The sequence below is a fragment of the Dasypus novemcinctus genome, chromosome 11 (genome assembly GCF_030445035.2).
Source record: "Dasypus novemcinctus isolate mDasNov1 chromosome 11, mDasNov1.1.hap2, whole genome shotgun sequence".
Lineage (NCBI taxonomy): Eukaryota > Metazoa > Chordata > Mammalia > Cingulata > Dasypodidae > Dasypus > Dasypus novemcinctus.
Genome location: NC_080683.1, coordinates 45,714,720 through 46,003,077, shown reverse-complemented (window position 1 = coordinate 46,003,077; position 288,358 = coordinate 45,714,720). Strand labels below are relative to the sequence as shown.

The window sequence follows — 288,358 nt, the reverse complement described above, 5'->3', positions numbered from 1 at the left end:
AAAATGCATGAAATAATCACCAATAATGACTGTTTAATAATGAAGACCATTTGCTCTCTCAATATATTTTTTAACAAATCAATTTTATTGATACATATTAATAAAGCTTAAATCCATTCAAAGTATACAATCAGTGGTATTTGGTTTAATCACATAGTTGTGCATTAATCACTTCATTTTTTGAGTATTTTCATTATTCCAATAATAATCAGTCACTCTATGCTTCCCTGCCTTACATAGCTGCTATTCTGTTTCCATCTCTATAATGTATTTGTATATGTATTTTGTAATAAACAGTCTTTTATATGCAATATTACCCATATTTATATTTCCAGTGAGGTTTCACTGTGCTATACAGTTCCATGTTACATTTTTTAGCTTTCCTTCCAGTAATATGCATGACCTTAGACTTACACTTTCAACCACTCATATCCATATAATAGCACTGCTAGTTACAAAGCCTATGATGTGCTAATACATTAGTTTAAGCCAAATTTATAAGCAAGAGAGATAAGGAATAAACCATAGGTGACAAATTATATGATTTTTGGATCAAGTTTTTATATTGGCAAGGAATCATCCTAATTATCTCTCTTTACCTGGATATTGTTTTGCATATGGTATTTGGTACATTGATGTGTCACTAGATCTGTGTTATGCAGGATGACACACTTCAAATTACAGGATTTCTTAAAATATCTCCCTAAAAAACAGTCTACCACACAAAATAAACCAACTTCTTATACAATCACCTCTTCTTGTATTCTTTTTCTGTGGTCTATATAAACTCCACACTACTGATACCGAACAAGCCCATTAAATTTAGTCTCAACCATCTTTTATTTCCATCTCCAAGCCAAATATCTAACACGCAGTAGAATTCAATATAACTGACTGGCATAATAAGAAAATTTAACTTGCACAAGTTTCAAGTATATGGGGAGAAAAAAAGAAGGAAGAGGAGAGAAATAGCAATTAAGTAGTATAGATAATTCTTCCATCCATTCTACTGAATATCTATAGGAATACCACCTACCTACCTATATTAATGTATACATATTTATATATGCAGATATACTTATTTTATATACATATATAGGTTTACATACATATTATGTTTATGCATATATACGTGTGTGGATTTGAGATTTCTAAGTGATTGTGAAATGGAAAGTGTGAATCTGCTTTGCCACTGTTTTTCTGGAAACCTCTCAAGGTATGAGAATGTCACTAAGCAGAGTGATTTTAGCATTACAATATTCATATTTTTCATACCAGATGACTCCTGAGGAAAGCCAACTATGCCATCTATTGCTCAATCAAAGAAAGTTTTCTGTTCTGACACCAGAGGCTAAACCAGCTGTGCTGAACTTAATGAGGGTGTGAGCACTTCTCCAAAGTGGCATTTTCCTGAGGGCTTTTTAAGTATAATTTTGCCTCTACAAAACCTAGCATTTTGTGCTAGGTTTAGAATGTATGCTGGTAACTGCTCTTTTGTTCTAGTGTCCATCTTTCTCCCATCTCCTACCATCTTCTGAATTTCAGGGAACTACAGTTTCCAGAGCAGCTTGCCCTCTGCCTTCCAGGTAGGTCTGGCCAATGAGAGGCACTGGCTGGAGACTGGAGTGCAGGAGTAAGGGAAGCAGAGTATTGCCCTCCTTGTCCCCTGCTTTTGGTGGTGACACTGGCACCACTCCCACTAGACAGTTCCCACCATGATTCAAGATCCTTTTGGAGAACCCCAGTATCTAGGATCTAGAAATATCACTTCTCCCTCTGATAAGATGGAAGGAGCAGCGTCCTGCTGTTACTATTCTCTGGATTGTCTCACCTTTCCCTGTTTGGCTACTGCACTCTTTCATCAACTGTGTCACTAATTCCCTTTATTAAATTCACTCTGCTGAAAAGCCTAGCATAATTACTGTTTCCTAGCTGGACTCTAGCTGATGCAGAAACAAACCCCCATGCAAAATGGGACTATCCTGCAATTTTTATTGCTCATTCTGATTATTTTTAAGTAACTATGAAAAAATAGATGCTGAGCAGAGTAAAATAAAAAATATAAGCAATAGCATAGCAGAGGAAGCATTTCTATCCTCTCATTTCAGAATACCTCACAAACAATTAAGAACCTTATTTTGGAATGGTTAATCCCATATTCTCTTCAAAATTTGAATGCCCAAATATAGGAAAATGCCTATAAAAAAGAATGGTGGATTAGTCAGCCAAAGGGGTGCTGATGCAAAATACCAAAAACTGGTTGATTTTTATAAAGGGTATTTATTTGGGGTAGGAGCTTACAGATACCAGGCCATAAAGCATAAGTTACTTCCCTCACCGAAGTCTATTGTCATGTGTTGGAACAAGATGGCTGCCAAAGGCTGCGAGGGTTCAATCTCCCTGGGTTCCTCCATTCCAGGGTCTTGTTTCTTTCTGAGTTCAAGGTTCCTTTCTTCCCAGGGCTTGCTTCTTCCTGAGCTCAGAGTTCCTTTCTTCCTGGGACTGGTTTCTGTTTCCTCTGTGAGCTTACTTCTGGGGCTCTAGCTTAGGCTTCAGCATCAAACTCCAACATCAAAACTCCAACCTCAAAAACCCTCATCTCTGTCCTTTGCCATGCCTTTTATTTGCGTGGGGTGGGGACTCAATGCCCTAATGACATGGCCCAATCAATGCCCTAATCATAACTTAATCATGCCCGTGTTCAGACCAGTTTACAAATATAATCCAACATCTATTTTTGGAAATCATAACCGTATCAAACTGCTGCAAAAGATATTCACTAAATTCTAGGTGATTAACTTAAATTGGATTGGAGACCTAACATCTTCTGAAAATTGTATGATTTTATTCTTAAAAAAAGGCATTCAACTTCTTTGAAGCTCAATTTCCTCGACTCTGATAGCAAGGGCATTTTGGCTAGATCAGTGGTTTTTAAACTTTTTAAAATGGTATCAACTCACTTGAGAATATGGTAAAAGCTATGAACTCTTTTCCCAGAAAAAGGGACTTAGTCACAAGGTTTTGCCCACCATTTCAGGGATCCCTAGACCCTTTAAAGCTCATCCATGGTCCTTCATTCATGGCCCATGGACTGATGGTTATGACCCTAAATCTAGACCCTAAATCTCCAAAGATGCATGTAATTGTTAAGTATTGTGGTTCTTCCCATGTCAGGTAAGGAAGATAAGACAGATGGAAAATGATTTGAGAAGATGGACACAGTTATCTTCAGTGTTTCTCAATAAGAGTAAGCTGACAAAGATTTTCCCAGTCCTAAGATACACAATTTCTCCCCAAATGCCTGAGATGAGATCATCTTCTTGGAGTTATCAAAATGCTGGCAGGCACACAGAGCGTGAGAGCTGGAGTTGCAGGAGCTCACTGGGCCTGACATGGAACAAGGCTGTTTGCCATTCCCTCCCCAGTCTGTGAAATGGCAAGAATAAACCCCTAGGGGAACTGCAGAATGTTATTATTTCCAAATTTCAGGGCAGAAAATGGAAACTTTAATGAAGCTCAGGTTTGACTCAGCTGAACATCATTCATGTGGATAGCTCTTTTCTGTCTCCCACTCCCCAGTTCTCCTCGCTCCCATCCTTAAACCTCCTGGACCCCATCTGTTTCTGAATTGACCTGATGGACACACAATGCCAAAATCTATTGGTAACACTTTCTTCTCATGAAAATCAGGCATAGTTCTGGTCAAGAAGGAAATGTTAACAGTTCTAGAGAGTACTATTCAGATAGCACAAAGAACATCCGTTTTATATTTAATTTAAATTGAAAAATACAAGCTTAATTCCTTTGCTTCAACCCAACAAATGTATGGAATTTTAAAAGCTCTATTTTTATGTATAAATTGTTAAAATGGTTGACAGTTGTTATATTGGGATTCAGAGAAACTGAGCTTTAAGTTTCAACTCTGCCATTAATTACTTGTGTGACTTTAGATAAAATATTAAGATTGGGATAAATCATCTCTGAATAGTATTCAGCTGCAAAAAAAAAACAATCTATGATTCTGCCAGCATTTCTCAAAGTATATTTTGGGGAACATCAGTCCTCAAAATGTTTTCCAAAATAAAAATGTGTGGCCTCAAAAACCTCATTAGTAGTATCTTTTGACAGTGCATAGAACACACTTTGAGAAATGTTGTTCTATGCATCAGCAAAAATGTAGATGGTTGAAAATTACTCTCAATAGAGTTCTTAAAAATTTGAAAGAGGTAGACATTTCTAGGTAATGTGTCAATAAATAGAAAAAGATTAGCAGTTGTGGCTAGTCAACTAAAGGGTTTTAAGGGGATCCCTTGATGAAGTATTAGTCTATTATTAAGAGTCACACTCTCTTAAAACCAGAAAGGTTGTCTTGGAGGTGGGCAGCACTTCCAAAATCTAACCCTGTCTGTCTTCTGCTTTGCACTTAGCACCCAGCCAAGCTATGTGGTATGACTGACCCCCTGCAAATAATACCTTCAGACCATCTATTGCCAGATGGAAATGAGTGAGTCTTAACATAGTCAAAGTCTTAGCAGGATTCTAAGGGTCTTGGATCTTCTGTGTGGAAGGCCACCCTGAGAACTCTAGTCTGTTACAGGTGGAATTTATTGTCCTTCTCTGTCTGTTTACATGTAATTATGTTAAATTATTCATTTTTAGACTCTCATTAGAATATTATACACCTTAATATCACTGATTGTGATAGAATTTCTCTCATTTTTTGGATCACTTAGCAGTGTGGCACCTTCAGTTTCCCATAATTGATTTTCTCCATCTAGAAATTTGGAAGATCATGAAGCTGAGGGCAAGAAAGCATATGAAATGTCTTTGCTTTACTAGGTACTTAAATAACCATATTCTTAATTATATTGTTTGGAAATTTGGGTGAGAGGTAAGATTTGTACTGCAAAGATATAAGGAACTACACAGAACAGAAAAGTACAAGCAGGTTTCTAAACTCGTGATTCTCTGCTTAGTCACCAGATGTAGACATCCTTCCTACAATAGCAGACATTACTGAAATGAATCAAATGAGTGCAGAATATTAAGATGGATGTCATTACCACAGGGCAAATACAGAATCTTCATTGCTCCTTTGCTCTAAACACCCTTTTCCCATTTGTATTAATTTACTATTGCTGTGTAACAAATTACCACAAATGTAGTGGCTTAAAAGAACAAAAACGTATTCTCTCATAGTTTCTGTAGGTCAGGAATCCAGGCATGGTGTGACTGGATTCTCAGCTCAGAAACCCACCAGACTGAAATCATGGTGTCAGCCTGGGGTACAGGTCACATCTGAAGCTCAAGATCCTCTTCCAAGCTTACAGGTTGTTGGCAGAATTCATTTCCTTGCAGTTATGAGACTGAGGTCCCCTTTTTTCCTTCTATCGGAAGGCCAGGGACGACTTCTCAGTATGTGGCCACCATAAGTGGTTTGCTTTCATCCAAGCCAGCTGCTACGTGTTTCTTTGACTTCCTCTTCTGCAACTAACCAGAGAAATCTCTCCCCTTTTAAAGGACTCACATGATTATGTCAGTCGATCCAAGATAAGTTTTCTTTTGCCATATAACATAATATAATCATAAGATTGACAGTGCATCATAGTCACGGGTGCCACCTACACTCAACAAGGGCTGAGTATCCAAGGGGCAGGCTAATGGCGGTCATGGTAGAATTCTGCCCATCACATCACTCAAGGTTTGCACTCAATCGCTTGAGCCACATCCACTCCCAACTCACTAGTTTGTAACCTCTAAAACTTAAAAACAATATTCTCCCTCTCTTTTTTTGGCCCAGTTGTATAATCTGACAGTGACTGAAACTTTTTCTCTCAGTACCAGCCTCTTTGCTGGTCTTTGACCAAAACATAAATTGGGGAGATATTTTGAGAGAAAAAGTTTCAGTCACTGTCAGATTATACAACTGGGCCAAAAAAAGAGAGGGAGAATATTGTTTTTAAGTTTTAGAGGTTACAAACTAGTGAGTTGGGAGTGGATGTGGCTCAAGCGATTGAGTCCCTGCTTCCCACAGGGAAGGTCCCAGGTTCAGTCCCTGGTGCGTCCTAAAAACAAATCCAAAAAACAAGCAGACAAATGAAAAAACCAACTCAGGGGAGCTGATGGGGCTCAGTGGTTGAGTGCCAGCTTCCATCATAGGAGGACCCGGGTTCAATCCCCAGCCTGGGTACTTAAAAAAAAAGTGAGTTTTAATTTTTGCATAAATTTATTAATGATTATTGCAAAGAAGCAAATTGTCTTGAGGCTAAGAACATCTAGAATAATATGAAAAGAGTGAAGAATGACAGGAAACAACTTTTATACATATACACACCATCTATAAAGTATTTTCTTGAACCTAGGAATAAACATACATTATGTACAGTATCTTATCCCACCTCTTGTTCCATGAAATGCCACAACAAACGTCCTCACCTCACCACATCACTTATTCTTCTATTTAAAATTCCAGTTTTCATCTTTATTCCTCTTTCTTCCACCCAAGACCTCATCATCCAAAAATATCAAAAATGGGGCTTGCCAGTCCTGGGACTTGAAACCAATGAGTGACTCTAACCCCTGGAATGTGGGCTTTGAAACAAATTTGCCTCACATCAGGCTAAGAAAAAGCATAAGGAGCTGCTCGGCAACTTAGAAAAATGTGACAGATAATAATACAATTCCTTTTATTTAAAAAATGATGCACCGGACATTGTAAATCCTCACAGGGCCCACTGGATGGAATGGAGGAGAGTATGGGCCATGATGTGGACCATTGACTATGAGGTGCAGAGGTGCCCAAAGATGTACTTACCAAATCCAATGGATGTGTCATGATGATGGGAACGAGTGTTGTTGGGGGGGGAGAGGGGGGGGTGGGGGAGCGGGGTTGAATGGGACCTCACATAAAGTCAATAAAAAAAAAAAAATGATGCAAATAAATGTTTTTCTTAACTTTTTTATTACCATTTATCATTCATACATGAATATAAACAATAGGTGTATAGGAAAAGTTGTGATCTTACCAAACAAACATGCATATCATCATCCAAAACTCCCATAATCACCCGACCACCAACACCTTGTGCTGTTGTGAAACAATTTGTTACAAATTATGAAAAAGCATTATCAAAATATTACTACTAACTATAAACCATATCTTACATTTGGAGACTTTGCCCCCAAACCACTGAGTTACTAACACCCTGTATTAGTATTATATGCTTGTTATAGTTTATGAGCAAATGTACTCATAATTGGTCTGTTAACCACAGACCATCTACCACCACATTATTCATTGTGTTAAAAAGTCCTATGCTTTGTACAATCCATTCAAAGTGTATACTCAGTGGCTCTCATATTCAACACAGAGTCGAGCTGTCATCACCTTAGTCAATTTTAGAACGTTTTCATTACTCAAAGGAAAAGTCCCATACCCCCTTATTTCACCCTATTGCTCTTTAGAATTGATATATCTTCTTTGTCACTGCTGAAAAAATATTACAGTATTACTGTTAACAATCTACCATAGGTTACATTCGTTGTAATTTTCCCAGGTATGAACATATTTTTAGAACTTTGTAAAAGAAGAACCTTCTTACACTATTAACCACAATCTTCATCTACCACTGAAATCATTGTTATACATTATACATCTCTACATTATTCTCTAGCTTCCTTTCAATTGAAATATTACATCCACAGACTACCCCTTTCAGCCACAATCACATTTATAAATCAGCAGTTAGTTATACTCACTATAATGTATTACCATCAACTCTATTCATTTCCATACATTTACAATAAACCTTATTAAAAACTCTACATACATTAAGCATCAGTTCCTATTCTAAACCCACATTCTATTTCCTAGTAAGATGCATAAACAGAGTTTACCTCCAAGAATTTACTGATGGTATTTAGTTCATATTAGTGAGAACCTACAATATTTATCCTTTTGTGTCTGGTTTATTTCATACAATATTTAATGTCCTCAAGGTTCATCCATGCTTTCAAATGCATCCAAGTTCATTTCTTCTTATAGATGAATAGTAGTCCAACAGATGTATATTTCACATTTTGTTTACCCACTCACCAGTTGATGGACACTTGTTTCCATATTTTAGCAATTGTGAATAATGCCACTATGAACATCAGTGTGCAAATGTCTGTTCCCATCCTTGCTTTTGGTTCTTCTGAATATATTCCTAGTAACGGGTATGCTGGATCATATGGCAGATAATATTTAGTTTCTTGAGGAGCCACCGAACTGTCTTCCACAATAGATGCACCATTCTACATTCCCACCAACAATGAAGGAGTGCTCCTATTTCTCCACATCCTCGTCATCATCCGTAGTTTTGCATTTTTTTAATAATATCCATTCCATAAGGTTTGAAATGATAGCTCAGTGTAGTTTTGATCTGCATTTCCCTAAATAACTAAATATGTTGATCAATTTTTCATGTGCTTTATAGCCAATTGTATTTCCTCTTTGGAGACATGTCTATTCAAGTCTTTTGCCCATTTTTTTAATTGTGTTGCCTATATTTTTAAAAAAATCAATTTTATTAATATATATCAATAAAGCATAAATCCATCCAAAGTGTAGAATCAATGGTATTCAGTATAATCATATAGTTGTACATTCATCACTGCAATCATTTTTACAGCATTGTCATTATTCTGGGAATAATCATCATCATCATCATAAAAAAACCTCATCACCTCTCAATCTCTCTATGCTTCCCCTGCCATACATAGCCAATATTCTGTTCCTTCTCGCTCATATATTTGTATTTATATTTTTTAAAAAGTCTTATATGTACAATATCACCCATATTCACATTTTACATGAGGTTTCACTATGTCACACATTCCATATTACAATTTTTAGCTTTCCTTCTAGCAATATAAATGTCCTTAGGCTTTCCCTATCAATCACTGTCATACCCATATAATAACTCTCCTAGTCACAAACAACACGATGTGTTCTCACCATTTCCAGTCAGTTACAAAGATTTGAAAACACCTTTTAACCAACTCTGCACAGATTAGCCCTCAGGTTTCCATTCTCTAACCTCCTACTATTTTCTAGTAACTTATATTCTTATTATTAAACCCATGAGTTTACACAATATATTTATTTCATAATAGTGCTATATACAGTATTTGACCTTTTGTGTCTGGCTTGTTTCACTCAACATAATATCCTCCAGGTTCATCATGTTGTCATATGCTTCATGACTTCATTTCTTCTTACCACTGCATAATACTCCATTGTGTGTATAAACCACACTTTCTTTATCCATTCATCAGTTGATGGACATCTGGGTTGTTTCCATCTTTTGGCTATCATGAATAATGCTGCTATGAACATCAGTGTGCACATGTCTATTCATATCACTGCTCTCAGTTCTTCTGGGTATATACCTAGCAATAGTATTGCCAGGTCCCATGGCAAGTCTATAATAAACTTCCTTAGGAACTGCCAAACAGTCCTCCACAGTGGCTGTACCATTCTACATTCCCATCAACAGTGAATAAGTGTTCCTATCTTTCCACATCCTCTCCAAAATTTGCAGTTTTCTGACTTTTTAATAGCAGCCAGTCTAATAGTTTTATAGTTTTGATTTGCATTTCCCTAATCACTAGTGATATTGAATATTTTTTTCATGTGTTTCTTTGCCTTTCGTATTTCTTCTTTTGGACAATTATCTTTTCAAGTCTTTTGATCATTCTTTAATTGGGTAGTTTGTCTTTTTATTGTTGAGTTATATGACCTGTTTATAAATCATAGATATTAAACCCTTTTCTGATATGTGATTTCCAAATATTTTCTCCCATTGTTAGCTGCCTTTTCACCCTTTTGACAAAGTCCCTTGAGGTGCAAAAGTATTTAATTGTAGGAAGGTCCCATTTATCTATTTTTTTCTTTTGTTGCTTGCGCTTTGGGTATAAGGTTTAAGAAATCACCACTTACCACAAGATCTTTTTTTTTTCCACAGTGCTTTGCACACAGTTTAATCCTCTTTGCCACCCTATTATAAATTCATTTTACAGAAAAGGAAAGGGAGACAATAAAATGACGGACTTGCTCAAAATCACAGTAAGATGTGCTCCAGGTCAAGTTCCCAAATGCATCCACCTACAAAACAAGTCCCTTTCTCCTTCCATGTCTGCACTCCAAGCAAGGCAGAGAAGCCTACCACAAGATCTTGAAGATGTTTTCCTACATTTTCTTCCAGGAGTTTTATGGTTGTTGTTTTTATTTTTATCTCCTTGACCCATTTCAAGTTAATTTTTGTATATGGTGTGAGATGGGGATCTTCTTTCTTTATTTTGGATATGGCTATCCAGTTCTCCCTGCACCATTTGTTGAATAGACTGTTCTGACCCAGCTGGGTGGGCTTGTCAGTCTAGTCAAAAATTACTTTACCATAAGTTTGAGGATCTATTTCTGAACTCTTGATTCTATTCCATTGATCATCATATCTATCTTTATGCCAGTATCATGCTGTTTTTACCACTGTAGCAGAGTAATATGATTTAAAGTCAAAAAGTGAGAGTAATTCAACTTTGTACTTCATTTTTATGATATGTTTGGCTATTTAGTACCTCTTACCCTTCCAAATAAATTTTATAATTGGTCTTTCCAATTTTATTTTTTAAAGGCTATTGGAAGCTTTACTAAGATTGCATTGAATCTGTAGATAAATTTGGGTAGAATTGACATCTTAATGATATTTAGTCTTCCAATCCATGAACATGGAATGTCTTTCCATTTATTTAGGTCTTCTTTGATTTCTTTTAGCAATGATTTGTAGCTTTCTGAATACAATTCCTTTATGTCATTGGTTAGGTTTATTCTTTTATTCACTATTGTAAATAGGATTTTTTTCCTCCACAGATTTCTCATTAGTAGTTACAGAAACATTACTGATTTTTGGTATATTAATTTTGCATCCTGCCACTTTGCTGAAACTCATCTATTAATTCTAGTAGCTTTGTTGTGGATTTTACAGGATATTAGGATATAGGATCATGTCATGATCAAACAGTGAAAGTTTTATTTCTTCCTTTCCTATTCAAATGCCTTTTATTTCTTTTTCTTGCATAATTGTTCTAGCTAGAACTCCTAAAACAATATTGAATAGCAGTGGTGATAGTGGGCATCATTGTCTTTTTCCCAATCTCAGGAGGAAATTTTTCAGCCTTTCACCATTGAGTACAATGTTAGCTGTGGGTTTTTCATATATGCACTTTATCATATTGAGAAAGTTTCCTTCTATTTCTATTTTTTGGAGTATTTTCATCAAGAAAGGCTGTTGGATTTTTTCAAATGCCTTTTCTATATCAATTAGAGGATCATGTGATTTTTCTTCCTCAATTTAGTAACGTAATATATTGCATTGATTTTCCTGTGTTGAACCATCCTTGCATACCTGGGATAAAACCCACTTGATCATGATGTAAAATTTTTTAAATGTGCTGTCAGATTCAATTAACAAGTGTTTTGTTGAGGATTTTTGCATCTGTATTCACTATAAAAATTGATTTACAATTTTCTTTTTTCACATTGTCTTTTTTTTTTTTAAAGATTTAATTCCTCCCTCCTCCCCCAGTTGTCTGTTCTCTGTGTCTATTTGCTGTGTCTTGTTTCTTTGTCCGCTTCTGTTGTCGCTTCTGTTGTCATCAGCGGCATGGGAAGTGTGAGTGGCGCCATTCCTGGGCAGGCTGCACTTTCTTTCGCGCTGGGCGGCTGTCCTTACGGGGTGCACTCCTTGCGCGTGGGGCTCCCCTACGCGGGGGACACCCCTGCGTGGCAGGGCACTCTTTGCGCGCATCAGCACTGGGCATGGGCCAGCTCCACACGGGTCAAGGAGGCCCAGGGTTTGAACCGCGGACCTCCCATGTGGTAGACGGACGCCCTAACCACTGGGCCAAGTCCGTTTCCTTCACATTGTCTTTATCTTGCTTAGTATATCGTGATGTTGGCTTCATAGAATGAGTTTAGTAGCATTCCTTCCTGTTGTATTTTTTGGAAGAATTTGAGCGAGATCATTATTATTTCTTTGAATGATTGGTAGCATTCACCTGTGAAGCCATGTGATCCTTGGCCTTTTATTTTTCAGAGATTTTTCATGACTATTTCAATCTCCTTGCTTGTGATTGGTTTGTTGAAGCTTTCTATTTCTTCTGGGGTCAGTATATGTTGTACATGTGCTTCTAGGAATTTGTCCATTTCATCTACAGTCTCTAGTTTGCTGGTGTACAGATGTTCATAGTATCTTCTTATAAGCTCTTTTATTTCTGTGGAGTCAGTAGTGAAGTGCCCCCCTCTCATTTTTAATTTTACTTATTTGTAGTTTCTCCCTTTTTTTCTGTCAGTCTGGCAAAGGATTTGTCATTTTTTTTATTTTTCAGAGAACTAATTTTTGACTCCCTCTGTTGTTTGTTGTTATTGTTGTTCTCAGTTTCACTTATTTCTGCTCTGATCTTTGTTATTTCTTTCCTTCTGCTTACTTTGGTATTAATTTGCTTTTCTTTTTCTGGTTCCTGCAGGGGTTCGTTTAGGTCTTTGAATTTAGGTCATTTTTTTAAATTTCCTTCTTTTCTGCTTACAACTAGAATGTAAAATTCACAAGCACATCAGCAATAAAAGTGCCTAGCACACAATAGACAATAAATATTTGTTGGATGTATGAATGAGTAAATATATTTTTGATAAAAATAAATAATAGGGAGAAAGGAGAAAGAAAGAAAGAGAGAAAGAAAAGAAAGAAAGAGAGAAAGAAAGAAAAGAAAGAGATAAAGAAAGAAAAGGAAGGAAGGAAGGAAGGAAGGAAGGAAGGAAGGAAGGAAGGAAGGAAGGAAGGAAGGAAGGAAGGAAGGAAGGAAGGAAGGAAAGAGAGACAAAGAACAAAAGAGAAAGAAAGAAAATGTCGTTCTTTTTTTTAATGTAAGTGTTAAGGGCTATAAATTCTTTCTCAGCCTTGCCTTCACTGCATCACATAGGTTTGAATGTGTTGTGTTCTCGTTTTCATTTTTCAAGTTATTTACTGATTTCTCTTGCAATTTCTTCTTTGACCCACCAGTTGTTTAAGATTATGTTGTTTAATCTCCATATATTTGTGAGTTTTTCCTTTCTCCACTTATTGATTTCCAGCTTCATTCCATTATGATCAGAGATAGTGCTTTGTATAATTTCAATCTTTTTAAATATATTGAGACTTGTTTCATGCCTAATGTTTGGTCTATCCTAGAGAAGGACCCATGAGCAATTGAGAAGAATGTATATCTTGTTGTTTTGGGGTGCAATGTTCTATACATGTCTGTGAGGTCTTGTTCATTTATCTTATTATTCAAGTTCTCTGTTTCCTTATTGATACTTTGTCCAGTTGTTCTATCCAAAGATTGAAAGCATTGTATTGAAGTCTCCAATTATTATTGTAGAGATATCTGTTTCTCTCTTCAGTTTTGCTAGTGTGTTTCTCATTTATTTTGGGGAAACCTGGGCAGGTGCATAAATATTTATTACTGTTTTTTATTCTTAGTGATGTGTTCCTTTTATTAATATATAGCATCTTTCTTATCTCTTATAGCCTTTTTGTATTTAAAGTCTATTTTGTCCAATAATAGTATCACTACTCCAGCTCTTTTTTTTAGTTACTGTTTGCATGGAATATATTTTTACAACCTTTACTTTCAGACTATTTGTGTCCTTGCATGTAAGGTGAGTCCCTTGTAGATAGCATAGAGATGGCTGATTTTTTTTATCCATTCTGCCAGTCTGTCTTTTGATTGGGGGTTCAATTCATTAACATTCAATGTTATTACTGTCTAGGCTGTAATATACTTACTTCATCCATTATCTCTCTTGGCTTTCCATTGTCTTATCTTACAATTATGCGTATTTTTATCCTTTTGGTTACCCTTACTAATAATCTTCATTTCTACATTCTTCTCCAGGCCTTTCTCTCCTGTCTTTTCCTTTCAGTTCGCAGCACGCCCTTTAGTATTTCTTTGTATATCCAGGCTCTTGGCGACATAATTTTTTAGTGTTTATCTGTAGAAACTTTAAACTCATCCTCAGTTTTGAAGGACAGTTTTGCTAGATAAAGAATTCTTGGCTAACTGTTTTTCCCATTCAGAACATTTACTATATCATATCAGTGCCATCTGGCCTCCATGGTTTCTGATAAGAAATCAGTACTTAGTCTTATTAAGCTTCCCTTGTATGTGATTAATTGCTTTCCTCTTGCTGTTTTCAGAATTTTCTTTACCTTTGGAATTAGACATTCTAAATAGTAGGTGTTTTGGAGTAGTTCTATTCAGATTTATTCTGTTTCTGGTGTGTTGTCCTTCTTGGATATTGATATTTATGTCTTTCATAAGGGTTAGGAAACTTTTGGCCATTATTTCTCCAAATATTTTTTATGCCCCTTTTCCATTCTCTTCTCCTTCTGGGTCACCTATAATTTGTATGATTGTGTGTTGTATGTTGTCATTCAATTCTCTGCAACCCTTTTCCTTTTTTTCCATTCTTTTCTCTCTCTGTTCTCCTGTCTTTTCAAAATCAGATGATCTATCTCCAACTCACTTATTCTGCCCTCAGCCAATTCAAATTCGCTATTATGCCTCAAAAGTATTTTTAATCTCATCCATTGCACCTTTCACTCCCATAAGGTCTGTTAACTTTCTTTGCAAACTTTCAAATTCTTTTTTGTATTCAACCAGTGTTTTCTTAATAGCCTTAATCTCTTTAGCCATCTCATTGAATTTACTAAGGAGATTTGTTTGGGTATCTGTGATTAGTTGTCTCAAATCCTGTATTTCATCTGAAGGTTTAATTTGTTCCTGTGGTTGGGCCATATCTTCCTGTTTCTTAGTATGGCTTATAATTTTATGCTGGTGTCTTGGCATCTGATTTTTTTTGTTTGTTTGTTTGTTTGTTTGTTTGCTCTGTGCTCAGTTTCTTCCTTTAGCCTATGGCTTTCTTATTGGCTTGCTTTTTGCTAAAGCTTCCCCTGTTCCTCCTCCATGAATGTTAGTCTTTCTTATTTGTTTTTTATTTGACTCTGTATTTTTAATATTCTTTTTTGTCTTCTCTTGCTGCTATTACCCAGAGGGATAATTTTTTTAGAAATGTCCCCCTGGAGATAGCCTTCCCAGCTCTGGTTTCCCAGTCAAAACAGTCTCAGGAGACTTATGAAGATGATGTAGATCAATTCCAATGTGCTCTGAAAGGAGACCCTAAAGGCCTCCAATCTTTTTTTAAATGTCTCCCCCAATCTAGGATTTCCTAAGGCACAAAGCAGGTAGCACTCTTTATGCAGTTGTTCCCCACTGCCCTAGGTTTTTCTTTGCCTTTGATTCTTGGCTGGCTTAGCTCCTGGTGGAAGCATGGTTGAGGCTGAGGTTGCAGCTTACCCAAGATGAAACTGTTGCACAGCTTCCAACCCCTGAGATCTGAGTTCTCTGATCAATGGCCACCCCCTTGCTGGCCCACCCCCAGATGGGTGGGGTAACTCTACCTGCCCTGTCTTCAGAGAAAGTGATCAGACCCCTCTTGGTTCTTCTCCTTCCTGGGGTGCCTTGAGAATGAGAATGCAACGCCCTTTAATGCGGGCATGCTGAACCCACAAGCTTCCAGGGGCACTGGGACTGAGTATGCAGCAGCCCTTTAAGGTAGGCAGGGTGAATCTGCCTGCTATGCCCCGAAAAAGGTTTCAAACTGCACTCAATTTCTACTCTTGCTGGGTGTAGGAGGCTAAGCAGTGGCTATCCAATATCCAAACTGGGTGCACTGAATCTGATCCATATTATCCCGGGATATCTGTGTTTTTCAATTATCCCTGTTTCCACTCCTTCCAAGTGTGGAGACAGCAGAAAGGCTGCTGGCTTCTTTGTGGCTTGGGTAGGTTTAAACCTCAGCTGTGCTCAAGACTGGCATCCAGCTAGCTGAATTTGCCAATCAACAGCTGTAGTTGGTGCCAGGCCACTTCCCCTCCCCTGCTTTTGGGAAAGAGAGCTTCTGCTTCCAGCTGGGAAGTGGATCACAAGGCAGCCCCCTCACCAGTGGGGGATGGACAACCACTGCAACATGGAATAATCTACTCCAGACTCTTTGCCACAGATTGTCAGTCTCCTCTTCCCGTTCTTCCCTGGATAGTGCACTGTATTTTTCTGGTCTCCAGAATCCCCCAGTTGATCCAAACAGATCCTGGCTGATTATTAGTTGTCCTGTGGTTCCTGATTGTTATAGCTCCCTACTCCGTTGCCATCTTGGGTCCTCCCACTTCTCATAAATATTTTATTATATATTTTAATCGTGTACTTTCTTTATATCAGCAATTGCTATTAATTACAAACGAGGCTTCAGAACACAGTTCTGGCTTACATCATTCTGAAGTAGAGGTTCTAGAACATGGAACCAACACATTCTCCCACAAAAACAGCACTACCTTTGTAGCAAGTTAAATGCACTTTCACAATGGGATATCTGGAAGAAAAGTGAAAAAGAATTAATTCATACATTTGGATTTGGAATGATTAGCTAATGCTGTATCTGGGGGGAAATTCTGCTAAGCGTATTAAATCAAGATGGGAATTGGGGGAAACATTTAATTTACTTACTAGACAGACTTTGTTTCATTTGGTATATATTTGGCTGCAGGTAATAGAGCACACAACTGTATGTGATGGCATAAACCACAAGGATATTTGCTATTTATGTGACATGAAGACTAGGGGTAAGGGGTTCCAAGATGAGTTCAACAAGTCACCAGTGCTAAGACTCTGGCTCCTTCCACTCTTCCCATCTGTCATCTTCAGCATCACAACTGTGTCTTCACTCATGACCACAGGATAGCTGCATCATGCACTAAAGCAGGAAGGAGGAGAGCAGATGAAAAAGCAGCTCTCTCCATATACCACTCTTCCCCAGGAGGGTCTGGGTGGATGCCCTCTATACCACATTGGCCCGAACTGGCTCACATGCCTACTCTAGATTAATCACACTATCTAAAGAACTTTGGCACATTCCTTGGGAATGAATAATTTGAAATGAATTCTGTTGTAGCTGTGTAGGGTGTCTACCCAAAGTTCAATTTTCCATCTTTAAAATCACCAATTTTTCCTCCATGTGACTCAGTAAAGGTAACCCTACCTCCAGCTATTAATTTTTCTAAGTCAACCAAGAATGTTCCAATAAATTGGGGTTTTCTGATGCTTGTCACCAAAGGCATCCTAACCATTGCACTAAATGATTCATTAAAATGAGCCTTGACCCCTTTCTCCAACCAGAGCACCTTGGCTTCCCCACCCCACCCCTTCCATGGAACTGTCTGGAGTAGTGCTTTGTGATGCCAGAGTGATAGCTTGAGCTCCCCAGCATTCTTCCCTCCCCTCCATGGAGTTGTCTGCTGTGGTGCTTTGTGATGCCTAAGACATCCTTAACCACCATTGACTAAAGGAGTGCCTGGCTGACCAATCAAAGCCAAAAGGTGTGACTGCTCATTGTCCTGGGGGCTTATATAGAGAGGTCTGGAGCCCTAGGGTAGACTACAGTGTCTATTATATGGCACAGGTGACTGAGAAACCACAGGAGCCAATCACAAATACAGAACAACTAACACCAACCTCAAAAGAACAAACATCAAGCACCAAAGAGGGGAAGAAGAGGAAGACTCCTGGCAACATGACTCCAAAGAGAGTGAAAAGATACAGAAGATAATTTTGAACATAAAATTAGTCCTTGGGGGAAGTTTAAGAAATCCCCAGAGAGAAAAAAAGCCAATAATATTAGTCTTTTAAAGAAGGCCAAATAATAAAATCAATAAAAAATCAGAGAAGAAAGAAGAGATCCCAGAGATCTCCACAACTCCAAGTAATGCCCTATGCATATGGAAGCCTAGAGGCCTTGAACCATCTGCTGAATCTTCAGACCATCCTCTGGAGAAGCAGTCAATCCATGAGGACCAAATCTTAAACCAACAAGGCAGATGGATGGTGATGATAAAAATAAAATCAACAAATTATGGGGGAAAACATAGGCCTTGAACCAGCCTAAACATCCAACATAGGAAAAGTTATTGTAGAAGAAATCATGAAGTGGAAAAGGATAGATTATACATTAAGTGTTTAAAACTTAAATAGAAAATAATATAAGCCCATTTCCATACAAAAATAAATAAATAAAATGTATATACATAGGAGATAAAACATTGTTAAGAATATAGGCCAAAATGTTAGCCATGGTTACTACTGGATGATGAAATTATCAATAATTGACCTCATTCATTCCTTCCTTCTCTCCTGTTTCCTAAATGAATATACAATACTCTAATAATAAGTAAACTAAAGTTAATGTATGTCAAAAGAAGAACTATCATTGCCTACTAGTTGTATGTACTTAAAGTAATAAAACTATTTCTACAATATGTTTGATAATACCTGTTTTAGTTTGCCAAAGGGCTGCCAATGCAAAATACCAGAAATCCATTGGCTTTTTAAAAAGGGGATTTATTGGAGGTAAAAGCTTACAGTTCCAAGGCCATGAAAAATCCAAACCAAGACACTATCAGAGATGCTTTCTCACCAAAGTTGGCTTCTGTTGATCCTGGCATGTGGTGAAGGAAAATGGCCACCAGTCTCTGCCCAGGTTGCAGTCTTCCCCTCTGGGTTCACCCTTTCCTCTTGAACTGCTGCGTTGGCCCAGCTTCTTGGGGATTCATGCTTAAGGGATCCTGGAGTCCTCTCTCTCCTGACCTAGGGCTTGTTTCTTGCCAATCTTCCTATATCATCTCAGCTATTCTGCTCTCTTCCCAAGTTCAGCTCTAATCTATCAGGCAAATGGCTTCTCTCTCCGTGGGGTCTCAGCCATTTTGGTCTCTCCTTTCTGTCACATGGCAGGATCAAAAATGGCAGAGCTCTCTCTTCTTGTGTCTGTCTGAGTGGGCGTCCATTACAAACCCAGCAAGGGGCTGAGATTCAACCTGAGTCACACATCACTGAGGTAGTCCAATCAAGAGCCCTGAAGCAATCTCATCAAGTAACCTAATCAATAGTCCCTTGCTGTGAACTTTCTTCCCTTCGTGCCCCACATTGGGTGCCAGTTGCTGAGATCAACTCAGTGATAGGTTGGCTTGAAGGGAAGGCAATGCAGAACTTATGAAATAAAAGGACAGAGAGAGAGACACAAGAGAAGAGATAAAGATGGGACCAGGGGACACTCAGCTTCTGCAACTGAGAGCCTCAACCCTAGTTTCCACCTTGTATTTATTGGAAACTACCAAGCAGCTGTTTGGTATTAGAACTGCAACATCATCTACAATAATAATGAACAACTGCAACATCTAACAACTGCAACATCTACACTATAACAGGTATGACATTTACAATAAGGAACAGATTATACAAAGTCCAAACAATGTCCCACAGTCCCTCAAGTGAATTCAGTGCAATAAAAGGGTATCACACCCAGAGGATAGATAAGCTTACAAACATAATCTTTCTCTTTTAGAATTCATAAAATAATCTCAATATCATAAATCAATGCCACAATATCATAAAGTAAAATGATTTTTTAATTTTTACTGGAGTATATATATTCCAATAAATATTTCATAACACTATTTGTTTACACTGAAAAATGGTAAAATAAGCAATGTTAATCTAACACATTTAAATCACTTGTTACAAAAGTTAACAAAGGATGGTAACCAAAAATTAACTATTGGTTAACAAAGAATGGTAATAACTTTATTAATATAGGCCAACTAATTGTCACTAATAGGTAGAGTTCTTTTATTTTAGAAAGTTTTAGGAAGGTAAAAATATGTGGCAGTAAGAATAACTTAATCAGTTTGAGGTAGTGCAGTAAAGGAAATGTTCTAAAACCTAGAAAAGCTAAATTCCTAATTTTCTGGAAGCCATAGGTTCTACAGGGATGTCTTGGGGGATCAGCACCCATGTAGTGCAGTGTGAGGTTGGTGAGCTAGGTTCCTCGTGCAGCTTCTCCTCCCATTCCAGCAGACCTGCTTTGCTTTCACCCACTTTTTTTTTAGCAGCTTAATACAACATGCATTTATTACCTCACAGTTCTTTTGTGTTAGGAGTTTTAAAAAAATGTTTCCTAGACTTCTTTTGGAAAAATAAAACTTGTTTAAAAGACAAAGAAATTTCTTCTACTACATGCCACTGCCCAACTGAAGCTTCTTGTTACTTCTAAGAGAAAGAATAGGGACCAAGCTGCCTGGATGACTTATTTTTCATTGAAGGAAAGTAAACCAACTTCTTAAATTTCCTTCCAAATATTTGCATCATACTCTGAACAGCTTTTAATGAAGGCATGGTTACAGGATGATAAATTGAAAGATAGTGCTGGCTCCTGCAAAGATGCTCTGTCCTCCAAAATCAAGTCTAGAAAAGCTACAGCAGGTAAAGGGACACACAGATAACCACAATTAATAACAAATACAAAGATAAGAAAACCCTGGAGACTGAAGTCTGCCAATAAAATGGTTTTTATGAGAACTGGGTAGCTGAAGCCCAGGAATCAGCTATAAGAATATGGGATAGGGAGGGGTCTTTTTATTTCTGCTCTTGCCTTTTCCCACTTTGTCTTGGGATATTCATTTCCTGAGTCCACCTGAGGTTTCATTAACTATCATCTAGGCCATTTGTGACCATGGTGGGACATATCAGAGCAGCACTTGAACCCAGCAGAATGTTGGAAAACAGATGCTGACCGACCAGCCATTCTCATATCCTCATCTCCTCAAATCCCAGGGCTAGTGGATTTCAAGAAAAGTTCCCAACCAGAGAGGAGCTAAGTGGAGGACAACAAACAGGAATTATCAGTGAGGGTTCTATGGTACCTGCGTCCTCCCTTTCTCTTCCCCAAATCTGCTGGTACTGATGCTGCCTGGGGACAGGCTCTCTTCCCTTCTTCAAGGCACAGAATGGCAGAATAGCCAAGAGGAATATGAACTAATAGATTCAAATTACAAACAAGGGAAGCAGATGTGGCTCAAATGATAGAGCATCCACCTACCATATGGAACATCCAGGGTTCAGTACCCAGGTCCTCCTCACCCATGTGGTGAGCTGGCCCAAGAGCAGTGCTGCCATGCACAAGGAGTACCATGCCATGCAGGGGTGTCTCCTACATAGAGGAATCCCATGCACAAGGAGTGTGCCCTGCAAGGAAAGCCACCCTGCACAAAAAAAGAACAGCCTACCCAGGAGTGGCACCACACACACAGAGAGCTGATGTAGCAAGATGACAAAACAAAAAGAGACACAGATTCCCAGTGCCACCTACAAGAATGAAAGTGGACACAGAAGAACACACAGTGAATGGACAAAGAGAGCAGGACACAGAGAGCAGGGGAGGGAGGGGGAGAGAAATAAATTTTATAAATAAATAAATCTTTTAAAAAAAACAAATAACAAAATATCTGAGAAATATAACTCATTTTTTTTAAAAGTCAATGAACTAGAAAAAATATACTATTTGGAAGTAGAATTGTTGGAACAGCAAGTTAATATTTTTAATTAAGCATGATAAATATTCTTTAAGAGATAGAGAATAAAATGAAACAAGGACAGGAAATAAGAAAAAAAGCAGCCTAAGTAGAAATATTAGGTACGAAAATTAAATAGTCAAAATACAGAACAGAGTCAATTGCAGTAATAGAAAGCAGATACTTTAAAAATTGAGTTGTAAGAAGACCAGGTTGAAGACTTCTCCCAGAAGGGAGGAAGAATAAAAGAAAAATTTACAGATGTGGAAGGAAAACATAGAACTAGAAACATCCACATAGAGTCTCAAAAGGAGACAAAAAATAAAAATGAAACAAAGAAATATTAGAAGAAATAATGGAGCTAAATATCTTATAACTAAAGAAAGATAAAGATTTAATATTGAAATGGCCAATTCCGTGCCAAACAGATGAGACAAGCCAAACTATCCCTAAGATATAGTAAAGTGAAATTAAGAATACTAAAAATAGACATATCTTCTTAAAGATTTCAGAGCTAAAGAGCAGATCACCTACAAAAGAACAAGGATCAAATTGACATGAGATATCTCAAAAGCAGCACTAGAAATATGCAAGTGAAGCTATTTCTTTAGGTATTGAAGCAAAAGATTTTGAACATTGAATATTATATCCAATTGAAATGTCATTCAACATTGAGAGTAAGCTAAAGATATTCTGTCATAAAAGGCCTAAGAAATTTTGCCCCCCAAATAACCACACTGCAAACTTTTAGAAGTACTCAAATAAAAGAGGACAAAAATGCAAGAGATGCTATATAAAAACAAAGAAATAGAAATTCTAGACGATATCAACATCATGAAAAAAAGATGAAGGAAAAGGGAGATAAAACCAAAAGGAGGCTACTGCAACACCCAGGTCCTATAGTCATGACAGAGGCTCTGGAGTTCCGTGCCTTGCCAGTGGGCCCTCCTTTGGAATTTGTGCTCCTGAGTGTGATGGAGTTGGACTCAGACGTGACCTCTCTTCACTTGCCTCTTCTGTCACTTTTACTGAACCTGTGGTTGGTACAAGGTTTGGTTTATGCTCAGAAGACTTGAATCTCTGGACTGTCCAGGTGCCAGCTGGGCCCTGAGCCTCAGCAGAGTCACAACACCTACTCTTTAGTTCATTGGACTTACCCAGGTCAGCTAACAGGTTGGTGAGGATGGTCAACCACCACACCAAGGAACCGAAAGAGTCTACAACTGCAAGCAGGAGAATCCCATCCATCAGCCATGTGGGATCTAAGTCCCCTCTCGATTTAGAGGTGGAGCAGACATCACCATCCCAGGGTCCTCAGGATGGAGGAATAAAATATGGATTAGAGTGGACTTACTGGTATTCTACTATAGAATTACCATGACTCTAGCAATGGAAGAAACTATCATTGATGTGGAGACGGTGGCCATGGGAGTTGCTGAAGGCAGGGAGAGGAAAGAAGAGGTGGAAGGGGGGATTTTCAGGACTTGGAGTTGTTCTGAATGATATTGCAGGGACAGATGCAGGACATGATATATCCTGCCAGAGCCCACTGAATGAACTGGGAGAGAGTGTAAATTACAATGTAAACTGTAATACATGCTGTGTGGAAGTGCTCCAAAATGTATTCACCAAATGCAATGAATGTGCCACACTGATGAAAGAGGTTGTTGATGAGGGAGGAGTGGGGAGGGGATGGAGTGGAGGTATATGGGAACCTCTAATATTTTTTAATATAACATTTTGTATGATCTTTGTATCTTTAAAAAAAATAATTAAAAAAAACAAAGGGACCTATGTTTGTGAGTAATTGCCTAATAATATGGGAAGGTAAACAATGATAAGTTCAACAAACTAATAGAAATAAACATGAGCTAAGAGAAACTGTTATAAAAATAATAATACATAATTTTAACAAGGAGAAGAAAATTTTATCTATTGGAAAACAGGAAAAGCTAAAAAGAAGAGAAAACTCTGTGAATGGAAAGCAAATTGAAAATATAAAATAAGGTAGCAGAAAAAAGACTTGATATAACAGTTATTACAATAAATGCAATGGTTAAACTTACCAAATAAAAAGACAGGATTCTTAGATGGAATTTTTAAAATGCTATAATATTATCTATAACAAATATATGAAAAACAAAAAGAAACAAAAACCAAAAATAAAAAGTTGAAAAAGATATTCAGGTAAACATAAGAAATATAGTATGGCAATCATAATATCCAAAAAACTTTTAATGTAAAGTAAAAATATAAGGGACAAAGAAGAATGTTAGAAGAATTAGGAACAATCAAGAAAGAAGATAAATTCATCATAAATATATATTCTAATAGCACAAGACTTCAAAATATACCAATCAACAAGTGATAGTACTGTAAAGAGAAATAAACTAATTTAGCTGTAGATTTTAACAAACTCTCTCAGTCACTCACATATCAAGCAGAAAAACATATACACTGATATCAATGACCCGAATAATACAAATAATAAGCTCCTAACAATATTCATTCTTTACAAGCACACATGGAACATTTTTTAAAAATAAATCTTATATTGAGCCATAAAGGAAGCCTCAATAAATTCCATAGTATCCATATTCTACATACTGTGTTCTTCAAGTATAACACAATAAAGTTAGAGATAATAACAAACATGTAGCATATTTTAAAATATCATCTGTTCAGAAATTATATGTTACTGAATTATGTTTTTAAAAGGAGATAAAGAAATATCTATAACTGATAATAAAACCCTGCTTTTCAAATTTTGTGAGACATAGCTATAGCAATAGGGAATTTTTAACTTTAAATACACTTATCAAGATACAAGAAAGGTTAAAAATAAATAAGTGGATCATTCACTCAAGATGGAGAACAAGTGAAAGACTAAACTTAAAGGAACAAGAGGGAATAAAAAAATAAAGACAGAAATTTGTGAAATAGAGAACAAATGGTAAGAAGAGAAAAGTAATAAAACCAAAACCAAATGAGACTGACAAACTTCTAGCAAGATTCAAGAAAAATAGAGATAGGATGAAAATAAACAAGATGAAGAATGAAAAATGGAGAAGAGCTATAGACAACATGGAAATGTTTAAAGTAATAGATTTTTAAAAACAAGGATAAATTAATAACTTTAAAACTGAGATGAAAAGGCTAAATTGCTAGAAAAATTTAAATGTAAAAATTGTTACAAGAAGAAATAGAAAAGTTCAGTAAACCAGTAAACATTAAAGAATCTGAAGAAATAGTGGAAGATAACCCTGTCTCCCTCAGAAAAAGAAAAAGAGAAAACAAGGTCAAATGGTTTTGCATGTGAGTTATATCAAACTTTCAAGGGATTGTTAATTTTTGTATTGTATAAAGTCATTCCAGAAACAGAAAAAGTACACAAGCCAATTCTATCAGACCGTTTTTCCAAAATTAGTAGGGACAGTGTAAGAAAAGGAAAATATAGGCTCACAACACTTCAGAACATAGCTACAACCAACAGAAGTAACTAAAACAATATGTGAGGGCCAGGCCGTGTGGGGGTAGCACCCTAAAACTTTTAAAGTCCCTAGAAAAGTTTTCATTAATGACTATGTTTTATTAATTTAAGGAGATTTCAGCACATTAATGAATATATCAACAGCCATTCATATCTGTAGGCAAATCACAAAACTGCACTGCTTTAATTTCATAAGCACTGGAGTGACCCTATATAAGAAATATCTTATAGTGCAGTAACTGATAAAAGGTATTTTGTTACCTATAAGGACAACACATAGCATGCATACAAGAATAGAAAGATTGGTTTATTACACTCATTCCATTTATCCCAATACTATTCATTACCTAATGAAGTAGGATCCAAAGATATGAAATATGGAAGAGTAAGTTTATAGAGGGGAAGCAATTCAGAGATGTAGGCTTTGTTCACAGCAAGACTGGATGCTCCAGCGAGATCAGCAGGCCTATACTGGGTCCCTGGAGTGACAACTCTCCTGGCCCTGCTGCAGTCTCTCCCAAAATATGAAACCACTAAAATGCATTCCACGGTTTCCCAGAACGGCTGCCCGGAGCTATAGGCCATGGCTAATGATTTTTTTTTCATCACAGTCTTTCTGGATAATTCTAGTTATTAAGGAGGAGAGAAATTACTTTTCTAAGAAATCGTTAATAGCAAAAGAAATATTATAAATCCCTTTACCATATCCATTTTTAAAAGTAGATATGTATTTAGACTAAATATCAGACCACATCCTGTGTCACCTGGCATGGTATGGTCTAATGACTGTTTGCTGGCACAAAATGGTAAGTCTTTGGAAAAGAGTCTTGTTTCTTTGTCATTTTTCAGGAGTCACTACTTAAAAATTTAATGAAGCTAATTCTTCAGGAAGGAAGGCCAAAATCAGTGTTTCCTGCCAGCAAAGATGAATTCCTCAACCCCCCGGCACCCCACCCTCCACACACACTCACCAGACCAGAGAGGCTGGACGAGACAGCACGTCTGGGCACTGCCCCAAAGCCAAGAGCAGAGCCCTGAAGGCACCAAGGTTGGGGGCTATCAACTGCATCTTGGGATCTTCTAGTTTATTCTCAGACTTCTTTAAGTTTTTCCAGGGGAGACCAAGGGAAGCGATCTTTAGTTAAATGATGTTACCAATCAGGGAAACAGTTGCCAGCACTAACCAACTCTAGCCCTGACCAAGGTAGAAAAAGACCTTTTCCCAAAACCTTAGAGGGAGTTTCCATTCCTTTGCAAAAAGAATGGGGCAAAAATCAGGAAATTCTAATAAAACAAATCAATGACAATCTTCATACCATTTAACACTTTTTTTTGTTTTTTTCACTGTTCAAAACAATTTTTGTATAAATCTTAAAATACACAGGATTATAAAGCAGAAAGAAGTCCAAAAGAGGATATTTTATAAATAAGGAAAATGCAGAAAGACTCATTCCAAGACCCATGTTTGGACAGAGCTAAAACTTGAACCCAGGTGTTCTGATTACCAGTCCAGAATTCTTTCCACTCTGTGGTGTGCTCTTCTGATAATGATACATTTTTAAAGAAAATTACCTAATAAGGATTTTCTGTTCAGATATGTACAATACAAGCCAATTTTTTTTCATTTGGAAAAAAGTCACCTTAATGCTTAATAACATTTAGAAATATAAGAAAGATGAAAATCTACTTTCTTATAATTGTGAGTGTAATATATTAAAAGGAAAGAAGGAAGGATCTAACATGTAATAAAAGTGAATTACTCCTGCACAGAGACCCTTAATCTAAATTAAATATCAGATCACATTTTAATTTGGCATGCTGCTGTCACAAACCAAATACCTTTTCATCTAAGTCATGCATTAGGCATTGCCATTATTTTATTCATTTGTATGGGGATTTAAAAAGAGGTAGGGGAGGGTCCAAATTCTTTGACTCTATAAATGCCTTCTATCTTTTACTTCAAATTCTTCTGTTAGAACACATACCAAACTTAGTCATCAGTGCCAACATAATAATCAGATAAAACTAAACACAATAGCCTGTGGCTCAAAACAAGAGCAGCAGCAAGTTATTTTCAAGTTAGAGGCAAAGTTCTGATTAAAACAAATGATAAAAAAGATCCCTCAAGTTTGGCTACAAATTTCCCTGCCTGCTTGGAGTAACCAAATTATGGCATCAAGTAGGGTATAAATTAAAGGAAAATTTCTACATTGGCTAGACAACTGTCTGATCAGCAATGAAAGATTTTGGAAATCGTTTCCTACCTTATATCCCTACCAAGTTCTTCCTACAAGACTGAGCCATAATTGGTTGATCAACTGACATGCTTCACAGTGGCTTAAAAGCTGTCCAATTTTCTTCTAAATAAATGTTTTATCATGTCAGTTTATAGGAACATATTGAAGACTCTGCTGTTTGTCATTTCCTGTCACAAAAAACTCAGAATCAGAAAACTTCCCTGTCACCTGACAGTTAAGAAAACTGAAATTAAAGATGGTCCATTTTTCTTTCCCCAACATTATAATGGTTTTTCTCATTCTCATTACTAACACAATATTGTGTGGTCACCCAATATTAACATAATACGTATAAAATAATAGCTCAAGTTTCATTACCTACAAAAAATGATGCTGAAGTATTTCCAACCTTTATCCAAACAGTGTAATTTTAAAGAAACATATTATAATAAAATTTCATATCAACAAAATAATTGGATGTCTCCGTACAGCTAATTATGATCACATGTAATTCATTTGTTTCTTTGTTCAGCCCCCTCACTTCCGAGCACCAGGCACTGTTCTGGGAGTTGAAAATGCTGCTGCAAACAGGAGAGAAGGTCCTCAACATCTTAGAACTTATGATCCACTAGGGGAAGCAAGCAATAAAAAAAGTAAATTTATATGAGAAGTTTTTATCATTTCATTGATGACAAGAATCATATCAAAATAACTAGCAATGCAACAAAAATGATTGCTTCAAGGGAGATGGGAGGCAGGATTGCTTTAGATTGAATGGAAGGCGAAGACCTTTCTGAGAAGTGACATTTGAGCCCTGATCTGAATGACAGGACGGAGGCAGACAAGCATTCCAGCAGAAGCAGCAAGGCAGGGTTTGACCTGTGTGACAGCACACATGTCCTCTCCAGGTAGTTCTTTTTCCAAATGCCTAGGTCCAAGGAAAACTCTTTCTACCTTTAGTCCCACCTGTGGGCAAAATTGGGTGTAGGTGAAATATGTCCTGGAGTCTGAAGTCTTTCTACCCATCCTTTTCTTTCCTCCCTTCCTTTTATTGATGCCCAAACCTGTGTCTTCAAGTCACCCATCATCTTCTCCTTCCTCTTCCCACCACCCACCTAGCCCTGCATGCAGTGACACTATGATGCAGTGCTTCTCCGATTGCTGCACCACAAACTGTACTGCAGAGAAGCACAAACCCAAGCACGTAAGATCATAAGACTAGTGACCTCCATAAGCCAGAAATGTCTTTAATGTCTCCAAATTTGTTACTCATGCCATAATATATCCTTGCTTATTTTAATATAAAAATTTATATTTCAAATTACTGATAAATACATAACTCTAGGTTCACACACACAAACTCCCAATACCTAGACATGTGGATACATTATTTCAGAAGTAGAGCTTAAGGTACAACCTCTTTCAGGGGCATCTACATTTCAACAGGGGCATCTGCATTTTAACTGAGGGATTTAAAAGGCCTTCTGATCCCAAAGGGTTGAGTCTTTAGCCACAGAATTTTGGACCACCTGAGTTGAAAGGAAAGAAAAATTAGGCAAATTCTTCACAATATTTGTTAATAGAAAATTACCTTGGTAAACTATTCTACCTGCTCCAAACAGCCCTTCCTGTCCATCATTGATCTGCCCATCTTAAACGACAAGATAAGGAAGAAGGAAAAACAGTAGTAGACCATCTACTATCCCTGATACATTACTATTGCAGGGTGGTGGGAATGTGGAAAAGCATGGGAAAAAATAAAATTAATGTAACCTATGGTCACCAGCAATACTGTAATATTCTTGCATCAATAAGCCTCCATAAGCCAGAAATATTCTTGCATCAATAAGCCTCCATAAGCCAGAAATGTTACAGCAATACTGTAATATTCTTGCATCAATGCCCAAGATGTACTGTATTACCATGGAGCCTAGAGTGCCTACAACTGAAAGCAGGAGGATTGCATCCAGTATCCATGTGGAATCTGAGCCTCCTCTTGACATAGAGATGCCACGGACATAACCAATCCAAGGTCCACAGAGAAAAGGTGGCATTGGAGTGGAGTGGGAAAAGTGGACATGGTGGCTGATATGGGTATGGGGAATGGCAGGAAGAGATGAGATGTGGAGGCGCCTTTGGGACTTAGAGTTGCCCTGGATGGTGCTGCAGGGGCAATCACCGGACATTGTAAATCCTCCCAGGGCCCACTGGATGAAATGTGGGAGAGTATGGGCCATGATGTGGACCACTGACCATGAGGTGCAGAGATGCCCAGAGAGGTACTTACCAAATGCAATGGATGTATCATGATGATGGGAGTGAGTGTTGCTGGGGGGGGGGGGGGGGGGGGAGTGATGGGGTGGGGGTGGTGGGGTCGAATGGGACCTCATATTGTTTTTTTAATGTAATATTTTTACAAAATCAATTAAAAAAAAAAAAAGATGTACTGTGTTAATAATAGGGGGTATGGAAAACTGTGCCAAGTGTATACCATAGTTAGCAGTAATAAGTATGATGACATTATCTCATAATCTGTAACAAATGTTCCACAAAGATGTGATGTGTTGGTGAAGGGGTGTTGTATGGGAATTCTACACATGTGCATGATTGTTTTGTAATTTCACAACTTCTGTAATAAAAATATATTTTAAAAACACACATGCATACCCTGGGGAAAGGGTATGCTCAAGGGACTGAGTGCCTGCTCCCCACATGGGAGGCCCAGGGTTTTGTTCCTGGAATCTTCTAAAAACAAAACAATAAGCAAACAAACAAACAAAAAGAAAAACCAACTCAGGGAGCTGATATGGATCAGTGGTTAAGCCCAGCTTCCCACATACAAGGTCCTGGGTTCAATCCCCAGCCCTGATACTTAAACACACACACACACCACACACAAAGTAAAAGAAGCTGTTGATATAAGCACATATTCACCTAACATCAATCCATAAACACAGCTATAGGGGCCCTGTATGTGCCCAGCTCTGTGCTGTGTGCACAAAGAAGATATAGGAAATATAAGTTATAGGCCAAGCTCTCCAGAAATGTGTAGTCTGATTAGGAAAACTCAATGCACAAATAGCCAGCAGAGAATCCACAAGAAGACATGCATTAACCATGTGGTAAAAACCAACCTCATGGGAAGCAGACTTGGCCCAGTGGTTAGGGTGTCCGTCTATCACATGGGAGGTCCGCGGTTCAAACCCCGGGCCTCCTTGACCCGTTTGGAGCAGGCCCATGAGCAGTGTTGATGCACGCCAGGAGTGCCCTGCCACACGGGGGTGTCCCCACATAGGGGAACCCTATGCACAAGGAGTGCGCCCATAAGGAGAGCCACCCAGCACGAAAGAAAGTGCAGCCTGCCCAGGAATGGCGCCGCACACACAGAGAGCTGATGCAGCAAGATGACGCAACAAAAAGAAACACAGATTCCCATGCCGCTGACAACAACAGAAGCGGACAAAAAGAGCACGCAGCAAATGGACACAGAGAACAGACAACTGGGGCAGGGGGGAAGGGGAGAGAAATAAATAAAAATAAATCTTTAAAAAAAAAAACCAACATCAACAGGACTTCCTCAATAGGGAGAATCACTATGGATGGAAAATGTCCGTATTAACCAGAACACAGTCTTTTGACCACGTGTTTTTCAGTTTTGCCTTCTTTCCACAGAAATGAGAATCATATCTAATATTTCTGTAGAACACCACACCCTTCTTACAGTTGGCAACAACCTAAGACTCTTATTCATATTAATAAATAATTCTGAGTAAGAGTCTAACTTGCCGTTATAGTAGTTATAGCTAAGAATATCATCAGTTTCACATAAGAGCCTTACTTGACCTTAAATGATAAAGGCGAAGGAATGACAATATAAAGACATAATACATTTGCATCGGCATTTGCTTAAAAGTATTCCCTTATAATTATCTCATTTAGTCCTGACAGAACCTTGCTTATGTAGCCATTGTTATCCCCATTTTACAGAAGAAGCGAATGAGGCTCAGAGATTCTGTGACTGCTCAAGACAAAGGCAGGCTCCAGTCTTCTTGTCCGAATCTGTGCTTTCCACAGGATTGAAGCATAACTATTGTAACACATATTTCTAGGTGGAATAGATGCAGAATCAATAAAACATAAAACTACCTTTAAGAAGCAGCTGTTAAGAGAACATGGGGAAAAATTTATTATAAGACCCAACCAAGAATTATGAGGAAAACTTAGTCAGAAATTCAGAGGCACGAAGTCTGGAAGACAGCACACACAGTACATAATGCAGCCTGAAGAAGGCTTCCTGGGTGGATTTTATAATTGCCCAAACTTACTTGAAAGCATCACTGAAATTATCAAACATTTTAACTGAAGACTTGCCGAACAAAGCTACAAAGGGTGGGGTGACCACCAGCAGAACAATTAACAGTCACCAAAGAGCTTCATTATGAAATGAAGGAGATTGACTGACTGATCTCTGAATTCAGTTTTATTTCCATAATTGTGTGATCAATCAATAAAGCACAACTGAATGCAAGGATGTTCTCCATGAAAAGCAAGGTGGAAAATAAGTGTACTCTGGAACACTTGAAAAGTCAGTTTACTAATAGGTGAAACACTATGCCCTTGAGTGGTGGAATTACGCAGGCTCTTCTCTTCCTTCTCTTTCTTCATAATTGTCTTTATTTTTCATATTTCAGTAATATGCATTTATTACTTTTATAAATCACAACACCCTTTAAAGAAATAAAGGCTTAGTTAATAAGTCCAGGTAGAAGTAATGGTAAGACTCTTGAGATTCCCATGTTTTGTGTGCCTCATGAAAGCCTGAAGTCTTCAGAAACACCATTTCTACTAGGAAGACAATCCATCTCAAATCCAGCTTCCACTCTGTTATTTAAGACAAGCTTGCTACTTCCAGCATCTCTAAGCTATTTGTGATATAATAAAATAAATATAAGAAAAATTGCAATAAGTAGTAAGCACGGTGATAAACTGTTTATACAGAGAACATCAAGCAGACCTATCAAAAGCAGTTGATTTGGGAGGAAATTTAGGAAGAGAAACTGACTATGGAGTCTACTCCTGCAGTAAGAAATAGAGGACTCTGGATTCTAACCACCCGAATGCAAACCGCACACTCCAGGCAGAGCATTTAAACTTGTTTACAAGTGCCTGGTAAGGAACTAAACTTTGAAAGAGCCTTTGATGAAACTTGGCTTAGCTTTCTCAGGTCTAATAGGGTGGCATCTGGGGTTTGTTTGTGCAGATTGGGATAAGGAACTATTTACATTTCAAATACATATTTTCTTTTGGAGGAATCAACTTCAGATGGTTTGGAAGTTTTATTTGGAGACCTGGCCAGAAGGCTGAGTATTCAACCATTGTCCCAGTCTTGATTGTCACAACAGAGTGGCGTTTCCACAGGCATCTAGTATCTGGGGTCACCTGAGGAGCCACAGCTCATGCAAGGCACAGTCACACACAACCAAGAATCGTCCCACCCAAAATACCAATGGTGCCTCCAGTTGATACACATCAAATCCCAATCTGACCTTGAATCTGCTGAATTGATCATCAGAGTCAAGGAACAGGCTCCGTTCCTCTCTGTGACTTAGCAATAGCTAAGGGTAGACTTTTATGCCGTTGGTTATATGATGCCCAGGGCCAAGAATAGTCTAAAGTCCTATAAAATATAAACAATAATGTGTGAGTACCTATCAAATTATTGTGAGATATATGAAGAGACTTTATTCTGTTTGGTCTAAAAACTCCGAGAGCACCTCATTTGGTTCCAATTGTGATTGTGTGCATGAAAGATTTTTTAAACTGTAAAGCAATATATAAATAAGGCATCATACTTCTTATTCATTCCAGATCCTCAGTCCTGTTCCTTCAAATTAAGACATATATTATACCATAAACAAAATTGGAAGGACATTATCTAGCATGAGTTTCTCAGAAAACAATAATTATTATACATTGGGAAATAGGGAAACACATGAATTTGGCATGTGATATCAACTTTGATGTTTAGACTCTTACAAATCAATAAGGCAATATGATATGATATGATGGGAAGAGTCATGAACAAGCAGTTTTCTAAAGATTTCTAAATTGGCAGATAAATATATGAAAAAGTGTTCAATTTCATTAGTAATCAAAGAGTTCTGATAAAAAATAATTAAGATATTTAGCCTCATCAGCAAGATTAGAAATCGTGGCTGGACTAATGGCCCACTCTCTTGCCTTCTAGCAATGAAAACATAGAAGAACAAGATCCTTGACTGAAAAAAAGTCCTTGCTAAACTGGTCTCACAGAGTGTCTTTGTTTATGCAAAGAAAGGGACATGAAAGAGAATGTAGCTCTTTTCCTGTTCCTCCAGACCCTAAGGTAAATCATCTGGAAACAGGAATAAAAAGAACATTTCCCCATACAAAAAGAGAAAAGTAGTGTGGATGTAATTAACAGCAGTGAATTATATATTTTAATGTGGTTAAAAGGGGGAAATGTTAAGGTGTATATAAGTTAGTAGAGTACAAATTATTTTAAAATCCATGGAACTGCACAGCTCAGCGAACCCTAAGTTTAACCATGGACTATAGTTAATAGTACAATTATAAAGATATATTTTCATTAGTTGTAACAAAGTTACAAAGCAAGGTATTAATAACAGGGTAATATATGGGAAGCCGCTATTTTATGCATGATTATTCTGTAAACCACAATTCCTCTAATAAAGAGGGTAATAAAAAGAGGGAAGGAGATAGAGAGAGAAGCAGCTTGCAATTTTAAAGACAAAAAGTCAATTCAACTTCTTTAGAAGCGTAGATTTTTCTTTGAGAATTAAAGCTTAACGCTGGGGGGTTTAACAGGAATAACAGCAAAGAGATAGAGTTACAGCTGGCTGCCTGGTGTGGATCACAAGGACACACAAGGTCTTTCTTAGGTCCGTGCCCTTTGGACTTTGAAGCAAGTCTTACTTAACAATTATTTTATTTTCTCCTCCCTTTGTTTAAATTCCCTTTTAAAACTGCCTGGGCTCTTCAGTGATGCAAGTTGCAAATACCTGCACAACTGGTGTGGTGGTTTGAGGGAGACAGAGGAGACCAAGTACAGGTGAGGGGCGTGCCACAGGGCCTGGGCAGGGAGCAGCAGCCTCTCAAGGGGACTGTGTCCTCCAGGTTCAGGCAAGGGCCAGGGGTAGAGAGCCCCTCACCCCCATACCAAATGGTAAACTCCCTATCAGCAGTGACTAGATCTTCTCCATTTTTTTACCTTCTTCAGCATTAGGCTCAAAGCCTTATCCATAAGCAATGCTCATCAACATTGTCAATCAAATGATGCCATGAGACTGTCATTCCCAAGGGCTAATTCTCCCTCAGGCCCACTTTGGTGGTAATTATCTAGTGGCATTTTCCTTTAAGTAATAACAAAAACTGAACTCTTTTTTCCTCCAGATGTTTTCCTTCTTCTAGGAGTTTAGTAAAACATTTTATTAACTAAAATATCTCAGTGATGGGTTACAAATGGCCCCAGGGAGAGAAGTGGGAAAGCTCCCTGACAAAAACATCCCATCCCCGTTCCTCCTGGGGTAAATCACATGAGGCCCAGTTTCTGCCAGAACACCTTCCATCGCTTGGGAATTGTAAGGCTGTGTTTCATTAGGAGATCACTGGGAATTTATGTCAGTCTGGATTCTGGTCAGGTCCCAGAAGCCAAGTGCTGATGGTGGGTGAGACACTTCATGCCCAGCTCGCCTGGAATGAAAGAAAGCAGCTGTGTTTGTAGAAAACAAGTGGATTTCATTAACGTAATGGCAAAGTATTCATTGGATAAAAAAAGTAATTTCTCTCCCTTTACAGGAAGCAAGGAGATGGGTCTGTTAGGGGAATGCTCTTAAAGTAGGGCCTAGAGAGTTGGAGAAACTGCAAAATTCTCTTCATTACTATCAGTTCCCTAAGGTCCCAAAAACTCTTTAACAATGACACATCTAGTGGCTTCAGTGCCATTTGGTTCTGAGAAATAAGTAAAATCTCCTGATGTGATATTTTCCTTTAGCCATTAGTCAGGAGCACAGTCTTAACTCCAGATGTCTAGAACTACCATCAGGATGGATCGATCTCAGGCTGGGAGGGCATTTTTCAACTACCTAGAGGGGAAAACAGACTCACATTCCAATGCTGTACATCAGGATGACTCAAGGCATGCCAAGAATCTTCCATGACATCTGTTACAATCTGCTACCACCTAATAAATGGTTCCCCTTTGGCCCCCTCAGCGAGCACCCTGCCCTCTCAGAACCATAGGGCAGGGAGAAAGGAAGGGCCAGCAGCCCCAAGCCTGCAATCAGGACTGAACCGCAGGAGTTTGCTTCTCACCGAGTCTGTCACCGATTCCATCCAAAGCTTGAAAATGTCTCAAAAAATATGCCTTTTGTCCCTGCCATCTCCCTGGCCTGGATTACTGGAATAACCTCTGAAAATCCCCACACCTTCTCCAATTCAACCTTCTTGCCCGCTCCAAATCAACCCACATACCACAATTTCCTTTAAGAAAAAAATTATCCAATTCATTATGACCCTTCCCAACTCAATAATAAAAATAACAATAATTAAAAGCATTGCTTGTAGATTAAAGTCCAAATGCCTCACCGCAACACCTAGCCTCACCCTTCCTATCCTAAATGTCTGCACACAAGCTATGAGGGTGGATTACTGGACAGAATGCACATTTGTGCAGCAAACCTGGTATTTGAGGACAGCCTGAAGTGAGATTGGATCTTTAGGCCTTGGTGGATTGGGAAGGCCTCAGCAAAGATGGGGGTCTTCTGCAAGCCTGGATGTAAGTAAAGATGGGTATGAAGGGGGAGGGCCATGAGCAGGGTCCTAAGCAGTCTGGCTGAGGACATGGGGCTTCAGTCTTGAATCAAAAGTGAGTGGGATGTAGGATAGGGTGAGTCAAATGGCCGGTGAACCCCACAGGCAGCCTCAGGATGCAGCTGCTGAATCTGAGGGAACCTGGGTGTGTGCCATACGCGTCTCAGCAGAAGCCAGTGGACCACAAAGGCAGCTGGGGTGACAATCCAGTTCTAGATAAAATGGGATCTTCCCCAGCCCTTTAGGCTGTTGTTTCTCACTCGGGGCTGCAAAGCGGCTGAGTCTGCCTATGATACAGAGCACTCTCAAGGTTTTAGATTGAACTCATCAGTGTCAGGAATAGGCAGGCAGCTCTAGACTGGCAGCACAGACTTTCCCTCGGCATTTCCGAGGAGAGAGCTGTGGCAGGACCAACCTCACAGTTTATGGATATATCTAGAGTCACCCACTAGTACAAGGTATCAAGTTGACTTGGAATTTAATCACATGGGAGGAGGAAGCCATCTCCAAGAGGCAAGTTTTACAAGCCTAAGCAATTCCATAGCAAGAGGTAGTGGAAACCACCAGTGTGGTACAGGACCAAAATCAAGTTGAGCACAAGAGAGGCAGCAAAGGTCTCAAATCTACTTCCTGGGAAGCGGATGTGGCTCGACTGATAGTGTCCATCTACCATATGGAGGGCCCAGGGTTCCATCCCCAGGACCTCCTGACCTGTGTGGTAAGCTGGCCCACGCGCAGTGCTGCCGCACTCTAGGAGTGCCCTACCACACAGGGGTGCCCCACATGCAAGGAGTGTGCCCCATAAGGAGAGCCGCCCCACATGAAAAAAGCGTAGCCTCCCCAGGAGTGGTGCTACACACACAGAGAGCTGATGCAACAAGATGACGCAACAAAAAAGAGATGCAGTTTGCCAGTGCCGCCAGATAATGCAAGTGGATGCAGAAGAACACACAACAAATGGACAGAGAGAACAGACAATGGGGAGGAAGGGGAGAGAAATAAATAAAATAAATCTTTAAAAAAAAAAAAAATCAAATGCCACTTCCCAAGAGTAGAACAGGATGGATTTCTCCCAAGCACAATAAATACATATTGCCGAAACTAATGAAAATTTTCTCACATTTTTTATTTTAAGTTCATTCATTGTGGATACTGGGCAACTGGCATTGATTGGAGTCCTGGTGAAACTAAAACCAATTTTTGTTATAGTTTTTGGTAGGTTGGTGCTTTGCTTTGTTTTGTCTCGTCTACACTCCTTCCTTCAGATACCATTGGGCTTCTGCCATGACCTTTGGCAATACTACACAGAAGGTTCTGGGAATAAAGTTTTGCCTAGATGATTTGCTAGCATTGTTGGGGGTGGGATCAGTGTTGTGAGGGTCCTATGGACATATGGGCTCTTAAAAAGATTTCTCAGAAAATTGGCATAAGAGATTCTTAGACACTGAACTAGCTGCACCCATTCATGACAGGGGTCTAGAACTACTCTACCTGAGACCGAGCAGAATGAGAAAGAGTTTTTTTTAGTTAATATACATTTTAACCCATTCCTGAACTTTCTAGATCAAAATCTGTATTGCCCACCAGTGGTCCCAGGATAATACCAGGATGAACAGCGGTTGGTATTAAAGAGTGGCTCAGGACTGCCCTGAGAGACAGCAGCTCATCTCTCGCAGGGGGATAGCCATGCCCCCAGGTAATCTTGAACTTGATGGCTCAGGCCAATAGGTAAGAGAGCAGGGAAATGTTATGGGGGAAATTTCTTCTATACTCCTGATGTCTCCTATGGGTAGAGGAAGCTCCTCTGCCATGAGACTTCTTACCTCTTGCCTATCACTTTCCTCTCTCAAAGGAGGTGAGATGCAGTGATTTCCATGGATAGCAACTTTGGGAAGTGTACCCAGCTCAGTTTCTTCCTCCTCTTGAAAGTGAGCTTCCTATGGGCATCACCCATTGTGCTACTCCTTAGCAGTTCTTTGGGCTCTCACACTAGCTAGAATCTTCGATTTGTACTTTATTGGAAATACAAATGGTATTTTGGTTCCTCATCTGTGAGTCCTTTGTTTTATTTCTCAATTTGTTCAGCCCTGAGGAGGGAGCAGCACTGTTTACTGGGACTTCTATTACTCCTCTAACAATATGGTCCACTACAGCCATGCCCATTGTTGATTCTAAGCCTTTTGCTAGGTGGTTCCACCTTCCTCAGTATTTCCTCCCTCCTCATTTTCCAGTGCCTCAAGCCTCAACAGCTCCACATATCACTTTCTAAACATTCCCATTCCCTCTGTCTCATCTACTTTCTACTTTAGCACTCATGCTAATGCAGAGCTATTTTACATGGCTTTGTCTTATTTTCCAAGGAGGTCGTGTTCTGGAGCAACTGAAGTCTTGTCTTATATTTATCGTATAATGTCTCCATCTTTGTAGCACCCAGCATTAGAGTATGCATGTAGAAAGTACTTGATGATGATTTTTTAAAGCAAATGAGTATTCTATCTTTATTTCTCTGATATCTAAAAAGGCTAAAAGGTTTCCTTTCTATTTTAATAGAATGATAATAATTTCAGTAATCTGAACATTTGGACCACTAAAGCAAAGCTTCTTAGGGGTAATGTATATAAATTGTGTGTGAGAAGTCAAAAGAATTATATATTTCTGTGAACTAAACCTCAGAAAAGTTTTGGCATTAATATGCCTAATATATGCCTGACACCATTCTAGGGAATTCAAAAGAAAATAAGGACAGGACCTTGCTCTTATAGAGATTGCCCTTATAACTAATGAGATCTGAAAGTGTGACCCTAAGAGCATGTAATCAGAATCACCAACAATGGAAAACATTCAAACTTTCAGACTCATGGGTACCAGGACCTACTGAATCAGTATCTCTGGGAGTGGGCCCAGTAATCCTTTATTGAATGTGTTCCTCTGGTGTTCTTAGACATGCTGAGAATCACTGCTGATGAGGAAAATAGAGACAAGTAAGTACTGTGATTGAGTTAAGGACAGGACACTAAAGAAGTTCAAGGAAGAGCATCTCATCTAGGTTAGACTTAAGAGGAAACAGAGAAGTCTTCCTTTGATATCTGAGCAGAGATTAATGATAGATAAAGAGTTAACCAAAAGACAAAAAACGGGAAGGTAGTTCCAGGAAGAAATGGAGTTCTTCTTTTCAATTTTATCTGTAGTAGGTTTTACTCAAAATAACTTCACCCAACAGGATGTTGTTATCATTACCACCAGTCATCTGGATGACACCATTTCATCTGACTCTCCAACAACCCTCCAAGACAAGCAAAGCTAATATTTTTTAACCTATTTCATAGAGAAACAGATCAATGTGTCTAATGTTATACACCTGGCCTAGACTTATTAAGATATTGTAACCCCAATACCTGTGCGTTTTATTTCACTAAGACATGCTATCTCTGAAAAGAATTTATTCCAACTTTAAAATACATTCTAACACTCAATCTCCCTGTTCCAATCAGGATTCGAAAAGGATTTATGTACTCTAGATTACCTCTGACGCCCACCCAAGTACTAAAATTCCACAGGTCTGTGAAAGTTTTTAAAACCTTATTAAAGTAAAATTTAAGATTGATCATCATCATCACTAATAGGTTTATTCATGAGACATTGTCCTCAAGATTAGTTTCCTAGCATATGTTTATTTTCAGACAAAAGCCCTGGTTAAATTGGGAAACACCAGCTGGGAAAAACATCACAAATGAATGTTATGATTCAACTAAGAATGCAAATAAAAGTAAAAGGCCACCATGACTGAATATTGTGACATGACATGATGTCATATGAATATTATTCAAATACAAGTAAACTTTTAAAAGGAAAATGTTTAGCTACTCATAGAATTAGTTCTGGTTTTAGAATTATTGTTGGACTTAAGGCAGAGCTTTTATTAGTTTGATTTATGTTTGGCCTAACAAATGAATAGTGTGGAAGACATATCCAGATTTGTCTTTCAAGCACCATTTTTATTTGCCTCGGGTGTGAATATTTCTAATTCCTTTTTATATCAATAAAAGGATCTTTAAGCTTTGGAGGTTGGGGGAATGAAAGCAGAATAAGGTATATCATTCACTATACCTTACTGAAAACCTTGGCTCAATTGACTTGGTTAATAAGGAATGTATTATTTCACATAGTAAGTCAAAATTCAAAATAGTTCCAGGACTGACTGATTTAGCAGCTCACTAACACCATTAAGGATAAGAATCTTTGCCTTTTATTCTCAACAAATTCACCTCATCCTCAAATGGCAGTCACAGCTTCCAGTCATTATATCTTCGTGACAATTGCAAATCAGACAAGAAACTATTTCTTCTCATTTGTCTTATCTTATCAATGAGTTAAACCTTTCCCAGAAATACTCCAGAAGACTTTCCTTCTCATTTCATTGGCCAGAGCTGTGTCAGCCAACATCAATCACTGGCAAGGGGAAAGAAGCCCCTGTGATTGTCCCACACTTATTGTTCTCATGGTGACCACTGCCACTGACTCCCCACAATCCATCACATACCCTCCCATCCCCTAATCACATGGACATCTAGAAATGTTTGAGTGGTTTTTGTTATTATCTGATGAGAGATGCTTTTGGAATTTTGAGGGCAGAAGTCAGAAATGCTAAATGTCCTACAGTACATGAAACAGTCTCACAAAAAAATTAGCCTACCAGTAAACCCTAGAGTATCTACCTTTTCCCTTTGAAAATCACCAGCACTTCCCCTTGGGGTTGGAGTGGGGCCTGCCTCCCCTGAAGCACATAGTCCTGGGAAAGAGGGTGGATCCTGGAACAAAATCAGGATTCTTCTGAGTAGGCAGCACCATTTGGACCCACTGTGGTGCACAAACCAGTGAGACCAGTAAGAGCTTGAGATAGTAGAGGTGAATGAATTCAAGGCACCTTTCCTTCCTGAGCTTTTTAAGTCACACTTCAAAAGACTTGCAGAGGGAAGCAGATGTGACTCAACCAACTGGGCTCCCACCTACAATATGGGAGTTCCATAGTTCGGTTCCAGGTGCCTCCTAAAGAGGACGAGCAGGATGGTGAGCTGGCACAACAGACCAGCGCAGCAAGATGATGCAACAAGAGACACAAGAGGAAAAACATAAGGAGGGACACAACAAAGCAGGAAATGGAGGTGGCTCAAGCTACCTCCTTCCCACATTGGAGGTCCTGGGTTCCATTCTCAGTACCTCCTAAAGAAACAAAAGAAGACAAATAGACACAGCAAGTGCAAACAGTGAGGAGGTGGGGAGACATAAATAACTAAAATAAATCTTTTTTTAAAAAGTCTTCCAGAGTAGTTTTTACATAATTATATAACAATCAGTACCTCAAACATAATATAGGTAGGAAAATCAATGTTCAGATCAAATGAAAGGATGGGCATCATGACCTTCACAGTCAGTCCCTACTATTTTGACAAGAATGACAATTACCAGTGGCCTGTTTTATTCTTAGTTGTGAAAGAGCAAGTTATGCCCCTCCCTAAATGGTTACAAGGAGAAGTATATTTTATTTATCTGCCAGTGCCAACTCTTTTCCATTAAAAGCAACGAAGCATTCTAAGGGTGTGGCTACATGATTTGGAGTACACCTGTATTGGGCTGATAGACAATAGGGGCTGCACAAGGAGGTGGGGTGCGGAAAGCAACACCTGGCTGGTAGAACTAGCAAATTTTGTTCTGATTCATGATGTAGAGGTGGGGAAGGGGGTAATGCTAAACTCTCCCAGTTCTCTTTGTTTTCCTGTACTTCATCTGTTCTGCCTCTTGAATGGAGTCCTGTACTATATGGATGAAAGATTCTAGTTATGAAAATAAAATCATATTATCTTGAAATATCTGAAGACCAGTCATGTGAAAGGAAGATGGGGTATTTTCCTACAGCTCCATTGGATGGACCAGGATAAATGAGCGTCTCCTTTTAGGAAACAATATTCTAGCAGCCAAAGCTTTCTAAAGATGGAATGATAAACTTTGGGAAAGAGTGAGTTCATAGGTTTGGCAATTTCTTATAAGAGAGGGTTAAAAGGTTGAAGAGCCAGGTACCTTTTAACCTTAGGGGGGGAAAAAGTGTTTTGGATAACCCATCCCCCACTCTCCACCCTCACAGTCTGATCCCATATTTCACAGAGAATTTCATCAGAGCTCTGCAATCCAAATCCAAAAGATAATGCTAATGTATATCACTTTAAACTACTAATGCATTATAGTAGAACTGAAAAGTTTAACTACTAAAGTAAGAAGGGGAGGTTAAATTGTCCTACTTACATTTAAATTGATGTTCAAGCAACTTTCACTATCACATGATAAATAGATAAGTATAAAACATGTTAAGAAAATTCCTCACAAATCAAACTCAACTTTTTTCAAATATTCTACTAACCCATCCAAAAATCTTCAATTCACATGCAGCTCCAAAGCATCCATGTTTTACAGCCTTTGGTAATTTTCAGCTTCTTTGGTCAGTTGTTAAAAGCATCACCTCATATATGTGAAATACTTCCTTAGAAATCCAGATATTTTATACCTCAATGTATCTATCTATATAGATAGACATGTAGATAGTATTATTCATCTTTAAAAGTGATTGTTTTTTTCACTAGAGAAGTTGTAGGTTTATAGAAAAATCACACAGAAAATACAGTGCTTCCATATACCTTGCCCCTAACATTAACACCTTGCATTAGTATGGTGCAATTGATGAAAGAACACTTTTATAATTGTACTATTTACTATAGTTCATGGATTAAGTGACTTTTCAGTGTTCCAAATAAAAAATGGAACACCAAATTCATGCTTATTAGTGATAGCTTTACTAACTGGTTATAAATTCATTTATCCATTTTCTATTTAAGGGACAAAGACATTAAATATCTCTTTTCTAAGTATGTATAGAATTCCAGAAGAGAAAATAATAAGTAGATTAGGGAAAAATAGATAATATTTAGACAATGCCAAGCTCACGCATTTATAATTTATGAAATTGACAAATTTTTAGACACTTGATCAACATTTTAAACTATAACAAATACAAATATTTATGCGGTCAATATATCTGGAAGTTTCATTTATTTCTAAAATGGCACTTGCCAAATCAGTTTCATCAACTTTAAGAAAATCTATTACTTAATGCTTCAAAACTACTCTTACTGAATTCATGATTAAAAAAGAAATCTTTCTCAAGCTCTGTCTGCCAAAAGGACCTAGAAGCAAACATACCCCAGTAGCAGTGAGCCCACCTTGAGTTCTACATGCCATTTTCAACTTAAGGGAGAATGGCTGATGCCAGAGAAAGTGTAAGTTGAAAGTGGAATGGTGTCAGCAAATAAGGTACAGGCAAAAATAATGGAGGCTTATCAAAAAATATAGGAGCCAGCCTGGCAGTGTTCCCATTGCCCAAACTTGAGAGAATTTTAGCATCAAAATGAATAATGATAGTAATGGATAACACATTTTAAAAGAGTGCTCCATAAGTTTAGACTAATAAAAAACAACAAATTAATTGAGAAAAACATTCTTTACATTAGAAAGTCAATTAATAAATGTAGAAGAAATGATAAAGCAGAAAGTAATGGGAATTATTCTTTGCAACCATACTAGCAATAATTGATTCAAGCAAGAACCATCAATGGATACTAAAATCATTGGATGCAAGTTTATGGGGAACAGGTTATTTGCACAGTCTTAAAATATCTTAAAATATAACCCAGGAAGCGGACATGGCTCAGTGGATAGAGCGTCCACCTACCACATGGGAGGTCCACAGTTCAAACCCAGGGCCTCCTTGACCCGTGTGGAGCTGGCCCATGCACAGTGCAGATGCGCGCAAGGAGTGCCATGCCATGCAGGGGTATCCCCGGTAGGGGAGCCCCACACTAAAGGAGTGTGCCCTGCAAGGAGAGCCAACCAGTGCGAAAGAAAATTCAGCCTGCCCAGGAGTGGCACCACACACATGGAGAGCTGACACAGCAAGATGATGCAACAAAAAGAGACACAGATTCCCAGTGCTGCTGACAAGAATAGAAGTGAACACAGAACAACACACAGTAAATGGACACAGAGAACAGACAACTGGGGCAGGGGGAGGGAAGAGGAGAAAAATAAATAAAAATACATCTTTAAAAAAAATATATATATATACAACCCACATTGGCACTAGGGTTGGTGTATACTCAGGAGACCTGAATCTCAGGACTATCCATGTGACTGTCAGGCCCTGAGCCTCATCAGACTTGCAACTCCCACCCTCTGGTTTATTGGACTTACCCTGGCCAGCTAACAGGGAGGTGAAGAAGATCAACCACCACACTGGGGAGCCAAAAGCACCTACAATTGCAAGCAGGAGAATTGCAGCCATCATCCATGTGGAATCTAAGCACCCTCTTGATGTAGAGGGGGACTGGACTTAACCATCCCAGGATCCACAGGATGGAGGAATAGAGTATAGATTAGAGTGGACTTATTAGCATTCTGCTGGGGAATATTGTAATTAGTAAGGGAAGAAATTGTAATATTGATGTGGAGAAAGTGGCCATAGTAGCTGCTGATTGTAGGGAGAGAGAAGAAGACATATGATATGGGCACATTTTCTGGATTTGGAGTTGTCCTGGGTGGTGCTGCAGGGACAGATGCTGGACATTGTATGTCCTGCCATAAACCACTGAATGGACTGGGAGAGAGTGTAAACTACAATGTAAACTATAATCCATTCTGTGTAGCAGTGCTCTAAAATGTATTCACCAGGAGCAGTCATGTGCTACAATGATGGAAGAGGTTGTTGATGTGCAAGGAGTAGGGTAGGGGGATTGGGGGATATATGGGGACCTTGTATTTTTTTAATGTAACATTTAAAAGAAAATAAAGAAGAAGAAAAAAATAAAAATTAAAAATGTTTTTAAAAATTTGAAAAGTGCACCCAGGTGCCATATTCCCATCCCAAATCCCCAGCCAAGTAACTTTTCAGCCTGAAATGGTAATTCTGCTCTTCTTTGTTGTGTAGGTAGCCTTGAAACCCCAGCAACAGAAAAAATGGAGATGAAGAAGAAATTAATCAGTTTCATCTATTAATTTCAGGGGGGTATTAGTGGGTTAGGTACTGATGTTCATAAATTTTGGAATCATTTCTATTGCTTTTCATATATTTTGTGCTTTAAGAATTTTAGAAACACTAAACATGATCTGATGTACTATGTGTATGAAGTTTATGAGCTTGATTTATAACATTTATAAGTTAGACTGTGCTTGTTAAATATATGAATAGCTTGCACACGTGTGTATCAGTTATTTTAAATTGCAATTGTATCTTGAAATGACTAAGAGAATTTACCCAAGCATATAAATGGCATTAAATATTTAAAAGTGCTTTATATATCAAATTTGCTCAAATTTTACACAAAGAACAATTATAAATATGATTATACCACATGCCAAAAAATATTTAATTCATTAGTAAATCAACAAGATTTATAAATGGGGCTTAAAGACATAAGAAAAACAAAGGTTTTTCATTTACAATTTTAATAAAATTGAATAATAATTATCATACAAGCAAATAGAACTCTTGTATGCAAAAAAAAATTCCTTTCATACATTTGAAACTCAGTAAATATTATTTTTAGCTCTTATCCTGTTGTGCCTTGCATTACATTTATATAGTATGCATGTCTCACTTCCTGGGCTAAACTTTAATTTTCTGGAAGACACAAATCATGCCTTTCTCATCATTTATCCCAATAACATCTAACAAAATACTTTGCACATGAAGTAGTATATAAAGGCACGCGCACGTACCAGAATGTACAATTAAAAGAGATTTTTTCCATATTAAGCACTCAGTACATTTTTAATAATGAAACATAATATTTAATCTTTGGCAATAAAAAGAGTTTCCTCTTAATATATTCACTTTCTCCTATATGTCACAGCCCAGATTTTCAATATCATTACTGATGCTACAAATGCTTAATGAAAACTTCAGTCTGAATGACAACAGTGTCTGATCAACCTAAAGTGGGGATCATTTCCTAGAGAGGTATCAACCCTACTTTCATGAAAGGCAGGAGTTTTGCCCTAATAGATTTGGCAAGTTTAACATATAATCCAAATTTACAGTTTTTATTTTTGAACTATGCTTAGTTCTTTGATGTTATACTTTATAAACCCTTGGCTTTGTTAGGATTTCCTAACTTCTGAACCAAGCCCCAAAATGGTCAATTTTAAACAATCAGAGAGAATCCCATCATTCTTGGATAAAACAGTTTGGAAAAAATAACCATTTTTAGGATTTTAAGTATAATTTAGACCCTTACCAACTCTAAGATTCTATATTACACGAAGGAGAAACATAGGGATTCCTCTCCTCCTTTACAGAGAAGAGTATTTGGTTAGAATCCTGGATTTTATTCTACGTTGGACATTTGAAATGCTGAAGTGATCCTCTAAACTTTGGGTTTGTCATTTAAATAATGTGCCATGTGCTATTTAAAAAGAGATATTTTGTTTTGGAAATAGTACTGAAAGATTCCTTTTCCTATTTAATAGAGATGGAATTATTTAAAGGTGGAAGATATTTTTTAGATTTTTATTTATTGTACTATCAAATTCCTTATAATTAAAATGTGTATGGCCATTTCATTCCTTACTTTTTCCCTATAAAAAGTAGGGAAACCTTACAAATTAGAAGCAATGTCCTTCAGGCAAAAAAATTATTTTATTTTACTAGTATGAAGTACTAATTCCATTTCCAAAGTTCCAATTATTTGGAATAATTCACAATATTTCCCCCTCTGAAATCTTTCCTAAGCTCTGAGCATTAAAGGAGCCAAATATAAATTTGACAAAGACTCTTTCCTGGAACTTGAACAATACATATTCATTAAAAAATATATTTAGCAAAGGCATGGCTGGGAAAGAACGAAGTCAATTCAAAAGATACAGCACATGAGGAATTTTAGATAACTGTAAAAATAATCTGCTATATTATTTTATTTAAGAAGCACGTTAAAGATTCTTTATGCTGAATTTAAATAATGGAATATAGAGTTCAGAATATATGCACTTGATTGTGTTTGCCTTAATAACAGCCCATACATCTCTATTCTCTCCTCAATATATGGGATCAGAAGTCACTTAGTTCTCTCTAGAAGCCAATCTAGAAACAATATGCTTTAACATAAGAAGAATTATAAGACATGTCTTAAGGGAAACATTAAAATGTAAGTGTTGTAATTCCATTCTAGCATTTCTATTAGGTAACCCTATAACCTTCTATGTGCCTGGAACTCTAGTGTACACGGCTGAAGAGAGGGGCATCTCTACAGGTGGGAGCTCACCAATCTTTTCAGTCATTTACCACATTTCACAATTTTATACAAGGTAAAATGAACACCTAAGGCAGAATTGAAGGGGAAAAGGAATCACATAGATCAGCATAAGAGAAGGTCAGAGGTGAACAGAGAAAATCCCAACCGTTTTTCTGGAGAATGTTTTACGGACTAATTTCATGCCACCACCTGGAAGAATCCACTGCCTCTCACACACCACTTCCTTATTACCCATTAATGCATGTTACAGAACACTTTGTCCTAATATAATATTCCTGCAGGTACCAACTACAAAGTAAACAAATCCTCACCTAAGCCTCTCTGCCTTACCACCTCATAATGTCTACTGTCGATCCTTGGCTGGCCAAACCTAGTGTTCTCTGAACACTTCCAGTCTCACACAGAATATACAACTCTTCCTTTTCCATACCTGATTTCAACTTTTGTTCATGTCCTGAACTGTTCCCTTGTCAAATTCTCATACTTTGAAAGCCCAGAGATCCATCCACCCAGTCACATAATTAGATACTTGTTGACTGGTGATTGGTGGAGAGAAGGAAAGACAATAGAGCCAATGGACCATGCAAGTCCAAATGAAGGACACAGAGAAGACTCTGAAAAGCATTTGAGCCAGGATAGAGATGGAAACACAAAATGACAATACTAAATTCACAAACAAAATCTAAGAAATACTTACAAGCCTAAAGCAGAGCTCTCCAAAGCACCCTAAAGATGACTGTTCAGGACAATGCAACTAATTCCCATCAGTTCTGCATTCCATGTGTTGCCATTCATTCAGATCATCTATGAGTTCTCCCAGACATGCAGGTGTCTTTACTTAGCTAGAATTCACCATAAAGAAGTTGTTTAGCATTTTGATATTATTCATTCTCCTCACATTTCTTGTTCAATAAAGTCAACTTTCTATGATTGTTATTTCAACTCACTAAGGCTCTTGCCTCCCAGACTGACTGTTGGAAACTGTAAAGCTAGTCTCTTCTCCTTCAGGAAATCACCCAAAAATAACCAGGAGAATGAGCACCAGAAAGTTGAGCTCCATTTTTAATAAAATTCAGAGTATTTTATAATCCCAAAACATAATACATGAGGATGGGCTGCCAGATGCATTGAAGGTCAAGCAGAGTTATGGGAAGACAACCAGAGAGGAAGTATTTAGCTAAAGATCTCAAACAATATTGTCAAAACATAGGTGTCCAGGAATAGTAGGACAACCTGAGAGGGTGTGCAGGATGTATTATATTTTAGGAAGCTGTGAAAAAGCAAGTCAGGGTAAAGCATATTATGGGCAGTGCAGCAGCTGCCTATCTCAGATGACTGAGAAAAATAAAGGCTAAAAGAATTTATGCATACAACCCTATACAGTAAGGAATTTTACTTATAGCAGTAATTTTCTAAAACCCTGGAAAATTCCCTAGCCCCCCCTTCATATAAATATCTTATAAATATATGGTGTAGGAGAACCATACTCATTCAAGGATGAGGGGAAAAAACAAAAAGAAAGCATCAGATAAACATCACCAAAATATGTCCCAAAATGGAAAAGAAATGGCAAAGCATACTTGTTGGAAATTTGGACCCGAAGGGTATCGGGAATGAAAGAAAGAAAAATGGGAGAGAGAGAGAGAGAGAGAGAGAGAGAGAGAGAGAGAGAGAGAAAGAGAGAGAGAGAGAGAGAGAGAGAGAGAGCTGGGACCAGGGGGTCTGTGAGTAGCGACTCGTCAGACAACTTTATTGTTCACAAGGGGCTCTATATATACCCCAGTCCACATGAGAACAAGCAGCAACATGCAGTTAACCATCAGCATTACTCATAGTCTAAGGAATTCAAAAAAATCTTATCTCAAGGTACAAATTGTAAGTGTTCTATTTACAACACAAATGTTATCTGCTCATCTTTTCTTTCAACCTTTCACAGCTTTATCCTGTTTGCTGGGAACTCTTAATTACCGCATTCCTTAGGGTGCAAGCGTAGCCATGGAAACAGCAAATCTCTCCTTGCGAGACCACTGTGCCTCAGTTTCCAACACGTACTCACAAGAAAAAATTATTTTCATGGAGCAGGTAAAGCAAACTTTAAAACTTAATGATTACTTCTATATGTCTATAAAACTGGAGTGCAAACCAAAGATTCATGGGTTCAAGCAAGTCATGGAGACACTGCAGAAGAGTATGAACTGTGAGCTGGGAGAACTCAGGGAAAAAGTAGAAAAATCAAACTAAAATCCTTATACAAATGAAAACCAGAACAATAGTGGACACAGGGGCCAGGATTTAGGAAAACATGCAAAATTAAATAAAGAATATTGTTTTAAAAGATGAGAGAGAAAATAATAAAGAGATAATAGGGCATAACTGACTCCCCAAAGACAGAAAAATGAAATAAGGTAAAAAATATTTTAAGACATAATTCAAGAAAACTTAGCACATTCATTTAAAAGAAATACTTGTATCAGAAAAAAGAAATCCAGAAATATCAATACTGAAATAATTTAGAAAAGTTGCTGGACTTTGAATATACATAAAGAATCATTTGTGCAAGTAGACAAAAGGATCGAAGTGCCCATAAAGGGGTAGAAAGCCTGCCTTATACTTCAGTACTTATACTTTTAGTATCATTCAATTCCAGGAGATAACACAGACTGCAAAGTCTGGGGGGACAAAAAGTATGATCCAGTAAAAGTGTTTTGTAATTCAGCATAAAAGCAACTGACAAATATTTTAGGGCAAAATTCATGTTTGAGTATTAACTTCAACCAATCAGTATATAAGTGGAGAAACTACTGCAACAAGTACAGGTATTGAGCATTGAATCAACTGGTTTGTAAGATTAGGACTACAGCAACTGCAGTGCTTGTGGTTACAGGAGAGAACGTAAATGTTGCTAATTTTAACAACATAAAAAATTAAGTTGGCATCTGCTGAGACCACCTAGGCAATAGGTTTGCACAAAGGGAAGGCAACTCATAACTGAAGAAATAAAAGGACAGAAAGAAAGACACAAGAGAGCAAATAAAGGTGGGGCCAGGGGACTCACAGCTTCTGAAACTGAGAACCTCAACTCCAGTTTCCACATCGTATTTATTTAGGAACAAACAAGCAGCTGTTTGTTATTTACTATAATAAGGGACAGGTGCAACATTTACAATACTAAGATATAGGTCATACAAAGTTCAAATGCCTCCTTACGCAAACATTTTTTGTGCTGACCAGACAGTGTTCCATCTAATCAAGGCCGGGTGTTCCTAAGCCAGCATTTTTGTCTGCGTTATGGGAACGTTTCAACTTCAAACCATGTTCCTACTGTTTTCCCACAACAGTCATCTAACAGCCAGATCTTGATTTCTAAAATCATTCTTTGAAAAAGGAACCAGGGATCTTTGGAGAAATAGCTGATTCTAGGTACTATAAGAGCACACTATAGTACCATAAAGTAAGGAAGTTTTCAAAAAAAAAATTAAAGGATTAAAATATTTTAAAGAGGCCCTGGAATTAACTGAAAGAGCTCCCAATGGGGAAAGATGGAGCAATTTGAGCAATAAAATACAGTAGCATTGCATTAAAACCCAAAGTATAAAATAAATATCCATGGATCCATGCTAATATAAAATATTGAATAAATAAATAAATGGGAGGGAAGAGGCAAATCTCCCATAGAGGAGAATTCCAAATAATTTATGTTGATATTTCACCTTCAAGAAGGTGAAACAGGAGAGTGGATGTGGCTCAAGCAGTTGAACACCTGCTCCCCACATGGGAGGTCCTGGGTTCGGTTTCCAGTGCCTCCAAAAAACAAAACAACAAGCAAACAAATGAAGAAACTAACTCAGGAGAGCAAATGTGGCTCCATGGTTGAGTGCTGGATTCCCACATACAAAGTCCTGGGTTAAAGCCCCAGCCCCGGTGCCTCAAAAGAAAAAAAAAGTGCAACATAACTCACTACCTCTTAAATGTGGGTTTAATAACTTGCTTCCAAAGAATACGTGTGGAAAGAGAAGGTAATTTTACATGGGCAAAACCTGCCAAACTACGTGATCTAGGTGATAAGTCATATAGAAAGCATGTATCCTTGACATGATGTTTTAAGGGTAACACTTCAAGTCTATGATCTTCCTCCCCTAAACTCATAATTCCGCTCTAATCATGAGAAAAACATCAGGCAAACCAAAATGAGGCATATTCTACAAAATATCTGACCAGTAAACCTCTAAATTGTCAAAGTCATCAGAAATAAGAAAGGTGTAAAGAAAGTATCACTGAGCAGAGAAGCCTAAGCAGACCTCACAACTAAATGTAATATGATAACCTGAGGGGTTCCTGGAACAGAAAAGGAACAGTAGGGAAGAACTAATGAAATCTGAATAGAGCATGAAGATTATTTAATAATAATGTATTAATAATGTTTTATAAATTATGACAAATGTGCCACAATAAGGCAAGATGTTAACAATAGAGGAAACGACACATGGAATGTATGGGAAATTTCTGTACTTTCTTCGCAACTTTTTTGTACAGCTAAAACTATACTAAAACTAAAAGTTTATTTACATTTTAAAAAATTAATTTGTAACAGAAGATTTTAGTTGTATAAAATATGAGAAAATAAATTTCTGCAAAACCAAAATTGAAAAAAAAATAAGTTGAGAAAGAAAAAGGGAGGAGAAAATGAAAGGTAGGGTAAATATACAAAGACGAAGACCTTTTATTACCTAGAGATCAAAAGATAATTTAAAGGTGAAGTGATGTGGCTCAACTGATAGAGCATCTGCCTACCATATGGGAGGTGCAGAGCTCGAACCCAAAACCTCCTGACCCATGTGTGAGCTGACCGATGCACAGAGCTGCCACATGCAAGGAGTGCCATGCCATGCAGGGGTGTCCCCCACATGGGGTGCTCCATGCACAAAGGAGTGCACCCCACAAGGAGAGCCGTCCCACGTGAAAAAAAAAGTGCAGCCTGCTCAGGAGTGGCGCTGCACACACAGAGAGCTGATGCAGCAAGATGACGCAACAAAAAGAGACACAGATTCCCAGTTCTGCCAAGAATTCAAGCAGACACAGAAGAACACACAGCAAATGGACACAGAGAGCAGACAACAGGGGAGGGGGGCAGAGGGGAGAGAAATAAAACCTTAAAAAAAAAAAGATAATTTAAAGCAGGTAAATCAAGTACTAGAGGTATAAGTTTATTTACAAGTATGAAGTCAAACTGTAAATGTAATCAATTAAAATTAGGTAGTGAAAAAAAGTAAGGAGAGAAGTAAGGAGGTAAAGACATGAAATTCATCTTTATTAATAGTAAATATTTAATAGATATATAAAGACTACATATTAACGTTTTAAAAAGACCAACAAGATGCCATGTGGGGAAAAAAACAGACATATTCAGAAGGTAAAGCATACTTCAGGACAATCAGACTGGTCTTTTGATGAAAAGAAAAATGGGCTGGGCTAGAGAAGGGAGTTAAGAACATACCAAATCAGGTGCAATTCACTGGATCCTGCTTTGAACAAACAAAATATAAAGACATTTTGAGGACAACTGGAAAATGTGAATATGATCCGAGTTAGATTAAGATGAAAATGTATTGACAAGGAAAGGTAAAGGCTGTTAACTGAAGAAAAGCATGTTACAAAACAGTATTGTTTCATTGTGACAAAAGAAACTTCACCTATAGGCATATATTGCATAGAAAAAAAATGTATATGGTGCTTTTATTTTGACATTTTTGTTTATCTGAACTTTGTACAATGACTATTACTTTCATAATAATAAAAATTAAACTTAAAAATTTGACAATTCAACAAAATAATTAGAAAAGGATATTTCATAGAAAAGGATATACATCTAAAAAGAAGCCAATCTCACTCATAAAAAGACAACCACATCTTAAAACTACCTTGAGATGATGTCTTTTTACTCATCAGATTGGCAAAGATAAGTAAAAATTTCATCATTGGGGTACAAGTTAAACAGCAGAATGCTATGCAGTGAGTATATGTGTATATATATGCATATATGATCACCACACAACATTGGTAAGTGAAAGTAATTGTACTATGTTACTTCTTGGGTTTCCAAATGAGGGTGTCTACATGCATGTATGTATGTACATAGGAAAAGAAAATCTCTGGTCACAGTGGCAGCCTCCAAGGACATGAACTGGGTATCTGAGAGACAGGAGTATGAAAGAGACTTACTTTTCATTATATGCTCCTGTTTTACCTTTTGAATTATTTACTATGTGTACATATTAATTTTCAAAATATCAATTAATATGTTAAGGCAAAACATAATAATATATGGCCAAAAATGCAGGGGAAAACTATTATCAAGCAATCTGATGCTAATTCAAGTTGCATATGGATGTTGCGGGGACCACTGAGCAGCTCAGGGATCTCAGGCAGCTAGGTCATTGTGATTCTCAGCTTTCCTACTGGGCTTTCACCTATAAATTTGTACTTATTTATGTTCTGCCTTATTCCACACTGGTTTTAGAGTCCCTACAAGAATGTAAAAAGTACATAATAAAAAATTAAAACATCCAAGAAAAGATCAAAATAGAAAACTAAGATAAAAAGTCAGTAATTTAGAGCCATAAAGTTGCCTTTACTTTTGTAGGCAGTCAAGAAATTGGGCAGCATAATATAATTTTAATTAGATAACCATTATGAAAATAAACCTTGTCTCACATTTAGAAGAGAATTAATAACGATCTCTCAATAGAGGGATGCTATTGTCAGGAGGGTATATTCTTTTTTGTAACAATAGAAATGGATTTTTGTAGATTTGTTTATACTTGAATATTCTGGACTCCATTGTGGCTAATATTCTCTCCAACTTTTTAAAATTATAAGCAAACAATACACTACATGGGCAGAAATTATAAAGATAGAAACAACCAAGCATAATTGACTAATACAAGCCAATGAAACTTAACTCTCTCTGATATATTTAAAGACCAAAATTATTATATTAAAAGTGCCTAATTATAAACAATAGTTTATAATTATAATATAAAATACATGTAAGTAATAAATTATCCTAGCTTAAGCAAAAAGGGAGATGCATTGTAAGGCAGAGGAGTCTATCAGCATCAAGGGCAGAGTTGCAAATGGACCTGAAGAACGGATAAGAAAAAGCAGAGACAAGGAACTAGAAAACCAAGAAATTCTATTTCCCAACTCTGCCACTGTCTATGTGGCTCATACTTCTCTCTCACTGTAGTTCTGGTTTTTAATCTCTGTTTGAGGGAACAACCAAACTGTTTAGAATATCTTGGTCCCAGTATTAAATTCAAGAAAAAATATATTGGCCTACACATGACCAAAGAGTCATACAGCCAGGAACACGTTGTATGAACATAGCTGCTCCTGCTCTAATCTCATGAATGGAGGGGGACAGGGGTAAGGCATGGGCCATTACCAGAGAAGGGGCAATCACTGTGGGCCAGAAAGCAACCCCACGGATGTCCTCTATAAACCCACACAAATGTTTACCTTTTTTTCTTTATTGGAGGTACTGGGGATTGAACCTAGGACTTCGAACGTGGGAGGCAGATGCTCAACCACTGAGCTACTTCCACTCCCTGGCTTTTACTTTATCAAATTCCAATATCTCTCTCCAACCCTGCCACACACTTTCTTCAAGGTTCTCAGTCTCTCCAAGCTCACTGACAATTCATGACTGCCTTGATAGAAGGTTCTGTACTGAAGATGGCTTTACCTATCTTGGACCCCTTTACCAGGGCCCACCCCACTCTCTTCAACTCAAAGCAACTCATTTTGCTCCTGCTCAGGTGACCCCTTCACATTTTACTGAAATTTTGGATGTATTTTATTTCTCTGTCTTTAACAAATTGGGGGGTAGGGGGCAGAAATTTGTCTACACCCCTCAAACCATGCCATGTCGAAAGAAGTGACTATGGTAAATGAGTCTGGGTTAGTTGTGTTGTTTGTCCAACAATTCATAAGGACAATTGCAGGACTGAAAATTTATAAATTTAAAATTATACCTATAATTATATATAACTTTTCATGAAAATACCAGTCATGGTGCTATATAAATTCCATTATCCTAGTAAAAGAATAAGACTTCAAAGTGGGAAAATATGTATTATTAAATTAACTACCAAAAAAATTGGCTTACATAGAAAAAGAAACTAAAACAATACAAATTGTGTACAGGAAAGAGTTTCAGCAAATCAAACACAGATGACAAAAGTTGAATATTGAAGAAAGAAAGAAAGAATGGCACACAGATGGTTCAAGAGCAGAACAGAACCAGCAAAACAATGTTCAGAAACACAGAGACTGTGTCTATACTGCTCCCAATTTTTCAGAAAAACTTGGAAAGATGTCTGTTCTGAATGGCAAGACAGCCTGACAGGGTACTGATATAACTCAGTGGTTAAGAATGTGGATACTGGAGTTGGGCTTACCTCTCTACCTCTTAGAAACTATAAAACATTGGGGAAATTATTCAAAAATCCTAAGCTCATCTGTAAACCAGGGACAGTAATACTATTTACTCCATGTGGTGGTTTGAAGTTGTATGTACCCCAGAAAGACATGTTCTTAAATTTAATCCATTCCTGTGGGTGTGGACCCACTGTAATTAGGCCCTTTTGATGGGTTCCATCAGTTATGATGTGTGACCCACCTCATTCAGGATGGGTCTTAATCCTCTTACTGAAATCCTTTATAAGGAATAAATACACACACAGAGAGAGCCACAGAAGCAAGAAGCTGAAAGCAATGAAACCCTGGAGAGAAGGGAGAGACTAGCAGGCATCGCCATGTGCCTTGCCATGTGGCAGAAGAGCCAAGGATTGCTGGCAGCCAGTCTTCAGGAAGCAAGCACTGCCTTGATGATGTACACCCCCCCGCTTGCGGCTTGCTTGCTGTCTGCTCTCTGTGTCCATTCACTGTACATTCTTCTGTGTGTCTGTATTTATTTATTTATTTAAATTTCTCCCCCCGACCCTTGCAGCTTGCTTGTTGTTGTTTTTTCTCTCTGTGTCTATTTGCTGCATGCTCTTCTGCGTCTTGTTTTTTTTTTTTTACATCACCTCGCTGAGTCGGCTCTCTGCAGCACTTGAGGGCCGTGGGCTCTCCACGGTGAGTGGGCAAGCCTGCCTTCACAAGGAGGCAAACCCAGGACCTCCCATATGGTAGAAGTGAGCCCAACTAATTGAGCCACAGCCGCTTCCCTGATGTTTTAATTTGGATATTTTCTCATCCTTAAAACTATTAGCTAAGAAATCTCCATTGTTCAAGCAGAACAATTTCATGGACCTACAATAAGCAGCCTAGGAAAGTAAAAGACCCCATTTGGTCACTGGGTGACTATACATGTGAAGCCCTTCCATTATGTTTTGCTAAGGTCTAACTTCCATAAATATTAGCTATATAATCTTTAAATGAATATTAATGGGTCAAAAATAGAATGATATCCCAAGTCACAATATTCCTTGATCAGTACTAGAGTGATTTTTATCAAACTCTAGTTTTTACTCTGGATTGCTCTCTTCAAACAAGAGTAACTTGTATTAATGGAATCACACCAAAATCAGTCTGCTAGGATTTGAATCCAGGTTCTCTACCTCCTATCATATGACAGCTATTTAACCTCATTTTGTCAGGATCTTCATCTGACAAAATATCGCACCTACCCCATAAGGTATTTGGGATGATTAATGTACAATCAATGCTAGCTACTGCTACCAGTGACATACCTTGACCTCCAAGAGTCGCTTACAGGACAGTCAGTATGGAGAGAGGACTGAACATGTATGGTGGAAGACGCTCCGACAACCTATGCAATGATTTCTCCTTTCTCTCAGGAGCACAAGTATTTCATATTCTGTGACTATTAAGCAATTGCCATTACATCTGAATATTCCTTTTCCAAGAAATAAACTGCATGGAGGAAGAAAAAATGAAACACCCAGACTCTCCTGCTCAAAGACTCTTTGTTAGGATTGGGATGGCTTGCTTCCTTCATTTAGAATTAAAAATAGAGAGGACTTTGCCCTTCAGTGTCCAGGATGAAGAAAGAGGGTGGTGATGATTCAGTGTCACTACAGCTCACTATTTCTATCCCAGGAAGGCAATAAAAGCAGTCATACACACACATAAACACACACACACACACACATTCCTCTGAAGAACTAAACTAATCCCACCCTCAGGGCATGCCTGTACTCAAGATCCTAGAGTGCTTGAAAGAATCCCACTTTCAACACAGGTCTGGAGGCTATGCAACTAATATCTAATATTGTTTAGTGCTGTTTTGGGTGGAGAATAAAGAGCAAGTTTTTGTCTCTACCTGTCCTGAATTTTTATCTAGTTGTGGAGAAAGACCTGGCGAATAAAATGGAAACATTCCTACTTTAGACAGTCAAAACAATTTGCATTCAGGAGACCTGAGTTTTAGCCCCTGCCTAGACTTTACCCTGTGACCTTGGGAATGTCGCTTAACTTCTCTGAACCTGTTTGTGGCTCGTGAGGCTGTCAGCTATCAGTTGATAATAAACAAATAAATCACTTAATCAATCTTCTCACCCTAGTAACAAATAGAGAGAACTTGGTGAAAGGAGTTGCTTAGGGAGAAGCTCCCTGCAGCATTTCGTGTGGGAAGAAATGCTCACGCTCCCCTCTTTTCAATGCCCTCATCTAAATGTCCTTGAGGATCCTATTACCCTTCAAAGTGGCAATGAGCAAAGGCTGTCATGGGGAGGGAGGGCTGGGCCTTGTGACCTGACTTTAACTTTGTGACCCTGACATTCATATCCTGCTTTCAATGTCTGATCTGTTAAAGTCACCAACTCTACACATTCTTACGGGAAGAATGACTTTCACCCTACAATTTTAGCTCTCCCTTCAGTTGCCCTCAGTACTACCGAAATAAGGCCAAAACCTTTAGAAATCATGAACGTCTAGGAAGTGGCAGGAGCAGAATAAATGGGCAGTAGATCATCTGGTTTACAAGGTGTGATTCACTCATCTTCAGTCTCCTGCCTGCCTCCCAGGCTCCCTCTGCGTGGCAGAGGCCACCTTGAAGCCCTCCTACCTGGGAGCTTCCTCAAGCCATTTAAATACCCCAAAGTCCAGACCGGACACAGAAATGCCCTGGGAAAAGCAAGAGTTCCCTCTCCCACTCTTGATTGCCAGTTCCCTGCCTGAGGACCCACAACCTCCCTAGATTAAGGTTCTCAGCAATGACTGCCCATTCAGGGGGCAGCCACCCTCATCCCCAGAAGCCTGATCCCACCAGCGGGATTGTATCACAGACAAGCATTCCCTTGAGGGCAGGGAAAAAGAGAGCAGGTGGGTCCTTTGGAGGAGAGGTCTCTTTAATACAGTATTAAACACTATTAATGCACATTCTTAATACAAGATTTCTGGACAACCCTCTCAAATGAGAGGAGTTTCTGGATTTTCTTAAAAACAACTTTACACATATAAGTAGTTTACAAGGAAAACGAACACGTGAGAGTCCCAGCTCTGTCCAGTGGAGACAGGCTTTTAAAAGCACACAATGCAACTAAACCTCCCCCTCATAAGTCCACTTTGCTACATTTCAGTTATATTTGTTCTTTTCCAGTTGTGATTATGAAACAAGAGGCATTTAAAAAAGAAAATTCTTCAAGCACAAAGCCAAAGTAGGTGGGAGAAGATAGTAATAAACATATGTGAGATGATTAATTGAGACTGATTCCATTAGATTAAAATTCCACAAATTCTAGGTCAAACTTTACTTGCCATAACTTATTCTCTAACCAAAACGGTCCAGAAGAATGATAGTAGAATTTGACAATCTTACCTTTTCCTAATCTCTCCAAAGGCTAATAATCTCCTGGGTTTTGAAAATAAGGATTTACTTTTAAAAACTCAAAATGCAGCTCCCAGTGTGACCGTGTTTTCTATACACACAAACCACAAGTTGTTAAAGATAAGAATTCATCCTTTAAAAAGTATATGGTATTAAGAATAAGCAGAATATTTTAATAACTTTATTATCTGTTTTGCAAAGGAAGGCGAAAACCCCTTCAGGTCTTCTGTCATTTCTATTGTTTGGAATTTTAAAACTGGGCTTTTGGGCAAAACTATTTCTTTCTTATAATCCTTCTCTGCCCCCTGGTGGCAACACGGTCTCACGTAATAAATTTCCATTAGATGCCCCATGATGACGGAGGAGGTTGTCATTATGGGAGGAGTGGTGTGAGGGGGGTGGGGGGTATATGGGGACCTCATATTTTTTTACTGTAACATTAAAAATAAATAAATAAAGATAAAAAAATTTTCCATTAGGGATAATCAATTTTTTTTCTGTGTCCCAGTCTCCTTTTTTTATTATTAAGAACTTTTAGAACTACTAGAATAATAATAAGTCTATTTTGGTCCATAGTCTCATTCTCCCTTTTGTTTATTCATTCCTCAGTCTTGAGGATTTGGGGATGGTGATGCCCACTCTGCTTCCAGATAAACAATTTTTATATTTCGACCACTGGAGAAACTCTGTTGTACTTTGTGGCTATTATAAATTATAAAATCAATAAAATCAACTTAATAAAGAAATTTTACTATGTGTAAAATTTTACGACCATTTTGTTACTTACATATTGCATATTAGATGATTTATAGCTGTTTTACCCATAATGTTTTTCTTAGAAAACTCCCAGAGAGAGAAATTCTGTAGAAATGGACCTTCATGTGGTGGTCCAAAGGTTTAGAAAGCACAAAATATATCTTTCACTTACAATTCAAAATATGCATTACCAAATAAAAGGTAATGTTATGTCAACTGTTTATGATTCCTAAGTGTTGCCATGGAACACTTAATTTTACATTAGATCTGTTGGCATCCTGTAAAATACATCTTGGGAAGTGGTAGGTAGGGGTTGTTCCCAAGCCAATTATTTTCTCCTGAGCATTGCTAAGAATTGCCATCATTGTCACATCTGTTATTCCCCATAATATCAGTTTCATTAATTTCATTTGAACATTTTATATCAGGTTGACAAGTTGATGTACACTTTATCCCTAAGACTCCAACATGATATAAAAATCAAATCCTTAGAATACTCAATGTAGAATGTTTAAAACGTCTTGTATATCTATTAATATAATTATTTTAAAAATTCAAAGTTTTAAATTGACATCTTCCTCTCATACAATGATTTGATGAGTCTTCCTGAAAAGATAGGACAGCAAAAGACCTATCCATGAGCAAGGATAAGATTTTCCTCATAAAGTATATTTTGACTCTCTGCTATACCACAGAGAAAGGGGCAATCAAGATCCCAAAGTTCAACAACATAGAATAGGACCATGATAATTATAGCATGGAGTTTTTCCTGCTGAAATTGATGAAAATCTGAATTCAGTCATTACTAAAAATAAACTCAATATAGACCCATTATGGGACATTTAACTTTAAGTCTATGGTTGAAAACCCTTTCTAAGTCCACACTATACTCTGTATTATTTAATAAATATATCATACCCTGATGTACGGGGGTTCCTCTGGCTTTGCCCAGGCTACTTGAGGTGGACGCACAGCGGGCGCGAAGAATGCTGCGGAGACGGCGAATGGTGGTAACATGCAGTCTGCTTTATTCAGGAAGTGCTGGACAATATATATTGTGGGGTGAGGGGACGGGGCAGGCAGGAGACGGCGTGTGGGGCATTGGTCAGTTGAAGCTGGTGGGAGTTAGGCGATGTGAAAGTTGGCGGGCAGGGATTGGCCGGTGGTCGTTGGATGGCGTGGCCCCAGCGAGGGGGAAGAGGGGGAGGCAGTAGGTCGGGCTCGGCGGTCAGGCAGGAACGGTCGAGAGGGCGTGGCTCGCCCGTACCTCGGCAAAGAGCGGGCGGCCCATTCGCCAGACAGGGAGGGCGGGACTCGCCCATGCCCCTGCGGAGAGCAGGAAGCCCGTCCGTTCTACCAGTTCCCCTGGCCCACCGCAGCTCGCCTAGATAGCCTTCCCTCAATACCCAATCACCATGTCCCCACAAGAATGTTTTTTTGAATTTCAGTCAAGCCCATGGACCCCTTATTAAGAACCCCTGATCAAAAAACAAAAGTAAGTATCCATTAAGGCTATCCCTAATTTTATATTTCCACCTATACATCTTGTAGGCACTCACATTCAGTGTGGTGGCTTGGAGTTATGTATCCAGAAAAATGTGCTCTTAAACTTAACCTAGTCCTATTTACCCATTGCAAATAGGACCTATTGATGAGATTACTTCAGTTAGAGTGTGGCCCAGCAGACTCGGGATGGGTCTAAATCCTGTTACTGAAGGCCTTATAGGAAAGGTCACAGAAGGAGAAAAAGCCAGTGGATGTGAACAGCTAGAAGCTGAAACTCAACAGAACCCAGAAAGTAAAAGAGAAGTCAGGAGAGGCCACCATGTACAGAGCCATGTGGCAGAAAAGTCAAAGACCAAGAATCACCACTCATCAGCCCCAGAATACCACAGTCTTTTGGGAAAAAGTATCACCTCCATGTTGCCTTGATTTTGGACTTCTCCAAGCCTTAAAACCATGAGCCAATAATTTCCTATTGTTTAAACCACCTCCATTGCATGGTATTTGCTCTATCAGCCAAGAACTTAAAACACAAGGAAAATCCAAAAACAAACTCAAAATCTTGTCCACTTACGTTCATCCTTCTGTTTTCTTTCTACTGGTATCCTGGTATTAATAGTATTACCATCCTCAAGCACTAGAGTGTAAAACTGAGAATCTCCCTAGGCAAGTCATTCTACTTCTTAAATGTCTCTAGAATCAAACTCCTTCCTATCCTCACAATCACATCCTGAGTTCAGGAATCTAGAAATTATTCCCCTAGATTATTGCAAGGGTGTCCTAGCTGATCTCACTGCCATGAGTTCACCCACCACTTTCTACTGCTACTAAGTTTTCTTCCTAATGAGACCTGAGTTCTTTGGGAGCAGGGGCATCTCTGTTTATAGAATGAATGGATGAAACAACTCCAGAGTAAAGACCATGGCTTTGGTGCCTTTAGACTCCAGACACTTCATTAAACTATTGTCAATCAATTGCTGCATGAATAATTATTGTAGGCAGACACAGGTTTAGAGGAAGCAATGGCTATTTTATTCATTTAATAAACATTTTTCCTGCACCTATGATGCATAAAGGAGTGGTCAAGCTTTTGGGGCAGTTGAACCTTTTTTTTTTTTCCAAATAAACACAAGGAATTCCAAAATATTAAACATACTGATAAAAGTAGAGCTACTTAAATTCAATTACTCATAAAACAGTTGTGTCAGGCACCATGAACAAGACATACATTATTTTAAGAAAAAAATGTATTTGTATTATGGAGGGAAAGAAAAGCATATGAAGACAAGATTTTTCTTAAGCTTCCTTTTACTTCGTATGATGGGAAAAGAGAGAGAAACTGCACATAGAGGTTCAATATATTTACTCCAGGAGGAGGGGAACCATTAGACATTGTTCTTGCCTTCAAGAAGTTTACAACATACTCCACTTAAAATCACTGCAGGCGTGTGGGGTATATGGGAACCTCATATATTTTTTTAATGTAACTTTTTTTGTGATCTATGTATCTTTTTAAAAAGAGAATAAAAAATAAAATAAATTTTTAAAAAACAAAAAATTTTTTAAAATCAGTACAGTAAATCTCTTAAAACACAGATGGTAATTGTCTCAGTTTGATAGGCTACTAAAAGCAATTTACTATGAAATGGGTTGGCTTTAAACATGAGAATTTATTAGCTTATGAGCTTACAGTTCTGAGGCCACAAGAATGTTCAAATCGTCAGGTGATCCTTTCTTCCTGAAGACTGGCTGCCCGTGATTTTTGACTCCTCTATCACATGGCAAGGCACATAGTGGAATCTGCTGGTCTCTCCCTTCTCTTCTGGGTTTCGTTGATTTCAGCTTCTCGCTTCCATGATTTTCTCCTTTTGTCTGAATTTCGTTCTCTTATAAAGGACTCCAGTAAGAGGAATAAGACCCACTCTGGGCCATGCCTTAACTGAAGTGACCTCATGAAAACCTACTTAAAATAGGTATATAACCACATGCATGGACTAGCCTTAAGAACACAATTTTCTAGGCACATACCAATTTTCTGGGTTCCACACCATCACGGAAATGTTGTTCTCAGTTATATTATTTCATCTCAGTTCATCAGAAGTACTGATTCTCACTTATTACCACAATGGAAACTCCTTTCCAATCCCAAAAAGGAAAGGTAAAGTCCCATGGACATAAAAACTAGTAGCAATCAAGGAAGGTCTCAGGTCTTACAGATAGGATCAAAATCTCACATTCCATCTCCTTCCATCTCCTTAATATAATTTTTTCACACCATCTCTGCCTATTTTATTGCCCCCCAAAAAAAATCTTTTCAAAATCACCCATTGCAAATTTCTTTATCAATCACCTAATAAATACTAAAATGGAGCTAGATTATTAATACTGCCTGGAAACGTAATTAAAATGCAGTAATATCCATTATATCTTCTCTGTAATTTTACCTTCATTCTAAAACTTCAGTATGAAAATAATAGGAAAGTGTTGTACCAAAAACAAGTGCCCAATTTCAGAATGTGGAAGAATGTCTAAGACTCACATATGGATTTTAGTCAAAATGGTCAAAAATTATAAATAGGCATAATTTCTGGACAAGTTGAAGCAGGTCTTAAACATCAAAAATATAAGATTAATAGGAAAGTACTGAAGAGCCATCTCAAATATATATTCAATAATAAATCCATTGTGTATATTTTTCACTAAGCAATATTAAACTGACTAAACTTATAATAAAATTGCTTTAATAGGTACTATTCCTGTCAAACCACTGAACTCCATTCTTGTTGTTTCAAGGAATAAAGAAATTTTAGAAAAAAAGTCAGAGGATGTTGAGAGAGAGATTGGAGGTAGTTGGGTCATAAAAACTGAATTATAATTATCATTCAAGTAATATAAACTTAGACAATTCTGAAGAGAAGAGGATAGGTGTTTTCTTTCCAATCATCAATCAAAGCAAAAATGCTCTAAAACACTGTAAAAAAAAAAAAAAAAAAAAAGCAAAGAAACCCTAAACATTAGATATAGTACACACCAATTAGTTTACAATGTGAATTCCTGTGGATTTTTCTAAATTCCCCATTAATACCTAAATTGCTCTAAAATTAGGGGGAAAAAAACAAGAGTAGAGCATTATATAAGAATAATTAGGTAACAAGCTATTACCGCGTGCATTGGCAAATCACTTGAGGGTCATAAATCTTCACCAGGAATGGAACAAAATAAAATGAGCTTGACCCAAGATGGAGTCCTGGATAAATACACACACACACACACACACATATTCTCTTCCTCCAGTATTTCTTCTTCATCTCAATAAATACGTCTCCCCCATCATCTATTTGCTGAAACTAGATTGACTTCTCTCTCTTCCTGACTTCCTACATCCAATCTATTACAAAATCCTACTGATAATACCTCCAAAAAAAAAATCCCAAGTCTGCATTTAAAGACTATACAAAGGGAAATGAGAACTTAGGAAACTAAGACAGTACATCCAGACAGCTGGGAGAAAACTCAGGAGAGTGTGGGGACATGGAAGGCAAAGAAAGAAGATTCAGGAAGCCGAGATGTCAACAGTGTCAAAGCTACCAAGAGATCAAGAAGAGGAAGATAGAAACTGTCAATTAGATGCAGAATAAAAGAGAGTGGATTAGTTTATTTAGAGTAGTTCTGTAAAACCAAGATTTAGTGGTTTGAGGTACATATAAGAAGTAAGGAATTATATGAAATAAATAAGTCTATCAAGAAGTTTGGTTATGAAGAGAGAAGACAGAGAGTCCTAACTAGAAAGGGACACAGAATTTTCAATATGAGAAAGCCTTAGAATTTTTTAAAAATTCTTCTTGTGCAGAGTAATAATTACTATTCTTTCATGATATTTCTTATTTTATAATTGCTGTAATTCTACAAAAATATCTTTAGCAATTCACAGCTACTATACTCATTATTGAAGTTAATAAAAACTAAGAATCTAAATTGTCTTATTCCTGCAGACTTAGTCAAAAGCAGCAAGATATTAGATAATGCACCAAGAATACAAAGAGCAGGACTTTGCTCATAAATTTATAAATTAAGGTTACTTTTTATTTAACCTTAAAACACAGAACTATATCTATAGTGTTTGGAAACCAGTTGAGATCCTCCACTAATTCTAATAACTGAAATTCAATCATCCACCCACTGGTCAGCATACAGCTATTCCCTGATTCTCCCTCATCTCCTGCAATTCTCTCTTTTCCACCCTCCCCCACACTTTACTTCCTTTCTCTCTAGCCCCATACCCTTCATTTATTCATATGGGGAACTTTTTTTTGCTAGTACCTCAAATTCTATTACTCAGACACTTTGAAGTACCTTTGATATTAAAGATAGTACACATGTGCTATGAGAAATATTGCAGGTGTGTGATATTATATTGTTCCTTGTAATTAGTATCTAAATGAAGTAAGTAAGGTTCTTGAGGGTATCAGGTTGTGAGCCTAAAAATATAGTATTCTGTTCTTGACACCAAAAAAAAAATCTTTTTAGTATCTGACATATTGAGAATCAAGTATATGCCAAACTCTATATAGATGCTCAAAATTTAAAAATAAGTAACACATAATCCTGCTTCTCATTCCTTCTGATATGTGACGTAGAGAAAAAAACTGAGCATGGGGAAGGGACAATATTAGAGGTGGGAGTAAGACTTAGATGCAAATCTATTTTAATTTCCCGAGAAAAATCCCTTCCTGTCTCCCTTCAGACTACAAGCTATTATTTGCCAATTTTACCAAATTATCTATATTCCTAAATAACTCCTTGTTCTGCAATATCCATCAACCAATTCTAAGAAACAAAATATATGGAAACATGGAGAAAATATTAAAATTGAAAATCAAAGTCTTTGAGGAGAAAAAGTTATCTGTTTTCACTTACTTAGGATGCCAGAACATTTTGTGGGTAACTTTATTATTACTATTAAATTATTATTTATAAAGTCTACAGTTCAGAGACTATTGAGTACACTGAGTATGTGCTTCTTTAGTAAGCCAGAATACATATACAAGCTGTTGGGTAGAAGATTCTGAAAATGTGGCTAACAATTTGGCAAGTGGATCAAGATAAACACCAATGAAACAATTAGTTTCAGTCGAAAGCAATATAATTAAATGCTAACTTGTGTAGTGTAGACATTAATCAGAATTTCAATTCCTAGCTCAACTGCAACCATCTTGCTAGTGCCCTGCCTCAGCCATGCAGACTTCCATAGCTGATTCCAGCTCTTCTGTCCACTGGCTCCAGAAGTAGCCTCAAAAACTGGCAATCCCTTCAGACAGCCATTTCCAAATGATTTCTGCTGGTATTCAAGAGGAAATCTATTTTTCCATCACTGCTAAGAGATTATAAAAGCATGAGTAAATTTGCCTAGAATGGATGGCAATTCCAGTCCTCCCACCTGTAAATGAAGCATGGAGGCAGGAATGGTAGGAGCAGAGGGTAAATGTTGGGAGCTTAGCCAACAGCAGTGGATCCACAGAACAGGAAGCAGGAACTGGGAAAGCCATCAACATGTTTGATTCAAACTCAAGGTGAAGCAATGGGTTCATTCATTCCACAAATATTTATTGCGTGCCTGCTACGTATCAGGCAAAAATCCCAATTTTGCTCTTAAAATGGTGGGGAATGGCTGGGAACAATTTATAAAATTTGTGCAGGGCATTTAATCTTCCTGGGTCTTAGTAAAATAGAGATAAACTAGAAAATATTTTAACCCCTCCCATTTCTAACACTCAATGCAAAAATAAGTAAGGGACGAGAAAGCACTTTTTTTTTTAAGATACTTAGATTATATAAATGTTACATAAAAAATATAGGGGATTCCCATTTGCCCCACTCCCCACATCTCCCACACTTGCCCACATTAACAACATACCTCATTAGTGTGGTACATTCATTACAGTTGATGAACTCATTTTGGAGCAATGCCACTGAACATGGATTACAGTTTTACATTGTAGTTTACACTCTCTCTCACATAATTTTTAAGTTATGACAAGATATTTAATGGCCTGTATCTGTCATTGCAATGTCATTCAGGACAATTCCCAAGTCCCGAAAATGTCCCCATATTACACCTGTTTTTCCCTCTTGCTGCCCCAGAAACTCCAATGGCCATTGCCTCCACATCAGTGATATATCTTCCATTGCTAGAATCACAATAAATCTATAGTAGAATACCAGTAAGTCAACCTTAGTCCATAGTCCATTCCCCAATCCTGAGGATTCTGGGATGGTGATGTCTACTCCACCTCTAATTGAGAGGGGGCTTCGATCCCATAGGGCCAATAAATGAGACTCTCTTGCTTGCAGTTGTAGACTCTCTAGTTCCTTTGTATGGTGGTTGTCCATCGTCACCTTCTTGGTAGTTGTGCTGGGTGAGACCCATGATCTGGAGAATAGGTGCTGCAACTCTGTTGAGATCCAGGGCCTAACGGCACATGGACAGCCCAAAGATTTAAGTCTTTTGGATGTATACCTACCAACTCCAGTACTAATTATAGGTTCAAATAGAGGGGCAGAAGAGCCATGTGTGGGAAACCACAATGGAGTCCAACTCTGTCACACTGGAGAGCATAAATTCCAAAGTAGGGTCCACTGGCAAGGCACCTAACTCCTGAGCTATCTGCCCTGACTATAGTGTCTGCATGTCTCCAGAGCCATCAGGAGCCCCATCATTTGGGGTATTTTCTACTTTGGCATACAATGAGATCCTGCTGAAATGTACATAAGCATAATTTCTGGAATGATCTCCCATGAGATACCACTTTTAAAATGTCAATGACTAATGATCATGATTTTTGGCTAAACAACTAAAGACACTTTCTGAGATAGGAACATGCTATTTAGTTCCTCCTAATATTAATCCAAAATCTATCCATTTGTAATGATTCTGCAACTTGAGCTTATACCTGGCACCCTTTCAGATATTTGAAGACAACCATTGGATTTCATCCACCAGATGAGCATTCTCCCATCCTTTGAACTTCGTCTGACACCATTATGGCAGCTCTGCCCCATATGGACTCCATTTGGTCTACCTTGTTAAATTGCAACATTTGTAACTGGGCATAATACTCTGAAACATGTCATTCAGATTATGCTAGCACTAATAGCCTCCTTGTTTAGAGACTGGAGGCATTTGTTCTCTTCCGACTGATTCATACTTAAACCATCAAGTCTTTTTCATGTATGCTGCCATTTAATGTGTATCCCTCCTCTGGGGCTTTGACTATTATCTGATTTTTCAGATAATTGGGGTAACATAAAAGAGAATAAAAGCCTGCTGCCAATCAGAGTGGATAATCATCCAAAGTCCTTTCATCACTCCCCCACACTAGGAGTATAACCCAGCAGCACAATAGGCAGAATATAGAAGTCTTTGACTCATAGCTCCTGTGAAACAAAAAGAAAATTTAGGGTAAAGGGGGAAACTTGTGGCTTGCTGATTTCTGAGAAGAAATAGCTGATAAGACAAGGGGAGAAAGTGGGAACTGCAGAATGAAGAACAGATATAAAAGACAGAATTATAGGGGGTGGCCTAAAAAAAAACAGGAAACACATACCCAGAAGTTTCTCTGCTGGCAAAGGAAACGTCCTTGTGCAGACCCTGCAAAAGTCTGGGAGGTCAAGCCTCATATTCCAGTACAGCGTGATGATACAATAAAGCTAGATCAAGAGGCATAATCCCCCCATATCTGAATCTATAATTCAGATTTATCACTGGCAGCTTGAATAAACTGTTACTTGAACTTACTTTGAGGTTCCATTTGTAAATTCACATTAGCAGAAATGACAGCCCAGGCAGTAGTAGGCACAAGGAGAGAAGAATCCATCCACTCGCAAGCCAAGTACCACCTCTGGTCCATTGTGAGCATTACAGCCATCATCAAAGTGGTCTAGAGGATCCCAGAATCCTCAGGATTGGGGAATAAAATATGGACTAGAGTGAACTTACTGATATTCTACCATAGACTTATAGTGATTCTAGCAATGGAAGTAAGTATATCATTGATGTGGAGACAGTGGCCACTAGAGTTGCTGAAAGCAGGGAAAGGGAAAAAGAGATGTAATATGGGGGCATTTTTGGGACTTGGAATTGTCCTGAATGACATTGCAAAGACTGATACAGGACATTATATACCCTGCTATAACCTACAGAATGGAGTGGGAAAGAATGTAAACTACAATATAGACTGTAATCCATGCTGTGTGGAAATGTTCAAAATGTGTTTATCAACTGCAGTGAATGTACCACACTAATGAAAGAATTTGTTAATGTGGGAAAAGTGGGAGGTGTGGAGAATGGGACATATGGGAATCCCCTATATTTTTATGTAACATTTTATGTAACCTATGTATCTTTTAAAAATAAATTTTAAAAAATATATATATTTTAAAAGTGAGTTAGAGGGCATCAAAAGACCCACCTACAGAGCATTCCACTGGAGAATACTAGAGTTTCCTTTCCTTCTACCCAAATGATATACACATACAGCCAAAGTCTAAACCATATCCACCTGACATATATGATACAACCATAATTCATTATGCACTTAAGATATACCAAATACTGCAAAATTTGCCCAAGATCACACTTTTATTAAGAAGGATTGTGGTTTCTAAGAGAGTGCAATAAATAGCATCCATCATGCCTATCTGGTGGGCAAAATCAACTGATAAAACAACCAAAGTACTAACTATTCCTGATAAAGGCTAAGATGGAGGACACAGCCTGGTGTGAGAACCAGTTGGACCTGTTCACTGAACCCCATTCTTGGTCATTCTTCCTCACCATTCCCAGCCAGCATTGGGCCCAGGTAAGACCTAGGTCATCATGTAAAACCCAAGATGGAGATGAGTCAACCATTGCCAACACATTCTTCCTAACATGAAAATTCAGGAAAGCATGCTGTCCTCTTTCAGATGGAAGGAGATAAGGGAAAGAGATCCAAAAATATATAGGAGAGGAAAGCAGATTTGGCCCACTGGTTAGGGTGTCCGTCTACCACATGGGAGGTCCGCAGTTTAAACCTCCAGCCTCCTTGACCCGTGTGGAGCTAGCCCACACGCAGTGCTGATGTGCACAAGGAGTGCCCTGCCACACAGGGGTGTCCCCGCGTAGGGGAGCCCATGCACAAGGAGTGCACCCCATAAGGAGAGCTGCCCAGCGTGAAAGAAAGTTCAGCCTGCCCAAGAATGGCACCACACACACGGAGAGCTGACTCAGCAAGATGATGCAACAAAGAGAAACACAGATTCCCATGCCGCTGACAACAACAGGAGTGGACAAAGAAGAACACGCAGCAGATAGACACAGAGAACAGACAACTGGGGTGGGGGGGGGGAAGGCGAGAGAAATAAAATAAATAAATCTTTTTAAAAAACAACAAAAAATAATATATAGGAGAGACTTCTGGAAAAATGGAGGATTAGAGAGGCAGAGGGCTCACTTCTGTCCCAGAAAATTCACTAGAGGACAAGTAGAAACTATCTGAAAAACTGCTCTAGGATTAAGGACACCAAGGGAAGGCTAGACACCACCCAGAAGAGAGAAGAGCGAAAGAAAGAAGTCTCAGCTGGCTGGAAAAATTCCATGAGTACAGGTGCAGCACTAGCTGCTGACACCCATCCCCGCAACTTTAGAGCAAACATCACAGGATCCTCCTGCCCCTGGTAGGTGGCTACAGACTGAGGCAGTTGCAGGGGCCCTCACCCCCAAGACAGTAAGAAGGAGGGACACAGCCTAATGAAAATTCAGATTTGGGCCAGTGAATTTGGTCTGCTGCATTAGAGGGGTCAAATACTTCCAGGCCAGGTGGGCCTCAGCATTGTTTGCACTGAGAGCTGGCAGGGAGCTATTTGCCTTCTCAAGATAATTATCTCAAGATAATTTGCCTTCTCAAACACTCTCCCTACTGCCCTGGGCTGGATGCTGACATGGAGGAAGCTATGGCTGGCCAAGAGAGGAGACCAGCTTTGAGAAAGTTTGTGAGGCTTGGCCCACCTTGAGGACATTGCTTCAGCACTACCCAACAGAGTGGGGTTACAGTGAATGTATTCCCCCTTGATTCTGGGATCTGAAATGAGAAGTTTGTCAAAGAGTACCATTTGCTGGCAGACCAGGAAAGTGCACACAAAGAAGGGAGAAATAGTAGGAAATAAATAATAGTGGCAATCTGGTAGATTTACTGCACCCCTCTCTGAAGCCCTTGGAAATTAGCCTGCACCCCATTACTAGATCCTGAGTCCTAGTTTGAGCAGTTAAATAGCGACAATCCTAAATATCTAGAACAAATTGAACCAAGAACCAAAGAACATTGGTAGCACTGAGCTACTTAACAGTCAATCCTTAGGCAAGAGAGAAGCTGAACATCAGAGGAAATTCAGCATCATAATCAGGTGCCTAGACATAAGCAAAAAATTACAAACCATGCTAAGAAAAAGGAATATATGACTCAGGTGAGGGAACAAATCAAAGCTCCCAATGAAACAGAGGACTTGAAACAACTAATAAAAATGTTCGTACAAATCTACTAAATCAAATCATGGAGTTGAAGGACAGTATAGCTAAAGAAATAAAAGGCATTATGAAGACAATGGGTGAGCACAGAGAAAAATTTTAAAGATTGCATAGAAAAATAACAGAACCGATGGGAATGACAGACACAGTAAGTGAAATTAAAAATACAATAGAGGGAAGCAGACTTGGCCCAATGGATAGGGCGTCCACCTACAACATGGGAGGTCTGCAGTTCAAACCCCGGGCCTCCTTGACCCATGTGGAGCTGGCCCATGCGCAGTGCTGATGAGTGCAAGGAGTGCCCTGCCATGCAGGGGTGTCTGCCCTGTAGGGGAGCCCCACACACAAGGAGTGCACCCTGTAAGGAGAGCCGCCCAGTGCGAAAGAAAGTGCAGCCTGCCCAGGAATGGCGCCACACACACAGAGTTGACACAACAAGATGATGCAACAAAAAGAAACACAGATTCCCATGCCACTGACAACAACAGAAGTGGACAAAGAAGATGTAGCAAATAGACACAGAGAACAGACAACCAGGGTGGGGGGGGGGGGAAGGGGAGAGAAATAAATAAATAAATAAATAAATCTTTTTTAAAAAATACAATAGGGGCAGACAACAGCAGATTTGCAATCATGGAAGAAAGAGTCAGCAATGTAGATGACAGAACATCTGACATTGAAGAAAAAGAAGAGAGAGAAAAGAATGGAAAAAATTGAACAGAGGTTCAGGGAGTTGAATGATAGCATGAAGTGCACCAACATCATGTTATGGGAGTTCCAGAAGAAGAGCAGGGAAAAGGGGCAGAAAAAGTATTTGAGAAAATAATGGCCAATAAGTCCCCAACTCTCATGAAAGGTATGAATATATGTGTTCAGGAAGCAGAGCATACTCCAATTAGAATAAATCCAAACAAACCTACCCCAAGACACATAATATTCAGAATGCCAAGGATAAAAAGAAAATTTTGAAAGCAGCAAGGGAGAAGTGGAACATTATATCCAAGATGTCCAGTAAGATGTAGTATACAGATTTCTCTTCAGAAACCATGGAGGTAAGAAGGCAGTGGTATGATATAATTAAGGTACAAAATGAGAAAAAATGCCAGCCAAGAATTCTTTATCCGGCAAACTGTCCTTCAATTATAACAGTGAGTTTAAAATATTCACAGATAAACAGAGAGTTTGTAAGCAAGGATCTAGTTCTGCAGGAAACAGTAAAGGGAGTCCTTCAGCCAGAACAGACAAGAGAGAGAGGCTTGGAGGAGAGTGTAGAAGTGAACACTATCAGGAAGGGTAACCAAAAGGGCAAAAAGACAGACAAAAATTAGACATGACATATGAAAGCCAAAGGATAAAATGGTTGAAATAAGTAATGCCTTTACCCAATTATCACTGAATGTTAATGGATTAAACTCCCCAATCAAAAGACATAGGATGGGAAAATGGATAAAAAACCATCAGCTATCCATATGCTTTCTGGAGGAGACTCACCTTAGACCCAAGGATGCAAATAGACTACAAGTGAAAGGCTGGAGAAAGGTGTTTCATGCAAACAGTTAACCAAAGGAGACCAGGGTAGCTATACTGGTGAAAAGACTGTAAATGCAAAAAAAAAAAAAAGGCAAGATACACAGAAGGTCATTATATATTGATGAAAGGGACAATCCACCAGGAAGAAGTTATGTCATAAATATCTATGCACCTAAACAGTGTGTCCCAAAATACATGAGGCAAACTCTGGCAAAACTGAAAGGAGAAATAGATGTAGCTACAATAATAGTTGGAGATGCCACTCACATCAAATAGATAGAAAAACTAGACAAGAAGATCAACAAGGAAACAGAGAAATTGAACAATAGGATAAACGAGCTGGATCTGACAGACATATAGAGAACATTGCATCTCAAATCAGTAGGTTATACATTCTTCTCAGAGGTTCATGGGTCTTTCACCAGGATAGACCACATGTTTGGCCATAAAACAGATCTCAACAAATTTAAGAATGAAATTATACAAAGCACCTTCTCTGAGCATAATGGAATGAGGCTAGAAATTAATAATAGGCAATAAAGAGGGAAATTTGCAAATATGTGAAGGCTAAACAACACACTGTAAGCAATCAGAAGGCCAAAGAAGAAAATTGCAGGAGAAATTAGTAGATACCCTGAGACTAATAACAATGAGAGCGCAACTTACCAGAACTTATGGGGGAAAAAAAAAACTCGTGGGATACAGTAAAGGCAGTCCTTAGAGGGAAATATATGATCCTAAATGCCTATATTAAAAAAGAAGTAAGAGCTAAAATCGAAGACCTAACTGAACACCTGGAGATACTAAAAAAAAGAAAAGCAAACCAATCGCAAAGCAAATGTAAAGAAAGAAATAAAGATTAGAGCAGAAATAAATGAAATTGAAAACAAAATTCAATAGAGAACCTCAAAACCAAAAGCTGGTTCTTTGAGAAGATCAATAAAATTGACAAACCCTGTATTAGTCTGCCAAAGCGGTGCTGATGCAAAGTACCAGAAATCTGTTGGCTTTTATAAAGGACATTTATTTGGGATAAAAGCTTAAGTTTACAAGGCTCTAAAGAGTCCAACTCAAGGTTGCTTTCTCACCAACATCTGTTGCCAAGTTTTGGAGCAAGATGGTTGCTGATCTCTGTGAGGGTTCAGCCTTCCCCTCTGAGTTTCCTCTCTTTCAGCTGCAGGCTGACATAGGGCTTGTCTCTCAGGGCTTCCTCTCTCTACTTCGGAGGTTCTTAACCTTTTTTGTTCCATGGACCACTTTGCCCCAGTCAGTTGAAAACCACAGACTCCTTACTAAGTCCACACTACACTGTGTATTGTTCAATAAGTATATCACAACTGCACCAACATGTCCCCACAAAAATAATGTTTTTTTGAATTTCAAATCAAGCCCTCAGATCCCTTGTTAAGAACTCCTGTTCTACTGGCAAAGGGCTTATTTCTTTCCAGGCTTTCTGTATCAGTCTCACCTCTCTTCCCAAGGTCACTGAAGCTATCAGGCAAATGGTCCATCTCTCCTAGGGGCTTTAGCTGTTTGAGTCTTCTCCTTTCTGTCACATGGCAGGATCAAAATGACAAAATTATCTCTTCTGTGAGTGTCCATTTACATCAGCCCACCAAGGGGGCAGAGTTTCAACCTGAGTCACGCCTTACTGATATGGTCGAAACCCTAATCTTCGCAGGTAATTTAATCAAGAGCCCCCCAACTGAATTCAATATAACCAAAGGGTATTACAACCAGAAATACAGATTAGTTTATAAGCATAATCTTTCTCTTTTTGGGATTCATAAAAAATCTCTAACAGTCACAAACTGTTAGCTTCTTGTTTGTCTGTTTTTTGTTTACTAGTAGTATTATTTCTGAAGTAATGAAAATGTTCTAATAATGATTGAAATGATGAATGCACAACTAGGTGATTATATCAAATACCATTGATTGTACACTTTGGATGAACTGTACGCTTTATTAATATGAATCAATAATATTGATTTGTTTTAAAAAAACCTTCCAACAAACAAAGTCCAGGAGCATTTGATTTCACAGGTGAATTCTACCTAACAGTTCAAGAAGAATTAATACCAATCCTGTTTAAACTCTTCCAAAAAATTGAAAAGGAGGGAAAATTACCCACCACATTTTATGAAGCCAATATCACCCTAATACCAAAGCCAGATAAAGATTCGACAAGAAAAGAAAATTACAGGCCAATCTTTCTGATGAACATAGATGCAAAAATTCTCAACAAAATACTTGCAAATAGAATTTTACAGCATATTAAAGGAATTATACACCATGATCAAGTGAGTTTTATTCCTGGTAGGTAAGGTTAGTTCAACATTAGAAAATTAATGTAATTAATTTTCACATTAACAATAGAAAGAAAAAAATATATCATCTTGATTGATGCAGAAAAGGCATTTGACAAAATCCAGCATCATTTTCTGATAAAAACACTTTGAAAGACAGCTATGGAGGTAAGTTCTTCAACAAAATAAAGAGCATATATGAAAATCCTACAGCCAATATTGTACTCAATGGGAAAAGGTTTTGAAAGCTTTTCCTCTAAGATCAGGAACAAGGCAAGGATGCCCAATGACACCACTGTTACTCAACAATGGGCAAGAAGTTCTAATTAGAGGAATTAGACAAAAAAAAAAAAAAAAAGGAAAAGAAATAAAAGGCATCCAAATTGGAAAAGAGGAAATAAAATTCAGTATTCATATATGACATGATCCTATACTTAGAAAATTCTGACATATCTACAACAAAGTTATTAGAGCTAATAAATGAGCTCAGCAAAGTGGCAGGAAACAAGATCAACATGCAAAAATCAGTGTTTCTATGCACCTGTTATGAGCAAGCTTAGGAGGACATCAGAAAAAAAAATTCCATTTACAACAGCTACAACAAGCACATGATGGAATATTGTTCTGTAAGAAGAAATGAAACTGTGAAGCCTATGACAACATGGATGAACCTGGAGGACATGATGCTGAGCGAAGCAAGTCAGGCACAAAAGGGCCAATATTGTATGATTTTGCTATTATGAACTAAATATAATGAGCAAACTCATGGAGTTACTAGCTAGAAAACAAGTCACCAGAAAATAGAACGTGGTTAGAGAACAGAAAGCTGAGGTTTAATCTGTGTGGAGTTGATAAAAAGTTGTTTGGAAATGTTTGGAAATGAATAGAAATGGTGAAAGCACATCATAGGATTTGTCATCAGTAGCGCTGACATATGAGAATGGTTTGTTTCTTTTGTTTTGTGCGTGTGTGTTTTTGTTTTTTTGAATAGTGAAAATGCTTGAATATGGATTGAGGCAATGAATGCACAACTGTGATTATACCAAATGCCATTGATTGCACAGTTTAGGTAAATTGTATGGCTTATGAACAACAAAACAAATAATTGGGTGGGTTGGGGAGGAAACATACCAAATGTAAGACATGAACTATAGTTAGTAGTAATACTTTGATGATATTCTTGCATAATATGTTACAAATGTTTCACAACAATGCAAGGTATTGGTAGTGGGGTGATGTATGGGAGCCCTGTGTAATGTTATGCATGTTTGTTTTGTAAGTTCGCAACTTTTACTATGCATTTATTGTTTATGTATGTTTATGTACGAATGATATACTCCAATGAAAATTTTTAAATGTAAAAAAATATATAGGAGAAATTCCTCCTCACATTCATGAGAGAAGAAAGTGTTCTAGCCTCTAATAAGACACAGAGCCAAGATTTGAGCCCAGGCCTACCTGGCATCAAAGTCCAAACTCTTAACTACCATGGTACCTATATACGAATGTATCTGGTGAACCACTGGAGTGGTGAGGGGGCTACCAAGAATCAATCAATTTTGCCTGAGAATTTTGAAGAAAGAGAGAGGTGGAGAGAGAGAGAGAGAAAGAGAGAGAGAATGTGTCAGAAAGAAGGAAGTTTGGGAGGACAGTATAGTATCTGCACCCCTTGGCATACAACCCAGGCTCCTGGATTTGAGTCTGGGCTGGAAGGGTGTGAGGGGTTCGGGGGCTGCAAGCAGAAATGGAAAGAACAATTACCATTAAAACCTCTGTGAGCACCTGCCTGTGAGACACGAGCCGATCCACTCTGTAACTGAGGGAGAAAGTACAGCACAGAGTCAAGAAGAGAACAAGTCCCCACTTCAGTGTGGAACTCAGCAAAGCTTCGGAGAAATGAGAGCTCCAGAGAGCTCAGATCCTCTTTGGCACAGTGACAGAAGTGACAGTGATAGTGACTGTGGAGGGCACCAGAGCTAATGCTCAAGTGGTTCCAGGTCCCTTAACAATAAGAAAGATGGCAACACTAGGTGTACCTGTTAGGAATAAGTCAGCTGCATATAACAGAAGTAATTTTTTATCTGATACATTATTTTTCTATTACAGCATAAAAATTATCACAAACTTAGTGGCTTAAAACAATGCACATTTATTATCTCAGTTTCTGTGGGTCAAGCATCTAGACATGTGTAGCAGGGTTTTGTTTAGTGTTTCATCTGGCTACAATCTCATCTGAGACTCAATGGGGGAAGGATTTGCTTTTGTTGGCAGAACTCAAGTTTCTTGCCTGCTGTCAGCTGGAGTCTGCCCTCAGCTACTAGAAGCTGTCCCTCGGTTCCTTGCCACGTACGCCTCCCAACAGCCCATGACATGGTGCTTGCTCTTCAAAGTCAGCAAAAGAGGGACAGAGCCAGCAAGAGGAGCCCTACAATATTATGTACCTCTTGTGACCTTTCCATATTCTATCGGTTAGAAGCAAGTCACAGGCCACTCCTCACAGAGGAAGGGATCATGCAAAGGCATGAATATCAGCAGGCAGGGATCACGGGGGCCAGCCTAGAGTCTGTCCACAACAGGTTTGAACAAGACAGAAGTTTTCTCTCTTGTAAATGAAATCCAAAAGTAGACATTCCTTGATATCTCCCTAATGATTGGGGACCCCAGATCCTTCAAGTGCTTTAGCTCACAAGCCTTAGGGTTTGGCTTTCCTAATAGACCAAGAGACTGACACAGCTCCAACCAGACAGGAATCCGCATTCCAGGCAGCAGGATGAAGGACAAAAAAAGGCCCTTATCTCCTCCCTTTTAAGAATGCTTCTTGAAAATACCAGTATTTCAGCTTACATCCCACTGGCCAGAATGTCATCCAGGCTTTTGCCTAGCTGATACTCTGCTAGCTCTGATACTGAGGAGGTGGGGAAGAATGGGCTGAGCAGGAGGAAGCAAGTGTCACTCCATGCTACACTAGTCTTTAGACATTTTCAAAGAAGTTATTACAGCTTTTCTTAGTTTCCAAGCTAAGTTTCCTAGAGTTGAGATATAACCTTATTTGTTCATCTAAATATATGTCCAGTAGTAATGACTTCATGGCATATAATGATGATATTAAATCAATCCTATTAAATTAATTGACATCACTAAGCAGTCTAGAAGTACCTAAGATCAGTTGGCTAGAGGGTTTCTCACCCTCAGTCCTCTTGACTTTTGGGGCTGGATATTTCTTTAACATAGGTAGCTGTAGGATGTGTACCAGCATCTGTGACCTTTACACATTAGATGCCAGTAGCACACCCCTCCTCCAACTTGTAACAATCAAAAATATCTTCAGGCCTTGCTGAATGTTCCCTGGAGAGCAAAGTCATCCCAACAGAGAACCATGGTCCTATCTTCAGCAGTTTGCAGAAGCCCAGAAACTCATGGCAGGAAAAGTGTTAATAACACTAGGTGGAAGTCAAGAAAACGTATGTGAAACATTATACTGTGTATGCAGCACTATGTACCTCCATTTCTTATGCATACAAACTGTGTATTCTGTATTTCTATGTAATTTCCCAAAATTGAGTAAGCACCTCATATTTTTTTATTTGTATCTCACCAACCTCTCCACCCACCCCATCCCAGGACCTAAAGCAAAGGATGAGGAAAGAAATGAAAGGAACTGGTGGTCAAGTTTCTCTTACCTCACCCGTATCAAGTCTATATGTATTTTAGTTTCTATTCAAGCAAATACCATGCAATGGGTCAGTTTGAACAATGGAAATTTATTAACTCATAGTTCTGAAACTAAAACAAAGTCCAAGTTGTTATTAAGGCAATGCTTTTTTCCCAAAGACTGCCATTCTGGGACTGGCTGCCAGCAATCCTTGGTCTTTGGCTCCTCTGTCACATGCCAATGCATGTGGCAGCCACTCATGGCCTCTCCCTTCTCTTCCAGTTCTGTTGATTTTCACTTCTGGCTGTTCCTTCTGTGGCTTTCTCTCTTTCTCAATTTCATTCTGCTTCTAAAGGATCCAGTAATAGGATTAAAACTCATCCTGACTGAAGTGATCCAACCTTGACTAAGAAACCTCATCAAAAGATCCTACTTAAGTGGGTTCACACCCACAGTAATGGATTACGTTTAAGAACATGTTTTTCTGGGGTATAGTCAGCTCCAAACCCCATATTATGTAACACAATAAAGCCTACTCTAACCTACCCTCAGGCATCCCACTGCTCGCAATTAAATGGGTTTCGAAAAGGGAGATTGCTATACATATGCTTTAAGCTAAAATAAAAAGAACACATAAAAAAATAGATGGGGTTTTAATTTTTATTGGCAAACCATGATTTCCCACAATACAGAACACTATACAATTAACAATGGCATAATATTTCAACATTTAAAATTAAAACTTTCGGAATCACTCTGATTAACATATAAAGCCTTAGTTTCTGGAGAATATCTTATTTCAACAGTACTTTCCTAATATGCAGAACAGCTCCTCAAATTAGAGGATTTATGAATAAAATTTTATAGCTTCCTGTATACAAAAGAAATGTACCATATCAACAGCACCTGACTAAAAATTCAAAACATAAAGGCTTGAGGACCAGAATAGAGTCACTTCCTACAGAAGTCATCAAAAATAAATCATAAAGATCCATAAAAATGGAATGTTGAACCATCCTCTACCATCAATTTAATACACCTGGCAGAAGAGTGGCAAATAGTTTCCTCATAACAGCAAGAAATAGAATGATTCTTAAATATGTACCAACACATGTCAATATCTTCCCTGTAAGAGAAACACACCCCAATGTATAAGTGTCCTTTGAAGTAAGAAACTCATAAATCACCTAAGAAATATTTGTTTTCTGTTGTGTTACAATAATTGAAATAAAAATGACAAAAACAACATATTTAAGCATGCTATAATATGGCAATATATTTTAATGAGGTACATGAAAACACAACTCATTGGCTAGAAATATTTTTTGCTAGAAATATTTTTAGAACAAGCCTACTCTGACATATACTTAATGGAAAATCTACATTTACTGTTTCATTTCCTGAAGAAAGTAGAATAAAGATCCTCTATTCAAAGTAATGATTTCTAAAAATTGCACTTCAGATTATTCCCAATGTAATTTAAGATATTTAATAATATTAAAATAAATAGCATCTTGAATAGTAGGAAATTTTTAAGTTCTTTAAAGTGGCTATACAATTATGGAATTTGAAAACAAAGAAAAATGAGTATACTCTTCTGCCTGTCAAACAGAAGTTTCTATTGAAAATGTAAAAGATTCCAAAGCATATTCAAGGGTGAGTTCACTTACTGTGTCTTGTTTTCCAATGTGCAATAAAATGATACACTCAAAAATATATAAGTGTATGTTGGCCCATGGCAGCCTCTTGGCAGGTTCAAGCTAAATACTGTCCTTAGTTTAAGAAATCTTGCCAAGGAAGTATTTACAAAATATTTTTATAGAAATGAGTGTTAAAGTCCAAAGCAAATTAGAACAGGTAGGCCTGCTGCAAAGAACACCAGATTATATGCCAGCAAGTTAATAAAATGGTTCCTTAAAAAGTTACAAAGAAAAATTAAAGATACAAATTTTCTAAATATCATGGGACAGCCAGAAATGTTAAATGAATTAATTGAATTACGTCAAAATGTAATTGGCATTTATATTGTCAGACTACTTAACATTATATTTATTATAAATAGAAATTAGGAAGAAATATAACTATTTTTGAATTCCAGAAATAGATACTGGATTGTGTTTGTAAACTGGTCTGTTCCTCTGGGTATATTAGATTGTATTAGATTCAGAGATGTCACTTTTACTTTATTAAATCAAGATTAGGGCTTTTATTTGACTACTTCATTAGGGTGACTCAGTTTGAGTGCCCCCCCCCACCTCCTTTGTGGGCTATATAAACAAAGACAGGGAAGTAAATACACAGAGAAGAACACAGGGGAAGGGAGACAGTTCATTAGGCATGGCAGAGGCCCCAGAAGAGAGATGAGCCTGATAGTCTACAGCTGACCTTGTGAAGAGATGAGAGCAGCTGAGCCTGGAAAGAAACGAGCCCCAGAGAGAGAAACAAGCCTTAGCCTACAGCTGAGATTGGAAGGAGCTGGGACCACAGAGCCTTATGAGGAAGAGGAAGCCTGAACCCTCACAGATGTCAGTAGCCATCTTGCTCCAACATGTGACAACAGACTTTGGTGAGGGAAGTAACTTACGCTTTATGGCCTTATGTCTGTAAGCTTCTACCCCAAATAAATACCCTTTATAAAAGCCAACAGAGTTCTGGTACTTTGCATCAGTACCCCTTTGGCTGACAAATACAATAACTTTTTTGAAAAAATAACTATACCAGGTTCAAAAGAATGGGATGAAAAGTGTTATTTTATCTGCAATTGTGAAAATTCCAACATGTATATTTAAATAACGAACTACTAGATAGATATCTGTATTCTTTATGAGCACAATGCGTCTCAGATTACGATCTTACCAAAAGACCATTTTTGGATTATTTGGAAAAACATTAGGTATAATATAGAACAATACAAATAAATGGAAGCATTTCATTGACTATGCATATTTTATTGTGTTTCCGTTTTTTTTTTTTTTAGAATTATGACTGAAGGTAGTAAGACAAGAAAACCAAATTTAAAGTGCTGCTCTGTCCTAAAATTGTTTAACTACTAAAGTTTCTGGAACCATTGGCTGGTCAAATGGAAGTGAGATGTGCTGGTGTCGTAATAGGGTTCCCAGTCAGTGGAAAAGAAGGGTAGAGTTTAAATTAGTTCCTTTCAGTTAAAGAAACTGACACCCTTCTAAATGGGGGAGTTCAAGCATAACCAAGTTTAAAGGTAGAATGAGTTTTTAAATATTTATTATTCACTTTATGTGAAGAAAAAAAAGTCTATACTATTAATTATTATCCTTCCCTCATGCCCGTGGTTTTATAATATCTTTTAGTCCAAATCCCCTCACTTTAGCAAAGAAAGTTCTCTAAGGAGGAAGAGGTGGAAGATGTGGCCAAGGCATCGCCATAGCTCCATAGCACCACAATGCAACACTGTCTTTCTTCACCTTTTCTTTTTAATAAATTCATAATAAAAAGAGATGAGTTTAAAAGTGACTATTTGCCTGAAAATTTGAATACTTCACAAAAAAAGCATTAGAGTTTTAGTTTTGAAATGAGGAAATTTGTTCTTAAAAAAGATACAGCCTGTCTTCCAATGGCCTTTCCATTCTAGTGTTACCTAATTACTACATCAGGAAGTCTGATAATTTACTGAAGAATATAAGGTATTGAAGGTCAGTATAAGGTTCCAGGGGTGGGGCAGGGAGGGGGACATCATTTGCCAATACACACCACCCCCCAATTCCAATATAAAATTTCATCTATAAAGAAGTCCTAGGGTATAAAGGCAAAAGAACACTAATACAGGGAGGCCCTAACATATCAGTTTTAGATCAGACTGTTTCAAAGGTGTAATAGATCTAAAAACATTTCCTCACTTAAAAATAAATACATGGAAATAATCTATTTGATACTTAACCACTCTCTACATAAACCACTCTTTGAGAATCTATTTTCTGCATAGAGGTTATAGGCCTTAAAATACTGAATTTTGGTAATTCATACCTACCGACATTGAAGTATTTACCTTGGTATCCAAAAATATCCATTAGCAATATATGAATATTCACTCTACTCTATTTTTTAAATTCACTAAAATAAAAACATTCTTTTTAAAACTTACTTTAAAAGCTATATTTGCATACTTTATTTTCAACATTTTTTAAACAGTTCCCCAAAAAAATTATAATGCAGACTCTTTGGAGCCTATGCAAATATTTCAGTTTTAGCAAAACTAAATCATTTCTTAGATTTAGTAAAAAATACATTTTTGTTATATCTAAAATATTTCAATATTTTTAAAAAGGAAAGAAAAAGGAGAGAAGGAAAGAGAAGAAAGGAAGAGAAAGAAAGAAGGAAAAAGGAAGGAAAGAAGGGAGGGAGGGAGAAAAGAAGGTAGGGAGGAAGGAAGAAAAGAATATTTTTTTAAGTTCACCCACATAAATGAATATTATCCTTCAGAATACAGGGTAACAAATGATCCATGTCTTTAAAATTCAGGAGTCTTCCTAAAGATCCACAGCTAGCATCATCATCACTAGGTGGCCAGCAGCCTGACACTCAGATACCTAAGCCTAGAGAGGATTGTACAGGATCCAAGGCCATCCCTAAAATATTTTAAGTCAGCAGCCATGTCCAGACTCTCTAAACCTCATCAAACCCCAACTTCATGCCCAGATCCTGGGGGGCCAATCTGCTGCTTTTCACACAGATCTCGTTGTACCTCCGGCTTATAGTTCACCATTACTAACAAAAAGTAGGTCTCCTGCCTAAGATCTTCTAGTATAAACCATGTAAGGCATATACCATGGTGGTCTCCAACTCTCCCAAAAGACAGTCCATGTGTGTGAAGCTGGGGATGTGAGAGGGAAAAACAGCCTGCTAATACCCCTTAGGACAGTTTTCATTACACTCAATCTGTGAGGCAGCGTGTAAACAGCACGTTTCCTCTCATTCTTCTCTACGAAAGAAGAAGAGATGGAATGGCAAGGAAGGGCACATGATCAGATACGGAATGAGAAAAGACCATTTCACGTTAAAAAAAAAAATTCACCACCTACATTCTAAAAAGAAAGAAGAGGGTCAATATTAGAAATATATAATAAGCCCATTGGGTGTGGGGTGGGGTGGAGGGTAGAGTTAGGTGAGAATGAGCATCCCCTTCTGGTTGTTTTCTCTCATTTCCCAGGGAAATCCATCTTTAATACTAAAACAAACACTGATATATAATAATGCTTAAGACCTAAGCATGGTCCTCTTTGAGAATGGCAAGAATATTTAATCTAAAATAGCAATTTTATTTGGAGAAAACAAACATCTCAAAAATCCTCAGACATTTCAAGAGGGGAAATAAAGATATACAACCACAATAATTTTGATTCTTGTTCCACCAAAGGTCAGGATAAGAAATCTATGCAGTTATGCGTACTAGGACCTATTGTCCCCCTCCCGCCCTTAAAGGAAAAAAAATGGTTTTCAAATCTGTCAGATACAGTATTCCATGATGAAAGGAAATAATCACATGTGAATTATAGAAATGTTAGCATAAATGGAGTCCTTAAAAAATAAATCATAGCCAATGTTACAAAAAGAACAGAACTGTGAAACAGAAAATGAAAATGACTGAAGAGTGACGAATAGAGCCTGAAGCTCCGTCCCCACAAGGGTGGCAGCCCACGATGTCTGTGCAGAGGTCACAAGAGGTCAACTTCACCTGGGAGTTGTAACTTCTTACCGCTTGTCTCCCTGTTCAAAGAAGCAGACATCAGTTTCAAGTTTCCCTTGTTTAGAAACATTTCCTTTGCCAAAACTCAAGAGCATTTCAATACATTTTTCGGAGTTTTCCATTCTTCACCTAATTTTATTTTTCTTTACAAGAAACAATTGAAATGCTACATCATTTTGAGAGATCCAAAGTGCCAACCAAATCGAAGAAAGAAACAAAGTTTGCAATCCAGTCTATTCACCACCAGCAGTTGGCCAGCATTAAAAGAGAGAAAATAGACTGCAGCTGCACATGGTCATCACAAGCACAACTTTAATCTCTTACTAGAACAGGCAAGGTTTTAAATCGAGGATGGATTGTTTAGTCTCCTCAAGAGTTTATTTTAAGGCAATATTTTCTATGCATTCAAATACAATTACAATAATTAGAGTATTGAAAACATATTTATAATGAGTTTTATTAAAAATATATACACATAAAGAGAAGTCTGCCTATGCAATACCTTGTATGAACATTTTAAAACTTTGAGTACATAATATCTAAATATCCTTTATGCAACCTGGGTAAAATTTAGAGCACAACCTAATACAAAACCTCTAAATGAACAGGTATAACACTACAGTAAACTCACTGTAGCATGTCAAATGATTTTTTATTTTAACCATTTGTTTTTAAAAACATTCTATTTTTAATTTTCATGATTTTTTTTATAAATGTGTTTTCTAATTTTAAAAATTTAAATAAGTTAGGATTTTATTATTCTGATCTTTCCGACACTTTCATTTTAAAATAGCTACCTCATAAATAGTTTTCTACAAAATTGAACATTTTTCCCCCTCAAATATTTAAAATGTTCTCTGTAAACCTGTGAAACACAAGTGGGGAATTATGCAACTACATTAACAAAGTAGGATAACTAGAAACTGTCATTAGGTCTCAACAGTGTATCCTATCTTTCCACCAGAAAAAAAGTGTCACATCATTGTTTTCCCAAAAAAATCTGGAAGAGAACACAGATGCATGCTCTTCCCCAATCAAAACACTTCAAGAGGAGGCAAAAGACAAAAGGAACCAGCTTGTTAACATAGCAAGGAAAACTATACCTTCATCTTAAATGACCACTCTGTCAAACACTACCAACAGCGTTAGAAGTTCATTTCATTTTAAAGTCTAATTATCTACAACTCTCTAATGTGAAAATGTTCACACTTCTTGTGCATTCTACTGACTCCAAGCCATAAGACTACTTACTCAGGATTAGGCTTATGATTGGAACTTTAGCCCAGAAATCACACTCACAAAGTCACTCTGTGACTGAATGTAGATTAGTCCTAAATGCCATTATTAACTTCTTTGTGACTTCCAGACCAGATTTCTACTTTCACATTTTAAATTTCTATTATATTATAAAGAAATTACCAATAAAATTTTTTAAAAATCAGTTATTTTCCAAACAGACTATTTTTTCTTGATTCACTAATTGAAAATTCTGCTATCATGTATGAAGTTTAGCAAAACTGACTCCCTCCTCCCTCAATTAATGAATAGCCAAACCCAGCTGATGCTATTACACTGCAGGTGCTGATCATGTCCTGAAGCTCCCACCTTAAGCAGAACCAGATAGAATGGGGGCTTGGAATAAAAGCAAAATATTGGAAATTGAACATAACAGGACTCTCTATGTCAATTTTTCTTTGTAAATTTTGTAATCGTGAGTTAAAAACCTAACACACTATGAGCTTAAATATCCCTATTTATTATTCATAAGCTAAATCCTCTAATACAATTTCCCATATCCCCACTCACCCACACTCTCCACTTCCCTCCCCAACCGATCCAGTAGGTAAAGTGGGCATTTGGAAAAAATACATAAGTAAATTTGCGTACCTGGCTTAACTTCTAAGTAACAGTAGTATTAGGGACTCCAGAACATACTTACTTGGTTCATAGTAATCCACTATGGACACTGAAGCATCTTGGGTATTTGAAACTTTAAAGTTCCTCACGGCAGGAATATCGACACAAAACTGGGTTTCATTTACCTTGAAAATACAGAATTTTTAAGTATAGTGGACTATGTGTTCCCATGACTCTGATGCCTCACCCACATCCCCTGTCCCAAGTAGCCTACCCTGCCACTACTGTGAATGTCGGCTGCTCAGGGCTCACAGCAGCCCTCCTCTTCAGAGAATTACCAGGGTGCGGGTATATCCTATAACCAGTGCCTGGCTGATATGGGATACAAAAGTCTGCCCCCTTTACTTCCAGGAGGAAACAGCTTATACTAATTTGGCAAACAATACTGATTGAGGAATCTGAAATTAGTAAATTCCATCCAATATTGTATTACAAGCCAAGAGCAATAAATGAAAATTCAAATTAATCAGTCAAAATGTATTATTGAATGTTCAAATTAAGATAACCACTAACAAACTCCAAAATCAATTGCATTACCTAATGAAAACCTTAAGTTTTTTTTCCCCAAGGTCCAAATCAGGCTCATAGATTTCAAGCAGTATTTAATATAAAAAAATTCCTGAGCAAAAGGATTTAGAGGGTTTTGAGACTTAAGTAGAATCTAGAATTTGTCATTTACTTTTCCCTCACATATTTTTTGTACTTTGTTCTTGGATCAGTAGTTTTCATATAGCAATTAAAAAGTAAATGAACATTAAATAATTCTATGTCAAGACCAAACCTCTGTGAAGGTGAATATTCTTCTATGATTGAAAGCACCTAACTTTTTCAGCACAGGATATTAACCCCTTTGGGATTTGTTATAAGCTTTATGAAAACAATTTAAAACATGTAACTAAAGCTTTCATTTGCAATAAACAAGTACTTTCGGCAGTATGCTGGGGCAGGAGCTCTCGAATTCAGGTCTGGACTAAATTTTTGAAATGATAATATGGCAGTTTCTATATATTTTTACACCTGACATGAAATAATGATTTATTTAATAAGCCCTTCATTGGGCTCATCATTGACCATAATTCTCTTTAAACTAATTTTATTGAGATGTTTATTTTTAGTGGAGACAAATAAACATTGTTAAGCTAAAATCATTCACAACACAAAAAAACTAGAAAAACAATGACTTAAAGAAGACATGTTTCAAGTAAGGTAGACTTATGAACACAAAAATGGTAGCTTTCTCAATAGTTACCTATTGAAACTTATGTTTCACTACTTACAGAATCTAAATAAAGGTTGATTTTTCCATGATCATGTTCCACTTTCTTTATTATCTCATTCTTAAGAATTGCATCTGTAGGCACAGTAAAACCACTGAGCAGGATAACTTCCATAAGAGCCATGCCACTTCTAGCTGGGCCCAAAAAACTAAATCAAAGATAAGAGGATAAGAAAAGCTTTTAGGGAAAAAAACAAAACTGATGTTAACAAATGAGCTTCATAAAGAAATTAAAACTGCCAAGTATTATTGCATTTATTTACTGTTTGAGTTTAAATAAAAATCATTATAGAAAATTTTAAATCAGGTTATCCTTTTCTTACATGTGTGATATTCTTATACCTTTCAACCATATGAAGAATGATGTTTGGCAACTTATTCCTGTAACAGATACGTATGAATCAATGCCTGCAAGTACCTATAAGTTGAAATAGGTACCGGCTATGTGTCCTTTCAAAGGACAACTCCATTTTCTAATGGTGGTTCCAAACTGAACTGCATTTTCCATTTTCTCAAAAGTTAACAGCACTAAACTTTCCAGCTGAAAGCTAAGAATCAAAAAGGAGCCATCACTTGATCACTTAGTAGGAGACCCTGGCCAGGTCCTTGGCAACCTTTTCTTCATCTGGTTTTTGGGGGAAAAGACCAATAGGGAGATGACTTCCCCTTGTTCTCCCACATACTTGGAGCACATTTTGTGTTTTCTTTGGCCACCTGGAGAGAATTACAAGCTTCGGAAAGTTTTATAACACTGGATCAATCTCTTATTACCCTGTTGTACACAATGTGAGTATCAAAGGATCTGCGCACCAACAAAATTTTGTCTCCTTGAAAATAATTTTTATAAAATAAATAAGAGGCAAGAGCTTTTATTTGGACCAAAAAGAGCCCAGCACAGTTGTGGAGGGAATTTGTGTCCAACATGAAAGGATCATAGCATTGTTAAGTTAGTTCCTTTTGTCATTTCAACCATCAAAAGCAAGCAGGCTGTTGGGGAAACTTACTTTTTAGAGCAAGGATATCATGTCTGCCAAGCATGCCTGACTGAAAAGCCATACAGTACAACTGCTGACTTCAGTGGGCTCAGCAATCTGAAGGAACTGAAACCATCTGCCGATGATGCACTTAGCCAAAACAGATGCTATTGAGACTACGGGATTGAAACTAGCGGTGTTTGTATCTGAGCAGAAATTCCAAGTAAGAAAGATAGTCAATCTGTTGAAATACAACAACTTTCAGAATATCATCAAAAGAGCCTTGGTGACCTCTTTCTACCAGCCAGGGGCAGAATTTGTTATATTACCATGCCATACAGTAAACCTTGTCTAAGGTGATTTATGTCTTGGACTCTATTGATGGGAATGGAGCACCTGAAATGTCAGGTAATCTTTCTATAAAGTGCCACTGAAAAAATACACTTAAAATATTATCTGCGTTTCATACCAGATTTTTCTCAGAAAACTAGTGTCAGTATCTGTGGTGGTTTGAAGTTATATACTCCAGGAAAACATATTGTATTGTTAATCCTAATCTATTCCTGTGGGTATGAACCCATTGTAAATAGGACCTTTTTTTCTCAATTTTAGCTATTTTTATTGTTATTTGTAGATATTATCTTATTTAATTAGCTAGGATTTTTTTTATTGTCTGTATCTTAACCTACTATTTTTAAAAATTTATTTTTATTGTTGTCTTTTTTTTTTTAAGATAAATAGATCATACAAAACGTTCTGTTAAAAAAAACATAAGAGGTTCCCATATACCCCACTCCTCCCACTCCTCCCACATCAACATTCCCTTTCATCAGTAGGGCACATTCATTGCATTTGGTGAATATACCCTGGAGCACTGCCACACCACATGGACTATAGTTTGCATCGTAGTTTACACTCTTCCCCAATCCATCCAGTGGGTTATGGCAGGATGTACAATGTCCTGCATCTGTCCCTGCAATATCATTCAGGACAACTCCAAGGCCTGAAAATGCCCCACATCACACCTCTTCCTCCCTCTCCCTGTCCTCAGCAACTCCCGTGACTACTGTCTCCACATCAACAATACAATTTCTTCCATTGCTAGAGTCACAACGGTTCTATAATAGGATACCAGCAAGTCCACTCCAAACCATTGTAAATAGGACCTTTTGATGAGGTAACTTCAGTTAAGGCATGACCCAACTGAATCAGGATGGGTCTTAATCCTATTACTAGAGACCTTATAAAGAAAAGCAGAGCAAGAGAAAGCCAAGGAAGAAGCAAGAAAAAGAAGTCAGCAGGACATGGAAAAGAAAGGAGAAGATGCTGCCATGTGCATTGCCATGTGACAGAAAAGCCAAAAACCAAGGATCTCTGACAGCCAGCCCAAGAAAGCCACAGCATTCAGAGGGAAAGTATTGCTTTGCTGACACCTCAACTTTAGCCTTCTAGCCTCAAAACTATGAGCCAATAAATTTCCTTTGTTTAAGCCAACCCATTGTATGGTATCTTTTTCAGCAGCCAGGAAGCTAAAACAGCACCTAAGTCCTTTTTTATAAAACCACTATCCTTACATGAAAATATTTCCCTTCCTCGGGTCCTCCAAAACCACCTCATATATCTATTCCCTCTCTCTACCAAAAGCCAAGTGCCTACCTGATTCCTGATACTAGATAAAAGAATTGGAATCCTGTATCCCTACAGAACCAATCCCTCTAAATGAGACCCCTTCACAATCTGAATCCTTGTTCCCCTTCATTTTCCTTATCTGTTTCTTCACCTGACCTCCCAAGAGGTAAAATCCCCTCTCATCACTCCATGAGACTATTCTCCTTAGCCCTTGTCAAAATTTTGAAATTTTTACTAAACTTTGCCTTGCCCTCCAAACAGTAATTTCCATGAGGCAGGATTTGTCTCTTTTGGGTCATTATTATATTTCCCATTTCTGATACTATTCCTGGAACATAGTAGGGACTGACCAACATTTACTGAATAATGCATAAAGGAACAAGTGAATGAGAAAAGCATGGAAAGTAATAGCACCTACCTTACAGAGTTACAGTAGGGATTAAAGGAGATGAATGTACAAGTAGTTGGCACAGTGCCTGAGATATGTTTGTGATAAATGCAGATTATTATTTTACAGTGAGAATAATAACTTAAAGTTATAATTCTGGAACAGAGTCCAATTTCTAGCTCAATAAAGAATAATGTGGGTCCTAACTTCTTACCTCTACAGAAAGCCACTGCAGAGATTCTGATATCACCTGGCTGCTGGCCCAAATGCCCAGGCAGCTGACACATGGAATAAACATGTGTGACATTTTACATCAAAATCAAGAACAAGAAGGCCCAAAGATAGTGCAGATGGTAGCAGTAAAGGAGATGTGTCTGGACAATGGCTAAGAAGGTTGACTACCTGGAAGAACACCCAGAGATGATCTTGAAGAGCATCTGGCAGCTAGGGATGACGTTAGTGGTCCAACAACAAGCTTAGTTTAACCAGAACACAAATGGGTATATTTAAATAGGGCAGGCAGCACCTCCTCAATGTCATACAGCTTTATAGAAAATCCCTGCTAAGCACCAAATAATGCAGAGGTTAAGTCTAGACTGATATAATGAAGAAAAATTGTAAAACCTCTTTATTCAAGAACTTTCAAAAATTGCTATTCTCAGACGTATATGGACATTATAATGATCAAAACAGCTGAAGACCATGACTTCACCAATCCTAACTCTGTGAAATCAGTAGGTTTGCCCTGGGACCCCTGCTCCTTCTGACCCAGCAAGTCTCTCAGATCATTTTTATACAGACCAAATTTAAGAATCACCTAATAAGTACTCCCAGAAGCTTCAGCTAAGTACCCAAATATCTAAGGTGAAGACCTCTAAACTGGAATATATTCACTGTGTCTAAAGAACCTATTAGTCTTTTCACTGAATCTGAATGCCTGTTAGAATATTTTGGATTAAAAGCATAACACTTAAGGTTAATGTTAAAGTGGAATAATTACTTCAACATAAAAATTGCTCGTAATAAAAAGTTTCCTTAAATTAGATCCGAGATTTATTAATTTGTGTTTTCTATTCAAATTTGTTCTATTTTATTTTTTTTTTTTAAGATTTATTTATTTATTTAATTCCCCCCCCCTCCCCTGGTTGTCTGTTCTTGGTGTCTATTTGCTGCGTCTTGTTGCTTTGTCCGCTTCTGTTGTCGTCAGCGGCACGGGAAGTGTGGGCGGCGCCATTCCTCGGCAGGCTGCTCTTTCTTTTCGCGCTGGGCGGCTCTCCTCACGGGCGCACTCCTTGCGCGTGGGGCTCCCCCACGCGGGGGACACCCTTGCGTGGCACGGCACTCCTTGCGCGCATCAGCACTACGCATGGCCAGCTCCACACGGGTCAAGGAGGCCCGGGGTTTGAACCGCGGACCTCCCATATGGTAGACGGACGCCCTAACCACTGGGCCAAAGTCCGTTTCCCACAAATTTGTTTTAAATACAGGAAAAACTGTAAATAACATTTGGACAAATTTGAAAAGTGCTTAAAAATTATTAGTGGTATTTCTAGTTTGAAATCTGAAGTATAATGTATAAATGAATTCTTTGTTGAATGTAACTCCTTACATTGATATTGTTATAGAATTATACATAATTAGGTCTTCAAATCTATTTTGAAAAAAGAGGGAAGAGGAGGTAGAAAAGGATGGAAACAAAGTCATACCTTGTGCACACATTCAAATCCAAGTGGTTAACATCATCTTCATTATCTTTTACAACAACATCTAAATCAAAGGCTTCTTGGTTTTGGAGAGATCTTCGTCTTCTAGAAGACCCTGAACTTTTCACATTATAAATAACATTGAGCTGCAATAAATAACAATAAATTGGCAACAGAGTATTAGCAATAAATTGCCATCATTATATATTCTAAATATTGATGCTCTGAGATAATTAGATTTGGAAATAATCTTCAAACTAGGAAAAAACAGTCTAAGGAAAGTATCATTATCAAAATCATTATAAAAGTTTATAAACAATGGTTTTTAAAATTGAGAAAATTGTTAGGTAATATCCCCAAAACAAGTTATAAATCACCATGAATGGTATTCATAAAGTAGTGGTGGTTTTTTTCCCAAAGAATGTAAAATATTCCCTTAAGGGAAAATAAAGTGATTGTCAACTTTCTTGAGAACACCCACTAATTTCTAAGTTCTGCCGCCCAACTGGGGTCATTTTTCACAAACTGAAACTTTAGAAATTCTCGGTAAGATAAATCAAAACTAAAACATCTAAGAGCCTTAGTTGAACAGAAACCTGTCCTCTAAACTCAGCTGAAGATTCCTTTTGATCATACAATATTTTTTCAAAGATGAGAAAATAAATAATGGATTTCAAGTCAACAGTCTTTTTCAGCATTTATTCTGCACTCAACAATGTGAAAGGTACTGTGGGGACTCTGGGGGAGTATAAGGCCAAGTTTTTTCTCAAAGGGACTGAAAGATTAGAATCCTAGGAATGTACTTAAATTTCCTAGGTCAACTTCATCCCAGGATGAATTGGAATCTATTACATGTTTTATCTCTTTGAGTTTTTTTTTTTTGTTGTTTTATTTCCAAGGCATATAAAGTTCACTATGGTTGTGTCAAGTTGCCTTTTCTTTCACTTAAACTTAAAAAAAAATAAACCACATCTTTCAGAACTAAAAATCTAGTGTCCTTTGTGGATTTACATACCTTCAAAAATCCTCTAAGCTTTCACCTTTCAAACCTAAGGGTTCCAATCTTTTTATTCTCAGATTTATATAATCCTTCATCTCCTTAATCATTCCAGTTGTTTCATTCCGGACATTTCCCAATGAAGAATTATTTCATAAAATTGGACAGCTGATTTCTGCAATTTTCATTATCCCCTTTCCAAGTGGCATGCCATTGTCCATTAGAGAGTAATGTCATCAGCAAACTAGGACTACTAGATTTGTCCCTTGGGTCATAATTAAGACCCATCCTATAACTAAGTTTTAGGGTTTCTATTTGGCCCACAGTAAAACTCATTCAGAGAACTCAAAATATCTTGTAGATTATTCCCAACAGCTTAGCATTTTATTACTCAAAAGAGGTTAACATTTTTTAATGTTTTCATTTATACTAAACTCTTGATGGATTTATTTGAGGGGAATAATTTTTTAGCAATTTTTTTAGTTATATTCATATACTATACAACCCATCCAAAGTGTGCATTCAATATGTTTTGGTATAATCACAGTTGTGCATTCATAACCACAATCAATGTTAAAGTATTTTCACTACTCCAAAAAGAAAAACTCCCCGCCCCTTAGCAGTTACCTTTCAATGCCTGCCATACATATCTGCTAATCTAATTCCATCTCTATACATTCATTTATATTTAAACATTATATAATGGAATCAAACAATATGCAGTTCTTTGAGTCTGGTTTCTGTCACATGATAATTCGCTCTCTTTTTTTTTTAAATTGATGAAAAAATATTACTATATTACTATTCACTAGAGTCCACAGTTTACTTCAGGTGCATTTTAGCTCAGCTACCACCCTATTATTAACATCCAGTTATATTAATGTACACTTGTTCTCATTCATTGAAGCTGTTTCATTCTTACAAACCTGAGACTTTCCTTTGCCCTCCACCTTCCAGAGCATTTATTTAAAAATCAACTCAAATAAATCTCAATAACCATTCCTGGGTGACTAACTTTTTTGCAGTTGTTTTATCCATTGTGAGAAATGTCTGTTGTTTCCTACCTTTTGTTTTCTACATTTTGATGCACACATAGGACTGGGGAATATTCTGACCATTTACCCTTGTGTCCTGTAAACCTCAAGTAAAAATCATTTGGTTGCAGTAATTTGTCTACATTTGGTTTATCAAGAATTAATTCCAATGAATCTGGTGTTTTAAGTATATAAAACTTTTCAATTTATATAAAATATCCTGTGTATTTATTATTGCATTTACTGTCTGCATCAAAAGACAGCTTTGGAATGAGAATTTTCCTGCAGCCCTTGTTAGTAAAGAACAATATAAATAATTCACTCTGTCTCTTAAATGCCATTCCTATTAACTGTAATAATCTTTCCTTGATTTTTTAGTTTACTGTGTTTTGAATATCATGCAAAATACCCTTGGCATTATTTGGAAGTTACTAAATTATACGTAACCATCTGCCCTTTTTTAGCAAGTGAACCTCTTCTGTAGACTAGAGCAATCATTCCAATTTTTTGAAAATGTACCTTTTCCTAATAATAGTCATTTCATTTACTTTTTCAATAAAGTTTTCTGGGTTTGTCTGATTGTTTTTTTCCTACCAGAACACATAATCATTTTTTAACCTATCAAATATTATCTTGGATTTCCAGTAAGATGACTTTTAGTTCTCCATGATTTTCATGTGTTATTATAATAACCATTTCATTCAGTATTTTTCATACTACTTCCATTTCATTGTAGCTCTGATTGTACGATAAAAGGTAGATTTCTTTGGGTTTTCTTCTCTATCAAAGAACTGACCATAACTGCTATATTTACTATTATATAAAGGACATTAAAGGGATATATTTCCTCCCTTCAAGTCAGTAACTTGTAATACCACATTTATCTTTATAACCTTAGATGAATCTTAAGAAGTTGTAACTATAATGTGCACTTGTTCATCAAGTCATATGCATTTGTTCATCAAGTCATAATAGAAACTCCACCAGAATTACAATTTCTGAGCTATATTTTCACCCAAAAGAAGGTGGGAATTCCCAACAATTCACATTTTAGCCCTCACTTCAAAAACCAATTAATTACAACAAAAGATACTTCAGATAGATTATCAACCTCAAAGTGATATCTACTCACTAGATGGTAACATCCCTAATACTTTTTATTATAAGAGTGACTTATTTTGCCTGTCATAGAAATATATCATTAAGAATTTTATACAAGTTATCTAAGCTAAAGATTTAGCAATGTTAACAACCAAAGAGTTATAAAAATCATATTTAGTTAAACAAAGATAAACATTATTACATACCTGACAAATAGCAAATCCAAAACCACTTGCAGAAATATTAACAGCAATAGGCTGTTCCACAGCAAGCTGAATAAAGGGGAAAACAAAAAATAATGAGGCTAATTCTCCATATTTACGTCCTTCCAAGTAACATGAGAAATCAGTGTTATCCCACAATTCAAAGCATAAGCAATCTGTGGAAAGGGCTAAGAACTTCATGTGGCCACATATGTCAAAAGCAATGGGTCCTTGGGGAGCAGGTGTAGCTCAGTAGTTGAGTGCCTTCTTCCCATGTACAAGGTCCCAGGTTCAATCCCCAGTACCTCCTAAAAAACAAACAAAAAAAGCTATGGGTCTTCACCCAATCCATCCATTTACCCTGTGAGATCTAAGCTGCCTCTCAATTAGAAACAAGAGTGGGAATCACCATGCCAAAATATTCAAGATTGGGGAATGAAAATAGACTGAAGTAGACTTACTATTATTCTATTATAGATTTATTATTATTCTAGTAATGTAAGAACTTTTATCATTGATGTAAAGGCAGTGACCACCAGAAATTCTGAGGGGAAGGAGAGGGAAGAATAGGTGTGATACAGGGACATTTTCAGGACATTGGAATTGTCCTGCAAGACATTTCAATGACAGATACAGGTCATTATACATTTTGTCATAGCCCAAAAAATTGTGTGGGAATAAGTGTAAACTATAATGTAAACTAGAGTCCACAGTTAGTAGCCATGCTTCACTGTTCATCAATTGTAACAAATGTGCCACACTAACGAAGATGTTCTTAATGTGGGAAAGTGTGGGAGGGAGAGGAGATGGGGCATATGGGAATCACCTATATTTTTATGTAACGTTTATTTAATCTAAAGTTTCTTATAAAGAAAAAGGAAAAGAAAAAGCTATGGGTCAACAAGGCGAATGAAGTGAAAGCAGAGGAAGTCCACATTCTCCAAGCACCCTCACCTCATCCCTTTGAAAAGCACATTAGTACTACCGATAGGTCTGCCCTCCTGCAGGGATTGAGAAGCATGAAAGACAAGAAACAAGTCATCTTTCTCCCTTCACTTCCCATAGGACCTTAATTCTCTGGCCCTCCTGGAAACGCAATGGCACTTCATCACCCACTTAACTTTCTTCCTTCTTTTCCTTTCCCATCACCATTCTCCTTCAGTTTCCAGTCTCAAAGTCATCACCTTCATCTACTACCCTCAACTTCCCACAGAGTTAATCAGGAGAACAAAGTTAGGGACTAGCATATTCCTTTACTCCATTTTCAGGTAAGAATTCTACTACCGGTTCTACTCAATTGAGGAAGTGTGATACAGCTGAAAAGAATATGGCCTTTGAAATCAAGCATTCAAATCACAACTCTGCTGTTACTAGAAACATGATATTGAGCAAGTTGTTCAACCTCTCTTTGCCTCAATTTCATCATGTGTACAGTGGGGATAAAAGTACCTACTTCATAGTGTTGATTTATGGAGTAAATAAAATAACATATGCAAAAAGAATCTTGCAAAATGCCTGCAAAGAATAGGAACTCAATGGGTGTTAATTCCTTTCCAATCCACACCCATTTTTTTCTCCTTTTCTCCCAATCTTTGCAAAATTCCCATCCATTCTACTCTTCTCTATCTCAGCAAATTCAACCAAAGGAAGTTTACCATTGCCTCTCTAGCTCTCTGAAGGGCCCTGGGAACAAGTCTTTCTTAAAGTAAATATAATGGAATAAGGTGTATTCCAGCATAAAGAATCCTTTACATGGCATTTTAAATAACCACCCCTTGTCAAAAACCTGAATTATCTACCTCTGCCGTCTGAAGGAGAAAGCGGTTCTGTGTGTCGATCAGAAACCTTACAGGATTCAGTGAATTAGGTCCCATCACTATCACTTGGATATTTGTCCTTTCTATGTTCGTTAGGGCCGCAAATTCGGAGAGAGCTTTCAAGGCCACAATGGTGTCCTGTTGAGGAAAGAAAAATGTTTGCACATATTAATATATATCAAGGACTCCAAAGTATAAATTTACAATGTTTAGGACACCTGCTATATATTCATCCATCTTCTTTGGAATGGAATTCTCCCTTACTTAAAACTGAATCTGTTTGGCCTAGCAGACAGGAAAGGCTCAGGAAATGTTTGCTAAATTGAACTGAGATCTGCTCTTATATCAGTTACCACAACAGATGAAAAATGGCTAATACAGATGGGAAATTAATTACCTGTATATATCAAATATGAAGTTCATATCAATATGAGAAAAAATTTAAATTAGTGACTTAAACCTTTGACTTAAGTTACTAAACTTTTTAAACTGCTAAATAATTTTATGAAAACACAAGAAGCAACCATATACTTTCTAAAAACCACATATTGCCTCCCCCCCAAGAAATGTATGTGTGTGTACATATAGATAAATATATGGTTAAAAAGAAAACTATCATCCTTCACCTGGGTAGATGCAAAACCTCCCAAGCTATTTCTTTGCCTGCTTAGCCACCTCATGATAGGGATTCCCTCAGAAACCCGAAATTGCAGGAAGTATGAGAGGAGTGCATAGGCCGCAACTTCAATATCCAGTGAGCTTGGCTGCCAAGATTCAGAAAGTTTGGACACTGATGACACCCAGAATTGCATACCATCTGCATGTGAAAAGAAATAACATTCTGATCAATTCTAGAAAAATCACTTTTTATAGCACCAAATATTCGTTCACTGGACCAAGTTCTACTTGATTAGCATAAATGTATATACTTTTATATATATATTATATTATTCCAGGCAAGTATATATATTTGTAGTAACACATATAACATGTATACATATATGTCACTTTTTAAGCTATTACAACTTAATAAATTTTCATCCTTTTCCTATATTTAAGGATGTTTGAGTGAAAATATTTTTCCCAAGAGAAATCCGTAAGTTTGGCTCAAGACTAAAACAGCTCTAAATAAAAGTAAGAAAAGTCATACCATATAATATACATGACTTATTTTGAGCACTTGCTATATAGCAGGTACTGTACATTATTTCATTTAATTCTTGCAATAACTCTAAGATAAGTGCTATTCACACCTTACAATAGAGAAAACTGAAGCTCATCAAGGTAAATCACAAAGCCAGGGTTTGAAACCAAACCTCTCCAAAACCCAAAGTCTTAACCACCACTCAAGGCCTCCAAACCAGAAATGCTATCAGGGAACTAAGGAGCTGACACAGCCAGAACATATGTAACAGAAAGATACACCCAAGTCATGAAAATCTCTAGAAAACACTTGGGGAGAACAGAAGCAGTGTAGCCATGCCAGACCCATCATGATCTCATTCCACATTTCATTATTCATCTCATTCAGAGGATGCAAATATAATCAACTTCATTCCTGGCTTATAAAATTTTCTCACATAATTGATATATTTCATAATGCATAACACAGTCTAACAACCTCAAATGGATTTCCATCACTCCACACATTACCTTCTTGTTCTGATCTCCAAGTCAACATATTCAATGCTTCCTTTGCTTTAGAATTCCCCACTGATGATAGTGCATAAGTTATAAGAGCTAGAGTATAATTATCTGAAATTCCTCTATTGAATTCAGACTCCAAAAAGTTGATAGACTCTTGCACGTCAATATTAGGCTGGGAGAAAGAAAAACATATATTGTACCCTTCAAAATAACCTGTTACCACATATTTAAACAAAAAGTACTTTGAAACATTAATTCAAAAAAACAATACCGGTGTCGGTTAAGCACCTGGCCTTTCCTAGACAACAGCAATCAACAATACGATCATTAACATTTAAAGCTTTGCCATGCATTTTGAAAACAATACTGTGTATCAGATTTCAACAGTAAATAGGCTCCATTCCTTGGAGGAAATGAGAAGTGGAACAGTGTTTCTTCAACTGGGTGTCACGAACTCAAATGACAGTAGAAAAAATAGTTTGAGAAAGATATTTCACATATTTATCTTGAGTGTTGAAGCTATAAACTCAGGAAACATGCCTAGTACTGGACTAGAAAATAGTAGTAACTTAGTAAAGAGAACAACTGTTTTGGATCATGTGAAATGCAGGCGGCAGTAATCAGGGAAGGCATCAATCTCTAAGACAGTTTAGGAGCAAAATTAAGCTTATTATTATAACTTTTCATGTACACACATTCTTAGCCAGGCACCCATGCTCATTAAAAGTGTTTTTCGGAGTGTGAGTGTACTTTGCTTTAAATTATCATTGTAATTGTTCCATATTTTTAGAAATTTTTAAAAATCTAACAAGCTAGACTTACAAAAAATTATTCCCAAATTCTAAAGGATTTTCCTTCTCCTAAAAAATTAAACTTTCCAATGATAAAATAGATAATGATTAATCTTACCAATAGCAAGTACAAAGGCATTTATACAAGAAAATATTTTCAGTATTCTCATATCTACTTTGAAAGAGTAGGTTAATATTTCTATTCTCTCTTTAGAATGTGGCTACAAAATGCAGATTCGAATATGGAGTAAAATTGCAAAACTCTTAGTTTCAGTCACATATATTTGACCCATCAGAGCCTATCTATCGTCCTTGAAATTTTCCGTCCATTATTTATAAAATTAAAGATTAAATACCTGATACTTTTTATATCCCAGGAGAGAAGTCACAATATAGGCTGTCAGTGTTACAGGACTTTTATTGCCACCTTGGAGCTCACTATGGATTACTCTTCCTGGCTCCCAAAATTCACCATTTGATTTCTGACGTCCTTTCAGCCAAGTATATGTTCTGTGTAAAACGTTCTCATCAATATCTATGTAAGGATCAGCTTCAAGGAAACATCGCAGAACAAAAGCTGATAACCTTGGTGAAAAGGGGGAAAATATATAAAATAGAATTTACAAAGTCCTCTAAATAACACTGAGCAAGCAAAAAACAACAACAACAATTTATTTCCCTTCAGAAGATTCACCAAAGAGAGACTCATTGAAGAAGGAACAAAGGGAAGAAACGGCAAAAACACCATGTAAATGGCCGCCTCAGCCGAGCAAGCAGACTGTGTTACATATTGAGTGAGACCATGAAATTCCAGCTGTACTCACAAAATATCAGACAGTGAAAAGAACTTAGTAATAACCTAGTCTCCCTATCTGATATTTTATAGATTGAGAATTTGATACTCTGAGATAGTTAAATTGTCCAGGGTTATTCATCTTTACCGTACTAGTTATTTATCAAAGATAATCTAATTACACACCTCTCACAATCCAAAGCCATGGATGAAATACATATAATTCAAAACCAAACTGTATTATTAAGGGTAAGGGGTGGGGAATAGGCATTTTCTCTCCTATAGGAAAAGAGTGAGCAAACTTCATCCTGCCAGTAAAATCTGCCTAGCCAAAATCTGGCCTTGGGGACAAAAAAAAGAACAAAGCCTGTTTTTGCATGGTGCCCTCTCCACTATCTAAAAATATTTTCAAAGAGGAAAGAGAGAAACAGAGGGAGGGAGGGAGGGAGGGAAGGAAGGAAGGAAGGAAGGAGGGAGGGAGGAAGGAAGGAGGGAGGGAGGGAGCCAGAGAGAGGGGGACGGAGGGAGGGAGGGAGGGAGGGAAGGAGGGAAGGAAGGAAGGAGGGAAGGAGGGAGGGAAGGAGGGAAGGAAGGAAGGAGGGAAGGAGGGAGGGAGGGAGGGAAGGAAGGAAACAAAGAAAGAGGGGGAGGAAGGAAGGGAGAGAGCGAAGGAGAAAGGATGGATGAAAGAGAGAAGAGAGGAAGGGAGGGAAGAAATATGGGAGGGATGAAGGAAGAGGAGGGAAGGGGACAGAGGGGAGGAAAGGGAAGGGAAGGGAGAAAAGAACATGCAATAGACATTGTCATCAGCAAAGCTTGAAATATTTACTATCTGATTCTTTTTTTTTTTTTTTTTTTTAAAGATTTATTTATTTATTTAATTTCCCCCCCTCCCCTGGTTGTCTGTTCTTGGTGTCTATTTGCTGCGTCTTGTTGCTTTGTCCGCTTCTGTTGTCGTCAGCGGCACGGGAAGTGTGGGCGGCGCCATTCCTGGGCAGGCTGCTCTTTCTTTTCACGCTGGGCGGGTTTCCTCACGGGCGCACTCCTTGCGCGTGGGACTCCCCCACGCGGGGGACACCCTTGCGTGGCACGGCACTCCTTGCGCGCATCAGCACTGCGCCTGGCCAGCTCCACATGGGTCAAGGAGGCCCGGGGTTTGAACCGCGGACCTCCCATATGGTAGACGGACGCCCTAACCACTGGGCCAAAGTCCGTTTCCCTACTATCTGATTCTTAAGAGAAAAGGTTTGCTGACTCCTGTTACAGAACACTAAATACTGAGGTACAAGAACATCAGGTAGAAACTGGAGCTTACTGTTGACTAAGATGGCAACATAAGACACACCAGGGTGCCATCAACCCCAAACAATCTTTAAATAACTAGCAAAAACTGGCAAAACCATCTTCCTTAAAACTCTGGTAAACACTTAAAAGTGTTTCAGTATCTGGGAAGTGCAAATCAAGAAAATTCAGTTTTTAAAAGGGTAGAAGAAGTTTCTGGCACCCTTGCTGACACTTCCCCCAACATCTCCTGTACATAATGGACCTGGCCTGCATTCCCTTTGTGGGTCTCTGGCCCTGTTCTAGAGGGAGTAGAGTAACCCCCATAAGTTTATGATATATGTCAATCCAATCTATCAGGTGGCAGCCTAAAAGATTGAACCAGGATATTAATTGCCAGTTCACATTTCCAAAACTGCCCTATGGGAGGATGACTTGGCCCAGTGGTTAGGGTGTCCGTCTACCACACGGGAGGTCTGCAGTTCAAACACCGGGCATCCTTGACCTGTGTGGAGCTGGCCCATGTGCAGTGCTGATGCACACAAGGAGTGCCATGCCACACAGGTGTGTCCCCCATGTAGGAGAGCCCCACGTGCAAGGAGTGTGCCCCAGAAGGAGAGCCGCCCAGCACGAAAGAAAGTGCAGCCTGCCCAGGAATGGTGCCGCACACACGGAGAGCTGACACAAGATGATGCAACAAAAAGAAACACAGATTCCTGTGCCGCTGACAACAACAGAAGCAGACAAAGAACACGCAGCAAATAGACACAGAGAACAGACAACTGGGGGGGAGGAGGGGGAGGGGAGAGAAATAAATAAAATTAAATTAAAAATCTAAAAAAAAAAAAACTGCCCTATGGGCAGGAACAGCTCTCAGACAGCTAAAGCAGTATAAGATAGAATTCAGTTAAACAGGCCTGGGGCAAAGGATTTCTACCTGTAAGACATATAACAGAGCACCCAGAGTGGAGGTGAGGAGAGAAAGTCCATTTCATAGGAAGTACAAGGGACATTCCGATTCCTGAAAACTTGTGCCACAAGCGCGCTCAAACCCAGGACAAGATGTAGGCTCAAAGAAAATGGAAAGGACCTTACACTTCACTTTAGCATCATGCTGAGCTTCTTGATAGATAAACTGTATAGGAGAGCATCAGTTAAAGCAGAGTAAAACTGCAAAGATTATTAAGGGTGTTTTTTACATTGGTCTGTTGGTTTTCCTAAGCTCCTGCCACTCACAGAAATCTCTGTCATATCATTTGCTGGACACAAGCTTAAGGAACAGGCAGTTCAGGAACTAAATCCCATAAATCCCATAATTAAAACATTAAATTATTAAAATGTACAATATGCAAAAAAAGATTACAAGACAAACAAAGAACCATGATGTAGCAGTTTGATATGGTTAGATATTGGATTATGTTTGTAAACTGCTCTGTACCTGGGCATGATTAAATTATGATTAGGGCTTTGACTGGGCCACATCAGGAGGGTGTCACAGATAAAAGACATGGCAAAGGATGGAGTTGGAGTTTTTGATGCTGGAGTTTTGAGCTGAAGCCTGGGAAGTGAACACAGAGGAGAAGAGCATAGAGATGGCCCCTTAGACAAGGCAGAAGCCTCAAGGAGAGAAACAGAACTGGTCACCTGATAGTGGAGCGAGGCAAAGCCTAGAGTACCTCATAGTCTACAGCAGACCTTGTGGAGAAAACAGAGGAGCTAAGCCCAGAGAGAAATGACCCCTGGGAAGAGAGGAACCCAGGAAGCCTGAACCCTGGCAGATGTCAGAGCTATCTTGGTCCAACACGTGGCAAAAGATGTGAGGGAAGTAACTTATGCTTTAATTGCCTGGTAACTGTAAGCGTCTACCCCAAATAAATGCCCTTTATAAAAACCAACCAATTTCTGGTATTTAGCATCAGCACCCCTTTGGCTGACTAATACACATGACATGTTGGTTCATCCAGAGGAATAAGATAAAACATCAAAAACCCCTCATTAAGAACACCAAACTTTGAATGCACCAGACAAACACTTTATGCTGAAAGAGAAAAAGGAAAACATGGAGAAGGAGCTAAAGGATATCAATAAAATAACTGAAAGAACAATATGAGAATCTCAATAAAAGAGATTTTTAAAAGGACCTAATTCTTGTTAAAATTGAAGACAACAATAACTTAAATGAAAAATTCCCTAAAGGGTTTCAATAGCAAATTGGAGCTTGTAGAAGATGAATCAGTGAACTCAAACACAAGACAACTGAAATGACTCAGGCTGAGGAGCAGAAAGGAAAAAGAACGAAAAAAGTAAACAGAGCCTACAAGACTAGTGAGACACTATCAATGCATAAACACCAATCTATGCATTACAGGAGTCCCAGAAGAAGAAAAAGCAAAGGGAGCAGGAAAAAAAGTCAAAGAAATAATGGCAGAAAATTACCTGAATTTAATAACAGACAGAAATGTAAACATTTGAGAAGACCAACAAAACCCAAACAGGATAAATCTGAAGAGAACCACACCCAGACACATAGTAGTCAAACTGTCAAATGGCAAGGACAAGGAAAAGATTCCGAAAGGGGCAAGAGAAAAGCAATGAGCTATGTACAAGGGAATCCCAATAAGATTAAGTGCAAGTTCTCATCAGAAACCATGGAGGTAAGAAGTCAATGGGACAAAATATTTAAAGTGCTGAAAAAAAAAATTGAGAACCAAGAATTTTATATCCAGCAAAACTAGCTATCAAAAATGAGGGAGAGATTAAGACATTCACAGATAAACAAAAGCTGAGGGAGTTCATCATCACTAGACTCTATAGGAAATGCTAAAGAGAATACTTTAAACTAAAAGAAAAGGGCACCAGACAGTGGATCAAAGTAATATGAAGAAATAAAGGCCTCTGGTAAAGGCAACCATAAGAGTAATTATAAATGCCAGTACTATTGTGTTATATTATTTGGTATGTAACTCCACTTTTTACTTCTTACAAAACGTGTAATGCAAATGCATAAAAATTAAAGATTAATCTGTGGTTTTAAACAAACAATGAATAAAAATATAATTTTAACAAGTACAACAAAAAGGTGGGGGGACAAAGCAGTATAATAATGGTGTATGTGTATGCTATTAAAGTTAAGTTGGTAACAAATCAAACGTGATTGTTATATAGATTTAGGATGTTAAATTTGACAAAGTAACCTCAAAGAAAGTATATGAAAAAAAAATACACAGATTAAAATGAGAGAGGAATCAAAATGATGCACTCCAAAGAAAATCAACTAAATACAAAATAGGCATTAGCAGATAACATGAGGGACAAAAAAGGTATCAGACTTACAAAGGCCAATTAGCAAAATGGCAGAAGAAATTCCTACATTACCAAAAGCTACTGTGAATGGATCAAACACTCCAGTCAAAAGACATATTGGCAAAATGGATTTAAAAAAAAAAAAAGCACAACTCAAACATATGCTATTTAAAAGATACTTACCTTAAATTCAAAGAAATCCTACACCTCAAAAATAAAAAAGGCAAGCAACTCATTTAAAAAATGGGCAAGAGATTGAAAAGATGCTTCTCCAAAGAAAAAATACAAATAGCTAAAAAGAACAACATCTCTAGCTATTAGAGAAATGCAAATCAAAACTTCAATGAGATATCATCTTATACCCATTAGACAGAGGACTAAAAGTGTTGGAAAGGATGTGGAGGAATGGTAAACTTCATCCACAGCTGGTGGAAATGTAGAATGGTGCAGCCATTGTGGAGAACAGTTTGGCAGTTCCTCAGAAAACTAAGTATAGAACTGCCATATGACCCAGGAATTTCACTGCTGGGTGTATAGAACTGAAAGCTAGGACATGAACAGATATATGCACACCAAATGTTCAATGCAGCATTATTCATTGCCAAAAGCTGGAATCAACCCAAATGCCCTCCAACAGATGAATGGATAAACAAACTGTGGTGTATACAAACAATGGAATATTATTCAGCTGTAAGAAGGAATACGGTTTTAACACAGGGGATAACATAAATGAATCCTGAGGACCTTTTGTTGAGTGAAGGAAGCCAGGCACTGAAGGACAAATATTACATGACCTGATAGGAATTCAGCAAACTGAACAGACTCACAGAGTTAGGGTGTGGAAAATAGCTTTACAGGAAATAGAAAGGGATCAGAAGGTTGTAAGCCAACACCCATATAGGGAAAATCAAAGACAAGGTGGATGTGTTTGTTTGTGCAGTGAACAGGCATGGACAGGGATGCAGTAATACTATTGGGTTGGGTGGTGCAGGTTTGTGAGGGGGATAGGGTAGGGAGGGTGCGTGGACTGTGCAAAGAACTGGGAGGAAAGTTGGGGGCAGGAGCAGGTGAACATGAGATTGGCAGATATGTGGTTGAAACTACAGTTTTGGTAATGCTCTTTTGGCAATATGGCAAGGGAGGAGTACTAGTTTAAGGTGTTAGATATGGGGGCCATTCAGGACAGGGTACACCTGGGACAGGCATCTTGGGAGTGTGTGAGTATTCATTTTGTCTAATGTTTTATCAGTGGGTGGACAACCACATAATGAGTGAGAAAGTGTTGGTCTACCATCCTGGGGAGGTCCGCTGTGTTCTCAAATAGAAGGGTGGGAGTCTCTCGAGACTATGGGCATTGCCTAATAGGGGAAAACAGACCAGTGTGTCAAGCCCTCAATATCATTGCAAGTAACTATGATTCTTGTCCTTCAAGAATTGAAGTCTGGTGGTCGCCATAGGTCCCAAGGGGAGGGGGAAGGAGGAATAGAATAGATGGAACAGGGGGCATTTGGGAGTGATAGAAGTGTTCTACATGATCTTGCAATGATGAACACAGACCATGTGAAATGTCATCAAAATTTATAAAAGTGTATGGTCCAAAATGTAAACTATAATGTAATCCATTGACCATGATTAGTAGCTATGTTTCAGTATTTGTTCATCCATTGTAACAAATGTTCCATCCACATATAAAATGTTATTAATAGGGGAAGGGGGAAAAGAGGGAGGATGTTGGGTATACAGGAGTCCGCTGTATTCTGTACGTGATTTTTCTGTAACCTAAAACTTCTTTGAAGACAAAATGAAAAAAGTAAGACACTGGGGGAATAAATAGAAGAAAAAGTCACTCTTCATACAGGACAACATATCTTACAGTGATGAATGCCAAAATGTCAAAAAAAAATTAATATTTTTTTCATTATTTTTTATTATCCCAAATTTTTTTTTTTGTATTTTATTTCTTATTTTTAAAACTACCATTATTATTTTATTTTCTTATTAACTGTATTTGGTAGTTTTATTGGCTTCATTTGTTTTGGATCATGGAAGGGTTACAACTGTGGCAGGGGAGGATCATTTGTACAAGGTTTCAATGATGGGGGATGCGTGGGAGGAAGTTTCCCTGGGCATACAATAAGGCATACAAATGCATTCGAATGTTCATGGGACATTGTCATGGTGGGTGGAGAGTCACACAATAATCAAAAGAATATCAAATTCCCATCCTGGGATGCTCTGCCACATTCTCTAATGGAACAGCAAGAATCCCTCAAGTACAAAGGCAATGACTAGTAAAGGAGGATGGTCCATTGACAAGCCCTTGATATTGACAACTGTGCTTATGAACCATTACTCTTGAAACTGAAATTTAGCCTATTATAAGGTGCCTAGGAGTTACCTCCTGAAAGCTTCCTTGTTGCTCAAATGTGGCCTCTCTCTAAGCCAAACTCAGCATATAAATGCAATAACTTCCTCCCAGTGTGGGACATGACTCCCTGAGATGAGCCTCCCTGGAGTACTACCAAGCATCAACTAGCAATGCAACTGGAACTGACCTGGGAAAAGGTAAAGACAAATGAGTTTATATGGCTAAGAGACTTCAAAGTGAGTCAGATAGTCACTACAGAGGTTACTCTTATCCATGCCTCAGCAGGATCTCATTGACAGTCAATGTAGATACTACCCCAAATAGCAGGGCTCCTGAGAGCTCTGAAGACATCCAGACACTATAGTCAGGGCAGATAGCTCAGGAGTTTGGTGCCTTGTCAGTGGGTCTGACTTTGGTATTTATTCGCCCCAATGTGACAAAGCTGGACTCAGTTGTGGTTTCTCTACACAAGGCTCTACTGTCCCTTCCATTTGAACCTATATTTAGTACTAGAGTTGGTAAGAGTACATCCAAGAGACAAATTTTTGAGCTGTCCATGTGCCAATTGGACCCTGAATCTCAATAGAGTTGCAACACCTACTCTCCAGTTCATTGGACTCACCCAGGACAATAACAAGTAAGAGATGATGGACAACCACCAAACCAAGGAACTGAGAGTCTACACCTTGAAGCAAGATAGTCCCATCTATCTGCCCTATGGCATCAAAGACCCCTCTCAATTAGAGGTGGAGTGGACATCACCATCCCAGAATCCTCAGGATTGGGGAATGGACTGCAGACTAAAGTAGACTTACTAGTATTCTATTATAGACATAGTGATTCTAACAATGGAAGAAATTATATCATTGATGTGAAGACTGTGGCCACAGAAGGTTCTGAAGGCAGGGAGAGGGAAAATCTGGTGTAAAATGTGGGCATTTTTGGGATTTGGGAATCATCCTCAATGACAATGCAATGACAAATACAGGTCATTATATATCTTAACATAACCTATGGAATTGTATACAAAGAGTTTAAACTACATTGTAAACTATAATCCATGCTTAGGGGCGATGCTCCAAAATGTGTTCATCAATTGCAATGAATGTACCACACTAATGAAGGATGTTATTAATGTGGGGAAATGTGGGAGGTGTGGGGAGCAGAGCATATGGAAATCCCCTATATTTTTTTATATAACACATAAGTAATCTAAGTAACTTTTCTTAAAAAAATAATATATATATATATAGCTTTAAAAAAAAGAAAAGAAAACCCCAAAGAACCAAACCAAAAAGACTTTGCTGTGTCCTTTCTGACAAGTCAGGACAACCCTCCTCAAATTTTTTTTTTTAAGATTTATTTATTTATTTATTTCTCTCCCCTTTCCCCCCACCCCAGTTGTCTGTTCTCTGTGTCTATTTGCTGCGTCTTCTTTGTCCGTTTCTGTTGTTATCAGCGGCACGGGAATCTGTGTTTTTTTTTTGTTGCGTCATCTTGTTGTGTCAGCTCTCCGTGTGTGCAGCACCATTCCTGGGCAGGCTGCACTTTCTTTCGCACTGGGCAGCTCTCCTTACAGGGCCCACTCCTTGCACGTGGGGTTCCCCTACACAGGGGACACCCCTGCGTGGCACGGCACTCCTTGCGCGCATCAGCACTGTGCATGGGCCAGCTCCACACGGGTCAGGGAGGACCAGGGTTTGAACCGCGGACCTCCCATGTGGTAGACGGACGCCCTAACCACTGGGCCAAGTCCGCCGCCCATTTTTTTTTTTTAAGATTTTTTATTTATTTCTCTCCCCTTCCCCTGTGCCCCACCCCAGTTGCTGCTCTCTGTGTCCATTCACTGTGTGTTCTATGTCCACTTGGATTCTTGTCGGCAGCACTGGGAATCTGTGTCTTTTTTGTTGCGTCATCTTGCCGCATCAGCTCTCAGTGTATGCAGTGCCACTCCTGGGCAGCTGCGCCTTTTCTCACAGGGTGGCTCTCCTTACAGGGCGCAGTCCTTGTGCGTGGGGCTCCCCTACGCGGGGGACACCCCTGCGTGGCATGGCACTTCTTGCATGCATCAGCACTGCGCATGGGCCAGCTCATCACATGGGTCAGGAGGCCCCGGGTTTGAACCCTGGACCCCCCATGTGGTAGGCGGACACCCTATCAGTTGAGCCAAATCCACTTCCCCTCAAATTGCCTTTTGTTTGTTTCCTGCAAAGTGAGAATTCAGCACCATCTTTGGCAACACTTCATCACAACCTTAATTTAAAGAATAAAAATAAATTTGATCCACATCTGTACACAGTATGTGATTGCAGGGGGGGAGGGGTGTAGTGCTGGGGTGGGCTGGGAAACGCGGCTCTGGGCCCATACAGATGATGCATCCCACAGGATACAGGAAGTTAAGGCAGGAGGTTAAGGCAAAATGAATGGGCAGCACTGGCAGAAGGTGCGCTCAGAGGTGGGGGCAGGAGTTTTAGTGCAATTCCTGAGGAGAAGGTTTGAGTGAGTGGACATCACCATCCCAGGGTCCACAGGATGGAGGAATAAAATCTGGACTGGAGTGGACTTACTGGTATTCTACTATAGAACTATTGTGACTCTAGCAATGGAAGAAATTATATCATTGATGTGGAGAGAGTGGCCACCGGATTTGCTGAGGGCAGGCAGAGGGAAGAAGAGGTGTGATATGGGGGCATTTTCGGGACTTGGAGTTGTCATGAATGATATTGCAGGGATAGATGCAGGACATTATATATCCTGCCATAACCCACTGAATGGACTTGGGGAGAGTGAAAACTACAATGTAAACTATAATCCATGCAGTATAGAAGTGCTCCAAAATGTATTCATCAAATGCAATGAATGTGCTACACTGATGAAAGAGGTTGTTGATGTGGGAGGAGTGGGGGGGGAGGGGGAAATGGGGTATATGAGAACCGCTTATATTTTTTAATGTAACATTTTGTGTGATCTATGTATCTTTAAAAAGAAAATTACTTTTTAAAAAAGTGTTTTCTGGTACGCCCATCCCAAAAAAAACAGTCTCCACCACTGTGAGCAATACAGTTCCATCTATCTGCCCCACGGGATCTAAGCCCCCTCTCAATTGGAAGCAGAGTGGGCTTCACCATCCCCAAATCCTCAAGACTGAGGAACAAACACATACAAGGGTGAATGCAAATACGGATGAAAAAAAGTAGACTTATTATTATTCTAAAAATTGAAGAACTTGTAATATTAATATAAAAACAGTGGTCACCAGAGGTTCTGAGGGAAGGGAGAGAGAATAGATATAACATGGGCATTTTGGGGATGCTGGAATTGTTCTGCATGAAATTGTAATGACAGTTACAAGCCATTATACATTTTGTCAAAACCTATAAAAATTGTGCTCTGCAAAGTGTAAACCATAGTGTAAACTATAGACCATGCATAGTAGCAAAGTTTCAATAAGAGTTCATCAATCGTAACAAATGTATCACACTAATGAAAGATGTTGTTAATGGGGGTAAGTGGGGGAAAGGGTAGGGTTTATGGGAATCCCCTATATTTTTTATGTAACATTCATGTAATCTAAAGCTTCTTCTAAAATAAAGGGGAAAAAAAAAGGTTATTGCCTGGTAGGTTTCAGTACCCCAAGTCCGGTCCCACCCCCATCCCCACTGGCCAGGCATCTGTGATTTTTCAACGCTTTTATTGCAAGGGGGCCTTGGGGATGGGGCCCAGTTCCCTGGACCTTGATGCCCAAGCAAAGCCTCAGCCAGCTGCTTCCAAAATACCTCACCCTCTGACTTCAGGTAGTGATGAAGCCAGCCCTCAGTCACTGGCCCTGCCCCTTTGCCAGCCCAACCATCTTGAAACCATCTTGAAAAAGAAGAACAAACTTGGAGGATTCACACATCCTGTCTTTAAAACTTATTACAAAGCTACAATAATCAAAACAGCATGGTGCTGACATAAGGACAGGCATATAGACCAATGAAATCTGCTGAGAGCTGAAAAACAGTCACTCATATCTCTGACAGTTGATTTTTGACAATGGTGCCCAATCCACTCAATGATGAAAAAAGAGTTCCTTCAACAAATGACTCTGGGAAAACTAGAGATATACATATGCAAAAGAATGAAGGTGGACCCCAAAATCACATCATATAAAAAAAATCAAACCAAAATGGATCCAAGACCTAAATGTAATAACCAGGTCTAAAAAACTCCTAGAAGAAAACATAGGGAACCATCTTCAGGCTCCTGTGCTAGGCAACGGTTTCTCAGACTTTATACTAAAACATAAGCAACAGGAGGAAAAAAAAGGATAAATTAAACTTCATCAAAATTTTAAATTTCTGTGCATCAAAGGACTTCATCATAAATATAAAAAGACAACCTATAGAATGGGAGAAAATATTTGGAGACTACACATCCAATAAATGTTTAATATCCAGAATATATAAAGAAATTCTACAAATGAAAAACACAAAGATGAACACCCAGTTTAAAAATAAGCAAAAGACTTGAAAACACATCTCTCCAAAGAAGATAAACAAATAGCCAGAAAGCACATGAAAAGATGCTCAACACCATTAGCCATCAGCAAAATGCAAGTCAAAACCACAATAAGATACTATTTCACAACCACTAAAATGGTACTATTTAAAAATGGAAAATTACAAGTGTTGGAAAGGATGTGGAAAAATAGGAACACACATTTGTTGGTGGTGAAAATTAAAATGGTGCAGCCCTTGTGGAAGAGTTTGGCAGTTCCTCAGAAAGTTAAGTATTAAGTTACCATATGATCCAGCAAAACCACTACTAGATATATACTTTAAAGGATTGAAAGCAGGGACTCGGACAAATATGTGCACACCAAGGTTCAAAGCAGCATTACTCACAACTGGCAAAAGAAGGAAGCAACCCAAATGTCCATCAACAGATGAACGGATAAACAAAATGTGGTGTAGACATACACTGCAATACTATCCAGATGTAAAAGGAATGAAGTTCTGATACATCTGGCAACACAGATAAACCTTGAAGACATCATGTTGAATAAAGTAAGTCAGATACAAAAGGACAAATATTGTACGATCTCACCAATATGAAATAATTAGAATAAGCAAATGCATAGAGTCAGAAACTAGCATATAGTTACAAGGGCTGGCGTGGAGTTGGTTTGGGGGAGCTAACACTTAACTGGTACAGAGTTTCTGTTTGTAATGATGGAACAGTTTTGGTAGTTAGTAGTGATGATGGCACAATATTGTGAATGTGACTGGCACCAATGAATTGTGTTTACATGACTGGTTGAAAGGGGAAAGTTAGGGTTGTATTTATGAAATAAAAATGAATTTTTTTAAAGTCATAGGAATATACAACACAGTATAAACTATGAAGTGTGGTTAATGTTCTGATTTTTGCGATGTTATTTTCTCAGTTTTAATAGGGGTGTCACAATGGTGCAAAGTGTTGGTTATGGGGAGAACAGTGGGATAGCAGTAGGAGGTATATGGGAGCTCTGTATTTTCTGCATGAGTTTTCCTTAAACCTGAAATTTCCCTAATAAAAAAAAAAAGAGTAATTCAAAACTGAAAACCTTCTATTTATAGATCCATATCCTGATTCATGCCAAAAGAAAATTGGAAGCAGATCTATTTCATCTTATAAAAAGTCTAGTGTGGTAAACATTACTAATATTCAATAATATCCAGTTCTCTTCTACTTTTGGTATGTGGATTGAGAAAATGAGCAGAAACTTTAGTCCCATGATGAAGTATCCAATTACCAGTGCTGGATTCAGCCTTCTCTTTCCCAGTCATGGCAAGCCATGGAGCCTCAAGTTTAGATGGTGGCAGTGGAAGCCAAGACTACAGAGTCCCTGCTGACCCTGCTACCAATGGAAATGCAGCATGAGCAAGAAAGAACGTTTGTTGTTATAATCTGAGATTGGAGTATGTTTTTTGTTTTGCTTTAGTTTGGTTTTTTGTTGTTACCACAGCATGCCTAGTCTAACCTGACTGATAAAGTTAGGCAATCATTTAATGAATGAAATATGAAATTGAAGATAGTGTAAGGAGAGAGATTAATCATTCTGAGTCGGACACACAGAGATTCTATTCCAGAGGCAACTCTGGGTGCTCATTACTTAATTACATCAATGTTTGTTAATCACAAAATATAACCTTAAAAAAACTAAATTGACTCTACTAACACAACACTTGCATTAATCAAGTTCAGATTAAGGAAAGAACTAGGTCACAATCACTTTGTATCTCCAATCAAATTTTTGTTAGCTGCACCACAGTCATAAACTATTTTTATTTTTGCTTTTCCCACAAAAGAGAGGATTTGTTATTTATCTTTTCTAAATAAAAATATTTGATTTATTTAAATATTTAAAAAGAATAATCTCTTAAAGTCAGGCTATGGGTCAAATGAAAAGCAACCTCCAAGCTTATACATAGAAATATGTCTGTCAATTCCACTGCCATTTTGACCTAGTGAAATCCCATTTCATGAGAGGGATTTATTCAGTTGGCAAAAACACTTACCAAGTGCTCCCAGAAGGGTCATCATTCCCAAAAGCACTGAAAGAGCCATCTTCCCTCTGATAGAGAAGTTCTCTCTGATAACCTGAATACACAAAAATGGCCATTTAATATAATCAACTTGTAATGAATAAAAGTTTCTAGTCATGACTGTATATTGAAGATACATAGACAGATAAGAGGAAAGAAGGAGAAAACAAGTCAACAACTAATAAGTATTTTCTCCATTAAGTACTGTGGGGGATTTGCAATAACAGGACTTCTCAAGCAAAATTTACAAAATAGAAACTGCAATATCCCCAAATTAAATACAAAAGAATATATAGGCTAAACAACATTTCTAGTCATTCAAAAACAAATCAAAGGCAGAGTTTTATTTAATGTAGAATTCACTACAATGATTTTAATGCTCAGTCATTTCATATTGTTTGCTACTTAAGAAAAATACTATCAAGAGGATCATAATTAAAGTTTCAGACCAAAACAAAAACTAAAAATACTTTCTATTATTCTTAGGCCAGTAATAGAGGGAGAAATGCTAAATAATCTAAGACAGTGGCTCTTATATGTTTTTGGCCATGGCCAACTGAAGTAAACCAAAACCACACCAATTCCAAGTTTCCAATAAAAGAAATACTTGGAGTTAGTAATGAAGGATAGCTATAGAAGTCAATTGGAACAGGATTAAAATGCATGTATCTGCTTTACAAATAAAGGACAGATGTTTCATATTTGCAGCACAATGCATACAGGTCTCAAATTCCAGGGGCTGAGAAATCTTATAGGCCAAATACCATAAGAAACACTAAATGGCCCACAACAAACTCGCTAAAAACGAAGTTAAAAACAGCAACAATTTATCATTAAAAAGCAAACAGAAGAAAGAACCAGAAACGTTCCCAACTCAAAATCTCATCAATGATGCTCTGATAAGTACTAATCCTTCCTGAAGATTACAGGATTTCCACCAACAGCAGACAGCTTTGCAGTATGGTCAAGTAGTCTGACAATCATACTTACTTGTAAAAAGTTGAGTTCATTACCTAGTAAAGTTAGCAATAAACAACTTTTATGCTATGAATACATTATAGAGACATCAATAAATATAAGAAATTATTATTCATATTTCACTAACAAAACATGAGCATTAACCGTTTAAAATTACAATTAATCTGATCCTGCCATGTCCCAAACCTTCCTCCTTGAGACTTTCAATAAGAGGCCCCAGAGATCTCAGCTTCTAATTTAAGTTAGGATAAAACAAGGCATGTGAAAAACAAGATACCATGCTTCCTGATGATCTTTCAGCCCTATGGTGAAAGGAATTAAATAATATTTAAAGAGATGACAGAATTTTGCTTGAGAAGAAAGCATTATGCTATAATCTTTATTATAATTGAAGTATTATGGTATAGTAATTAAATAGCAACCTTTATTCAACACTGGCTATGTGTAAGGAATTTTTAAAGCACTTTGCAGGTTTAACTCAGTTAATTCTCACAACAACCCTATGATATAGATGCTATTATTATCTCCTTTTTACACATGATGAAACTGAAACTAAGAGAGTACAAATACCATGTGCAAAGTCACACTGCAGCCAGGTAGTGGAACTAGGAATTAACTAAGGTCTATCTGGCCCCAAAGCCACTGTCTCCTAATTCAAAGAACCCTTTCAATGATTAAACATGAAAATATATGAAAGGTCCTCAGCACAGTACCTTTTACATGGCAAACTCTCAATAAACAATAGACATTACTCGGCAATATCAGTGTAGGAAAAAGCTTTCTAACCATCCAGATGTAATAAAAGAAAAAATGATAGATTTGACTAATTTTTTTTTACTTTTATATCGCAAAAACACACTATAAGCAAAGTTACAAGATACATGACAAACTAGAAGAAAGTATTTGCAACATATAAGACACATAAATATTATCCCTAAAAGAACTTTTAAAATTTGAGCAAAAAGATTAAAAAAACATATGAAAAAAATGAACAAAAGACAGGAATAGACAATTCACAAAAAGATATAAAGAAAAAATGTTGAACTATATTCATAATAAGAGAAATGCAAATTAAAGTTATCCTCAGATATCATTTCTCACAAATCAAAGCTTGACCACTCATTCTGTTGGGAAGACTGTAGGGAAACCAGTACATATTCAATGCTAAAGTGAATTCAAAGCAGTACAACTTCTATATAGGAGAATGTCTTTGCCCTTTAAGTCAATAATCCTGATTCTAGGAATCTAACCTGCCTCCAAGAGTACAAAATATATATGCAGATTATTCATTGAAGCATTATTAGTAAATGCAAAATACTGAAAACTATCTAAATGCCCCAAAATTGGAGATTGGTTGAATCAACTATGGTACATACACACAATGGAGTACTGTGCAGTTATGAAAAGAGAATAAGGAAGAGATATGCAAATTTATGTAACTACAGGATATACTGTAATTTCCAGGATATATTGGTAATTGAAAAAGGCAAAATCAGAAAATAGCATATATAGTAGCCTACCTTGTGTGTGAAAAAAGGAAAATAAGAAAACATACTTGTACATACTTATTTTTACAAAAAAAATAGAAGAAGAAAACCCAGAAAAAGATAAACTAGAAACTAAGGAAGTTGATTATCCACAAGAGGTATGGAGAAGGAATAAGAGAGGGAGAGAAACACCTCTGGATTTAACTTCTAAAATAAATTTGGCTTTGGGAAGAATGATAATGTTCTACATATTCCAAATATAAAATAAAATCCATAAGAATGGAAAAACAAAATGATGGGCATTATTATTAACACTTCCCTAGTTCACTGTAACACCCTTTAGTTTTCATATAACCTAAAGAAAAACACTCTTCGTTTCTTCATAGAGGGTCAGGGATCACAAAGCAGCAGAATAATTTTCTAATGTTCACAAAGGAAACTAGCAAAAGAGTTCAGGACATTCTCCCTTGATTTGCAAGTTAGGACTAAATTCACCAGGTGGACGGAGTTTTGCTGTGAACTCAATCTGACAAAAAACAAAAGAGGAGGGAAGGGAAATGCAAAGGAAAAGGGAAATGGAAAGGGAAAGGGACAAAAAAGGTTGGGACCCTCCATCACTGTAGGAGGTACTTCTGTGAGAAGGACCAGCTTCAAAGAGAAGACCATGTGCCTCCAAGCACCTGAGCATCTCATCAACAACTTCAAGTATTCCAAGTATGAGATATTGTAAAACAGGTCAGAGAGATGAGATCATGGAGATGAGATCAGTGCTTACAGAAATTACTCTCAGGTGGCTGACTCCAACATTACTCATTAATATCAAGAGCTAGCACCATTCTTCCACCAGGATCAGCCAGTCCAGGGCGGGGGGCGGGGGGGGTGCTGCCCACATGCACTTTCTAGCCGTGGAGTAAATTTCTTGAGCTGGTTTAGACAGACCAGAGAATCCAAATTTCGGCTCTGCTTCCATGACAAAATAAAGAAGAAAATCAGAACCTAGAGAGAAGAGCTTATTTGACTCTCCTTGTGGAAATCCCCATGAAAGGATTTCCTTGCTTATTTTACCAGCCATGAATTACTGGAGTAACCTCGACTGTCCTCCACATCGTTCCAGCACATGAGGCCTGATTTCCACTCCATAAGTAGAAAACAATATTGTTGGCTCCACTTTATTGTTTTTTTGGTTTTTTGTTTTTATTTATTTCTCTCCCCTTCCCTGCCTGAGTTGTCTGCTCTCTGTGTCCATTCGCTGCTTGTTCTTCAGTGTCCTCCTGTATTCTTGTCAGCGGCACCCAGAATCCATGTCTCTTTTAGTTGCGTCATCTTGTTGTGTCAGCTCTCCCTATGTGCGGCACCACTCCTGGGGAGGCTGCACTTTCTTCGCCCTAGGGGGCCCTCCTTATGGGGTACACTCCTTGTGCATGGGGGCTCCCCTACATGGGGGACACTCCTGCATGGCACGGCACTTCTTATGCGCATCAGCACTGCGCATGGGCCAGCTCATCATATGGGTCAGGAAGCCCTGGGTTTGAACCTTGGACCTCCCATGTGGTAAAGCAGACGCCCTATCCATTGGGCCAAATCCGCTTCCCTGTATTGTTTACTGTTAATACAATTCAACATTACAGTGTAGTCACCAAAGTTGGAAACTTTTCATTAGGAGGAGTAAAAAAGGCAAAAACATGGTTTTCTCTAAAAGCTTATGAGGAAGTAAGAGTATCATCTTTAAGTTGATAGTTTTATGAATAGCCCTTGAGTTGGAAAGCGATCAAAGCTAGAAGACACTTATTCAAATTGAAATAAAAAGAAATTGAGATCCCATGGGCCAGATCAAATTGAACTGTCTTGCTCGCAGTTGTAGATACTCTCTGTTCTTTGGAATGGGTATTGTTCATCATCATCCTTTTGTTAGTTGTTAGTAGCAAAGCTTCAATATGTGTTCTTCAATTGTAACAAATGTACCCCACTAATTAAAGATGCTGTTAATGGGGGAAAGTAGGAAGGGGAGAGGATGGAGTATATAGGAATACAATATATATATTTTTAGGAAGTACCAGAAATTGAACGCAGGACCTTGTACATGGGAAGCAGGCACTCAATCACTGACTTACATTCACTCCCCAATGAGAGTTGTTTTTTTCCTTTTGTTTGTTTTGTTCTTAGGAGGTACTGGGGATTGAACCTGGTATCTTAACTTGTACTTGGGGAACAGGCGCTCAACTATCAAGGTACATCCATTCCCTCCCCTATACTATTAATATTTTTGTAATCTAAAGCTTCTTTAAAAATAAAATGCAAAAACTAAACAAAAAAAAAATCGAGAGACTGTTAGGATAATGATCCCTGAACTGCTATTTATAAAGGGCCAGATAAAATTCATATTTTACTGGATCATGAATTTTCCTTGGAATATTTATGAATGGACAAATTTCAGATTTATCATAGGAAAGCACTGTTCACAGAAATGCACAGAAGAGTAAAGTTCTGCACATAATTTGACTTGTTTTACCTCAAGCATCAAAATCACACATAAATAAGTCAAAAATATAGCTCCTTTTGACTATATCAAACATTTTCCCTAAAAAAACTGATAAAAATATTCTCTGTATTAAAAGAAAAATATCATTATCAATTTCCTCACTTTCCACAACATGAAATGGAAAGTAAGAAATTTACCAAGTTGTTGGTCTTTAAGCTTCATCTCTATTACCTCTAGTCATTCATGTGATGACCAAATGCAACAAGAGAATTCTGAAACCTAGTTTTTCCTGTTTTTATCTCAATAAAGAAAATATAATGTGTTTCCAACTAGACTTGAAAAAATTGAGCCACACGAACTATGAATTAAATATTTAGAGGAAATCAAGTGATTTAAATCTCAAATTAATAAGGTCAAATATGCAGTGCTTATCAAAACCTGTTTTGATTTTATAGTTCTGTTTTTCTTTTTGACAGTGAATGACACTTCATTCAATTATGCAGCTATTGTTTTGAACCAAAAAAAAAAAACAATGGGTTAGGTCACAAGGCTCCTGGACCAAGCATGATTTAAATAAAACAATGCGCCATTCATAAAAGAAACTTAAATATTATAATGACTTCTGCCAAAGCCACTTAATTTCTTTTAAAAATAAAAACAATTACAGTATATTTAAAGGACTTGGCAAATGTGACAGCAAAAGAAAAACAAATTTTCTGAAATGAGACAATGATTTCTTAATGTAAATCATTACACCAAGAAGGTCTGGTCTACTACTTCTGAAATGCAATTTACTTCAGTACATGAACAATGCATTTGGGGGAGCTCTATTGAGCTGATTTTCATCACCCACTTTACCAGTTCAAAGGATAATAAACACATTGAATCTGCTGGTCACATTGCCTCACTGATCAGAACATTCCAACAGAGGGTAGAACTTTTAGCTTTAATAGATAATTACTGCATGGTGGAAGTACATCAGAGATCTTCTAAGCCCACTGCCATATTAAGATGACGAAACGGAGGCCCAAAGCAATATTGACAACAAATTCATTCAACTATTCTGTATTTATTGAGGTGCCTAGAATAAGTCAGGTGAAGTAGGGGCTGGGGGGAGTAAATAAACAAGGTCTCATTTTTAGTGCAAGAGACAGATAAAAGACAAACAAGATCCTTTTAAATAATGTTATGTGTGGTGAAGAGAATAAAACAGAATAATGTAAATGAGAGTTACTGAGTGAGCAGGAAAGGCCACTCTGAGGAAAGGGCATATCAGCTAAGACCTGAATGATGAGAAAGGGCCAGTCACAGAAAGATCTGGCAGAAGAGCATCCCAGGGGAAGGAAGAGCAAGCTTAAAGGCCTGAAGCACTGTGGAGCTGGGAGTGCTCCAGATGCAGACAGAAGTGGAGCCAGAGAGAGCAGCATCAGGTGAGGGTAAAGACGGAAGCTGAGGCCAGTCATGGATGGTCCTGCAGGCCAAGGTCAGGAACCCACTGGAAGATTTCAAGTAAGACAGTGACATGATTTTGATGTTTCAAAAGATCCCTTTAGTGATCAATGGAAAATGTATTGAAAAAGAATGAGCACTGAAGCAGAGAGACTACTTATTAGGAAGTTACTGACATAGTCCATTTGAGCAAGACGGTAGTTTGAATGAAACAATCAGGCAAGGGCTGGACAGAAGTGGAAGAATTTAAGTTACATTTTTGAAGGTAGATTGATAGGATTTACTTGCTGACTTTAGACCATGACTTCCCAGTTAGAAGCAACTAACTCTATAGGTAGACATTTAATGGGCATTTACTATGTGTTGAAAAAAGTTCTAAAATATCTCTTTTAATCCTCAAAGAAATCCTACGATGTACTTTTATTACCCCTTTCTTATAGGCAGCAAAACTCAAGTTTGGGGTGACTAAGGAAACAGGCCCAAAGTAAGAACTGGGTTCAGAGCTCAAGTCTGAATGCTTCTCAAGCTGCTGCTGTAATCACCAGACACCACTCTCTCCCAAAGTGGGACTTACCTACTTTATGGTAGTAGTACTCATCATACCAACAAAATTTGAAATAATATTTCTTATTTAGAGAACAATGCTTTTTCTGCCTTCTGGCTGCTCTGTACTTTGTACCAAACAACAAATGTGAGGAAAGATCCCAAGCAGCAGACCTGGCAACCTTCTAATCAGGACTGCTTTTGATGAAATACCAACAAACACCACAAAAAAGAAAAAAAAAACCCAGAACACAGTACCTAGAATACACACTCAAACTTTTAAGGAGGAGTTATTCTTAAATGGTTCAAATTATAAAAATTATCCTCTCCTTTTTAAAAGCATTAATATTTGATTAGCCAAAATAACAATTCATAAAGCATATATAAATATGGAATTATATGGCATTTTCTGAAATATTTTACTTATTTTATTAAGTGATCCAAAATAATTTACAACAAATTATAAGTACCAATCTTATTCCTATATATGTATAACTTGAAACGAGCCAAACTGAAGCTTTTTTTCTTTATTAGCGATGTGGGTATACAGAACAATCATGCATAAAATACAGTATTCCCATATGTCACCCCTGCATTGGTGTGGAACACTGGTTACAACTGATGATAGTACATTCTTATAATTGTACTATTAACTAAAGTTCATTGTTTAACTTATGGTTCACTGTATAGGGTAGTTCCATGGATTGTTTTAAATTTTTATTTTGTTACCATATATACAATCTAACACTTCACCCTTTTAATCACATTCAGATACATATTCAGTGCTGTTAATTATGTTCACAATGATGTGCAAACATCACCACTCTCCATCACTCCACTCCAAATAGGAACGCTGTATCACTCCAAATAGGAACCCTGTACATTTTAAGCCTTAATTTCCCATTCTCTATCTCCAACCAGGCCCATTGTATCCTATATTCTAGATTCTGATTCCATGAGTTTGCTTATTCTAATTGTTTCAAATCAGTGAGATCATATAATATTTGTCCTTTTGTGTCTGGCTTATTTCACTCAACATATACTCAAGGTTCATTCATGTTGTCACATGTATTAAGACTTCATTCCTTTTTTAAGGCTGAATAATATTCCATTGTTTATTAAGGCTAGGGTTAGTATATACCACATTTTATTTATCCATTCCATCTTTTGGCAATTGTGAATAATGCCACTATGAACATCAGTGTGCAAATATCTTTTCTAGTCCCATCTTTCAATGATTTCAGGTATATACCTAGTAGTGGGATTGACAGTCATATGGTGGTTCTATACTTAGTTTTCTAAGGAACCACCAAATGGTCCTCCACAGCATTTGCACCATTTTTCACTGCCACCAGCAATAAATGAGTGTTCCCATTTCTCCATATTCTCTCCAATGCTTATTATTTTCCAATTTTTTAATAACAGTCATTCTAATGGGTGTGAAACGGTATTTCCTCATGGATTTGCATATTCCTGATGGCTAATGATGTTGAACATCATCTTTGGAGAAATGTCTTTTGCTTATTTTTCACTCGGTTTGTTTGTCTGTTTGTCATTAAGCTGAAGAATTATTTCACACATTTTGGATATTAAACCTTTATCAGATAAGTGGTTCTAAATATTTTCTCCTATTTTGTAGGCTGTCACTTTACTTTCATGACAAAGTCCTTTGGTGCACGAAAGTTTTTAATTTTGATGTAGTACTATTTATCTATTTTTTTCTTTTGTTGCTTGGCTTCAGTATAGTCTAAAAAGCCACTGCCTAACATAAGGTCCTGAAGATACTTCCCTACCTTTTTTTCTAGGATTTTTATAGTTCTGGTTCTTATATTTGGGCCTTTGACCCACTTTTAGTTGATTTTTGTATAAAGTATAAGGTATATGTCTTCCTTTTATTTTTTTCTCAAATGGAGATCTAGTTTTCCCAGAAGAAGAAACTCTTCTTTCATCATTGATTGGACTTGGCACCCTTGTCAAAATTCAACTGACCAGAAATGTGAGGGTTAATTTCTGAGCTCTCAATTTGATTCCACTGGTTTTATGTCTGCCTTGTACCAGTACCATGCTGTTTAGATTACTGTGGCTTTGTAATAAGTTTTAAGATCAGGAAGTGTAAATCCTCCTACTTCATTCTTCTTTTTCAGAAAGACTTTGGCTATTTGGAGCCCCTTACCTTTCCATATAAAATTTGATGATTGGATTTTCCATTTCTGCAAAGAAGTTGTTGGAATTTTTAGTGGGATTGCATATTAAATCTGTAAATTGTTTGGGTTGGATTCATATCTTAATGATATTTTGTGTTCCAATCCATGAACATGGACTGTCCTTCCATTTATTTAAGTCTTCTTTGATTTCTTTTAGCAATGTTTTGTAGTTTTCTGTGTACAGTCCTTTACATCCTTGATTAGATTTATTACTAGACATTTGATTCTTTTAGTTGCTATTGTGAAGGGACTATTTTTTTTTATTTCTTCTTCCAATTGTTTGTTGCTTGTATATATAAACATTACTGATTTTTAGGTGTTGATCTGGTATCCCATCTTTCCCAAATTGAATCTTGAATACAAATTTGAATCTTGTTTTCAAAAGGTACCACAATTAAATTATATGAGATTCCAAATATTTTTACTCAACTCCTTAAATATAACTGCTATGCCAATGTGCAAAATTACATTTATTTTTAGCATGCCATTCACTATACCACTGAGAGCACTCAGTTCTTGAACTTTACTGTGGTATTTGAAAAAGCAGTTCTTGTATTTATACATTATGCATTTAAAATAAGAGTAACCCACAAACATTAAATGGATAACACTGTATGGAAAGTGCCATTTGCTAGATCTTTGAGAATATCCTAAAGGATCTAACCATCTCCCAGGTGTGAGGCCTGGCCCTAATTTGAGGGGGGAATCTATGACCAGCTCTTTCCCCACATCAGAACTCAGGGCACACAAAGCCCTGTAGGAGAAATCATTCACCAATGTACACTGTTTCCAAACCTTTGTTTCCCTTGGTTTGTCTTCTCACACAGTGTGCACGTATCCTGACTTCCAACTCCTTGCCTATCTCTAACAGTCAGCCTTTGTCTGCATCTTCTTAAAGTAGATCTTTGGACACTGACTCATCTATGTGGTTGAAACACTTTATAACTCACTCTGTTCTATCCTAACCTTGGTGTCTCCTTCCATACAGGCCTGCGTTTTTCTCTTTTACCATTTTATCAGAACGCCCATTGAGGTCTCTTTCATATTAGCCATTCCCAAGCAAGTTGGCCCAATTCCTACCTCTTCTATCCTATCCTGTTGCCTCTAACAACCAGGAACATTGCAAACTAGAGTTATCCCTATTATACTGAGAAAGCACCTGGATTCTGGAGCCAGACTACCCAAGATCAAGGATCAATTCTGCCCCATGAGCTGGGTAACCATGGGTAGGTTATTCAACCTCCCTGTGCCTCAGTTTTCCCATCTGTAAAATAGAAATAAAAACCATACAACTACCTCATAAGGATGTTGTGGGAATTAAATTAAATTACTACCACACAGATTGTGGGAATTAGATTAAATTACTACCACACAGATTTTATTTAAGGATAAACAGGTCTCTGCATAATGAGGGAAACTAGAAGAAAGGCTCACATCAAAATAGTGTCTTTACTGAGTTTTCTAATTCTAAGCTGGAAAAGTTATCAAAAAGCCTAATGGCTTGCCTCTACTTTGCATTTAATTCATTCCTCTAAAAAAATAAAATAAGATTTATGAGTTAGAAAGTACTGAACTACTCTTTTCTCAGATTACACTGAACAAGCATTTTCCAGTCATTCTGTAAACCCGTCTAATGCTTATGAGTTTGATGGATAGCGTGTGTCATACAAATCGTGTATACAAATCAACTCGTATGCACAAAAATCTTGCTACAGATCTCCTAACAAAAAGCACAAAGCTGAGACTATAAATTTAGGTGTTTGGCTTTTAAAGCATTTCAGGAAATTATATTTGCCTTATTATTAAAAACTTCTCAGGAAGCAAACTTGGTCCAGTGGATAGGGTGTCTGTCTACCACCTGGGAGGTCCACGGTTCACACCCCGGGCCTCCTTGACCTGTGTGAAGCTGGCCCATGTGCAGTGCTGCTGTGTGCAAGGAGTGCCGTGCCACACAGGGGTGTCCCCGCATAGGGGTGTTCCCCAGATAGGGAAGCCCCACACACAAGGAGTGCATCCTATAAGGAGAGCCACCCAGCATGGAAAAAAGTGCAGTCTGCCAGGTGTGGCACCACACACACAGAGAGCTGACGCAGCAAGATGACGCAACAAAAAGAGACATAGATTCCCATGCCACTGACAACAGCAGAAAATGGACAAAAAGAAGAACAAGCAGCAAATGGGCACAGAACAGACAACGGGGATGGGGGCAGGGACGGGGAGGGGGGCGGGGGCGGAAGGGAAGAGAAATAAATAAAATACATCTTAAAAAAAAAAACTTCTCAACTTTTAATTTTCATAGGTGTGGATGCTAAGAGCATGAACTTTGGGGCCAGATATCAATGCCGAATTCCAGTTCCACCAACTTACTTGCTATATGACCTTGGGAAAATTAGTTAACTTTCTATCCAGTGCCCTCATTTGTAAAAATAGGGATAATATAAATACCACTTGTGAGCACTAAATGACTTGTTAGATGTACAGTGCTTAGAACACTGACTGTCACACAGTAAGTGTTCAATTAAGGCTAACTGCTGTTATTAGTGAGCTGCAGACACAAACATCTGGGTGTCTGTGAAAGGTATCCAACTCCCAAGAAGTCAGGGTAGAGTCGTCATTGGTATGGTATCTTCTGAGGAGTCATACTTTCTCTCCTAACACCTGCTTGACGTTTTAAACGCACCAAGATGCGCCCCCACCACACAAACCATACCCCTACCACACAAACCACATGACATTATTGTCTTCCCCAGAGAACAATGAATTCCTTGGTAGGAAAGGCTTTGACTTCTTTTGTCGACTTAGCAATAGAACTGATCCTGGCACAAAAGGAATAAATAAATGAATACTCATTCCTTTAGAGGTTTAAAGAGTGTTAGGTTTCAGGTCCCTTATTAACTAACACACAAACCTTTCTAGAAACTAACTCCTGAAGCCATTACTAACATCTCAGCAGTGATTAGTGAACCATTAGCTGAAACCAAGGACGGTAACAGCTTCCCATTGCTTTCATTTCTAGCATAGTACAATAGCAACATCTCTTACCATAACAAACCAAAGGCAAAAAACCTATTTTGAAATATAGTCCGGAGTCAACTCTTCCTGGGGAAAAAAATAAAACTTTGTTTTCAAAGAAAAGTGTGTTTCTAAAGTGCTTACCTTGCCTCATAAATGAAAGGGCCTTTTCTTTTATATTATCTGTCAGTTGTTTCTTTTTAGTCAGATAATCCAAAATATAAATATTTGGAGCAAAATTTATCATGTTCTGTTCACCACAGCCATAAGGCATCTGAATCAATGAAGCTAAGCCATTGATGGAAGGACCAAGAATATCTCCTGAAAGCAAAGACATTCAATTCTCAGTAAACACTCAATAACTGTTACCTGCTGGTGACAAAGAGACTTTCATAAAGAGACTGACGCTGAAGAAATGATTATTACCCTGCTGGGAATAGAATGGAAACTTTTGAGAATGTTAGGAAGACTGGTCAAATAAATGATAACACAATGGCACTGAACTTGTAGATTATATGATAAACTAGGAGACTTTAACTCAGTTAAAAATATGCATACACTACACAAAAATAAGTTTTTAAAATGTTTTCAATAAAAACATAAAGAACTGACATTAAACGAACATCAGTCTTATACAGGAAAAATTGTTTCGTTAATATTCTTCACAATAAAGAGAACTTTATTCCAATTCCTTACTAATACACTATACATACTTGAGAAGTTATTTTTTTAAGTGCAGGGATTATATGATAGCATTTTAAAATGTGCTATATTTAGCAACAACAATGTATAACTAACAAGTCTAAGTACTTCCATGAATCTCAAGATCAAAAAGAATATGGAATATTCTTCAAAGTTGGTAATCTAAAATTAAACAAAACACATGCTTAAAAAGTTCTTCATACTATAATCTAACCTCATGACTCAGAGTAATAAGTAAAAGTACAGAAATATAAAAGCTGAGTTCTAATTCTGAACCCAATGTTTTTGAGCTGTGTGGATAAGAGATGTTTCTATGTATTTTATATTGGAAACTTACACCATCCCAAGTCCAAATACCTAATGAAAATCTGATCCTAAAATATAATAAATCAAAAAAAGAGAAACAGTCCTTCATAGGAGTAGGCTGTAAGGATATTAGTATACATAATGTCTTAAACTTTAGACGTTAACATAGAGAATGAATAGAGTTTATAATATCACCATTGCAGCTTATATGTTTAATATTTAAAGTGAACATAAATATACACTCTCAAAAAATTCTAAAAAGTAAAGTAATATCCATATATTTTGAGTTACAAAAAAAATTTTTTTGATCAGTGTTGTGTAAAAATAAAACTTGAAAAATAATTCCTATATATCAAGCTTAAAATCAAACCTCAGAGTATTTCAGTGACCATAGACTGACTCATTCCAATGTAAGGAATGGTAGTACACATTTAAAATTCAAGCTTTCTGCTAAAAACTGTAACATGAGAGAATATAAAATAGTAAAACCTCATGTGAAACATGAATATGGGTGATATTGCATATATAAGACTGTTTTTACAAAATATAAATACAAATGTACTAGAGAGAAGGAAAAAGAATAGCAACTATGTATGCCAGGTGAGGCTTAGAGAGATGGAGAGGTAATGAACTTTGTTTGCTTTTTGTTTATTATTATTATTGGAATAATGAAAGTCCTCTAAGAATGATTAAAGTGATAAATGCACAAACATGTGATTACACCAAATACCACTGACTGTACACTTTGGATGGATTTATTCTTTATGAATACATATCAATAAAATTGAAAGAAAATGCTTAAGAAAAATATGAATGTACAAAACAAATTAGAGAGGCAGAAATGAAATAGCAGCTACGTATGGCAGTGGAAGCTTACAGAGCCTGAGAGATAAATATTAAGGGATACACTTTCCCCCAGCATGGGACATGATTCCCAGGGATGAGACTCCCTGGCATCAAGCAGTTACTACTAAGCCCTGGCTGATGATGCAACTGCAAAAAGACCTTGAATAAAAGGGGGAAAAGGTAAAGATAAAAGAGTTTATAGGGCTAAGAGATTTCAAAGTGAATCAGGAGGTCATCAGAGAGGTAATGCTTATGTATGTCTCAGCAGGATCTCATGGACAAAGTAGATACCACCCCAAATAATGGGGCTCCTAAGGGTCTGGAGATACCCAGGTCCTACGGTCATGGCAGATAGCTCCAGAATTTGGTGCCTTGCCAGTGGGCTCTACTTTGGAGTTTGTGCTCCTAAGCGTGACAGAGTTGGACTCAGATGTGATTTCTCTACATATTCCTCTTCTATCCCTTTCATTTGAACCTCTAGTTGGTGCTGGAGTTGGTAGGTGTACGTCCAAGGGACCTGAATCTCTGGGCTGTCCATGTGCTAGCTGGGCCCTAAGCCTCAGTGGTGTTGCAACATCTACTTTCTAGTTCATTGGACTCACCCAGGACAACTAACAAGGAAGTGAGGCTAGACAACCACCACACCAACGAAATAAGAGAGTCTACAACTGCAAGCAGGAAAATCCCATCCACCAGCCATATGGGATCAAAGCCCCCTCTCAATTAGAGGGGGAGTAGGCATCCCTGTCCCAGAATCCTCAGTATTGAGGAATAAAATATGGACTAGAGTGGACTTACTGGTATTCTACTATGGACTTGTGATTTTAGCAATGGAAGAAAATGTATCATTGATATTGAGACAGTGTCCACTGGAGGTGCTAAAGGCAGGGAGAGGGAAAAAGAGGGGTAATATGGCGGCATTTTCAGGGCTTGGAATTGTCTTGAATAACATCGCAATGACAGATACAGGCCATTATATATCTTGCATAACCTACAGAACTGAGTGGGAGACACTATAAACTAAAATGTAAACTATAATCCATGCTTAGTGGCAATGCTCCAAAATGTGTTCATCAATTACAATGAATGTACCACACAAGAAGTTGTTAATGTGGGGAAAAGTGTGAGGTGTGGGGAGTGCGGCATATGGGAATCCCTTACATTTTTTTATGTAATGTAAGTATCTTTTAAAAATAAAAAATATATTAAAAAATATGAAGGGGTACAGCCTTTTGTTTTATTATTTATTATGAAATATTACTATTAATATTGGAATGATAAAAATAATCTAATGATGATTGAATTGATGAATGTATATACCAAATGCCATTGATTGTACACTTTGGGTAGACTGCATGTTTTATTAATATATATCAATAAAATTTTTTTTAATTCAAGTTTTCTTCTCTTTGGGTGTGTATGTATATGCACACATGCATATGTGTATATATGTATGTACTGTACCTCCCAGATGCCAACATTGCAGGAGATCCTTAGGCAGAATTTAGTCTCCTAAATAGAGAAGTTATTTAATTCATTTTAAGAATTATGTCCAGTGCTCCAAATAAAGTCTTCTGCATAGGAATTCAGGTTGTTTAGGGTTATAATAAAAAAAGAGTTATACCTGAAGGTGAGATTTAAAAGAATCCATGAACAAGTTCCTTAGAACTTGACACTTTGAGGAACTAATAAGTTATTTAGATGTCATTAATAAAACATTTCCTTCAATTATTTTTAAAGCACAGCTAGATAAACATTTTTGTGGAAGCTATGTTTAATAGTTAATCCAAAAGTTCTTTTAAGTTACTGGAAGGTGATAGGAAAGGGTGACCAAAGTCAGCCTTTCTACTGAAGTTTACCTGTATCCAGCAAAGAGAATTGTTTTAGGCAGTAGTTCTCCACATTTGGTGGTTGTAAGAATCACTCATGGAACTTTTTCAAATAGATATATCCTAGTCATACCCCCTCCCAAGAGATTTTTATTTAGTAGGCTTAGAGTGGAACACAGATATTTGTATTTTTATAAAGCTTCATTAAAAATTCAGATACTTACCATTGGTCCAGAGCCACAGAAATCAAAAGCTCTATTCTTAGAAATAACCCCTCCATTACTCCACATTATCATCAGGGTCTTGCTAGTCAAAATGTGGTCCCCAAACCAGAAGCATCAGCATCATCTGGGTGCCTATTAGACACGTGGAATCCCAGGTCCCTCTTTAGACCTAATGAACTTAATCTGCTTTTTAACAAGGTCCCCAAGTCTTTCCTGTGCACACTGAAGACTGAAAGGAACTGGTCTAGGAAAATAGGTTTCCCATTACCATCAGCAGATTGTACAAATTTAAAACTTTTTCAACTTCTTCTCTTTAGTACTAAATAAGAAAATACATCTATAAAAGATGAAAATATATATTACCTAAACAAATAAACCATTAGGTGGTGATATGCTCTATTCTTACCAATTGCAGTGATGTGAACTCTTTCACTACCACTCACTGTATCAGGAGGAAATGAGAAATTCAAAGTTTTCAGGGTAGTTTGTTTCTTGTTGTCAGTCAAGTCCAAAAAGACAGATTGTGAATATGATTTTTCTATCCCTTCAGCCTATCAAGAAAAGGAACACAATTAGTGTGGTCTCAACTAACTTATTTACAGGGAACTGCATGCAGATATTAAGACAAACATCTGGCTTGTTGTATCTGCAGCTTGTATGTGGTGAGATACGTCCCTACCATTTTTCACTCTTACTTCAAATCTGTTAGTAATGTTTATTTTCTAGTTAAATTAGACTAAACATTTCATGGAATGGCAATGAAAATAACAAGGTGATGAAAAAATACTATGAGAGAGGCTCTATTGTTATCCAAACAGAGGAATTAAATACATCATCCAAAGCCACACTTGGCAGAGCTGAGAGATGAACCCAGGGCTATTCCACCCCAGAAACTAAGCACTTGTCCACTATGCTGAGCTGCCTTTTTGTGTATAATGTCTTCTCTGGAAAAACCTACAAAATCTCTTTTATCTGCACTGAGGAATTCCAAGTCTGTGTATCAGCTTAACTATGATTTAATAGGATCCAATGTAACACAGTTTGTAGATGTAATTAACTGTAAATTTTTTTCTTAATAGTCATACTCCCTGATTCAATTTAAAAGAGAAATTGACAATTATTTCTAAAACATATATGTGAGATACTTCTACACAGATGAGAAAACAATTATGCACTATTAGAAGGCTGGAGGAGACAACCTACTCTTGCCACAAATTTAACCAAGAGAAAAACCATCTTTTGTTTCATTTTCAAGTATGTATTTTCCTTTATTTAAGACATCTAACATTTACCTTAACTAAAATCCTCTGGGTGATGGCATCAGAAGCAGTGGGTGAAATAGCTGTGACTGTGATAGGAATTTCTCCCAGACGCGTTGGCTTGATAGGGAAAAGAACAGTTGCCCCATCTTCACTGGGAACTAGTGTGGTCTGCTGATGTCCTGTGGCATTTATTTCATTTGAAGCCATCAGAATATCAAAATCATTACTTTTCCCAATGATTACATTAACCTGGAAGAAAAAAATTAACACCTGGTTTGATAATAAATGCTCTCTGGTAAGTGTTGTTTTATCACCACTATAAGTACTGTTAAATTTGTGAGGCCCAAGACTAGAGAAAGATGAGACAAAGTTTCAGCCAAGGGGAACATCAAAGGGTATCAGGAAAAACTTCATTTTTTTATATATGCTTTCCCCTCTACCTCAATACATTTGGGAAAAGGTACTCTTGAGCTCCATTTCTAGTCCTTCCACTAATAACTCTCATTATCCTAAGCCACAGAGTGGTAAGAATGAGTACGGAAAGGTTATTTCATAATTTGATACTGCTACCAGCCTGATTTAACTGTGTCATCCTGTGACACTGGTCTCATTAGAAAACTTTAGACAAATAGGACAAAATGTTACTACGTTCTTTGGGAATCTCTGCTAAAATTATGCCAAATGTGACTCAGACAGTAGTCCTGAACCAATCTTGGTTGTGAAATTTTATGAATTATGCTTAAGTAGTCAAGAAGAGCATTTCTCTAGGCTTTATATTGTACTAACTATTTCCCATCTATTTTCTCATTTGTCTCTCAAATATTTTTGTAGATATAATAATTATGATTCCCACTTAACAGATGAGAAAACTAAGATTAAGTTATTTGCTAGTGAGTAGTAGAGCTGGATACTGAATCTAGGGCTTCTTCTGATTGCAGATTCTTTCTTTGGACACCATACTACATTGACTAGATTAAAAAATAAAAACAAAAATTAAAAAACAAGTTACTTTATGGGTGGTGGGGACAGTGGGAGTAAATGTTTAATAGGTATGGAGCTTCTATTTGGGGTAATGGAAAAGTTTGGGTAATGGGTGGTAGTGAAGGTAACACAACATTGTGAATGTAATTAACACCACTGAATTGTTTACTTGAAAGTGGATAAAACAGGAAACTTAAGGTTGTGTGTACATTCCCAGAATAAAAACATTAAAAAACCACAGAAACGTACAACTCGGTGTACCCCAAGTAAACTATCAACTATAGTCAATACTATAATTATAATAATATTGCTTCATTAATTTTAATAAAAGTACCACAGTAATGTAAAATGTTAATAATAGAGAAAACTTTGTGTGGTGTGGTGGTAGGTGGGGGTACTATATGGAAATTCTGTACATTCTGCATGATTTTTCTGTAAAACTACAACTGCTCTAATTTTAAAAATAATAAAACAAAAAATAAAAAACATATTTACAGGTAGGGGTGGGGAATGGGGAGTTAATGATTAATTGGTACAGAGTTTCAGTTTGAGGTGATTAAAAATTTTTGGCAATGGATAGTGGTAATGGAGGTAAAACATTGTAAATGTAATTAGCAGGAATGAATTGTATATCTGAAAGTAGAGAAAATGAGAAATTTCAGGTTGTATATTATGTTATCAGAATAAAATTTAAAAGATAAAACCACACAGAACTGAACAAAGAATAAACCTTAATGTAAGCTATGGACTATAGTTAATAGTATAATTATAATATTGTTTCAATTGTAACAAAATTGCCAAAAAAATTTACTTTATAGCTATGGTGCTTAAAGTGATTATAACAGTTTCATATAGTTCATTGGATTATATATCCCTACTGACTCTAGGGAGGAAATACTATGATGGACACAACACAGACAATGGCTTTATCCTTGCCTTCCAGGGAACTAACTAGCTAAGGTGACAAAAGGCACATGACTCAAACCAACAAATCCCTGAAAATATAACACACAGAATAAACATGGGGACTACAAACTTAACAGATTCCTTCTAAAAAGTCATCATAGTTTTGAGCCAGGTCTTGAAAGGAGTAATTATTGCCAACTGCAGTGGGCCCAAATGACAGTGAGAAACCGGCAATGTGGGGAAGAGCATGAGGAAATGCACAAAAAGGCAGGCACATGCGTGAAGTGGAGAATCTGTGCTGAAAACTAAGGAGAACGCTTAGACGTGTTAATAACATTCTTAAAACATTAAGAAACAGAAATAATCACTGCCAGAGTTTCTTTTCAGTCTTCCAGAAATGCATAAAATGCCTAGATGCCCAGATACCCAATCATTACACACACCAATCCCTAATGAGAACAAGTTTCCTCCATTTTCTCCAGAAATGTAAATGATTAACAAAAGCTTAACGTATTACCTCAGTGGCAAATTTCAAATAATTGAGTATGGTTACTTCCAAAGCAAATTCTTCACCTCTGATAATAGAGTAGGGAAGATTCAAAAAAATGAAAAATGGTTGAAAGGCTCGAAGCTGGAAAGAAAATAATGAATACATATTTTTATTCAAGTCAAAATGCTTCCTATTTTATGCATTTAAAAGCAATCTTCACAAAACCCATGAAGTTTATAACTTAACCTAGAAATGTCTACTTGCCTATCAAAAGAAAACAAATAACAACTTATCCCAAATGAATGATGGCAAATTGCTTTAATTTATGTTATTTAACAATAATCACTATATTTTATTGAATGCCCGCTATGAACCAGACACTTTATATAAATTATCTCATTTAATCATGGCATCTCTATGAGGCAAGTTGTTATGTTCCTAATTTATAGAGGAGAAAACCAAAGCTCAGGGGTCTCTGTAATTGGTACAAGATCACATTGTTCGTAAGTGGAAGAGCCAGAACTGGCACTTGCCAAAGCGAGTGCCCCTTCTCCTATGCTATACTGACTCTACCATTCTGCTTTTAGATGCCACTGGATAAGTGAAACAGCTGCTGATTCAGATTCAAGTGTGGGAAATCTAAATTGGCTGACCCATTGGTGTTCTAACTACCTTCTACGCATACACATACACACAAAATTCTCTCCTTTGTGACCCAATGCCGATTTTGTCCGCCAAGTGTTTTCAGGGGAGGCTGACCCCTCCCTTGCCTCCAAGGATAAATCTTGATTCGTTTAGGCCAATGGTTCTTATTGCCAGCAGTAATTCCCTGAAAAGGTCCATTTGGACATTTTATGGCTGTGTCAGGCTGTCTCAATGATTGGAAAGTGCTACTGGAGTTTAGTGGGCAAAGGTGTGCCCCGCTCAGGACAGTCCCAGGCAATGAAGAATTGTCTCATGTTCCTCATGACTCTCAAATGCTCCTTCAGACATTCATGTAGATACAGCACCTGTTTGTAATTACTTGAGCCTAAAACTTAATTCCAACTTATATATAAATCCAAAGTATTTTTGCACAATTTTAACATACACTGTTTTTTCATGAATTCAACTATTTTATAAATCGAGAGAAAGTTTTCCTTATTTTGTTTGTAACTTTACAAAAGTTGTTCATTTCAGAAATGTACTTCACTACAGGCAATGCCAATCGAGGTTTTTGAGTAGATGAAACAATTCATGTATATCAAACTGCGTTTGTAGCTTTTACATGCAGGGTAATTCTATGCCTGAGATAAACATGTAAGTATGTCACTAAGTCTTCTAAGTAGAGCTATGCCTAGTCACTTACACAATGAAATACATATTATGTTGTAATACATTACTTTCCTTTTACTTCTCCTTAGCATCTAATTTAGGGCATCGTATTGGGTTTGTGTTTTTTTGGAAACTGTATATTTAGGTAGGTTATAATATCTATGAATTTCAGTTCAGGATGGTAAAGGAACAACATAAAATATCTGTTATGAAAAAGGGGTTTTATCCATGGAGAAGATGCAAGCTCATAGAAACAGTTATTGGAGTACAGTTTGTCAAGAGTTGGGAAGCAGGAAGAAGAAGAGTTAATGTATAATGGGGGTAGGGTTTCTGTTTGGGAAGGTTTTTTTAATTTTTTTTTAAATAGTGAAGTTGTGAACTTACAAAGCATAATATGTATAATTTGAGATGGGAAAGTTTTAATAACGGAAGGTGGTATGGGTACTGCAATATTGTGAACGTGATTAATCCCACTGAATAGTACGTTTGGGAGTCATTGAGATGGGACACTTTATACTGAGTAGATGTCCCCACGATTAAAAAAAAAAAGAAAGAAAAGAAAAGAAATAGCAACTAAAGAGACAATTAAATATAATATATGATCCTGGATGGAATCTAACAAGGGAGAAGAAAAGGCTTAAAGGGACATCATTGAGAAATATGAAAAAATTGGACTGTATAAAGACTGTAAGCTTTATGTTACTGCGAACTTGCTTGAACTTGATAACTCCACTTAAAGTGGTTAAATGAGTAAATATCCTTGTTCTTAGGAATTATATATGGCATTATTAAGTGTTCAAGGAATATGACATGTACAACCTACACTCAAGTGTTCAAATGAAAGAAATAAGGGAGGGAGGGAGGGAAGAAGAAAGGAGGCAAATGTGGTAAAAAGTTAAATTTGGTAGATCTGGGTATCTGGGGTTGTAGGGGTTTGCTGGAGTTCTCTGTATGGAGTTTATATTATTTTTGTAACTGCCCTAAAGTTTGAACTTATTTCAAAATTAAAAGTTTAAAAAAGGGTAGAGGGGAGCCTTGAAGTCTGACAGAGGTATGAACTACTGGTCTAAGACCAGTCATCTATCATTATATTCCTCTTGCCAGTGACTGGTTTAGGAAGAAACACGTGGAGCAATTTGACCAAAGAGAGGAGGAAGAATGTCTGCTTGGAGACATTTCAAGAAATTCTGTCCATCCTTGAAAGATGAGCATGCAGAAAGCACTCTCTCTCTCTATTATGGCCTTTGGAAGTAGTTTGATCAGGTCAGTAATAAACTTTTCTATTCAAATCTTAATATGGACTTGGTTTAATACAGCTCACATTTTAAACTATATAGAGGATGAAAAACAAAAAAGCAAAGCCAAGGAATCTCTAAACTATGATCAACATCATAAATAATCATTTATTAAAAATCTATTGAAGCGACAACACTTTATTGGATTCAAGGCACCACAACATTTAAAAGCAGCCCTTTAAAATGCTACCTCCACTGGAGTAGTTGTTAGTCCAAGACCTAAGTCTTCAGAGATCACAAAAGCAGTAGCCATCCAAGAAGTAATAGAATCAGGTACAGTAACTTCAAAATCTTGGTAAATCCTAGAACTAAAGTCAAGACAAATATAAAAATCACAAAACCAAGAACTGGTTCTGATACATTTCAAAATAAATCGACACAACTTAAAACTATTTAAATTATTTTTAGAAGAATTTTTCCCAAACTGTTTACGTAGATAAATTTAAAACCATTAAAAGTATTTAAACATATAACAGTAAATCCCAAGTTCTCAAAAACTAGGTCATAATACTGGATAATGGCCCATATCCCAATGAAATCTTTCTACAATATGTTTATCTCTTGAGAACGAACATTGTTTTCATAAATTTTCTTTAGAGAATAAATACCTATTTCAAACTTAACTCTAATGTTTTCTTTCAATTTTCAGAAGTGTTTTCTCTGTACTCCTATCAATGCTATTTACTGTTTTCTTGGGGCTTGATTTGTATCTTATTTCAAGTTTCCTGAAACGGCTGACTATATAAAATACTGTGTAATTTCATGATTTACCTATTCAATTGCTAGGCCAGGAAGTGCAGGGTGTCAGCTAGGCTGAAGCTCTTCCATCGCTCACACTACCAGCCATGCTTGAGGCTCATGGGGATATTTTATGGGGAGGGAGGTCGGTTAGCAGCACCGTCACAAGGACACAGGAGGTAATCGTGAGTGCTTCCTACTCCAAGGCCAGGAATGTACTACCAGAAATTTTCTCATCCAGGACCGCAAGACTTCAAGGCAAGTAAAAATCACCCTTTATTAGGTAAAGGCCAGAGCTTATCTTCTTGATAATTCCCTCACCACCACAATTGGCAAGTGGCTTTATTAAATACTATATTACAATGTAATAAAAGTTTTAAAACAAAAACCTCTTCATCTACTTATTTCTTAATCATACTATGTTTGTATGCTTCTCATAGAGAATGGGCAAAACTTATTTAGAACAAACTAAACAACATAAAAATGGGTAAGGAACTTTGTAAATATTTACCCCATGTTGGTGTCTAGCCAAATCCAAGTCTCTGGAAAATGTTTTCTGACATGTGGATTGCTAACCGAAGAAAAGTCATGAAAATCTACCATGTATCCTTCATTTTCCTCTACAAATCTCTCAGCAATCTCTGCACTGTCATCTAAAAATAAACATTATAAATGTTAGGGGAAAAAAATCACTGGAGAGAGTGAATTATAAACTTAGTCATAGCCCTTCTCAACTGACTAGGACTTAAGAGTTTCTCTTAGCTAACCTAATTTTCTGGATGAGACATCTGGAACTCAGAGAAATCAAGTGGCTTACCCAAGGCCATGCAACTGATTACAGTAGAGCCAGAGGAGATAAAAAGGTTCCTATTACTACAGCCTAAATCTGAAAAACTATTTACAGTTCAGTGTTTTAAAAAAAGAACTTAGTTAAAAATTAAAATCACACTTTCAAAGCAATCTACTACAATCCTGAATCTCTTGTCTTTTTAGCTCCGTAATGCTAATTATCACTGGTTATATGCTACAATCTCCCAGTTCATTAGCTTTTGTCATACAAAAAAAAAAAAAAACAGCTATGTTGCCATATAAATGTCTGTTCATTCATCTCTATTTTTTCATCATTTCTATAACCCTAAAATTATTTCAAAGTTAAATATAAAAAAAGAACCTCTGTAGTAGGTGCCAAGGATACAAAGATGAATAAGACAGGATCATTCATAGTCTAAGGAAGAGACACATATATAGAAAACCATAATGAACATGATAAGGGTTATAACAGACATATGTAAAATGTACATTGCAGAGAATAACTGATTTTACATAGAATCTGATGATGACTAAGAGTTTGGCTAGGAAAAAACAAGTGAAATAGATATTCCATTTTGCAAGTTACTCACATCTCCAGATAAAGACTATCCCATACAAGAGAAAAAAAGAAAAAAAATATATATGTATATATAAGTAAAGAGGCATATCCAGGACATGACAATGAGTACTAGGTAAGAGTCAAATTAAATGGAAGAGAAAAAATGGTTGGGTGAAGATTTTAAAATGTCAAAAATCCTATGCTGGGAAGCAGATGTGGCTCAAGTGATTGAGCTCCACCTACTACATGAGAGGTCCTCAATTCGGTCTCTGGTGCTTCCTAAGAAAGACAAGGAAGACAATGAACTGACATGTGGACTGGTGTGGCAAGCTGATGCAACAAGATGACATAAAAAAAGAGACACAAGGAGGAAAAAACATTGAGAAACACAACAAAGAAGGGAACAGAGGTGGCTCAAGCTATTAGGTGCCTCCCTCCCACGTGGGAGGGCCTAGGTTCAGGTTCTGGTGCCTTCTAAAGGGAAGACAAACAGACAGTGAGCACAAACAATGAAGAGGTAGGAAGAAATAAATAAATAAATCTTAAAAAAAAAAAAAAAAAAGAATCCTATGCTGAAGGATTTGGACTTATAACACTTTAAGGAATGGTACACCATTGAAGGTTTTAACATAAATTATATATACGACCTGGCTTGTGTTTCATGAAAATAAATCTGGCATCAGCCTGAACAGTAGTTTAGAGCCAGGGGGAAATGAAGTCAGGGAAACCACTTGGAAGGCTATTGCAATGACCATGTTTACATTGATAAGGGTCTGAAGCTGGGCAGAGGGGAAGAGGGAATGATCTCAAGAGACAGTTCTGCTCTGCCTCTTGGTGTGATGCTTCTGTGAGAGTCTATGGCACTCTGTACTTCCCCCACCACAGTCATTAGCACTTTTCTAACTGTGCACTGGTCTGCGCCCCCAGACCAAGTTCAAATCCCTACCGCCTAGTACATATAGGCATGCAATTAATATCATCACTATCTGGTGAATAATGAACAAACTGTATCTGAGGAATAGTATAGTAGATCATTGCAGGTTTACTAAGTGCCAAACATGTGCTAAGAATTTTATGTGCTTTTGTGTTAAACCTTATAACAACCATATAAGATAGATACTGTTATTAGCTAGATACAACAGGCAAAAACTTGAGACTTAGAGAGGTTAATTAACTTGCTCAAGGTCATAAAGGCAGAATTCAAAGCAAGGAGTGTGCAATTCTTATCCACCATGCCATTTCATCTCTGAGAGAAAGAAAAGGAGGAATGCAGGATGTGTTCAGGTTTTTGATTTGGACATTTGCGTAGCAAAGATGATGGTTTCATTAACAGAGATGATATAGAGAAAGAGCAAGGTTGTGAAGGGAAGGAAGTTCATGAACTGCAATGTTAGGAGTGGAGTAGTGTTCAAATGATAATATGGCCTTGGATAACTGTTGTTCTCCATAATAGTGACCACAGGAGAGTGTGCTTTAGAAGGTTCAACCCCATGGACATTCAAATGCCCATGGATAACGCCAGGTGTAAAACTTGGCATCTTTTATACAAGGCATCATGTAAAGAAAGGGAGAGGGAAAGGGAAATAGGTAGCCAGAATATTGACAGTAGGCATCAGAAAAGATTTGGTAAACAAAGATAAATAAAGACATGTAAAGGCTGAGACTGACAGATGAATGAAAAAATTAAATGCTTGGAAAATTGTCTAAGATAGAGGATTATCTGAAGAAAGCTTAAGGAACTACATGTTTTTAATATAGAGAGATAATAATGATTTCATAAAATCTTCAAGGCTATAAAATTATCTTTTAGAATATTTACTGTTACCACTGCAAACTCCAAAATATAAAGAATCAAGTATTATATCAGTAAGTGGAGTCCCATATAATGAGCAGGAAGGTGTTGGACTCCCATCCTGGGGAGTCCTTCTATGTTCTAAAATAGAGGGCGGGAGTCTCTCAAGAGCATAGGCAGTGCCTAATAGGGGAGAACAGGCCAGTAGGTCAAGCCCACAGTGTTGTTCCAAGTAATTTTGAATCTTGTTTGTCAAGGAGTGAAGCCTTGTGGTTGCCATGCGTCCAAGGAGGAATCGAATAGATGGAACATGGGGTATTTTGGGGGTGTTAGAGTTGTACTACATGATCTTGCAATGATGGACACAGGCCATGTTAAATTTCATGAAACTTTATAAAAGTGTATGGTGCGAAATATAAATCATAATGTAAATCATTGACCATTAGTAGCAATGTTTCAATATTTGTATGTCAACTGTAACAAAAGTATCATCTACATGTAAAATATTATTATTAGGGAAAAGGGGAAAAGGAGAGGATATTGGGTATATGGGAATCTCCTATACTGTGTATGTCATTTTTCTGTAACCTAAAGCATCTTTGAAGACAAAATGAAGACGCTGGGGTAATAAATGGAAGAAAATGATACCGTACATACAAGAAAACAGAACTTACAGTGAAGAAAGATACAATGTCAAAAAATTTTACTTAATTTTATATTTTTAATCATTTTTATTATTCTAAACTTTTTTCATTTTTTGTATTTTATTTGTTATTTTTAAAACTGTCATTATTTCATTTTCTTATTCATTGTATTTGGCTATTTTATTGACTTCATTTTTGAAGTAGTTTTGGATCACAGAAGGGAGCAGAGGATCACTGGTGCAGGGTGTCAGTGATGGGAGATGCATGGGAGGAGGTTTACCTGGGTCATACTTAAAAGGCATATATATGTGTTCCTGTGATCATGGGGCATGGTCACAGTGGGTGGAAAACCACACAATAACCAAAAGAATATCAAATTCCCATCATGGGGAGCTCTGTCACTTCCTCTAATGGGACAGCAAGAATCCCCAGAGTACACAAGCAGTGACTAGAGAAGGAGGATGGACCTTTGACAGGCCCTTGATATTGATGACTATACTTATGGACCTTTACTTTTGACACTGAAACTTAGCCTAGTCTTATAGCATGCCTAAGATTTACCTCCTGAGAGCCTCCTTGTTGCTCAAATGCGGCCTCTAAGCCGAACTTAGCATATAAATGCATTACCTTCCCCCCAGCATGGGCCTGACACCCTGGATGAGCCTCCCTGGCACTGAGGAATTACTACCAAGCGCCAGCTAGCAAAGTAACTGGAAACAGACCTTGACAAAAAGGGGGAAAGAGTAAAGACAAATGAGATTAAATGGCTAAAGACTTTAAGCTGTGTCAGGAGAGCATTCCAGAGGTTATGCTTATACATGTTCCAGCAGGATCTCACTAACTGCCAAAGTTATTATTGCCCCAAATAGTGGGGCTCTTGAGGGCTCTGGAGACACCCAGACACTAGAGGCAGGGCAGACAGCTCATGAATTTGGTGCCCTGCCAATGGGCACTACTTGGGAATTTATGTCCCCCAATGTGACAGAGTTGGACTCTTTTCTACACATGGCTCTTCTGTCCCTTCTTTCAAACATATAGTAATTAATAGAGTTGATAGGTGTATGTCCAAAAGATTTAAATCTTTGGGCTGTCCATGTGCTAGCTGGGTATTCTACTATAGACTTATCATGATTCTAGCAATGGAAGAACTTTTATCACTAATGCGGAGGCAGTGAACTGAGGGGAAGGAGAGGGGGAAAAAAGGCGTAATATGGTGACATTTTCAGAGCTTGGGTATTGTCTTGAATGAAATTGCAATGATAGATATAGGACATTGTATATCTTGTCATAACATACAAAATCATGCAGGAGAGAGTGTAAACTATAATCCATACTTAGTGGCAGTGTCCCAAAAAGTATTCATCAATTGTAACAAATGTAGCACATTAATGAAGGATGTTGTTAATGTGGGAAAATGTGGGAGGGGTAGGAAGTGGCACATATGGGAATCCCCTATACTTTTTATGTAACATTTATGTAATCTAAGTATCTTTAAAAATATATATATATTTTTTTTTTTTAAATTCCTAAAGAGGAGCAGATGTGGCTCAAGCAATCAGGCACCCTCCTCTCGCATGGGATGTCACAGGCTTGGTTCCCAGTACCTGCTAAAGAAGACGAACAGATAACAAGCAGAAACAATGAGCAGACAGACAAGGGAGCTATCTCAGGCAGCAGGAGGATGGGAGGGGAAACCTATTTAAAAAATGCTAAAGACATCTCTTGTGGTCAGTAAATAACCAAATTGAGTAAATTCCCCATAATTCCAAAGACTGGGGGGGGGGAAAGAAAAGGAAGGATCTTAAATCTCAGTAAAAAGAAACAGTAAAATTCAGGCTGAACTGACTGATGACAAGGCAGAGACTAAGGGAAACCACTACTCTACTTCTCTGTACAGCTTAATAAAGGAGGCAGTAATCATCACCTCCTGTCACTCCTTGTCACCAGAAGAAGGAAGCTGATGTTTAAGTAGAAAACCCAAATGAGAGAAGCTAAAATAAAATTGTTAAGATCTCATGAAAACAGCAAGTCAGAAAGTTCCATCAAGAACAACACAGTATGAAGAATAAGAGCTGGGTCAGAGTAAGATCAGGCATCAAGAAGTCAGAAGCCAAGAAATTAGACTGGACATTAAAACTGGGGAAAGAGTAAAGGATGGAGGCCAAAAATTCAGACACCCAAAACTGTATATCTTCAGAAGCTAAACTGGTGGGATGGGGAAGGAAAGTAAGAAACTTCCAATACATGGAAGATTTCCAAAATGGAAACAAGTCCCAGCTTCAGGACACAGGCTCAGGTGTCCCACAGTGACATGAACAAGCCCATAGCCAGAAAGCCTGGAGCTTATTAGCATGGAGTATCTGAAAACACTTGTCAGAAACAGGGAATTCCAGGAAAGAAGCTGTGACAGTTATGGAAAAGTTTCAAGATAGTATTAGTATAATTATACATAAAAAGAAAGAATGACTTCAGTTTCCCCTTTTCATCTACACATTTCTTATTTAGAATATCTTATGACTTCTTCCTAAAATCACATTTCTTGCTATTACAGGGTAGCCAAATTCTATTCAGCAATGCAGGGAACCTAAAAAGTACAGATGTGACCCTGCCCAGGAAGAACTTAAATCTCTCCGGACTGGCAAGATTTGTATGTGTGCATAGAAATACCAATATATACACACACACATGTCAGCATACTTTATATCATCTGGACTATTTTCTAGGTGAACATCAAGAAGCTAGAGAATACAAATATTTTAAATATATATTGTTCCTTTTATCTAATTCCAAATTTTATCTAATTCCAGTTTATAATACAAATTGGAAGCACTGGGGTTTCCAACATGCTCAAAAATACAACTACCTGAAAGAATTATAGAGCAAAAAGATTTACACCAGAGACAAGTTGAACATTCTAATGTCATAGCCCAGTGAAGCAGTTTAATATAGTTATGAATTCCAAAAATAGATAATGGATTATGTTTGTAAACTGGTCTGTACCTGGGCATGATTAAATTATGATTAAGGCTTTGACTGGGCCATGTTAGTAGGGTGTTGAGTATCCACCCCTTGGTGGGTGGGGTCTCACAGATATAAGGCATGACAAAGAACAGAGTTGGAGGACTTTTGATGTTAGTAGTTTTGATTTGGAGTTGGATGCTGGAGTATTAAGCTGAAGCCCTGGGAAGAAAGCACACACAGAGGAAAGAGAAGCAAGCCCCAGGAAGAGAGGACCTGAGACAGAAGAAGAACACAGAGGAATAGAGACGGATCCTTAGACACAGCAGAAACCCTGGGGAGAGAGACAGAGCCATTCACCTGATAGTCGACAGCTGACCATGTGGAAAGAGGCAAAGCCTAGAAAGCATCATAGTCTATAACTGACCTTGTGGAGAAAACAGAGGAGCTGAGCCCAGACAGAAGAAAGACCTGGGAAGACAGGAACCTAGGAAGCCTAAACCCTTGCAGACATTGGCAGCCATCTTGCTCCAACACATGGAAATAGACTTTGGTGTGGGAAGTAACTTATGCATTATGGGCTGATATCTGTAAGCTCCTACCCCAAATAAATACCCTTTATAAGAGCCAACAGGCTTCTGGTATTTTGCATCAGCACCCCTTTGGCTGACTAATACACCTAGTGTACTACCAAGTACATTAAACACAAACATTTTAGGAAAAGAGGACTGAAAATGAAAATCAAAATATCCTTCTTCAACCAGAAAATACCCATTAAGTAATGCTAACGATCTGAAATGAATGACTTAAATATGTTTACAAGCACATTGCCAGGGTTTACTTACAAACACCATCAATATAACCCTTCACAAGGTTTGCATCCGTCAATACCCAGAGGCCACATTCCTAGAAAGAATAATTTAAATTTTATTTTAAAATAAGTTCAAATGCTCTCCAAACTGTCACAGCAGTCTGCCACACTCCTGACTCACTCTTGCTCATTTTTGACAGCTTGGGTACATACATACACACATACTCAATCTCTCTCCCACACACACACACACTCACATGCATAGTCAGTTCAGAGTAAAGGAAAGTATCATAAAGGAAAGAAATTATTTGTTTAATAACAATTCCATTAATTTATCTAGGTGAATTTTTCTATTTCTTTCAAAACTGAAAGACTGATTCTCTTTCTATTTCAGATTACACTAATATAGCATACTACACTTCAGTGACACATTTAGTAAATGTTAACACTTCATAATGATTATTCCAAAAATGTTTGCAATATAAAAGATAATAGCATCTTTTCAAACTACATAGTAAATTAAACATACCTGAAACACTGCAAAAGAATTCACGAACATGCCTAAATAATATCCGGTGTTATAAAGCTCCAACTCATGGACCACCTAAAAATAAGGTAAAATATTCAGAATGAATGGATTTGTACAATCTGCTACTGCTAGCCACACTTTCATATGTAACTTAGCTAAGATACAGCCCACATGCTTACCAAATTTGAAAATGACACAAATTGAGGAATAATGAATATATGAACACCCTTGTTCATAATTTAATCAGTCAAAATTACATTTTATTTAAGTTTATTATTACTCCATACAGCAATCCAGAGTTCCAAAGAAGTGTGGGCTTGTGTTTTGCCCAGGAGGAATGTAAATGTCTCTGGATTGATGAAACTAACATATAGAGGGCAGCTTTAAAAATGAGCCATACTTTTAGCACAGGTTTCATTTGAATCTGCTAAATATTAGTTACCTAAATTAAACAAAAACATGAACAGGCAAGTCACAAAAGAGGAAATGCAAATTCTTAATAGAAGAAATATTCAACCTCACTGATAATCAAAGCAATGCAAATTACATCAATTAGATACAGTTTTCTCAACAACGAGATATCTGCAAGTATCACATTAGCAATGCTATTTCTTTTTTAAAAAGTATTCATTGCTAACAAAAGTAAGTAAAATGGGTATTTTTATACACTGCTCTAAAAGTATAACTTTGTACCAACTTTCTAGAAAATAATTTTATATTAAAAATACAGACACTTAAAATGATCATAACCTTTAAACTCAGTAATTGAATTCCTAAGCTAAAAAAACATGGGTAGGTAAAGGAAAAGAGGAAACAATCAAAATGTCAGAATTCAGGAGACTAGTTTTACAGCGCATCAATATTGTAGATTATGCAAACCCATGTTTGCTCACCTGTATAATGAGTATAATATGTATAGCTGCTTCATAGAAATGTCAAGATTAAAAGAGATAAAACATATAAAGTGCTTATCAATAGACGTTTCTCCAAGGAAGATATACAAATGACCAATAAGCACAGGAAAAGATGCTCAACATCATTAGCCATCAGAAAAATGCAAATCAAAATCACAGCCACTAAGATAGCTATAATCAAAAAGATGGATAATAAAGTGTGGGCAAAGATGTGGAGAAATTTAACCATCATATATTGCTGAAGGGAATATGAAATGGTATAGCCCACTTTGGAAAACAGTTTAGCAATTCCTCAAAAGGTAAAATATAGTTACCATGTGACCCAACAATTCCATTCCTAGATATATACTCAGGACAACTGAAAACATATGTCCACACAAAAAACTTGCACACAAACATAACAGCTTCATTAATAATAGTAAAAGGGAGAAACAACTAAAATGCCCATCAGCTGATAATGGAATGGAATATTATCCAGCCATAAAAAAAGGAATAAAAATATTGACATGTGCTAAAACATGGATGAATCTTTAAAACATTATGGTAAATAAGTCACAAAGGACCACTGACTGTATGATTCATTTATGTGAAATGTCTGGAATAGGTAAATCCATAGAGAAAGAAAGTAGATTAGTGATGTCCAGGGGTTGGGTATTAGGGTAGTTAAGGTGGAGAAAACTAACAGGTGAAGAGGTTTTTGGGGAGGGTAATGAAAATTGACTATAGTGACAGATATACAAGTTTGTGACTATGTTAAAGTCATTTAATTGTATACTTTAAATGGGTGAAATGCATGCTATGTGAATTGTTTCTCAATAAGGTTGTTTTAAAAAAAAAATTCTTAGCACAGTACCTGTGACCTAGTAAATGCTCTATCCTTGTTAGATTAATGTTATACTTTAAATGATGTTTACAAAATTGTTATATTAATAATAGAGGAAATGCCTATAATGGGTTGAATAAAAAGGATGGATAGATAGATAGACAGATAGATAGATAGATAGATAGATAGATAGATAGATAGATAGATAGATAGATAGAAAGATAGATAGATAGATAGATAGATAGATAGATAGACAGATAGATAGATAGATAGATAGATAGATAGATAGATAGATAGATAGATAGATAGATAGATAGATAGATAGATTCCTTCAGCATATAAAGGAAGAAAGTATGGAAAACCATTATGTTTTTCTGTATTAGTGTTTGATAATCACCAAAAAAAAAAAAAAAGTTTTAATAAAGAATTCAAATAGAAATAGTGCCTGAAAAGAATCTTTGAGAAAAGCAGAGATTAGTATTAAAAGGTTCCTTGGAGATAAAAAGTATCCAAATACTTGAAGCCACATCTTTCTAACTATGATCCAGCAGCAGAAACATTTTTTATGGGATGCTAGACCTGCAAGTGTAATACAATGTCTGCTAACACTGACAGAAAATGTGCCCAGAACAATCCAGAATAAATATGTTCTAGATAAAACTGCACAGACTAGAGTACTTCAACAGTTTTAATATTTTTAAAATATTTACTAAACTGGAACATATCCAGAAAAATGGAAGTCAAGATGGAGAAGTTAAAGGACTGAGGATGCGCAATACAGAGGAGAGAGAGAAGAGTTGTCGGGTAACAGAGTAATCAGATGCAAACCACACAGTTCCAGAGGACAGTAGTAGGATACAGGTTTCCAAAAAGCATAGGGAAGGACAATGACACATTTAAAGAGACCCATCAACTGAATCAAATACATCATTAAATAGGAGACTTTGTATCTCAAAATATTCAAGCGCCCGACTAGAAACCCCAAAACCAAGAAGGTTCACTGTACACCTAGCTTACCAAAGATCCTGGTACACATAGAACCTCAGTAAATACGTCAATGGTTAGAAAGAAATCAGTACTGGATCATTATGTTAACAGAAAAGATTCTTCTTCGGGTGCAGAACTGGACAATCTAATAGTGAGGATCCTTCCAACTCTTTACCGTATGCCTCAAAGACTGTATAAAATTGTGCATGGTTATCAACTTTACTTTTTGAGAGAAATATTTCTAACATTCATATTCATATTATCATATAGAATAAAAGGCAAAGAAGCAATGTTGATGCATACAAAAACAATTTTTATAAGTCTATAGGAAGATAAAATATTGTGATGAAAAAAGAGAAAGTGAATAGTATTCATTAAAATATCTGGTTATTTCTAAGTAATTTTTTTCTGAAAGGTATTTTAAAACACTGAGGTATTTTAGCCTTTTTTGGTAATTATTTTGATATGTCTCCCTTATTGACATTCATATTAGCCAGATAAGTTAAGACAAAGCCAAAATTTAATATCATGTCTGTCCCTAAACATGATTCTTCAACCCTGTTTATTTGAACCTATAATTAGCACTATATCCTTTAAGTATATGTCCGAGAGACATAAATCTTCAGTCTATTTACATGCTGGTTGAGCCCTGAATTTGAGCAGAGTTGTGGCCAACACCTACTCTCCAGTTCCTTGGACTCACCCAGGATAACTAACAAAAGGATGATGATGAACAACCCCATTCCAAAAAATAAAGAATATCAACAACTGCAAGCAAAACAATTCCTTCCATCTGCCCCATAAGATCTAAGTCCCCCCTCAATCTGAAGCAGAATGGGCATCACCATCCCCAAATCCTCAAGAATGAGGAATGAACAAACCTAAGGGGGAATGCAACCATGAACTAAAGTAGACTTATTATTGTATAGTAATGGAAGAAATTGTAATAATAATATAAAGAGAATGGTTACCAGAGGTTCTGAGAGGAAAGGGAGAGAATAGCTGGAACATAGGGCATTTTTAGGGCATTGGAATTGTTCTGCATGATATTGCAACAATGGATACAGGCCATTATACATTTTGTCAAAACTTATAAAACTGTACAGTTCAAAGTGTAACCAAAATGTTAATTTTGATTATTAGCAAATGTTTCAATATTTGCTCAATTGTAACAAATATACCACACCAATAAAAGATGTGGTTAATAGAAGAAAATGTGGGAGGGGAGTAGTGGGATATATGGGAATCCCCTACACTTTCTATATAACTTTTCTGTAATCAGAAACTTCTTTTAAAATAAAGTTTATTATTTGAAAAAAATACCATATAAGATTCTAAGTTGAAAACACATTCTACCATAAAATTAAGCATCCACAACCACTGTTACTGCTATACTAACAACCAACTACTGTTACATCTATGGTAAAGAAACATGATACTAGAACAGGCACCAATTTCATAAGGTTCTCAATAAGTTGGGAAATACAGTAAACTTAACTATAGATAACAGAACCAGAGCAAGACATAATGGGGAAAAAAGATTAAAATTTCATGGCTCAAACTCTGCCACAAAACACAAATACATGCAAGACCTGCTACTGCTCTCATTCAGGCACAAATGGATGGAAAATTTCAGGAAGAAGCATCTATCTCATAAAGAAATCCTCCTTTTCTCACTGAGTCAATAAAAAGGCACTACCAATGCTGCAGCACAGGCTAATGAGGGGAATGCTGGTGTCTGAAAATTATTCCTGGAAGACCAAGCACATTTAAATTATTCCAAGGAGTGTAAGAGTCTCTTGGCAGCACATATAAATTTAATAAGGAAGAAAGTTCCTGACTCCCTCCAGAACCAACTTTGGAGAAACAATAAAAGCAAGCAGGAAATTTGGATGAGTGGGATGAGAAAACCCTGGGAGAGTAAAGACTATCTTGAAGTGATGTGTTAAGAGAAAACAGGTGGCTCCAACCTGGGGCAAAAGGCAGTACAGACAGCTTTGAGATTGTTGGAGGAAAGGTTTTTTAATTCTGTTCTTGCTTCTTTTGAGGAGGTAGCCTTGGGACAATCATTCTTTGCAATGCCACTGCCAAAATCAGCAGCCACAGCAGCCTAGACTGTCTGTGCAGGTGTCTCAAGGATAATTCCAGGTCAACACACATGCCCTCCTGATGTGAGAAAGTGAGGAAAACATATGTGAACAGATCAGTCATTCACTCCTCCCCCTCTGGTCCTCCAACCTCCCAGGGCTGGTGGATCATAACCTCAGGAGACTTCTTCCTGATTCTGCTTCCCTTAAGGGTTTAGAAGTGAAACTCTGAACAGAGGCAGCAAACAGGGAGGATCAAGTGTAGTTCTCTGGTCCCTGAGGCTTAATATCTCCCTTTTCTTTAAACTCACAGATCTAACACAGGTTAGAGTCTGGTGTTCAGCCTTCCTCAATAGATATTATCAAAGTAGCTGCCAAATCAAACAGATACCAAAAATATATAACTACTGTAAAAGAAAGGAATCATAAGTTTAGAAGTTACAAATTAGACAACATAGGCTATGTGAAACAGAATTATTGATCTTAAGAATTTAAAATAAGCATAGTAAATATACACAAGGAGTTAAGGGAAAATATGAGCCATGAAAAACAGTAAAAAATATAATAAGAACCAAATGACAATTTATTTTTTTAAGGGGGTACCAGGGACTGAACCCAGGACTTCATACACGGGAGGCAGGCTCAACCACTGAGCCACATCAGCTCCCCAACTATCTATTTTTAATAGATATTAAAAAATATAATAGTTGCTATAAGAATATAAGGGACAAAAACAGGATAGAATCGGCTGACAAATGATCAGTCAGTTGGAAGAGCCAACTGAGGAACTCACCAGAGAAATACAGAAAAGACAAAGAGATAGATAACATACAATGAAAAAGTAAGAGAAAAAGAGAATGGAAGTAGAAATGCCAACCACTGAATATGAGGAGCCACAGAAGAAGAAACTATATGAAAAATCTTCAGTAAACATTATACTTAATGTTACCATTTAGATGCAGTCTTTATGATTGAGAATAAAATAAGCGCCCATCATCACTGCTACTGTTTAATATAATTCTGGAGGTCCTGACCATTGCAATAAAGAAAGGAAAAAATTTAAGGTGTAGGGAATGAAATGGAAGAGAAGAGATGACCATTATTTATAGGTGATGTGAATATAAACCTAAGAAAGCAACAAAATTAATAAACTATTAGACATAATAAGAGAATTTTACAGTTGCTTACTATAAAGTCCATACAGAACAATTAATACTTATCTACACATGCAATAACTAGAAAATATAAGTGCAAAAAGACAATTCTGCTTTCCTTAAGGGTTTAGAAGTAAAACTCTGAACAGAGGCAGCAAACAGGGAAGATCAAGTATAGTTCTCTAATTCCTGAGGCTCAATACCTCCCTTTTCTTTAAAGTCACAGATCTAACACAGATTAGGGTGACGTCGTTACTATGGTGACGTAAAACATTCCCAGGGAAAGTCTCCCCTCAGAATCAACAAATAAAAGGGCCAATCACATTTGCTTGATTCTCTGGAGAATGATAGAGACTGCAGAAGGACTCCACAAATACAAAATGGAAGAAAAAGAAAAAAAACACCAAATCAGGCAGGAGATTTACCTTCCAGACCCAACAGTCCAGACTCCTCCCCCTCACTCAGTGCCACTCAGCTTGGGTATGGTACAGATGTAGCAGTGCCTGGGTCTCTCCTGCTGACTATCGAATCACTCATTTCAGTGAGTGAGAACCCCACATATTTTCAGATTCAGGGACGAAGTCCACATAGCCCCAAGGAAGAATATAAGTGGCTGAGGGTGCTACATACAAAAGGGCACCCAGGGGAGATTAAAAAAGACACAGAGAGAGACTGCGGCAGAACTGTTGGCAAAAGGTGCACACACTCAATCCAGTCTCTGTTCACTGGACAACCTAAATGCAAAACAGACTTTCCTGGATTGACCCACCTTTCCGAATTGATCCCATCTGGGTACCCATGGTGGGATACCCTAATGGGGAAGAAAGAGAGGCAGAAAAGTTTAACAGAAAAAAGACAGAGGGGACAGTTAAATGCTGAAAGACAGGACCGGTCCTAGAACTGAAAAATGTAAGGAAAAGGAACACTCAGTGAGGGAGAGAATTAAACCATAGGGGCTGGGAAGAAAATTCTGTACAAAAACAAACAGAAAAGATCAAGATTTCCAGAGAAGGAAATAGGAAAGGAAGTTTTCTCCTGGAAGTAAAACAGTTGCGTAGAAAGTACAACCTTAAGAATTGTACTTCATATCAAGGGCAAGAAACAGATGAAAAAGAGTTGAGAAAATCTGAACAATAAAACACAGGCTACTCTAAGGGTCCAAATAAGTTGGACCAAGCATTAAAAAGAGTCTTAATGCAAAGCCAATCAACAACAAAACCCTAGACAAGTGGGAATGTAAAATGGTACAGTCACTGTACAAAACAGTTTGGCAGGTTCTCAAAAAGTCCAACATTGGATTGCCATAAGCTCCAGCAATTTCACTTTTATGTATATACCCAGAAGAACTGAAAAAACGGTCTCAGATACTTTTACGCCAGCATTCATAGCAGTATTGTGCACAACAGCCAAAAAGGTAAAAGGTACTCAGACATCCTCAACAGATAACTGGATAAACAAAATGTGATGCGTACATACAAAATATTATTCAGCCATAAAAAAATACGAAGTTCTCACACGTTACATGAATGAAACTTGAAAACATCATGCTGAGTGAAATAAGCCAAATACAAAAGGACAAATATTGTGAAGTATCTAGAATAAGCAAATTCACAGCAACAGACAGTGGAGGTGACAAGGAGCAGGGAAAGGGGAGAATAGGGAGCTACTGATTAACGGGTACAGAGTTTCTGTTTGGTGCGATGAAAAAAGTTTGGAAATAGATGGTGGTGATGATAGCACAACATTGTGAATGTAATTAATACCACTAAATTGTACACTTAAAAATAGTTAAAATGGAGAATTTTGCACTTTATACATATATACATGACCACACTAAAAAAATTATTTTAAGACAATTTTCATAGTAAAAGGATATAAAAGATCTAACCAAGAACATAGGAGACCTCTATGAAAAAAAAGGTAAAGCTCTAATAAAGGTTCTAGAAGGCAGTCTGAATAAATGGAAAGATATTCCACATTCTTGGATGGGACATTTAACATAATGGCAATCATGCCAACTTTCTCCAAACAAATCTGTAAAAGTAATGCAATCCTAATTTAAAAATCAGGTCAATTTTTAAGAACTAAATAAAATTATTATAAAATTTATATGGAGGAATATGAGTTTGCATATTAGGTCAACCGTAAAAATAAAGAGTTGGGAGATGTGGCTAAAACAGTTGAGCATCTACTTCCCACATGAGAAACCAGATTCAGTTCCTGGTGCCTCCTAAATAAATAAATAAACAAACAAACAAATAAAACAAGCAAAACAAATGAGAAGACCAACTCAGAAAAACTGATGTGGCTCAGTGGCTGAGCACCAGCTTCCCATGTAAGAGGTACTGGGTTAAATCCCTGGCCCCAAGTACTTCAAAAATAAATAAATGAATGAATGAATGAATGAATGAATGACAAGAGGAAAAATAAACATAAAAAGATATAATTGGAACATCATAGTATTGATGCAAAAACAGAAAACCAAACCCATGGGATCTAATTGGGGCTCAAGAATATGTATCTAGGGCGACGGACTTGGCCCAGTGGTTAGGGCGTCTGTCTACCACATGGGAGATACGTGGTTCAAACCCCGGGCCTCCTTGACCCGTGTGGAGCTGGCCCATGTGCAGTGCTGATGCACGCGAGGAGTGCCGTGCCACGCAGGGATGTCCCTGTGTAGGGGAGCCCCACACGCAAGGAGTGTGCCCCATAAGGAGAGCCACCCAGCGTGAAAGAAAGTGCAGCCTGCCCAGGAATGGTGCCGCACACACGGAGAGCTGACACAACAAGATGACGTAACAAAAAGAAACACAGATTCCCATGCCGCTGACAACAGAAGCAGACGAAGAAGACGCAGCAAATAGTCACAGAGAACAGACAACCGGGGTGGGGGGGAGAGAGGAAATAAATAAATAAATAAATCTTTTTTTTAAAAAAGAGATGTATCTACAGTTCTAGCTATATATGTAAATATCTATATGTATATATAAGATAAATTCATTATATGCCAAAAAGTCACCACAAATAAAAGGAAAAGGATAGATTATTTTGTATAGTAATTCCCAAAATATGGTCCACAGACCTTTGGGGCCCCCAGAATCCTTTCACAGGATCCACAAGGTTAAAACTTTTTTCATAATAATGAGAGGTCATCATTTGTTTTTGTGTTCGTGCTGACTATTTGCACTGATGGTGCAAAATCAGTGATGGGTAAAACTGCTGGTATTTTAACACAAACCAAGGCAATGGCACCAAATGTAGATGACACTGTATTCTTTACCACCATGCACTCATAATTATTAAAATGTCAGTTTCACTTAAGAATGTTCTTCATGGACCAGTAAAAATTATTAATGTTATTATATCTTGACCCACAAGTCAAGATATACTATATGTCTTTAGTATTCTATGTGATAATACAGAAGGGACAGCAAAAGCATTTCTGTTGTGTAACAAAGTACAACAGTATTGCAGAAAAAAGCAGTTGTGTGATTGAGAGCTCAACCAGACTCTTTTTTTCATGCATTACCACTTGTACTTAAAAGAATGATTAACATACAAACCACGGTTAATTAGTATTTGGCAGGCATTTACTCTTTTAAATGAGTTAAATAAGACTGTTACTTAAAGGAAAACAAATGGCAGCATTTGTTTCCAATGATAAAATTCAAACTTTCAAGAAAAAAATAGAATTTTGGAAAACTTGTACCTACCATGAGTTTATGTCAAACTGGGAGCTTGACAGTATCCTAACACAGATTTTTATGGCAGATCAGTAGCAATACTAACAAATGCAATTTTTTTTATATTATATAAAAAGTATCAACACTGGCCTACCTCAATGAGTATTTTCCAAGCCAATGCACGGTATTATAAAATCATGATGTGTGAAAGATTCATTTGAAATGTGAGCTAGCCCAACGGATTTTAATGGCACAGTATGAAAAGCTCAGATGGTTTCAGATTCCGTACCATAATTAACCTCTAAGAAACTACCACTTGTAGTTTTGGTGTAAATACAAAGATTAATATGTACATTTATCTGAAAAGGCTATCAAAATACTCCTTCCTTCTCCAACTACATATCTGTGTGAGGCTGGAACTTATTGATAGCCCAGATTTCATCAATCTTAACCAAAAAAAAATAGAACACAGGGTACAGACTTTTTTAATCTAACACTGGTTTGTGGGGGGAAAAAAATACACCAAATAAAAGCTATGGACTATAGATAGCAGCAATATTATGACAATGTTCTTTCATCATTTGTTAACAAATGTATCACAACAATGTAAGGTGTTGATGGTACAGTGATATATGGGAAGCCTGTATGGTATGCATGATTGTTTTAACTCACAACTTTTCAAATAAAAAAAAAGAAAGAAAGAAAGAAAAATCTAAAAATGGACTCTACATAAATTTCTAACAAATCTCAAATACTCATACTTAAAAGCTTTTGATGCTCTATGGATATATATTCAGGAAGATTTCACTCACAAATATACAAGTCTTCTATATGCAAAGCACTGAGCAGAAAGGAAAGACATTACGCATGTCCTCCCCTGAAGCTTACAATCTAACAAAACTGATGTGAAAGCATGTTATAACTATCAAAATTTTCCACATGCTGCCTTGACATCCATCTAACTGTGACTAGGAGACCTGCCTAGACAATTACTGTGGCCTAGTTAAAAGCAGCTTTCCAGCCCTGGGGCATAAAGTACCCCAGAGCCCAAACCCACATCTGAGGCCACCACACACACACGTACACACACCTCACCTAAACCCACAGTTGGTCCCAAATGATAAGCTAACCGTACCCAAGCCCTTGGACCCACAGTCCCTTTCCCTTTGTGCAGGCTCGGTTTAAACTAACCAAGCCCTGACTCCCATGGGAAATCTACTAACCTCTACCCCTGGAGCCCTGCACCAATAAAGGCCCAAACCCACAGATCCCTCTTGCTCTCCTTGTGTGCTCCCCACCCTCTGTTTGAGGCCCCCTAGCTGATGGCACTTCTCCTTGACCTCTTGTGGCAGCACTCTCTCTCTAAGATCCGTAATAGAGACTATCTTTTCTCATGCATTAGGGCCTTCATTACCCATTGTGTCGCACCTGTCCTCACACAAACCCAAATTTAATATCCAACTTAACTTATATCGAAAAGATATATATAATACAAATGCAAGTAGTTAATGCTCATCACAAATTATGAAATAAAATGGTACTTGATAAATGCACCATGAATGATCCGAGTCTAGAAGCTCATGGACCCACAGCCCTGGTGATCTTTTTCTACCATGGGGAGAAAAGAATTACTAAGAAACAGAGAAAGCTGGGGACTAATTAACAAGTCCTGTTCCAGCGTATAGCGCTTTGGAAACTTAGAAGCATGAGTATGGGATTAGTTTATGTCATGCTACATGTTCATATGCATCTTGTTTTGTAAGCTTTCTGCAGTAGATTAACAATAATGATTTTATGACCCAATATACTACAAATTCCTGATTTAAAGGAGGCTGTAATTACTTATAACCATTATTAATATCCAAAATAGAAAGTACTCAAAATTATCTAAAGCTCTGTCCTTCACTGTCATCCAGAATTGTGCAAGTGAATTTTCTAATACTTTCTTGAGTTTCTTAAATTAAAATAAAGTATGAAAATGAGGGAAAACTCTAGGTGGCATTTCTCATTTAAGACAGCCGAGACATTTGACCACATAAGACTCTTCCCAAACAACCACTGAGATGCAGATCTTTTTTATTTAGAAGCGTTACTGATTATTGACTTACACGTGAAGATGAACTAATGAAATTTCCTTTAGTTATTTATAGCAATGCAGTAATGTTTCTTTTTTCTGTTTTAAGATGTATTTTTGTAATTTAAAAAAAAGTTAAACTCACATTTTCCATTGTAATATCATTTGAGGCATTCATCAGATTCACACTTTTGTCAACAGCTACAATCCCAACTCTAGATCCAGGTTGTGTCACGGAGACCCTGAGAGAAACTTTCTCTGATGGTTCAGCATTAGCTTTACTCCAAAATAGCTTTATCTAAGAAAGGGAGAAAAAGAGGATTTATTTCTTTTACTTTTTCAAAGCATTACTTATATGTCTTAACAATTATCAGGTCATTTAATGACTCAGAATCTACGTTTGCCTTGGCTTAGGGATAATTCCAAAATCATACATAAACCATCTCTAAAGAAAGGTATTAAAAATTACTCCCAAAACGTTTGTGTCACGGAACTTCTCATAGTCACATAAATCTGAATTATCCTTCCCTTCTCTATTTCTGTCTTTCCTCTTTCCTTTTTTTTTTTTTAAAGATTTTATTTATTTATTTATTTATTTCTCTCCCCTTCCCCCCACCCCACCCCGGTTGTCTGTTCTGTGTTTATTTGCTGTGTCTTCTTTGTCTGCTTCTGTTGTTGTCAGGGGCACGGAATCTGTGTTTCTGTTTGTTGCGTCATCTTGTTGTGTCAGCTCTCCGTGTGTGCGGCACCATTCCTGGGCAAGCTGCACTTTCTTTCCCGCTGGGCGGCTCTCCTTACAGGGAGCATTCCTTGAGTGTGGGGCTCCCCTACACGGGGGACACCCCTGTGTGGCAGGGCACTCCTCGCGTGCATCAGCACTGCGCGTGGGCCAGCTCCACACGGGTCAAGGAGGGCCAGGGTTTGAACCGCGGACCTCCCATGTGGTAGACGGACGCCCTAACCACTGGGCCAAGTCCGCCGCCCTTCCTCTTCCTTTTCTCCACTATTTACCTCCACTCCTGCCCCCAGCCAGTGCTAAACAGAAGACAGCAGTATCTAAGCAGACCTGGAGAAGGCCAGTGCCCAAGAGGAGAAACAGCATTGAAAATAACTGCAGACACCGACATGTTGGTGACCTGGACTTAGAAGTGAGTACAAGTGAGACTTCCCCACAGACTCAAAGAACTTCCTGAGCTGAGGTTCCTTCTGAGGGAGCGACCAATCAGATTGAATACTAGTCAGGCCACAGACTCTGTCTCCCTGATGGCCTAAACTGCCTCTATCTGTATGCTCACTGCAGCCTGATCCTACCCGTAGTTCTTAAAGAACATCAATCATCATATCCATCTAAACCCTAAACAGGGCCGGGCCTGGTCTCAGGGGAAAAAGGGAGGGTGCGGGAGAAGCAGTGGTGCATACTAAAGACACAGTTTAGACCTTGAACCTCTCACTCTACACTCACCACCTTAGAGACCCGGTGGCTTCAGCTACCTATTCTATAGGTAGCTTTGATTCCAAAGCCTATATCTCTTGTCCCTTCTCTGTCTCATTCATTTAGTACACGGCTATTCTAGAACATCAATAAAGGTGTACCAGTTCTCTGACTTGAACATTTTATTTCCAAATATGCAGCTTCTTTGTGAATAAATGTAATATTGTTTATCGTATAAAAATTGGAGAAATACCTTTGCAAATGTAACCAAAACTAATTTCCTATCTCTTATATTTAATAAATTGATTAGAAGTATGCTATTTATATGCCCTACTGCCTCAAAGTCAATGAATGATCTTTTATACTGTAACTGTAACTAGTTTTTGAACTTGCTGTCAAAGGTGTATGCCTACATGTTTAAGCCTGACTCCTGCTTTAAAATTCACCTTTGTCAGGCAATCACTGGAAGTCAAAAAATCATGCCCTGACACTACAAAATATATTATCTTTTTAAAAGTATATTTTAATAACACAAAAAATAAACTGTATTGTTTTGACAAAGTTAGGATTAGTTCTAAACCAGAGAAGACATGATAACCACTGCTAATTCCCAAAATTTCAACAATTTAAGGAAAAAGAATTGTAAGAAGAAATTTACTTTGCAAATCACAACTTTTAAACCATGATTATTTTCCACTCAATGACCTGAGAAGGCAGTGGATTTTATCAAAACACTGGCTCATTTTAATATGTGTCAGTTGATCCAGTCCACTTGGTACTCCGGCAATCAGGTCTCTTTTCAGAGAGGGGACCCATGAGGGTCTCCTACACTAGCCAGGTACAGTAGGCTATAAAATTACTGGAGTGTTTGGAGAGCAGGTCCTCATATGCAAGGTGGTAAGCTTGTTGACAATTTGTCCCTGGTTAATTTCCAAGCTGCAGAATGGAGACTAACACCCAGATCTGCTTACACATACAATTGCAGATGGCCTTTCTCCCTTCCTCATTCATTTCATTTCCACACCAATATCAGCACCATACAAATTCTATATTGCCACTGGAGCTCCAAGCCAGAGCAATATTGACTTAACCATTTGAGAAATACTCAAATTGTCATGGATTTGAGTTCAAGTCTTAAAGTCAGTAAGTCCCTCAATACCCAATAATTTCATATACAAAATCATACTTTACTTATTATGTGACTATAGAAGAGAGGTTGAACTATAGTCCTAGAAATGAATAATATAAATTTATACCCAAATAAGTTTAAGGATACTTTCCTAAAGAAATGTCACATTGATTAAACTTTACTAATGTGAGATTTTCTTCTAACCATCATTACCTTAAATCTTACCTCATTTTTAAAAACAAGCTGGACTGGAATTTTTAGAACATCATTTATAATTTCCCCATCATCTTCAACATAATACACAATGATACAGGCTTTTGGGGCCCAAGAATTTTCTGGTGTTAAAGAGAAGGTTGCTGAATTTTGTTTGCCTACAGCCACCAACTGTCCTTTGGACACTACCTGAAAATATCAATAGACAAGTTCAATTTTATGCTAAAGACAGTAAGAACCCTTAACTGTAGCAACATTTATCATTATTTTAAGCATACACATAAATTTTTGATTTAAAGAAGTTTCAACAGCCTTTTTAATGCAAGAAAGCTCCCTGACAAATACAGATTGATTGTATAAACTGGGAAATAAATGACAAGAGAAAGGTAACACTTTCTGATTGTTACTGATTGGGGTAACAGTAGCTTCACAATCAAGAATTTATTTTTGATCCATAGGAATATAGGGTACCAGGGGGAAAGCTGGATCAGAAAAATTACAAAGTTATACGTGATTTTTATTTTCCATTTTGTTTTTCATATATTTTAAATTTTTTTCTAAATGGATGTATGTTGCTTATCTAATTAAAATTTAAATTGCTAAGCAATGCAAGATGTAATTATCCATTTTAAATTATAAATGCAAATACAGGTGAAGAAAGAAAAAAGACATTTTGTTGCAATATAAAAAGGATAAACTAAAAAGGGGTGATGCTGAATTTTAAAAGTTAGTAAATTTAGTTTTAATGTAAGGTAAACAGCATTTAAGATGATTCTATATTAGATCATAAATTTAGATTCTGTGAGAGATTACCATATAGCTTAACTCCTTCAATTGCTTGTTGCCAGTAACCACCAACTCAAAAGGTGATCCCACCTAGAAAAAACATCTTAATTAATATACACATATTAATGGCAAGAGTCCAATTAGATTGTAATTATCAAGTGGGTTGTAAACATTACCTTTATATTTTCATTTGTTGTCCTTAGCTTGATGTATGTCTTACTAGGAGACACAAACATTCCATGAACTGCCATGTTATTTACACTATCAAGAAAATAGGCCTGTAACAGAAGAAAAGGAAGCTATTAATTTTCATCGTAAGAGTGAACCTTAAGAAAAGATGTTAGCTACTACACAATTACTGGAAAGCCAAATGCACTTTTTCTCATGCAAAGAAAATATACATCAGATACTGGATCTTTATCAAATTATAGCTTCTACTAACTCTAAAGAAACTGATAGTATTAAAACATGGAGGAGGGTCTTTACCATCATACTAAGGGGGAAATGCATAAGCCTAACTTATTTCAGAAACTCTGTGAGAAGAAAGAATGAAAGATTAATCCTTTCCTTTACTTCATAGGACGAAGCTCATTTGTAAGCAAGATATCATACCACCGCCACTTGATCAATGAATGGTCAGAGCAAAAATAGAAGAGGTCACACCACTGACGCACACTGTTCTGCCAGGGCCCTGACTGGGCAGGGCTGAATAAGCAAAAGAAAGGCAGCCAGAAGAGTTGGGGATTCACACATGAGACACTCCGGCAAAGAGAATGCAGCAAAGGTATATACGTGTAAAAAAATGTATCCCTCTTTCATTTCAGCTCCCACCAAAATAAAACTTCAGATGACTAAAAATCAACCTAGACAGGGGATTTGGGTAGCTTCACCATTATATCATCACATTGCTATATTTAACTGTGCTCTTAAAAAGAACTTAGAAGAAAGTGTTCAGTCTCTCAGCCACTATCATTAAATTACTTTAACATTTTCTTCCATTTTTATAAGACAGAAATGTGTCCTTTCCCTGCACTTTGACCTCCAAGAGGTTGAATGCCTACCGCAGATTACTGTTGTAATAGTGTTTTTGCAGTAGTATAATGATGGGAAACATATGGTACCTTCAACTGTAGATCACTGGAGTCATTCAGGATTGGGAATTCAATCTTAAAGATTCCATTTTGAGGGACAGTGTAATTTATGATCTGGACATCTTCCATTTCCTGATTTCGACTGCTCCATGTGCTCCAGTAGTCAGTATAGTTTTTCTGTGTCACTGTTATAACTACATTATTTTTTCGTTCTTCAAGAGTGAGTTGATTGCCATCAGACCGGGATATCTTCACCTAATTGTCAAAACATGACATTTTTAAAAACAGGTAACAAGGAAAGCAAAGGATTTAAGTTCAACTGAATCTAGCTTCTTATCTGTACTATTATTCCCATGAAATTGAACTCTCAAAAAGTATTGGTAGCACTATAACTTCCAGATTCAGTGGGCTTCTCTTGGTCATCCTCTTGGCCTCCAGGAGGCACCCAACACCATTAACTATTCTACCTTTATATTTTGGCATCCCTTGGCTTCCTTTGGCTCCACAACAACCTCTTTCACTTCCTACCCCTTTTCTGCATCTTCTCACTGTCCTTTTTAGTTCCTCTTCCCTGTCCTAAATGTGGGCATTTGCAAGGCCAAATTATCAGTCTTCTGTCCTTCCCTCATCCTCAAAGGTTTTAGCACTCCACATCTTGTTATCTCTATGACTGCACTCCAAATCCAAAATCCCCATCCTCAATTTGTTCTAGAACTCAGGAGCAACACCTTCAATTCTCTGCAGGAATTTCTGCTTAGGCACATCTAAAACTGAGCAACTCGCTTCCAACTTTTGTTAATCCCACAATTCTGCCACACTTAACATCTCTTTTTCCCTCCTTCTTTCCACCTCTCAAATTCAAAGAATGCCAAGTCACTTCTCTCTCCATGCCCACTGTCACCACCCAAGACTTCATAATGCCTCATACCTGGGCTGCTGCCATTTTCCTTCACACAGTCCTGACCAATCTTCCTCCAACATTGCATTCACCATACCCCTCCCTCGTTCATAAGGCTCCTAGGCTCCTCACTACACTAAACATTAAGATGCTCTAAACTTCTCCACACTTCACCTCCTGTTTTATATTGGACCACTCCCAGACACACTTCAGCTGCACAGTTCAGTGATTGTCCCCTGAATACACCCTGAACCTGAACTTGCCACCTACAGTTCTTGTCTTATGTCTCGACTCATCTGCTCCCACCTCCCACCATCACACATTTAAAATCCTACTATCTTTTAACAGATAGTTTAAATCCTCCTTTTCTGAAAAGCATCTTTTAATGACCACCCCCCCCCCATCCCTATGCCAAAGCCTACTTCCCTCTCTGAACAACCATTACTTCACTGTACTTATTTGGAAATTACCATTTGTAACCTCATGTTTTTGTTTTTGTTTTTTTTTAAAGATTTATTTATTTTATTTAATTCCCCCCCCCCCCCCCCCCCCCCGTTGTCTGTTCTTGGTGTCTGTTTTGCTGCGTCTTGTTTCTTTGTCCGCTTCTGTTGTCGTCAGCGGCACAGGAAGTGTGGGCGGCGCCATTCCTGGGCAGGCTGCACTTTCTTTTCACGCTGGGCGGCTCTCCTCACGGGCGCACTCCTTGCGCGTGGGGCTCCCCCACGCGGGGGACACCCTTGCGTGGCACGGCACTCCTTGCGCGCATCAGCACTGCGCATGGCCAGCTCCACACGGGTCAAGGAGGCCCGGGGTTTGAACCGCGGACCTCCCATGTGGCAGACGGACGCCCTAACCACTGGGCCAAAGTCCGTTTCCCCCTCATGTTTTTTTATTTACCTTTTCAAACTATCTAAATTATAAAATCATTGATCAAATTATGGCAGGCAAGCAGGCCAAATCTAGCCCTTTAATAAATAAAGTTTTATTGGAACACAGTCATTCTCATTCGTTTACATACTGTCTGTGCCTGCTTTTGTATTATACAAGCAGACTTGAGTAGTTTTAACAGAGACCATATGGCCCGCAAAGCTGAAACTATTTACTGTATAACCTTTTTTGGAAAGTTTGTCCACTCCTTCTTCAAATCTTTTACAGAAATGTACTTGTGATGCTGATCTTATTCTGCCTTGAATTACAGTTATGTATATGTTTTCCTGTCACCATCACAAAAACTATAAAATGCTTAAGGGTAGGAACTGGGTGCTTAGTTCTCTAAGCCTCATCAAGCTCCATGCCTTTCACATCCTCAAATTTATTCAACAAAAAGGTGTTAATTCAACATTGTCTCCAAAAAGTGGGTAGCTTGTTGGTAATTTTTAATGTTAGAGCTTTAAAATTTGAATGTTTTGCTAGAGCTAAAATTACTCATAATAAAATCAAATTAAAATTAAAATTTTTCTTGAACTTTTAATTCCTTCAATTAATTAATAAAAGCTTCAATTTAGCAATCCAATTCTAACTTAACTTGCTTATTAATTTGGTTTTCAGGAGAATATTTCTGTTGCTGTTGGAGATTACTTTTTCAGAAAATTAGGCTAAGGTCATATGAAAACAGTTCTATATACCTCTATATCTAAAGAAGGAAAGTAATCTATCTATTTTGGCTTAAATTCTTTGAAAAACTTTGAAAATACTAGTTCCCATTCTATCTCATTAAACTAGACATACTGCATTAGACCAGTAATAAATGTAACAACTTACAGTGGCTGTGAAGTTGAGAGATGGCTTCAAGACAGTAGCATAATCAAAGAATTCAATGATGTAATCATGTTGCTTGAAAAACACATTGGAACTTGCATTTCCTGATAAACCTGTTTCAGAAATTGCACCATTTAAAAACCAAAAGTAATATTCTGCCAATAGCTTCTATCCACCAAATCTCTCCATCTTAGCTAATGTCCAAAAGGCTTAATATACTAGGGCACATATGTTGTATTTCCATATTAGCTTTGGCACTAAGAAAACCAGATGATGCATAGGTTTGGATTTATGGCAGGCCCGTCCCCATGGACCTCTCATAATATCCCATTTCAGAGCTAACTGTAGCACCGAACCATTGCCTGGTCTTGTAGGCCTCAGCACTGAAGGGGGTTGCACAGTGTAAAAGAAAAAGAAAAAAGAAAAAATTTAAAAATTAAAAAAAAACAAAAACCAGATGGTTCTTTTATGTTCTCTATTGATACCTCCTAAGCACCATTACTGCCACACTCCCCTCAATGGCATGTGCACCAGCAGATTAAGGCCACTGACAGAATAGCCTTTGCTCTTTATACTGGTGAAAATTCAAGGAATTAATCTTTGTTTTCTTATTCAAAGACAAAACTATCTAAGAAGACGGGAGATTTCAGGAGAGTCCGGTGATAAAAGAAAAGATGTTTGGCCAGCTGAAAACATAGGCCTTTCCATTTAGTTTTCAGGCTGAAAAAGCAGAAGTGGAAAAAAGTGACAAATAGCTATCACATATGATTGAAGTACAGACTTTCATAGGTAATAAGTTTCCCCTTCATAATGAAAACATCCTGCAATCTAGACTAATTAAGAGTCATGACAATTTCAGTAGCATCATTCAATAGCATATTATATGATGCTATGATTCAATAGCATCATTATAAAGGCAATGATACTCCTAATTAAGGTGCTAGTTTTAATAAGAAAGTGATAGAGCAGCACCACATGAATAGCTTTACCTTTACTTCAAAGTCTACACACCTGTAAGTGAATCTGTCACTGTGGCTAAAATTTCTACTGGCCCAGCGGAAGACAGATGCACGTGTTCAGAAAGGCTATTTGAAAAATCCATTACTTCTTTCATTTCTTCATCATTAAAGGAGAAGTGTGCAGATCCATTTATCTGTTTTGTTAAAAAGTTCAATTTTATTTTTCACTTTAGCGATTCAAATTGAAGAAATACATAAAATTCTAAGTCACAACAATACAATGGCTTCTGGTTCCATTTTAATCACTATAAATGGGTAAATTCCCATTTGTTTATACTGGGAAACTCTTGCTTTTCTTATACTCTGTCAATTTTTGTCCATTAAATACAAAAATTTTATTTCCAGAAAAAATACATTTACAGTTTTCCCCATTATAAATTATAAAAATCTGCAAAAGTTACCTTAAAAACTTTTGTAATATTTTTCTTCACCCCCCAAAAGGATAAAGGTAAAAATGTAAGTGTCACATGTCCTTTCACTGGCTTCCCATATGTATACCTGAAAAAGCAATAAACAGGGTTTTTTTTTTACATTTTAAACTCAATATTGTCAAAATAATTCAATGAAAATATTACCTACAGCAGCATTCACTGTCAATCCAACAAAAAGAACTATATTAAAAACATACTTCTACTACAAATTTTTAAAAACAAAAATAGCTAGAAATGCCCTTAAGTGGTGATCCCTGAAATTAAGTCTTCGACCTCAAAACAATTCATAATACAAACTTTATCCAGGCTCTGACCACCTGTGAGACCCCAGAGAAAATCTGATTATAATTGGAAATGAAGGTTTCCTGTCCATACCTTTTTAAAAGCTTGTGAAAATCTTTTACTCCTTAGAAATATGGACTGGCCCATGAACACCATGCCCAGGAGATTTTTTAGCTTCTGAAGGGTTTTAAAAGTTAGCTGAAATTCCAATCACCAAGGCCTACTGCAGCCTGTTCCAACATTAGATAGGTGGTTTGTTAGAACATAGATCTAGGGGCACCTGGATGTGCTCGTGGTTGTCAAAAAATAATTTAATAGGGAAGTTATGCTAAGGGGTGCAGAGTTTTTCTTTTCGGAGTAATGAAATAATTCAAAATTTTTTGTGATGACAAATACACAGCATTGTGAATATACTAAAAGCCATTGATTATACATTTCAGATAGATCTTATGGTATGTGAATATATCACAATAAAACTGCTTAATAAATAAATAAATAAATAAATAAATAAATAAATAAATAAATGTGTAAGAATAGCCAGAAATAGCAGCTATGTACAACAGGGAAACAGAGAGAGATTGTGAAGCAAAGACTTTTCTTGCCTGTTTTTTGTTTATTAATATTATTGAAATAATGAAAATGCTCTAAAAATGACTGAAGTGATGAATGTCCAACTATGTAATTATACAAATACCATAGATTGTACACTTTGGATAAGTCATATGCTTTATTATTAATAGTATGTACCAATAAAATTGATTTGTTAAAAAAAAAAGTCATTTAACATTTTAAGTGATCAAGGAAGAAATTTTTTAATTTTTATAATCCACCATATTACTAAATTATCTTCTTGAGCCAAATCTCCTTCTCTGCTGCTTTGCAGTATATATCTTAATTTTATCCACTCATGATAGGAAAGTCTCTTCTTCATGTGGAAGAGAGGTAAACTTTGGTAAACTGTTCTACTGCCACAAAGTCTTTTTTTAAAGTGTTCCTGGGTTCCTTCAATCTCTGTTGTGAAATACTGAGCCAAATGTGAAAGTCCATTTTGCTTTGTACTCTATAAATATAAGAGTTAACTCCCGTTTCCTGAATTCATTAATTGATCACAGAAATAGCCCCTCATCTCAATCAACTAACTCAAAAGGCAATACAGTACAATGCAAATTAAGAAAAGAAAAACAAATTCACCTTCAAATGCCCTGGTCTTCCAAAAGAAAATAAGGTTAACAAAGTAAAGGAAAAGGAAACCCTGGTTAGCAATTTCAGCATCAAATTCACTCATGCCAAAAAGAGTCATCAAACCTGACATTGTTTGCATCTTATTAAAGACTGAATAAAAGCATAACTAGAATACCAAAATTTCATATTTTAAAAGTTATATCACATGACAATACAGGGAGCTTTAAAATCCAGACATAATTTCAAGTATTCTCAGACACAAATATGTTCAATTTTTATTTAAATGGGAAGCAGATTTAGTGTTCCAATGACCAAGCTGATTATAGTAATTGTGAAACATGAATGCTAAAGGCTATTGTCCTAGAGAGAATCTGGAAGAATATGGGATTATTCAAAAAATAATAGCTTGACAACATTTTAAAAAGCAAACCAAAGACATTTTGGAATAGTAACATTAACAATACAAGGAATTTTTTTTCTCCTGGAAAGTCATAGCACAAAAACTTTATCAAATAAAACCAAAAAATTGAACCTATCAGTATAATTCATGCTTCCCTCTACCTTTTTCTCTTCCCATGTCACTTCTAGGATATTAATGTCTCAATTTATCAAATAATAAATACACTTCAAAAAATAAAATAAATATACTTCAATAAACTCCAATCAAATAATATGTGAAAAAGTCTACTGTTTCCAAGAGTTATGAAAGTAAATCAGATGCATTTTATACTATTTCCTTTATAATCCTCTAGAACCCACTATGACTTAGTGAAAAAGTTTATTATTTATTTTAATGAAAGTAGCAAAGTGAGCAGAGATTCACATCAAAGTTAATAGACAAATGTAGATTTTTATTCACCTCAGTTAAAGATTTCTAAAACAAAAAGAGTCTGTTCTTCTCTGGGAATTTTCTAGGAACATTCTGCACATTAATTATAACCTTGAAGTTGGGACAGACAGTTACTGGGAAAAGAGTAACCTAAGTTGTCTATCATCTATTCATAGAAATGACTATAATATCTATTATGAAACAAATATTTGCAAAATTATCTCTATAATTTAAAAAATCCATCCAAGTAGTAATACAGCAGAAACCATCTTTCAAGATATGGCCAAGAAACTTGATTTCACACCCTACTTTATACACACTAATTGGGTGCTGAGACCAGACCAAAGCATTCTATTTGATTCATTCCAAATAGGAAGGCTTTTATTGGGTTTAAAGACCTTTCCTGTGCACATACAACTCAGAACTAAAATCTTAGAGGTCACTGTTTATCCATTTGTTCTTTCATTAAGTATTATTGGATGCCTCTTCTATGGCTGGCTCTATATTGCACAAGATGCAGTAGTAAACAAGACTAAGACCTGCTTTCAAACAGGTTGACTAGCAACAATACTATGTAACTAATGCTATGAGGATATATGGATAGAGGGCCAGGGGCAAATAGACAAGCCCCTTAAAATTGCCTACATCAAGTCCTATTGGTCTGAAAAAGCATTTTTCATTCTTAGAAGTACAAGTAAAATTTCAGGGTGGAAGTTGGGAGAGTAAAGGAGGAGCTAAGTGGGAGGTTTCAAAAGACATGAAACTGGAAAAGAAGAGAACTCTGTGAGATATACTACAAATTTTTAATTTCACTCTCAGGGAAATGGGGGTTTGAAAATTTTTAAGCAAAAGAATGATAAAATTATATTTTCCTTTTAGGAGAAAAAAACACTCTGGATGCAATGTAGAGAAAAGATTGGAAGTGGTAAAACTGTAGTCAGGAAGAACATTTAAGAAACAACTATAGCAGTCAAGGGGAGAGATGATAGTGGCCTGAATCAAGAAAGTGGCAATAGAAAAAAGTGGACAGATTGGATATGGGAACTGAGGAAGAGGGAAGAGGGCATCTGAGTGCCGATGGTGAAATCCACCACAACAGGGAGGCAAGAGAAGAACCAGTTTTTGGGGATGGTAATACATTGAATTTAAAGTAACTATGGGATACCAAGTGGGAGATGTCTAGTGCACAGCTAGATATGAGGATCTGAATCTTGGGAAAGAAACGTAGGCTAGAGATAAAGATTTAAGTGTCATCAGGTTATAAATAATAGCAGAAGTTCCAGTCAAGGAAAAGAAAACTCTAAGTATGTAAGGAAAGAAGATATGATAGCCAAAGATGGAGCTCTGAGGAATAAGAACTTTTAAAAGTTGGATAGAAGAGTTGCACTCAGAGTCTCAAAGAAGCAGCCAAAGAGAACAGAAAGAAATTCAGAAAGGAACTGAGAGTGGACAATGGTGTTAAATGCTGCAAATACTAAATAAGTACCCACAAGAATGAGCAAGAAGAAGGTCTTCATGACCTTGGTGAAAGCAATTTCAGTGGTGAGGACAAAAGGCAGATGGTAGGGGGCTGAAGAATGAATGGAATGTAAAGAAGTAGAAAATACAGCTCTAGCTCAGCTGTGAGGAAGAGACAAGAAACAGGGCAGTAGATGGAAGAAGCCAAGAAGGTCAAGGAAGGATTTGTTTCTTTTAATAATAGAAATGTGGACATGTTTAAACAGAGTGAAGATGCCACAAAAGAACAAAATGTTAAAAATACCAAATAGAAGAAGTCAAGATACAGGCAAGAGAGGAAGTGGGATTCTCTTGGCAGGAGACAGTATCCAAGGAATTACCCACTAAAAAGAGGAGAAACATTGCTTGCATTTTGATAGACAAGATGATGATGATCAAAACATGATCATTTCCATCATTTTAGGTATACAAGGGATTTATAGAATAGTTCTATGCAAATTTTATAGACTGATAAAAGACTGCCAGTTAAAAGAATTCCTTAGTCTATTCAAAGCTGTAAAGTATAATTCTCAGTCTGTTTCTCCATCCTGGAGGCAAAATCAGACTCTCCTTAAACTGTATTAGTAGGACCAGAACTCATAGTAGCGGGAAGAGAGGGAATGTTCACCCTTAATTCAAAGGCCCCTGGGAAAAAAGGCCATGGCATTTTGGTGGCAATTACTCTGAACTCACACAACTGCCCTGGGATAGAACTACCCCCCTTTGCCACAACCATGAGCATCATCTCTAGGCAACTGAAGCCTGAAAGGAGATTCAATAGGAAGGAAGTACTAAGAATGCACTGTTTTCAGAATTGGCATGTTTTGAAAACTTTAAATGGCAACAAGGAGGTTCACTAACCCAAAACATACAAACCAAACACACTCTAAGGGTCTTCTTTAAAAAAAATTTTTTTTAAGATTTATTTCCCCCCATTGTCTGCCCTCTGTCCATTCATCATGCATTCTTCTGTGTCTGCTTGTATTCTCATTAGGCAGTTCCAGAAACCAATCCTGGGACCTTCCAGAGTGGGAGAGAAGCGATCATTCTCTTGTGCCACCTCAGATCCCTGTTCTGCTATGTCTCTTATTGTCTCTCCTCCAGTCTCTTTTTGTTGCATCATCTTGCTGCACCAGCACAGGGAAGCACTTTGCATGGGGCGGCACTTCCGCATGGGGCAGCACTCTGTGTGAGTCAGCTCACTGCACAGGCCAGGCTGCCTTCACCAGGAGGCCCTGGGCATCAAACCCTGGACCTTCCATATGGTAGATGGGAGCCCAACTGCTTGAGCCACATCCAGTTCCCCTAATGGTCTTCTTGATATGCCATCTTGGGTAGGCTAAATTCCCCAGTTATTCATTCAATCGAACACTAATTTGGGTGTTGCTCTTGTTGCAGATATAATTAAAGTCCATAATCAATTAACTTTAAGTAAGGTAAATTAGCCTAGAAAATCTTGGTGGGCCTGATTCAGTCAGGTGAACAGCCTTAAAAATACAGCCAAGACTTCTCTGAAGAAGAAGAAATTCCACCTAGAGAGCAGCCAGTGATGGACAGCTCAGCCTGCCCTCTCAATGTCCTGACATGGATTTTGGACCTGCCTCCCCAGACCCCAAAATTATATAAGCCAACTCCTTATAAGAAAAAAAATCTCATAAGATATTTTTCCTACTGGTTCTACTTCTCTGGTCTATCCTTGACCACAACACCTATTAAAGAAAATTAAGAGAATTCACTATGGTGAACACTGTAAAAATGCCTGATGGACATCACAACTGTCATATAATTTTCAACCTCTGAGTACCTCAACGAATCTCAGCAAATAAGAATCAGGATGAAACTACAGAAGTTCTTACTCTGAGGAAGGGGGTCAATAGCACAACTTCAAGGGATTCACAAGCCCCTAAAATTCTATGCAAACTGCCTATAGATGGTTCATAGCTTTTATCAGATTCCCAATACATAGGTTACCAGAATTAAGGATCACCGTTTCAATTTATTTTCTTGGCACACCTCTGAAAACCAAAAACAGAACCAAAGAAGGTATCCAGATTCCACCAAATCCATGTAGACATCAATCCTTGTATGGATCTGCATTCACCAAGTTTTATATGTGATAGTCTAAGAACTCAAAATAAAACCCAGACAGAATGTTTAACCTCTGGCTAGGGTCAAGTACTGTATAATAATTATGTAAAATATATTTTACAACTTTTCTAAACCATAAATCCATCCACAGTACCAAAATTTATGTTGGAAGTTGCCTCTTAGTTGAACATGAGCAGAAAACTAACTGGGTACGCATTTTTGTCTTTTTGTTGTATAGGTTTCACATGATTTTATTCCAAATAGAGTCTAAAACAGGAGACCACAAAATATTTTGGTCTGTGGATTACTGCAAAGAGACTCAATATTTCCCATCACTTGCTACTCTACAAAACCTCACCAAGATAGGAATAAAGGTGATAAGACAGAAAAAGATGATATCTACTTTTCATTAACTACTATTACAAATAAATTATAAAAACACTTCAGAAACCAAAGCACAGATATTGTTACATCAAAAATAAAAACTGCAGTGATTAATTCCACTGAACAGTATACTTAGGAGTTATTGAAATGGGGAAGTTTATGCTATACATATGTTTCAAAAAAATAAATAAATAGTAACCAAAGAGACATTGACTTTTAAATGCAATCCATGATCCTGAACTGGATCGAATAATGGAGTCAAAAAGGCCCAAAGGAACATTGCTAAGATATATGAAAAAATAGAAAATATACTGTAAGTGTCATAATAATGTTAAAGTTGTTGAACTTGATAACTATACTTAAGGTGATTACATAACTGAGTATCTTTTTCTTAGGAAATGTACATGGAAGTATTAGGTATCCAAGGAGCATGGTGTATACAGTCTATTCTCAAATCTTTAGAAAAGTAGATATAGGTGGGGGTAGGGAATGGAGAGTTAATGCTTAAATTATAAAGTTTCTGTTCGGGTTAATCATGAAGTTTTCATAATGGATGGTGATGATAGTAGCATAACGTGAATGTAACAAATAGTACTGAATTATATATTTGAATGTGGTTAAAAGGGGAGAATTTAGGTTGTATATTTGTTACTAGAAAAAAATTTTTAAAACAACATAGGACTGTAATCCACAAACAATGAAACAATGAAAACTACTATAAACAATGGACTATAGTTAATAGCATAATTTTAAAATGTTCTTTCATGTATAACAAATGTATGGCACTAATGCAGGTATCAAAAATAGGGTGGTATATGGGAACTCTATATTTTATGTATGATTTTTCTGTAAACCCACAGCTTCTCTAATAAAAATATGGAAGATTAGATTAGATAGATAGATAGATAGATAGATAGATAGATAGATAGATAGATAGATAGACAGATAGACAGATAGACAGATAGATAGAAACAGACAGACAAGCAGGCTGAAGGAATGATACAGCAAATTGGCAAAATGTTAAAATTGGTGGAAGTGGATATCTGGGGTGGTATGTTGGAGTTGTCTGTATGGGCTTTGTATTATTTTTGTAACTATCCTGTAAGTTTGAAAATATTTCAAAATAAAATGTGAGAAAGAAAAAAAGAGAGAGGGAGGGAATGGAGGAAAAAAGACAAGAGACCAGCCTTTCAATTGTTTGAGGACAACCTTAGACCACAGTTTTGAGAACAACTAGTCTGAACTCTGAGTTTTTGTCACAGCAAAACAAAATTCTATGCTGGTTAAGCCACCGGGTAAAAATAATGACAGGACTTTCAGGAAAATGGCAGACTAGAAAGATGTCAGACTCTCTTCTTTCCCAGAAAAATAGCTAGAGGACAGACAGAAACAGGCTGGAAAAAAAATCTTCAGGTTTCAGAAAAACCACAGGAGGCTGGACACCCCCCCAGAAGAGAAGGGGGCAAAGGAAAAGAATCATGGTGGCAAAACTGTGAGTTAAAAGCAACAGCTGCTACTGCTGGCATCCTGCCCCACCCTACAGACACTTTTGACATTAGGGCCGGCAGCTACAGACAAAGGGGGCCCCAGAGATCCAACTGACCAGGAAAGGGGAGAGAGAGGGACACAGCATAAGGCTGACTCAGCTCTTGACCCACAAATTTGATCTGTTGTGTCCCACAAGACCGTCCGGGCAGAGCAGGCCATGCCACTGTTTGCCATGGGAGCCCACAAGGGACTAAAGAGAGCCAACCCTCTCAATTCCTCTCTCTACTGACCAGGACTGGTTATTGAGAGGGGAGTGGAATTATTTCCTACTAAGGAAAAGGGAGGAAGCTGCTAGCAAAGGTTGGAGAACTGCCTCTGAGAAAGTTTAAATTACCAGGCTCTTAGCCACCAGGCAGGATCCTCAATCACACTGATCCAGTCTGTTGCTGTGAACATACTGTGACCAGACTTTGAATTTGAGAGGCTACCAAAGAACATCATCTGCTGGCAGACCAGGAAGTGCAGGAAAGTAAGTAAGAGGCTTTTTACCAGCCTTTACAACCTCCCTTCCCAAGGCCCTTGGAAATAGGTCTGCAATTCTTTACTGGGTCCAGGGCCCAGATCTGAGCAACTAACAAGGATAATCCTAAAGACCTAGAACAAGTTGAACCAAGAATCAAAAAACAGCAGTAACACACAGCCTCCTGCCACTAAATTCTTATTAGAGAGAGAGAAATCGAGCATCTGAGTAAACACACCACCTTAATCAGATACCTAAATATCAGCCAAAAATTACAAGCCATACTAAGAAAATGGAAGACATGGTCGAAGAAAAGGAATATATATAAAAAAAAAAAAAAAAAGATAAAGAAGAATCCACCTTTGCAGGAAATATTAACATGAGACTTAAAACCTAAAAGAAAAAGACAGGAGAGAAAGGCTTGGAGGAAAGTGTAGAACACAAAAATAGCAGAAAGGATAACCTAAAGAGTAAAAGGACAGACAAAAATAAGATATGACATTTGAAAACCAAAGAATAAAATGGTGGAAGTAAATAATGTATATACGTAATATCATTGAACATGAATGGATTAAACTCCCCAATAAAAAGATATAGACTGACAGAATGAATTAAAAATAACATTAGCCATCCATATGTTGCCTACAAGAGACTCACCTTAGACCCAGGCATATGAACCAGCTGAAAGTGAAAGGTTGGAAAAAGATACTCTACGCAAACAGTGACCAAAAGAGAGCAGGTAGAGCTATGCTGATATTGGACAAAACAGACTTTAAATGCAAAAAAGCTATAAGAGATACAGAAGGCCATTATATGCTAATAAAAGGGACAATCAATCAGGAAGAAATAAAAATCTAGCAGGAAGAAAAATAAGTCATAAATAACTATACACCTAACCAGGGTACCCCAAAATACATGAGGCAAACTCTGGTAAAACTGAAGGGAGAAATAGACATCTCTACAATGATAGGTGGAGACAAGTACTCACATCATTAGATAGAACAACTAGACAGAAGATCAACAAGGAAACAGAGAACATGAACAATATGATAAACAATCTAGACCTAACAAATATATATGGAATGTTGCACTCAAACTCAGCATGTTATCTATTCTTCTCAAGCGCCCATTGATCTTTCTCCAGGATAGAGGACATATGGGGTTACAAGGTAGGTCTCAATAAATATGAAAAGACTGAAAGTATACGAAGCACCTATTCAGATCATAATGGAATGAAACTGGAAAACAGTAATACTCAGGAAAAAGATAAATTCGCACATGTGTGGAGGCTAAGTGACATACCCTAAATAATCAGGGGGTCAAGGAAGAAATTGTAAGAGGAAGTAGTAAACATTTCAAGACAAATGAAAATGAGAACACAAGTTATCAAAATTTATGGTATATAGCAAGGCAGCGCTGAGAGGGAAATTTATAGCTCTAACACCTGTATTAAAGAAAGAACAAAAAGGTAAATGTATGTGACTCAGTGGTTGAATGAGTGCCTGCTTCCCATGTATAAGGTCCTGAGATCAATCCCTGGTACCTCCTAAATAAAGAAGAAGAAGAGCTAAAATCAAAGATCTAACAGAACTAGATAAACAAGAAAAGAAACAGCAAACCATTCCCAAAGCAAGCAGAAAGAAAGAAATAATAATGATTAGAGCAGAAGTAAATGAAATTGAGAACAAGAAAAAAAAAAAAAAAACAAGAGAAAATCAACAAAACCAAAAGCTGGTTCTTTGAGATCAATGAAACTAGCAAACCCTTATTAAACTAACAAACAAAAAGAGAGAAAATGCAGATAAATAAAGGCAGAAATGAAAGGGGGAAGTTATGATTGACCCCACAGAAATAAAGAAGACCATAAGAGGATATTATGAGAATCTGTATGCCCATAAACTAGACAACCTAGATGAAATGGACAAATTCCTAGACATGCACAAACTGCCTACACTGACTCTACAAGAAATAAAAGAACTAAGCAAATCAATTACATTTAAAGAGATGGAATCAGGCATCAAAATTCTCCCAACAAAGAAAAGTTCAGTACCAGATGGCTTCACAGGTGAATTCTACTAAGCATTTCAAGAAGAATTAACAGTAATCATATTTAAACCCTTTCAAAAATATTGAAGAGGATGGAAAATTACCCAATACATTTTAGTAAGCCAACATCACCCTAATACCAAATCTAGATACACAAGAAAAGACAAATACAGACCAGCTTCTCTAGTGAAAATAGAGACAAAAATTCTCAACAAAATACTTGCAAACAGAATCCAACAGCATATCAAAAGTCTTATACATCACGACCAAGTGGGATTTATTCCTAGTATGCAAAGCTGATTCAACTTAAGAAACCCAGTCAACCAATCAATGTAATATACCATATTAACAAAGTGAAGGGAAAAAAACACATGACCATCTCGGTCGATGCAGAAAAGCATTTCACAAAATCCAGCATCCTTTCTTGATAAAAACACTTCAAAAGATAGGAATAAAAGGAAGATTCCTCAATATGATAAAAGACATATATGAAAAATCCACAGCCAACATCATACTTAATGGGGAAAGTTGACAGCTTTCCCTCTAAGATCAGGAACAAGACAAGGATGCCCACAGTCACCATTGTAAATCAACATTATGTTAGAAGCTACCTAGAGCAATTAGATGTGGGGAAAAAAAGGAATCCAAATAGGAAACGAGGATGTAAAAGTCACTATTCACACATGACATGATCCTATATTTACAAAATTCTGAAATGTCTATAACAAAGCTACTTGAGCTAATAAATGAGTTCAGCAAAGCGAAAGGATACAAGATCAAAACACACACAACAAATAGTAATGTTTCTGCACACTAGTATCAAACAACCTGAGGAGGAAATTGGAGGGGAAATTCCATTTACAATAACAATGAAAAAGACTCAAATACATAGGAATCAATTTAACCAAAGAAGTAAAGGATCTAAACTCAGAAAACCATAAAACAATGCTAAAAGAACTCAATGAAGACCTAAACAAATGGAAAAACATTCCACATTCATGAATTGGAAGACTAAATACCATGAAGATGTCAATCTTACCTATCAAATATCAATCAAAATCCCAACAGCCTACTTTACAGAAATAGAAAAGGCAATAACCAAATTCATTTGGAAGGGAAAGTGCACCTGAATAGCCAAAAACATTCTAAAAGAGAAGAGCAATGTCGGAGGAATTTCACTGCCTGACCTTGAAACTTATTACAAAGCTACAGTGGTCAAAACAGCATGGTACTGGCATAAAGATAGACACATTGATCAGTGGAATAGAACTGAGAGTCCAGAAATGAACCCTGACCTCTAAGGCCAACTGGTTTTCAACAAACCTACCAAAGCCATGGTAATGGGACAAAGCATTCTCTTCAACAAATGGTGCTGAGAGAACTGGATATCCATAACCAAAAGAATGAGAGGACCTCTTTCTCACTCACTATACAAGAATCAATTTAAAATGTATCAAAGACTTAAATATAACAACAAGGACCATAAATCTCTTAGCAAAACATCATAAAGACAGTGTGGTAGATGATGGTTTCTTGGACCTTACACCCGGTGCACAAACAAAAGAAAAAACATACATGGGACACCTCCTCAAAATTAAACACTTTTGCATGTCAAAGGACTTTGTCAAAAGAGTAAAAAGGTAGTCAATTCAATGGGAGAAAATATTTGGAAATCACATATGCGATAAGGGTTTAATAATGATGATATATAAAGAGATGCTGCAACTAAACAATAAAAAGACAAATGACCCAATTGAAAAATGGGCAACAGACTTGAACAGATATTTGTCCAAAGAGGAAATGCAAATGGCAAAGAAACACAAAAAATGTTCAACATTGCTAGTTACTAGGGAAATACAAATCAAAACTACAATGAGATATCATTTCACAACTATTAGAATGGCCACTCTTAAAAATACAGAGAACTACAAGTGTTAAAGAGGATGTGGAGAGATAGGAACACTTATTCACTGTTGGTGTGAATACAGAATGGTACAGCCACTGTGGAAACTTTTGGCAGTTTCTAAGGAAGTTGAATATAGATTTGCCACATGATCTGGCAATACCACTACTGGGTATACACTAAGAAGAACTGAGAGCAGTGACACAAATGACATCTGCACACCAATATTCATAGCAGCATTATTCACAATTGCCAAAAGTTGGAAACAACTCATGTGGTCATCAAACAATTAATGGATAAACAAACTGCAGTGCATACACACAATGGAATATTGCGCAGTTTTAAGAAAAAATGAAGTAGTAAAGCATATGACGTCATGGATGAACATGGAGGATATTATGTTGAGTGAAGCAAGCCAGTCACAAAAGGACAAAATACTGTATGACTGTGTTACTATAAACTAAATATAATCTCATGGAGTTACTAATATGAATATGGGTCACCAGAAAATAGAATGAGGTTAGAGAATGGACAGCTAAGGGTTACCTTGTGCAGAATTGGTAAAAGGATGTGTGTTAATCTTTGGAAATGAATAGAAAAGGTGAAAGCACAACATAATGTTAGTAACTAGCAGTACTATTATATGGGTATGACAGTAGTCTAAAGGCAAAGTCTCAAGTCATGTATATTACTAACAGGAAAGCTAAAAAATGTAACATGGGGAAGCAGATTTGACTCAACTGATAGAGCATCCGCCTACCATATGGGAGGCCCAGGGTTCAACCCCAGGGCCTCCTGACCCATGCGGTGAGCTTGCCCATGTGCAATGTTGATGCACACAAGGAGTGCTGTGCCACACGGGGGTGTCCCCCTTGTAAGGGAGCTTCACATATAAGGAGTGCACCCTGCATGGAAAGCTGCCCCATGTGAAAAAAGCACAGCCTGCCCAGGAGTGGTGCTGCACACACGGAGAACTGATGAAGCAAGACACAGATTCCCGGTGCTGCTCACAAGAATGCAAGTAGACACAGAAGAACACACAGAGAATGGACACAGAGAGCAGACAACGGGGCGGGGGGGGGGGGGGGATGTGGGAGGATGAAGGGGAGAGAAATAAATAAAATACATCTTTAAAAAAAATGTAATATGGGACTGTATATCATAGTGAAATATGAATTTCATACATGAAATGTGAATATGGGTAAAACTGCATATGTAAAGCCATTTTTCTTTGAAGCTGAATAAATGTATGTTAATGCTACAAGACATAATAACAGACCAAAAAAAGACACATTTTGCTAAGTGAAAGAAATCAGACACAAAGTACTACATATTGTATGATTCCATTTATATAAAATGCAAATATAAATCAATTTTGAAAGATAAAAAACTGAGAGCAACTATATATCTGATATGCAGAGTGGGTTGGAACTCTCAGACTATACAGGCTGAAATAGATAAATGTGACATAATTGCAAGAAGACAACTGAATCCCTCCCCCAAGATCTCAATCTCTATTATAAACAGGGGGAGAAAAACAGGATTTAAAAAGACTCTTCAACTCCATGTCAGCTGGAGACATGATTTTTTCAATCTGGTACAATCCCTTGATTTGTTTTGGAAAACTGGTTTGTGGGAAACATTTTAGGACTGGATCAGCTTGGAAGCAGAGTGGTGGACACAAAGACCTGTGGACATCCATCTGTGCTTAATTATTTACTATAGGGATTTGTTTATTGCCTACAAGAGTATATTAATAAGCAAAACATTGAGATAATATACTGGAGAATAAAATGAGCTATCAGTTTTATAACAGCTTATAATCATATAAAAAGAAAAATAATACTTACTTTGCTCTAACAGTACCATTTAAATTCTTAGAATTCAAAGAACAATATAATGGTGTCTGCAAAGTAACTTCAAATTTTGGCAGTACTAGGGAAAAAAAGCAAGAATAAATCTTTTTTAAAATCTATTTTACTATCTTCAGCTTAACAAAATAAAGAATAGAATTGTTCTGAAAGAGTTGATAATTGGTACTATATGAACTTAAAGTCATAATGATCCAAATTCTCATTAACACACAGTTGAAAAGCCCTTTGTTTCGCACCAAAATTAGAAATCTTTACTTTGGTCAGTTTTATGCAATTATTATATGAAATATTTTTTAAATAGTAATACTATTTTATGTAAAGAACTCCACCAAAGTAAAACTTTTGTTTCCTCCCAGTCTACAGAAATAATCTTACTCTCTGACTTCAGTGACCAGAGGTACATATCACTAAAGTTTCATAACAAGGCAACTCACCATTCAACCAACATAAAAGAAGTATCAAGAAGGCCAATGGGCCACCAACATAAGGCAGACCTCCAGCTCCAAACGAGGCTGAAGGCTTTTAATGTGCCAAGATCCTCCTGGACTCCAGACTAGCTTAGGACAGGAGAGCCATAAAAGTCACATGGGTCAACTAAGACCCTCCTCCAAGGTCTTCTACCAGCGAAGGAGTTAGGGGCTACAAAGAGTTGGACACAAGGAAATTCATAATGCCCTATCCTCAAGCATGGTAGGTTGGCAATGATGCCAAACACTGACACCCCATTCAATGACATACAACCACCCAGCACCATCATCATGTGAACTGATAATATCTTATGAAGATGCTGGCCCCCTCTGACCTATTCTTCTAAATCAGTGTTATCCAGAAGAGACATAATGTGAGACACATACATAATTTTAGATTTTTAGTACCCACATTTAAAAAGTAAAAAGAAACAGGTGAAATTAATTTTTGTGATATTTATATAACTCCCATGTCCAAAATACTATCATTTTGACATGTTATTGATATAGAAAATTATGACTGAGCTATTTCACTTTCTTTTTTGCACTAGGTATTCAAATCTAGTATAGATTTTACACATAAAGTATATCACTATATAGATTAGCCACATTTTAAGCAACCAGCCACATCTAAAATGAGGCTGGCAACCCCCATATTAGACAGTGCAGTTCCAGATTAGGCATCAACTATAGCCTGCATAAGCTAAGAATGGTTTTAATAGTTAAAAAAAAAAAAAAAGAATATTTCATGGCACATGAAAATAACAATAAAATTGAAATTTCAGTGTCCATATATAAAATAATATTGGATCACAGCCACACTAATTCATTTACTAATGTCTGTGGCTGCTTTCACACTACAATAACAGAGTAGTTACAACAGCAACATACGGCCCACAAAGCTTCAAATATTTACTATCTAGCCCTTTATAGAAAAAACTTTTCTGAACCATGTTCAAGATGATCAGGAAAACTTAGATCTAATAATGCTGCATGAGATACATTGAGTCTTATCCACTAAGTTGTAAGCAAAGTACTTTCCAGAATTTCTACTGCCTGAATGAGAGGCAATCTCAAAAAGTGGCACAAATCTAATGAGAAAGCTCATATGTAACACAAAATAGCCATTTAAATTATAACTAATGCTGAGGTTTTATGTTTTCACTATAATCTCCCCTTCTTCTCCATCCACCAACAAAATAGTTGGGTCACTGTCTAATTTTATCTGTATATTTCCAATTGTGCTATTATAAATGTAGCAGTTGCAAGAAAAGCAGGCTACCTTACCTTTAAGCAGGCTAACTTAAGCAGACTACCTTTACCTTTGCCAATCAAATGAAAAATATGGAAAATAATTTGTTAATTTCTAAAACAGAACAAAATCTTAAATATGTTATGATCGCAATGCAGAAAAGAAAAATTGTGCATAAGAAAAAGACTAGCATAATGGGACCACAGGTGATTTTTTTTTTTTTCTTTATAATGAGATTTTATGACTTTCACAAAGAAAAAAGCACATATTTAGACTTATAAGGAACAAGAGAATTTGATCCTCATTGGGATTTTTACTCTAAATATATCTCCTGATAATTTCTCTCTGAGAAAAGTAATAAAATTCTTCTTTTTCAAAATAAATTGAGGAACTCTTACCATATTCTGAAACCTGAAAAGATTGATAATAGGTCTGGCCCTATTGGGGGAAGAAAAAAATAAAAAAACAACAAGAAAATATATGAGTTCTTATTTAATTATTTTGCTTGCTTACTTACCTGCACAAAAAGATTTAGAAAATTATTTTCAAATCACATTTATAATGATTTAATGGACAAAACAGTTTAAGTTTACTTTTAATCCATTACAACATGAAGACTATGAGATTTCATAAGTTTTTCTTGCCAACTAACTAACATAAAAAGGCAATTTGTTTCTGTAATTGACTTGCAGGTCATTTAAACAAACTGCTTAACCTCACTTCCATCATTTGTAATGAGGACTAGATTAAATTAGGTAATTTCATCTCCCAGCTTCAAGAGTTTCTGAAGCAAGGATAACACATCTAATAACAAACAACTTCATTGTTTTTAGTTATCATTATCAATAAAACAAATGAGGGGGAAAAAAAAACACATAGAACTGTCAACACAAATAATGAACTCTAATTTAAACTATGGACTATAGTTAATAGTACAATTATAATAATATTCTTTCATCAATTTTAACCACACTAATGCAAGGTGCTAATAATAATGGGGGGAGTGTAATATGGGAACTCTGTCTTTTCTGCATGATTTTTTTCTATAAATGTCTCTTAAAAAGTTATATTAAGAAAAGTGAAAAAGATGAAAGTCAGTTTATAGTTAATTAAATATTCATAAAAATTAAGGATACAAAATCATCGTGGGCAATAACCTCCACCTTTCTAATTCCTTGAATTATTTTCTAGTGTAACTCTTAAATCAATACATCCTACCTTATATTAACAGATATTGTTAATTATTTCCTTTTCCAAATATCAACATGAAAATATGTGACCTATTATTAAATCATTTTTCTAACCCTTCATATATACGTCTGTTCATTTGAAATTATTTGTAACACACTTTTTAAAAACCTCTTCAGGAGCCTTCCAGGAAAATGGCAAAGGAGTAGGTAGGCAGAAAATGACCCTCTCACCAAAAAAGTGGAAAGAAGGCAGGTACCTATCTAAAGGAGGTGCTTTGGATATATACAAAATGGGAAGGTGCTCTGAGTCATCTAGAAGGTACTGGAAAGATAAAGAAGAAAACTGTGAACTGCTCGCCCCTGTGGCTGGAAACAGCACATATATTCCACCCTCACAGCAAGTAGCCTCAGTGCCCCTGGCTGCTGCCAAGGGACTGGGAGAAGGCATTTTCTGGGAGGAAAAAGGGTCTGGCAGAGAGTGGAGAGTGGTTTCTTTGTGGTGAGATTGACCAGGTGAGCTCCCTTTGAATCTCAGAAGGGACCCCGACCCTATGGGGAGAGGGGAGGAGGTATCTGCTCAGGCAGGTTATCATGCCCACCCACTTGCCCAGGGAGAGAAAGCAATTAGGTTAGAGAGGGGGCAGGGACAGGCAACTAATCAGCAGGACTCTAGCAAGCTATAAAATTGTAAAAATACCTGGGGAAAAGAGGGCAAGTAGCTCTCTGAAGACCAATTAACCTAAGGAGACAATTTAGCTCATTGGAGAAATTCCAGCCCTGCATATATGAGACCCCTGGTTTGATTTCCAGGTCCATGTAGCCAGGAATGCACCTGGTAATCAGGCATCCAGCTGATTCTTTATGACAGGGAACATATAGACATTATTTTTATTTTAGGCTTTCTTGGATCTGTTTTTTTTTATATTTTTTAAGTTCTTTATTTTTAATTTAATTTTTTTTATTTTAATCACTAAAACCTGGTACATCACCTACAGAGGGCAGGCTCAGGACTGATTGACCAAAGAACACCAGCAGCCTGAGAAACTCCTTAGGCTTGTTTTTCCTTGGTTGTTTTTTGTTGTTGTTGTTGCTGCTGCTGTTTTGTTTCTTGTTTGTTGTGTTTCGCCTTTCTTTGTTTCCCCTTTTTTTTTCTTTTACCAATATTTTTCTAACTCATTATTTCTTTTCCTTCCTTTATTTTTCTATCTTCTGGTTTCTCTTGTTTTTCATTCATTCACCTCTTTTAATTTGGTCATCAATTTTTTTATTTTTTTTCCTCTCTCCTCTCTTTTTTCTGTTTTCTTTCCTTATTTTTTAAGTTTTTTTTTTTCTTTTTTTTTCTTATTCTCTCTTCTCAACATTCCAGGCTTTTAATTCAATGTATATATTTTTCTCTATTTTGTTTCTCATTTCATTTTTTCTATTTCACTTTTTTAACTTATTCCTCTGTTCTTCTTATGATTATTTACTCATGTTAATTATTTATTTTCCTAGGTCTCGTGAAGTTCCTCTTCTACCTTTTTTTAATTATATTACTATTATTCTTTTTCTCTTACCTCTTTCCTTTTCTATGATTCAATATTTTTCCCCAAGGAAAAAGAGACATCAGCAAGGAAATAGAAGAAGAGGAACAAAGTGTCAAAGTGAAAGCTTACAAAACACAAAAACAACAAAATAAAACCCTAGAGTAGAAAGAGAAGCTAATCAACCAAATAAACTCATCAAGATAAATAGATGCCTAAACACCAACAAAAATTACAAGCCATATTAAGAAACAGGAAGACATGGCCCAGTCTAACAAACAAACCAAAACCAAGAGGAGATGTAGACCATGAAACAATCAAAGATGTCCAAACAAATATCATGAATCAACTTCATGAAGCGAAGGAAGAGATTAAGGATATTAAGAAGGCACTGGGGAAAAGCGGATTTGGCTCAATGGATAGAGCATCCGCCTACCACATGCGAGGTCCAGGTTCAAACGCAGGGCCTCCTGACCTGTGGGATGAGCTGGCCCATACACAGTGCTGATGTGTGCAAGGAGTGCCATGCCACGCACAAAGGGGAGCCCCAAGCACAAGGAGTGTGCCCTGTATGGAGAGTCGCCCAGGGTGAAAAAAGCACAGCCCACCCAGGAGTAGCACCGCACACACAGATAGCTGATGCAGCAAGATGACACAACAAAGAGAGACACAGATTCCCGGTGCTGCTGACAAGAATGCAAGTGGACACAGAAGAACACACAGCAAATGGACACAGAGAGCAGACAATGGGGGGGGGGGCGGGGTGGAGAGGAGAGAAATACATTTTTAAAAATAAATTTAAAAAAATAAAAAAGAAGGCACTGGGAGAACATAATGAAGAAATTGTAAACATACATAAAAAGAAACAGATACAATGGTGATAAATGGTACAATGCAAGAAATCAAAAAAAAACTGGAAGCACATAAGAGCAGATCCGAACAGGCAGAGGAAAGAATCAGCAATGTAGAAGACAGCATATCTGAAATCTGACAAATAGTAGAAAAGATAAAATGATAGAAAAAATCCAGCAGAGACTTAGGGACTTGAATGACAACTTAAAATGCACAAACAAATGCTTTATAGGCATCCCAGAGGGAGAAGAGAAGGGAAAGGGGGCAGAAGGAGAGTTGGAGGAAATAACGGCTAAAAATTTCACAACTCTATTGAGGGACCATGGACGTACATGTCCAGGAAGTGCAGCACACACCAAACAGTATAAATCTGAACTGGTCTTTCCCAAGACATATACTTTTCAAACTGTCCAAAGCTTAAGACAAAGAGAGAATACTGAAAACAGCAAGAGAAACAAGATCCATTACCCACAAGGGGAGCTCAATAAGATTAAGTGCTGATTTCTCATCTGAAACCATGGAGGCAAGAAGGCAGTGTAGGAAATAATTAAAGATCTCAAAAAAAAAACACTTCCAGCCAAGAATTCTCTATCCAACAAAGCTAGGACTCAAAAATGAGAGAATTCAAAACAGTCACAGATAAAGAGAAATTAAGAGAATGTCAATAAGCAACCTGCCCTTCAAGAATTACTAAAGGAATTGCAGCAGGTTGAAAGGAAAAAAGGGGAGAGAGTTGGAGGTGGGTATGAGAATAACTAAAAAGATAAAAAGAGAAATAAAAACAACATCTGGCATACATAAACCTAAAGAAAATAAGGGTAATGTAAGTAATTCCTTGACATTAAAAACACTGAATATTAATGGCTTAAACTCTCCAATCAAGAGACACAGATTGGCAGAATGGATAAGGAAATATGACCCATCTACCTACTCTCTACAAGAAATTCACCTTAGACCCAGAGACACAAGAAGACTGAAAGTGAATGGTTGAAAAACAATTTTGTGTGCAAACAATAACCAAAAACGGACAAGAGTAGCTATACTAATATTGAACAAAATAGACTTTAAGTGCAAAACTATTTTAAGAGACAAAGAAGAACACTATATATTAATAAAAGGAGGAATCTATCAAAAAGAAAGAAAAATCATAAAAATTTTTGCACCTAATCAGGGTACCTCAAAATACATGAGGCAAACGTTGGAAAAACAAAGTGGAGAAATAGATGCCTCTACAATTATACTGGGGGACTTTAATACACCATCATCATCATTAGGCAGGATATCTCAACAGAGAATCAATAAAGAAACAAAGACCTTGAAATGAAAAATTCATTAGAGGATCTGGACCTAATAAATATATACAGAAGATTACACTCAAATACAGCAGGATATACATTCTTCTCAAGTGCATATGGATCATTCTCCAAGACAGACCACATGCTAGGACACAGAACAAATCTCAATGACTTCAGAAAGATTGAAATTATACAAAGTAATTTCTCTGACCACAACAAAATGAAGCTGGAAATCAGTAGGGGCAGAAAAGCAGATTAGGCATAAAGATATGGAAGTTAAACAACACATTCTTAGACAATCAGTGGGTCAAGGAGGAAATATCAAAAGAAATGAGTAACTACCTTGAAACAAATGAAAATGACAGCACAACATATCAAAAACCTATAGGTACAGCAAAAGCTGTAGTGAGAGGGAAATTCATAACCGTAAATGCCTACATTAAAAAAAGAAGAAAGTTAAAATCGAAGACCTAACTGCACACCAGGAGGAACTAGAAAAAGAACAATAAACTAACCCCAAAGTGAGTAGAAAGAAGGAAATAACAAAGATTAGAGCAGAGCTAAATGAAATTGAAAATAAGAAAGCACAAGAAAAAATAAACAAAACCAAAAGCTGGTTCTTTGAGACGGTTAATAAAATTGACAAACCCATAGCTAGCCTAACAAAGAAAAAAAGAGAGAGAAGATGCAAATATATAAAATAAGAAATGAGGATGGGGATATCACCACTAACCCCACTGGAAAAAAGTGTCACAAGAGGAAACTTTGAAAAACCATATGCCAACAAGATGGAAAACTTAGATGAAATGGACAAATTCCTAGAAACACACAAGCAGTCTACTCTGACAAAAGAAGAAATTGATAAACTCAACAGACCAATTACAAGTAACAAGATTGAATTAGTCATTAAACTTCCCAACTAAGAAGAGCCCAGAACCAGATGGCTTCACAGGTAAATTCTACCAAACATTCCAGAAAGAATACCAATCCTGCTTAAACTCTTCTGAAAAGCAGAAGTGGGGGGAACATTGCCTAACTCATTCTATGATGCCAACATCACCCTACTACCAAAGCAACACAAAGACACCACAAGAAAGGAAAACTATAGACCAATGATTCTAATGAACCTAGATGCTAAAATCCTCAACAAAATACTTGCTAACCTTATTTAACAACACACCAAACAAATTATACACCATGACTAAGTGGGCTTCATCCCTAGCATGCAAAAATGGTTCAACATAAGAAAATCAATCAATGTAATATACCACATAAACAGATTGAAAGAAAAAAATGACATGATTTTAGATGCAGAAAAAGCATTTGACAAAATAAAGCACCCTTTTCTGATAAAAAAACACTTCAAAAGATAGGAATAGAGTGAAACTTACTGAACATGATAAAGAGTATATAGGAAAAACCATAGCTAACATCATATTCAATGGTGAAATCCTGAAAGCTTTCCCTTTAAGATGTGGAAAAAGACAACGATGCCCACTGACACTGCTCTTATTTAACATTGTGTTAGAAGTACTTGCTCGAGCACTTAGGCAAGAAAAAGATATAAAAGGCATCCAAATTGGAAAGGAAGACTTGAAAATTTCACTATTTGCAGATGACATGATCCTATACCCTGAAAGCCCTGAGAAATCTACAACAAAGCTTACAGAGCTTATAAATGAGTTAAATAAAGTGGCAGATTATAAGATTAATGTGCAAAAATCAGAAATATTTCTTTACACCAATAATGACCAATCTGAGAAGGAAATCAAGAAAGTTGCCATTTACAACAGCAACTAAAAGACAAATACCTAGGAACAAATTTAACTAAAGATGTAAACAACTTGTAGGCAGAAATCTACACAACACTGTAAAAGGAAATTTAAAAAGACCTAAATAAATGGAAGAATATTCCCTGGTCATGGATAGGAAGACTAAATATCATTAAGAAGTCTTTCCTACCCAAACTGATTTACAGATTTAATACAATCCCAATAAAAATTACCACAGCATTTTTTACTGAATTGGAAAAACTAACTATGAAATTTATTTGTAAAGGCTAGAGGCCCCAAATAGCCAAAGACATTTTGAAAAAGAAAAATGAAATCAGAGGAATTACATTACCTGGCTTTAAAATATAATATAAACCCATAGTCATCAAAATGCATGGTATTGGCACAAGGATAGACATACTGACCAATGGAATCAAACTGAAAGTTCCAATAAGGTTCCTCACATATATAGTCAACTGATATTCGACAAGGCCACCAAGCCCATTCAACTGGGTGAGGATGGCCTTTTCAACAAACTGCTTGGAGAACTGGATATCCATATCCAAAGAATGAGAGAGGAACACCATCTTCTACCTTATACAAAGTCTAAAGATCAAAAACCTAAATATAAGGGCCTAGACAATAAAGATCTTGGAAGATAATGTAGGAAAGCATCTACAGGATCTTGTTTTAGGAAATGATTCATGAACTTCACACCCAAAGCACAAGCAAGGAAAGAAAAAAGTAGATAAGTGGCACTTCCTCAAAATTAAGAACTTTTACACCTCAAGGGAGTTTGTCAAGAAAGTGAAAAGGCAGCCTACTCAATAGCAGAAAACATATGGCAACCATATATACAAAAAGGGCCTAATATCCAGCATATATAAAGAAATCCTACAACTCGAAAATAAAAAGACAAAGAACCCATTTGAAAATATTTGAATAGACACTTCTCCAAAGAAGAAATAAAAATGGCTAATAAGAACATGAAAAGATGCTCCACACCATTAGCTATTAGGCAAATGCAAATCAAAAGTACAATGAGATATAATCTTACACCCATTAGACTGACGACTATTTAAAAAAACAGAGGACTATAAGTGTTGGAGAGGCTGTGGAGGAATGGGAACCCTCATTTACTGCTGGTGGAAATGTAGAATGGTGCAGCCATTGTGGAGGACAGTTTGGCCGTTCCTCAGGAAGCTAACTATAGAACTGCCATATGATCCTGCAATCTCACAGCTGAGTATATACCCAGAAGAATTGAAATCAAGGACACAAACAGATATATGCACACCAGTGTTCATAGTGGCATTATTCACTGTTGCCAAAAGTTGTAAACAACCCAAATGTCCATCAACAGATAAATGGATAATGGAATATTACTCAGCTGTAAGAAGGAATGCAGCATTAAAACACAGGATAACATGAATGAATCCTGAAGACCTTAAGTTGAGTGAAGTTTTGAGTTGAGTGAAGGCCTGAAGGACAAATATTACATGACCTCACTGATATGAATTAAGCAAATTGAGCAGACTCACAGAGCTAGAATCTAGAAGATAGATTTACAGGAGACCAAAAAAGAGAAGGTTGTAAGCCAATGCCCATATGAGCAAAATCTATGATAAGGTGGAATTGTGTAGTTGTGCAACAGATGGGCATGACAGTGGTGCAGTGATACTAATGGGTTGGGAAGTGCTGATTTGTGAGGGGGAGTGGAGCAGGGAGGGTGGGTTGAACTGTTCAAGGAAGTGGGGAATGGTTGAGGGAGGGACCAGGTGAACACTGGGGATTTGCAGGTATGTGGTTGAAACTACAACGTTGGGAATGTTCTTTTGGCAATAAGGCAGGGGAGGGTTGCGGCCACCCCTCGGGCTGAAGTGTGGTTTGCTGGCCTGGAGGGGGGCGGCGGCCGCAGTAGGCCTATTCCAAACCACTGCCCCCATAATAGGGTGGTTGGTTGGGCCCACCGCCACCCCTGAAGGAAGCTCGGCATGGGCGCAGAGTGCCCTCGGGTCTCCCCTTCTCGGCAGCCATGCTTCCGTGGCCGCCCCTCCTCCCGGATAGCACCACACGATGCCTTCTTCTTCTTTCTCCCTGCGCAGGCGCAGGGCGGAAAATGCCAGTCTGCTTCCCCCCCCCCCCCCCCCACAGCAGCAACAGCCAGGCATGGGCGGGAAACTCCAGTCTGCCCTCCACCCCAGCAACAGCAGCCACCAATCCCTAAACCCTGCCACTTCCCCCAGCAACAGCAGCCACCAATCACTAAACCCTGCCACTTCCCCCAGCAACAGCAACAGCCAATCCCTAACCACCACCCCTCCCCCGTCCAGTACCTCCCACTGACCTTTCTCCGACAACCAATCAGAACAGGGTGTGGCTTCGACCAATCAGCCTTCCCCAGCCCCTATAAAACTGTTGCCTCTCTCTCAATAAAGTGGACTTGCGTGTTTACCTTGTCTCCGTGGTAGTTCTTCTGCCGTGTGCCCTCCAGTCCTGAGAGCCCCCGACAAGGGCCTGGCCTCCCTTGTCCCCAGTTCTTCGCCTGCTTCTCCGGGCGACCCCGTCAGCCAAACCGCGCAACCCCTGTGAGACCGACCCCTCGTCTGCTGCCGGACCGACCCCTCGTCCCAAGCGGGACCGATTCCTCGTCCCAAGCGGGACCGACCCCTCGTCCTGAGCTGGACCGACCCCTCGTCCGCAGCCAGACCCCACCTCTACCGACCGAGCAAACCGTTGCAGAGGGTTACCGGTTTATGGTGTTGGACATGGAGGCTTGGGACAGGGCGCACCCAAGGCAGGCTTCTAAGGAATGTATGTGTATTCATCTTGACATAGTGTGTTGTATCATTAGGTGGAGACCCACATAATGAACGAGACGGTATTGGACTTCCATCCTGGGGAGTCCTCCTGTGGTCTCAAATACAGGGGCAGAAGTCACTCAAGACAGAGGCAGTACCTAATAGGGGAGGATAGGCCAGTATGTCAAGCCCTCAATGTTGTTGCAAGTAACTATGAATCTTGTTCTTAAAGGAGTAAAGCCAGGTGTTTGCTGTTGGTCCTGAGGAGAGGAGAAGGGAGGAAGAATAGATGGACCATGGGGCATTTTGGGGTCATAGAGTGTTCTACATGATCTTGCAATGATGGATATAGGCCATGTTAAATTTCATCAAATTTATAAAAGTGTATGATCCAAAATGTAAACTATAATGTAAATCATTGATCAGGGTTAGTAGCAATGTTTCAATATTTATACACCTATTGTAACAAGTGTACCATCCACATGTAAAATGTTATTAATAGGGGAAAAGGGAAATGGGGGAGGATGTTTGGTATATGGGAATCCCCTATGTTGTGTACATGACTTTTCTGTAATCTAAAGCTTCTCTAAAGACAAAATGAAAAAAAAATAAGACACTGGGGGAATAAACAGAAGAAAATGTCACTGTACATACAAGATAACAGATCATACAGTGATGAAAGACATAATGTCAGAAAATTTTTTATTTTAATTTTAATTATTTATTATTCCAAATTTTTAAAAAATTTTTGTGTTTTATTTGTTACTGTTAAAACTATCATTATTTCATTTTCTTATTAATTATATTCGGTTATTTCCTTAGCTTGATTTTTGAAGAAGTTTTATAACACAGAAGGGTTATAACTGTGGCAGAGGAGGATCATTGCTGTGGGGTGTCAGTGATGGGGAACACATGGGAGGGTGCTCAGCTGAGGCATACCTATAAGGCATATATATGTGTTCATCTGTTCACAGGACATTGTCACAGTGGGTGTAGATCCACACAATAACTGAAAGAACACCAAATTTCACCCTGGGGAGCTCTACCACATTGTACCATAATGGGACAGCAGGAATCCGCTGAGCACAGGGGCAGTGACTGTTGAAGGACAATGGACCACTGACAGGCCATTGATATTGATGAATGTACTTATGAACCTTTACTTTTTAAATTGAAACTTAGCCTAGTAGTATAGGGTGTCTAAGAGTTACTCCTAAGAGCATCCGTGTTGCTCAAATGTGGAATTTCTCTAAGCCAAACTCAGTGTATAAATGCATTACCTTCTCCCCAGTGTGGGACATGACTCCTGGGGATGAGCCTCACTGGCACCAAGGGATTACTACCAAGAACCAACTAGAAATGTAACTGTAAAAAGACATTGACCCAAAGGGGGAAAGGGTAAAGACAAATGAGTTTATATGGCTAAAAGACTTCAAAGTGAGTTGGGAGGTCATTCCAGAGGTTTTACTTATGCACATCTCAGCAGGATCTCATTGACTGCCAAAGTAAATATTGCCTCAAATAGCAAGACATCCAGACACTATAGGCAGAGCTGACAGCTCACGAGTTTGGTGCTCTGCCAGTGAGCTCTACTTGGGAATTTATGTGCCCCAGTGTGACAAAATTGGACTCAGTTGTGCTTTCCCTACACAAGGTTCTTCTGCCCCTTTTATTTGAACCTATTGTTAGTGCTAGAGTTGATAGGTGTATGTCCAAGAGACTTAAATCTCTGGGCTCTCCATGTGCCAGCTGGGCCCTGAATCTCAACAGAGTTGCAATACCTACTATATTTTTATTTTTCTAAGTATCTTTTTTTTTTAATTAAAAAGTATACAAAAATAACCCAATGTGGGGAAAAAAACTCTTCAAAATAAATAATTCTACTAATGAAATTTGTTCTAAATCTAGCTGACGCCCTAAATTTTCAAAGTTAATACATGGGTGCAAATATAAAATATTCATTTTTCTTAAAATTCACCCTTGACTAATCTAAAGCAACTGTACACCACAAAGTTATTTTTTAATTCTAAAAGAATATAGAGTTCATTATAACACAATTATAACTACTTACATGAAAACAAAATATTTGTCTAAGACTTGCCTTCAATGTTGTCATTTAAGGCAGATGCCAAAGATTGTCTTTAAGAATCTCTATATTTTGTGGTTCTATGTGGGAAAAAGAGTTTCACCTGTTCTATTGTAGCTGTTGCCTTATTGTGGATGTTGCAGTTGTTCCCTATGATTGTAGATGATAGCAAACAGATAGCAAACAGCTGCTTGGTAGTTTCCAATAAACACAAGGTAAAAACTAGGATCAAGGATCTCAGTTACAGAAGCTGTGAGTTCCCTGGTCCCATTTTTTGTTTTTGTTTTTGTTTTTAAGATTTATTTATTTCTTTCCCCTCCTCCCCTCCACCCTGGTTGTCTGTTCTCTGTGCCTATTTGCTGCGTCTTCTTCTTTGTCTGCTTCTGTTGTTGTCAGTGGCATCGGAATCTGTGTTTCTTTTTGTTGTGTAAGCTCTCTGTGTGTGCGGCGCCATTCCTGGGCAGGCTGCACTTTCTTTCATGCTGGGCGGCTCTCCTTTTGGGGCGCACTCCTTGCACGTGGGGCTCCCCTATGCAGGGGACACCCCTGCGTGGCATGGCACTCCTTGCGCACATCAGCACTGCGCATTGGCCAGCTCCACATGGCTCAAGGAGGCCCAGGGTTTGAACCATGGACCTCCCATGTGGTAGACGGACGCCCTAACCACTGGGCCAAGTCCGCCGCCTCTATTGTATTTTTTTTTAAGATTTATTTCTCTCCCCTTCACCCCCCCATTGTCTGCTCTCTGTGTCCATTTGCTGTGTGTTCTTCTGTGACTGCTTCTATCCTTATCGGTGGCACTGGGAATCTGTTTCTTTTCATTGTGTCATCTTGTTGTATCAGCTCTCTGTTTGTGTGGCGCCATTCCTGGGCAGGCTGCACTTCTTTGGTACTGGGTGTCTCTCCTTATGGGGTGCACCCCTTGCGCGTGGGGCTCCCCTATGCGGGGGACACCCCTGTGTGGCAGGGCACTCCTTGTGTGCATCAGCACTGCGCACGGGCCAGCAGCACATGGGTCAAGGAGGCCCAGGGTTTGAACCGTGGACCTCCCATGTGGTAGACGGATGCCCTAACCACTGGGCCAAGTCCGCTTCCTAGATTGTATTTTAAATGAATGCTGTCTCTTCTCCTACATCCTACATCAAAATCAGATTGCCAAAACCAGTTTTTAAAAAGGTAAATTTAAAAAAGAAAGAAATTATTTTGCCCTCCAAGGAGTTTGAAAAGCGGAAATGAGCATTGCAATTTTCAACATATTATCCATTAGACAACCAGGCCATATCAATTTAGTTATTTCTATAAAATACATAATCAAAAATGGTAGAGGACACTGAAATATTTAAAATCAATAATAATTCAGAGAATCAGTAGCCATTTCTACCATATTCAACTACCAAAACACTGATGCTAAACAAGAGTCTGCCAACATTTTCTGTGAAGGTCCAAACAGTAAATATTTCACGCTTTTCAGGCCTTGTGGTTTCAACTACTTGACTACACCACTGCAACACAAAAGCAGCCATAGATAATATATAAACAAATGAGCATGACTATGTTCCAATAAAACTTTATTTACAAATAAGGGAAGTGGATTTGGCCCAACAGATAGGGCATCTGCCTACCACATGGGAGATCCAAGGTTCAAACCCAGGGCCTCCTGGTCCGTGTGATGAGCTGGCCCATGTGCAGTGCTGATGCACGCAAGATGTGCCAATCCATGCAGGAGTGTCCACCCCCTAGGGAAGCCCACGCTCAAGGAGTGCATCCCGTAAGGAAAGCTGCCCAGCACGAAAGAAATGCAGCCTGCCCAGGGTGGTGACACACACGGAGAGCTGACACAGCAAGATGACGCAACAAAAAGAAACACAGATTCCCGTGCTGCTGACAACAACAGAAGTGGACAAAGAAGAACACACAGCAAATGGACACAGAGAGCAGACAACATGGGGGGGGGGGGCAGGCCGGGAAGGGGATAGAAAGAAATAAAAAATAAATCTTAAAAAAAAAAAAAAAAAAAAAATACAGGTGAGGGACCAGATTTGGCCATGAGGCTAGGGTTTGCCAATCTACATCTAAAAAGAACAAAATTGATTTTCTAATTGTTTTAACCAAATCAACTTGACTGAAACATGGGGAAGGGACCTAGATTCAAATTTTTGCTGCCAGAGACTTTTATAGGAAGCACAAATTTCATTTACCAAACAAATTTCCTTCAGTTCCACAGCAACTACATCACCTTCAAAATGAGGTTTTTTTTGTTTATTCTAGTTCATCAAATATGGCTTGTGCTCGTTTATACTGCCAGCAACTAGAGAGGGAGGCTGACCTGAAGGCTGAAATTCCTGGATAGTATATCTTGCAAGCAAACACCTTTTCAGGCAAGAAAATACATAACTCATCTGCAGATTTTTTTTTCCCCCAATATGGTCAACATTCCTTGGGAAAATTGCTCCCCTAGAAAACTTTCTCTGAAGTGTATACTCTCTACTTGTATTTTATGAAAGCCTGCCTCAGTTAGATTTTCTGAACAACTTCAAAAGGAAAAATTGAAAAAGAAGAACCAGTAGGTATTCTCAGCAATTTCTGTAATTACTTTATCCCTTTGTCCCTAAGTCAACAGTTCAATGTGAGAGTGTATGTTACGGAAATCATTCAAGTAAAGGGGAGGGAAGAGAGAAAACATGCTATTTTTACTACCCTTCGAAGAAGTATCCTATGACTAGAGTATAAATTGAAGACATGCAAATTACTGAAACCATCTATTCAGTTACAGAATTCTCCCTGTCTAACCATGAAGCCATCCAACTTTGCTAATATCCAATAGCATATTACATGATCATTACAATTTCATATTTTAAAATGCAGGTCAGTTTCTTTAAACTCTTGCTTCTGAAGTAAAAAATAAAAATTAAAATTAAAATTAAAATGTCAGAAACAGAACTAAGGACCTGGATGTACTAATTTTGTTAGCACATTTATATTCATTTATGATCATTTCAAGTGCCCAAAAGTTTGCTTTCACACTAACTTCCAGGGTCTGGATTTAATTTTTATTTAAAGACTAAAAAAAATTTTTAATCTTCTCTGTCTCTGACTTATTACCACCCTTAAAATGTTTGAATGCATATAACAGGACGTTAAAATGGAACTATTTCAGGCTCATTTTTGGCTTTGGCCTATAAGATAATAGATGCCAACTAAGTTCACATTCCAAAACATACCATAAAGGACTTGCAAAGGAGGCTTCCAAAATCTGGTTTTACAACTTTCAATCTCTCACCCATGTTGAGCACACAAATGAAAACAAACCAGAAACTTTTAAGAAAAAGTTTTCAATGTGCTAGTAGTTGCACATACTCTGCCCCCAGGGATCAGGTGGAAAGTTCATTGCCCTTCATTTCAAACCTAAGGAAAGGGGCTTCAATAGGACCATCCAGAAAGCTGGAGGATATAAGTCCCCAGGAGTGTCCCCAAGCTGTCAATAATGGTCAAGCGTTTGACATATCTGAAATATTCAAAGAGCAAAAATATTGGTTACTGATCAGCCACTCTGGTGGCAGAGCTAAGAAAGTGTGCTGTTGGGGTTGGTCTGTACCCACACACATGAGCATTAATTATCCCTCAACTAGATAAGCAGAGAGAGAGAGAGAAAGCATGCCAGCACAGGACTATGTTCTGCCCTAATAGAGGAGTCAAGTAACCTCAGGAGATGGAAGCTAGGCAGTGCTCTAGATGCTTAGGTGCCTAGGAGCTGAAGACAGAGTTATAAGGTGCCAGTTGGAGGAGCCAGATTGAGAAGAATCAAAGGAATTACACATGAAAGACCTCCCAGCAATGGAAGAGGTGCTCCAACAAATCTACCAAGAGTTCTAAGAAAAGCCGTGTTAGTTTTAAATGGTTGCCAAGCCCAGAGACCATTGATGCCAGTTCACAATAGTATTGTTGAACCATATTCAGCTGACAATTTCGTAGGTCAAATATTGGCAAGTTAATATGACTCCTCCTTATACATGCAGTAAAAATATTTTGCCCCTCATCTCATTTCCTTTCACCCATGTTAATCCAGGAGAAGTCAAAGGCAGCCTAGTGAGTGGGGAACAAGCAGCTAGTCTACAGAAGACCCAAATGGTTAAAGGGAGTACTTTATTTTCTTGGATGGACATATTAATTCCTGAATGTAAACTGCTTTGTGTATGTGAAGATTACCAAAAATGACAGAGTTCTTTATTACCTAATGATAATCAGAAAATAATAGGATTTGCCGTATATTTCATCCAAGCAGAAGGGAAGAACTGGCTCCAAAAAAAACAGGACTAAATGGCAAAACAATAATATGCTTCCTTATAGCAACCGTCAAGCAATATACGTTCAACCTCACAGTTATACACCAATAACTGGGCACACAAAACCAAGAACTCAGCAACCGTTTTTGTTAAAGAAGCCTGGGGATGCAGAGGGCAGCCAAATTTCTGACTCATAAGACACTTTCTCACAGACACAGTTATGGTAAGAGATACAGAATGACCCACAAAATTTTACTTAATTCACAGTATGAAAGAAATTATATAGTATTTTGCTGTCATCCCCATCAGATACCATATGAATTCCCCCTTCTCAGGGACAAAAGTGTCAAATGAGCTATCTATATTCTTTATAGCCCCTGTACTCTGAATTCTGCCCCTACAACTTCACTGGCACCAAGAGGTTGCTCAGTAAGCAATGGCTACTTGCCTCCAAATAAGTACCCATCGCCTTTCTTGAACCTGGCACTGCTAGTTCTTCCCCTCTGTTCCTGTTCTTCCCCTCTGCTCCTGTTCCTCTACTCTCATGAGTCTCTTCACAAGCTTGGCTCTTCGTTCTCTTTTCCTTTCAGTAACTCCTCTTCTCAGCTCTTAAGTGTGGTAGTGATTTCTGACAGCTCAGACTAAAGACCTCCTGCTCTCCCCAAACATAGCCCTGACTTCTCTAAAACTTGTGATGGGTCATTCTCCCAAAGACTCACTATTTAAATCCCAGAGCCACCTTTTATTCTCTTTTCTCCTTTACCTCCATCACTATCGAATAGTCACTAACTCTACTGATTTCTCCATAAAGGTGTCTCTTGAATTCAACCATTCCTCTTTAATATTTGCTGCTCTCCTAAAATAGTCCCCTACTACCCCAAGACAGGACTACTATAACCTAACATAGAAAATGTCCAAATATTTATTAAATAACTGGTCCTAACTCCCAGTAGCTTCCAGAATCTAGTTTCTCTCCCTCTAATCATCTCTCATGCTACCACCAAAATCATCTCCCTAAAATAATACTTCGATCATGTCATTTTATTGCATAAACCTTTCTTTAAAAAGCTGCACAAAGACAACAAATATTGATAAATTTTTGTTGTCATATTTTCTACTGTATAATGTTTGGATGTTTTCACATTGAGCAAGCTTTAATTTTTTAATCAGAGGAAAATAATAAAGGCATAATTTTTATATCTTTTGTGATTTCAGAGATGCACTCAGATATATTTTTGCTTTCTTTGTCCTCAGAAGTCTTAAATTTATAACTGATTGACATTAAGAGTAAAACAAATTAAAGTTTTATAGCTCATTATTGTCTCTATGTAAAATCTAAAACTATATTTAATCTGAAACCCAAGACCATCCATAAAGCAGACCACGAACTCTTCCAACTTTCGCTTCTACTATCTTCTACTCTCCAAGCCCTCCACTCCAGGCAAGTGCATGTTCCCAACTCTACAGCTTGTCATCTAGCAAAAGCTTCATCTCCCTCCACCCCTACACTTTCTCATCTAAAAAAAGTTCTCTTGACACTAAAGTTTTCGAGCCCCACCCACTTGAAGCATGAAATTTTGAACCTGTGAAGAGCCTTAAAAATTCTCTGATCTGCTGACAGCTAAAGAAACAGATCCAGGGCTGAAAGTTCTTTCCCACTCTCCCTTGACTAAAGTGCTTAAGATCCAGGTCTTGTAACTCTTGATCTAATGGTCTTTGCATTTGTGATGTGAAGTCTTCCCTGCTCGTAAGCGCCTTGAAGGTAGAATCTGTGTCTTCTTATCTTCAGATATATACCAACTGGTGTTTTCTCCTACCTAACATACTACAGAAAAGTTCCATATCCTTAGCTTTATCCAGATTCCTACTAATGTTCATATGTTTAAACCTAATGCCTACCAAATAGTAATCATGTAAGATCCTATCTTTTTCCCCTCTTATATTTTTCCCATAAAATTGGAAAAGCTTTTAAAAATGAACAAGAAATCACAATGGAAACATCATCCTGCAAAAGTGTCAATGATGTATATTGGCCTGCTTAGAGAAATGACAGTCTGTGATTTGCAAAATAAAGTTTTTTAACCTTTACATTGTCCTTTCATTTCCTGTTTAGAGTTTAAACATCTATGGCCTAAATATTTCCAAGACATTGTTTTTCAATACAGACTCAACATCATGATCAACTGCAGTGAGTTTAAAAATACAGATGAGCAGTTCCCAGAATTACCAGAACTGAGGCCCAAACATAACTAATGCATGCATTCATCCATTCCTCCAAAAGAGATTGATTGTGCCTAATTGCATTTGCACCAAATGCTGGGGATACACCTTTTCATCACAAAGCTTTTGGCCTAGTGGAAAGATAGATATTTATCAAATAATCACATGCACAAATACATACTAACCAACTATAATAAAGGCCATGGATTAAATTTACACAGAAGTTTAATTCCCTGTAGTGTCAGCTCAGATAAGGTCTTGGGTAAGCCATAATAAAACAAGTGAATTTTATTCTAAGGCAAATTGGAAAATAACATGGTCCTATTTAATACTTAAATTACTTTTGCCAATGTGTAGAGAATGGATTACAAGGAGAAAGGATTATATTTAGAGAAGATCAGTTAAGAGATGCTAAAAATAATCTAGAAAAAATTTTATGGGGGCTTGGACAAGGTAGGTAGAGGTAGAAATAAAGAGAAGTAGACAGATTTGAAAACTTTGCTGGGAAAAAAGAAGTCTTGGATATGGATGGTGAGAGAGTATGAGATGTCTAGAATTCCTAGGCAACCAGCTTGTACAACCAGATGGATGGTTTGTAGAATTCACTGAGATAGGGAATGCTAGAGAAGAGCCAGTGTGGTGGGGTAAGACAGTAAAGATGATTTGGGACATGAGAAGCTCAGCATGCTTCTGAAACATCCAAGTGTGAGGTGTTATGTTGGCAGATGGCTATATGGCTCTGGAAATCAGAGATCCTGGCTGAAGAAAGAAATTTGAGAGTCCCTGGTATGTAGATAGAAATTGAAACCATATCTGTGAATGAACTTGCCTAGGGAGAAAAATGAAAAAGCCCAACCAAATCTTGCAAAGTTCAATATGTAAGAAGGGATAAATGGCAAAAGAGACCAACAAGAATTCAGACAAGCTAAAAGCACCCTAGGAGCCAAACTGCAGTGGGCTGAAGAAATGGAAGCAAGAGAGAATTGACACTATTTTTTAAGAAGGTTAGCCAGAAAGGGAAAGACAAAGAAAGTGAAGTCACTGGAGAGGCCAGTAGTATCTCCCCGTTTTTTAAGTGTGAGAAATTTGAGCCTATTAAATTTTATGGAAAAATCCAGGAGAGAGGGAGATCTAGGCTAAATATTCAGGAAAAAGAAGAAATGATCAATACTGTAAGGTTTCTGAGAAAGTAGAAGGGAGAAACCAGGGCAGGGGAGAAGGATTGGTCTTAGATACGAAGAACGACATCTTCTTTTCTGAAAGTAAGTGAACAAGCATGGCATGTGTGCAAAGGCAAGCAGAAATGTAAATCTGATGGGAAATTTAAGAAATTCCCGTCTGATGTTTTCGGTTTTCTTTGTCAAATAAAGAGGGAGAGCATCTACTGAGAATGAGGAGGAAGGAAAAAGAACCTCCCAATGAGCTAGCATTTTCTGAATTCTTCCCTGTCTTTGGAAAGAAAAACAAATATTCTGGAAAAAGAAAATTCTTGTGTAAAAACTAGAATTAAACATTTGAAGATATGAAGTTGTTCTATACCCAATAATAATTCATACAATAGGACTTGAGAAAAATAGCTAACCAATAACCAAACATAGACTGTGCAAAGCCCCATTTAGAGAATGGTAACCACACATCTAGAGTCATAGCACATTCATATTTCTAAAATGTTTCACCATTTGCAGGGTTTTATGCTGTTCAAGAAACAAATCATTTTCCTTAGTAGAAAAGTATTAAAGGAAAGCATAAAGTAATTTTCCAAAACTTCCTCCACACCTTTAAAAATTAAGTACTAATGGCAAATTCCTGCTTATGATATTGTCCTGTAATTACTTAGGATATAACTATTGGAGGACACCAAGTAAAGGGTACACAGGTCCTTGCCACTATTTTTAAAACTTTCTGAGAATCTATATTTATCTCAAATTAAAAAGGTTTTTTTAATTAAGTTTCTATTGCCTCATATCACCAAAGTTGTATAGTCTGCTAGGAGAGAGCAAGCTAATCCATAATAACCAGTAAATGACCCTACCAGGTCACCTATATGCTATAATACAAGTCTCTTGGACTTTCTCAAGCTAAAGGCATGGTTGTTGTGGTCAGAATCTGAGATGCCTTGGGAACGATCCAATATGTGAGGGAGTCATCCATATGGACCTTGAAATCACATCATAGATATGTGCAGTTTTTCTACCAGTGAATGCAGCAAGCCCTGCTGACATCTAAATTCACCCCAATAGGGAGACTATGTTAAAACAGAATTGCTGCACATATAATTTTATAGTACTAAAAATATTGGGAAATCTAGTATAACACACGGCATGAGCCTAACCAAATCATATCACTTCTCCCCATTTCTTCCTCTGTAAAATGAGCGACGGATCTAAGTGACCTCTAAGATCCTCTCCAGCACTGAAACCCTATGATATGTTCTGGCAGTTTTCCTCAGACCCTCCATTACACTGATGAGCAGGACACGTCAAAGTCCAAACCCAAGGTTTTCTGGCTGATGCCAAAAAGTCATACCCTGCAGAGGGGAAGAAGGGACACCTGAAAGGAGGAGCACTTCTTGAGTGACTTCTGGAGGGGAAGAACAAGACAAAGAGCATCTCATGAAAATTTGCTTGAGGTCCAGAAATTAAAATGCATACACCAAAGGATAGACTAGAACAGGTCAAATGGCTCAGTAAAATCACAAGACTAATAGGGCACAAAAATTGTGAGTACATTTTCAATTTCTATAAGAAATTAGGATATTTAGTCCTTAACTGAACTCATTTTTATTGTTATTTTTCAAAGTCAGAAAGCCCAGAAGCTTTAATAGGGAACTATTTTCCATTGGCTCACAAGTTCATCAAACACAGCAGAAATATATATTCTTAAAATGAAAATATGTGAACTTATTCCTACTAAGTTATAGTCTCATACAGAAGAGCAAAACTAGAAAACAAAGAATATCACAAAGGGTAATAATCAATAGTAGTAGTCTAGTAGTCATTCCATCCATGGATCCTTTCATCCCACAAGCATGAAGGAGTTTCTATAACAAATCAGATACTATATTACACATAATAAATACAAAAATTAATAAAATACAGCCTTTATCTTCAAGGACCTCATAATCTAATAAATGAGGCAATCATATTAAAAAAAAAACTACACTGATCAATGGAAGAACTTGTAACATTGATATAAAGGCAGTGATCACCAGAGGTTCTGAGAAGAAAGAATAGTTATAATACGGGGCATTTTTGGGACATTGGAATTGTTCTGCACAACATTGCAAAGATGGATACAGACCATTACACACTTGTCAAAACCTATGAAATCGTGTGCACGAAGTGTAAACTAAAATATATACTATAGTCCATGGTTAATAGCAATGCTTCAATATGTGTTCATTAATTGTAATAAATGTACCACACTAATGAAAGATGTTGTTAATGGGGGAAAGTGTGGGAGGGGGAGAGGGTGGGGTATATGGGAATTCCCTGCACTTGCAATGTAATATTTATGTAATCTAAAGCTTCGTTAAAATTAATAATAATAACTACACTGATCAATAAATGCCGTAGTAGAGATGAGTATAACATCCAATAGAAGAATGAAGAATGAAGTGATAAACTCTCTCAGCTGACCTACGAGAAATCAAAATTTTCAAACCTACTCCCTCCCTCCTTTTCTCACTGCACATGGAAGTAAGAACCTGAGGTCTTTTCAAAAAAAAAAGAAAGAAAGAAAAAGAAAAAAGCAGTCTTCTTTTAACCAGAGGCGAACAAAGAATTTTGGAAGCCACAACCACATTCCAGAGAAGATGCCACTGTCCCACAGTTTTCTGACCTGTCACAGTTTGCTCCATGCTTTCCATTAAGCTGTCATCACAAGCCATGGGGGTTACCAGATGCTACTTGTGGAGCACTTCGGGGACAAGAACTGTCTAAACAAAATGGGCTCTTTTGCAAAAAACAGACAGCTCCAGACAAACCTGACAGCAAAAGCAAGCTGACCCAGGAAACAGCTGGGAACCAAGGCAGCAAAAGATAAGGAGTATTCTGAAAGGCTATAAAAAGCAGTGAGGTGTTGGCAACCCTTACCTAATCTTTCTAGAACTAACAGAGAAAGTAGATGTTAACTGTTATAAACAAAGGAATAATTCAATGCAGATTGCTTGTGAATTACATAATAATGGGCTCCAAAAGAGTGATTTCAAGCCTGCTGAGTTTTCCACATTCTATTTCTTGTCCCGCATTCCTCAAACACTGGTTTAAGATTGAGACTAGGGCTGGAAAACTGCAGTCTGTTACATTTAGAAGAGACTACAGAGATTATCTAGTTCAGAGATTCCCAGTCCTGCTGTGCATCTGAGTCACCAGAGAAGCTGTGGAAAAAATACAGACTAACCCCAAATTCTTATTTAGTAAATCTAGAGGGGAGCCAGGGAGCTCTACTGAATTAGTCACCTAAAGAGGAGAAGTGATTCTCACAGCTAGGGAGTTAAAAGAATAAATCAGGTGGCCTGTCCCAGTTCCATGCCTTTTCAACTATTCCATAGGGCCTCTCAGTGTTTCATCTTTGATTTCTTTAAGATAGAAATTAAAGGTGCCTGGCAGTGGGTATCTATTAGAACTTATCAAAATGTGTTCTAAAAATAAAGCGTCTCCTAGAGCTCTTATTTAAGTTGCAATGCAATTACTGCCAGAATTACTGAATCACAATTTCTCAGGTGGGACCTGGACTATGCATCTTTAATAAGCCCCAGTCAGTTGATTCTTAATGCACACTGATGTTTGAGAACCACTGGTGCGTGCTAGAAGGCTAGAGTCTCTGGTGGCCCTTGTAGGAAAGTCGGTCAGGGAACACAGGCTTCCATCTGCCGCTCAGGGAAAAGACACAGGGCTGAGATTATCAAAAGAACAGGAGCCTCTCAGCGACGCAGGCTCTTCTTTGGGTTCTCAGAGAAACAGGAGCACTAATGCTTTGATCACCCAAAGTCTTTGTAAAACAAGCAGGGAGAGGGCTAGTGAGGCCAGATCCCCACAGCTCCCAGGTGCCTCGTTCTCAGACCCCCATGTTAACCTTTCTTTTCAAGAACCTCTAAAATTACTTTCTAGTAACCTAGAATACCATTCTTAAATTACAGATGCATTTGGGAGAACTCATCAATACCAGTCGAGAGAGAGAACTAGAATTAAAGTACTGTGGCAGTTTGAGATTATTTTATAAATCCCAAAAAGATAATCAAGAGGAAAAGGGAAGCCTGAAGGGGAAGACAAAGACCAGCCAGAGATCAGGGGCCATCTTGCTTTAACACATGGCAACTGACTTGGTGAAAAAGCAACCTTGAGCTGGATTTTTGCAGCATTGTAACTGTAAGCTTTTACGCCAAATAAACCCCTTTTATAAAAGCCAACAGATTTCTGATAGTTTGCCTCAGTACCTCTTTCGCATACTAATACAGAGCTTCAGGAAGTTAAGGGAGAAATGGTGAGAAAAGGTTAGGTAGAATAGATGATGCTTCTTCTCAAGAAAATAAGTATAATCCCCAAAGCAGCAAAGAAATATTCACATTCAATGCGTATGTAAATTAAGTATGTCCATAATAAAAAATCAGTGTTCTTACTAAATTTTACTAATTCTAAGAGGTCTTATGAAATAATAATCAAGAGTTGTTTTGCAATGTAATTTAACTAGCAAAAAAAATACATATGTCTATGAATATTTGGAGAATTTATGCTCTACCACCAGATACTATACAAAAATATAATAATAAAAGGTGAGAAAAAATAAGAAAAAAAAACTAAAATTTATACTAGATAAAAATAATTACTCATAATTTACCATTGAAAGACTAAAAGTAAAAAGCAATACCTGAAGGTCAAAAGCAATTGAAGTAATCCAGAAAGGTTAACAGGGGCAATAGATGGCTAACTCATTTTCGTTCTTCAAACAAACAAGTTACAGTCAGAGATATGCCAAGGAGTCCATCAAGTGTGTTTTACCTAAAGGATTGCTTGTCTGACCTAGCGGAAAGGGTGACTAAAAAATGCTACTTTCAGATTATCTGCCCAGTCACTCCAAATCAAAGCTCTCATAAGTCTAGTATTTTTTTAATATAATATTGTCCTTAAGTAGTAATACTGGGATCATTTCATAAAGGGATTTCAAAACACTCTCTGGAAAATAAATCTTTTCTCTTTCCTGAGTTTTATACTGAAATTGATCACTGCATTAGGAAAAATAAATAAATAAATACAATCTATAGTGGAAGACTATTTAAATAATAGATATATTCCCTTCAATAGTCATTATTCACCGCTAACAGAAAAGGGGTTTATAACAAGCAATATGCAGTTCTTTAAAACTGCAGAATTCAAGGGAAGATAAAAACTAGAGACCCAGGCTAGGTCAAGGTTGCTTCCTGTAATATTTCTGTGATTATACTGACCCCTAGCGGCCCTTGATGGACTCTTTTTATTAAGGGGCATTTTTTTTTTTTTTTGAGGCATGGCTCAAATGGACATTCTATCACCAATAATGAAGAATAGGTAAACCGTGTGGAGCTGGCCCATGCGCAGTTCTGATATGCACAAGGAGTGCCTTGCCACGAAGGGGTGTCCCCCGCATAGGGAATCCCCATGCGCAAGGACTACGCCCTTAAGGAGAGCCGCCCAGCGCAAAAGAAAGTACAGCCTGCCCAGGAGTGGCGTCGCACACAAGGAGAGCTGACACAACAAATGAGGCAACAAAAAGAAACAGATTCCTGTGCCGCTGACAACAACAGAAGCGGACAAAGAAGACGCAGCAAATAGGCACAGAGAACAGACAACGGGGGTGTGGGGGGAAGAGGAGAGAAATAAATAAAAAATAAATCTTTAAAAAAAAAAAATAGGTCAATATGTTTATTTTTGAAAATGTAAAGACACTTTATACAATTTAGCAAAGAAATTATATTCAGTTCAAGACAAATGACTTACATAGCTTTCATGCATTCATTTAATAAATATTGACTTCCACCTATATGCAAAGTGCTGTACTAGGAAGGAACATGATACAGCCCTTATAAAGACTGCAGTCTTTTGCAGATACAAGCCATTGTATATTTCGTCATAACCTACAAAATTGTGCAGGACAGAGTATAAACTATCATGTAAACTGTAGCCCATGTTTAGTAGCCATGCTTCAACATGTGTTCATCAATTGTAACAAATACACCACACTAATGAAGGATGTTAATGTGGGAAAGTGTGAGAAGGGAGGGAGTGGAGTATATGGGAATCCTATATATTTTTCATGTAACATTTATGTAAAGATCCTTTAAAAATAAAACATTTTTTTTAAAGTTTCAAATAGAGCTGACTTGACCTCTTCTTAGGAAAAAAAAAAGATTACAGTCATTTAGGGACCACCAATTAAAAGTGACCTGAGGGGAGCAGATGTAATTCAGTGGTTTGAGTACCTGTTTCCCATGTACAAGGTCCTGGGTTCAATCCCCAATACCTCCTAAAAATAAGAAAGTGACATGACTGAACCAAAGAAGCACAGTGCTATGACCGCTGGCATTAGCCCATTTTAGAGGACTATGAAGTGTAACTTACCAAATCCAATGGATGTGTCATGATGATGGGAACGAGTGTTGTTGGGGGGGGGGGAGAGGGGGGGTGGGGGGGTGGGGTTGAATGGGACCTCACATATATATTTTTAATGTAATATTATTACAAAGTCAATAAAAAATAAAAAAAATTAAAAAAAAAAAAAAAAAGCAATTAGTAGAAAGAATAGCATTTAGGCAGAGGCAACAGTATATGGGAAGGCTCTGGGACAAGACAAACTAGCGAATTTAAGAAACTGTAAGTCTAAAGTACAGAGTTGAAGAGCAAGAAAGGCACTTGGCAAGGCTGAAGAAGATGGCAGGGGTCACATCTTGTAAATGTTTTTAATGTTGTAAGCACCTAAATTTCCTTAAGAAGATTATCTTATTTTTTCTTATCAGTGCAATATGACAGATCAAGTCTACAGAGCAATACACGAGAAATTCTATAAATATTCAAAGTTTAATCTCACACCTTCCACAAGTCTTTCTCTACTATCCTATCCCCTCTCCCCTCTGGCACTTATTCTTTACACCATTCATTAAACAATTAAACTCCTAGAGCGACCACCCAGTCTAAATGGTCCTCCCTGGTCTCGTGCCAAGCTGGCCTCTGAATGGAAGGATAGACATCTGGTGTAAGGGCTGCCAATCCACAGGCTGCCAATCACCCATGAAGAGACTTGTTTTAGGGCTCTGAGGATGATGGTCATTTAGCTGAGCAAACATGACCAGCCTCGTCCAGATTTTGACTGAAGAACACCTTCAGAGTTGCTCAGAAAAGTGAGAGGAGAATGCTACATAACACAGGAGAGAGAGGGAGTAGTTGGCCCCCAAAGCATCAGTGTTTATCCTTACAACAAATCCTCTTTATCCCAAGGTGGCCCAAGAAAGCCTCCATACATGGCACACAAGGACTTCATGCCTTCCTCAAAATATCTAATAGGTAGAGGCCAGAGGTGCTATTAAACATCCCAAAATGCACCAGCAACCTACCTCAACAAAAAAATTGTCCAGTCCAAAATGTCAACAATGAGAAGATCTTTCTAAAAGGACTATTTTTAAAAGTTCCTATTCCTTAAGTTTATACTTATTTCAATAAACGCCATATAAAAATGGGAAAATGGTCAATGAGTCCTCTAGCATCACACAGTGATGTATGGGAGAAAACCTAGGGCCCAAAGAGATGGAGGGCATTTCAATGTTCCTGCCCTTTTAGACCTCAGAGCTACATGAGTTGGCAACAAATATAGGAAGTAGGTAGAGAAGTGGAGAAAACAAAGGAATGAGGAACAGAAGGCTGATGTGGCTGTTTATAGTCATCATTTACTAAAATAAATATAATTCAAGTATATTAGTCCAACCGTTCATCATGAACCATTATTCTGAAACATAAAGTTTGCCAATAATAGCTGTATATACTTATTACTTAGCTTTAAAATACTCAATGCATGAAATAAATAAGTAAAATCAACATTTATTTCATCAGATTTATACTAAAATGTCAAAATGCTCTAGCCTTCAGATTTTTTATTATAAGGTTAACCTGTTAAAAAATATAATAAATTAAAAATAAACCACATAAATCATCTAAATGTTCATATTTTATTAATTTTTTTCTGGTAATTGAATAAATGACTGGAGATATTTCCCCACCTGACCTAGTTAAATCATTTTAACATTCCCCCCCTAAAAAATATATATTTATACTCACAGTCACTTGAACTTGAATGGACCAGTCACCAAGTATAGGATGGGAAGATAACTGAAAAGTTTTAGAAACAACTCCAAGATCATTTTGTTCTGACAACCACTGTTGGATCAGATTTGATTTGGGGTCCTAAAATGAAAACCAGACATGTTAATTATGTAATGGCTGCAGTATACAAAAAAAATAGCCTATCTAGTTGTGACTGGCGCCTTGCAGCACTCCCAGGCACGTCCAGAACTTTCCCCCAAATACAATTCAAATATGGTTTTGGGAAAATGTCAGCTCTATACTGCTAAAAAATCGATCAAGATTTCTTTTTTTCTCACATTTCTCTTGGCAACAACTTATTCTGCTCCACCTTTTATTCTTGACACCATATTTCCTCCTACATGAAATAAAATATTTTGAAAAGAAAATTCTACTGTAATGGTAATAGCTTCCCTTTATTAAAGGCCCACTATGTGTCAAGCACTCTGCATTATCTCTAATCACTAAAATTCTCCTTCAGGGTAGGATTATCTTCATTTTATTATTGAGAAAACTGAGGTCAGGAGGTTAGGGAGGCACTCAATAACTGTAAGTGACTGGCATTGCCCGATATTATAGTGCCAATATGTGATGGAACTCAAAATTCAGACCCATGCCTAACTTTCAATGCAAACAAAAAGTGTGTCAAAGAAATGTTTAACCAAGGGGATCCATGAAAAATATGTCCTCCCACAGGCCCCAGACGATGACCTCTTCATACATCGAAGCCAATCCAGCAGTCATGCCACAAACACAAACCTGAGTACAAGATAAAGTGATTGAACTGCTTTGCATAGTTCCTGGCACATAATAAGTAGTGAATAAACACTAGCTAAAATCATTTATACCAGACCACTAGGGAGCACTGGCTTTTGTTTGACTATAGAATAAATTCTATGCTCCTTTGAATGGCTTACAAGGCCCTTAGTTATCTGACCCCACTATATTTCTAGGCTCATCATCCTCCAAACATACAGATTTGTTCACAGTTCATCCCAAAAATCCATGCATATTGGCCTCGGCAATTGCTTCATGGAGTATCTTTCTTTCTTATCCAACCGGTGAAATAAGCTCCAGCTTCTAGGCAGGCTTCTCAACATGCCTCCAGCAGACAGAAGTGACCACTCCCTGGAGAGCCCCTTGTACATTTGGACCTTTTGCCTCCTGAGTACCTATCACTATTTAAGACAACTCATTGCTTATGTGGGGCTTTATTGTTGATCAGAAATAGACAGTGAACTCCTGAGAGCAGGAACCAAATGCCTTCCCTTGTTCTTATTCTCTATCCTTTGGCTAGAGGCAGTGGGTTGACATAGTTATTAGAGGCCAGAGGAAACCTTTCTCCCAAGTGGATGAGAACATGAAAAACAGGGGTGAGCACAATACTAAGAATCAAGTAGGAAGTAGTCTAGCAAGCCAGAAACTAATTGTTAAAACCAAAGACTGAAAGCAAACCAAGAATAAGCAGGTTGCGGTCTTTGACAAACTCCTGGGAGAGGTATTATAATCAGCAGTTAGCTCTACTGTGCCTACCTCAGCATGAGGCATGGGAAGGCTGCAGAGTTTAAAGGCTTGGCAACATAGAAAAAAGTACAAATACCTAATAACTGTATGACAATGCTAAGCCTGTCTGGGAATTGAGGAAATGCAAATTAAAACAATGAAATACCATTTTTCTTCTGTCAGACTGTCTAAGATGAAACCAATAATAATTCCCAATGTTACAGAAAGTGTAGGGTAAGGGAATTTTCATATTCTCCTGAGGTATTATGTTGGTGAGAGTATATTCTCTCCCAGGTGGTAGCATGGCCCTACAAATGAAGCAAGCCCAAAATGAAGCCTTGATGACTTTGTGCCTGAAGGATCTGGAGGTTTAGAAGTGAATGACATAATCCCTCTAGTTTCCTAACCCTGTCTTGGACTTGGGCCTAACTGTCACAAGTAAGGAAGACACAGGGTATGTAGAAACACCAGAAATCTCCTCAGCACACACTGAGGATTGAACGGCCCATGGCAGCATCACAGCAGAGCCCAGCATTCGCATGTAGTCATCTCCTGCTGGGATGTGCACAGACCAGCCACGTACAATGTGAACAGTGCCCCTGTCACAGCCAAAAGAGCTGCACACAGAACACAATGGAAGAGTGGCCCCTCTGGATCACTGAGAGGCCTCAGCAAAGCACAGTGCCTGCCACCTGTGCCAGATTGTCTCATGCCATAAATTCCCCGGCTGGCGGATTAGTCTGCAAGGAGTATTTCTGCCACTCCTTAAAGTCCTGGATTATATGCCAGGTGTCTGCCTGCCACATAGATTTAGAGAAGTCAAATCACTTATACAAGGTGGCCCCTCACCTGGTGGTTTGTCACAGCTGCTCCAAGTGGTCAGAGCAGAGTCACAGAATATACTCCAAAATGAACAATACCTGTTCCCACACAGATTGGTCATCTCTACCAGGAGTAAGTACTTAAAGAAGACAGGTCAGAGTAGAAGCCAGCCATACTAGTTGCCCTCATAGCATTAGGGGCATTTATTTCCATAATGTTTAGGGAGGTGCGTTTTCTGCTACTGGAAGGCCTTTTTCATTTTCCTTCCTTTTTGAGGAAGGAAAATGAAAAATATCCAATGATCCCTGCCCTACCCACAACAAAACACTGAACATCTCTAAATATGCTTACAGTCAGTCTCTTAGCTACATCCTACAGTCATTCTCTCCTGAGCAGGACGGTTCCCATAAAGTTGGCCTGATTGCTCTCAGATGCATTTCTCCATGTAGCCTGGGGGTGGAGCTGCAACTTTATGTACAACATTTTCCCCAGTCAGAGACTTGTTAAGCCAAGTTCTGCTTTTTTCTGGGAATTTTTGCAAGAAGTAAATTATTCCACACTGAAAGATGTAGAAAACCTCAGAGTCTGGTGAACCTGGCCTGAATGATTGCTTTCATATGGAGGAATATCAGAGGTGTGGGACATTGCCTCTGTGTTCCGACCTAGCCTCCACAAGTCACACAGAGTGAGGCAGCTACAGACCTGAGTTCATATCTGAGCTCTTTGTCCTGTACAGACAACAGAGTAAGGCCACCCCTCATTCATTGTTCCTAACACTTTGGGTTCTGGTGGAATGTCTAACTCCCCTCCCCTGACCTATAGGGCCACACGTTGGCCAGGCCAGAGGATCCCTTAGGACCAGAGCTAACAAGAGGAGAGTCACTCTGAGTGCTCCCCAGAATGCCGTGTGTGGCCGGTGAAGAACAAAGTTGGAGAGAAGAGCCCAAAGAATCTAGAAATCAGAAAGTTTCAGTGGAAGATCCTAGAGCAGGGTAGGGAGGCAAAACTGAAAGGAAGAAAAATAAAAACGGACCAATGGGGTAAAATCTGGATTAATGCTGAGGGTAGGCACTTTTTCCATTATTGACTTTTATTTACCTGCAGTGGAAGGAACCGGTTGAATGTTAAAGGCCAGGCACAGGAAGACATTTATTTCTAAATCCTCCACTTTATTCACAGCTTCTGGCATCTAGTAAGTAGTCAGTATATATAGATATTGAACTAAAAGGCCTGAACTGACCTTCCCTACATATTATTCCTCAGAACGTTAGGGTGACTGACTATTCCAGACTCAAGAGGTTTCCAGGTCCCAGACTTTCAGTTTTAAAACCAGGAGACTCCCAGAAAATTGGGATGAGTTGGTTACCCTATTTCCATGCAATTATCAGATGTTTAGTATTCTCCTCAGCTTAAATGTAGAAAGCGTAGGCCCAGCTGGATCTCAACTGTCTTCAGCTTGTTTCACAGAGGAAAGCATTCAGTCTACAAACCATGCTGTCTCCAGATCACCAGAAAGTTCACGCGGCAGAGGTCAAAGAGCACTCCTATAATAACAGTCAGAGCTAATACTCTGTGAACGTGTCCTGTGTGCTCAGGCACAGTTCTAAGAACTTTGCCTGAATTATCTCACTTATTCCTCACAACTTTGTGAGATATTATCATCACTGCACACATTTTTACAGATTAGGAAACAGGATTCAGAGGGGTTAATTTCCCCAAGGTCACACAACTAGAGTCTATTCTTCTTAGAGCAGGCAGAATGACCTTTTAAAATGTCAAGTTAGATCACATAATGTCTCCCCTCAGAATTTAACAAGTGACTTCTCATCTCACTCAGAGTAAAACCCAAAATCCTTACTACGGCCTACAAGTACGTATGAGCACCTGGCCTAAAACCATCTCCCATATCTGACTTTATCTATTTGTCCTTTCTTTCCCTGAGCTTCACCACACTGATCAGCTAGTTGACCCTCCAATGCACCAAATAAGCTCCCACCTCAGTGCCTTCGCATGTGTTCCCTCTGTCCATATGGGCTCATTCTTTTATTTCCTTTAGGTCTCTGTTCTAATAGGTCTTCCCTGACAATCATGTAGAAAATAGCAAGCACAAACTCTATCTCTCACACACACACTATATACATATCTGTCCCTTTGCCTAGCTTTATTTTCTTCTTAGTATTTGTAATACATAATATATGTATTTGTGTGTTTATTGCCCATCTCTCTCCTACCCACTGAAATATAAGCTCAGTGTGAGCAGAGAATGGAGCACAGAAGTTCAATAAATACATGGCAATTAAATAAATCAATGAAGAAGACAGGAGTGGAACTTCAGCAGGCTGACTTTGGAAGCCAACCTCTTAACCACGATGCTCTACCACCTCCCTTCCTAGAGAGAGGATTCCCGTGTTGGGAGTTCATCTTACACGAGTTTTAAAACATTCCAGTGTCAACAAGAGGTGTAGAACTGCCAAGAAAATTTCAGAAAGATGGCTTGAATTCCTTGCTGCATTTCTATCTGACACTTACCTTAATTAGAATGCTTAAAGAGGTTTTGTAAGGCTTGAAATCTGAGAAGACTGTAACAACGCGAAACTTTACTTCTTGCTTTGGCTTGTATTGGGGCTTGTCTGTTTGAATGAAAACAGACAGTCTCTTGGTCTCAAATGATAAGAGGGTACTATTGGAGAATAAAATCTCATCCTGGGCACGTCCAGTGACACGCAGCTCATAAATCTCATCTGCACTGTTCAGAGGTAGCTGGAAAAAAAGGAGATCAGACATATCATGGTCTCACTACAACAAAAACGCTTTAATTGTAAGTTTGAATAGGAAATTTAAACATATAGTATTATCAAATGTAATTACAATGTTGGAAAATTTGCTCCTCCGAGGCAATTCCAAAGTTTAACAATTTGCTTTCCCTCTTTTAACATCCTGTAGTTTACTCTCCAATTAAATCACAGGGTTCCTAGAATGCAGGACACACCCTTGCAGCTCTCAGCTTCTACCCAGCCTTCTCTTACTCCAAGTGTTGACTCTTCCTGACTAACAGTTCTTGTGGGTCAGAATACAGAACATCCTTCAACATTTTCACATGCTCCACCCTACTTGAGGCAATCGGTGACAGGCACATAGCCAAAGGATTTGCTTTCTTCTTCCTGTATTCCCTTAAGCTCCTTTCTAAAATGTTCTCTTCCTGCATCTCACTCATAATGTGTTATTCTCTTGGTAAGCATTACCAAGTAGTATTAGTACTACTATTAATAATAGAACTCCTACCTTCTAGCATTAATAAGACCAGAAGCCATGCTAAGCAGTTTACCTGGGCTATATCATTTTACCTCACAACAGTCCTTCAGGTGGATGCTCTCATTAAACAACATCTTACAAAGAAAGAAGCCGGGGCTTGGAGGCATTAAGGAAGATGTTCCAGGTCACTAGGCAAAATTCAAACCTAACATGAGCTACACTGCTCTAACAAAAGCCCTGGTGAGATGGTTTTTTAAAATATGTCCACAAATTCTCTGGCCTTTCTCCTTTCAAGAGGTGGAGACTAATTCCCTAGATTAGGGAATTGACTTAGTTCCTTGCTTCTAAAAAAGAGAATGAGGTTAGGTCATAAAAATGGGCAGAGTCTTCCTGATTCTCTCTTTCTCTTGGATTACTGTTCTAGGGGAAACCAGCCCCAAGTGATGAGCACACTCAAGAAGCCAGTGAAGGGGCCGCATAGAGAAGACCTGAGGCCACCTGCCAACAATCACCACCAAGTTGGCAGCCACGTGAATGAACTACCTTCCAGTGGATCCTCCATTCCTAGTCAAGCCTGTGGATGATGCAGTGCTGGCTGACATCTTGATTGCAAGCTCATATGAGGGGAAGCGGATGTGGGCTCCCATCTACCATATGGTGGGTCCCAGGTCCAGTTCCTGGGGCCTCCTGGTGAAAGCGAGCTAGCCCGCACAGAGAGGCGGCCCGCACAGAGAGCCGGCACATGCAGAGAGCTGGTGTAGCAAGATGACACAACAAAAAAAGAGACACAGAGACAGTGAGAGGCACAACAAACTAAGGAGCTAAGGTGGCTCAAGCAATTGAGTGCCCTTCTGCCATGGGAAAGTCCTGGGATTGGTTCCCGGTACCTTCTAAAGAGAAAATGAGAAGAGAAGACAAGCAAACACAGAAGAACACACACAGAGAGCAGACAGCAAGCGCAAGTGGTAAATATAAATATTTATTTATAAATAAAATAATAAATCTTTAAAAAAACAAACTCACATGAGACCCCAAATTGGAAATGCCCAGCCATGTTGCTCCTAAATTCCTGACCTGTGAGAAGTTATAAATGTTCCTTGTTGTTTTATGCCACTAGGTTTGGGGATAATTAGTTATGCAGCACCTGACTTTTAGTTAAATCTGTATTGATAAAACTGAAGTTCTGAACCTGAATTCTGACTCATTTTTGCAATCATGTTTTGGCCACAGAAGGCTCAAGTGAGGATTTTCCAATAATAACAGTACCATCAAGCTAGTGATATGGATAAGAATATGAATCATAATGAACAATAAAATGGAGTAGGAAACTTCTCTAAGTACGAAACTTTGAGAAAAGAGCACTGATGCCTGCAATTTATTTGGAAATGCACTAGAAAATAAGATGAATTAATGATAGAGAGAGGGGTAGATGGATGATACACAATAGAGTAAATATAGTAAAATGTTAATGGCAGAATCTAAGCATTTGACGTAGCAATGCTCACTATGAAATTCATTCAGGTTGGTATATTTGAAATTTCATAATAAAATGCTAGGAAAAAAACATCAGTTATGTCACCTTCAAATGACCTCTACTGTTAATTTTGCCTTTGCTTTTCTTCAATAAACAAATATCTATTGAGCACCTTTTTTGTGCCAAGGTGTTCTAGGTGTTGGGGCTACAACATGAGCCAAAGGTCTGTGCCCTAGTGGAGATGAGAATCTAGCCTGGGACTTACAACTTACATTCTATTTTTTCACATGATAATTTTATCCTCAGATTCTTTAATCAGATTCCTTAATACCATTAGCAGGATGATATATATGCCAGGAACCAGCATATCATATGCTTATATATGTTGTAGATTTATAAATATTTCATGATGAAAAACAGATATCCAATGAGATTGCTCTTTATGATTTAGATCATTTTTCAGTGGCACAGAGGTCGAAAAACAGTGGATTAAAGCCTATTATCAAATTAATGATGCAGAGACCTGAAACTACAGAGGCCTATTAACAAGAAGGCCAAAGAGTCAGAGAATCAGAATTAACACAAGTGTACCCCAAAACATTTCACTCTGTCTCCTACTCCATCCTCCTTCAGGGAGCTGACATTGTCTCAAGGGGAAATTTAATTGACTGTCTTTTTGCTCCTTTCAGTTACCTTAATTAACCTGCTCTTTCAAATTTCCCCTGTTAGAAATCCAGGCCCCCATATGCAAAATGTGGGTAATATGGGATCCTCAAAGACTCAATGATAATTCCACTGGCTGGATGGTCAGAGATGCCAATACAGACCTTGGCAGATCAGTATATCTGGGATCCTGTGAACCATAAGGAATCATTACAAGTCTTGGGGTGTCACTGTGGTCTTTGGGTTTCAGTAGAGATCCTGAGGTGTCAATACAGACCTTGGTATTCCACTGTTAACAGTAGGGGACATAATTAAGGGACTGGAGAAAATACTGTCGATTTTAAACAATATGAACGTTTCCCTCTCTGTGCCAAACCTGGAATGGGCCATATATATAACCTGCTTAACATAGTGCAGTGGACACCAGGAGGTAATATAGCCTCCCAGATCTTTGCTAGTCATCTGGAGTCCATCTCCTTGGAGCCACAATTACTGAAAAGGATCCCAAGAATTGGTAATAAAGCAGTTCATTAATAAGGAACTTTTTGTTTCTTATGCAAAAATCAGTTATTTAACCACAAAGAGATTTTGGAGTCCTACTCCTTGACCTGGAACACACGACTGGAGGAAGTTGTAGTTTCCACAGCTGGAGACTGTCTGGCAGCAGGACAAGAGTCAGGGACTTGACAATATCAAGGGGCTTTGATCTGTGAAAAATCAATCAGTCACTGAGATGGGCATTGTTATCTATTTTGTGGTACAAATAAATGTAAATTCTCTGAGTAAAATGAAAGTTCTCTATCCAGGGTACATAAAGCATGATCACAAAGGTCTTTGGGGGAAGTGGACTTGGCCCAATGGATAGGGCATCTCCTACCACATGGGAGGTCCACGGTTCAAACCCCGGGCCTGCTTGACCCGTGTGAAGCTGGCCCATGCGCAGTGCTGATGCACGCAAGGAGTGCCCTGCCACACAGGGGTGTCCCCCGCATAGGGGAGCCCCCCATGCAAGGAGTGCGCCCTGCAAGGAAAGCTGCCAGCACAAAAGAAAGTGCAGCTTGCCCAGGAATGGCGCCGCACACACAAAGAGCTGACACAACAAGATGACGCAATGAAAAGAAACACAGATTCCCAGTGCCGCTGATAAGGATAGAAGCGGTCACAGAAGAACACACAGTGAATGGACACAGAGAGCAGACAACTGGGGGGATGAGGAGGGGAGAGAAATAAATTTTTTAAAAAAAAGGTCTTTGGTAGACAATAAATGGATTACCTATTGTCATCTGGGTTGTCTAAAGACATTTCACCATCTCTGAGAGACTATTTATCTTAAGGAAACTGAGACAAGACTGTATTTATACTAATTTACTTCATTAATCATGATGGTTACTGAAAGTAACAGAGACATTCTTTCAAAATAAAACACAGAAATTTATGATAGTTCCTATTATAAATGTACTAGTGCTTGTATTTTAAATGTTAAAAAACTCTTCTAAATAAAACAACTCTCTCATGTTAATTTATTTACAAAGAAATTATTTCTACTACATTTTTTTTTTTTTTTAATTTAATTTCCCCCCCTCCCCCGGTTGTCTGCTCTTGGTGTCGATTTGCTGCGTCTTGTTTCTTTGTCGGCTTCTGTTGTCCGCTTCTGTTGTCGTCAGCGGCACGGGAAGTGTGGGCGGCGCCATTCCTGGGAAGGCTGCTCTTTCTTTTCACGCTGGGCGGCTTTCCTCACGGGCGCACTCCTTGCGCGTGGGGCTCCCCCACGCGGGGGACACCCCTGCGTGGCACGGCACCCCCCCCCGCGCGCATCAGCACCGCGCATGGGCCAGCTCCACACGGGTCAAGGAGGCCCGGGGTCCGAACCGCGGACCTCCCACATGGCAGACGGACGCCCTAACCACTGGGCCAAAGTCCGTTTCCCTCTACTACATTTTATAACAAAAAATCATCTTTATATTAAGCATCAATTGCTTTTCATTTACTTGCTATTGAGGATGGATTTTAGTGTATCAAAAGCAAAAATAATGAGAAATTTAGATAATACATTTGTTTTAAAGACATCTTAGAATATTCATATTTTATAGCAAAAAGTCATTAGCAGCTTCAGGTTGACCAAGATGGCAGTGTAAGATACCCCAGGATCCCGTTCCCCAAAGAATCTGAACAACTAGCAAAAACTGGCAGAGATGTGTTCCTCAAAACTCTGGTTAACAGTTAAAGGGTTAAGTAACTGAGTGAGTGCTAAATCAAGACAAGGAAACTTGAAACAAGACCATGCAACTTGAATCCAGAAAATGCCACTTGAAAGATGTAGGAGAAGCTTGTGGTGCCCTGGTTGGGCCCCTAACCCCTTCACAGTGAAGTGTGGAGCTGGACTGCAGTCCCACTGTGGGTCCCTGGCCCTTTTCCAGATGGAGCAGAGTAATCCACATGCACAAACTAGGGCGCCTGTATGCCTGTTTCAATCTATCACATTGTCTAGAACCAGGAAACTCCTCTTGGGCTGGCCATCCCAGAACTTGCCCTGAAGCAGCAGGAGCTTACAGACAGCTAAAGTGGAATAAGAAACAATTAAGTCCAAACCTCCTGAGGAAAAGGATTACCTACTTTACATCAACAATTAAAAAACAGGGAGGGGGAGAAAGTCTATTTCTTAGGGAGTAGAGGAGACTGTTCCATTTTTGTTGAGCTTTATCAAATTTGCCCAGACACTTTAAAATTTGTCTTACTAAAAAGGGGGTATACACCGAAATACATAAAAAATTACTATATCTACATACAACAGAAAAGACATAATATTACAGATAAATATAGGATATTGGGGTTAGCATTTCTTATACCTAAGACTTAAAAGAATTATAGTAGCCAAATTTCTAGCTAATAATAGAAAAGAAAAGTACTGTTTATACTAGTATCATTAAGGTAGCCCACACCTTTGTCAGTCCTCTTCCTTTCAGCCTTTACACCCTTCAGGCCTGTGAGATTATTAATTCCTTGGAGGAATTCCTTTGAGTTATTGTGCTTTAAATTGGATTTCTTTTAACCTTATTATTAGAACACTCTTTCCACAGATTTCTACAGGCAGGCACTGGTGGCCAGCATCTAATGTTCTACTGTCATTAAGACTGGGATTTTTCCCTCTTTTGCCTCCTTATGCCTTTTTTCCTTTCCCCTTTTTATTATTAGCCACAGTATTTCTTAGGAAGAAAAGCACAAACATAATAAGTAAAAAAAAAGTAACAGCTATGGAATACAATCTTAAAGTACTCTTTTGAAGTACTATACTCTCTAGAAACCCCCCAAAATGAAGGTGGTTTCTGAATATGCATGAAAAGTAACCTTCAAGGGGAGCAAATACGGCTTAAGCAGTTGAACACCTGCTTCCCACATGGGAGGTCCCAGGTTGGTTCCCAGTGACTCCTCAAAAAAAAAAAAAAAACCACAAGCAGGGAAGCAGATGTGGCTCAAGTGATAGGGCTTCCACCTACCATGTGGAAGAACCAATCCCTGGGGCCTCCTGATGAAAAAGAAGAGAAGGCATGCAAGTGTGCCAGCGCAGTGAGCCAGTGCCCGCATCGTAAGTCGAGTGCCCGCATGGTGAACCAAGTGCCCACGCGAGTGTCTGTGTGGCAAGGTGTGTGCCCATGCGGCAAGTCAAGTACCCGCATGAGTGCCCACATGGCAAGCCAAGTGCCCACTGGACTGCCCACATAGTGAGCCAGTGCCCACATGGCGAGCTGAGTGTCCGCGTTAGTTATTTTTTTAGAGCCAGTGCCCACACAAGTGAGTCAGGCAGCAAGATGATGATGCAACAAAAGAGAGACTAACAGAAACCAGGAACTGAGGTGGTGCAGCTGACAGGGAACCTCTCTCCACATCAGAGGTCCCCAGGATTGAATCCCAGTTAATCCTAGAGGAGAAAAAATGAGAAGAGAAGACAAAAAGAGAAATAGATACAGAAGATCATACAGCAAATGGACACAAACAGCAAAAACAGCAAGGCAGAGGAAGGGGGAGAGAAAAGCAGAAAATTAAAAAAATAAACACAAGTAAAGCAAACGAAAAAACCAACTCAGGGGAGCTGATGTGGCTCCATGGCTTAGTGCCGGCTTCCCACATACAGGGCCCCAGGTCCGATGCCTAGCACTGGTACTGGTACCTCAAAAAAAAAAGTAACCTTCAAAAGGTCATGCGGGAGGATGGCCTCTCAGGTAATGCTGATCCTAGATAAATATGCAATGTGTCAGAGTCAAAGTCATTAGTCATCCATTCTCAGAAAAGTATATCAGATTGCACCACCTGTCAGGCGTTTTGGTCTATTGTATTGAATATTAAATTTTTGCAACACAAAAGCAAACCTAGGAAGAAAGGTACAAACTTCCAAATGAAAGCTATAGGAAGGATTAGCTCATAAACAATGTTTAATAATCATTGTCTCAATAATAACCCCTTTCCATTTCTAAAGCAAATTTCACAGCACTTTTACATCTCATTTCACCTCCAAGGTACCCCTAAGAAATAGATACAGTTTCTTTGTCCACTTTTCCAAGACTGGGACTAGAGTGAGGTGACCGGGGTACTTGTCTCCAGTGTAAAATTTAAGGCAGCGACAAAAACTCAGTAATCAAGATAAATAATATTTTAATACAATGTTTTAAAATATCAAAATTAATGCAAAAAAATACATATATTATAACCAAAACGTAAAACTTTTAAATTAAGGCAGAATCAGTATTACTGATTTTTTCCATTGCCTCAGGCTCCACTATGGCTCAGCATGATACTTCCCTTTTCAAGGACAGGAACACCAAGGAACAGACTGCTAAATACACATCAAAGCTATAAGGTTTCTGTGCTAACAGAGCACACCAGTTTCCCTCAGTGTAGTTCTCTGTTTTCCAAGGGGAAATTTCCTGCCAAAAGTTTGAAGAATCTAACAACCAATCTGAAGTATTATAGTATTACTCTTAAATAATCTGAAGACTGAACTAAACTCAAGCAAACTCACAAGAAACACAAATTGATATAAAAGCCAACAGATCATTTATTTATTTAGTTCACTTATGCAATTTATATTTCTGAAACAAAAATTTTTAAATGGATACTTACTGATGGAAGAATAAGTGTCTTGAAAGAGCCTAAAAGGAAATCAAGGAAGAAAAGAGAATGATCATAATTTGAATATGATAATATAATATAAAACTCACAAAAGCCAGTTACTTATTTTTTTAGACACAGATGTAATTACAAAGTTATTTGGCCAAACCAAAGTTTAGTAAGGCTGAGAACATCCCAGAGATTATTCATACTCTTGTGCCAAAGAATTAAGAAAATCCGAGCGAGGCTTGAAAGGAGATCAGTTGGTGAACCCTCCAAAAATTAAGTTCTACTTCTCTTTTCCAACGTCACTTTTGTTGTTGTTGCCACTGCTGCTGCTGTTTTAAGGTTACACATGTTTGAGGGACACAGCATACAGTGCACAGAGGGACCCTGAGGTTTCTTTCTTATGTTCTCATACCCTCGTGATAAAGAAAGTAAAGGATGAGATGAATCATGTCAGAAGTAGGCTGAGACTCAGAACTGACGGAAGGGTATCAGCATGAGGCAGACTTTTTTTCTTGTAAAGTTTCTAAACATAGGACTACTAATTTAACTTATGCCAATTTCTCATTCAGGCCTATTTATTTCAAGGAAAAAAAGTGGCTTCAAGTTAAAAATAAAAGAATGCTTATCCAAAGTTCCAATCTAAGAGTAATGGAAAAATGGCATGGGAGTAGGCAGAGAGGGCTCAACTCTCACAAAAACAACAGAGAGAGTAGGTGTGGGGTGGTTCAAGTGATTGTGTGCCTCCCTCCCACATGGGAGGTCCCAGGTTTGGTCCCCAGTGCCTCCTAAAAAAGAAAACAGGTTGCAGACAGAGAGCACAAACAACACAGCAAGGGGAGAAATAAGTTTTTTAAAAAAAATTTTTTTTTAATTGGAGAAAGGGCCAAAAGCTGTCTGTGGGACCTGTTTAGGGGTTAGCAGACCAGTACAGTGCTGTGCAACTCCAGGAGTGCAAGGGAGAGAGACATGAAAAACCTGAAACAGGGAAACGGACTTTGGCCCAGTGGTTAGGGCGTCCATCTACCATATGGGAGGTCCGCGGTTCAAACCCCGGGCCTCCTCGACCCGTGTGGAGCTGGCCATGCGCAGCGCTGATGCGTGCAAGGAGTGCCTTGCCACGCAAGGGTGTCCCCCGCGTGGGGGAGCCCCCACGTGCAAGGAGTGCGCCCGTGAGGAAAGCCGCCCAGCGTGAAAAAGAAAGTGCAGCCTGCCCAGGAATGGCGCCGTCCACACTTCCCGTGCCGCTGACGACAACAGAAGCGGACAAAGAAACAAAAGCAGACAAAGAAACAAGATGCAACAAATAGACACCAAGAACAGACAACCAGGGGAGGGGGGGAAATTAAATAAATAAATAAATCTTTAAAAAAAAAAAAAAAAAGAAAAACCTGAAACAGCAAATATGAGTTACTAACCTCTCAGGCAGCTGGGAAGGGCTCCCATCCCCACCACCCCTTAAGACATTAAGCCTGGATAAAACCCCTGGCTCACTGCAGTTGACTGAGAGGGGAAACAGAACTCTTCCACCCTGCCAGCTGTTACAAGGGAAGAGGGAAAGTAAGTTGGAGGGCTTCTCTTCAGTGACTTTGGCCAGCAGAACCCACTTTGAATCTTGACTCTGGCCAGACCAGAAACATGGGAAGCAGGGTTTGAAAGAAATACCTCCATGGAAAGGTTCGCCGATGCGCATCATATGCTGACTGGCCAGGAAATTGCAAGGAGAAAAACTGCTTTTAGATCTCTGTGTAGCCTGACCCCTGGGAGAAAATTTGTGTCCCATTAGTGAGTCCTTGGCCCAATTTTGATAACTTAAACTGGGCAATTTTAAAGACTTAGAATAAAATGAACAAATATCAAATAAGAGCTGTGGGCAAAAACACTAGGCAAGAGAGAAAAATTGACCATCAGAGTAAATTCACCAACATATCAGATACCTAGACTGCTACAAAAAATTACAAGCCATACTAGGACACAAGAAGACATGACCCAGCCAAAGGAAAAAAACAAATATCCTGAAAAGATACAGGATTTAAGACAACTAATCAATGATAATCACAAAAATCTCCTAAATCAATTCAAATAATTGAAGGAAAATATGACTAAATAAATATAAAGGATATTAAAAAGATACTGGATGAACATAAAGAACAAGTTGACAGCCAGTGAAGAAAAGTAACAGAGCTTATAGGCATGAAAGACATGATGGATAACATTAAAAATACACAAAGAGAAGCAGATGTGGCTCAGGCGACTGGGCTCCCACCTACCACATGGGAGGTAGCTAGTTCAGATCCCAATGCCACCTAAAGAAGATGGAAAGCTGATACAACAAGGGACACAAGAAGAAAAATCATAATGAGAGACACAACAAAGCAGGGAGCAGAGGTTCCCAACACCTTCTAAAGAATTCAGCGAGCTGACGCAAAAGGCAGGTGCAGTGAGCTGAAGCAACAAGATGATGCAACAAGAGACGTGAGGAGCAGAAAACATAATGAGAGACTCAACAAAGCAGGTAGTGGAGGGGGCTCAGGCAATTTGGCACATCCTCCCACATCAGAGGTCCTGGGCTTGGGTCCTGGTGCTTCCTAAAGAAACAAGGAAGACAAACAGATACAGCAAGTACAGAACAACAAGGGGGTGGGGAGAAATAAGTAAATTAAATAAATCTTTTAAAAAATACATTAAAGATGAGGAGCACATGTAGCTCAAGTGGTTGAGCATCTGCTTTCCATGTTCAAGGTTCCAGGTTTGATGCCCGGTACCTCCTAAAAACAAACAAACTAAAGAAAAAAAAAACAATTCTCATTGGGGAGCAGATGTAGCTCAGTGGTTGAGCACCTGCTTCCCATGTATGAGGTCCTGGGTTCAATCCCCTGTATCTTCTTAAAAAAAAAAAAAAAAAGGGAAAAATTGAACAGAGTCTCAGGGAGATGAATGATAACACAAAACTCACAAACATATGCATTACTGGTGTCCCAGAAAGAGAAGAGGATGGAAAAGGGGCTGGAAGAATACATGAGGAAATATTCTTAACTGAAAATTTTCCAACCCTTATGAAAGACATAAATATCAATATCCAAGAAGGACAATGCACTCCAAACAGAATAAATCCAAATAGACCTACTCCAAGGTACCTACTATTCAGAATGAGAAATATCAGAGATAAAGAGAGGATTCTGAAAGCAGCAAGGGGAAAGCAAAGCATATGTACAAGGGAACCTCAGTAAGATTAAGTGCCAACCTCTTATCAGAAACTATGGAGGCAAGAAGAAAGTGGTATGATGTATTTACGGTACTGAAGGAGAAAAACTGCCAGCCAAGAATCTCTGGCAAAGTATCCATCTATGTAGTATGAATTCAGAGGTGATGATAGTCCCTCAGTTCCCTCGCTCATTTAAGAAGTAGAAATTAAGGGTTGCACAATGGACAAGACAGTTTGGGCCCCCTTTCTCCTGAAGTGCACATGAGTCTATCATGTGGGAAGAGACAGGAACCAGAGCATGGCATGGGACAGAAAGTTAAGGGAGTGGCCTGTGGAACCACTCGACCTGGGTTCTAGCATGACTCTGCCACATACTAGCTCTATCCTTGTACAAGTTACCTGATTTTCAAGCTCAATTTTTTCAGCATGCTAATAATTGTAACAATCTCTTAAAGTAGTTACGAGGAGTAAGTGTGCTAACACCTGTAAGGTGTACAGAATAGTGCCTGGCACATATTGTTAGCCATTATAGTGCCAGAAGTGTTATCCTTTGGGGTTGTCAGTGTGCTTCTACAGCAGTCTTCAAATTTTTATGATGCACTCCCCTTCATTCAATATACTTAGAACAAATTACCAATATCAAATTAGACTTATAAATTATATATATTTCTCTCAACCAATATTGAAGATATTAAATATTAGGAAAGTTTAATTTCTTAGTTTTTTTCAATAAAATTTAAAAAAAATAAAAGTATATTTTCTACCTTCATCCAGATTCTCACCTGCAGATGTATGCACATCCACTTTGGAGATGACTGGATGAGTGGGCCTCAATGTAATGCAAATATGTTTCCAGGAGCAGATAAGCAACTCAACATCACTTAGCTAGCAGAGATCAGTTTATCTAATACCTGAGTGTCACCTTAGGCAGAAAGAGCAAGACTTTTAAATAATAGGACCCTGGACTGCTAGTACTTTGAAAGGGAGAAGGAGGAGGAACAATGCAACAGAGAGTTATGGTTCAATGGGTCAGGGTTACAATAGAGGAAGGATAGGGAGCACACTGGAGGGAAACCCAACCAGACTGAGCTGTAAACTGGATTGGGGAAGTCACTCAGAGAAATTGATGAAGGAGTCTAGGGTTACAGAATAAGAAGTCAGCAAGGTGAGGAGAGAAGGGAAGAGTGTTTCAGGCAGAAGAACAGCCAGTGCAAAGGAGTGGAGTTCAGCAAGCATCTACCAAATCTGGGACGTATACAAAGAGCTCAGTGAGACAAGACCACAGGCATGGAGAGGGGAAGGTTGTGGAGGTGAGGCTGGAACAGGTCATGAAAAGCCTTTTAGATAGGTGAGCACTCACAGATTATAACAGTTATGCCAGCATTCTGAGTTAGCATTTGTTTGGGATTTTTTTGTTGTTGTTGTTGTTAGCAAAATATTAGAATGGGTTTTATTTACACAAGATTTAACTTTTAAGAGTCTGTGCTTTGGGAATATCTCAACTTGTGAAATAACCTTCTTTTCATTAGCTTTTTTTTTAAGATTTATTATCCCCCCCCACCCTCTCCCCCCCACTGCTTTGCACTCGCTGTCTGCTTTCTGTGTCCACTCACTGTGTGTTCTTCTGTGTATACTTGTCTTCTCTTTAGACAGCACAAGGAACCTATCGTGGGACCTTCCAGAGTGGGAGACAGGCACTCAATCTCTTGCGTCACCTCAGCTCCCTCATGCGCTGCATCTCTTATTGTCTCTCCTCTATCTCTTTTTCTTGCATCACCTTGTTGCACCAGCCCTCCACACGGGTAGCACTCCACATGGGCCAGTTTGCCTTTACCAGGAGGCCCCAGGAATTGAACCCTGGATTTCCTATATAGTAGACGGGAGCCCAATCACTTGAGATACCTCTACTTCTCTCATTTGCTTATTTTTAATGGGATGGCTTATATTCTAAAATGAATTGAAGTGAAATTGGGAAGCTATGATAGTGCAGCAACTAAACTTGGTGAAACATTCAAACAAATCATAGAGAACATATTTGTTGAAGGCATGGTATTCCGCAGGCAAAAAGACAGACCCTGTGAAATATTTCAACTGAAAGATTCAAACATTTCAACTGAGAATATCCTCCATAAATCAGAATTTGCTCCATTCTTACCTCAGCACAGGGAGAGAGTGTGTTTTATTTGATTTTTAAAATTATGGTTATGGGCAGTGAACTTGGCCCAGTGGTTAGAGCGTCCATCTACCACATGGGAGGCCCGCGGTTCAAACCCCGGGCCTCCTTGACCCATGTGCAGCTGGCACATGAGCAGTGCTGATGCACACAAGGAGTGCCATGCCACGCAGGGGTGTCCCCCGCGTAGGGGGGCCCCACGAGCAAGGAGTGCACCCCATAAGGAGAGCTGCCCAGCGCGAAAGAAAGTACAGCTGCCCAGGAATGGTGCTGCACACACGGAGAGCTCACACAAGATGACGCAACAAAAAGAAACACAGATTCCCGTGCCACTGACAACAACAGAAGCAGACAAAGAAGACGCAGCAAATAGACACAGAGAACAGACAACCGGGGTGGGGGGGGGAGGGGAGAGAAATAAATAAATAAATAAATCTTTTAAAAAAAAAAAATTACAGTTATGGCAATCCTACTTTTAGGTATATACCCAAAAAATGGAAACAGGGACCCAAACAGATATTTGTACACCAATGTTCATAGTAGCATTATTCACAATAGCCAAAAGTTGGGAGCAACTCAAGTGTTCATCAACACATTAATGGATAAACTAAAATACATATACATAAACCATGGGAAATTATTTAGCCATAAAAAGGAATGAAGTTCTGATACATGCAATAACATGAATGAACCTTAAAACTGGTTGAATGAAATAGGCCAGACACAAAAGGTCAGATGTTGTATGATTCTACTTACATGAAATACTAGAATATGCAAATTCATGGAAATAGAAAGTAGAGTACAAGTTACCAGGGACAGGAAAAGGGAGAATGGCATGTTAAAGGGTACAATGCTTCTGTTTGGGGTAAAGGAAAAGTTTGGTGATGAATGATGATGATGTTACTGCAACATCATGAATTTAATTAATATACATCACTCATATAACTAATACCACTGAATTGTATACTTGAAAGTGGTCAAAGTGGGAAATTTTATGTTGTCTATATTTTATTACAATGAAAATTCAAAGGATATATACATTATGGTCAATCTGAATATTACAATAAATAATAGTAGAAAAGGTTTATAAATTGCTAAATAAAACAAGGGTCCATGAAGTCATGCTGCTATAATAATTAAAGAAATGACCAACCAGGGAGGGAAAAAAGTTCTTTAACATAAAATGCTAATGAATAAATGTATAAAGAATCATAGAAATAGAAAATTTTGCAGCCATCACAAGAATAATTAATTAGGCAAAAATCATCAATGGATTATAAAACTATTGTACAAAAGTGAGAATTGTGAGAAATAATAAAGCATTGTTGTTATAGGCTACTAAGTATGGGGTGGCTTATTTCACAGCAATATATAACTAAAACACTTCTGAAATGAAAAAAATTAACTAGTAAATCTCTAAGCCAGTCACATGTGACTATGGCGCTCTTGAAGTATGGCCAGTCCAAATTGAGATATGCTGCAAGTATAAAATATATCCCAGGTTTCTAACACTTAGAACAATAACCAAAAAAAAGTAAAATATCTTCTAATAATTTCATAGTGATTACATGTTGAATTGATAATATTTGGGATACGTTGGTTTAAATAAAATATATTACTAATATTAATTTTACTTGTTTATTTTTACTTTTTAATATGGATACCAGAAAATACAAATTTACACATGTGGCTCGCATTATTTTTCCACTGGACAGCACTGCTCTAGCAAATGGCAGGCTTAAATTTCTCCTTTGAAGCAATAAAATGACCAACAAACCTGACTGCATAAAATTTTTTAGTTTTGTGACTAAAATAATAACATAATACTTACTGAGAGTTCTAAAAGCTTTACAAATATCAACTGGTTCAATCCTCTCAAAAATCCTACAAAGTATCATGATCCTTACTTTATAAACGAGAACCCTGAGTCACAGAGTTAAGTCACAGGTTAAGTGACTTGCCCAGGGCCACAAAGAAAGGAAGTGGAGGAGCCAAGATTCAAACCCAGGCAGCCTGGCTCTCAGGTCTGACCTCTAAACCACCTTTCTGTTCTACCTCTTAGTATAAGAATAATCATTGTGTTTTTGTTCTTTTATCATCACACATTGGATTGTTTGTAAAAGTTCCAAATGTGCCTGTACCTACACGTGGACATCACCACCTCCTCAGTTACAGAGGTTCTAAGTCTCAATCACCTTGGACTCCTTTCTCTCAACTCCACATTAATCAGACACCTAAACCCATGCTTCTCCCAACCTTTATAGTTTTACTATAAACACTGCAGTAGCAGTGCCCATTTTAAAATAATTTCAATTATACAAGAACTTCTGAAAAAGATATAAAAACTAGGAAGTTTCCCAACTCTAATGTCAGTTATTTGCACTACACAGTTTTAATAAGTTTGAATTTAATTCCAAGATCTGCAAAGTCTATCTTTGAAGGAAAGTTTAACAGTAGCCACGTCTGTCACAGGCTGGGTTCCCCGGGAAGAGATAATGAGACAGTGATTAGAGTGCAGGACATTCATTAGGGAGTGTTCTTGGGATCCGCACCTGCAGAGGGAGAGAAAGGAAGCAGGATTGTGCAGAGGAGAGGAGGAGCTGCAATGCAGGCTCAACAGAGGGAAGCTAGGAAGCTGAGATGACTCTTGAGGGTTCTAGAGTTGGGGTAAAGGCAATGGCCCTTTATACCCAATTTCAGTCAGGCATAGGATTTGGGCAGCCCTCAGAAGGGGTGCAGCCTTGGGCAGAGCAACTCTTCCCAGCAATGCAATCTCCTAAAGGGCTGGCTCCTAGCACAGTCGGCAGCCACACTCCCAGCAACTGGGAGAATGAGTCCTTCATCTCTGAGGGGGAATCTGAGCAGCAAAGCACAGCATAGAATCGGCCCCAATGTCCCACACTCAAATAAAGCAGAAAAAAATAAACTGTAGAGAACTGGGCCCCAACAAATAAGAACCCTGAATTATTGCAAGCTACTTGTTTTTCATTACATTACAATAAATCATCAAGGGTTGACTATTTTGTCAGCTCAGAGACTGGAGGAAACAATGTGCTTCCTTTTCATCAAGAACTGACATACAATCTACCTCCCAACCTGAAAATTTACAAAGACTGGGGTAGGGAATGGAGGGCTGTGGATATTTTTATCTAAATGATACCAAACAAAGAGAATGTAAAAATCAGCCAGACTCTACACTCCAAATAAATCCCAAAGGTCAATTAATTGGAGGGCAAGAATTTTTCCAAGCCCAAACAAGCTAAACAGATCTGAAGTACAGGAAATCTCATTTGAGTAGAATTTTTTAAAATGTAATTCTAAATTGAGTCAAAACTTTGAGGGATTTTTTCATTAGAGAGAAACTGGAAGAGGGGGTTGACTGCAAGCCTATGTTCCACTACTCAGACACATGACAGATCCAGCAAAGATACTGAGCCAGAATTAGAAGCTTCACCTAAAACCTACAGTGTGGGGAATGAGATATACCCATCCACTTCCTATTTCTTATTCCAAATGGGAGGTGGTGACCTGGAGGACATGCAGAGAGATCCAATTTGAGGCCTACTCACTGGTCCCATATGTCCTTATTAAATGGTCAACTTTAAGTACGCAGTATTTTCTCAATTTGCTATCTCCCCTTAAATCTACAAATACAGCTCGGAATTTCCTAGGCACTTATTAAGTCTTACCTGAAAGTCATAACATTTTAGCAATAATTTACACCACCAAAACAGAGAACTAAGGAAGAGGGATAAGGAAGTACAGAATATGAACAGTAATCTCCTTTTCTGCTGTTGCTAAATTCAGGACCAAATAGATAGTATTTGCAAATTACTGTGAGCATTTTTTCCCTTTTGGTGAGGCTTTATAAACAGAAAATAGTCACCACTTCTTGAAACACTGCATTACATCCTTTTAAATCACTAACTAAAGAGATACCATATAAAACTTCTTAACATCACAGATTACTTTGTAAAACTCAAATCCTAATTTTGTGTATAACCAGAGAAAGTACAGCTTAAAAACCTTTCAGAATCTTTCCCAACACCGCCTCAGCAATTCAAAAGAAACCTTGTTTTAATGCTTCACACTTGGCACAGGCCTGAGAACTGGCCATTTGATTTACAAATAGAGTCAAAGCTATTTTTAAGTTGTATAATAAGCATACACAAAAACTAACCTTTCCTTAACTTTTTAAACACACTCTGTTATATCACATGTTGCCTCTTCAGACATCTGTGCTCACCAAGAGGCTCTGTGGAGAATCACACAGAATAGTGTGTAATTGGAAATTCAACTAGCCCAGATATATTCTCTAGTTTTAAAAATGGATTTTCTACTACATAAAGTATGATTTAGAATTTGCTGCCTAATTATATCTGACAGTTCTCTGCAATTCAGTAATATGCAGTCATAAACTTAAGTATATCACTTTTTCAGCTAAGAATTTTGTCCTCCTCACTAATTTATTAAATATTCTGGGAAACGGACTTTGGCCCAGTGGTTAGGGCGTCCGTCTACCACATAGGAGGTCCACGGTTCAAACCCCGGGCCTCCTTGACTGGTGTGGAGCTAGTCCATGTGCAGCGCTGATGCGCGCAAGGAGTGTCCTGCCACGCAGGGGTGTCCCCCGCGTAAGGGAGCCCCACGCGCAAGTGCGCCCCGTAAGGAGAGCCGCCCAGCGCGAAAGAAAGCCCAGTCTGCCCAGGAATGGCGCCGCCCACACAGAGAGCTGATGCAACAAGATGATGCACAAAAAGAGACACAGATTCCCAAGCCACTGACAACAACAGAAACTGACCAAAAAAAAAAAAAAAAAGAACACGCAGCAAATGGACACAGAGAACAGACAACTGGGGTGGGGGGTGGGAAAGGCAGAGAAATAAATAAAATAAATCTTTTAAAAATAAATAAATATTCTGTCATTGTGAGAAGTATTTTCTTTGATCAACAGATGGACAGAGTAAGAAATGGGATTTTCCACCACAAATCTGTGGAAGACAATACTTTAAAATACAATGTTTCTGCTTCACAGTTTAATGACACTTTAAAGCTAAGCAACTGTTTTGTGAATCCTATCTGTAGAAAACACAAGTATTGCAAGCAAAGAAAAAAAATTATAGGGTCCCTTATAAACTCCTTTTATTTTTTATCTCCTGCCTCCTCTTGATTCCAAATTTCTCAATAAATGTTTCATAAATAACATTTTGTTCCATTTAGATCACTGAGCCTAAAACAGGTCCAACAAAAACCCGCTAAAGGTAAAATAAATAAAAATCGCACAGGATAAACTAAATATCATCCTAAATACAAATGAAAAACCAGAGACAAGCAAGGCTTTTGGCTGCTAACAATACATGGCATTTCTTATGGCAGGCAGTGGTCAGCAATCTATGGCCCATGAGCTAAACCCAACCTGTTCCTGTTTTAGTGCAGCCCGACAAAGTAAGAATGGTTTTATATTTTTTAATGGTTGGGGAGGGGGGAAATCAAAAGAAGAATAATAGGGAAGTGGCTATGGCTCAATCAGGTGGGCTCCCATCTACCATATGGGAGGTCCTGGGTTCCCATCCCCGGGGCCTTCTTGTGAAGGTAGGCTCGCCCGCACGCTGCAGAGAGCCATTGGCCCGTAAGCACTGCTGAGTGCGGCTCGGCCCACAAGCGCCACGGAGTGCCAACTCAGTAAGGTGACGCAACAAAAAGGCAGACAAGCAGAAACGCAGAACAATGCACAGCAAATGGACACAGAGAGTAAAAACAGCAAGCAAGCCGCAGGTGGGGGGGAAATAAATAAATATAAATACAGACACAGAAGAATGCACAGCGAATGGACACAGAAAGCAGGCAGCAAGCAAAAAGCCACAAGCAGGGAGGGGGTTAAAAAAAAAAAGAATATCTCATGATGTGAAAATTTTACGAACGTGAAATTTCAACATCCAAAGTTCTGTTGGCACCCAGCCACGTGCATTCATTTACTCCAGGAGTTCTTACCAAGGGGTCTGTGAACTTGAATTTAAATTCAAAAAAACATTATTTTTGTGGGGACATGTTGATGTGGGTTATAATATATTTATTAAATAATATATGTATTGTGTGGACTTGGTAAGAGGGCCACGGTTTTAACCTAACCGGCAATGGGGTCCGTGGAACAAAAAAGGTTAAAAACCCCCGATACTCACTGTCTAGGGCTGTTTTTCACAACAAAAGGTAGAGTTGAGTAGTTGCAAAAGAGCCCATAAGGCCAGCAAACTCCAAAAACGTTTACCTCTGGCCCTTTCCTGAAGATGTTTACCATCCCCTTGTTACGGTGTTCTAGTTAGGGAGACTTCCTCAAGAGATAAATGGATTGAAGGCCCACTAGACCCAAAACCAAACATCCTTCACCAGAGACCTGGATTCATGTCACAGATCTGAGCCCTGGAGCGAGGCATCATTAGTACTGACATCTTTTTTTTTTTTTTAAGATTTATTTATTTCTCTCCCCTTCCCTCTGCCCCCGCCCAGTTGTCTGCACTCTGTCCATTTGCTGTGTGTTCTTCTGTGTCTGCTTGTATTCTTGTCAGCAGTACCGGGAATCTGTGTCCCTTTTTGTTGCATCATCTTGCTGCGTCAGCTCTCGGTGTACGCAGTGCCACTCCTGGGCAGCTTTTTTTGTGCGGGGCAGCTCTCCCTGCAGGGCACACTCCTTGTGCATGGGCTCCTCTACGCAGGGGACACCCCTGCATGGCAGGGCACTCCTTGCGCGCATCAGCACTGAGCATGGGCCAGCTCACCACACAGGTCAGGAGGACCTGGGTTTGAACCCTGGACCTCCCATGTGGTAGGCAGACGGTCTATCAGTTGAGCCAAATCTGCTTCCCAGTACTGACATCTTGTTGCTGGGAAATCCTAAGTGCAATATAGCTAATATTTATTGAGTGTTTACTATGTGTTAGGCACAGTAATAAATGCTGTAAAGCAGCACTTTTAAAAAGTAAAAATAAACAGGAAAAATTAATTTTAATAATATATTTAACCCAATACATCAAAAATATTATCATTTTAACATGAAAGCAACATAAAAAATTATTATTAGTGCACTATATGACTTTTTCTGAAATCCAGTATGTGTTTTACCGTCACAGTACATCTCAATGCATACCAGCCACTTTCAAGTGCTCACAACCACATGTAGCTAGTGGATACCATATTGGGCAATGCAGCTATAATGGATTATCTCCTTTAATCCTCACTACAACAGTACAAGGTAGGTACTATTATTATCCCCATTATACAAATGAGGAAACTGAGACTCAATGAGATGAAGTGAATTTCCCAAGGTTACACAGGCAATAAGAGGTGGTGCCAAGTTTCAATTCCCATGTGGCTCCAAAATCCCCAGTTTTATCCACTGTGCCTCCTAAACAGTACTGGACAGACCCAGCATGCTGTACCTTCCAAAATAGTAGTCTAACACAACCTCATATTCTTCCCTGTCACTCCTCTGTAATTCAGTCCCCTCTCATGTCAGTATTGGACATGACAATATCTATGTTAGTATTACTTCACGCCCCTCTGAGAGCCCCCAATGTAGTCACAACAGGCCCTGTAGGCAACCTTCCCTCTTCTAAATAGGATCATTTGCAACATTCATGCCATGCTCCCTCCTTCCACACCCATAGCAAATAGAGCTAATCCAGTTAGCACTGTGTTCCAGTAAACCCAGACTTGGCCTTGAAACCAACAGTACCACACTCTAAACAGCCTGTACTATCAAGCTGAGTCAACCATACTGAAATGATCATGACATGAAACCCATCTTCCTTCCCTATGAGGAGCACAGGGACAAGAACTTCATGTTGTTACTAAATATTTATATCACCCAACATTGTGCCATATAGAATTTGGTACCTAATAACTGTTTGAAATGCTCTAAATAATAAATGCCTGCCTTCACTATATTTCTGATTAGATTTAACACATTTTAGTGAAATTTATATTTATAATACAAAATCATTTCTGTCAGCTCATTTTCATGAAAGTAAATTCCTAACACTGGCCTCCCACAAGGAAGGTACTGGGTATTCTTTTAAAATAAAATAACTTTCTTCACCACTTATTTTCAAGCTCTTTACCACTCTGGCTTTCACATAGTAATGCATGAATCATTTCTTCAAAACTGAAGACTCACAGACCTGCCCATCCCTCCCTACTCCTACTCCCCCAACCAAATCTTCTTCAACCCATTTCACCCTGATCCCTGCAAGGGAAGAAAGTCAAGTTCTGGAATCTTCCTGAGGAAAGGGAAGGGTAGAAGAGAAGGAGCAAAACCAGGATCCACCATAATCTTCTCAAGTTTTGTCACTACACTGAGAGATGGTGAGTGACAATTCTATTTCTTATTCAAACTCACAACCACAGCAGTAATAAAATAACTCTATCCCATCCTTTCAAGCTTAAAGTGAGTCATATTACCACAATAAACAGCCCCTCTTCTCTTTTCTCCCTCAAGTGCTATCTTCGGATAACAATAAAATACCAGCCCTTGAATTCTAATATTCAGTAAACCAGCAATGACCCAGTTTAAGGCACCACCAGGGAATATCTCAAATCCTGTGTTTCCCTTCCAATATGCCACTACTTTTAACATTTATCCCCATTTCCTATAAAGAGATGTCCAGATATGTAAAATTTTGAGATAGGAAGATAACTTATGGCAAAGTATTCCTAAAACAGTATTTTAACTTTATTCTTTATCTCACTTTTATACCTAAAATTATTTCTTTTCTTATCCATTCTCTATTTCCCTCTTGTGCATCAAAGGAAAAAGTACAAGCTGTTTTAAGGATAAGCCACTCACCTGTACTCCTGATCCCACTACTTCTTGCCCATGCATTATCCACTCCTACCTTTTGCACCAAACATTTCTACCAGACCTTTAAGAGACAGTCCCTCCCCCCCAAAAAAGAGACAGTCTCATCTCTCTCCTTTCAAAAGTCGAACTTTCAGCAAGAGTGTCCACACTTTCTGATATTTTCTCATCTGTTCATTTCTTAATACTTTTGCTCCGAAGACTCAACTTAAGACACCAATGGTCTTTTCTCTGTCCTCATCTTCTCTGACCTTCTGCAATACCTGGCACCATTAAAACCTTCCTTCTTGTAACTCTTTCTTCCCTTGGCTTCTAAAACATTTCACTATTTTTAGTCTATTCCTGCCTATGACTGCTCATTGTCTGTCCCTTTCATTGACTTAATTTCCTCCTCCCAAGTTTCTGTCATCGGTCTTGTTCTTTCAATAAGCTCTACCTCTCTTGTGCATCTCATGCATTCCCACAACTTCACATATTGTCTGCCACTATGAAAATTGTGCTTTAAACTCCTCTGGATACAATTTCAAAACCATCTGCTGGGCATCTCTACCTGGATGTTTCTCCAAACTCATATCCCAAGCAGGACATAATTATCTTTTCCGAAATACACAAACCCCTCTGTCATTCTCATGACTGCCACTCCCAGCGATCAGTTTTTCCCTCCAGCACACTCTTGCCTTCTCTTTTGCTCAAGTATGTGAAATACCTGTTACCACTAAATGCCAAATAAGTCAGCAGAGGTGGGACATTTATGAATGGACATTTGTATGACTCTGGAAATAAAAGTTTACAGTACCAGGCACAGGGTCACATACAGGAAGTATTATTTACAAACCTCAGTGAACTTTTTGTGTAAACAAGAACTAAAAACCTCTCCAGTCCTCTGCATTTTTAATATTATACATTATCTTTCTCGTACCTCTAAACCTCCCCCAATACCTTCCTTTCTCTTATTCCCCATCCCTCTTTCATCCACATTTCATGTACAGCAAATATCCAATAAATAATACATGTCATTGGAGAAACTAGTTTAAAACCCTCTTAACAGAACATTAGGGATCGTACAGTAACCCAGCCCTCATTCTTACAGGATCTGACTTCCTATTTCCACCGCAACTCTGTAGTGACTCATTAGGACAATGACTCATTCAGCATTAGAAGAGGAGCAGCACATGCTTATCTTGGAGTTTAGAGAATGTGCATATTCACTTTCAATTTCACCCAATCACTGATTCATAATCAAACCCCAAGACATGTTTTTCCACAGTTTAAAAATTAACACCAATGCTTGTTTTGGGGGCTTGAAAAGCAAATACAGAAGTCAGAGCAAGGGGCCTCTCAGCTGCCAGGAATCATCATTATGCTTGCAAGGACATGACACTTGTGCTCAAGGACTGCAGTGCTTAGTCAAGTACAATTTGTGAGATTCTAAATGGCGGGTGTTCTCAAATTTTCATTTAAGAATTACTTGCAGTAACTGCTTAAAATAAAGTTTAGATCCCTAGACCCTACCCATATCTTGAGAGGGGGAAATTGTGGCAATTTGATATTATTTATCAATTTCAAAAAGAAATATTGACTATGTTTGTAAACTGGTCTGGTTCCTCTAGGCCTGATTAACCCTTTGATTGTATCAGATTCAGCTTAGATGTCTGATTAAATTATGTTAAGATTAGGGCTTTGATTCCACCATATCATAAGAGTATGACTCAGCATTGAATCCCTGCTCCCTTGGTGGGTTGATAAAACAGATTCTCACACAGAAGTAGATACACAGAGAAGAACACAGAGGAAGAGAGACCTGTCATTACACAGGATCCTACGGCCTGGAAAGAGAAATGAGCCTGATAGTCTACGACTGACCTTGTGAAGAGAATAGAGCAGCTGAGCCAGAAAGAAAGGAGCTCTGGGAAGAGAGACAAGCCTTATGCCAGTCTAGAGCTGAGATGGGAAAAAGCTGGGACTGCAAAGCCTTAAGAAGAAAGAGGAAGTCTGAACCCTGGCAGACATCAACACGTAGCAACTGACTTTGGGTGAGAAGGTACGTCTTAAGTAACCTTGAGTTGGACTCTTTAGGGCCTTGTGACTGTAAGCATCTACCCCAAATAAATACCCTTTATAAAAGCCAACAAATTTCTGGTATTTTGCATCAGCACCCCTTTGGCTGACTAATACAGGCATAAACTGGCATTTTTAATAAATACAATCCACACTTTGAGGAATCCTGAAATAGAATTTAGCTTTAAAAAGATCTATGAGGCTTCCAGCCTCCTCCCCACCCCTTTCTCAAAACCACTAGTCCATAAAGAACAACTCCACCTTGAACTGAAATAAGAAACTTGCACAAATATGCAAGTAAGCATTTTAAACTCCTTAGTTAGCCTTATTTTCTCCCCTATCAGATGAATCAACTTTCACAAATATATCCTAGATTTAACACACAATTCTTTATATGTTAGGAAAGTTTCCTAAAGTATAATGGAAATCTCATGAGGCTGTAAATTTTGGGACCTACATTGTTTCCTGCTCTGCCACCAATAAACCAGTTAACTTTGTACAAGTTACTGAATACCAAGGGCCCAGTATTCTCAGTCACAAAATGAGGTGACTGAATTGGCTTATCTCTGAGGGCCCTTCCAGCTCTAAATCCTATGATGCCCAAAGTAAATTAAGAGGAGTACAGGCATTTCGTCTTGTGATGCTTTCAACCCAGATGAGGATTCATTAGATCCAGGATTAAACTATGGCATGCAAATGTGAAAATAATTTCAGAGACAATGACTGATATAATATTGCATTGCTATCCCAAACTGAAACAGACAAAGAACATTTCATTTCCTTCTAGAAAGTGGAAACTCTTATGGTCTCTGGATGTAGAACAAATTTCAAATTCAGGTTTCACCATTTACTAACTGAGATAAATCAGGAAAATTAATTAGTTTTCTTATGACTTCAATTTCCTCATTTATAAAATGAAGATAATAGTGATAATAGATAAGATAATCTCATAGAATTGCTGATTTTAAATAATGTCCAAAAAGTCCCTGGCATGATAAGGGAACACAATATTTAATACATTAAATCCTTTCCCATCTTCTTCCCCCAACTAGTAATGTGCCTTTTCTATCATTCCCAGATCAAGATCATCCCAACAGTTGGTTAATAATTGCTTTCAGACATGAATTATTGCCACTCTCTTCTAATAACAATAGCTACCATTTTCTTAAACAATCCCTTTGTGTTAAGTGCTTTAAATATGTCAACTCACTTAATTCTCACAGCAATATAATGTATAAAACTGAATAAGGCAGGAACCAATATTTTCCAGATGACGAAACTGAAGTCTGGCAAGATAATGACTGCTCCCAGTCACAAAGCCAAAAGTGGAATGGCCAACACCTGCATCCAAGGTAACCTGGCTTCAAAGCTGAAGCACGTCAGAGTACATGATGGTCTTTTAACCTCAACCAGGTACCTGTTTATATTTACAGCACACAATAGTGCAGACGTGTGAATGGAGAACCCACACCCTTTAAGAATAATTCTCAAGTAAGTACAGGTTGACTGAGTTCTACTGGCAAAGCTGTCTGTGAAAACCTGCCTGGGAGATGTGCCCACACACTACACTAATTAATCTACTTTCATAAACGCCATGGGACCATTTTGATCTATGAGTCATGAAACTTATATTCAGGAACTTTGTTTCTACCAGAAAGCCATCCTAACTGAATTGGATGATTTTTCTTTTTTTCAAGTTTTTCAGCTAATATATCGAGTTTAGTAAATATTGATTTCCCACCCTTGGTGGATCAAGATAAAAATAAAACACTCCAAAGTCAATAGGAGAAAGATGGAAAGAAAATAAAGGAGAAACAAACCATTAACTCTCCCCAGACTTTTGGGCAAAAAGAAAAGGCAAGTTATTTAAGTTTTTCTCTTAAATCAGGTTTACATGAAATAAGTGACAATAAATTCATTGATAGGGTGGGAAAAGGTTATATTCTTTAATATGTGAAGCAAATCTTGCTAGGGAAAAATACTGAAAGCTTACAAATGGAAAATTGCAAATTATAGAAATAGAGGGGGGGGAGCAGAAATTATGGTTTCAAGGACCTCAAAAATCATTTAATTCCATATGCCTTAACAAATGAAGAGCTAGCTAGTTCTTATTTACAACCTGTGAATTCAAACGTTCTTAACTTTTATTTTCCTTCATTCAGCATGGAATTACAGGGCAATATAACAATGAATATGGGAAGAAATAAAAACCAAATGGGAAAATGCAAATATACATGCTCACCCTCCACCCAAAAATATAATCTGACTTGATTTCAAATGTAATAGCTGCTCCAACTTCTTTCCTCTGGTAATTATTATTAATGCTGTTGGACTCAAGAGTAGAAATGTAAGTAAAAGTAAATAAAACTTTCCCTGTATCTGTCAAATGACTAAATAAACTAATGCCTGAGGACCATAAATACTTTTCTGCCTTTCTTAAAGTATTTTCTGCAATTCAAATGTTTTGGCTATTACTATTTCTGACACAAACTAAGCCATAAATCAATTCTGGTTATAGGGAAGCAGTCCTGCCTCAATGATTTCTATGATGGCCTGGGCTGCTGCAAACAAGCCACTCAGAAACAGCCCCTCTCCTTATTCAGCTCTTCTAGAAGATAAATATTAAAACCAACCTTTTCTTGGAGGCCCTCATGAGAAAGTGATGAAACAATGAGATCTCATACGTATTTATTTGTTTGTGTTTATGTGATGGGGCAGGGGGTGAGGAGAGGAACTTGAATCTGACAAAGATCCAGACCTCACTGATTTAGAAGTCCTCATTTATCTACGTATTGTTACAACTGGAAAAGTCAGACAAAGAAAAGGATGTGAGTACAAGGAGGGAGAAATGTCTTGATCCTTAAGTTCTAACATTACAGGAAGCATCTGCTCTGAGAACAATAACTCACAGCCTCTGATAAAAGAGTAACATTCTCCTTTGAAAAAGGGAGAGTACTCCTAGCAATGGCATTTACAATGCAACTGATGTCAACAGAGTTCAGTACAGCCTCTGAAAGAAACAGCTTTTTCGTTCTTTCTTTTTCCAAGACCAATTCTGCTCCCAAGACAGTCTTGAGCACATGAGCTTTCCAGGGACAAATGATAGACTCTCCCCTCAAAAGAAAACTCTAAGAATAAAGTTAAAAGCCAAGTTACCATAATATGCACCCCAGATGCTGGTACTATTTGTTTGCAGACAGGGAAAAGAGAGACTGATAAGGGAAACTTCGGAAAGGACAATGACAGAAGAAATTCTAGAATAAGAGAATGCAAATGTCCATGCAAAGCCCCTAATATTTATGAATATTCTAGACCCCTGCATTGCAGCAAAACTGCCATACTATCAAAGCCAAATTATAAAATCCTCATGAATAAATAATGAGTTGAATTACTTAAGGATTATCTGCTATGATTTAGTATTTCAATGTTTTCTTTAGCCACTCTCATAAGCAAGGATTCACTTATTTTCAGAAATGACAGTTCAATAATGAAAGTTGAAATCTGCCCCTATGTAAAAAGGAAATGATGCTTCCTGCATCTTCTTCTTCAACATTATTCTTAATAATAATATTATTAGCTGCTGCTTATTGAAAGCCTAAGAGGTTCAAGACACTTTTAACTTTATAGCTTCCCTGGCAGTAAGATTCATTATTCCCATTTTACAGATGAGGAAACTGAGCTCAGAGCACTTAAGTAACCTGCCCAAGATTACACAAATAATATTCAGTGGTGCTAAGACTCAAACACATGGGAAACGGACTTTGGCCCAGTGGTTGGGGCGTCCGTCTACCATATGGGAGGTCCGCGGTTCAAACCCCGGGCCTCCTTGACCCGTGTGGAGCTGGCCATGCGCAGTGCTGATGCGCGCAGGGAGTGCCGTGCCACGCAGGGGTGTCCCCCGCGTGGGGGGAGCCCCACATGCAAGGAGTGCGCCCGTGGGGAGAGCCGCCCAGCGTGAAAGGAGGGTGCAGCCTGCCCAGGAATGGCGCCGCCCACACTTCCCGTGCCGCTGACGACAACAGAAGCGGACAAAGAAACAAGACGCAGCAAATAGACACCAAGAACAGACAACCAGGGGAGGGGGGGGAATTAAAATAAATAAATAAATCTTTAAAAAAAAAAAAAAAGACTCAAACACAGATCTTAACCTATACTTTCTCCACTGCAGGAAAATGAAGCTTCATGCTTCTCTGACATTGTTCCTATGAGGGACAAAGTGACCTGGCCCCTGCACACATCATCTCTTCCTGACCACCCATCCAGCCAGTCAACTTCTAACATCTAGCCTGATATAGATAAGCTTTGATTTTATCTCATTTTCATGATGGTGTTAATTTCTCTATGCTGGTATAGGATAAACATTTATAAAATGAACTGTTCTGGAGTCTCAGACACCCTTTGTTATGTTCCCTTATATGATTTTTGTAGAGCTAACTCTTAACATTATCAGAACTTATGCCTCAGTTTCTAGCCTCTGACTAAACATCTAAACTTGTTTCTAGTTAACAGTCTTTAGAGGTGGATGGTAGGATTATGGGTAATCAGGTTTATTTCCTTTACTTCCAATGTATATAAGGCTGCAAGCACTAAATCTGCATTACTATCACAATAAGGAAAAAATATACAACAAATGTTCATTTTAATGGAAAAAAGATTAAGAATTTTACTCCAAATAAGATTGTTTTCCGTCAGTATTGAAAAAGTAGACATTCGTTGACCCGATTTGATCCTGAATCACTTCAGAAACCAAACTTGAACCCAGAAATAGTAGTTCTATTAAAAATCCCTTCAATTTTCACACTATTTTTCTTTTTCCTGTTGTTTAAAAATTAGGAAACATTCCATAAAATTGGATTCTAACTATTGTTTAGCTCTTTTCCTTCTCACTGACCTGTTTAGCAAACTCCTCTGTGCCCAGCAAATACGGCTTCCTGCCAGAGACTGGGAGTTAATCCCATGTGTTCCTTCTTCTAGCGCATAGGCTGGTCTATCCTTCCCAGCCTCCTTTGCAGGTAACTGTGGCCATCAAAATATAAGCAGAAGTGATATGAACCACTTGTAGGCCTGGCCTATGAAAACCTCCCTCACAAGAAACTCTATGCTTTTTGCCTGTAGACTTGGGAGCGTTGATGTTGATGGAGCCACAAAAGGGAAGGAACCTGTATCACTGAATCTCCATTTGGAAGGAAACCCTGGAACACCATTTTAGACTTTACATGGATGAGAATTATAAGTGTAGTTTGCTCCCTATCAATCAGAAACAGAGGAGGGCATCAATGTCCCAAAAGATTGAGGAATGAACAATCATAAGGGGGGGATATAACTATGGACTAAAGTAAACTTATTATTATTCTAGTAATAGAAGAACTTGTAACACTGTAATAAAGACAGTGGTCACCAGAGGTTCTGAGGGAAGGGAGAGGGAAAAATAGGTGTCACACGAGGCATTTTGGGGACATTGGAATTGCCCTGCATGACACTGCAATGAAGGATACAGGCCATTATACATTTGTCAAAACCTTTAAAATTGTGCAGTGCAAAGTGTAAGCTATAATGTAAACTATAGCCCATGATTAGTAGCAATGCTTCAATATGTTTTTGTCAATTATAACAAATGTACCACACTAAAGGAAGATGTTGTTAATGGGGGGAAGTGCGGGAGGGAGAGAGGTGGGGTATATGGGAATCCCTTATATTTTTGATGTAACATTTATGTAATCTAAAGACTTCTTTAAAAATAAAAACTTAACTCAAAAAAAGTGTATTCTGTAATCCACTGCAAGTGTGGGGTTTCTCTGTTACCCTACCTAACATATGGATTTTGCTGTCATTATTGTTTTAACATATTCTAATAATCACTGCAGAAAGATGGGACTCAGTGCTGTTTATCTTACCTTTTTTAAATACTTCTTCTGCTTCCAGAACAGTGGTGGTGATGTTTGACACAGTCTTGCACACCTCTGCCTTCACCGTGACCTCAGGGGGGCTGTGCTCCAGAAGCTCCACCCCTACAGTCACATTTCCTCCTGGTCTGATGATCCCAGGGGCTGTCACCAGAAACTGAGGCCTACAAAATTCCCAACAAGGGAAAATCAAAATTTCTTTTCCAAACATCTCCACTCTTTTGTAACCCTCAAATTTCAGTAGATTGTAAGACAGACACCTATTCTGTTTCACTTGCGGTTGTTCAGTTAACATCGCCCCACTGTTGCATTTAGTAACTGCATTAAAATCTACTGAACCAACAATAATTCCCACAAGTCAACTTGAATTGAGGAATCATGCAACATTACTAGGGGAAGGCCTGTGTTATTATTTCCGTTTTCTAACCACAAACAGCACAGGATGAGGCACAGCATAAATGGCTTACACAGGGGCATGCATCTGTTACTAGCATAGCACAAGCCTTTACCCCTCTCCTTTACAAAGAACCTCATCCCAAAGTGATTTTTTTTCTTAAAAAAACTAGGATTGTGCCTGTTTCTTATTCAAACTTTATGCTTGGGTATCTGTCTAAGAAAGATGTCATCTAACCAATACTACTAATTGAGATATACCATCTGAAGATAACTACCAGTGGTGAAATTCCCTGGTGTAGTAAAGCAAAAATGAAGTCACAGAAACAGCACTCTGCCCAAGGTAGGGTTCAAGGGCAAAAACCTTTAGGAATGAAGCACTTTCCATTATTTGGGAGCTCTCCTTAGCTCCGGCCCTACAATGCCTGCACCTGAATCCATACGTAGTTGGTTACCTCTGCCATACTTTGGCAGTGTCAAAGTAGAGACACCTTGTTTAGAAAAGATATATCATTAGTCTTTGAGAGACGAAGGTACTTTATATGGGACCAAAAAGTTGAGAAGCAGAAAGCAAAGGCAACGTGGGCTAAAAATGGAATGACTCTCTAAAAAAGTATAGCCAGAGAAGCTATTAACTTCACGAGTGAAGAAAGTATCCCACGGAGAACCACCCACAAGCAGCACATCCTCAAGGCTCCAGGCCGTGCCTGGCTGGGGACTGCCGCAGCGCGGTCGCTTCCCGCTGGCTGCCGCGCAGCCGCTGCAACTCCCCGCAGCCCCGGGCCCAAGCAAGCCAGCACCGCAGCCGCCGCGCCGCGCGCGCTTCCCGGGCTCCCGCCCCGCGCGCTCCCGCTCCTACCCTGGGCCCGCAGCCAACGCGACTGTCCACATGCAGAGGAGGTGCGCGGCGGGAAGGAGCGGCGGGTCCCGCATCTCCGCGGTGTCTGCCCGGCGGCGGCTGGCTGCAGGAAAAATTCGCGGGCACCACGGGGTGTGGCTTCCCACCTCCTCCCTGATTTTTTTTTTCCACCCCTCGAGTTTAGCAATCTGAAATGGGCGCGCCCAAGAGGAGAGTGAAAGATCTAAATTGAGACAGGACTTGGTGGCTCCACCTCTCCCGCCCGCATCACAATGGTGCTTCTCCCTGTTCTGGCAAATATCTCAAATCCAGGGCGGTCAGAAAACGCCGTGAGCCCAACCTGGCCCCAGGATCCCGCCTGCCCGCGAAGAACAGAGGGCGCCCACTTCCCCGGCCCACCGGGTTCCTGGGGTTGTTTACACTAGCGCTCTACCAGCGATGCCCAGAGTGAATAAACAGGCCCATCCTTGTGAGGAGAAATTCATAGCAGCTATGTGAAGCGGAAAAAAATCAATCATTGTCCTCCAGACTGTGAGTCAGAATTTTAGAGAAATGGCAAACCACACACACACATCACACGCCCCAAACGGGGGTGTATTTTCTGGGCAGATAAATGTATATGAATGAAGGCGGGAGAAAAACTTTTTTCCCTAAAAGAAAATTGAGGTATATTGTTTTCCTCTCCAGGAAAATGTGGTTTCTCCCCTGAAAGAAAAAAAAAAAGAAAGAAAAGAATTCTGGCACATCCAAAAGTTAGGTATTACTACTTCAAACTTTATTAAAAAAACAATTGTCTGGGGACATGCTTTTATACTTTGGGCAGTCTCCACACACATTTGCTGCAACAAAAAAAAAAAATTTGTTTTTTTCATTAGAGCTGTAAAGCTTGGAGAAATTTGTATAAATACAATTAGGGCTCTGAGAACTCTCCTGTCTGAAGGCGGGGTTGTTCTGGTGCCCAGCAGTTGTTGATCCCCAGGTCTTCACCGCCCTGACTTGTCTGCAGCTCCTTTCCCAGGCTCTTTGGCACTGCCCCATCTTCAAATGACTCAGATTTCACCATGACTACACTATAAAAGCAGGGGAACAGCCAGTAACTGTTGGAAAACAGACACATTCAGTCCCTGACTACCTAAACTTTCTAATTCATGGCGACAAGTTTCAGATGGTGACATTTAATATGGGGCAAAATAGAAAAGGAAAAGATCCATAGTAGCAAATGAATATCTCATGGCAAAGCTATGTGCTAAATAAGGGAGAAAATTGCACCTAGACAAACTGTGGTTTTTGGAGTCCAGGAACTTGCTTTCCTCCCTTTCCTGTTCCACCCTTTTTCACCACGCTGAACAACTTGCAGAGGTCCCTATGTCCTCTCCTAAGGGCAGCCTATCTTTAGTGGCCGGCTTCCTGTCCAGGCAGGACTAGCATTTGGGGAAAAGGGTCTGAGCATATCCTTGGGGCTCAACCCTGCCCCTGACACAGCTGTTACTGCTGGTCTGATTTCTCCCCACCCTGCAGTTCAGAAGGGAGAACCAGGAGCAAGTTTAGGCTGTGTCAAGGTCTAAATCTGTGCTTCTGAAACTAATGTGTATGACAATCACATTAAAATGCTATATAGGCAGATCTGGGGTAGGACCTGAGATTGTGCTTCACTTCAGCAAAGAGTGAAACACAGGGGTCTACCTGTAGAGGCAAAGGAATTTGGGGTGCTTTGACAAGAAAAGGAAGTTGGGAACACCAAGAAAACTATTTCCAAGCCTTCACTTCATGTAAGTGGATCAATAAAATTCAGGTTTGTTAGAGGCAGGCAAATGTAAAATGTAATCCAAAAGATGACTTGATAATGTTGCATTCCAAGAAGATTTACAGAAAGGTTAAGAACTACCTATTTTATAAAATTATAAACCCATCCAAATATGTACATTAACTCAACCTCCCTGTTTAGGACTTCCTTCTCCCAATACACGCTTGTTGAAAGGCTTAACCATGCAGAAAGTTAGGCATATGGATATGCACAAAGTGGCTGGCTCAGATGTACATGTGCTGAACAGATTAGCTACTCAATAAAAATTTCTTGAAAGGATTAGTGAAAAGTATTCATCTCAGAGATTTTTTTTAATTAATTTTAAAAACTGAAAAGAATCTGAACATCTAACAATAAGAGATTGGGTTAAATAAATGATAGTAATTCAATGCAAAGGAAAATTGTGAAATTATTAAAACTTATGTGGTATTTTTGGGACTTATTATCTAGAGACAAATATTATGGAATGCTCTTAAGGGGGGTAAAGTCCGTTTTATAAAAATAATTTAAATGTGGCTCCCTTTTTTAAAAATACATTAAAAGAATACACTGAAGAAAGACTTGAAGGGTATTCACTAAAACGTTACTGGTATCCTGTTGATTACCTGTGTCTGCCAGATTTTCTACAATGAATATATATTACTTTTCCTTTAAAAAGAAAACAATAAAAGTGATATTGTTTTAGAAAATAGTCTTGGGGGCAGCATCTTAAAACCTCTCTTTTGAATAAAATTAATGAATTTTTATACCAAAATTTGCATGTTCCTCCCATGAAAAGTGAATGATCTTTGGCATAAGAATCCCACACTGTTCCTATGTCCTCCCAAGCTGTCCTTAGGATGGGGTTCAATCAGAAAACCAGAACCACTATGAGTGAGAGAGACCTTATGCAACTGTGGGAGCTGGTAGAGCACTCCATGTAGGCCATTGCCTCTGCATATACTGTTGAGCCTAAAGTTGCCATAAGTTAGTCAGCCTGGCAGTAGGGGAGAAAAGCTAAATGTGGGGACAAGAGCACAGGAACACTTGGAAAACAACAAGGAAAACTTCCAAGGAAGAGCTGAAACCGTAAGCACAACTGGAACGCATGAGGTCAAAATGGAATCCATGTCTCTCTCACCCGCTCCAACTTCGATATGGTGGGAAACATGCAGGAGAAGCTGGTACCCTTCATCCAGGACTGCATACACACTAGGCCCAGAATTCAGATAAGCTGAAGGAGATCCTCCGGAATTGAAGGAACTACCCACTGATTATTGTCCCTTGCCCACGAGGTGATCAGTGACAATACACACAGACTGCCCATCCACCTAGCACACTTTGCCGACCTTCAGAGAGTAAAAAATACAGCTTCTGCTTTACTGCTGGCTTCCAAATCTCATGCAAACTATCTCTTCTAGAAAACACCAACTTAGAACCTTACAGGGCAGGGAATTCTGGGAAATTTAGCTCCAATTTAAGTTGACATAATACAAAACCCTCATCAATGTGCATCTGTAGGCATCCCTTTTATAGTTAAATAAATATTTAATATTTTTTGAAATATTAAAATAAATAAAATATTTTTAAATATAAAGACAGTGACATATTCATGCTTTTGTTTAACATGATACAACTATACCACAAACAACTAAAAGCATCTTAGCCCTTTCTCCAAAAGAAGATATTCACCTTTGAATTGCATTTACACCTCTTGTAGCTGAATCACATTCTCCCTTTGATAACCTGTAACATACATATTGAGGTACAGGGTTAGCAACTATTATCACATCTTATGTTGGATGATAGAGGAAAGGGAAGGGGAAGGAAAAAATATAAAGGTGTTCATGCCAAAAAAAAGGAGGAAATGCAAATAACTATTATAGCCCTTGTTTCCGCTCCTGGTCACATGTTCATAGCTTGTATTTATAAATATCTTCTTCCACTACCCATTCTATATTCCCTTCTCCTTCAGCAAGCACCTAGCTTGGTCATGGCTCCTTGCCCAGTGGGGTAACCGAAACTTTCATTCCTGAAGGGTCTGGGCCATTAGCAGTCATCCCTATTTTCTATTACTGTTTTCCATTGACTCTAATAACAGGACTTGAGAGTACTAAGAAACACCACAAGATATCTTCTGCATTCCAAAAATACTCCTTACTTCCACTGTGGAGTAGCAACCGCTTGATAGTCAAGACCATTCAGTCACATCAGCCAGTTGAATCACCAGCATGAAGAGCCCCAAAGGGCCAGGTGGCAGTCTGAACTTAACTGAACCATTGAGTGTCCCTGTATTAGTCAGCCAAAGGGGTGCTGATACAAAGTACCAGGAGTCTGCTGGCATTTATAAAAGGTATTCATTTGGAGTAGAAGCTTACAGTTACAAGGCTCTAAAGAGCCCAACTCAAGCATGCCTTCTCACCAAAGTAAGTTCCCACATGTTTAAGCAAGATGGTAGTTGTGCTCTGCCTAGTCTCTCAGGGCTTCCTGTATCGGTCTCTGGCATAGGGCTCATTTCTTTCTGGGCCCTCTAAGCAGCTACTCAGCTGCTCTGTTCTCATCAGCTGCAAATTATCAGGCAAATTACTCATCTCTCCCAGGGCCCTAGGATCAAACATGACAGTGTTCTCTCTTCTTGTGTCTTCTTGAGTGAATGTCCATTTAGATCAGCCCACCAAGGGGGTGGGGACTCAACCTGAGTCATGCCCTACTGACATGGTCTAATCAAAAAACCCTAAATTGATTTTATTAAGTAAACTTAAAACCTTTGAATTTAGTACAGCCAAAGGGTATCACACCCAGAGGAATAGATTAGTTTACAAACATAATCTTTCTCTTTTGGAGATTCATAAATAATCTCAAACTGTCATAGTCCTCTATTGGAAGCATTCCATTCTTGGGAACTACAACATCTAGACCAGCAGAACCCAATATTGGAATAATGGGAAATAATAATTTCCCTAGCAGATCACTAGGAGTAACAGAGGAACCACTCCCATTTCTACCCCTTTATTCTCAGACAAATAAAAATGGCTTTGGAAGAAATAATACCATATTGGTTGCTAATCTGGAGAATATACTGCATCCTAGAATCTGTTCTGTGATTTTTAAATATTTAAATTTCGTAACATTTCAAAAATATTATGTATGAAATTAATGTCTACTTGTATTTATCTATCTATTTGAGATTTACTTAGATAGAATCATGCAAAGAACACCAGAATATGTCCTTAGAATTCTTTTTACCCAAGGGCAGAAGGAGGAATTTCATGTCTACTGGAGGACAAAGAGCAATATTTAAATTCACAAGGAATAACATTAATGAGTCTTTCCTTTAATCTCCCATGAGAATTTGGAATTTAAAATTGAAATTCTATGCCCAGCCACAATATCAAACAAATGTGCGGATAGAATAAAAACATATTCAGAAATGGAGTGGTTCAGAAATTTTGCTTTCCACAAACTCTTTTTAGGAATCACTTGATGAGGACATATTTACCAAAACAATGAAATAAGTCAAGAAAAAGAAAGACATAAGATTCAGGAAAATATATATATATTTAACCCCAGAGAGCAATAAAGAGAGAAGTTTCAACAGGAAGAATTCCGCAAGTAGGGTCTCAAGGAGAAAAACGGGATCTTAATGGAATCAATAATTTGAAGGACAAGTAGGGGAAAGAAAATTGAGACTCTACTAAAGGCAGACTCTGCTAACATGCAATAAAAGGAACTTAGAAACTAAAGGGAAAAGGAAAAACTGAATAAGAAGGAAATTATAACCATAATTCATTAGTTGACTCTGAAGTGAATAATGACATAGTCATGTTAATGTAAACATGCTTTATTGATTTACAGGTTTTAAATGAATCTATTTATAAAGAGGATTTAATTGTATTTCACTATTTCTAAAATGTGTTTTTTCACATTTTTACATTTCTGATGCATATGCATCCTACACTCAATGGTGCCTTTTAATTATAATCAACAATACACTTTCTTTTGTGGTGATATAAAGTAAATAGTGTGTCTTATAATTGATAACATCTTAGATTTGATGAAATATGTGGTAAATGATATGTTTATATAACAGAATGTAAATAGTTTTAATATTTACAAATGCAAAAATTCAGATGATAAAATTGATAAGCCTCTAGCCAGGCAAACCCAGGAAGATAGAAGACACAACTCTCTAAGATCAGAAGTGGAAGAGAGGCTATCACAACTGATCCACGGGCATTATAAAGACAATAAAGGAAAATTATGAACCACTTTTTGCCCCAAAATCTGATAACACTGATTTAATGGACCAATTAACTGAAATACACAAATAGTCGCAAATATATAGAGGTTAAACAACACACTTAAACAATCAGTGGGTCAAGGAGGAACTTCCAAGAGAAGTCAGTAACTACCATGAAGTGATAGAAAATGAGAATGCAATATATCAAAACTTATAGGATGCAGTTAAAGCAGTGCTGAGGAGGAATTATATAGCCCTAAATGCCTAAATTAAGAAGAAGAAGCTAAAATCAAAGACCTAACTGCACACCTGAAAGAATGAGAAAAAGAACAACAAACTAATGCTTTCAAAGCAAGCAGAAGAAAGAAAATAACAAAGATTGGAGCCAAATTAAATAAAATTAAGAATTACAAAAAGAAAAAACAGTAGACAAAATTAACAAAACCAAAAGCTGGTTCTTTGAGAAGATTAATAAAATTGACAAACCCCTAGCTAGACTAACAAAGAAAAAAAGAGAGATACAAATAAACAAAATCAGAAACAAGACAGGGGATATCACCACTGATTCCACAGAAATAAAGAGTATCATAAGAGGATACTTAGAAAAATTGTATGCCAACAATATGGGTAATTTAGAGGAAATAAAGAAAAATTTCTAGAAACACACAAGCAGACTATACTGATGAAAGAAGAAATTGATTAATTCAACAGACCAATCACAAGTAACGACATTGAATTAGTCATCAAAAACCTCCTGTATTAGTCAGCCAAAGGGGTGCTGATGCAAAATACCAGAAATTGGTTGGTTTTTACAAAGGATATTTATTTGGGGTAGGAGCTTACAGACACCAGGCCATAAACCATAAGTTACTTCCCCCACCAAAGTCTTTTTATACGTGTTGGAACAAGATAGCTGCTGACGTCTGCGAGAGTTCAGGCTTTCTGGGTTCCTACGTTCCTGGTGCTTGCTGTTCTCTGGGTTCAAGGTTCCTTACTTCTTTTTTTTTTTTTAAAGATTTATTTCTTTATTTCTCTTCCCTTCCTCCCACCCCGGTTGTCTGTTCTCTGTGTCCATTGGCTACGTGCTCTTCTCAGTCCGCTTCTGTTGTCAGCCCGACGGGAATCTGTGTTTCCTTCTGCTGCCTGTCATCCTGCTGTGTCAGCTCTTCCTGTGGGTGGCACCACCCCTCAGGCTGCACTTTCCTTTGGCTGGGCGGCCCTCCCCACAGGGCGCGCTCTCCCACACAGGGGACACCCCCGCATGGCACGGGACTCCCTCCATGCATCAGCACCACTCACTGGCCAGCTCCTCACGGGTCAAGGACGCCTGGAGTTTGAACTGCGGGCCTCCCACGTGGTAGACTGATGCCCCAACCACTGGGCCAAGTCCGCTTCCCAGGTTCCTTACTTCTTTGGGCTGGCTTCGCTTTCCTCTGCGAGCTTACCAGCTGGAGCACCAGTCTTCAGCATCAAACTCCAACATCAGAACTCAAACATCAGAAATCCTCAACTCTGTTCTTTGCCATGCCTTTTATCTGTAAGTCCCCACCCACCAAAGGGTGGGATTCAACACCCTAATCAACTCAATCATGCCCAGGTACAGACCGGATTACAAGCATAATCCAATATCTATTTTTGGAATTCATAACCATATCCAACTGCTACACTCCACCCTCTGAATTCCAAAAAGACATCACAATATTCAAAAAAACTTAAATCAGTAGCAATGCAAGTATTAAATCATATCACAGTCAATTTAAAGAAATACAGTTTGTCTTGGGGCAAAGTCCTGTCTGCTATAGACCTCTGAAACTTACAAAACACTTTATCCGTTTCCACTATACAAATGGACAGACATAGGATAAACATTTTCACTATAATAAGGAGAAATTGGGAGGGAAACATGAGTCATGGGTCCTCAACAGTTCAGTAAACCTGCAGGGCATTCTCCATCTGATTTCAGTCTGAGAGTCACTCTTAAGATGATGGTTTCTTCTCCTTGGGGCCATATGGCGACCCACCCTTTCCACAATCATGCCCAATGGCCATTTTCTTGGTTCCACCCTCATCAAGCATTTGGGTGTCGACCAAGTTCCAGACCTCTCCCTCCAAGAGTGTGGGGTGATTGCCACACCTCACCCGATCTTTGGGTTAAAGTCTTAACCCCCCTAGTATAGTAATGTGAAAACAACATTCCCCCTAACCTTTGGCATACAGGCGCAGCCCTCTCAAAGCAATGAGTTGACCACCTGGCCTTCCCCAACCTTGGGACAGGTCCACCCCTCTCAGACCTGTGGGGTACTGACCTTAACTGCCCTAAACCTTGGGGAATGTACTCCACCCTCTCTGTACCCTGGGGAAGCAAAACTCTCCCAAAACATCAGGTGGGAACATCCAACCTCTTCAACTGCTAGGGCAAACTCACCCTCTCTGTGCACATGGGTGGAGTTCCTCTCTTGGCCCAAGATGAAGTTTTAATTCCAGATCTCAACTTCCATGGTTTTCCTCTTAAAGCTGTTTCTTCTTCAATCTCTCCTTTCCATGTACTTTTTATTCCAGTCTGACAATGGTTTTGTTCATACAGCTCTCTCAAAAGATTCTTTAGGTTTAGCATGCAGGAAGCAGGGGCCAAGCCATCAGACAGTAAGATTTTCCACAAGTCTTTCTGACATAACCACATATTCCATGTGATTTACAAGTTCCAAGTTTACTTAAGTCTTCCAGTGGGGCACTTTCATCTGGGAGCCTGATTTCCAGAGGCTTGGAACTTCCAGAATCAGTTTCTGTTTTCTTTGTGCCCATCAGTTCAGTCCTCAGCTTATTTCTCTCTTCTAGCATTTTGCTATAAGCTGCAAGCAGAAGCCAAACTGCATTCTCCAGGTTTTACTTCAGAAATTTCTTCAGCTAACTGTCCAGGCTCACCATTTTCAAATTCTGCCTTCCATAAAACACCAGGAGTAATCTTGCTAAGTTATCTGCAACTTTAAAACATGGATTGCCTTTCCTTCAGTTTCCAATAATAGTTTCATCATTTACTTCTAAGATATCATAAAAAGTCTTTTTAGCATCCATATTGCTAACAGTCTCTTCAAAGCACTGCAGGTCTTTTCTTCCAAGCATCTCACAATTCCTATTTAAAAAAAACTCCTTACTCATTTATAAAACCATTCCAACATTTCAGTAATTGCAAAAGCACTTCCCCACTCCTTGGTACCAAATTCTATATTAGTCAGCCAAAGAAGTGCTAATGCAAAATACCAGAAACTGGTTGGTTCTTACAAAAGATATTTATTTGGAGTAGGAGCTTACAGATACCAGGCCATAAGGCATAAGTTACTTCCCTCACCAAAGTCTATTTCCATGTGTTGGAGCAGGATGGCTGCTGATGTCTGTGAGGGTTCAGGCTTCCTGGGTTCCTACATTCCTGGGGCTTGCTTTTCTCTGAGCTCAAGGTTCCTTTCTTCCTTGGACTGGCTTCTCTTTCCTCTGTGAGCTTACCTGCTGAGCTTCAGTCTTCAGCATCAAACTCCAACATCAGAACTCAAACATCAGAAATCCTCAACTCTGTTCTTTGCCATGCCTTTTATCTGTGAGTCCCCACCCACCAAAGGGTGGGATTCAACACCCTAATCATAACTCAATCATGCCCAGGTACAGATCAGATTACAAGCATAATCCAATATCTATTTTTGGACTTCATAACCATATCAAACTGCTACACCTCCCAACCAAGAAAAGTCCAGGACCAGATAGCTTCACAGGTGAATTCTACTCTGGAAAGAACTAATAACAATCCTGCTAAACTTTTCCAAAAAATTGAAGAGGAGGGAACATTACCTAACTCATTCTATGATGTCAACATCACCCTACTACCAAAGTCACATAAAAATGCCACAAAAGAAGAAAACCACAGACCAATCTCTCTAATGAACTAAGATGCAAAAGTCCTCAACAAAAGACTTGCTAATTGTATCCAACAACATGTCCAACAAATTATACACCATGATCAAGTGGATTTTATCCCAGGTATGTAAGAACTTTCAGTATAAGAAAATCAACCAGTGTAATAAACCACATTAACAGATCGAAAGAAAAAAAATGACATGATCATCTCTAGTGACCCAGAAAAGACATTCAGCAAAATACAGCGTCCTTCCTTGATTAAAAAAACACACACACACACACTTCAAAAGTTAGGAATAGAATGAAACTTCCTCAACATGATAAAGGATATATATGAAAAACCCACAGCTAACAGCTAACATCATACTCAATGATGAAAGGATAAAGGCTTTCCCTCTAATATCTGAAACAATACAAGGATGCCCACTGTCACCACTCTTATTTAACACTGTATTAGAAGTACTTGCTGAAGCAATTAGGCAAGAAAAAGAAATAAAAGGAATCCAAATAGGAAAAGAAGTAAAACTTGCATTATTTGCAGATAATGTGATCATATACATAGAAAGTCCTGAAAAATCTGCAACAAAACTTCTAGAGCTAATAAATAAGTTCAATAAAGTGGCAGGATATAAGATAACATGCAAAAATCAGTAGCATTTCTATACACTAATAATGAGAATCAGAGGAGGAAATCAAGAAAAGAAAGCAACTAAAAGGATCAAATATCTAGGAATAAATTTACCTAAGGATGTAAAGGACTTGTATGCAGAAAACTATACAATGTTGCTAAAATAAATCAAAGAAGACTTAAATAAATGGAAGAATAGTCCATTTCATCAATTGGAAGACTAAGTATCATTAAGATGTCTATCCTACCCAAATTGATTTACAGATTCAATGTAATCTCAATAAAATTTCCAACAGCATTTTTTACAGAAATGGAAAAGCCAATTATCAAATATATTTGGAAGGGTGAGGGGCCCTGAATAACCAAACACATCTTGAAAAAGAAAAATATAATTGGATGAATCATGCTACCTGACTTTAAAGCATACTACAAATCTACAGTGGTTAAAACTATATGTTATTGGGAAGTGGACATGGCTCAATTGATAGAGCATCCATCTACCATATGGAGGGTCCCGGGTTCGATCCCCAGGGCCTCATGAGCCAAGTGATAAGCTGGCCTGTTGGAAACTGAGGCATAGTGGTCCCACAAAGGGAGACATGCTGTTTCCATGGCTACGCTTTTAACATAGGAATGCAGCAATTAAGCCTTTTGGGTCAACAGGACAAAGCTGTCCAGGGCAGGGAGAAATATGAGCCAACACACTTTGCAGTTTGAAAGGAATACTAAATCTTTGTACTCTGAGATAAGTTCTTTAATTTACGAGTATTGTTAATGTGTATTTACACTGCTTGTTATCTCGATAGCTTGAGTATATATAATGCCATATGTAGAAAATAAAGTGGTCTGAGGAGTCTCTACTTGCAGACCCCCTCATCCCAGCTCTCTTTCTTTTTCTCTTTCTTTGTTTCACTCTCTCTTTCTCTCTTTCTTTCATTCCCTATACCCTTTGGGCCCAAATCTCCAACACTGGCCCATGTGCAGTGGACGCAAGGAGTGCCATGCCACGCAGGGGCGCTCCTGCATAGGGGTGCCCACGTGCAAGGAGTACGCCCCACAAGGAGAGCCACCCCGCGTGAAAAAACTCACAGACTGCCATACATACGGAGAGCTGATGCAGCAAGATGATGCAACAAAAAAGAGATGCAGTTTCCCAGTGCCGCCAGATAATGCAAGCAGATGCAGAAGAGCACACAGCGAATGGATGGAGAGAGCAGAGAATGGGGAGAAGGGGAGAGAAATAAATAAAATAAATCTTTAAAAAATATATACTAAATTTTCTGATGAAAATAGAAAATTTATTGAAAAAAAAAACTACATGTTATTGGCACAAGGATAGACATACTGACCAATGGAACAGAATTGAGAGTTCAGATACAGACTTGCACATATATGGCCAGTGAATATTCAACAAGGCCACCAAGCCAACTCAACTGGGTCAGAGCAGTCTTTTCAACACATGGTGCTGGGAGAACTGGGTATCCATATCCCAAAAAATTGAAAGAAGATCACTGTCTCATGCTCTATATAAGGGGTTCTTAACCAGGGATCCATGGACCCCCAAGGGGTCTGTGGCTAACTGCTTGTATTGAAAAATAAAAAGCATAACCTTGCAAAAATATCTAACAAGCCACTCCTGCCCCTGCTTCTGTAAATCAGTCAGTGAAAACATGGCTTTTGCAGAAAATATCAGACAAACAACTCCTGCCCCCCACTTCTGTAATCTAACCACTCCTGCCCCCCCACTTCTGTAAATCAGCCCACACCTGCATTCTGCTTCTGTAACCCCACTTGCAAAATTTCACCTAGCAACGCATTAGCCAGTAGGCAAAAGTCATGCTGATCCCACATAAAATCCTATATAAACATATGAAAATTGAAAAACGGGGCTCAGAATTTGGAGATTAACTCTCCTCTGAGCCTGTGCAAATAAGTCTGTTCCTCCACATCTCAAAGTGTCATTTTTAATTTTTCGATCGTTCAGAACTCCTGGCTCTGCTGCAACACTTACAAAAAGGTTGGTAAGGATTGCAGAGATGGTTTTATGACACCATGGGAAAATTCAAATCTTCTAAATGTTTGCCAAAAATAACCATTTGAACAGATGCCAAATTATATTAGGTTATCAGGTATTGAAATTATGGGAAAGTTGTAAAACATAATTTTGAATAATCCTAAAATTTAGTTTAAAAGCATGCCGATGTTGAGTGTCATAAAACTATCTGCCACTACATTCTGAGGGGTCTGTGGTTTTCACCTGACTGTCAAATGGGTCCATGAAACAAAAAAGTTTAACAGAACACCTGCCTTATACAAAAATTAACACAAGATAGATAAAAGACTTACATATAAGTTCCAAGACCATAAAGCTCCTAGAAGATAATGAAGGGAAGCAGCTACAAGATCTAGTAGTAGGAAATAGTTTCATAAATTTTACACCCAAAGCACAAACAATGAAGGAGAAAACAGATAAATGGAACCTCCTCAAAACTAAAAATTTTCGTGTTTCAAGGGAGTTTGTCAAGGAAGTGAAAAGGCAGCCTACTCAATGGGAGAAAATATTTGGGAACCATTTATCTAATAAGGGTCTAATATCCAGCATATATAAAGAAACATCTTATATCTCAATAATAAAAAGACCAAAAAAAATTTTTTAATGGACAGTAGGGAAGCAGCTATGGCTCAATCAGTCAAGGCAAGCTGGCCTGCGCACCATGAAGAGCTGACAGCCCATGTGCCGCAGAGAGCTAGCGCAGCAGGATGACCCAACAAAGGGAGACAAGCAGATACAGAAAAAAACACGCAGCAAATGGACACAGAGAAGAGACAACAAAAGAAAGGAACAAGCCTCAAGGGGGGGGATAAATAAATAAATAAATAAATCTTTTTTTTTAAACGGGCAAGAGATTCAAGTAGACACATTGCAAAGAGGAAACATAAATGGCTAAAAAGCACCTGAAAAGATGCTCAACATCACTATATTAGGGAAATGCAAATCAAAACTACAATGAGATATCATTTTACACCTATTAGACTTGGCTGCTATTAAAAAAAAAGAAAACCACAAGTGTTGGAGAGGATGTGGTGGAATAGAAACACTCTTCCACTATTAGTGGGAATGTAGAATGGTGCAGCCACTGTGGAAGATGGTTTGGTGGTTCCTTAGGAAGCTATGTATAGAATTTCCATATGATCCAGCAATCCAAATACTAGGAACACACCCAGAAGAATTGAAAGCAGAGACACAAACATATATATGCACATCAATGTTCATTGCAGAATTATTCACAATTGCCAAAAGTTGGAAGCAATTTAAGAGTCCATCAAGGGAAGAATGGGTAGAGAAAATGTGATATATACATACTATGGAATATTACTCAACTATTAAAAGGAATAAAATTTTGACACTTGCAACAACATGGATGAGCCTCGAAGACCTTATGTTAAGCGAAATAAGCCAGTCACTAAAGGACAAATATTCCATAGTCTCACTGATGAACTAAGGCTATTGAGCCAACTCACAGAGGTAGAGTCTGGAAGATAGGTTACTAGGACATAGAGAGTAGAGAGTGCTAAACCAAAGCTCAATCTGGGCAGAATCTATGATAAGGTGGATGGTGGTGGTTTGGGAGTGGATGGGGGTAAGTGTTATGCAGAAACAAGAGTTGGGTCAATGGTGCTGGAGAGTGAATGTGAAGGAATGGGAGTGGGAGTGGGAGTGGGATTGAGGGGACAGGTAATCCATGCAGTTGGGGGAAGGGCTGGATAAAGAAATGGGTGAATGTGCTCTGGGGAGGTCATAGACTATAGTAGAGAATACAATGGGGGGAGGGCTCTTTGGGGATCTATGGCAGGGGAGTGTCACTGCTACAGGAGTGGGGAAGTGTGGGGAGGGGTGCACCTGGGGCAGGCTACTAAGGAAAATGAATATGTCCATGTTGTCTTAAGGTGTTTTCTTGGTGGGTGGATACCCACGCAATAACCAACAAAATATTCAGCTCCCATCCTGGTGAGTCCTGCTACTTTCTCAAATAGAGTGGCAAAAATCTCTGGAGTATGTAGGCAGTGACTAATAAAATAAAACAGACCAAAATATCAGTCTTCAATATTAATATTTGTACTTATGAACCTTATTCTTGTAAAAACAAAATGGCCTAATAACAACCAATGCCAAAGAGTTACCTCATGAAAGCCTCCTTGTTACTCAAATGTGGCCTCTCTCTAAGACAAACTCAGCAAATAAACTCACTACCTTCCCCCTGATATGTGACATGACTCCTGGGAACGAGCCTCCCTAGCACCATGGAATTACTGCCAAGCACTAACCAAGAAGGCATTTGAAAAAGACCTTGACAAAAAGGGGAAAACATTAAATACAAAAGAGTTTTTATGGCTAAGAGATTTCAAAGTGAGACAGGAGGTCATTTAAGAGGTTACACTTATGCACATCTCAGGCAGACCTCGCAAACTGCCACAACAAACAAAGCCTCAAACATGGGTGCTGCCAAGAGCTCTGGAAATGTCTGGACACTATAGGCAAGGCACAGAGCCTCATGAAAAGAGCACCCTGTCAGTGGGTCTTATCCTAGACTATGTTTCCCCAATATAACAGAGTTAGACTCATTTATAATTCCCCTACTCATGATTCTTCTACACCTTTTATTTGAACCTATAATCTGCACTATACCATTAAATATCTGTCTCAGACACTTAAATCTGGGTTTGGTTGATCCTTGAATCTCAGCAGAGTTGCAACCAACATCTACTCTCCAGTTCATCAGACTCACCCAGGACAACTAACAAAAGGATGATGATGGACAATTCCCATCCCAAAACACAAAAAGTATCTAAAACTGCAAGCAGAACAGTTCCTTCCATCTGTGCCTTAAACTCTAAGCTCCCTCTAACATCTAATTACCTATTAGATAAGGGTTTAATATCCAGAATGTATAAAGAAATTCTACAACTCAGCAAAAAAAGACAAATGGCCCATTGAGAAATTTCCAAAGGTTAAATATACATTTTTCCAAAGAGGAAACACTGAAGAACTGAAAGCAGGGACACAAACAAACATGTGCACACAGATATTAACAGCAGCATTGTCCACAATTGTCAAAAGATAGAAACAACCCAACTGTCCATCAATCGATGACTAGATAAACAAATTGTGATATATACATAAAATGGAATATTATTTAACTGTAAGAAGAAATGAAATCCTGCTGCACTAAGAACATGGATGAACCTTGAGAACATTATATTGTGTGTAATAAGCCAGGCACAAAAGTACATATATTGTATGATCTCACTCATATGAACTAATTTTAATGAACAAACTCATGGAGTCAATATCTAGAATGCAGGATACCAGGAGATAGACTGACGGTGGAGAATGGGGCACTGATGCTTAATTTGTGCTTATTAAGGTTGATAGTAAATGTCTGAAAATGGATTGAGATGAAGGTAGGCCATTATTGCAAGCATAATTAATAGTGCTGTATTGTACATAGAATTGTGGTGGAAAAGGGAAATTTAGTTCTATATGTCACTAGAAGGAAAGATAGGGGGTGAAGCATGGGACTGTAAAACATAGTGAACCCTGTTGTGGATAATGAATGTGATTAATAGTACAAATATAAAAATGCTCTTCCATGAATTAGAACAAATATATGTCACTATTACAAGATGTCAATAATGGAGTAGTGTATGGAAAAGAGTATACCTAAGGTAAACTACGGAGTACAGTAAACAGTAATATTTTAGTATTTTTTCATCAGTTGTAACAAAGGTACCCCACAAATACTAAGGGTCAAAATGATGAATGCACACCATTGTGATTATATAAAAGTCAATGATAGATGACTTTGGATAGATCATATGGTATATAAATACATCTTAATAAAACTGCTTAAAAATAAATATTTGTGCAAGAATAGCCAGAAATAGCATCTATGTACAGCAGGGAAAGCATACAGAGATCAAAGAGTGAAAAACTTTCTTGTTTGTTTGTTGTTTATTATTATCGAAATAATGACTGAGGTGATGAATGCACAACTATGTGATTATACCAAATACTACTGATGCTGTACTTTGGATGAATTATATGCTTTATTAATATGTATCAATAGAATTGATTTGTTAAAAAATAATAATAGGGGAGTTAAGGGGTAAGAGGCTGGGCTTTTTTTTCTGTGTTTTTAGGAATTTTTTTTTTTTTTTGGTTTTTTGTTTGGAGCAATGAAAATGTTATAAAATTGATTGTGGTGATGAATGCATAATTCTGCAATCATACTGAACCATTGATTGTACACATTGAAAGGATTGTATGGAGTGTGAAAAAAAAAAACTGCTTTTAAAAAAAAGAGTCACAATGGCAGCACAGCCCAGGTACTTCCTGCCAGGAACACAGACCACAGAGACACTCACAGCAGTGAGTTAGAACACCACACACATTCAGACACAGAGTCCCAAGTCTGCAAAGACAAGGAAGGGACCCAAGTGGCAGGTGAGCGTGTGCATACAAAATGGTTCCCAGGAAACAAAAGAGACACACAACAGAACTGTTGGCAAAAGGTACACACCCAGTCTCTAATTGCCAGAAACCTAAATGAAAAAAAAAAAATGGGTGTTTTTGAGCATTGACCTCATCTGGCTCCCTGGGGCAGAACATCCTAACATGGAAACAAAAGAGACCAATGACGAAACTGCTGGCAAACAATGTGCACATCCAAACTGGTCATTAATTGCATGAACACCTAAATGAAAAAATGGGTGTTTTGTATGCTGACCCTATCTGGCTCCCTGGGGCAAGATACCCTACCATGGAAGTTACTGGAGGCAGAAAATACTCATGGAATAAAGGAAAAACTGAACTTCTGTAAGACAGGACAGTCCTCAGGACTGGAAAGTGTAATGAAAAGGGAGTACTAAATAAGGGAAAGCAGTTGAGAAAATCATAGAAACTGGGAAGGAAATGCTGAACAAAAACAAAAAGATCAGATCAAGACTCCCAGAGAAGGAACAGAGGAACCATAACTTTCTCCTGGAAGTGAAACCAACTGTGTATAAGTTGGCAATCTCAAAAGTTGCATCACATGTCCAGGACAAGAAACAGTGCAGAAGATATAAGAAAATCTAAACAGTTAAACATGGGCTTCTTGAAAGGTTCAGTATAAGCTTGACCAAGCATGAAAGATGAGCCTTAATGCATAGCCAATCTACAATAAAATCCTAGGGAAGAGGGAGAAACTGACTTCCAGAGATAGCACATCAAAATAATCAGATGCCCAGACATCAGCAAAAATCACAACCATATTAAGAAATAGGAAAATGTGGCTCATTCCAGAGAACAAATTAAAACTTCAGATGAGACACAGACTTTGGAACAACTAATCAAAGAAGTTGAAACAAATCTCCTAAATCAATCCAAGGAGATGAAGGAAAATATGGAGAAAAATAAACAAAACAGCTAAATGACATTAAGAAGGCTATCTGTGGGGGTGTGGGGGGTATATGGGGACCTCATATTTTTTTAATGCAACATTAAAAAAATAGATAAAGTCAAAAAAAAGAAGACTATCTGTGAGCAAAAAAGAGGAATAAGAAAGTTTAAAAAGAAACAAAGAAATTATGGGGAGAAAATGTACTATAATATAGATTAAAAATACACTATAGGCATACATAAGCAGATTTGAAGAGGCAGAAGAAAGACTCAGCAAATGAGAAGATAGGACAATCAAAATCACACAGTCAGAAAAAAGAGAGAAAAAATAGAAAAATTTAGCAATCTCTAATGGATTTGTGTAACAACATGAAGCATACCAACATACATGGGAGTCCCAGAAGGTGAAGAGAAGGGGAAAGCAGCAGAAAGAATATCTGAGTAAATAATGCCTGAAAACTTCCCAACTCTTATGAAAGACTTAAATGCACATATACAAAAAGCACAACATACTCCAAGCAGGATATACCCTAACGGAACTACTCCAAAACACATACTAATCAGAATGTCAAATGCCAAAGGTAAAAAAACAATTCCACAAGCAGCAAGAGAAAAGTTATTTGTCATATACAAGGAATACTTAATTAGACTAAGTGCAAATATCTCATCAGAAACCAGAGAAGAGAGAATATGATATATTTAAGGAATGAAAGAGGAAAAACTGCCAGCCAAAAATTCTTTATCTGGCCAAACTGTCCTTCAAAAATGAGGGAGAGAGGGAAGTGGATTGGTTTAAGTAAGTGGGCTCCCGTCTACCATTTGGTGGGCCCTGGGTTTGATTCCTGGGGCCTCCTGATGAAGGCAAGCTGGCCCATACCACTGCAGAGAGATGACGGCCTATGCCACAATGGGGAGCTGAGAACAGACAGTGAGCACAAACAGCAAGGTGGGGGGTGCAGAATAAATAAATAAAGTAGAAAAAAATTAACATTGCGATAAAGCTTACATTTTTAAAAAATTAGGGAGAGAGAGCAGGCATAGCTCAGTGGTTGAGCACATGCTTCAGTGTACAGGATCCTGAGTTCAATCCCCGGTACCTTCTTAAAAAAAAAAAATGAGGGAGAGTTTAAGATATTTACAGATAAACAAATACTGAGAGAATTCGTCACCAAAAAAACCTGCCCTACAAGAATTGTTAAAGGGAGTTCTTTGGTTGAAAGAGGAGACAGGAGAAAGAAGACATGAGTATCTTCAGTAAAGGGAACTACATGGTAAATAAAAAATGCAATGGTATCACATCCTTAATATACAATCCTACTCTTTAAGTTCTGTGGGTTAGAATACAATTGAATAAGAAATAATCATATTTCCTGATAGCAGATTGGCATATATAAAGAGGAAGTGTAGGACAAAAATGACATAAAAGGGAAACGGATGTATCTCAACCACTTGGGCTCCCATCTACCATATAGAAGGTCCAGGGTTTAATGCCCAAGGCCTCCGGGTGAGGGCAAGCTGGCCCATGTGGTGAGCTGACCCACACAGAGTGCTGACCAACAAGGGAATACGGCCACGCACAGGAGTGCCACCCTGCATGAGAATGCCGCCCCACGTGGGAAAACCACCCCACGCAGGAGTGCCAGCCGACACGGAAAGCTGGTGCAGCAAGATGATGCAACAAGAGACACAGAACAGAGAAAATAAGAAAAACAAAGCAGAACAGGACGCTGAGGTGGCACAAGAGAGTAATCTCCTCTCTTCCACTCTGGAAAGTCCCAGGATCGGTTCCCAGAACCACCGAATGAGAATAGAAGGAGACACAGAATAACACACAGATAATGGACACAGAGAGCAGACAATGGGGAGAAAGGGGTCGGGGGGGGGGGGGAGAAATAAATAAAAATAAATCTTTAAAAAAACATAAAGAGGGGAAGTAGAGGGATATGAAAGCAGAGACCATGTATTCTATTTAAGTTAAGGCAGTATCTTTTCAAACTAGTAGATTATAGACTTAGGTTGTTGTACTAGTCAGCCAAAGGGGTGCTGATGCAAAATACCAGAAATTGGTTGGTTTTTACAAAGGGCGTTTATTTGGGATAGGAGCTTACAGATACCAGGCCGTAAAGCATAAGCTACTTCCCTCACCAAAGTCTATTTTCACGTGTTGGAGCAAGATGGCTGCCAACGTCTGTGAGGGTTCAGGCTTCCTGTGTTCCTCCCTTCCAGGGTCTTGCTTCCATCCTGGGTTCTTCTCTTCCCGGGACTTGCTTCTCTTTCCTCTGTGTGCTTACTTCCTGGGGCTCCAGCTTAAGACTCCAGCATCAAACTCCAACATCAAAAACCCTCAACTCTATCCTTTGCCATGCCCTTTATCTGTGAGTCCCCACCCACCAAGGGGTGGGGATTCAATGCCCTAATGTTGTGGCCCAATCAAAGCCCTAATCATAACTTAATCAACCCAGATACAGACCAGTTTACAAACATAATCCAATATCTATTTTTGGAATAAATAACCATATCAAACTGTTACAGTTGTCTAATACAAACCCCAGGGTAACCACGAAGAAAGTATTTTTAAAATACACAGAAATGGAAATGAGAAAGGATCAATCAGATATTTTGTATCAATCAGATACAAAAGATCAGCTATGCACAAAGGGAGGCTTCAAAGGAGACAAAAAAGGTATGGCATATTAAAAAAAGGACAAATGGCTGAAGTCCTGCCTTTACAGTAATAACACTGAATGTTAATGGATTAAACTCCCCAATCAAAGATTGGCAGAATGGATTTTAAAAAATTTTTTAAAGGCATGATCCAGTGGAACCAGCAAGATGGCAGCAGAGTAAGGAGCTCCTAGAGTCGGCTCTTGCTACAGAGCAGTTACTGAACAACCAAAACTATCTAGAGGTAGCTGAAGCACCTGTTTGGAGGCTCCAGGGGGCCAGAAGAGCATCCTGCCACATCACTGAAGGAATGGAAGGAGGAGATGCCCATCTGCAGAGAAGACTCGTAAGTAGAGCGCTCCACACCACGGAGGCCAGTGCCCATCCTCCACTGGAGGCACAAGCCATCTAGGAAGCTGCTCCTCAGCTGGAATTCAAAGCTCCAGTTCCCAAAAAGGGGGGGAAGAGATGGTTGAGCACCAACTTCAGCTACTGATGAGTAAATTCAGCAGGCTAAAGTATAATCCTGAGAACAGCTGAAGTTTGAGCCTGTCTAAGTCAGAAAGAGGCCAGTAGCTGCCATCTTAACTCTGCGCCTGGCACAAGAGGAAGTGGGGCAACTGAAAATCACAGTGCTGGTGGGGACTGGCTTCTTTCTAACCAGATCAGATAGCAGCTCTAGCCTAGGCCCCAGTGCCACCTCCAGCAGGGAGGAAGCTGCGGGGAACTGCGTCAGTCCCTCTGGGAAATTACCAGCCAAGCCTCGGAAGCCGGTGATTATCCTACTCTGTCAGCACGAGCCGCCTAGGAGCTATTCTGTGGCTGGAATTGGAAGCTCCCTTCCCAAAAACAGGAGAGGAGGAGACAGTTGGCTGCCGATTTCAGCTATTGATTGGGAGACTTGGCTGGCTTAGACATAACCCTGGGAACAGCTAGGGTGTGATTATGTCCAAGTCGGAAAAAGGCTGGTAGCCACCATTTTGACTCTGCCCCCAGCCTGAGGGGAAGCCAGGACCAAAAATTATAGTAACCATAGGAACCAGTTTCTTTCACCCAAATTGGCCTGCAGTCCTAGACTAAGATTCAGCCCCGCCTCTGGCAGGGAGGAGGCTGGCAGGCCCTGCACCACCCCATCCAGGTAACTGCAGTACATCTGGCTGGCACAGACTGAAAATTGGAAGACTATCAGGGCAACTACAATCATCTTGGACCCACACTGCATAGATTGCTGTCCACTCCTGCAGTTCCATCCCCAGTAAGGGGTAAAAGGGATACGAAGCTTCATCAGTCTCTCTGGGCAACTACAGTCTAGGCCTGCATGACTTGGATTATTCCAAACAGATGTGACTCTGTCCTACCCCTGGCAAAGGAGAAAGTTGGGAGACGCTTCATTGGTCCCTGGCACAATGAGGGAAGCTTGAGCCTCCACAGCTTATAGCATCACTTACATCCTTGGCGCCTACTGCACAACCAGCAAGGAAAAAAGGGCAGGAAGCCCTAAACTAAAGAGAAAAACTGCACCCAAAATAAATACTCTAGTAAACCAGATGCCAAGACATCAAAAAAACTTACAATCCATCCATACCAAGAAACAGGAAGATAAGGCCCAATTAAGGGAACAAGATAAGCCTCCAGATGACATAAAGGAGTTGAGACAATTAATCATAGATGTTCAAACAAATCTCCTTAATAAATTCAATGAGATGGCTAATGAGATTAAGGATATTAAAAAGACACTGGATGAGCACAAAGAAGAATTTGAAAGCATACAAAGAAAAATAGCAGATCTTATGGGAATGAAAGGTGCAATAAATGAAATTTTAAAAACATTGGAATCATATAATAGCAGATTTGAGGAGGCAGAATAAAGGATTGGTAAGCATGAAGAAATGGCCTCTGAAAGTGAATATATAAAAGAACAAATGAAGAAAAGAATGGAAAAAATTGAACAAGGTCTCAGGGCAGTAAATGACAGCAAAAGGTGTGCAACCATATGTGTCATGGGTGACCCAGAAGAAGAAGAGAAGGGAAAAGGGGCAGAAGGAATATTTGAAGAAATAATGGTAGAAAATTTCCCAACCCTATTGAAGGACATAGATATCCATGTCCAAGAAACACAACATACATCCAAAAAAATTCAAAGACCAACTCTGAGACACATACTCATCAGAATGTCAAATGCCAAAGACAAAGAGAAAATTATGAAAACAGCAAGAGAAAAGCAATGCATAACATATAAGGAATATCCAATAAGATCAAGTGCTGATTTCTCACGGGAAACCATGGAGGCAAGAAGACAGTGGTCTGATATATTTAAGATATTATAAGAGAAAAACTTGCAGCCAAGAATTTTATATCCAGCAAGACTCTCTTTCAAAAATGAGGGTGAGGTTAGAATAGTCACAGATAAACAGAAACTGAGAGAATTTCTAAGCAAAAAACCAGATTTTCAGGAATTACTAAAGGGTGTGCCAGAGCCTGAAAAGAAAAAACAGAAGAGAGAGACCTGGAAGAGAGTCTAGAAATGAAGATTATATCAATAAAAGTAACTAAAAGTATTAAAAGAATGGGGAAAATAACATATGATAGATAAAACTTAAATAGGAATAAACTTGACCAACAATGTAAAGCAATTGTATTCAGAAAACTGCAGCTCAATGTTAAAAGAAATCAAAAATGCCTAAATAACTGGATGAACATTCCATGCTCATGGATTGGAAAACTAAATATCATTAAGCTGTCAGTTCTACTCAAATTGAGATACAGATTCGATGCAATCCTGATAAAAAATTCCACCAGCATTTTTTTTTAATTGAAAACATGATCATCAAATTTATTTGGAAGGGTAAGGGGTCCTGAATAGCCAGAAACATCATAATAAGGAAAAGGGAACCCTCATCTCCAGACTTTAAATCATATTACCTAGCTATAGTGGTAAAAAGAGCATGGTAATGGCATAAAGACAGACATATAGACCAATGGAACCAATCTGATGGTTCAGAAACAGACCCTCAAATGTATGGTCAAGTGATTTTTGACTAGTCTGTCAAACCCACACAGCTCAGGGAGAATAGTCCATTCAACAAACAGTGCTAAAAGAATTGGACATCCATAGCTGAAAGAAGAAAAGAGGACCCCTATCTCACACCTTATCCAAAATTTAACTCAAAATGGATCAAAAACCTAAAAATAAAAAGCAAGAACCATAAAACTTCTAGAAGAAATTATAGGAAAATATCTTCAAGACCAGATCTTTGGATTCTTAAAGGGGATAGGAGGACTGAGATGGATTACTGATGTTTAATGTATGTAGAAGTTTTAATTCGTTTTACTGTAAAAATGTGGAAATGTATAGAGTGGAAATGTACATAGTGAGTAACAGTTTATAAATGGGGATATGGCTGAAAATGGTAGTTTATGTATGTAAATGCCAATTGACAGAATGCTAGAGAATAATCTAGGAACTGAATTAGCACAGTAAACCAAGAGGTGAATGAGAATTGTGGTTGATGGTACAAATACAAGAGCATCCTTTGTGAGCTAGAGTGAACGTACATCACTACTATAGGATGTTGGGAATGTGGAGATGCATGGGGGAAAAATACAGCTGGAGTGACCTATGGACTGTGGCTAGGAGTAATAATATAATACTCTTGCATCTATGCAAAAGATGTACTGTGTTGATAATGAGGCAGTATGGAAAATGTGAGCCAAATGTACACTATAGACATGGTAACAATCAGACGATATTATCTTATCTGTAGCAAATGTTCCACCACAGTGTGGTGTGTTGATGGAGGTGTGTTGTTTGGGTTTTCTGCACATGTGAATTATTGTTTTAAAGTTTACAACTTCTGTCATTAAAATATATATTTAAAAAATAATAATAGGGTGGGTTGGGGGAAAACACACCAAATGTAAGATAAGGACTACGATTAGTAGTAAGATTTTGACAATATTCTTTCATAATTTATAATAAATGTCTCACGACAATGCAAGGTGTTGGTGGAGGGTTGATGTATGGGATCCCTGTACGATGTTACGTATGTTTGCTTTGTAAGTTCACAACTTTTACTATACACTTAATTGTTTGTGTATGTTCATATGTAAATGATATCAAGATAATAATAACAGGGTTGGTTGGGGGAGAAATGTTTTGTTTAGCAGTAATATTTTGACAATGCTCTTTAATCATTAGTTAAAAAGGCTTAACAACAATGCAAGTTATTGGTGGTAGCATGAGTTATGAGAGTCCTGTGTGATGTTATATATGTATGTTGTGTAAGTTCACAACTATTATTATACCCTTATTATTTATGTATGTTTATATATGAGTGATATACTTCAATACATTAATTTTTTTAAAAAAAGGGCATAATCCAACTATCTATTATTTCCACAAGACTCACCTTAGACCCAAGAACATAAATAGACTGAAAGTAAAAGGATAGAAAAAGATAATCTATGAACACAGTAACCAAAAGAGAGCTGAGGTAGGTATACTAATATTGGACTAAATAGATGTTAAGTCAAAAGTTGCTACAAAAGACAAAGAAGGACACTATATCTTATTAAAAGGGTCAGTCTTTCAAGAAAACATAATAATCATTAATATTTATGCACTGAATCACTATGCCTCAAAATATATGAGGCAAACACTGGCATAGCTTAAGAAAAAGACATCTCTACAATTAATAGTCAGAGACTTCGATATACTACTTTAATCAATGAAGAGAGCACCTAGACCAAAGACCAGTATGAAAGCAGAGAACTTGAAGAATATGATAAATGAACTAGACCTAACAGACACATACAAAACATTGCACCCCAAAACAGCAGTATCAACAGTCTTCTCAAGTGTACATAGATTATTCTCCAGGATAGAACACATGTGTCTCAATAAATTTTTAAAGATTGAAAGTATACAAAGCATCTTCTCTGACCACATAATGAATTCTTCCAACTGTATAACATCCTATAAAAGGAAAAACTATAGAGACGGTAAAAGATCAATTGTTGTCAGGGGAGTGGGAAGGAGAGAGGAATGAATAGAGTGCACACAGCATTCTTAAGGCAGGGAATCATTTTGTATGTTGCTATAATAGTGAATACATGACATTATGCATTTTTCAAAACCCACAGAACTGTACTACCCAAAGAATGAAACCTAATATAAACTATGGACCTTATTTTAAAATAATGTATCAAAATTGATTCATGAATTATAATAAATGTACCACACTAATTCAAGATGTTAATAACAGGAGAAACGGGGGTTAGGGAGATAGTACATGGGAACTCTGTAATTTCTGAGTAATTTTTCTGTAAACCAAAAATTCCTCTAAAAAGTATAGTCTATTAAAGTGTGACTAAAAAAGATGCAGATGATAAAAATTGGGAAGTCAAAGAGGGGCAGATAATTTAAAGGATGACTGAATTGGCTAAAACTTTATCATATAATGTTAAAAAGTCATATATCTAGGGAAGCAGACGTGGCTCAACTGATAGAGCGTCCACCTACCATATGGAGGGTCCAGGGTTCAATCCCCAGGGCCTCCTGAGCAGTGTGGTAAGCTGGCCCACATGCAGTGCTGCCACACACAAGGAGTGCCATGCCACACAGGAATGCACCCCACAAGGAGAGCTGCCCAGTGTGAAAAAAAAAAGCACAGCCTGCCCAGGAGTGGTGCTGCACACACGGAGAGCTGACACAGCAAGATGACACAACAAAAAAGAGACTCAGTTTCCCAGTGCCACTGAATAATGCAAGTGGACACAGAAGAACATGCAGCGAATTGACACAGAGAGCAGACAATTGGGGGGAAGGGGAGAGAAATAAATAAAATAAAATTTTTTTAAAAGTCATGTATCTACAGTTTTTGGATCAAGAAATAGGAATCACAATCAATCTGAGTTCTTTCAAAATCCCTAATATTCTAGGGCATGATTTCAATTATTACATTTTGAACATCAAAGTACTATTTGCGGAAGACACATTAATCTGAGATAAACTCTGCTAATGCTAGTGTGGCTATGATAGACATCACCAAATGGAATAATAGAGAGGGGAAGGAGGGAGAGGGGGAGGGGGGAGGGAAATGGAAAACAACCTCAATTTATTGAGATAATCTCAATGACAATAAACTTTTATGTCAGACTACAAATTTGCAGATTAGCTGAGAGAGTTCACTTTTTTTCTCATCCTCCTTCTGGGAGCTGCATACTGAACAGTTCTTCTAATGACCATGGCAAAAGCACAAGAGACCTAGCTTCACTTTCAAGTATATTTCAAGTCCCAGCTCACTCCAGATCTGCTAAAACCTCATTGGCAAAAGCAAATTCCAAGGTCAAGGAAAAAGTCAAGGGGTGGGGTAGCATATGTCACCTTGTATTAGAGGAACTGCATAGCAAAGGTAACAGATCGGTGAAAAATGTTGCCAATAATTAAATACACCACAGTTACCAAAGTTAGCCAAAAGCCATGTTCTGTGCATTTGGACAATATTTTTATAAAGAACAAGAAAAAAAGAGTCAATCCAAAGGAAAAAAAAAAAAAAACAGGAAGAAAGATATCATATATGTCTAAACTCATGAGCACCTAATGACATTAAAATAACTATTCACTGTTGGAGGATGCTACACTATAAATTCATTAAAGTGAAAGAATTAAGCTAAGTTTTATCCTGCCTTTCCTATATGAACTGTATCAGTGGGTAACACAACAGTAGATAGGGGGAAATTTCTCTTTGTTTTAGTTTGCTAAAGCCTTCTGGGAGCAATATACCATTTTATAATGGGAATTTATTAGGTTAAAGGCTTACAGTTCTGAGGCTGTGGAAGTGTCCAAATCAAGGCATCGTCAAAAGATGCTGTCAAACCAGGTTGCAGCTGTGGGCAATCAGGAACATGGCTGCATCATCTAAAGATGCTTTCTCTCCAGCTATGAGTGATCAGGCACACAGCAGGGCATAATGGCAGCTCTGCAGGTCTGGATCTCTGCCTTCTCCTCCAGGCTTACTTTCTCCCCGAACTCAGCTGTGGATAATCAAGCACACAGTTCGTCTCTCCCCACTCTCCAGGTCTCTTCTCTTTCAGCCTCAGGGATCTCTTTCCATGCTTCTGTGCTCTGTTGTTTCCAGCCTCTGGCCCCTGGGACCTCTCCCTCAGCCTCTCTGGTTTTCTCTGTCTCTGCTGCTTTTTTTCTGCATCTGACGCTTTTCTTCCTCTGTTTATAAAGGACACCAGTAAAAGTATTAAAACCAACCCTGGGTCATGCCCTTCAGAAGTGATCTAAATAAAAGGTTCTATCTACAACAGGTTTGCGTACACAAGACTGAATTAGTTCTAAGGACGTGATCTTCTGGAATCCACCCCGCTTCAAACTGCCATACTCTTAATAACAGTTTTCTAGCTAATAAGTAAAGAGGAATGTTAAAATTAGAATAGCACCCTATCACAACCTTTACTAAATTAATGGTTCTAGACCAGTACTGAAGAATAAAACTTTCTGTGATGATGGATATATTCTATATCGGCACTGTCCAATACCATAGCCACTAGACACATGTCGCTTGATCATTTGAAATGTTGTTAGTGCAACTGAGAAACTAAAATTTGAATTTGAATTAGTTTAAATACCGTTTGTGGCTAGAGACTACCATATTGGATAATGCAGAGCTAGACAATGATTATAAATGGCTGCTAATAATATAAAAATAGACAACCAGTTATTGCATGTTCCCTGATGGAAGAACACAGTACTGCCTAAGAAGTATTCTTGCCAAAAAAAATTAAAAAGTTGAACTTGAATCTAATCAAGTCTCTAAATCCAACTACCAATTTGCAAGGAAATGCAGAGGAACATATGAAACACTGCATGGATATAACTAACAAAATCCAGACTGTGAGAAACTCTATCAAACAGACAATTCAATTTCTTCAACAAATAAATCGCAAAGAAAAATAGAGAGAATGGGAAGAAACTATGGATTAAAGGAAACTTAAAAGACCATAATTACAGTGTATGGACCTTAGTTAACTTCACAGTCAAACAAGAAAATTAAAGAAAACAATTATTACATTTCTGAAACAATTGAAAATGTGAACACTGACTGAATATTTGATGATATTCAGGAATTTTTTAGGTTTTACTTACATTTTTATAAAGAGTCCTTATCTTTTAGAAATACATACTGAAATAATTGTGGATGAAGTCGGGGATTTGCTTCAAGATAACACAGGAGGGGACAAGTGGGTGGGGGTACAGATGGAAATATGTGGCTGCAAGTTGATTTTTTAAGCTGGGTAATACATACATGAGGATGTATTGTTTTCTTCTCTATACTTCTGTGTAAATTTAAAATTTTCCATAATGAAAAGATTTTTTTAACAGTACTGTCTTAGTTTTGCTAGGCCGTAATCACAAATACCACAAGCTGGTTTTGACTTAAACAACAGGAAAATTTATTGGCTCACAGTTTCAGAGGCTAAAAGGCTCGCATCCTCCTAGAGTCAGTAGCTTTCTGGCTTGGTTCTTTCCTGTCACATGGCAATGTCCTCTCCTTTGTCTTTTAGGTTCCTTTGACTTCCTTCTTATTGCACCATCTGTGCCTTTCTCTATGTCTGAATTTCTTCTGTTTATAAAGAACTCTAGTAAACCAGATAAAGGCCCAACTTCATTCAGTTGGGCCATGTCTTAACTAAAATAACATCTTTCAGCGATCCTATTTGCAACAGGTTCATACTCAAAGAAATTGGATTAAGAATGTTTCTTCTAAGGGTATAGCCACAAGTATCAAAACAAGATAATGCAAATATATAAGAAAAGTCATTTAAAAAAAAAAACAGAAATATGATGAATAAGTCACCAGAAAAAATGCTATCACAGAGGAAAAAAACTTATGACCAAAAATTTTGTCTCAGTTTACCACAACCTAATTCAGATACCTGATTAAGACGTTAATGAAGAGATGGAAAACTAACAGAAAAGATGAAACTAGAGCCGGAAATGCCCCAAAAGAAAATTCTCAGCATTTAAAATGGCTTCCTCTGGAAACAGAAACTTGGAGGGGATAAGAGGATTGCTGGTTTCATTTTTGTGTTTTTACAAAATCTTGTAGAATTACTTGTTTTTTAAACTTTGTGCATGTATAATTATGTATAATTTTTATTTTTAAAAGAATACTGAATTTAAATTTTGAATGTCTGCCTTTTTTTGAAGGAGGCAGATCCAAGGCTCTGTCTCAAGATTTTTTTTTTTTTTAAGATTTGTTTTTATTTATTTAATTCCCCTCCCCTCCCCTCCCCCGGTTGTCTGTTTTCTGTGTCTTTTTGCTGAGTCTTGTTTCTTTGTCCACTTCTGTTGTCGTCAGCGGCACGGGAAGTGTGGGCGGCGCCATTCCTCGGCAGGCTGCACTCTCCTTCGCGCTGGGCGGCTCTCCTTATGGGTGCACTCCTTGCGCGTGGGGCTCCCCTACGCGGGGGACACCCCTGTGTGGCAGGGCACTCCTTGCGCGCATCAGCACTGCTCATGGGCCAGCTCCACACGAGTCAGGGAGGCCCGGGGCTTGAACCGCGGACCTCCCATGTGGTAGACGGACGCCCTAACCACTGGGCCAAAGTCCGTTTCCCTGTCTCAAGATTTTTAAGCCTGCCCAACATTATATACACATATATCAAAAGTTGATTGTCACATTGACGTACTTTTGGTTTGTATTTTTTTGTATTATTTTGTTTTGCTTTGCTTTTTGACTTCTTAATGTTTTTCCATTTTTATTGTTCAGTTTGGGGTTTGGACATCTCCTTACAACCACCAACTTGCCTTAAAAACGTACACTGTAGGTTGGCTACCCAAAAGCCATCCATTTGCCTTCCTCTGCCGTGTACTTGTTTGCCAGAGAGGCTGGAAAGCACATTCAAATTCCCCAAATCAATCCAGCTATAAGTAGACACATGACATACTTCTAGACAATAAGATATAAAAAGATGGCTGCTGCAGGGAATGTGTTCCCTTCCTGAATAAAAAGACAACACCTCAAAAGAGCCAGTATGGGGGGGGCGGGGTAGCTCTGTGGTTGAGCACCTGCTTCCCGTGTACACAGTCCCAGGTTCAATATTTGGTACCTCCTTAAAAACAAATACATAAATTAAAATTTGAAAGCAGTGGAGCAAAGATCCTACCCCTTTAAAAGCCAAAAAGAGAGAGAGACAGCAAGCAGGCCTTTGGTCCTTCCACTTTCATACTGCTCAGAACACAGACATGCTATCTTGCAATTCAGAGGACAAAAGCCTCCTGAGGAAGGCAGAATGAAGAGAGAGAAATCACCTGGGTGCCTGAGCACACAATTCAGCAGCTGCAGCAGTCCTGAACTGCTCCAAACACACCCTGACCATCAATCCATCTCCTTGCAGGAGAGAACTCCTGAGTCACTGCCAGATTTTCGGGACTAGCAGGCTTTCCCAACAGAGACTCTCCCTTTAGAGAAGATTGGCAAGCTGTGTGGTGAGCCTGCTGTTGCCTGAAAGCCCTCTGCTGCCACATCCTGTTCACTGCCTGTCCAGAAAATGGAAACAAATTTTTCACATCCTGTTTGCCCCCAAAAAAAACACAACACATCCTTGAACTCAATTTCTCCCAAGGTTAAGCCTTCTTGTAGAGGGCAATTTCTCCACTCATTCTTAAATCTATTTTCTTTTGCACGTGACCCACCCTTCCATTGTCATATTTTAGTCAGCCAGTCAAGCTTCAGTGACTGTTATAAAATTCTATTTACCTGCTTGTGCTAAAATGTGTGGTTTGCCTGTTGAACTTTAAAGTCACAAATTTTTGTAAAAAGGAATTGTACATAAAGGAAAAAGAATTTAAAAATATATCAATTACATAAATATCTATCTAATCCAGTCAAAATAAAGTAAAAAAATGAAAATGACTTGAAACAGAAGCAAAATAGAAATGAAGCAGAATCCTCCTATGACCCTGGGTTTGTGGTCCCCAGCTTTACTTTTTGGTTACCTGACCCCAGATCTCAGACTCAATTTTTATGTTATTTCATCCACCCTGGCTTGATGTGCTTTTGCTGTGCAGTCCTCACCCATAGAATCATATTAAACCTATGTTCATCCATGCACATTTAGCTCATTTTTACTTCTGTTCCATTTCCTAGGCTTAACTCTTCCTGAGAGCCAAGCAATTGCTTTTCCCACCTTGTTGCTTTCACAAGGGCCAGGTATGCACTTTGGACTCCTAGAGGGCCTCTTGGCCCTCACCCCACCACCACCACCAAACTAGTCTTATTCATTGGTTCTGACATAAAGAGGATGTTTTCATTTTACATATGTTAAGAAATCAGATATTAATGAAGCCTTCATGTAATTCTTTCAATTACTGAAATAAATTATTGCAGACTGCCTTTTTTTTCTTTTAATTTTTAAAAATTATCTACAAGTAACCTGTGGATCAGGAAAAACCAGGTATTATATCAAGACTGCCTAGGCTTTCATTGGGGAAGATAGTCTGCCAAGAGAGAGACAAATTGACTTGGGTAGCCTATATGCTCCCAGGAGACAGGGAATAGCAAGAGTTTGTTGAAGATGTCAGAAAACAGTATGCTCTCCTTTTGCAAGATTAGGAAAGGAGTATATGTCCTGTTCAAAAGTCAAGATAGGATCCCTTCATTTCCTTTCGTACAAATACAGCAGCTAGCAGAACTAGAGCACTGATGGTGGGGCTGCCCTACTCAGACCTGGTCCTGGCAGCAAGTACCGAAGAAGTCATCAGGGAGGGGAAGTGCTGTAACGCTTTAGACAGTTCCCGCTAACCTGTGTCATGCAGACACAGAGGCTAGCAGGTAAGCAGACCCCAGTGGACCCCATCTAAGGGTATGCAAATGAAGTTGAGGAAGCTTTATTGAGAAGGTTTGTGGTTTGATTTTGTCCTTTATTCATTTATTATTATTAAAGATTATGAAAAGTTACTGTCCTTTATTCCCTCCCCCAATCCTATTCCTCTCTCTCACTAGATATTTGATATTGTCAATCCAAAGAAACTATTATTGTAATTTACTATGCATCCTTTCAGTCACATTTAGGTTTTTAATCCATTTAAAATTTTCCTTATGTTCAGTGCGAGACAGTTATCTAATTTTATTTTTTAAATATGAAACCACTGTCCCAACACATGTATTAAATAATGCCTTTTTCTTCCATTGATTTGTATTGCTCTCTGTAACAGAATCTCCTAGTTGTTCTTTAATATCCTTTCTCTCCTTTCTTCTATAGTAATAGAATTTTAAGCTGAAAATATGGCCACCCAGATTTAACTACATTTCCCAGCCTTACTTGCACCTGGGCATGGCCATGCCCTGGCCAATGAGTCGTTAGAGGAAGTAGTATCTACTACCTTCAGGAAATGTCTCAAAAAGAAAGAAGCATGCCTTTTCCCTTTTGCTACCTCTTTCTTTCTTTTGGAATTCAGACATGATGGCTGGAGCTATAGCAGCCATCCTGAATCATTAGTTGAATTTAGATACAGAGGCCATGCACAGTGATAGAGAATAATGGAAGAAATCTGGGTCCCTGTCTTCCTTTGAAGTTTTAGGCGAGACAGAAATAAACGTTTATCTTGTTAAAGCTACCGCTATTTTGAGTTTTCTGTTACTCACAGAAAGAAATTCTATTTTTTTATTATTATTAGTTTGCTAAAAGCTGCTGGGAGCAATATACCAGGAACGGGTTAGCTTTTACAATGGAGAATTCAGTTAAAAGCTTATCATTCCAAAGCCATAAAAGTGTCCAAATCAAGGCACCTTCAGGAGATCCTTTCTCTCTGAGCTGCAGCTGTGAGCAAGCAAGCACATGGTGATATGTGCTAATCTCTCCCCTCTCTTCTGGGCCTCAGTGCTTTCAGCTTCTGGCTAAAGTAGCTTCCTCTTAGCTTCTATGTTCTGTTGATTTCAGCTTCTGGGTTCCTCTCTGTCTCTACAGCTTTTTTCTGTATCTGTGGCTTTTTATTCCTTCATTTATAAAAGACTACAGTAAGAGGATTAAGGCACACCCTGAGTCACACAATCTAATCAAAGGTCCTTGTATAATTTAATCAAAAGTTCCAACCTACAGTAGGTTTACATGCACAGGAATGGATTAGCCCTAAAGACATGATTTTCTGGGGTCCACAAAGGCTTCAAACTACCACACTAATATACCATATTTGTCATGTATGCTTAGTGCATTTCTGAGCTCTCATTTCTTTCCTTTGATCTATTTGCCCATCACTGGACAAGACGCCATGTGCTTTAACATAATTTTGTATTGTTTTGATGTCTAATAGGCAGATTCACACTCCTGGTTGTTTTTAAAATTGCTTTTGGTTATTCTTAGGCCATTACTTCTTCATATGAACTTCAAAATCTTAATTCCTAGGAGAAAAAGCCAAAGCACATTTTTATTGAAATTTCATTTAATTTACAGATTACCTGAGGGAGAAACAACATCATTATGCAACCAAATGTTCCTTTCCATGGACATGGTATAACTCTATATAAAACATTTTGTACTTTTTGTCCATAAAGTTCTTTTTTTTTCATATTTGTTCTGAAGTATCTTTTTTTTAAAACCATTGACTATATTCTTTTTTTTTTCATTTATTTATTTCTCTCCCCTTCCCCCCACCCCAGTTGTCTGCTCTCTGTGTCCATTCGCTGTGTGTTCTTCTATGACCACTTCTATCCTTATCAGTGGCACCCGGAATTTGTGTCTCTTTTTGTTGGGTCATCTCTCCATTTGTGCGGCGCCATTCCTGGGCAGGCTGCACTTTCTTTCGCACTGGGCGGCTCGCCTTACGGGGCACACTCCTTGCGCTTGGGGCTCCCCTACGCAGGGGACACCCCTGCGTGGCAGGGTACTCCTTGCATATATCAGCACTGCACATGGGCCAGCTCCACACGGGTCATGGAGGCCCAGGGTTTGAACCGCAGACCTCCCATGTGGTAGGCGGACGCCCTATCCACTGGGCCAAGTCCACTTCCCCTGAAGTATCTTATAGTCTTTGATGTTATTGTAAATGGTATATTTTTTTCTATTTCATTTCCTAATGGGTTATTGATGGTATTAAAGATACCATTAATTTTTGCATGTTGAGTTTGTATTCAGCAGCCCTGTTGAACTCTTATTAGGTATAAGGGTTTGTCTGCAGAGCATCTTGAATTTTCTATTTAGTTTCTATCAAGCAACCACAGGGAAAAGAAAAGAGCAGAGTTGAATTGCTTTGATGGTGACATCAAAAGTCTTGAAACAAAAAAGTAGGCAAGAAGCTCAGCTGCTATTAAAAGAGCCTACTCATTAATAATGCAACAGGACCAACAATGCAGAGTTGGAATTCTGAATAAGAACAATACAGGGAGGAAATGCTAGCACTAGAGCCAGAGGTAGGGCCAGGAAAAACAAAAGTTTGGGTAGAAGGAAGAAGAGTGGGTTAGGGTCTGGGAAGATTTCTGAAGCAGAAAATAAAAATAATTTCCACAGAGGTCATTTAGGGCCAAAAATAGATTTTGTTTAATCTGAAGAAACAGAGGCACAAAGTTTACTTATTTTGGTTGAAATATTGAACCCCACTACTAGAGGCAATAACACTACAAAGTAAGAAAGAATAAAGTGAAAAAGAAAAAAATGAGAGCCTAAAGGGGTTGGACTACTGAAAGCCAATTTAGACAGAAATCTTTTGACTCCTCATAAAAATTGAAAAAGGACATAATTTTGTTGAGCTACAGCATCTCTCTGAGCTGTAGTTAATAAACACTTCTTTATAAATCCCACTACCAATTCCAGTTTTTTGGGTTTTTTGTATTTTTGTGATATGGTAATATAACTTCAGAAAGGACTAAAAAATTTAGACTATGACCCTTCTGAGTTCTAGATGTCTATTTAGGGGCCCCTGCAATCACATTAAGATAGTGGGAGAAAAGCTATATTATCTGGGAAAAGGACAATTAGTCTTTGTGTTTGAAGACCGAAAAGCAGAACTAGGGACAAATGGTAATTGGGGTTGTCTGTGCATGAACTGACAGATGCTTTATTTTATCCGACCTCGCATTCTGAATCCAGGAAAAGCTTGCTGCAAATGATCATCATTATGCCACTGCTCAGAGAAGAAACCAGAACATAGTACACTATCCAGAGTCAAGTTGAAGGTTAGGACTCTCCCAGGCAGTGGCCATTCTGCATAAGTCTGCCATCTAGTGGTCATAAAAGTTGATGCAGCTTGTTACTGTTATTTTTCTCTTTTCTCTTATTTTCCATGCCTCAAAGGAAATGCTTACTGGCTACAACCACGGGGGAGAGAAAAGCAGACAGTCCTATATGATGTGACAATACAGTTGTCAATAAAATAATTAAGATGTTTCCAACTACAAAGAAATGTATAATTCTTATATCTATTATATTAGGAGTTTACCTGAGGCAAATGTTTTAATGTCACTTGCCTAAATATCAATTTAATGGACCATCAATAGCCTCAGTTTACAATACAATCAGATGATCTGGCTTGGGTCTTGCAGAAAGCTAGGAAAGACACTAAAATGAGAAAATGAAGATTTCAGAATTTTTCTCCCTGTAGGCAACAGAATTTCAAGTTCCCTCAATAAATTGAACATGGCTTCAACTCAGTGTCAAGCTCAATCTATGATATGCCATCCATCTTAAAATTACCAATTTTGATTGGGTTTTAGGTCAGAAAAATTTTTACTATTTGTTTACTTGAAATCATATATTAAAATAGGCTCACTTTACAATAATGCTGTGTACAAACTGAACTTACATATTTAAGTGCAAAAGAGTGGAGAGAAGAGAATGCACATGAGGGGGGACAACTCTTTTCCCCACAGTCAAATGGGTAAAGGAAGCAAATCAATATTTATGGAGTACAACAGTGCTGCAGGCATTGTGATAACTTGTATCTGACTTAAATCTTCAGACAAATTTATGAAATTAAGAAGAGAGTACCTGGGTTGAGATCCTGCCTCTGCAAGTTAATATCTGTATCCATGAGCAAACCACTTACCATCTCCAAGTCTCAAGATCCTTGTCTAACACATAGAGAGAATACCTCAGAGGGAGCTGTACGGATTAAATGAGATAAGGAGCCTGGCACATAGCAATCACACAATAAACTGTAATAGCTATTGTACTGAAGTCAGGTATTAATCTCATTTTATACCTAAGTATACTTCTGTGAGATGCTTTGGCCTTACATTATAACTCTCTTGAATCTACATTGGGTCCAAATTATTAAATTGTTAATACATCAGTTAATATGCACTAACTGTGGTCAGGAGACAGCAGGATGTACTACTTTCATCAAATGAAATGGTATAAAGCAAGTTGCTTAGGTTTAAGGACAGTTTCCATAGAAATATTAGACATCTTAATAAAAAGTGTGTCAATGCAAAAAATTATATATCACATGGGAAATTTACTGATAATGATATATATTTTATAGTTTTCACTAAATGAAATCTTTATTTTTTTAAGTAATTTGTTGCTTCCAAACAAATGAAAGGTATATTTTTTGGTTTTTTATTTTGAAATATTCTCACATTTACAGGACAATCACAAAAACAATAAAAACCCCACACAGACAACTCCAACATACCCAGATACACAAATATCACAACTCCAACATATCTAGATACACAGATACCAGATCCACCAATCCCAACACTTTTTGCCACATCTGCCACAACATCCTACCCATTCCCCCACCCACCCATCCACCCACCCATAGAGCATTCCATCCATTGATTTACCCATTTATCAATTTACTTTCTGAACATTTGAGAGTAGGCTGCACACATCATGCTCCCACAACACTTAATACTGCCATGCATACCTCCTTAGAACAAGGACACCCACCTATGCAATGACCTTAAATGGACTTATCAAGAAAGGTGTATTTTTTAAAAAAACACAGAAAGTTTACTTTTTAATAACTTACTTTCCAATTTATTATGTGCCTTGGTCCACAGATTACCAAGAACACTGACAATTATTTCCAAATCAGCACTTAAAACATAGCAATAAAAAGAATAGTGAATCATGAAGCAATAGATTCTTTAATAGAGAGAGAAACCGACCATGAGAGCAAATCTGCCAACATATTCATATGCCTAGACATCAGCAAAAAATTACAAGCCATATGAAGAAATAGAAAGAGATTAATTTTACCAGTAATTCAAAGAAGTTCTAGGGAAGCGGACTTGGACCAATGGATAGGGCATAAACACCTACCACATGGGAGGTCTGCGATTCAAACCCAGGACCTCCTTGACCCGTGTGGAGCTGGCCCACACGCAGTGCTGATGCATGCAAGGAGTGCTGTGCCATGCAGGGGTATCCCCCACCTAGGGGAGCCCCATGCACAAGGAGTGCACCCCGTAAGGAGAGCCGCCCAGCACAAAAGAAAGTCCAGCCTGCCCAGGAGTGGTGCCGCACACACAGAGAGCTGATGCAGCAAGATGATGCAACAAAAAGAGACACAGAATCCCGTGCCACTGAATAGAAGTGGACACAGGAGAACACACAGCAAATGGACACAGAGAGCAGACAACTGGGGCAAGGGCAGGGAAGGGGGAAGAGAAATAAATAAAAAACTAAATCTTTAAAAAAAATTCATTAAATGGGAAGTGAACTTGGCTCAACAGATAGAGCATCCGCCTATCACATGGGAAGTCCACAGTTCAATCCCAGGGTCTCCTGGACCTGTGTGGAGCTGTCCCACATGCAGTGCTGATGCACGCAAGGAGTGCCGTAACCCACAGGGGTGTCCCCCAGGTAGGGGAGCCCCACACACAAGGAGTGCACCCTGTAAGGAGAGCCACCCAGCACAAAAGAAAGTTCAACCTGCCCAGGAGTGGCAGCCGTACACACGGAGAGCTGACACAACAAGATGACACAACAAAGAGAGACACAGATTCCCAGTGCCGCTGACAAGAATAGAAGTGAACACAGAAGAACACACAGCAAATAGACACAGAGAATAGACAACTGGGGGAGAGGGGAGAGAAATAAATAATTTTAAAAATTCATTAGAGGCATATAACAACAGACTTGAATTGATGGAAGACAGAATTAATGATTATTGGAGACAGAACATCTGAACTTGAATGGAAAACATGGAACAGGGTCTCATGGAATTGATTTGACAACATGAAACAAAAAAATATGTGTTATCAGTGTCACAGAAAAAAAAGAATGGAAAAGGGGAAAAAAAGACTATTTGAGGAAATAATGACCAAAAACTTCCCAACCCTTATGAAAAACATAAGTATCACCATCAAAGAATGACAGCACACCCCAAACAGAATAAATCCAAATAAACCTACTCCAAGATACCTACTATTCAGAATGACATATATCTGAATAAGGAGGAGATTCTGAAAGCAGCAAGAGAAAACCAAAGAATTACTTTGATAAGACTAAATGCTGATCTCTCATCAAAAAACACCAAAGTGAGAAGGGAGTGGTATGATATATTTAAGATACTGAAAGAGAAAAACTGCCAGCCAAGATTTCTATCTGGCAAAACTGTCCTATAAAAAAGAGGATGGAAAGCGGACTTGGCCCAGTGGTTTGGGCCTCTGTCTACCACATGGGAGGTCCGCAGTTCAAGCCCCGGGCCTCCTTGACCCGTGTGGAGCTGACCCATGCACAGTGCTGATGTGTGCAAGGAGTGCCCTGCCACGCAGCCGTGTCCCCTGCGTAGGGGAGCCCCACACACAAGGATTGCACCCCGTGAGGAGAGCCACCCAGCGTGAAAGAAAGTGCAGCCTGCCCAGGAATGGCGCTGCCTACACAGAGAGCTGACACAACAAAAAGAAACACAGATTCCCACGCCGCTGACAACAACAGAAGCAGACAAAGAACACGCGGCAAATAGACACAGAGAACAGACAATGGCGGGGGGGTGGGGAGGCAAGGGGAGAGAAATAAATAAATAAATCTTTTTTTTTTAATGAGGATGTGTTTAAAATCTTCACAAACAAAAACTAAGAGAGTATGTTAACAAAAGATCAAAATTACAAGAGATACTAAAGGGGTGCGGCAGCCTGAAAGGAAAAAACAAGGGTGAGAGACTTGGAGAAGAGTGTAGAAATGAAGATTATTAGAAAGTGTAACTTAAAGAGTAAAAGATAGACAATAGTAAGATATAACAACAGAAAGCCAAAGGATAAAATGAACAAAGTAATGCCTTTATAGTAATAACACTTAATGTTAACAGATTGAATTAAAAGACACAGACTAGAATTCCAGGAGATGGCATTGGAATAGGCAGGCAGCACTTAACTTTTTCATAAAAATAATGGGAAAAGGGCCAAAAATTGTCAGACAAATGCTTTGGGGGTCAGCAGACCAGGACAGTGCTGCACAAGCCTCAGGAGGGTGAAGGACAGAGAGATGAAGAACTCAAAACAACAAATATAAGTTAATAATTCCCCATGGTGCCTGGAAAGGGCATTCATTCCCCAACCTCAGCCCAGAAAAAGCCCTGGCTCCCTGCAGGCAACTGAGAGGAGAACAGATGTCCTCCTCCCTGGGAAGACAGTAGGTGTGCAGCATAGGGTAGAGAGTGGTTTCTCTTCAGTTAATTTGGCTCACAGAACCTGCTTCAAACTTCAGCTCTTGCCAGATCAGAAACGCAGGCAAGCAGAGGCTGAAAGAAACACCTCCATGGAAGGGTTCACCAATGAGTGCCATATGCGGGCTGGCAGGGAAACTGCAAGGAGAAAAGCTGCTTTTAGGTCTCTCTTAGTCCAGACTCCTGGAAGAAAATCTGTGCCCCATTGGTGAGCCTTCGCCTTATTTTGATAACTTTATGCAGAATAAGTTGAACCAAAAATCAAAGGAAAGCCATGAAACAAAACCACTAGGCAAGGGAGAGCAATTGACCACCAGAGTAAATTTACCAACATATTCAGATGCCTAGACACAGCAAAAAATTACAAGCCATATTAGGAAACAGAAAGAGATGGCCTAGCCAAAGAAACAAACTAAATATCCTGACAAGATGCAGGATTTAAGATAAATAATTAATAATAATAACTCAAATCTCCTAAACCAATTCAAAAAATTGATGGAAAATATGACAAAGTGATAAAGGATATTAAGAAGACACTGGATAAAGAGCAATTTGAAAGCCTGCAAAGAAAAGTAACAGAGCTTATAGGAATGAAAGATACAATGGATGAAATTAAAAATAAATTAGGGGGGAGCTAGTATAGCTCAGTGGTTGAGTACCAGCTTTCCACATTTGAGGTCCTAGTTTCAATCCCTGGCCCTGGTATCTCAAAGAAAAAAAAATTAGAGGCATGTAACAGCAGACAGAATTAGTGATTTTGAGGGCAAAATATCCATACTGGAAAAGACAGGAGAACAAAATGAAACAAATGAAAAAAATGAAACAGGGTTTCAGGGAATTGAATGGCAATGTGGTATGCATGAGTGTACACATAATCTGTGTCCCAGAAAGAGAAAAGAATGGAAAAGGGGCAGAAAGGATATTTGAGGAAATACTGACCAAAAACTTCTCAACCCTTACAAAAGACATAAATATCAATATCCAAGAAAGACAATGCATGCCAAACAGAGTAAATCCAAATATACCTACCCCAAGACACCTACTATTCAGAATGACAAATATCAGAAATAGAGGATTCTGAAAGCAGCAAGAGAAAAGCAAAGCATTACATACAAGGGAACCTCAATAAGATTAAGTGCCAACCTCCCATCAGAAACCAAGGAGGTAAGAAGAAAGTGGTATGATGTATTTATTCAAGAACTGCAAGAGAAAAACTTCCAGCCAAGAATTCTATAGCCAGCAAAACTGTCCTACAAAAATGAGGGTGCGTTTAAAGTCTTCACAGACAAACAAAAACTGAGACAGTAATTTAATAAAAGACCAGAATTACAAGCGATACTAAGGGAGTGCTGCATACTGAAAGGAAAAAACAAGGGCAAGAGACTTAGAGAAGAGTGCAGAAATTAAAATTATTAGAAGGAGTAACTTAAAGGGTAAAAGGACAGACAATAAAAAGACAAAGTAAGTAATGCCTTTACAATAATAACACTGAATGTAAATGGCTTGAACTTCCCAATCAAAAGACGTAGACTGATAGAATTGATAATATATATTTATATATATGAGCCATCTATATGATATCTACAGAATACTCACCTTAGACATTAGGACACAACTAGGTTGAAAGTAAAAGGTTAGAAAAAGATATTCCATGCAAATAGTAACCAAAAACGATGTGGAGTGGTGTGTTAACCTGCCAAAAGGGTGCTGATTCAAAATACCAGAAATCTGTTGGCTTTATAAAGGGTATTTATTTGGGGTAAAAGCTTACAGTCCCAAAGCTGAGGAAAGTCCAACTCAAGGTACCATAAGAGGTACTTTCTCACCAAAGTCAGCTGCCACATGTTGCAGCAAGATGGAGGACAATCTCTG

At 38.2% G+C, this 288,358-nt stretch overlaps 1 protein-coding gene and 1 non-coding gene across 2 annotated transcripts; one reads left to right on the top strand and one right to left on the bottom strand.

Moving 5' to 3' along the window:
• Positions 1-84,911: 84,911 nt before the first annotated feature.
• CD109 (CD109 molecule) lies at positions 84,912-246,697 on the bottom strand. Its single transcript, XM_004475970.5, has 33 exons — positions 246,204-246,697; positions 244,943-245,115; positions 222,768-222,796; positions 214,793-215,023; positions 209,915-210,040; positions 182,989-183,028; positions 180,848-180,932; positions 166,749-166,845; positions 166,340-166,481; positions 165,332-165,441; positions 162,703-162,927; positions 161,758-161,859; positions 161,609-161,671; positions 160,808-160,984; positions 158,167-158,319; positions 146,300-146,374; positions 145,805-145,865; positions 138,708-138,849; positions 137,649-137,766; positions 134,877-134,990; positions 132,503-132,721; positions 131,617-131,761; positions 127,448-127,624; positions 115,125-115,206; positions 101,194-101,422; positions 100,053-100,218; positions 99,026-99,216; positions 98,382-98,537; positions 96,586-96,651; positions 93,251-93,393; positions 88,555-88,702; positions 87,300-87,402; positions 84,912-85,380 (listed from the first exon to the last, which is right to left on the bottom strand). The coding sequence occupies exons 1-33, from the start codon at positions 246,275-246,277 to the stop codon at positions 85,217-85,219; spliced, it is 4,326 nt and encodes a 1,441-aa protein (XP_004476027.2). The 5' UTR covers positions 246,278-246,697; the 3' UTR covers positions 84,912-85,216.
• LOC111759848 (small nucleolar RNA SNORA42/SNORA80 family) lies at positions 165,604-165,731 on the top strand. The gene has a single exon (XR_002793711.2). It is a non-coding gene; the product is annotated as a small nucleolar RNA SNORA42/SNORA80 family (small nucleolar RNA).
• Positions 246,698-288,358: the final 41,661 nt, after the last annotated feature.

What these genes read in the sequence shown, in the direction of transcription:
- CD109 (XM_004475970.5), bottom strand. Translation starts at nt 246,277, where the DNA reads ATGCGGGACCCGCCGCTCCTTCCCGCCGCGCACCTCCTCTGCATGTGG. An exon ending in GCGTTGGCTGCGGGCCCAGG is followed by an intron (nt 245,116 to 246,203) that starts GTAGGAGCGGGA and finishes GGAATTTTGTAG; the next exon opens with GCCTCAGTTTCTGGTGACAG. An exon ending in TTGGATTTGCTATTTGTCAG is followed by an intron (nt 93,394 to 96,585) that starts GTATGTAATAAT and finishes TATTTATTGCAG; the next exon opens with CTCAATGTTATTTATAATGT.